The sequence below is a fragment of the Falco cherrug genome, chromosome 13 (genome assembly GCF_023634085.1).
Source record: "Falco cherrug isolate bFalChe1 chromosome 13, bFalChe1.pri, whole genome shotgun sequence".
In the NCBI taxonomy this organism is placed as follows: Eukaryota; Metazoa; Chordata; class Aves; order Falconiformes; family Falconidae; genus Falco; species Falco cherrug.
This window is the reverse complement of record NC_073709.1, coordinates 22,900,823-23,123,861: the sequence shown is the minus strand read 5'-3', so window position 1 is coordinate 23,123,861 and position 223,039 is coordinate 22,900,823. Positions and strand designations below refer to the sequence as shown.

The 223,039-nt window shown below is 41.4% G+C and overlaps 5 protein-coding genes across 18 annotated transcripts in view; 1 reads left to right on the top strand and 4 right to left on the bottom strand.

Moving 5' to 3' along the window:
- Positions 1 to 1,139: 1,139 nt before the first annotated feature.
- Positions 1,140 to 16,512, bottom strand: UTP25 (UTP25 small subunit processome component). The gene is made up of 12 exons (XM_055726226.1): positions 16,355 to 16,512; positions 15,306 to 15,345; positions 13,820 to 14,069; positions 12,843 to 13,049; positions 10,655 to 10,743; positions 8,857 to 9,267; positions 7,579 to 7,798; positions 5,343 to 5,545; positions 3,919 to 4,101; positions 3,164 to 3,276; positions 2,488 to 2,733; positions 1,140 to 1,686 (listed from the first exon to the last, which is right to left on the bottom strand). Exons 1-12 carry the CDS (start codon positions 16,453 to 16,455, stop codon positions 1,440 to 1,442), a joined length of 2,310 nt encoding a protein of 769 aa, XP_055582201.1. The 5' UTR covers positions 16,456 to 16,512; the 3' UTR covers positions 1,140 to 1,439.
- A 3,032-nt stretch (positions 16,513 to 19,544) lies between these two features.
- Positions 19,545 to 26,506, bottom strand: MRPS10 (mitochondrial ribosomal protein S10). Of its 3 annotated transcripts, none has more exons than XM_014279787.3 (7): positions 26,261 to 26,506; positions 23,324 to 23,382; positions 23,147 to 23,219; positions 21,795 to 21,934; positions 21,206 to 21,314; positions 20,003 to 20,092; positions 19,545 to 19,734 (listed from the first exon to the last, which is right to left on the bottom strand). In XM_014279787.3, exons 1-7 carry the CDS (start codon positions 26,474 to 26,476, stop codon positions 19,648 to 19,650), a joined length of 774 nt encoding a protein of 257 aa, XP_014135262.2. In that variant the 5' UTR covers positions 26,477 to 26,506; the 3' UTR covers positions 19,545 to 19,647. The 3 variants fall into 3 exon arrangements, with proteins under 3 accessions (XP_014135262.2, XP_005439044.1, XP_055582204.1); XM_005438987.4 differs by having other exon boundaries at positions 26,289 to 26,441; XM_055726229.1 differs by lacking the exon at positions 26,261 to 26,506 and adding an exon at positions 25,715 to 26,235.
- Positions 26,507 to 29,928: 3,422 nt separating this feature from the next.
- TRERF1 (transcriptional regulating factor 1) lies at positions 29,929 to 130,458 on the bottom strand. 11 transcript variants are annotated; one of them, XM_055726217.1, is made up of 18 exons: positions 130,391 to 130,439; positions 130,058 to 130,225; positions 101,612 to 101,667; positions 58,727 to 58,824; positions 49,006 to 50,659; positions 48,349 to 48,398; positions 47,446 to 47,596; positions 46,263 to 46,511; positions 42,419 to 42,788; positions 41,574 to 41,634; positions 40,661 to 40,800; positions 39,875 to 39,978; positions 38,592 to 38,667; positions 33,691 to 33,779; positions 32,740 to 32,853; positions 31,785 to 31,973; positions 31,121 to 31,329; positions 29,929 to 30,470 (listed from the first exon to the last, which is right to left on the bottom strand). In XM_055726217.1, the coding sequence occupies exons 5-18, from the start codon at positions 50,386 to 50,388 to the stop codon at positions 30,149 to 30,151; spliced, it is 3,507 nt and encodes a 1,168-aa protein (XP_055582192.1). In that variant the 5' UTR covers positions 50,389 to 50,659; positions 58,727 to 58,824; positions 101,612 to 101,667; positions 130,058 to 130,225; positions 130,391 to 130,439; the 3' UTR covers positions 29,929 to 30,148. The 11 variants fall into 11 exon arrangements, with proteins under 11 accessions (XP_055582192.1, XP_055582193.1, XP_055582196.1 ...); XM_055726218.1 differs by lacking the exon at positions 130,391 to 130,439 and adding an exon at positions 97,889 to 97,946 and having other exon boundaries at positions 130,058 to 130,379; XM_055726221.1 differs by lacking the exon at positions 130,391 to 130,439 and adding an exon at positions 97,889 to 97,946 and having other exon boundaries at positions 49,006 to 50,656; positions 130,058 to 130,379.
- A 16,573-nt stretch (positions 130,459 to 147,031) lies between these two features.
- Positions 147,032 to 207,065, top strand: UBR2 (ubiquitin protein ligase E3 component n-recognin 2). Of its 2 annotated transcripts, none has more exons than XM_055725645.1 (47): positions 147,032 to 147,185; positions 152,550 to 152,809; positions 155,785 to 155,863; positions 157,362 to 157,475; positions 160,261 to 160,388; positions 161,433 to 161,571; positions 163,242 to 163,304; positions 164,578 to 164,698; positions 167,282 to 167,389; positions 169,068 to 169,156; positions 170,013 to 170,111; positions 172,480 to 172,643; positions 172,734 to 172,833; positions 173,883 to 174,011; positions 174,799 to 174,982; positions 176,004 to 176,065; positions 176,868 to 176,978; positions 178,834 to 178,899; positions 180,279 to 180,401; positions 180,781 to 180,844; positions 181,142 to 181,266; positions 182,227 to 182,279; positions 182,537 to 182,639; positions 183,201 to 183,249; positions 183,608 to 183,762; positions 185,729 to 185,831; positions 186,597 to 186,706; positions 186,916 to 186,996; positions 187,763 to 187,944; positions 188,591 to 188,790; positions 189,648 to 189,741; positions 190,501 to 190,662; positions 191,027 to 191,124; positions 191,344 to 191,416; positions 192,287 to 192,435; positions 192,652 to 192,707; positions 193,132 to 193,228; positions 195,172 to 195,239; positions 195,724 to 195,859; positions 196,498 to 196,588; positions 197,143 to 197,273; positions 199,012 to 199,120; positions 201,085 to 201,141; positions 202,676 to 202,753; positions 203,050 to 203,220; positions 203,863 to 203,964; positions 204,744 to 207,065. In XM_055725645.1, exons 1-47 carry the CDS (start codon positions 147,108 to 147,110, stop codon positions 204,883 to 204,885), a joined length of 5,256 nt encoding a protein of 1,751 aa, XP_055581620.1. In that variant the 5' UTR covers positions 147,032 to 147,107; the 3' UTR covers positions 204,886 to 207,065. The 2 variants fall into 2 exon arrangements, with proteins under 2 accessions (XP_055581620.1, XP_055581621.1); XM_055725646.1 differs by lacking the exon at positions 170,013 to 170,111 and adding an exon at positions 169,840 to 169,938.
- An 8,262-nt stretch (positions 207,066 to 215,327) lies between these two features.
- PRPH2 (peripherin 2) overlaps positions 215,328 to 223,039 on the bottom strand; it is a 13,358-nt gene continuing 5,646 nt past the window's right edge. The window contains exon 3 of the mRNA XM_005438984.4: positions 215,328 to 218,361. Within this exon, the coding sequence (XP_005439041.2) occupies positions 218,125 to 218,361 (237 nt within the window). The 3' untranslated portion in view covers positions 215,328 to 218,124. The remainder of the gene's footprint in view (positions 218,362 to 223,039) is intronic.

The window sequence follows — 223,039 nt, the reverse complement described above, 5'->3', positions numbered from 1 at the left end:
AGTAGCTATCCCACTTGAGCTTCCTCAGAGGTCAGCTATTCATCTCCGCTAAGTACATCTGGTGTAGGAAGAAAATTCCTTAATCCTATTTCATATGCACAGCCACAATTCTCCTACGTCAACCCTAGGCCATGCAGGAAAAACCCTTGTTTGCTGCTACTGCTGTCTCTACTGTACAGCAGACAGATGTTCCTAAGAACTTTGCTGTGGCTGGCTCTTAATTCTTGTGCGCTGTGGCAGATATGTTAATTTAACATAAGTCTTTACTTAAAATGCAAAGCTAGAAACTGCATGGATTTGCATGTCTACTAAATGATGTCTGATGTCAGGACTTCGCTTACTCCCCCAGTTTAACAGAAGAAATATAGGAATCAAAAATAAGATTAAAAATTGTTCAGAATTATTTACTCAAGGAGTTTATTTCACTTTGGTATATTTACGTAAGCCTCCCAGACAAGAACTCCCTCAAAGCTTATCAGAGGATGGAGGTTTCCTTCCACAGAACGGTCTTCCCACAGTCCTAGCACGTGCTTATAAAATCTCTCTACTTTTAGCTCCTTTTACATTAGCCTTGACTCACTGGAAGAAAAGAAAGAAGAGGCAGCATCACGACACTTCCATGCTGTCCATAAGCAACCATTAAGAGGAAAAAACAAAGGAACAAACGCCCACTCATGGTGTGATATGAGATCACAGGTATTTGCAGCTGCACCAGCTGGTTTTGTACTCTGCACTGCTTTGGTGATTGTGGGGCCAGGCAGGGCCAGGCTCATCTGCCTGGCCAAGTTCACCTCTGTTTTCCTTTGGAAAAAATTTATCCCTGGTAAAACTGACCGGCCAGAGTGGCTGTTGTAAATAGGAGGCAGAGGTAGTTAGGTCACTCCAGGGAAATTGCAAAACCGTAGCTCCTACCCAAGCACATTCATGGATTCTCACACATGTCAGGTTGAAGCAAGTTCAACTCTCATTCAACAACAGGCTTGTGCTGAAGAGACTTCGCCCGCACCTCCCTTATGGGGGCTTACAAAATATTGACTACATTAAACACTTGGGCATGTTTCTTCCCCTAGATTACAGGAAAAAGCTGCCTTTGGTAAAAGAAGGTGAGTTTGCTACACCTGAAAATGAAGTGAAGCAGCTCAGTCACAGCATCAATCCTTACTGATGAGTGAGTTTTTCAATATACAAGAGCAGTTCTGGATTGATTTTGTTTCTATACAGAAGATACTCCCCAACTCCTGCCTTCTTGAATGACATCCTTGGTTTCTTGTCGGACAAAGTACTGAAATACGAAATTTAATACTGTATGAACAATTTCAACACAATATTTAATGAAAGGGAATAAAAAGTTTAAAACTTTTTTAAAAGGCAACATCAAAAAGTGCATTAGGAGTAAAACGCAAGTCAGGTCCATCCAGTTGTCTAGTCTGCAATATCACTTATTCATTTTCTCCTGTAACAAAGAGGTGCACATCTTTTTTGGACTGTAGCATTTGAGCTGTGCGATCTATGCCAACCACTGCAGCCAATTTCTGAGCATCATACTTGGAGTAGAGCACAGTACAGGTCCAAGTAGCATCCACTCCACTGTCCGTAGCCTTCATCATGTTACAAATCTCACTGTAGAAGTGGGAGTATGTTGGTAACTCATAGAAAATGAGGTTCCTAATACCTTTTATCGTATACCTGTAGCAGGAGGGGGGGGGGGGGGGGGGGGGGGGGGAAAAAAAGTAACTTTGTGGCTCATTTTTGCAAAATCTACATGTTAAAACACCAGTCCTCTATTCTTCCAATTTTCAACTTCAATGCATGCCAGTTGTAGTTCAACTCTACAAACACTGTGTCATGGACTGAAAACTAAACACAGATGTGGAATTTAAGCGGAGGAATATCTAATACTGCCAAGTACAATGACTTCCTCTGAAGTACAGACCACCACCAATTTCTGCAGTATTCAGCTTCTTTAGCTTGGATTTTAAAACAGTGAAGCCTGATCAGAGTGAGCCTCATGAAACTCTTTGTATTTGCCAAAACATCTGCCAATAGAAAAAACCTGTTCCATTAGGAACTTCTAAATAGCTCCAGTCAGGACATAGCGAATTTTCCAGGTGGCCTCAGCTTGCTGTATTGCATTATCCTTTTCCAGAATTTTGTGTAATACTCGTGTTCATCTGTGCCGCAATAAAAAGGCACAATGAATCCCATTTTGCAGGCTATATTATTCTGTCCTATCATCAGTGGAACTTGGCAGCACTAACCTTCCCAAATAAAGCCCTGTACATACCAAAGTATTAGAGTCTCTGCAAGGGACTGCTGACAACATGCAAAAATTTTAAAATTAACCAACAGCTCTTACTTCAGTCAAAGAAGTCCTTGGAGGGATGCAACAGATTAAAAAAGCAATACAGCCCAACTATGATTAAGGTCAGGCTCTACTTCCAAACCAGCACACATTCAACTCAGAGGAAAACTCTGCCTACTATTCACCTTTTGTAAAAGTGGAAGCGCTCAGTGAACAATAAAAACTGTTTCTCTCCCTTGAGAAAGAACCGTCTTGCTCTGCAGACACCAGCCTTTTTAGTGTATTCACAAATGTGAGTAAAATTCAGGTCCTCTTTCTTGAAGTAATTACGAAGACGCACGTAGTCAAAATACGATGGAACATAAATGAGCGTGTGTGACATGATGGCATCGCGGTACTCAGGCAACACTTTGTCGATGAAAAACCGAAACCTCAGTTAAGAAAACAAATATATTTTAACCAGAGTTAACGCTTATCTTTCCAGTACTGATATGACCTCAAGCAACAATATCAGAGAACCGACTACAGAAGATTTTGACTATATTTTGACTATGACTAAAGAAATAATTCTTTAACTTCACAGGATTTCTATACGTGTAGAAGGTATAAAGCAAAGGCTTTATCAGTACTGCAGTTATGGTAAAGACTAGTATTCCTTTCCCAGACTTTATTCTCAAGTGCCTTTGGCAAGGAGAAGTTCAGTATTCCCCTCCACCTGTGCAGTCTTCAGCCTTCATCTGAAGACTAATGAAGGTGTACTTCTGCGGTGAAGTCACATTGTGCTCTGCAGGGAACAGTACACAACTAAATCTGAAACTGTAGTCATTAGGGCATAGCAAAATAGTCTGGAACACAGAGTACCTTGTATCTATTACAGCAGTTGAGTTTTCAGCTTCTAGCCTCCGAAACACGTGAGGAAGCTGGACCACAACATGGCTAATGGAGCCGCTGAGCGGTACGTTGCGTACGGCCACCTGTGAGAAGCAAAGTAGGACATTTAGGGAAGCAGTGGTTCAAAGGCAGCCACGCTCCAGTCAGCTTTCTGCTCCTAACTCACATCTGCAAGCAGTGCACAAGGCTGCTTTTAAAAAAGCTCCAATACAAAACTATATTCACGTATACACATACCAGATGTTAAATATACATGGCCACTGCTTATGCCCTGACTTCCATGTATTTGAGACAGACAACTAAGGTTTTTACTTTTCCTGCTTCTTTCAAAGTAATAACAATTAGTGCTGCTTATACAGAAGGAGGGAAAAAAAAAAAAAAGGAAGTAGGTGAACCCTCCATTTAACAACAAAATAAACAAGGTAACTGGTGTGTGTCAAATTAAGAAATCTGATTTCTGACATAAATCAGCCACCTATGAAAGAAAAGCATCAAATAAAGTATTGCTGCAAGAAGAGTAGTTCTTCGTGTCTTTGGCACAGCATCAGAAATCATCATACAGCATCACGGAGATGCAGACTGCAATACGTGGGTAATGGAAGTGACCGGCACAGTCTTTCTGCAACTGAGTTATGGAATTTTTCCATGTGCTGGGATTTCTGTTCCTCTTCCCCTGCCTTCCACCAGCATTTAAGAGGAGGCTTTCAGCTTATCTCTGAACTCACCTGCCCCACATAATTGAAGCAGTGTTTGTTGAAGACAGAGTTGATCTGGGGATCCTGAAGCGCGCTGAACAGCAGCGTCTGGCGGTAGTACTTGGACCAGTTATTGAGATTCAGCATTCGCACTCGGGAGAAGTCTACCCCATGGGAATCCAGAGGCAGCAGGTTAATGTGCTTCATCAGGTGCTACACAGAGAGATGGAAACGCATTGCTACTGACATCCCTGCACCCAAGCTGCAAGAGCCTTAACTGCACAAAGTGGGCAGGTACAAGCAAGACAGCACAGAATATAAAACAGTAATGATCTCCCAAGGCATGACTGTCTGGAATTTATTGACCACAGTAAGAATAATTTACTTGATTTCCTGCCACAGAACTGAAAGGTACCATCTCTTTAGTCATCAGTAACGGTAACCCTTGCTGCCAGTCTTCTCCCACGGGACAAGTATAATGGGATGTTTGTTTGTATTGAAGTCAGTGGGCCCAAGGTTTCTAAGCTAAAAGAAGCCCAGGTGCGGTTCCCATTGCATTCAGGGAGAGTCTGGGTGCAAGTGAAGAAATCAATCTCATTTTGGCCTCACTGACTGATGCCTAGGACTGGCAATCCCTGCCACCACATGGCTGGCAGTTGCACCCAAAGGAAAAACCTGGAAACAGACTCCAGGACTCATTCCCTGGATATTGTGTAGGCTCACGTACCTTTCCTGAAACTCCCCAGGAAACAAGACACCTTCTGGGCTCCTTCAAAATGTACAGTAACATGATGCTGTCAAAATGCCTGGCCCAGGTACTTCAAAGATGCTTCTATGTGGAAAAAAATCCCAACTTTTCAAACTTTTATTAACGGAAAGCCAAAAAGCACGGGTATTACTGCATAACAGCCCAATCCAAGAGCTCCATTTTCACTACATGTACAGGAAAATCCTCATACTGTTTAAATTTGGACACAACTAATGCTTAGTATCTCTGCAGACAGCAGAGACAAGCACCAGGTCCTGCTACTTTCTGGAGGAACCCGAATTAGGCTGTACAGATTCCTCACATGGCTGCAAGCTGAGAGAGACACCGGGCAGCCAGACAGCTGGCATATTTTCTCCCACATGTGATTAAAAGAATCAGCATTATCTCATTCTGTGAGATTATTAAAACTGTCCAAAATAAAAAAAAAAAAATCTCTGATGAAATACGCTACTGAAGCACCAAATACTAAGATTTATAGAGAAAGCTGCCGAATACTACCGAAATTTGTAGAAGGAATATTCTTAGTATAAGGAAAACATCAGGGTGGAGGAAGGAAAAGGAACAAACATACGTGTCTGGAATCAAGTCAATAAAAAATAGCAATACTGCTCACTGCCAAAACTAAGTTGTATCAGACTAAGAAGACACAGTACAACAGAAAAATGAATGCATATGGAAAACGCACCAGAACATGTTCCCAATTCTGCATCAGGTAAATATCCGCTTGATCAATTATGAGAATTTCTATTGACGACAGAAAATCAAAATCTCTCTTCTTCTCCCCCTCTGCACCAATAACAGTCCTTATACCCAGGGGAGAGGCAATGATGATGTCTGATGAGTAAAATGGTGCATACAGTCTCATACTCTTTTGAAGAATCGCAACCCCTGTCCAACAACAACCAACAGCATTTTCTTAGTTAAAGTCAATTATCAACCATATTCTTCCAGCAGGCTCTGTAATCATAACTTCCTACATTTCCTCCCCTTTAACACAAACTAACTATTACAGCTGGACAAAACCAATCTGTCTGAAACTCTTCTTTCCCCAAAAAGTGCTTACCCACCGCACCCCCATTTGACAAGCATTTGGCAGATTTTCATGAAGTTCAGCAAACTCTTTCAGTAGTACTTTTTTCCAGATTTTTCATAGCCTGGACAACATTTTTTAACTGAAACACATTTTTTGTGATTTTCTGCTAAAAAGGAGGATGAGGGGGCTGAAGAACTTTAGAAAGAAAAAAAAAATAGCAGAAGCTATTTACTGCTCCTTTCTCCCTAAATCCTAGGATTTGGTCTCTGCTGTTAGGTACTACAGTAACACTTTAATCTGTCATGAAAGATACACTGTGGACCTCCTGGGTATAAACTGCCTGCATTCACAGGGCCACAAGAGTTGCTACTTAAAAAAAGGAAAAGGTTCTTCATGTTATGGTGATTGAAAGCATAACCAGTCTTGCACCTTCCCTGGCAGGGCTTCTCAGGCAGCAGGTTGTGGTGTACATGATGAAGGAGCTTATGCATCACCTCTCATGTTAAAGGAAAGAATCAAAGGAATTTGTTACCTGTGTCATAACTACGTGGCAACATTGCTAGGACCCACGGCTTTCTGATCTTAAAAATCCAGTTAGTCTGGACCTTATTCAAACCACCCCCTGCAGTCTGCCCAACAAAGGTGTCCCTTCAACCTCTCTCCCTCTCTGTGTGAGGCCAGCAATCACGGGCACAGCTGAAGGCAAGAATTTCACACAGACAGCAACAGGGACCCCTCCTGCTATCTACTGTAACCCAATGATAAACACAGACCAAAAAAGCAGGCACAATTGGTTGAATTTCCAGGAAGAAGGTATCACTTGTCACAGCATATATAAGTTTTAACAACATCAAGTCTTTTCTGTTTAAAAATGTGAAATGGTGGTTTTAGTAAGGCATAACAAATGCGCTTTAAATTAGATCTTTGTGCAGAAGTAACAGGGTGTGAGGCACAGTTAGAAAGGATAATTATTCTGCTTCTATGATTTGCTTCTGTAATGAACAGCACTCAAAGTTTCTTCAAGCATTTCTTCACACCTAGTAAAAGTGGATCCAGCAGACTGTGGTATGGGAGAAGACTGAAAGGAAAATTATTACGCTACTGAAAGTAAGATGCTCTCAGCCCAAGAGACATGCACTGGGGAAAGAAGAAAGACTGAGTGGGACCCACTCACACCTTCCACTGTACCATTAAATTTCTTGGGATGCCAATTTATCTTTCAAGGGGCAGTAATTTCAAAAGCCTCTGATCTGTCAAGTTAAGTTACAAGAACTGCCTACTCATCATGGCAGCTCCAGAAACCAAGCCACTAGCTAATTCTCTGCATAGTGAGTTACTAAAACAGCATGAGATTATAGTATTATGAAAGTCTCAAATCTGCTACTTGTCCAACAGTCCTACTTGCTGGCTACACCTTTGCTTTCACGAAAACCATGGGCAGTACAGTAGAAAACTGCTTTGCTCAGTACTGCGCTTGAATTTTGTTCCAACCATTACTGATCACAAGGGACGTTGTGAACAGGCTGATTAAACCCCAAAGATTTTATTTCTTTTAATAACATGAAAGAATTTGCTGCACAATCAAGGCTATCCTCTTTAAAATCAGGTGTGGACAGTCCTGCTACAATAAAGGAATCGTTGCATTTTAAGTGATTCTGAGCTTGGTAGAAAATAATTACTTTTGTGTTTTCTCTTCCTTTTTAAGTTCTGGCAAAGCAGGAAAGATTTTCAGAGAAATCCAAGCTGCCAGTGCAAAACTGGCACGAATACCGCAGAGCCTAGAGTCTCACCAGAATTTCCACCCTTGACAGCTCCTAGACATTTAGGAAGAACTTGTAACTTCTCAGTTTTTTACAAGACAAAAATCATCTGTTCAGTAGGTCATTACCAATTCTGAAGTGGTCATCAATGTTGCCAGCAAAAACGGCTTCATAATCTTCAGGTCTTTTCAGGTTGGGGGGCTTCTCTTCCGGGTCAAAGCCAAACTCCCCTTTGAAGCGCTTTTTATTACTTACATCTATTTTTTTTTTGTCATTCACTTCAAGAAGACTGATGAAAATATGCACAATCCTCAAAGCACATTCCCTGAAGGGCACTATCATCAGCACCTGCATAGATCAACAGTTACAACAGAATAATCCACAGAATATGAATGTTCACAGTTAACTGCGTGTTAAGTAACTTTATGACTTAGATCTGCACCCACAGGGCATCCCAACAATCAAAACAAAACAACTCTGATGTGCAGCAAGGAGGGAGGATGTGCTGTACTAGCCAGCAGCTCAGTTTTGTTCCCCATGTCACACCCAGGGGAACTGAAAACTAAGCATGTTCTTCCTGCTCTTCCTAACCCTCAAGCAAGCAAGAGCTCCCACAATACCCAGACAGGGTCTGTGGCTGGCTCCTGGACGGGTGGCACTAGTTTCTGCACAGCACTCAAATGTAAGTATCTAACTGGGGAGTCAACACAGAAACCAAAGGCGTTTGCCAGGCATGCAGCAAACACTGAAACCCAACTTTGAAACTGTTCAACAGGCGGTTGGCACCACCAGCGACAGGCTAGCCACAGCTGGCTCCACTTGGTTATCAACTAGAGGATGCTGCGAATCCTGGGAGGCTCGGTTTGAGGCCCTCTCACCAACTGTGGCAGGCAGCCTTGGTAATAGTGCTGGGATTCCCTGAAGTCTCCCAGCTACAGAAGGATCCTTCCACGCAGGCAAGTCCTTACAGATGGCTAAGGCCAAAAAAAATTTCTGGGACATCCCACACTGGGTGACAGCCTATACTGCCTGCACTAACACTGAAGTTCAATGTGGAGGCACCTTTCTGTACCGGTGGGTTTAGAAACGAGAGGCAGGAACAGGTGACATGTCAGTCTGTAGTGATAGGGGCACAAAGAAAAAGGTCAAACCCATGGCTTAGCAAAGAAACGGGCTGGCTAACAACCTAGTGCTCACTGCTGCTCACAGGGTGCTGCCTGCGATCTGGCCACAACAGATGACTTCCAGGCAGGACAAAGGGATGCGGAAAAGCACGTGCCCAGGTACATGTCACCTGGGAGAGCAGCAACAGAAATACTTTTGGATAAACTACCAGGGTGTTTATACAGCCTGACCAGATGGCCAGGGTGGGGATGGGGGAAATCACATTAACAAAGCTCTCTTACCTTAGGTCTAGTGAGGCCCTGATCCCTGTAGTCATCATTATCGGCCCCTGGCTTTTGGTCTCTTCGTTTGGCATTGTGGCTGAGCACCTGGGCGTTTGCCTTCAGAACATGGTTCAAGGCATGCAAGCAGTAAACATGCCTAATTTCTTCTCCGTTTGTTAAGGCATTTCTTTCTGGATAGAACAAGTCCCGGTACGTATTCATGATACAGAAAAGCTCTCTTTGTAACGGGCTAAAAGATGGATCACTTGCTTTATTCACTGAGGACAGAAATTGTTTATTCACTTTTGGCCAAGTGGATTCTAAAGGCTTGTGAAGATAAAGCTGTTTCATATCAACTTCTTTGTCTGCTTTCAAAGTTTTGTGTTTCTCCAAAGTGGAAGAAAATGTTAGCTGGCCCAGCCTTGGCCACTGAAAAAAAAACCCAACAACCCAACCAACAACAGAAAAAACAACTCAGGAATCATATGTACCAAACTTCATACACTTAAAAGCACATCACCACAGCTGGCAATTTAATCAAATTAATGAAATTTGAGAAATCATCTTTTCATAATACCAGTTGAAACCATTTTTCCAACGTGCAATCTCTTTTAGTCTGCCAGGGTAAATAACAATAAACTTGAGCTCAGTAGAGCTGGATTTATTTTGCAGTGACACGTCTATAACTATCCTCATTTTGCAGATGACAAAACTGAGGAAGAGGAAGGATGGAATTTCTGCCTAACCCACGCAGCAAATCAGTGGTACAAACCAGGGACAAGATGAGAACCCTGGAGTACACTTATTGGTCAGCTACACTGAGGTACGTACTTTGGTTAAAGATGGAAACAAAACCCCATTAGGGACTAAACCCGGAAACTGTGAATCAGTAGCTAAATGAAATCTTGTTGGGAGTCTGTCTGATTTTAAGGGCAAAAACTACTAGTGTAGTAGGGGAAAACTCTAAACTGTAAGCCTTCTGCCACGCAAGTTGTCCCTATCTATCTCTGTATACTAGCTACACCAAGTTAAATAAAGATACATTATGCATTGCTTCAGGTGGCACTGGTACTTTTGGCTATCATAGTCCAAAAAAGAAAAATAAATAAAGTTTTACAAAAATCCCAACTTTCTCTCTTACTGACTAACCACTGGATATCTTCCAATGAATGTCACCCAGCATATGGCTGACCAGAATGCAAAGCAAGTCTCCAAAACAAAATCAAATGTGAAAAAGCTAGGAAGCAAAGGTTTGTCTAAAAATGAGTATTTTGAAAACCAATATTGTCTCTCAAGTAATGAGGTGCGTTTCTGATACTGTAATTCACCTATTATTTCCAGTATTAACAATGTAAGTATTAAACTCCCCTTTACTGGCTTGTAAATGTGTACAGAGATACAGCCATCCCGAAGCAACAATGTGAAAGTGCATCACAAGTACTTTTAGGACTGTACACGGTAAGCTCACAAGTTCAGCTGCGGAACAGATCCCTGGCATCGTGCTGTTACCACTCAGAAACCATTCCGGTTGCTACCCGCTGTCAAGTGTACTTAAAAACCTGTGGGTTTGAGACTACAGATCAAACTCCAAAGCTGTTTTTCACACGTGTCATCACATGCCTATATAACAGCAGACTTTAAATTTCAACTCTCGCTCAGCCCTAAGTCAAGAAAACTGTTCAGCAAGTGACAAAATCTTGATGTTTCCAGTGCCACAAGCTAATAGTAACCATTTTGAGTCTATTTCACTTGTATAAAAAAAGGATTATTTTCATCCAGGCATCTTTAGAAACTCTGGACAGCCACAGAATGTTACCTGGCTTTGACTTGAAGTTTTAGGAAGCGTAGACATTTTTTCTACTTCTTTTTCTTCAAGTTCTTTGTCCATGTGCTGTTTAAATGGATCTATTTATAACAACAACAACAAAAATATCCTTAGAACTACTGTAGCTAATATTGGAATTGAGTTTCAGAATGGATTTGCAAATGAGATTAAGAGTTTCCACGCTGGCCAACATCACAGTTAAAACTAGTTATTTCAAAGCACTTGGAGATGAGAGAAAAGATGTCAGAGTTTCTCTTCATGAACTGAGAGAACAGATTTGACAGATTGCTTTAAAAAAAAAAAAAGCACTTATGGAAGTACTAGAACTTTCAATCACAAAACAAATGTTGGACAGGAAAGCAATATGTAGTAGAAAACATCGTGGCAATTTTCTGCCTTAAGCTCTGACACATCCATCCCTTGCAGGTGAAATAGGCTGTCAATAGTAAAGACCCAAGTGAACTTACTGACCTTCTTATTTTAGAAACGCTTCTGGCCCAGAGCTTTGCATCTTTGGCCAGTGATATGAATACAGTTTGTGATAAAGCACAGAAAGATTAGGCGGGTTTGGGGGAAGGGAGGCAAAAATTGCCTGAAGTGAGCAAAAGTCTGACTTATCTAATCAGCATTTCTTTTTGGAAAGGAAAGGAGAGGCAAGAAACTGTAAAATCATATTATATTCAAAGACACTGGCATGCACAAAGCCACATGCAAAGCTTATTTTGAAAGCCAAACCCTGTATACTCCTTGCAACACAGCAGCACTCACTGCATAAAGAAAACTAATTAGAGAACACTAGCACTTGTCGATGGGTATCTAGCCTACCTACAACTTACCCAGGCAAAAGTCAAGACATTTGCTGATCATGGCACTGTTGAGAAAATCTTTCCAGCAAGGCAAATGAACAGAGTACTACTTAATTGTAATACAAGCTCTCTCTTCAGTTGAGTTTTACTGATTCCAGCATTTGTCAGATAAAGCAGAGAAACCAACATGAAGCGTTTGCAGGAATACTAGTGACCTCAGACTAGAGCAGAAATTCATCTCCCTTCTGCTATCTTAGGCGACTCATTTTCTGTACTAGATTATAAAGCCACTTCCAAGCTACAGGAACCCACTGAAAAGCAGTGCATCATTTTTAAGCTGAACAAAGCTGTTCGGATACTTTACATGCAGTTGGAGAGCTATGGTTCTCATTAAAATGCAATACCAACAGCCTAAGTAATATTCTCATGGTAACAAGAACGAGCTGTTTTTTCTATCACATGGCCCTTTGATGCTTCCACACATTTCATGTATCAACTAGGCTGCCTCCCAGATCTAATGTCAGCTGCTGCTCCAAGATGACAAGCCAGCATCACTAGGGATGCTACAAACATATTTCTCTCTCTCAAACTATGCCATCTGATATTAAAACCACAGAGCATGAAATACGAATGGAAGCTCTGCAAGTGCCAATGTGTGGCATATCACTGAACGATCACACACCCGTGCACACAGTTATTTGTATTACACATGGTGGGATGCCTCCAACACTGGAGCTCAGATTGCACCCACCATCGCACTGCAGTGATGAGATTCGGGGCTACACCCTTAAAAGATACCACACAGATGCTCCGCTGATGCCATGTGCCTTCAGACTCCTCTGTATAACCTTCAAAATTCAGAGAGCCCTGAGCATTTGTCTAAATTACTGTGGCTGCCCTAAGGTTCCCAGAATCTCAACTCTAACTCCACTGAGTTGTGAAGGATGCCCTCAGAGGTCAGCTTTGTGATTATCTCCTGCACTGTCTGTGCCAAGAATATCTCCCATAGTCAAATGCACGCTTACAGGGCCCTCCATATTACACGACCCTTTTAAACTACTATTAAAGCAACAGAACAAGATAACGTTCTCCACACACATTTCCAGTTCCTGATATTTCAAGCATTATCGGTCATAACAGGAACTACGCATGAATCCCAGTCCACAGGGGCTACAGAAAACAAATGGTTCAGCTACATATCTGCATTAGCACTAAGCGTCCCTTATGGACCAGCTCACATGTGGGCAATACAATGAATAATGTAGCAGAACTCAGACGCTACATAGCGTTATCATTACAGTGTTTGATAATTTACACATTTACAGATACTCCTCTAGAGGCAGACCACTAAACACAAACATACTGTGTTTTACCTTCTGAAAAAGCTTGTGAAGAATTGCTGTCTCTCCTATCAGCATTGCAATCTCCACTCTCCTCTTCCATGAAATTGGTTTCCAAGCTAAATTCAGATTCGTGTTTCACATCAGTAAACTCCCCAATTACTCCATGACTTGGGTCACAAGAGGCACCTGCATCATCAGCCTGCTCCTGGCCACGTGTCTGCTCTGCTGTGTCTGTAGCTGTGAATTGTTAGAGAGAGAAACAGGTTATATTCTCCTGGAAAAGTTACTGTTTGTAGGCACCTCTTGCTAGCCAGGCTGTTCCCTTTGAGTTACCAATTTTTCTTCCTCCCTATACTCTATTCAAAAAAGCTAAAGTAGGCATTGTATTCTACAGCAAAGACGACTTCTGGCTAGTCTGCCAAATGTAACATAATACACAACATATGTTTCCCCAGAGAAAATTAAATAAATAACCTATTTGGGGAACGTAAGTTTCAGTTTCCAAAGACCCCAAATAACTGGAAATAATAAAAAGTTGACTCCTTTCTCCTGGAATTTCCTTGCAGACTTCATGAATGAAGTTGCCCCACCATAAAGGAGGTTTCCTTAAAATTTACATATTCTTTCCTCTGCTACGAGGCAAACTTTTCCCTCCTCTCGATGGCAGTAGCCAAGCCAGATGCTGTGCGAGAGAACAGCTTGCATCTCCCATGAGTGGGTGAGAACCCCTGGTATGCTGCTCCATGTGGATTTCCTCTGTGCTGCCGCACAAACAACATCTGAGGAAGCAGCAGCGAGCTGTCTGCTGGAAAATGAGCACAGCTACCCTCTCCTCTGCTAAATCCTTCACCAGCTGCTGCTCCCACCCACAATAGAGCAACAGAGTCTCCAAGCCAGAAGAGCACCCAGCCAACAAGCCAGTCTACACCAGGATTCTGGCTAAAACACGTTACTCAAACCTTCTAACTGAAACAACATTTAGCAAAGCATGGGAAAAGACAAACTACCTTCTTCCTTCTCTGGTACATCATTCTTATCTTCTTCACCTCCATCTACTTCTCCAGTCTCCTGGGACCCTTCGCTGTCCGTTTCTGTCTCACTTTCTCCAGTTTCTTCCGATTCGCTTTCATCTTCTTCTTCCTCACTCTCAGACTCAGGAGAGGTCTTCAGGGTAGCCAGGAGCTTGTGATACACAGACACCTGTTCCACTTCAGCCTCTGAATCACTTTCTGCACTCGATTTGTCAGAATTCTCAGACTGGAAGGGAAAACACGAGTGTAACAGCAACAACAGTAACACTATATTAGGCAACAGGCAGATACCTTCACCTCCAGTTCCAGTGCTGTTTTCACTCTCCCATCCCACCTTTACACAAATGCAACGGAATTTTTCAAAACCCACCATTTTATGCAAATAGTGGTGCCAGACACTTCCATTTTGATTTTGAAAGCATCTCGGTAGACAAGCTGAAGTGCTTCATTCTGCACTGATTTGACTTAGAGCACCACAAAATTTGGTTCCTTCAGTCTCAGCTGAGTGAGTACATTTGATGTCCACAGACAAGGCATTTACTGAACTGGCACTGGATTTTCCTAAGAAAACCACACACAGAGCAGCCATTGTAGAAAGGCACACATACAAGGGACAGAGTACATTGAAAATGCTTCTTGCTCTCAAGAAAGTGCGTGCACTAGCCATCAGCTGACAATAGCCCACCACGGAGTCAGTCAGGTTTGGCTCAGCTGTAAAGCTCTAAGCTTCACACAAGCTAAACTCAGAGCCTCTTCTGTCCCAGGCTCACACAAATCAATGACAGCGTGCCAAGTTATAGCCAAAATTACAGCAAAACCAGGAGTATAAGCGCAGCACTGTTTACTCCTTTCTTAGTTCCTTTCAGCCCAAAAAGGAAAAATCACTAATACAATATCAATGCACAAAATTGCTAAAGGAAACAAATGAACCAGAAGAATTAATTTTTCCATATCAAAACTTTGAAGTCTTTTCTTAATCTGATGATAAAGGAGATTACCAAATCCTGACTGAAAGAAAAGTAAAGCACTGGCAACCTGAAGAAGAGGAATGAGCATTAACATATTTCTTCATTCAAGACAGAACGAAGCACCTCCTAACTTGTGCAACACTAAGTTTATTAACATTATCAGAACAACTTAAAAGTATGATTTACTTTTCACTGTGATTAAGTAACATGCAAAAAATTCAGGAACAGCTACGGTATTTCCTGCTGCTTCTGCCCTCTCATGGTATAACAGCTTTGAGTTAACATTGTAGAAAACAATTCAGAGCCACACAGAAGTCACATTCATTTTTTTCTCCTAAGCACAGAACAACATAATCAACCTGAGATTACAGAGAGAACAACAACAAGAGAACAACATAATCAGCCTGAAAAAGGTGGTAATGCGAAATGCTGAGCGTTTCCCCTTCACTGAACTTCACAAAGGTGAAAGAAAGGCAGAAATAAAAATATATTACCAGTTCACAGGTTTGAGTTGCTTCTGGTCTTCCAGAAACCCTGAAAGGAAAGTGCTGAAATATATTACTCTGTCAGTGATGTATACACAGGATGAAAGAAATAAGGAGAGGAAACTCACAAGTTATATGAGTCTTAAAGAAGTTAAAGCTTAAAACCAAAGCACCACACGATTCTCCCTAAGAAAATAGATTCAGCACTTACCCTGATAGGTTACTCTCTCAGATGATGCTATGCTCTGTATGTGAACCCTAGGTGCTCAAGCGTTACAATTGATCAAGAAGCAAGCTGTTTTAAAGTACAGTCTGCCTTTAATCAGAAAATGAAGCATTCAAAGGAATGTGATTACAAGGTTAATTTACACATGGTTGACAGAACAAGAGCTTACCTCTAGCACTAAATATTGACCTGTGAAGTGGGAAAAAGACACCGCTGCAGGAATTAACCAGTGCTAGAGCTGCAGTTCTGCAAACAAGACGCTGTACAAGCTGGGCTTAAACTAACCTCAGCTTTTGCAAAAAGACGGGAGCTGAGCGGACAGAGGCACAGGGCTGCTCCCCGGGGGCCGGGCTCTGCCTACCGCCCCCGCGACACAGGCCGGGAGGGCCCTGGGACGAAGGCCGCCCGCCCGCTGCGTTAAACCGGGCGGGCGGCACGGCGGCGCCTTCCCGGGCCTTGCGGCAGCACCGAACCGCACCGGGCTTGGACGTGGCTGCCGGTTGCCCGCAGGCTGGCCCCGGCAGCCCCACACCCTGCCCGCCCGGCCGCCCGCCGCGGGTCGCACCGCTCCAGCGCTGCTCTCGCAGCCTCTGCGGACCCGGCACGGGCACACCGCGGCAGCCCGGCACCGAGCGCGGCTCCAGCGTGCACCGTCCCGCTTCCCCCCAGTACACACACCCATCAGGGAGCCCGGGGAAAGCACGGCGGGGACCAGCCGCCGCCCGGGCCGCCCGCGGGCTGAGCGCGGCTACAGGGGCCCGGAGCAGCCGGCCCCACGGGGAGCCCTTTCCCGGCGGCCGCTGGAAGCCAGCGCGCCCACCCAGGCACTCACTTGTCATAGAAGGGGTGCTCCTCCCCGAACTCCCTCAGGTGCTTCTTCTGCCTCTTGCTCAGGCTGCGCAGCAGCTCCCGCTCACCCCGCCGCTTCCCCATGCCGGCCGCAGCGGCCACCGCGTGGGGCGCTCCCGCCGCGCTTTACGGCACGCTGCTGTCGCGCCGCTGTCGCACGGCGGGGCCCGGAGCTCGGCACCGCCCCGGGGATGGCAGGGGCGGGTGCCGTGCCAAGCCACGTCGGGGGAAGGCGGAGCCGTGAGGCGACGGGCAGGTCCCCGGGCACGGGCCGAGCCTCGCCCCGCCGCCAGGCAGCGCTTGGTAGAGGTGGCCGCAGCGTCCCGTGGAGGGGAGCGGGGCGGGGCGGGGCGGGCGAGCCGGGGCGGGGGGGGCGAAGTATCGGCGGGGATTACAGGTCCCAAATCGTTTTCACAGCCGGGATCCCGGAACGCACGCCGTGACCTGGGGCTTCGCATGGGCCACTGGGCGTTCCCGCAACGGTCACAAGCCACGGCGACTCGGTGGCGGCCGAGGGGTGCCCCGGGGTCCCGCCGTGACACTGTCCCGCGGCGGGGGGCTGCTGGGCGTTACCAGCCTGACGCTCTCCCGTACGCACCCGGGCCGTGACCACGCAAGCACGGGGCACCCGGTGCGCAGGTTCCAGCGGGGGAAGCGGTCATTAAGAGGAAGCTCTGAGCTTCACGTGAAGAAAACTTTTTTAATTCCCTCAGCATTAATAGATTAATGCAAAGTTACTTCTGATCTCTGTTCGGGTATAGAAGCGGTAATAATCCGAATGCAGCCTCACCTGCCGAGACCGATCCCCTGTGCCAGAGGCACGCTGCGAAGGGCACGCTTGTGCGGGCACTGCCGGAGCTACAGCATCTTCCCCCACTGACCCGTGATCCTCAGAGCTTTGCTGGAAGCTACATTTTCTCTACCCGTTTACAAGACATGGGCCTGTAGCTCAGTATCTACTGTCACCCCATTTTCTTTTTCCTTCATCCTGATTTCAATTTAACCCTTCAAACACATCAGACTCCTGGGACTGCTCCTCCCTCTTGCTCGACTCCTCCCTCCCTCCTCCCCACACCTTGTGTGAGGGTAGCATTTGGTGTTCAGGATTAAACTGTTTGTGAACTACTTAAAACATTGCGCTGCTGTTCACAAGCGTGTCTTAGAAGACGTGCCCCCCAGGAGATTAACACCTCAGCTTCTCTGGGGTGAGGCACAGGCAGTAAAGCAGCACTGACCTCGATATCGCATAGGACTGGAGAGCATGTAGCCACCCGGTGCGGTACGATAATCCTTTTCTTAAATTAGATCTCTCTTCCTCAGAGAAAATGTAGCAACAGCAAAAAAAATAGTCCCAGTGACTAATATCACATGACCCTAAACTATGATGGGCTATTGATTTTTGTAAACACTTGGGATACCTGTTGTGGGGAGGAGGGGGTTATGTCTTTTCTAGTTTTGGTTTATTTTTTTTTACAATAAATTCAGCTCAAGCACTGCCTGCAGGTAACCTGGGCAGGCAGCTCAGCCACCGCCACCAGGCACTGGCACCCTTTCCAGGCTGTGTCCCTTTCCTGTCAGCAGAGGGCTGGTGGGTGGGTGTACACAGAGCGCGCCTGGCACTCCAAAGTCATCCCCACCGGTGGGAGCAGGGGGTCAGCGGGCGGAGGGGCCCTCACCCCTGCAGGCAATGGTGGGGAGACCACCGGCAGCCCCCACTGGGCCTTCAGCAACGGTGCATGGATCGCCCCGGGCGTTACAGCCTGAACCTGCAGTGGGGAAAAGGGGAACACAGTAGGGAGGGCTGAACCTGGCTTCCCGGAGGCTCTCTCCACAGCTTCTCCATCCGCAACTCTGTTCTAAATGAAACGCAATTGCTAATCACTCCCTTGACTTACAAGTCTTAACGAAGTGGCTAGCTGACTTGCATTTCTAAAGTGAAATCACGTAACTTACGCTGCAGCTTCTAGTTGTTAGCATGGTATCACCAGCAGTGTTCTTTTTACAGATTTTCTACACACCAAGGTCTTTGATTCCAGCAGTAACACTTGAAAGAAAACCAAGACAAAAAGCTTGAATTATTTGTAATCTGTTCTGCTGACCTAATTCTGTCAGCAGCCATGATTAAACCCCATCAGCAGAAGTCTGCTGCTGCTACCTGTGCATCTTCATCACTTTTATCTGTGACATGTTCCAGAGACACACAATTTATAAAAGCCGCTTCTTTTATTTTAGAGAACTCCACTAATCTGATCATAAAACAGATTCCTCATTGCTATCTTACTACCTTCATTCTTTCATCTCATTTCACTTATCAGCGCATCAACTCACTTTTATGCTTTTCTTCATCCCAGCTTTTCTACTTTTACTTTTGCCTTTTCCCTTGTGAGATGCCATTTTTTCATTTCAGTGTAGGTTTTTAATAGGAATAAATTTACTGATCACACACTTTTCCTGTCCAAATGCGTAAATGGGGAGCTAAACTTTAAACCATTTTGCTTACTTAGGCAGTGTAAGTTACACCATGGACTGTAGCATACAGCTTATAAAGGTGAATGCTGGTTTATTTACTATATGCTGTTCCGTGGTGTATAATAAAGATGCACAACTTAAGATACTGGCTTGAAGCAATGTGAAGGGCAAGAGGAGTTCATTTCTTCCTTCTTCTCAGTCTATCCTTCCTTAATCTTATCTGTTGCCTCTTTCTATACATCACTCCTTTCCTGGTAACAGCTAGAACCTACACAAAGGCAAGTACCTTGATGTAGAAAAGTCTCAGCATGCCTCAGTATCTTGGGTCTGACTTACTACAAGTTAATATGCAAGCTGTATGTACACCTGGGATTCAGTTACTTCAAAGGAGCTATAGCAGAAAACGTGTAACAATCTCTGTCATCCATAACATTAAACATCACATTAAGTGTAAAGAGGATTTTTCAAGTATTTCAGAATTCAGAAGCCACTTAGTATCAAAAGGAGATTGAGAATTTTTTTATATATATATTTTTATAAATATATATATAAAAGAATAAAAATAAATTTTAATTTTCTACAAACATATTATAAATTACCATAGTTCCTGATCACAGAGTACATCAAACCACTTTATAGTTGTTCAGACTACATGTACTGGAATTATGATCACCAATAACTTGATGAAACAAGAGTTTATATAATTACTTTATAAAAGAACTTTTATTTAACAGTAGACTGTCTCAGTAAATTAGGTTGATGGGAGCAACCAATTTCAGCACTATCGGAGCCAAGTACCTGGTGAGTTCATGACTTGACTTCAGTTTCTTCTACTTGAGGTCGTGTATCCCAGACTGGCTCCTGAATGTGTTCAGGTATTTTCTCTATCTTAGTCTAAAAGGAAATTAAAGCAACCGTTTGTCATACCAAGTAGTTAACATCTAACCGCTTTTTTCAGTCTGCTTTGGAATATTCATCCGATTACAAATGCCATCTAGTGGCGTTTTCAAGCAATGCAGCTGCTTTACCACAGTACTTGGAAAATATTCCTTTCAAACTACAGGCATTTCGTCTTGCTAACTTTCTCAAGACTTCAGTAGTTATTGGTACTTGCTTCAGGACTTAGTTGCATAACAGTTAATAATTTCAGGTAGAAACTCACCTTTTTTACTTCCATTGCAACCCCTTCAGGTAAGTTTCGTTGAACATACTCCAAGTAAACTGCAGCAGTACTGCTTGTTAGGTATTTTAACTAAAACAGAAGTAATGTTTTTTAATGAATTACCATTATTATCAGTTCAAATACGAAAAAAATTACTTTGCTCTAGGTTTTGTAGTTCTTGCTATGGGACCTGACATCTCACAGGAAGGCAGCTTCCATAATACTGAACAGAGGCAGCTGAGCAGCACACAGTTCTCAAGCAAGTATGAAGTAATAAAAAGAACTCCGCAGAACTGTGCATACTGCCTGTGATCACATCTTGGTTATGATGGAAGTGGTGGATCTTAACACTACAGGTATCAGATGAAATGAATTACAGGTTATGCAAGAATTACCAGGTTTTGTCTACTCTCAGAGTTCAAGCTTGTAAATCCTGCAACTCTGGAATTCCATTGAATTACTGGTTTTCTAGTTTCTTCTGGATGGCAGAAATAGTGCTTATGGTTTGCGGGCAGACATCTGTACTGCACTGATGTCTGGGGACTTAAAGCAAAGTCCCATTTTGCTAAGCACTATGCAAATACACAGTAAGACACCCAGGAACCACAAAATGCTGACAGCAAACGCTTCTTCTAAGAAAGTCAGCCACAGCTGTGTTCTAAACAGTACAGAAGTCTGTGTCACCAGCTGTAAAGCTAGTGGTTTGTATACACTTCCTTTCTTGTATATCCCCCACGCAGTTCTAGTTTGCCACATGATGTTGCATAGGACAAAAGTATGTGTGTTCAGAAACATCAGACAAACTCACGAAGAGAACAGAACCCTTAGTGACTGGTAGTTGCAATAATTTAGCTACACCTTCCTTCCTTCCTCACAAAGTTCCCATCCCACTAATGCCTGGAAACCAAGAGCATAAAACATATAAAGATAACCCTCAATTCTACCTTATTTTTAAATAATTTTCAGCTGTTAAGATGATGGTCAAAATCAGTCTTTAAATCCAAAACTTACGTAGGCCGTACGTTCAGAATAATTTGTGTCACATTTGATGTACCTAGGTCAGCTCTTTTCTGCCATTTCCTGCACTCTGTTCCCCAATCCAAGTAAATAGGAAGTCTGTGCTCGCTCCTGTACTAACATCTATTAACATCTTTAGATTGTGCACCTAGAACATACTTTTGTTTTTCCCCACACCTCTCTTACCTCCAAACACATGTAATGTGTTCTCATTTCATACTGAACTCTGTGTTTCTTGTAAATGTGTACAGATTTTAAAAGTGTCAATCGTTCTATCTTCTTCGGAGGTTTATGTCTGAACAAAGCACAAAAAAAAATATGTCATTTTATATAAAAGATGCTAATACTAATTATCTGAAAGATTATGCTGAAATCCCTGTTCTTATTTGACATTTAGACCTACAAGGAAGTATTAAACACCGGTACAATTTATTATTAAGCCACATTGGCACGGTTAATACTCAGGTATTAACTAGCATTAGTTTCAGGGAAGCTAGAGCACTGATAACTGCACTTAAAGTACTGTCAGTATCCTTCAGGTAGTTAAAATGCACTTCATCTATGGCAGCACTGAGCATAGACCTGCTGCTCCTTTCTCATCACTGTGCTGCCATCTAAGAAGTGTTAAAACGTATAATCTGAGAAAAAAATGTCAGATTATACCTGTTTCTTCCAAAAAAAAAAAAAAAAAATACGTCTAAGCAGAGAATCTGAATTACAGCAGATTAAGTAGGAAACATCTGACACCACATCGCTCTACAGATCAGTTACTTACACTTTTTCAACAGAGATGCCAAGTTCTTCAGCTGCAAGTACTGCAAAATATTCATAGCTGTCCAACACAGCTTTATCGTGGCCTTTAACTAAAAGGGACAATCTCTTGTACAGCGTTTCTGGCTCATCTGAAATAGTTATCTGCATTTTTAAAGAAAGGACATGAGTTACCACTCCACGCTCCCCTTAATTAATGCACGCACTGCATATTTTCTTAGCCTGTGGACATCATTTGTAGAAGAGGAAAAAACCCACACACTGTTAGCTGCTTATTTTAGTTTATCTGTAAGAGGTTGACAGTACTACCTCGACTGACAGTTCTCACTCTTACCAGGGAAGGCAAAAGCATGAAGAGATACCTAACTTCTGAACATTTAGGTAAAATTCCTTCTCAGAAAAGGAAAGGGAATGACAGATAAATATGAGGACAACAATAGCAAAGGCAAGAATGAAACTCATTCTTAAAGCAAGTCTGGAGCAGCAATATTTGTATTTGAAATTGCAGTGCCACAATACCTGAATTCTCAGACTTCACTTGGGTATGGACAGTAACTAGAACACTATGGAAAGTAACCAGAATTCTCACCTTACTAAGTCAGTTATAAGGCTACTTTAACCACAGTAAAACTCCCCAGGCATATTATCCTTTATGTTTGTACAGGCACAAAACTTACGACTTTCTGTTAAAAATTTATGAATTCTAGTTAGAGCTTCAAACACTGGTGGCCTGTGCTCACTGATCATCTGAAAACCCTTGATGTGTCTAGGAAGCACTGATTTTTCCCACAAGTTTACTCCCAGACAGTTTAGCATAGTAAATCCAGCATGTACCAGACATGACAGGAAGGCTGGATCTCCACTGGATATCTAATACTGCCTGTAAGATTTTGGCTTGCTTGCATGTATTATACAGAGAGGGCATGTGTTTCTGAAGTCCTAGCAAAAATCAAAGCATTCATATTCTAAAAGCAAGATACCCACCACATGCCTTCATGAACTTCCCAACTCATCAGCCCTGGGGCTCCCAGCTTCCGAGCCAAAGACAAAGGCCTTAGGCTGGCTAAGCTGCTGCAGGCACCGAACTGGATGTGGCCAAAAATCTAGTATTTCATAGAGTTACAGCTGCACAGAGGAGGAAAGACAACTGAGAGCTACAGAAATCTTGCTGGGGAGGGTGGAGGGAAAGAAAAAAACCCTCAAATCCCAATAATCTCAAACGTTTCTTTCCCTACAGCAAATCTGATGTCATTAAGACAGAACTTAACAAAGCTGCAATAAAGGAATTCTACCTTTTCTGTACACCCTCTCTGTTACTAAGACAATATACAAAATACCATTCTATAAAACACTTACCAAAGGATTAGTCTTAGGCTCCTGAGCATCAACACGGGATCCAGCCAGCCGTGCTCCCATCGAGCCAGAGTTTCTAGAAATGTGGTAATAGGAGAAACATAAAATAAGTTGTTAAAAGTTGGATTTTTTAGGAAGTGTGGAGGAGAAGTGGGAATAAGGAGTGCCTTTGATACTTACAGAAGAAAACACTGCTTTTGCATAATTCTGCTTGCATAATTGACAGAAAAAGGTGATCCCTGTATAAAACAAATAGGTTATAGCTTTTTCCTCCCCAAGCTGGAAAGTAGCCAGTTAATACAGGTTTATTAAAGGTTACTTTTTTGCACACCAGAGCATAACACATTCCTAGGTACTGATCTGCCAAACTAGAAAGCTTGATCTGTTGGAAAATGCAGGAAAGCAGGAGCATGGAAATGAATTTTAGTATACTCACAGCACCTAAAAAAAGGAACACATTAAGAGCACGCTATAACAGTATGCAGTTATTACTAACAAGGCACCTGAAGAGCAATCACAAAGCATTTTGTTTAGCAGAAAAATGTATTCTGGGTGGCATGAAATATCATTTCTGTACATGATAATATTTTCCCTTTATTTTCACAGTACAACATATATTAGTTTCATCAAGTGACAAGCCTAAGTGGAACTTGCTGTTGTAAATGCAATTGAAAACAGTATCTTAAAATGCAAAAATTCAACTTTTGAATTTAACTGGTAATTTTCCTTTTTTTCAGCAAAAAGTTCCTTGTGATTTGAACACTTTTCTTTTGAAAAGAACATTTAAATAGAAAACTTCTAACACGTAAATGAACCATATTTAAAAGATAACATGACTTTTCTGTGTTAAAAAAGGAAATACAACTGTTAATCAAGATGTAACATTACTGTCTTGCATACTAGAATAATCACTCCCTTCAGAGTATTACGTGGCTTCTAGCTTCCTTCCACTAATTCTTAATTTGGCAAAGTTATAGGCTACTTGAGGGGGGAAAAACACCACGGGAGCCAGAACTTTCACTTGCTTAAGAGAAACTTTGGGCTGAAGCAGAATGCTGAAGGAAAACTAGCTACTTATGCAGCCCCCTGATACTCTTTACTTCAGAGGTGCTGGAGTCATCACTGTAACAGAGAAGACAGATACCCCGCACATGATTTATGCAGGTGACTACAATCAAAACATCAGAAAACAGCCAGAACTGACACTTTTTCAGGTAATCTTAATTTAGTCACTCATGGTTATGTATAACTAATTACATGGTGCTATCAGGTCCCTAGCCTTCTCCAGTATGCATTATTTATTAATTATATATCAGCAGTGAATGAAACTGTTTTCTGAAGTAATTCTGCCTCATTCACTCACTACTTATCCTACAAATTCTGCAATAGGAAGATGACCGCAAGAAGAGGTAGGAGACTTTCCTGTTTACAAAGCTGACTGGAGAGCACAGCTCAATGTGTTCCTTTAGGCAAGCCTTTCAAACAGAGATGTTCACAAATGAGCACTAATGTTCCATTCTTAAGTGCATGATGCCAATAAAAAACTTTAGGTAGGAGCACTGAATACTTGCCACTATAGCTGATAACAATTCAGAAAGTTTTAAAGTTCATGTTGGGCACTGCTTGAACCTTAATATGTAAAATTAAAGAAATACATCTGATAAAATTGTCTTTATCTTTGCAGCTCAGTTCTCTTTATCTCTGCACTCAGAATACTGAGTCACTTTCATTCAACACTAATATGAAATACACTAACATCACCACCTGACACCACTCCAGGGAGCAGACAGGCCCACGGGCACAAAAGATCATATTCAGTTGAAAGGCTTAAACTGTGTGTGCAAGTATATGGCACAGAACCTGACCCCAGATGACAAACTAAGACTACTGACTGGAACTGTAACTAAAAGTTGTACCTGTTTTTTTGGGGGGGTGTTGTGTGTATGCAGTCTCTGCTATGTATTCTTGTACTTCTAACTGCTTGACCTTGTAATATGGTTTTATCATGTGCACACAAAGATATACACACTCGTAGCACATCGTGTTATGTGGGTTTGGATACAAAGAAGTTGTTTCACTCTTCATGTAATAAAGATTAATAAAACAAAACATGATAAACCAGTAGAATTCTATCCCACAGCCTTTACAATATTCTATGACTGCACATCTTATTCCCACCACGTACCATCCCTTTTATTCCTAATTATGCAGGTACACATCAAGTCAAAAGTTTTTGTAAAATAAAACTAAAGGTGCTCTGTGCAAATTTTGACAAAATGATATACTGAATACCCCAGGTAGTAATAATGGTATCCAGCAGGCAGTAAAGTATATTTTAACAGCTTACTTCATTCTCCGATTTATGTATACTTGATGCATTTTTGCTAATGGCCCTCACAGACAGTGGAAAAGACACTCAGACTGCAACATAACAGAATTCAATTTCCTAATAACAGAATTACCCCTCTCCTAATACAAAATAGCCTTAATTATGTTTGGCTGAGAGATGCCTAAGTTCTCAGGAGGAGGCAGATGACTGAAAGATAAGCAAGTCCAGAATACAGCACATACATAGGAGAGAGTTTAGGGCTTCAGAAAATGAGGAGGAAGCCACTAACATCAAATTTCCTCAGCTTGAGAGATGGCAATCGCTCTTGAGAAATCAAAACCTGCAGAAAACAGCGGTAGTATAAAGAGTTTCCCTGTGTTTTTATGCTACAACTTCAAGATTTGAAACTTTAAGACTACAAACAGGCTTGGCGCATCACCTCCAAATCTAAGTCATCTATTCTCCATCATCCCTCACACCCAGAGTACCCGCCGCAAACACACGACTACAGGAACGACTTCTGAGCACGGGCCCCGCGCTGTAAGACCCCAACCCTCCCGCAGCCAAAAGGAAACCACTTGCGATGTCCGCTGCCCGCGGGAGCCCACCGAGGCGGGCAGGCCGGCTCCAATACAGCTCGCACCGGCGACGCGATGGCGGGGTTTGCACAGCGCCGAGCACCCGGCCCTCAGCCGTGCGGCTGAGCCTACGCGAGGGGCGCTGCTCCAGCTCCCTTTCCCCTCAGGAGCAAAGCCGCCGAAGGAAAGGAGAAGGAAAACGGGGCTCACCCGTCCCTTCTCCAGCCACACGCCCCACCTGACAGAGCCGCCGACAAAGCCAACGCGCCGCCATCTTGCCTCAACCCGCTGACCATAGCGCACGGCCCGGAAGAAGAGCGGCCTCATCCGCCACCCCTTCCCCCCTGAAAACCCAGGCGACAGGCGAGCGCCCCCGCCGCCATGGCGGATCAAGCACCCCCCGCTGAGGCGGGGGCACTGCGGCATCGTCCGGCAGAGCCGCGGCGCGGACGGCGCCTCTCCTCAGTGAACGACCTCGGCGCGCGCCCCAGCTTCTTTCCCGCCAACGGCCGCCCCTCTCCTCCCCACTCCCCTCACATACGCTCCGCGTCGCGTTCTCCCAGACGGGAGACCCGCTGCCGTAGGGCAGAAAGCGGGAATTGCTAAATTTTCCGAGCCCGAGGCAGGGTTAAGTGACGGTTTGTTATTTGCTTCTGTTATCCGGGGAGGTGAAGGTGAGAGGTAAAGGAGGTTTCTTCAGCTCTCTCCCCCTGAGAACGCTTTTTACTACAACTGGTTCCTGCCAAGAACAGTTATGCCCACCCAACTGTACAGCAGTGAATACATAAAAATTGTAAAAATTTTGGTTTTTTTCTTGCCTAGAACGATTTAGGAATCCTTTGAAAAAACACACACACGTGAACCTAGTTTTTAACCTTCTCCACCTCTTAAAAATACTTTAGAAAGGTATATAAGCCTGTTAGCAAAACCCAGCCAACTGTATTTTACCGAAGTACATAAATAACTGGAAGCATCATATAAACCCTTTTCTTTTTACACATACAAACAACAGTTAATACTACAACACAGGTTCTCATCCGTACCAAGTATTTAAAGGAAAGGAAATGAAGTACTAATTCGTGTCACTAAGCCACCCTAATGCACACATCCAGGTAGACTGTAACCTGAAATTAAGCTGTGTGCACGTCAAATGCTAACAGCAGGAACCTGAAACCAGCATAGATCACAAGCTATATTAAATGTATAGGTTTTTATTGTTACTTCCTCTGCCACCTAAAGTTACAGTCTGCTTTTTACACTGAAGAACCTAAAATATTTACAACCATCTTCTAATAAAATAACAGTTAAATATTGAAAATAAGATTTTTCTCATAAAATATGTTTTCTGTATGTACAGGTTTTATCAAAGAGGACTAAGTTCAACAGTGAACAGTTTCCCATCATCAACCATCAGCAATAAAACAACTTCTCTGAAATAAAACTGTCTGATTTATGTACAAATAGGCAGAACAGCATCTGTTTAACATCAGCCCATGCAACAATAATAATGAAGTCAACGTTTGAGGCCTAGATTCTGTACTGCTTAAGAAATGTGCATTTCCTCTTTTCCTTTATGAGTAACTTCTTTGGTTGTTGTTGTTCTATTATCTTCTTGGCTAAACAACAAAACAGCACCCAATTAATGTTACAGAACCAGGTGTATATGTATTTATATATACACTAGGTTTAGCACAGATAGCTGTCCAATTGTTGCTAGAAAAGTTCCACTGTAGATTCTTTAATACAGAGCTGCTCTTCAAAATCAAGCCCACAAGTTTCTACTATATTTCACACTGTTCTGACTTCAATTATCACTTTGCTTAAACGCTCAATTTTTTCCCATTAATAGAGGAATCTGAAAACATGTAACCATTTTCCAGTGAAGCAGCCTTTCTCAGAAAGATCCTTAAAAATTCAAAATGATACAAGTTTGGAAAAGAAAGAGTAGACTCTGCCAGGCTTTTTCTAAAAGCCAGCACAAGTTACAGCTCTCAAAAGCCTCAACTTTGCAAAACACTACGACTTGCACAGTCTGTAAGATTTATTATCAGTGGATCCGTTTGGCAGCATACAGCTGAGCACCCAGTCTGCTGAACCTGGGTTGCATGACCCCTGTACAAGTAACATGTCACAGCATGGACAGGAACTGCTGGGGAGCATGCTGACTGGCAGTTTGGAGAAGAAAAGGAGGCTGGCTGCCTGATCTCCTAAATCTTCCAAGTACGCTAATTAAGAACATCATCCCTCATGCAGCAGAGGGAGCAAAATTCCACCCGCTGGTCAAAACCAACTAAAAAAATCCTCTAGAACAACCCCCCAGAACACTAAAACCAACCATGTACACAGGAACTTCACCAACCAGAAACTGAGAAGTGATTTCTCCTGAAGGGTTGTTCTTCAGCATCAGAACATTCAACTTTAAAGTAGAAACCTCAGGACGTTTGGCTGTGACAGAGAAGGCACCTCTCCGCCAATGAGTCCCACTGGTTTTGAACTTGTGTGGTCCGATACTCCTTATCCAGAAGGACTGTGATTTACCCTCATTTTGCATAGTTATACAAGGAAGAAAGATAGTAGAAAATAAGACCCACCATCTCTCAGATTCTGCTTAAGATGTTAGGAACGTGGCAAAAAAACCACCCAACAACCCACCAATAAAACCAAACCCAACCCATAAAAACCCCAAACAACTCTTAAATCTGGAAGATCTGAAATCGATCTTATAAAATACTTCATAAAGTCAGCAATACTCTTCTACTGTGCAAAATTCACAAGAAAATCAGTGCTGCTACCTGTGAAAGCTCTAAAATCAGTATTCACGTTCTGTAATTAAAGGTCCATTCAACCTAACTCCGGTTCTTTCTGAATTCTTTAATTCTACAAGGTACAATTCTTCTGAGATGCTATTTACTTAGAGAACCAAATCTAAATTTATATAAATGGTGTTAGACACGCAGCATGTAGATGTGAACTTAAGGGAGGAGAAACTGTAATCAAGCAGCCATGTCAAATCACCTTTGGACTATGTTTTACTAAGTAAACAACATTTGAGTTTGATGTAATGAGGAGGACTGAAAATGGCACAAGAGTTACATTTCATGCCTACAAGTAATAACTAACTTGCGCTGAAGGAATGTACTCCATCAGTCTCCGTTCCATGGGCAAGAATGTCTCCCTGTATTTGCCTGGTGAGAGAGCAAGAGGCTGCACTGCTTGAGCATGCAGTCTTCTAAAACCTCCGAGATGGCTATTCAAAAGTGTGATTCATTGTCACAGCAAAATATATTTCCAGTGCAATCTGATTACCAGGGTGGTGCTCCTGATTCAGTGTTCCCATCAGATGACGTGAACCACAGTATGATCATCTTTCCTCAATCCTTGAATCAGGTCACTTTAAATTCAGCAGATCAAAACCTTGCTAAAATGGAAGCTCTAAGACGTACAGCGTAACCAACGCTTTTATGAATAGCCTAAGATGTATGCACTAAGGCAAGACGGAACCGAAAAAGTACTGTGATAATTACAAGAGTGGCTGTATCGTCTGTAGTATTTCACAGTAAAATCAGATATATTTTTCTCCTCCACCTCCCTTAAAATGACAGCACAAAGACAAAGAATGTAATAATTTCCTTAGCAGAGATGACATTTAGTCTCTAGAAAATGCTGGAAGTGATCCAGTATAGGCACAAAAAAAAATATACACTTTTATCGAAAGTGTATGAAGATAATTCTTGTAATTGGGGTAAAATGAAACTTGGAAGAGTTAAGGACTAAAGATCTTACCGGGACCATCTGGAGGGAAGTGATAGCAGAACTGTGAACTTCTGTAATTAGTGGCCTTGGAAGTTATCAGCAAAATGAGCTCAGATAAAAACACCTTGTAAGAATATTTGTACCAATTATTTATTTTTCCCCCAAAACACAAATTAATAAAAAAAAAGGGAAAAAAGCAGATTTCTTTTTTTTCCTAGACCTGGATAAAAGAATTTCATTTTCAACAGGTAGTTTACAATCAATGGGGAGCAAAGGAGCAGTCCAGGTTTCCTGAATGATCCATTCAGGGTGTGCTCAGTAGCTGTCTTTATCAAACAACTTTATTTACAACTCAGCATCATCCTGCAGTAGATCTGCATCTTCATCATCCAATAGAAGGTCAGCATCCATGACTTCATTCTCTTCCATGACATCACCCAGCTCCTGAACAACATCATCATCAATGTCACCGACATTTCCAACGTGTTTAACCAAACTCATGTGATCCAGAGGAATCAAACTACACCCAACAGGCCCAGTAGTTCTTGTGATGGTGGCTGCCATTTCTGCAGCCACAGCAGCTTTCTGAGCCTTCTGCCTTTGCTGTTCTTCGTGTTGTCTGTGAGTCTTCATATGAGCATTGCGGCTTTTGATTTTGAAAAATACCCTAAATTTTAAAGGAAAAAAAAAATCAGCTAAAAATGCATTGCTTTTGATGAAGTGAGCCAAAAGAGACTCAACAACTTATCAGTACATTTGCTTCCTTGTCCTGAAATAGAAGTCAGTGAAGTCTGCGATGCCATGGTGAGAATTTCAGGGACAGACTACCAGATTTATGCATCCTGACAGTATCAAAATGGCCTACTCTGACTCTGTCAGAAGTACTTTGTAGCTCCCACAGTTGCTTCAGTATCTATGTGCAACCTAATTCTCCCTGTGCAGGATATTGTTGTGAAACTAAGCACAACAGGGGAAAAGAATCCCATATTAAGATGGGCAAGCTCAAGCACAGAAACACAGAGAAAGTTGCCCACTGTCACATGCAAATCTGTGATGAAGGAGAAAGCTGGACTGTCAGATGTAGAAATTCCAGCAAGTAAATGGCTTCAGGAAAATTGGAGTAAATACTGCAGGGGAAGAATCAAAAACATCATGGAACCAAGTCTCTGAAGGTTTTGGTAAGAGGACACATTATCCAAGGGGAAACTGTTCTTTGACACCATCAGAACAAACATAAAGAGTTTGTCACAACACTATTCATCTGGAATATAAATAGGCAAATGTGATGCAGTACTGCATACAGTCATATTCACTTACTTGCCACACTCCTTGCAAGGAAAAATTGTTGTTGGGTCAGTCTCACCACTTGTTGTGCTGTGGGCAGGTGAACTCTTGATGGAGCAGTATCCGCTCTGCGTACCAGATTTCTGCTTAGTGCCTGGGATGGTGCATCGTGGTTTTGTCACCTGATTAGTACCTCCATGAATGCGAGCATGGCCATTCAGTGCTTGTCGGGAACTGAACACCTGACAGGGAGTAGGGTGGAGGGAAGAAAGAAAAAATAAAAACCAAGAAATACTGCACTGGAACAGGAACTTCAGAAAGAAGTATGCTGAATGCATATTACAACAGAACAACTGTACACGTCTAATATAATCTGCTTGTTTAAATGCTGCTTGCTCTCAGCTATATCCCACTAGAGTTAAAGAAACTTAGTCATAATAAAACAAAGTGGTGAGCTATTACTACAGTTGTATGACAAAAAGGTAGTCAGACCTGTTACCATATAGTATTTCTACATCTCGGGATTCAATTTTACGTACAGATCAGCATATTGCCTATATGTTGTGAGGTGGGAATTAAGAGCAGGCAAAATGATTTGTCCACAGATATTCAGGAGGTATTACTGACCAGGAATTTCCAAAATCACAATTCCCTAGTACACAATCCCCCTACTATTAAATATACCACACACACGTACGGCACCACAGTTTGGCATTTCACAGATGAAGGAAGATGAAGAAAGTGAAAGACTCTGAAGTGCAGGCAGATCTATAGGTCCAACAAGAGGGATAGCTGGTGGGTCAGGAGACTTCTGCATTTCCCTTTCATCTTTTCTGTCTTCTTCAGTCTCCTCATCTTCCTCTAACACTTCCTCTTCTCCACTTGTCTGAAATAGACAGTGCATTTAAGAAATACTATAAAATATGGTCAAAGACAGACAGTACTGGATAGTAAGACACAGACAGTACTGGAACAGCATATTGCTTAGTCAAGTCTGTGTCCGGGTTTCAGTATTTTTTCCCCATCCTGAATGAACTTCTGGTCTTGCTGGAACCACCACCCCTTAACAGTCATGCTATAGCTCATGCAGCTTCACTGCAATGCTCAAAACACCCACCATCTCTACTACAGAGCTGTGGTTCCAAGAATCTACAGATACCAAAGTACAATACTCTTCCCCAGCTGTTAGAATGGCAATGTATGCTATATTCTCAAATTAAATTACTTATTTAAAAATAAAACCCCACATCTCTTAAAACTACTCTGACTACCAGCAATACATACCTTGAACACAAAGAATTGCATTGCCAGTTTGTGTAAATGGTATTTGTACTAGAATATGAGAGCAGCTTTCAGGTGCGCACACAGGCGCAGGCATAATGTCCAGTGGTTTACCTGATTCATCAGTAGCAAAAGCCCATAATTGCTGAACTAGAGTTAGATAATGCACTAGTCAAAACAATTTTATGCCATTACAGTCCAGGAACACAATACCTTGGTGTAGCTGAGGTTACAGAATGCTCATACAGAACAGAATTTAGAATTACAGTGTAATTTAAGTTGGAAGAGATCTGTGTTCAACCTTCTCCTTGTAACAGGATAAATACAAAAATTATCAAGTGTTAAACCTTTTCATAGTATTTTAGACTTACCAGGCATTCTTCTCTCTTTTTCTCTAAACGTGTCCTGTGTTTCCGTCCCAAACGCAAGATTTTCTTCCAGGTATAGTAGTATTCCACACACTGTGCAACTGTCTTAGACTTAACCTGTATTTAAGTAATTGCAGAAATAATCCAGTCTCAATGTTTTGCTTTCATTCAACACAATTTTAACATATTCCAAGAGACAAGCTTTATTTCTCAAAAATTCAAATAGAGAAAAAAAAAAAAAACCAAAAAAATCCAGACAGTTTGACTAGAACAGGAATACTCCTGTAGAACAATTCCATTACTGTTTTTCAGTCAAATCTGTGTTGAATAATTCAGTACATTTCTCTGGGATTCTCTAGCCAGAAAATGACTGAGAATATACTTTTGTAGCTCAAGTGTACAATACCATCAAGAAATCTAGAAATTAAGACATGGTTCCCCAAAAATGCCAATGTTTTTCAGCATGAGTTAACAAGTAACCTACTCTGCCCCAAGATGAGTACAACTTGTCTCTTCCGCTTTGTGGCAGAACACTAAAATTAAGCCCAAACACATTCTTCCTTTTTTAACAGGCATCAACCCTTTCTGGGGCAAGGTTCAGTGCCAGTGACTCAAGCACCTTTTAACAAACGGCTAGAGAACACCAAGATGATAGTGGAGCACCATACTTCTCTTACACATAAAATGCCACGACTTGTGATTCCAGATCTGAAAACTTTTACATGTAATAACAAGATGAACAGATTTAATTTAATTTTAACTGTTTTTTACTGGTGCTGCAGCTGCACACATAGAAACAATCAAATGGAATGAATATACCACTCCTATTAGTGTTCTCGTAACTACTGCCGGCTCTATGCCTGCAATAAGCTGGTCTGGCACTGGAAGGAAGATGAAAGGGAACAGAATTCAGCAAATGGAAAAAAACAATTGACAGAACAGAAATAGCCTTACCATTTTCTGTACAAATATGAAATCTTTGCTGTAGGTGGACAGTGCCTCTTTGAACAGCCTCCTTTCTTGATGTGTCCATTTGTCAGATCCTTAAAAAAAAGGAAGAGTGAATTCATTATAAACGGTTGAACCCCACTATCTTTATGTTGATGTAGTATCTGAAACAAAAACTGGGCAACCTCAAGCACATGCTAGTGATTGCTGCTACCCAAATATAAGTATGTCTGTACTGACTCAGACCTCAAGACCATCTAAGCAGCATTTGATCTCCAGCAGCAGTCACAGGCAGTTGCCTAGGGAACAGTAAGATCAGGGGAAGCAATTACAATGCCTCTCCCTAATTCTTCCTAACCTCTGATCACTTTCGGCACAGGGGATTTCCTGAGTCTGTTGCAATCTCCTTATTTAGTAATTATCCTGGTAAGTGCTGACCCACTCTTCCTTTCAACCAATTAAACTTCTCACACCCAAAAAAAATCCCTTGCCAAGAAGTTTCACAGATCAGTAGACCCTCCACATGAAGAGCCACCTCCTTTTCTGTTTCCTGACTCCCAGTAGCTTCCCTGGATGACCTTCCATTCTTCAAGAGAAAGTAAACCCAACCTCAACCATCAGCTCCATACTATTCAGGAACGCATGTCTCTTCTGCCACTCCCACACCTTTGGTCACTACTGCTGTTCCTCTCTGAACCTTTTCCAGTACTAAAACATTCCTGCAGGGACAAAGGGACCAGGAAGATATGTAACAGTCAACATATAAGCAACCCACAGACTGGCACAGCGGCATCACCATGTTCTCTATCTCTTACATTTGAATTGTTTGGATTTTTAGCTGTTGTAAAATATAGAGCTCGTGCTTTCACAGAACTAGCATTATAATCTCAAAGTCTCATTCTAACTGAGAAGTATCACCACAGAACTCAATATGTAAAGCTTGCGTTGCTTATTCCTATATATGCTGCTTTACACTGAACTACGCAGAAGTTCATCTATCATTTTGTTTTCCAGACAATAACTCTTACAGGGTCCTTTTGCAGCTCTCCACTTGTACAACTTGAGGTAAAACACTTAAATCCTCTGTGATAAAGATCACAAGTAGACAGAGATTGTAGCAATGTGCAATATGCACAAAGAGCTTTCTGATCATTTAATGGAAACTGTACATAAAACTTTCAAATATCATTATTCTGTGTTTGCTTCACCAGCCTAACTGCCCATGAAAAGATGAAATCAACATTTAAATTGAAATGAATTTATGCTTCCTCAGTATAAGTCAAAGAGAAGAAACACAGGATTACGCTACTGCATCAAAGCAGCACCCTGTTTGTAAGAGTGGCAGCATTACATATATTAAAGGAAGGATATGCAAGAAGTCGTAAAGTGGATGCCTTTGAAATGACTTACACTTTAAGAAGATTCTACTTCAGTCTGTCTGAGAGTTTCTGATTCATCTAAAACTTTTATCAAAAGAAATCCCTAATATTCATGTCAATGTTACTATTCTCCATAGAAATGCTTGCCTCTGCACCAAATTCAATTAACTTGGCCTTGGCACCATGCATGGTATTGAACTCTACAGGTTACTTATGTCTATAAAAAGTATATAGATTTTTTTTTTTTATTAGCTGTATATGTTTTTCTTCTCAGTGTTGACTCCCAGGCTCACAAGCTTAGAGCAGGTATCTCACCTTCATATGCGGAAAACTACAAAATTACCTTTTCTGCAGGCTATTCCAGTACTGGATATAAGCATGCATTAGTTATTTCCACAGAGATTTACATTAAATCTCTAAGCATCAGAGAAAGGCACTAGCTTCAAGCCACAAGTTTATTTATTCTGTTATTACCTGAAGATCAGTATGTCAGGCCTTGAATCTTTCCCACCCTGAACCAGTGTCATTCCCTTCTCACACCACTTGCCAGTCATTTGCATTCACCCTCCCTTTGGGCAGGGGTAAAGGCACTGATTCAGTCCAGGGGCCTCCTCTACTATGCCAAAATGTAACTTCAAAAAGCATGACAACACCAACAAAATTTTTGTTTTTGGCAAACCTCTCTAGTCATGCTCTCCTGCCTCTACCCTGCCCTTCTGAAAACCCAAACATAAAACCCAAAAAACCCCCACCATCCAACCCAAAAAATAGAATCAATTCTATGAACTAGTTTTATTGTACACCTAACAGAGGATTCAGGCCTTACATAGTTTCCCCAATAGCTGTGGTATTAGCAGAGACCCTTATAAGATTATGCGGGTTAATTGGAAGTAACCTAATTAATAGAATAAATCCTGTGTAGGAAAAGAAACAGAAGAAAGCTGTTTTTAACTCTGGTTGCTGGGAAACCACTTTTGCTCTTGTTAGCTTGAGGGAGATATAGAGAACATGTATAGAGAGAGATCTGCAATGCAGCAGGAAAGAATTTTGGACTTTGGAACACAGATAAAATTTTAAAGCTGGTCTTTATGTTTAGATTTTTATTCTACATTTTGTTTTACCTGCCATATTGTTATTACACTGATTAACTGACAATAAATACCTTCAGATTTGGGGTCTCTGGGGCCTGACCTGTGGGTTTCAAGGGGACTACATCTACACCCAGGGAGCCCCCTGAGAGGTGGCTCAAATTCATTACACAGAGCATATGCTGGGTCTGATCCACACCCTATCACAGCATGTACAAGAAGTTTCTGGACTGCCTGAACATTATTTCAGAGACCATTTCTCCTGCAATTCAAATTCAGACCTGAGAAATCCCACTGTTCAAATGAAAACAACTCAAGCATTTACATCAGCGCTCCTCTTGTATTAGATACACTGTTCCCCCTCTCTTCCTGAAAACACCATCCCGACAGATACCGATGGCAAAGTATTAGGGCAGAGACATTAGGGTGTTCTTCCAACCAGCCCTGGGGGTCAGCATGCCCAGCTCTCCTGGCACGCAACAGAAAAGCCTCAAGTTTACAACCTGCCTCCCTCAGAAGCCCTTGTACCCTTCACTTGTACCCTCGTTTGAGGGCAATGCTAAGAATGAGTTTGGCTATGTATTGTTTGTGGTATCAGCTAATTCTCATGAGGCAGTGCCATTCGATCTATTCCGCCTTTCAACAGGACAGTGCCTGAAAGCTGATTCCTGAATAGGGAGCAGAAAGCCCAAAGAGTTAACCCAAACAAATGCTACTTGAAGTTATATTAAGCTATTCATGCACCAGTTTGTAAGAAACTTCCATATACCTTGAGTAGCTGATTATCAACCACAAATAACTATTATTCAAGAGCTGCTGCATGGTGCTAGAGTTTGGCTGTCAATAAAAGTTGCAATCACGTTGCATTCAAAAGCATTAGTAAGTAATGCTTTGTCTTGTTATTTTATGGTACTTAAAATCCAGACTGGTGAGATTGTTCTGTTTAATCTTTCACGTGAGATGACACTAATCCTCGTTATCTAGCACTGAGACCTGTGAACAACAACATATCCCTATTTCTTAAACAGGAAAGGAAGCATGAAACAGTCTCTCCTGGCTCCTCTCCACATCATAATAAAACACTTTCCAAAACTACTGTGAAGTTACTTCAGTAAAGTCTGTTCCTCCTCCTCTGCCACACAGGCAGAATTTTCTTATCTGCTCTGCTAGTTAGATCGCTTATTCAGGATGAGGCTGCTGGGATATCTCCTCATCTTCCTGCTCTCATGCCCTGGGAGCTGCCGTTCACACGTATGATTTGGTGTCATCAGACAAGAGACCCTAGTCAAAGTTCCTGGGTGATATCCTCCTTCTCCATCCACCCCCACGTCCATCCTTTGGACTGCAACAGAGCTGTTAAAGGCACTAGGCATCTCCCCCAGACAAGACTCCAAACCTGATTTTCACATATGTTCACACTTATTATCAACTGCCATCAAACATGTTTCTGTTCTTGTTCTCAGGCCAAGGGGTTAAGGTGTTGGGTGACAAAAGAGTCCTTGTTAGTTGGGAGTCTTTCCACTAAGCTGCTACAGCCAGGCAGTAGCTTGTTTCTATACTTACGTTGTACAACAGCTGTAACTGGAAATGAGTATATGACCCTCAACATTGTGACTGACTGACCACTGGGAGATTCTTGGCTTACCTATTGTGCCTAAACTAGAGATGAAGTCTTAAATCACTTAGGTAAAACCCTGTTCTGTGTGTCCAAGTAGCTGTTAGCCACTACAAAGCACTAAGCACTAACGTGGAGGGCTGCAGAGGAGAGACATTTGCCAGCTATGCTTAGATGACATAACACAAGTCCAGGAGCTGAACACTGCATTGTGTATTTCACAGGTCACTTCTGCTTCATCACCAAAATGCAGCTCCTGCTGTGTTTGTTACAGAAGTCACCATCCCAGAAGCGTTTCTTTTAGGCTAGATCCACACAAAGAGAGGCTCTGAATCCAGTACTAAGACATGAGTGAGAGTTACAGCACTGCTTCTTTGGAAGGACGCTCACAATTATCATATTCATTTATCATGCACCATCACCTCAAAAGGAAGGCATGACAGTAGATATTTACATACCAGAAAATGAAGACCTAACTGCTAGTAAATTATAATCTACAAACAGCAGCAGTTTTCAAAGGAAATTAACAAATTAATTTTTAGCTTGAAAGAGGAAAAAAAATTACTCAAGGCAGTTTTAAATCTGTAGGCCCTATGTAGCAACATGGATGCAAAGTTTCTGTACATCATCAGTCAGGTAAAAAACTGCCAAACTTGTAACAAAAGGCTCCAGGTACCACTCAGCACTGTCCACATCACCCCTCTATTAGATGCTGTCATCCCTGCAGCAGACAGCAGAGAGTGCAGCATGAACCTATTCTCTAGCCTGGGACGCCAGCCTCAGACTCCGTATACCAGAAAATACAGAGACCTCAAGGAAACCTACCAGCGTAGTGGTAATTTGCTAAAGGATGACACTTCAATCTCACTGGCTTTCTCAACAGCAGCTTCTCAAGAGCAACCTAAATTAAAAAGCAGGGAAAACCAGAATTAGCAAATGCAGTCAGCTGCTACATACAACTGCAATTAGAAGACTATTTGGTACAAGGATATGAATTAATTTTCTCTCTTTTTTTTTTCTTTTCTGTCATACAAAATCACATCAAATTATTCCAAGGCACATTAACACTGTACCTCACAGAACAGCGCCTAATGGACACCTGTCCTGCCTTAATTAGCACAAATGCAGCTATTACTTAGCAACTTCCAGTTCTTCCCTCCCTTCTGCTTGCCACATACAAATATGTTCATAGTGTTTGATTTGATGGTGTTAATTAATACTAATATTTAATGGTTGGTTTGACAGCATTAATATTTATACCATGAAATCTTTTGGAATATCTGTTTAGGTCAACATCTGTGAGGAATGACAGCAAGTGTTAATCCTCCTTTACATCAGGGAGACAGGTGATTTGTGGATCTCTGAAATTTTTCCCTGACAATACAGACCCCTCTGTTTAGCAAGTGTCACGTCCTGGCAGTAAGTTCAGTCACCTGTCTCAGACCTCTCAGATACAGCTAACAGCCTAAGGAAACTGGGACACAAGCTAAAACCCACTGTATTAGACAATCCTGTAAGATTCATTTCAGTGCTGTGTTCTGCTGCATTTTGTTTTAAATTGACTTTCCAGGAATCTGTGCAGGGCCTTGTCTTTCCTTAACACTGGGCAAAATGGACATTTGCCCTAGCTAATAACATTTCCATCACTAAACCAATGCAAATATTTGAAATGCATTATTTATATGAGAACTGTGTGCAATTACCTTACAGTTCTGAACAAATAAGTAGATGTGAATGCTGCTACAAAAAACGTTTTTTGTAAGTGCTAGAAGAGGACTAAGGTCTCTGTGACCAAACATAAAGCTTGTGAAATATCAGGGCTGGAGCAAGCACTAGGAGAATTCAAAGCCCCAAGGCTATAAACTAAGTAATCTTATCTATATGAAATATACAGTAAGCCTTCAGAGAGACACTGCTTTGAAATTTAAATTTATTAAAGAATGAAAGGGAAAAAGTCATTCCCCAAAAATGTTACAGGATGTTTAAAGCATCACTGCAAATCAGTCAGAAATTTATTTTTATATAACCATATCTAAATCCATTTAATAAAGCATGTTAATTTATCTGCAGAAGAGGATCGTATCTCCCCTTTCAGCTTCTTATCTTACCATAATATCTCCTTTTGCTTCAAAGAGAGAGTGCAAAGCGTATTCTGAGTTAGTTCCTCCACCAGGTAACACACTGGAACAGCTCATATTTAAAAGGTCTTCCACTGTCAGAAACAAGTCAACATTTTACTGCTAATACAGTAGCCTGTCAGTCAACCATCAAGAGTCAAGGATTCTGTAACGCCACTCAACGATAATGTAGCTCAGGGCAGCAGCTTTCACACTCTCTCTCCCCAGCACCTCACCTCCTGGTTTTAGGATCACTCACTGAGAAGGGGATGTGACGGGATTTGCAGAGCACACCCTTGGGATGGGACAGGCTACTGCTGTGGGGCAGCGGTTTGCACAGGCCAGTGATGTTGCTGTGCCAAGAAGGCTCCAGCCAGGGTAGAGAAGCCTAAACGAACCATGCGGGAAGCAGGAATAAATAAACTTTTCTCAGGACTGGCAGAAGCCACTGAGCCCATCATATTTCCTCTCACTTATGGTCACAGGACAGGCCCAGAAGCCATCAGCTGCCTCTCACCTGTGACCTCTGCCCTTACCAGGAAGTTCAGTCCCCCCAAAAAAGACACCTCTCAGCAATGATCTTTCCCCCTTGGCTGCCAGAAAGCAGTTCACCCAGACTTCCCTTTAAGTGCCATTATATTATGTTGTTACTGTGAACCTTAACATGCAGTTCTGGTCTCTTGGTCTGCATTCTCAGTAATTAATACTCTCTGGAACATCTGGTACAGCATACACATGAGAAATCAATGTGAACTTCTAAAACAGCAAGTATTGTACCTCTTTGTTGGAAGACTTTGTTCTCCAGTTCTGGCCACGGTTTCCAAACCAAAGTAGCCTTGTGCACATCTCTCTCCATTACCAATCTGTCCTGCAGCTCAGGAATATCAGCCTGGAATCTGGACCCAATATTGATTCGCCTATAAAGACAAATAAATAAGTACTGAACTACACAACATGCAGAAAAACCAGAAGTCACATTAGCATGCACTTTGTTTCCAACAAAACTTCTATTAAACTGGAGTGGCAGGAAATTGTGTCAGATTGCTTTACGCAATGCATTAGTCTCAGCGGGATAAGTATTTTGAGTATGAAAGAACACCAGTCTCTTGGGGGCAAACAAATACTTTGATACACAATTTAAACTATACTGAGACAACATATCTTATGGACAACCTAAGCTAGCTTATATATATGCTGACTAGGAAAGAGGGAGATGCCGGAAACTGTAACATTCTGCTTCACAGAGAAGGGCACTCTTCAGCAGAGAGCAGAAAGAGACAGTACTGCTGAAGAGACAACCCTGTTTTCAGTCTGCTCTGGAGAACCTAGAAGGTAATACCTCTCCAAAACTTCACAGTTAATATAACAAATAAAAGCAAGAGTACTGGATCGGCATCTCTTTTCCTCATGGCCCTCTTCCCAGCCATCACTAACCATACAGTGTTTCAGCTTCAGTGGTTCCCACCAAACCTCTCCTACTGCGTTTTTGAGCCATGACATCTACGTCTCCCACAGCCATTTTGCTCTCAGTGTCCTCAGCCACCACCCAGAACAACCTTAAATGCGTCCAGCCCAACATGACTTCAAGCAGTTGAACGCTACCTGCTTAGTACAAAACACTTCAGGCTACACGCTCTAGGCTGGAGCCAGTCTACAACAGCAGTGATAAAAACAGTATTATTTTTCTTACGGTTCAACAGTCTGTTCTCCAGGCCCAGGCGTCACCGGAATTACACTTCCATCGATACTATCTGAAACAGAGATTGGAGTTTGAGTTTAAAAGTGTATTTTGGTAACAACTGCATTGCAGCTGATGCTCCATCTCCTGGGCTGCATTGCGACCTCCCTATTAACATCAACATTACTCCAGTCTATTAAACAAAAACTACCTTTTATCAATATTTAGATTGAAGCAGTCTGAATTGTTAAAGGTAACAAATATCCTAACTTGCAGAGGTTTCTACCGTCTTGACCACCTTTTCTTGAGAAGCACTGAACGACAAATACTTAAAATGAACCTCATGTTTCAAAGCAGGTCTTTTCCCTCCACTTCAGAAGGCCCAGATGCAATGAGACATAGTGGTCTTTTCTTGAGGCAGACCACACTGAAAGATCACAACCTTACTCGCTGGTTAGGCTCCTCTGTTCACTTTATGCTTTAACACCCTCTACAACTGGGGTCCTCAAACTTTTTAAACAGGGGGCCAGCACGCAGATTAAGTGGCAGGCAGTCATCTGCGGCTGCCTGGTTTCCCCCCTCAACCCCCGGCAGTGGGGTGGGGCACGGGGGGTTCTGTAAATACCGGGGGCTGGATTGAGGACCCTGGGGGGCCGTATCTGGCCCGCAGGCCATAGTTTGAGGACCCCTGCTCTACAACATCCAAGGCAAAAACCCTGATAAAGATAGACTTTTCCTGTGAAGTAGCAGAACCAGCTGTGTGTGTGAGCACATGTAGAAATCATCAATGCGGTAACACCAGAAGAGAGAACAGCGGTATTTAGCATGTACTGCCACTCTGTAAATGTAATACTTACTAGACCGACACAGGAGCACCCGTGGAGTAGGTGTCAGTGGAGTAAGTGGCAGCTGCGTATGTGAGGTGCTATGAGATGATGTGATAACACTGCTGAAGAGACCAGACCCTTGCCGAACTGGACTAAGCATCGGTGGCGGAGTGTAGGGAGGGAGCTCATGCGTCCGGTCTAGCAGATGATCTCCAAGGACACGGGGAGAGCGAAGCTGACTCTGGTACAGGGTTGCACCGGAATGGGACATGCTGAAGTTGAAGGAAGGAGGAGGTATGAAGAGAGGTTCAGGTCTGTGCCGATACTTCTTCTTGTCCTGCAATGGTTTGAAGTTTTCTTCCAATTTTACAGCACTTTGATGAGGTTTTTTGCTAATTTCCTAAATGAAAACACACTGAACTTTAGTATTTAGGCATGCTTAAATGTGGTTTGCACACAAACCCCTACAGGTTAGGGCAACAGCCACAGAAAAGCTGTTACCACCAGGCAGTTATACCACCATAACAAGCCCAGCCAGTACACTATCTGGTGTGACACAGAAACCTCAGGGGAGTGAGGAAAAAAAGGACAAATTATCCTCACCTCCATCAGCAAGGCCCCTGGGTCAAAGACACAGGCACAGACATGGAGAGGCTGCTCAGCTTCTGCAGGTGAGGGAATAGCTCTCCCAGGCCATAAGTCTCCCACACCCTTCTTCAGCTCCACCTGAACACCCTGAGCACTTCTATTCCCACTGAACACACACAGGCTGTTGGGAGTTACTTCATTACCCAGTCACAGTTTATTAAAAACTTTATATGAAATATTTTACAATACATTTATTTTGTTTGACTACGAAGGACACAAGCACAGCGAAATTACTGCAGTACTCAGCAGCAGGATAGGAAGAAAAATGTAATAAATTCAAATTCTTTGCCTCTTATCACTACATTCCCATCAGCTTGAGTACAGTCCAGCTGCAACGAATCCTGAACTTAACTCTCTCCTCTTCCCTTGGAAGAAAAAGGCTAGTAGATGACCACCTGGGAAATGAACACACTGTAACATGCCTAGAATTCTAGAATTTGAATGCTAAAAATCATTTAGCAATAAATCCCTACAGTCCACAGAACAATGAGGCACAGAATTTGTGCCAGTGTGGAATCTGTGGATTTCTGGAGGGTGAGGTGGGAAGAACCAGGTTCTCAGGTTGTGCTTTAAGAACACACAGAAGCTGGTAGATGAACACAGTATTTATTAAATATACTGTTTTCAGTTGTCCAGATTGTAGATCCTCTTTAGGATAAACTTGGAAAGCAGAATAAATTTTTTCACAGACAGGGTTACTCCAGAATGTCTGCATCATCTGGTAAATTCTACTACTACATAAAGTAAATAACTACAATGTATGTTTAGACAACATACATCTTTACACCATGGGTGGTTCTTGAGAATCACATTCACCCAATAAAAATCATGTTAAAGGAGCATTAGCACTGTCACCCTTTATCCCTTATGTTAATATGTTCCAGCTTGTGGAAATGTTTTTGATTACAGAGGTCCTGTCCTCTCTGTTAGATCATGGCTGTATCCTCTCCAACAGCTGTTGACATTCTGTCTCCAAAAAAAATTAAATTTTGGAAGAGTTTTTCTTTTGCAGGACAAAATGCAGCTTTACAGAGAATTTGGTTGATAACGGACACTCAGAACAGTGAAAGGATGAGGGTTACCTATAATCACAGACATAGTCCATCACGATGGTGAACATTTAGTGTTCAAAAAGGAGAAAAGGGATAAAACCCTTAACTCAAGGGAAAAAAAACACCAAAACAAACCAACATCTAAAAAAAAACCCCAGCAGGCCAGATCCCAGTCTTTGACTAAGGGCTCATTTTGGTTTGCTCTTTAAAGGTGAAAGAGCTGATACTCCTTTCTCACTAATGTAAAGCAAACTAATCAACCAAGACAGCATCTCAGAAGTCCTACACACCACCACCTCCTGTGCTGCCTCACCTACAGTATACCTGAGCCTCAGCGCAGTTATGCCAACACTGCTTTCAAAAAAGACCACATTGAATATTAAGGGAGATAGTGATGTCCATGGGCTCTCAACGCAGAATCCCCTCAACACTTTTCTGAAGCTCCAGGAACTGGTTCCCATTATCCAAGACCGAAGGCATCCTTGTGAGCCCTGCTGCCACACCTTGATAAATCCACTCTGGGTAGATCCTGACGAACCTCCCTTGACCGCTGGCTTCAGCTCACTGTCCTATAGCCTTGCTGAACATTTAGTTTTCTTCTGTTGTTTAATTGTACTGATTCTATGAGCTTTGTGGGAGCTTTTCTGGACAGCTCAAAGCACCGTATAAATAAATGCAACACAACTCCATATTTTTTTTTTGGTATTTAAAAAAAACAAAAAGTCTCCAATGGCATAATCTCCTCACAGAGGAAGATGGAATTGTAGATCTTTTGATCTTCGAACATTTCCAATACTACTGCTTACATAAAAGATAGGATCCAGAGAGGAAACTGCATGAGTTTAGTTTGCTTGGGCAATAACAAAGACTGCAAGCATGATTTTGAGTGAATGAATGTGCATTTAGCCAAACACTGGCAGATTTAATCACAGTCACTTTACATACGTTGCAGAAATACACAAGCCCAAGCCACCTACTCTGATGTCTCTAGAGAAGATCTCCCACTCAGAGCTCAAGGATTCAGAAAAGACTGTCCCTTTTCTCTCCAGAAACTAGAAATAGAAAAGAAAAATTGTACTGCTGAGTTACAAGCTAAGTATTGTGAAACGCCGGCTTCCACAGTGAAGTGGAAGTTTATGTGTAAAACCTCTTTCTAAAAGGAAAAGAGTAAAATATTTTACTTTTTAAAGTACTACATATTTAAAATTAGTGTTTATGAGTGAAGGGTCGGGAGAGGGGTGATAAATACATGAATATTATAAGGAGTCACCCATGATGGTATATGCTGTCCTCTTGTTTGGCCATCAGCCTCATGAGAAGAAGGGAAGAAAAAAAAAAATCACAAGAGTATTGCTCTGCATTATACAAATAATACCATACAGTAGTTATACTCCCCAGTAATCTCTTATCATGGTGTAGCCTGCAAGCATGGATTTGAAGGAACAAGCAGCATCTATCCCTACACTGGTACGTGAAATAAATACTGCTTCCTCCAAGACTCTTTCAAGAAAACAATAAAGAGCATTCTCATGTGTCATTCAAGTATTCATCAATTCCTCATGCTGCCTGACAATTTCAGTTTTATGATTGAAATAAAAGCACTAAGCATAGCTATTTCTCCTATATCAGAATTCCCCGTGATTAACTCTTAGATCTGATGCATGCAAAGAGAAAGGGGAAAATGACTTCATTGCAAAACTCTGAGTCGGCAAGCTTCATACTGGCTTAGAGCACACACTGTAAGCAAGCACTGCACAGTGCTCTCCCATCTTTGGCTGAAATGAGAAGCACATATATCTGACTTTAAAAAACAGAAAGAAATAAACCTGCTGAATTTAAGCAATAACAGAAAAACAAAGCAGCCTGAAAAGGAAAAGACAATAACAGCAAAAAGATACTAAATCCCTTTGTTCTAGTGGGATAAGAATATCACATTCCAATTTCAAATGATTTATTTTCAGCTGATGTCTTGATTCCCCAAGCAAAGGGAAAATTTGTATTTTCAAATGACTGAGAAAGAAATTCCATGATGCCACAAGCCTTTTTTGTTTACTAGGCATCATTAAGATCCCAGAAAATATTCTAAAATACAGACATTTCAGCAAGTAGCAGCACTATAAGCAAAGGGATTTAACAAGCACAGCACAGTTAGTGGCAAGATATGCAGCACTCACAGAGGATGAGCAGGGGTTGGCCACTTTTGGACTGCACGGTGGAGAGTAAGTCATCTTCACGAGAACGGGCATCTCATCATCTGACACAGAGTTGGCAGGCTTGTCTTTGACTGTGGCAGTGCTGGCAGAGGGCTGCGTGCTGGGCTCAGGTGACAGAAGCTTTACAGGGACAGACACTGGCATGACGATGGGCGCGAGGCTATCCCCCTCTTTTGGCAGCGGCTGCTGTGGTGGTTTCTCTCCTTCATCCTGTACAGACAATTAAAGGCTTTCAGCCCGAGTGAGAGAGGGCTACTTCTGGATCGATACACCACGCAACGTATGCACCGTGGCTGAAAATAAGTGGCCAGGGTTACAAAACACACAACAGCGCTGCTTCCTGGACTCTTTATTCGCCTTGAATGAAGTTGGCAGATTACTCATGACTCCTACATAGGATTCAGCCTCAGTGATAAACAAACACATTAAACATCTTTACAAGGTAACTTGCAGGAGGGGATATAAACACGTGCTCTTTTTATCACTATAAAGGCAGAACTCTCCATCACCCACCAAAAAAAAGACACAGATGGTGTAACTGATAGCTCTTTGCCTTCCCGTGGTATTCCCCATTAGGACAGAATTTCTAAAATACCAGGACAGAGGAAGACTGTCTGGCAGGGCAAGTTATTTTTATGCAGAACAATTCAAACCCACATTTTTGGTTTGGTATTTGTTAATACCTGCAGAACTAAAACACTTGGGAAGAAAGCTGTCAAAGACTCAACAATCCTGCTCCTTCAACTAAAGCCTGGGAAGGATTCCAATAAACATCCCTTAGTCATCCAAGTAGCCCAAATGAAAATAAGGAAGACTTGATGTTTCTGATATTTATAATATAATAAACATGAGGGGAAAATAATTCAGACCTTCTTGACACAACTTTGTAGAGTGTTTTTGTAATGTGCAGAGAAACACAGAGGTACAAATGCTGTCCTGTCTTCTGCCACTGCCTCTGACTTCGAAGCAAGACTTCTGGCCTACAAACCAGCACAATAATGCGCATTTCTACTCACGGAGGGTATGACATAACAAAACAGCGCTGAGAAGAACAAGTTTTGACAGCAAAGCAAAGCATGGCAAAGCAAGCAAATATCAACATGGAAAGGAGAGCGCCAAATACTGAAGTAAACCAGACTGCTACCTGTTTGAAGTTAGGAGATGCTCTTACTCCTCCGTGTGACCTCATGTGACCATTTAGAGCAGGCAAACTCTTAAACTCCTTCAAGCATATTGAACACATTAGCTTGTTCTTCGCATCAGCTCTCTCAGGAAGTGTTTCTCTGTTCTGGCCACTATTTTTATTTTCATTTTTTTATAGCATGGAACAGAAGAAGAGACATTAATTTGGCACATTCCCTTTGTTGCAGAGGAAGCTTTTTAGTCAAGGAAATCAAAATTTTACAGCTAGATGGTTACGAAACCACAAGTAAGCACTGGGTGAGTACTGTGGAATACGTGGGCAATAACCTAGATCAGCTGCTCCCAAGATGAGGAGAAAGGAAGTTTTGAGTAGGACACATCAAAGCATGGCCCTCTGTATAGAAAAGTCTGAGAACCCACAAGATCTATCATGACAGACCGACATTTCTCCACTCATGACAGCAGTTAACAAGTACTTGGACCCAATGCGCCTACTTATGGTAGACAACTGTGCCGGAGGACACCTCAGCCCTTCAGAAGCAAGGCCTTAAGAAAAACAGAAGATCCCTGCTGCCAGAGATAGAAATCCAAACCACACATCATCCCTTCTCTTACAAATGCAAGATTGAGAGCAAACTGCTCCCCTGCTTTTGCGTTTTCTTTGGTTCCTTTTTTTTTCCCCTCTCCTTTCTTTCTTTTTTGAAAGACAATGCATTTATTTCATTTTATTGATGGGGGGGATGGTGAAAAATCACACAAACTTAAATCCTAAAAGCTAAAGATGTTTCTAGAAGAGCAACGACTCTTACCTACCCAGAGTACATTCCCCTCCCTCTAAGCTGCAGCACTCCTTTGTATTTCTCATATTTAAATTAAAAAGACAAAAGAAATTTTTTAAAAATACCTTTGTTCTGGGGACAACGGCTGCCGTCTGCCATCTGACAGTTGCACCTGCTATCAAAGGAGGAAGAGGTGAAAAAAGAAAATAATTTTTCAGGAAATATTAATGCATAAATGAAGGTCCTCACAGGATTATGTTTGCGTTTTGCATATGATTTTACTAATATTAAAAGCCTCTGAATTGAATGCCTTACACATCTCTACCAAATCAGTCCTCTGTGAGTGTAATAGTGCAAGTTCTCCTCCACTCACCTGTTTGCCGTTTTGAAACCTTTGCTCTGACCCAGGTATTACTTTTGGAAACAGGGAGTTGACTAACTCTTCCTGAACAATCAAGCCCTCAGGTGTTGAAAAATTAGCAAAAGCACTTTATTGTAACTGGGCCCCTCCTCCCCAGAAACCAGGACAGAATTTCCCAAAGACTCCCGTGAGGGAAGCAGCAGCCCCACAGCAGCAGTAGCCCTGTGCTGTCGCCAGCCTGGCCCCAAACCAACCCAGCAAGGCAGACCTAAGTCTACTAATGCAGTTCCCCAAAACTTCCCAGTGATGCCCATCACTCACATCCCAACCTCCCTGCTCTTCTGCAACAGTTTCGTTTCCGCACCTTGCTACTCTTCTGCAAAACAAGTTCAGCTGAGCATGGACCTAAAATCCTGCCTACCTGAGGCCACGTGGTGCTGGGAGAGTCTTGCTGAGAGCTTTTGTTGTTCAGATGAACTCCCGAGGGTAGCAAAAGAGTTCGATGAGGAACAGCATTACCTACAGAATTAATTTCCTGCCGTGTGGGATCCTCTGTGGTCTCTGGTGGAGTGAGGCCAACATGGGAGTTCAGAGATGTCACTCTGCTTTCACTTGGGTATTGCTTCTGCTGATCTTGCTGCTGCTGCAGTAAACTCTGTGGGTACAAGTGCCTGTACTGTTCATGGGGATCCTGGTAGCAATACTGAGGCACTGCTCCCAACTGGATAAGCTGCACAGGATGACCAGGATCCTGAGAGTACTGGTGTGGTTCATGCATAGTCTTTGGATCTGGTTCCCTGTGATACGGAGGAAGCGGCAATTGCATCTGTTGCTGCTGTTGCTGTAACTGCTGCATAACAGGTTGCGTTTGGTAATACTGAGCTATTTGCATTGGACACTGCCGCTGCTGCTGCTGCCGAGTTGGCTGTTGCTGCTGCTGCTGGATCTCCTGTATCGAGAGCCGCTGATGTCCCTGCTGCGGCTGAGCATAGTATTGAGTCTGCTGCAAGTGCTGCATCTGTTGCGGTAAGAGCTGCTGGGACTGCATTTGTTGAACGTGCGTCTGTCCTTGCTGAAACGCAGAATGCATCTGCATTTGTGATAAATGCTGCTGGTAGTCGTAGTACAACTGTTGGTGCTGCATGACTTGCATTTGTTGCTTTTGCTGTGTGCTTGCAAAATTCTGGTGTGTCTGCTGTGGCACCGGTTGGTATCTTTGTACACTGGAAGTTACAGGCTGTTGCTCAGCTGCTGGCTTCTGGGACAGCAGCTGCCTGAGCGCACTGTCACCAGAATTATCCACCATTGAAGACTCGGTGTGCAAAACCTGAGCCATGTTGTTGACTTGAATTCTCAGATTTTGGTTAGCAAATACTTGTGTAAAGGAGTCCAATTTATGCAGGACCCCACTGGTAATTTTTTGCGATCTATTTTCACTGGGCTGAGAGTAAGAATATTGGTATCCATCATGGGACTCCCCCTGCCCAAGGGGGCTCCACATAGCGCTTTGATTATTCAAATTGTTCCTCACTGGGACATGGTTTCCTGAGCCAGAATGTGTCCAACTGGTTTGTCTAGATGTATCCACTGACCCAAGACTTTTTGAACCTACAGGCAAAGCTATACTGTCTCTTGAATCTTGGGGAAACTGGGGGGAGAGAGGGGATGCCTGGGGAACATCCATAACAGATGTCCCATAGCTATGATTTAGAGATGGAAGGGAGTTCATTTGGTGCTGTTGGTAGTACAAGTTCTCATTGCTGTTGGCAGTATGGTTAGTTTTATACAATTCCTGGTCCCCCATTTTTGGTCACTTGTGTTCCAAACTTACAGGCACACGAACCATTGAAATCTCTATGAACCCTGAGATAGCTGAGTGAGGGGAAGGGAGGGGAGGGGAAAAGAAGCTAGAATTACTTATAATTCAGCATGTCCATGTGCATCACAAGGACTTAAGATTGCCTCCAGTCTGTCAGTAATTCCAATCTCGGACTTGACGTTGCTTCACATCTTCAATAAATGAACCAAAGCACAAATCCTACACCGATCAATAGATTCAGTGTGCCAGACACCTGCTGAGTAAGAGAAAGACAAGGTAAGTGCTGGCTCTGCATAAACTGTTGCTGTTGTGGCCTCAAAAGCAACTGTAAAATCTCCTAGTTGGAAATATATAATCAGATGCAAAATTGTAGCAGCTGGGTTATTCCAGAGCAGTTAGATTACTTCATCTCATCCCATTATCCTGCCTCTTCTCTAGTGTTCTGATAAAATCATTTTGCAAACTAATAAAGGCTTATTCTTCAAAACTGTTTTGTCCTCTAAAGTACCTGAACATTCAAGCAGGTTTAGCTGGCCACATAATGCTCTCTCATGACTAGTTTTAGCCAAAGAGTTGACTATCAAGCCAAGTCACCTTCCTAGAGTTACAGCCTTCTTGTCAGAAGAAACACGCCCATTTTATAACACAAAATCAAGTAGTATAGACACCACAGATGCCTCCACAAAGGCCTGAAAAAGCAGGTAAAAGAAAACCACAGCTCTGAACAAAGCTGACCGTATTCAGATATCAGCATCTAACAGGACATACAGAAAAGTTAACTGCAATCTGGGATTTGCACAGAGTTTTCCACAGCTTCTCACAGATTCCAGGATATCTACATGAGGTATCCACTGGTGGTATGAAAATAAAGAGTCACTGAAGAATAAGATGCAACAATAATGTCCATTGCTGTGACAAAAAAAAAAAAAAAAAAAAAAAAAAAAAATCACAAGCATAGTTTCCCAGCTGCATCTATGCACATAGATTTGTTTGCTACATCTGCGTGAAATGTGATTAATGCTAAGACTAAACCAGTCCACGGAAATTTTTCTGATCACTCACCTTACATAAGGAGCTCTGAACTCCAACTTGTATTCTAACCTCTTACCCTTCCTTCTTTGCCTTGCACTATTAACACACTAATTTATACCGAATGCAACCCTTTGTCATTTGTCATTTTCACTATATAAACTGTAATTCAGACTAACACTTTACAGATGTCTGTACTGGTTTTGATGAATAAAACAAAATACATCGGCACATTACAGGGTTGTTTTACTATTCCACAGTATGAAGCAATCACCGTGTCTACAAAGACACACACACACAGAGGTACAATATGCCTGCACACACAGAAATACATTTTCACATAAAAGTTGATTCTGAACTTTAACAAGAGCATAAAAATATTAAACCATAACCTTAACTCTGCCTCCTTCACATCTGCCTTTCCAAACGCAATGCTTTCCACCACAGACTCCTGTGTACCGATAGCCTTACCTTTTCAAACTTAGGAGAATCCTTCATCTAGATGGATAAATATAAAGTCACTGATGGAGAAAATTTTAACCATTGCCAGATGCATATTAACGAGGTCTGTGCTAGCAACAGCAAATAAGGGTAATACATAGCTGCAGGCAGATAAAAAAACCTTTTCCGTTCTAGCATAATGTATGACAGAAAACGATAGCTCCCAATGAGGAGGGCTTTCAGTGTGTACAGTTTTTGTGTAAACCATCTGCAGCCATTAGCATGTAACATTTTCACGTGACAAATAATGGCTGAGAATAATTGCAAGTTTATTTCCCCTTTCCAGAAATATACATTGCTTCACAGTTTCTCTGAACACACTCCCTTCCAGATTTTTATAGATGCACAATTAAAAAAAAGATAGGAGTCAACAATGAATGGTCAGGCTGCCAATAAGATTTTTCAGCCACAATCCAACTTCAAAGACTTCCTATTAAAAATTATGAAGGGAAACTAAACAAAGCCTCCACAAAACATTCAAAGAGCATAAAAAAGAAACACTGTGCAATATTTCACACTGAAAGGCCATAAACTTTTAGAGGAAGAGAGGGATCCTGCACAGGACTACGCATCTCCTTATGCCTGCCAAGTTAAGAAAGCTCGGCTGAGATGCTCTAAATGCATCTTCCCATGAAAACAGGGCACTATTGGATCTGTCAATACACCTTTTGTATAGGAGGTATGCCCCATTTCACCTATTAACAGCGCTGTAATTTACACCAAGTTCCTTGGTTTTGGCCCTTCTTTTTGAAGTTTGAAGTGACAAGTATTAGTCAAAGGACAAGAAATAACTGTATTACAAACCAGTGAGAGAGAGAGTAAGTAAGTGTCTCCAGGAGACAATTACAAAACTGAAAGAATTTCAGGAGTAAGAACTTATTCTTAAGGCAGCAAACAACATGATTTTGGTATAAAAATTAATCAAGCAGCTAGCCAGGCCCCTGACCCCCTAACTCCTCCCACAGGCAGAAGCTCCATGGTGGCACAGCCAGTTTTGTGGTCACCAGAGAAAATGTCAGCCCTCAGGCATACACCAAATTCCACTTATTGTACCCTTTCGGGGGGGAGGGGGGGGAATTACCTGTCACAATTCTCAGGGTACTGGAAAACAGTCAAGAAGGCTTTATATCAGAATTATTAGCAGAAATGTCTCTCCCCCACTTCTCCCTCAGTAGGGAAGAAAAAAAAGAAAAAAGGGGAAAGAAAAAAAAAAAAAAAAAAAGATAAATGCTTATAGAAAATTTCCCCTCCAGCATCCTCAACTCCCCTCCAGTTCAGGAGTTTGGACATGCTGCTGTCTGTTACGTAGATTACGGAATTATCACAGTCAGAGAAACATTTCTAAATATCTCAAAAAATTGTAATGGAATACTGTATTAAAATACCAATCGAGTCACAAAAGGACTGAAAACTTCAGTCATTACGAGACTCACATTTGAAAAAATCTGCATTGTTTTAAACCACGCAATCCTCTCCCTCCCCCTCAAAAAAAAGAAAAAATAAAGATGAAAACATTCCTTTCAAAAGCATCATTGATCTGGAGGGAGAAAAGTGCAAATGTTTAAAAAGCATTGTTATTCTACCTTCAGGTAACACAGAAAAAAGCCCAGAAATGCACACTGATAAAAGCATAATCATTAATAAACCAGTCCCTTAGATACCAGATTATTTTTTTTAGTACTTGAATGGGCTTAAATCCAAGGGCTTGATGCTGTATGCACTGAGCATTTGCCATCAGCTTTAACAAAACGCTAACAGTATACATTTCTTGTTGGATTAAAATCTAAAAGTATTTCAGCCTGTACACGACATCATTAAAGCTTATAGGGGCACCAAAGTTAGTCGCTGGCCAACTGAGAAGCCAGTGGCAGCATACTGAACAATTTCCTATTTCTTCCAATGATACGAAGAAAAGAGTGCTTTTTCTCCTTTTTGTTTATCTCTCATGCCTAAACACCCATCACTGTAATTTATCATAACAACAACTCTAACTACTAAATGGTTAAATCAAACAACTAAAAGCAGCAGGAGTTTTAAAGCAACAATGGTTCTGCAGTTCTGCGTTTCTTCTCTTCCCAAGTCATTTATGCTACTTAACCTATTACATTTCTGACATTACAGATATATCCCCATTATGCAATCATTACAAAGAAACATGAAAACAAATGCAGAAGGACAGAAACATTTCTGTAGACTGCCTAGAAAGAGAAATACCCTACTTAAGTTTATGGATGGAATCTGGACTCAAACTAATGGGAGTTAATTGATTTCAACAGAGACAAGGTTTTGCTTGAACTCTTTTCTCATAATTTCAGTGTGGTCCCCTGCAACTTGCACAACCCCATTCTCCAGACTAAAAGCCAGAGAACATGCCAAGCTGGCTGAAATGCCTTTACACACTCCAACTGCATCCCTCTTCAAACACAAGAACTGTAAGGCAATACAAGTAGTAGTCTCTCCTGGAAGCTTGCCGTAACTTAATACTGGTAAACATGAAATGGAAGAATATTCCAAAATTATCAGTCTTCAGTAAAAGGGATCTGATCTTCCTCCTTCATAAGCTATTTCACTGGAGAGTCAGAAGAACTTAGACAAGACGACAGGCAGTGAAATATCAAGGAAATGGCAGTTATAGCAAAAAAACCCTCCCAGCTCCCATCACACACCACAGAAGTTGAAACCTGCAGAATTTTTCAAGTAAACAACAGATCAAGCCACAGTCACAATGTCAAACTGTCTGAATCCACATAAATTTCAGAACAAGACATCCACTCCAAGTCAGCCAGTGCATGAAAGCTGGGCTGGGTATGCTGCAAAACCAGGACTGAATGCCAGCCAGTGCCAGTTTCAGAACCGAGCTGATGGAGAGGGGTGACAAAAGACTGTAGGAGAGCAGAGCTAATGAGTCTCCAGGAAGGAGACTCATTAAAAGGCCATAAAGTTATTGTAGCAGTGATGTAAGCCATCTCAGTAGGTTGCATGGCTGCGTATCAAAAGGGAATTGGATCCTATGGTCTGTCCAACTTCACGGTTTTCAGCTGTCATTTCAAGCAAAAATCTACATGCTCTTATAGATTATTGACTAATTAGTCTGAAAAAAAAAAGACAACTGCCTAAGATGGCAGATACAAGAGATTTCCATGTTCAAACAGCTTCTGCAGGACAGAGCACCTGCAGCTACTCACAAGCAACAGTATCAGCACATGTTGATTCGCTGGGGCACCATCCCTCCTCATGACCTTCCCTCCAGGACAGCAACAAGTCAGTTAAAGGAAGTTTAACCACCACCCTTAGCAGTCTAAACTGTTTTTTTCTAACACTTAACTCAAGGCATGCCTGCTTACAGAAATGTGTCATTGCTGTGCGTTCTCCCAACGCTGCAGGTATGCTTTAATCATGCCTTACTGCCCTTCAGTCACACAGGCTGAAACAAGGCTTTCTCAAGTGTCTTTCAATTCTTTTCCCCACACTTAGCTTCAATAGAAACAAAACAGGATTTATCTTACTCAACTTTTAGCCTTTTTTATGAGCATGTTTTTATTGGCCTGTTTTGTTATTCAGAACCGTGAGATCTTCTGCTAAGCTATTTTCCAAAATCAAGACAGCCATCATTCACATCATCTTGCTCTCTGATTTCCTTTAGGACAGGAATATACAACAGTTCCTTCCCTGACAGCCTCTGTTCTGCCAATGCTGATGCTACCTCCAGCCACTGCCACACAGGTTGATTATAACCCAGCCTTTAAGCAACAGCGCAGACAGGCACGATCTTCAGCTGGGCACTACCAAGGTACAGCCACCAAGAACCCGCCAAGAAGAGTAGCTTTAAAGACCATGGAGAGTGCTACCTAAGAACAGATGCGCCTGCACTACTCAAACCCAGCTCTGAGGAGCAAAGCTGACACTACCCCTGCATCTTCAGATGCAATGACTGCGGTAATGCTGGATGGCTGAGAAGCACAGAATTGGAAGACACATATTTCAGAGACCCCTGTGCTCTTGCAGGCTGTTTAGATACCAGGTTTGCCTCCATAACTCTTTGTGTAGCCACAGTTGAAACCCCAGCTCCCCTTTTTTTTTTTTTTTTTTTGGCACAGGAAATACGCACATGAAAAAAAGCAGCACAGGGCTAAACCAGAATGAATAATTTCTAACACCAAGCAAGGCAGCTAAGTGAACTAACAGAGAGAAAAGGGAAAGGGGGCTGAGAAGACAACTCAAAGGTCTACCTTTTTTTAAAAAAAAAATTACAGAAACCCTGAAGACATCTGATATACAAATAAAGAGAGGCAGAGACTGAAAACAAGGGTCAAAAGGTGTCAGGATCGTGGCTATTTTGGTTAGAACAAACACCGAAATAGCTACAGAAAATGACTGCTGGTCCTTGAAATCCATATTGCTATCTCAAGGAGAAATGCTTACAGGGCTGAAAACCTTTTCACCCCAATCCTCGATACAACTGCTCATATGTTTTCTACTACACTTTGATTTTGGCTTACTCTGAATAGCAGACATCTCAAATCCACACCCATATCTGCATACAAACCTCAAGGTTGGCATTATTAGGCAAAACCAACAGCAACAACATACCCACTTCAGTATATGAGAACACAAGCAAATAAATAATTGCAGAAGTTAAAAGAGGATGGCAAGGAAGCAAAGTATTTAGCACGCTGATTTTATAGCAAGCATAGTGAGAAAGCTATACACGCTTGGAAGGGGAAAACCAGATTAGCTACGTTTTAATATTAATGCTGGTAATTCTTCAACAGTTGCACAAATCCTTCAAAAATTATCATTCCCTTTGCAGCTGAGCTCCTTCTGCAGTGCAGTTGGAAAGGCTGCTGAGTCTCATGTGGCTGCTCATTTAAGCTGTTCCCATTTCCACTCTTTAAGAGAGCCTAGAATGTCCTAATTCAGTTTAATAAAGAACACATTGGACTTGGGGGAGGGGAGAGGAATGACAGCATTGGGAGGGGAACCGAGCAATTTCTCTACTTCAATGATGTTTAAGAAAAGGCAACAAAAACAACAGCAAAACCAACAGTTGATCATCTAAGGAAAGCCTCTAGAAAAGGGGGAGGAGAAAGGAAGACAAACAAGCAGAAACATTTGCCTCTCCTTTTGATCTAAGTAGAAAATGCATTCTGAGGCACTGGTAATCTAATGAAAACTTTCTTTCCCCAAAACTAACAGAACTCTGGTTATTCAAGAAGAGGAGGCTAATTTCTAAATAAAGCCATTAACTCAATTTAGTTCAATCGAGATTCAGTTCCATGAGTCCCAAAGAAATGAAGAAGGTTGCTTCAACAAATCTGATTATCTTTGCTGGCAGTGAATTGGCATTACAGTTTTGAGGTACTTTGAAGGGTTCCGAGAACTGTGTATGAAGCAGCTATCACATTACTCCATAAAAATACCAAATATAAAATGATGTGGTCTCCTCACAATACTGATTAAAAATAAAAAATAAAATAAAAACCTTGACTAAGGCCAGAAGGGCACATGAATTGCATATTCCATGACTAAACAACTAAAAAGAGCGTACGGGAGACAGCTTAAAGAGGCTGATCATCTCTGATAAACACAATGATTTTTTTTAATATTCACCAATATATTACTGCATATTTGATCAAGGCTAAAGCTGCCTATGAAACTTGATTTGAAATCTCTTCAGCCAATCTGGGTTTACTGACTGCTTAGATGAAAAAAACTGTAACACCTTCCGCTGAGTCCTACATCAAGGGCAATACTCACAAATGCTTCCTGGAAAATAAACATGCCCTACTATCAAAATTGCCCTCGATTTTATATTTTAGTTTACTTCTACTACTGAACTGAGTGACTTGTTTTTCTCCAGCAAGATCCCAGTTCCGCCGACATGACAAGACCTGGCATGAAGATCTTGGGACAGAGATGTTAGACCTTGCCCATTTACTTTATGTTGCTGTGTTACAACCTCTGGTCTCTGCTGTTGATTTGGGGGAGGAGGGGAAATTTTCGTGCCTTTCCCCTCAAACATCAATCCATCAGCTATTGTTGTGACCACAGCCACATTTTAGGATAAGGTGAGCATCCTTCTAATGCACTGAATCAGTTTCTTCCTGACCTCTGTTTATACTCTGAAGCTTGTAATGCGATTGCCTTTTTCTGTAACTGTAAATGCTGTGTAACAGTCAGAGAACATATGCTAGGATTTGCAAAAACAGGCAAGAAGGAAACATCCCAAGACAGATAAACAATTAAAAAAACAAGGCAGAAGCGGCAGTATGCGGAAAATAGCATATGGCAATGCTTTCAGTTGAGAGGGAACAGCTATTTGGAGCCCAGTGTCTCCCCCAAAGGACACAGCTTTCAGAAATGCTGCTGCACGATCCTCCAAGAAGTCAGTCCCTCTCAAATACCTCTTGTTGGTACTTTTGCAACAAAGCCAAACAAAATCCAGTGGCTATGCAGAGCTGACCATCATAGATGTTTTTGTGTTTGTTTTTTTTTTTTTAATTAAGGTAATGTCCACTTTGCTTGTATGAGACAATATAGCCGAGGTAGTCCTTTAAAAAAACATTTATATGTGTGGGGATCTCCTGTGTCATACATATTGTAGGTACATAAAATGATGTTTTACAGGACAGAGCCAACACACAACTAGTCATAACTGAGGATTCCATCAATAAAGCCACAGAGACTCAAAAGCCTAAATTCTGGAAGACAGTCAAAAAGCATTCAGCCTCATTAAACAAGCCAGCCTCATAGAAAGTGGACATACGATGCTGCAACATTACCTGAACATTACCTGATTTTTGAGGATTTGTGAGACTCCTGTATCTTGCTGTGCTGTCTTTGCCATAACATTTCATGCTGCTTTCATTCTGCGATCTCAAAATCATGTATCTAAACATAAATCAAGAGAATGGAAATTAGTTTTTCCCCCCGCCACAGTTATCTTAGAAAATACCACCACCTTGCCCCAAACCACAAGCAGATCTGCAAGAATAAACTTCCTATTGTATCATAACCAAATCCTAACTTCTATTCAATATAATATCTCCACGCTTTGTTCTTCAAGTCACTATTGCAGAGGACACCTATCAGCACTATAACCCCCTTGAAGAACCTCTTTCCTACACCAACAGTGAGACATTGCTTCATTGTCAAATCTCTGGGATTGATACATCCATGGTCCATCCTTCAAATTACAGACTGAAATACAAGTAAATTACTCTTTTGTTCTTAACTCAGCTTGGCATTTAGTGCAAAACGAGGAACGTGTTATGTTGACGCAATAAATAAAACAAGATGGTGCCTCTACTGAAGAGACTGTAAAGATTTCACAGCATCTTACGCTGCTTTGACAAAACCCAAAGACAGCCTGGGTGCTCTCACAGAAAAATTTGCTGGCCCAGAGCACGCAACCTACATGACGAGCATCACACAAACAAGAGAAGGTACAGCAGTCAGGGAGGGAGGGATTCATGGAAGTCAAAGGTGCGGGAGATACAATCAGGCTGTCACCCAGTGCAGAAGAGATATCTAGACAAGGCATCCTAAATGATTTAAATGAAAACAACGCATTTGTAGGTGCTGCTGCCAAGACAGCTTTTAGGGAGGGCCCTGAAAATTCAAGGGTGTTAAGAGAGCTGGCCAACATCATCGCAAAGCCACTCTCCATAAACTTTAAGAATCATGTAGATCGGCAGACATCCCAGAAGACTGAAAGAAGGCTAATGTCACCCCCCACCTACAACAAGTGCTTAAAGGGTGATCCAGGAAATTATAGGCACATCAGTCTTACTTCAGTCCCTGGGAAAGTTATGGAACGAATCCTCCTGGAGGCTATCAGAAGTCAAATGAAGCACGTGACTGGGAAAAGCCAGCACAGCTTCACCAAGGGCAAATGGTGCTTGACAAACCTGACAGCCTTCCACAACAACGCGACCTGCTCGGCTGATGTGAAGTGAGCAACGGACACTGTCTACCTGGATTTCTCCACAGCCTCCTCCCAGAGAAACCAGTGCATTACAGTCTAGACAAGTGGTCTGCGGTGGGTAGGGGTTGGCTGACGGGCCGCACCAAGGGCGGTGGTAAATGGCTCCTATTCAAACTGGCAACCTGTCACAAGGGGGGTTGCCCAAGGATCAACGCTGGGTCCAATGCTGTTTAATATCTTCAGAAGCGATCCCTGACAAAGTTTGCCAGTGATACCAAACTGAGTGGGGAGATGGATGCTTTGGAAGGGAGACCCACCCTGCAGGAAGACCTGAATAGGCTGGAAAAGTGGGTTAACAAGAACCTCATGAAGTTCAAAGGCAAATGTAAGGCCTTGCACCTGGGAAAACATAATCCACGAGTGCAGCACAAGCTGCAATCTACCCGGCTGGGGAGCAGCTCTGAGGGTCTTGGTGAACAACAAGCTCAACAGGAGTGAACAGCGTACTGCTGCAGCAAAGAAAGCCAAGAGGATGCTGGGTTGCATCAACAAGGGCATCACCAGCAGAGATAAAGTCGTCATTATCCCACTCAGCACCTGTTAGGCCACACCTGGAATAGTGTGCGCAGTTTTGCTCCCCACTATACAGTGAAGATGACATAGGCTGGAAAGGGTCCAGAGAAAGGCCGCAAAAAGCGTGCTGTATGAGGAAAGGCTGAGAGAACTGGGTTTGCTCAGCCTTGAGAAGAGAAGGCTTAGGGGCAACATTATCACCATGTTCTAGTATTTAAAGGGTGGCTACAACGAAAATGGAGACTCTCTGTTTTCAGGGGGTCACATGAAAGAGACGAAGGGTAATATTTACAAGTTATTCCTGGGGAGATTCCCATTGGACAGGAGTAGAAAGTTTTTCAGCATGAGAACAATCAGTCATTGGAATAATCTCTCCAGGGAAGCGATGGACTCCCCAGCATTGGACACTTAAGATTCAGCTGACAGGGCGCTGGGCCCTCTTGTCTAGACCGTGCTTTTGCCAAGAAAGGTGGGACCAGTGATCCTTGAGGTCCCTTCCAACACAGTGTTCTATGACTCTATGAAACAAGCCTGGAAGCTTAGGGTGCAGTCGATAGCTCTCCTGCATCAACGGGAAACACTTCATTTGCATCGAGCCCTATCAGGTTTTGGGAAGTCATTCCAGGCTTAAGAAGAAACTGTATAAATGCCTGCTTGTGGAAGAAGGGCACAGATAACCTCAGTGACCTCGATCAGCACTCTCCTTCTCTCACCTTCATCCTAGATTCACTTGTTAAAATTCTTTTAAAGTCTCCGATAATAGTTCCCAAGCATCGTGACACTACTGCATATAGCAAGAAGCCGCCTCACAAGTCCAGCAGTTCCTTGCACAGAACAAAAAAATGCCCTCCCTTAGCTCACCAGCAAGATGAGGGAGATGAACCCAAGCAGCTCCCTTGCCCTGCCCAGTGCCAGCCTCCGCTCCCCCCAAATCCATGGGAAACAGACAGGTCCACGGCACAATCCAGACACGAACCTACTCCACCAAAACATGCACCACGAGAGACAGCAGAGCTCCTTACAAAGCCTGACATGCCCAGAATGTCTTTCTTCAACAGAACACCTCCGCTGATGGTAAACGCTAGTAGCATTGCACAGCGACACACGGATTTTCTTATATCCAGGTGAGCTTTTGTTTACAACACTGCGTTGAGTCCCAGTAACAAACACCTGTGTGCATTCACATCTTGCTACAAATGTAAGCTGAAATGCTACAAACATCCCCAAAAGCAAATCCTTTGTTACCTGCTTGCATCCTATCAGCTGGCGGCTTTCCTCAGCAAATCCCATGAATTTACCTCTTCATTGAAATAAAGACAGGTTTCAATAAAACCACATGTACACTTAATGCTTTACCTAACTTACTTTTTATACTGGCATTTAACACCTTGAAGTCTGTAACAGGCATATTGGATCTGATAACTGGCAGGGGAACACCATCGCTTTCTGTTTGTAACAGGAAATACTCAGAGACACAGGGAAAACCCGAGGTTAATGTCAGTGGAGCCAAACAAGAAAATGTGGAGGGTTTTTGCCCCAGTTTAACACACCTGTTTAGAATCTGCCAAGATGTTTAAATTTAATTAAAAAAACAAAAAAAACAAAAAAAACCTGCTATATCATGAGCAGTGACCAAGTCTCCGTATAGTTTTGCTTTCTTTTTTATTTATCCACCTGCTCTGGAACAACAAACACTAGTATTAAACCTAAAAACGCCAAACTATTCTGCAGGCAAACCATCCCTTACAGCTTTCTACAGAGGCTAGGCTGATCAACACTAGGAAAAACAACAACAGGAACGCCCAGGAAAACCCTTTCCTGTTTTTCTTAGTTGTTTTGGTTACTTTTCCCACTATACCACCACCATCATCAGAGCTACAATACCACCCATATGCAGTTGTGTGTAAACTAGCAAATACATGCAAAGTTCTCATACGTAATACTATAGTTAAAGAATAAAACTTTGGGCCTTTTAGAGCTGGAGACAGTGAACTGATGGCTGATAAACACAAAACCAGTCCCAATGTAATTAATGCTGGACTAAACATTGCAAAAAAGTACAGAAAATTCACAAATGGGGTTTTAATTCCATTCATTAAACTTTAATCAGCATCTCATTTCTTGATGTTTAGATTAAAAAGCAATCTAACTCTATATTCCTTTGCCATATTCTTCAGTTTTGCTCCCATCCCAGCTCCTAGATTTTTTGAATATAACCAAAGCACAGTAAGGAGAAGCCGAGAAGTGAATCCTATGGCAACATTTACAAATTAAGAGCTAAGTCAGAGATCAGCTATCCCACACACACAATATAAATTTTCGTTCTTCTCTCTTCATTAGGATTGATGACACTGCTGGAAAATAAGGAGCACATAATACCTTTTATGGCAACGTAAAGCACAGACGAATTAGCAGAGAGAGAGTGCAGCTAAATCAATTTCTCATCTCAAGATAGTAATGGAGGCAATTTCTTGAACTTTACTATGCTTGTAACGTATCGATCAGCAAAGCTTCACGCTGAAAGTTAAACTAGGTATTTTTCCAGGAATAAAATGGAGGATGGCGGTAAAATTCTAGGCAACACACCAAAGCCTGGGGATTTTGTCCAGCCACGTTGCACTTCAAAAACTCAAAGTTTCCACCTACCTGCAAGTTACCACAACGCACAAGAGGAAGATTTCTAGATGAAGGCTGAATTAGTCCTGCAGAAACCTTCGCAGAGCAGATTTAGGGAGAAGCAGAAAGACACAGTGCTGCTCCAGAAGCAATAGCACAAACGCTGGTACTGGCTGCGTGACCTGCAGCCTGAGGCTGCGGCAGCAGCCTGGGGGCTGCATTTCTGTTGCCACACTTCAGCTGCCCTTGGCTGCCGGTCGCTGTGAAGAGCCATTTCCCAGAGGTCTTCCAGCCTCCGCTGTGGCTACACCGTGCCCTGAGATGCAGATGCCCTTCCTGAACTTCTGCTACTGCTCTGAGGCCTAACAGCACGTTAGGACAAGGAGAACATTTGCCTTGGCCACCTGATTGCCATGGAGAGCTACAGCACCAAGACCAAGGAAAGGCCACGCACATGCTCCACGGGTCGGTCAAGCGTGCCTGGCACAGGCTGCGTGCTTCCAGAGGGAACCCCACTGCTGCGTGGCAGATTTTAGATATGAAAAGAAAAACAGAGATCAAAGATGAGGAGATATATATCCCCCAGTGAAGGACAGTGAAATGTTGGACATATAACCATCTGGAATAGCTATATTTAATTTAATGGGATAGACTTTTTCATCATTTGACATTAAGAACTGAAGTGTGAAGACTGGGAACTCATATTCCTATAGATGTATGACCATCAGACCACCATAATATAATTCCGAGAGAGTTAAAAAAAAAAAAAAGTTTTTGGGGATTTCTCTTTTCCTGCCCAGTGGCTGCCTGTCTACCTAACCATACAAGAACACTGGCTGATAAACTTGCCGTGAAATTAATAAGCCCCACCTACTTTAAATCAATGAAACACAGGAGCTTTCTCCCCTGTATCTGTCATTATTTCTATTCCAACAAGGGTGACTGAGAGCATCTTGTTATCTAAATTGGTTGGTCATGATTAAACCGTATTCAATTATTTTTGGAGCAGAAAAGGGGAAAGTAAGCCACCTTAAGACAAGAAACATAAGAACAGCAACAGAATACATGTATTAAACAAGCAACACCAACAAAGACTGTAGTATCAACTGACAAAACCAGGAACAAAAAAGTTGATAGTACCAGAACCATCATCATCAATCCAATCATGTTATCATCACTTTGGTTCACTTACACAACTACATCAGAGCAGTTTCTCCCCATACGCTGGAAGTCCTCTCAACCATCAACTTCATGATTTTGTAGCCCTTCCCTAATCAATGCTCAGCTTTCTGGTTGCACCTTCCTTGAACTCTAGGAATTTAAATTCTCTTCTAAGGACAGGATGCTTCATGCACGCAAAATTATTTTTATGTGCTCATCTTTGAAATGTTTCAGGAATACTGTATGACATTTATTCCCAGAGAAAATCTAGACAAACAGTGCATCTTACAGATGAGACGCTATGGCACAGATAGGTTGCGAATTCCAAAATCTCTTAGTTTTTCACGTGTAGAGTCCAACACTTCAGATAGCAGGTACTGTACAACACTAAATCATGTTTAAAGTGGTTTTGACTCAAGCTGCTGGTCAGATGCCTACTAGTCACACAAAACCAAGGAGTGTTCGCAATAAAAGAGTCCACCACAGGCATAACTGGTGACTACCCAGATGCTGTGAGCGACTGCATCAGGGGGCTGCTCTGCAGCACTGGCCAGAATATAATCCGGTTCCCTCAGGCAGGGCCTTAGATTGTCCCACTCAGAAGAAAATACTCTTTTTTGCAAGTCCTTCCATCTTTCATTATGAAACTTCAAACAAGCACAACAAAGGAATCGGGGATTCAACACAGCCTCCCTCTACAGGAGTTTAATTTCTCTTCACAGCAAATTCATCACATGCACCAAGGTGGACAGGAGTTTTGTTTGAGAAGAAAAAATATAAAAGCAGCTTAGAGTTTTCTCATGAAGTGCATTTACGTAAAACAAGGCTAAAATGGAGTTATAAAAAGCATGCTTTCCTTCTGCTGTTTAATCTGAAAGAGGCTGGCTTAATATCTTACCTGTGTAGTGTAATTTAAAAAGGATATTCCATTACATAGTATTGCCTAAAACCTGGAACGGTTCTTCTGTCAGTCTCATACAGCCCCTACACAGACCAGTCAAGTTGAATGAAGAATTATGGCAGTGACAGGCTGTCACCCACAAGGGGAAGGCATGCTAGCATGATGCTCATCTGAGTTGGAGAGGCATTTGCCAATGGCAGAACCTCAGATACACTCTGACAATCTTGTCTCCATCCCCACCCTGCAAGCAAGCATGTGGGGTAGGCAAAGGTTTGCCTGCCCATTCCTGGAACTCCTGCGCTCATCTGCCTCTTTCCTTTCCCTTCTCTCCCTAAGCCAGCGCCCCCTCCACAACCAATTCCCTTTCCAAGGTACGTTTTCTTCTCTGTCATGCCAGGGGTCACTCCTCTGGTACCTAACCAATCTCCTTTCCCTCCTTTCCCCCTGCCTCTACTCAGCTCTCTTCCCTCAGGTCCACAACCTACACCTCCCACCACACAACTATTTCTTGGTTCCTCTTTACTGAATTCAGACAGCATCCATGCAGCAAGAGCTTGACAGCTCCAGAGCTGCCTGAGAAACCACCATCTTCCCCTTCACGGCTCTCACATACTCATTCCATGCTTGTCTCCTGAGAAGGCCACTGGACACTCACTCCTGATCTCCTTCATGACATTCATCATTTTTATGGGTCTCCTCCATGTCAAGCTCTTTCCAGACTGAGGACTCCTGGTGGCAATCCGTTATCCCGTACTTTGGATTTTTCCTCTTTACATTTTCTGGACCGGGGGGAGCAGAGATGGAAGACAGTGAGGACCAGAGCTGCACATGATATTGAAGACAGGGGAGCACCACACACTTACACAGCGACAATTTTATGCTTTCTGTTCCATTTTCTGTTCTTTCATTAACACGTACCGACACTTGCTTTACTCATCATTACACTGCCATTTTTACAGGATGACCACGAAGTCTCCTTCAAGAGCAGTAACACCTGGTGCAGCACCCATCAGGGCATACACCGCGTTGTGACCCCCGCCGCCTCCTCCTCCCACATGCATTGCTTTTGTTTATCTACAAGCTATTTCCTCTGACATTTTATCATCCAGCCTTTCAGTACAAGGAGTTCTCCTGCAATGCATTTCAGCCAGCGCTTCTTGTCGTTATTCTTAATATGCAAAGCCTACACTCTTGCAAAATTTCAGATCCTTACTTAAAACTATGAGGTGACTGAAATTGTTCAAACAAAATCATCGCCAAAAATGACATCAATAAACAGCCCTGTTTCCTTGAAAAAAACCCTCAAACTATTCTTTCCCTTTGCAAAATTACTGGAAAACAGCCACTCCCCTAAATTAAATTCCCCAATCACTAAAATAAAAAAGAAAGGCTTCAAGCAGGCACTCCCCATAATGAGCTTTAGCCTTAATTGTTCCAGTTCGGCAGAGCTGAGAGCACTTCACAGGAAGATCTTCTGTCAAGAGCCCGACAACCCAATGCTTAGACCTCTCATGCCATACCAACATGCCATCCCTGCCCCAAGAAGATGGAGCAGGAGCTCCACAGCTCACGGAACAGCACTGCCAGGCCAAAAAAACCCCAACCAACTGACCCCAAACAAATCAGCAGGCAAACCTAAGTCTAACAGCTACTGCTTGGCTCCAGATCTTCTGTGCAGAAGGTAGGAGGGGGGGAAAAAAAAAAAAAAAACCCAAAAAAAAACCACACACCCAACCCATTCCACCTCTCTGCAGACAGACTCCTATGCAGTGCCAAGAATATTTTGAAAGACACAAGATGTATAACAACTTTTCAACTGAATATTCATTTCTGAATTGAAAGGAAACATCTTAAGGCTGAGTGGGCGTAAGGAACGATTCCTCCTCGGCACCGCCGCGCTATTTATTAAGGGCTGTGAATACCCACAAGAATTCAGCTTTGGCCTTCACACTGTACACTAACAAGCTCAGTTTACTGACATTCACAGAGCATATGGAGCTCTGCTTCAAATGATCCCTTTGAAAGGGACAATTAAATCAGACAACTGGAGATTGAACGACCAACAGAGCTAATTAAATTCTTAAGTCCTGTTTGTATATTTATCCAAATCTTTCTCACCATTCTTGCTGAGAAGGGGAATGGGTTGGCTCGGGAGGTCGAGGGAACAAAAGTATGCCTTTTTCTTCCCCCCTCGCCTCCATAGTTACAGATCTGTTTGGCACAAAACTTGCGACATGAAATCAATGCAGCCAGTGGTAGAATTCATCTTATTGTGACAGAAATATTCCACTTTCCCTAGCTTATATTTTAAATTGCTTTCTGATATACCAGGTTATTATTTTTTAGCCCCTTTGGTTCCTTACATAATTAAATGCCACACCACTCAGCTTTCACAATTACTTTTACCATTTTCAGAGGAACATTGACACTCAGCAGCTTTCTCAACTTTCTGTGAAGAATTTAATCCTCACGAGTATTAGCTCCACTGAGTATTTTCTTCTTCATTACATTAAAAGCTCTTAGCCATCCCTATAGAAGTCTTTTCCCCTGTAGACTTTTCTGTAGAGCAGGTAGTACTTGCAGATTCTCAGCTTCCTTTCCTAGTATTCCATGTAACCAGAAGTAGCACAGAAAAGGGGAAAGGACAATGCTTTTTAATACCATGGTGCCTTCAGCTTGCAAGCAAGGGAGAATGGCTAAGTGCAACTCACAGACACATTTCTGTATCAAAATCAGATTTTGCATTTAATACTTGCAAAAATAACAACAATGCTCCCAAAAGGTCTTCTAGCTAAGCAATAAAGATTTTGCCCACTTACCCTACAGGTACCGATATACAACCTCTAAAGCTTTCAGAACTGGCTTCACAATATCTCTTAGAAAAGAACCTCAATTTTGGAGCACGCATGTTCCCAGCAGCTCTAACTTTGTTTTCTAGGTATTGCCCATGCAAAATGCATGACACACTCTCCAATTTTGCAAACCTGTGACAAAGCACACAGGTACTTTACAGAAGTACTTTATTGATATAGAAGTGACAAAGTAAACACGTGTAATTCTGCAAGGAGGAAGTTCATCCTGCTTACCTGAGAGAAATATAAACAGAGAAACATAGATCAGAATAATGTCTCCCTGCCCAGGTAGGCTAAGAAGAATTATTTGGCCAGTGGGTATTTTATTTGGGGGTTTTTGTTTGTTGGTTTGTTGTTTTTTTTTTTCTTTTTTGCCTTTTTTTTTTTTTTTTAATTTTGTGGACAGCTGCAGGGTAAAAAGAAAAAAAAAAGAATAAAAGGCCACCTTAAGGAAAGGGCCTTTTAAATAAATTGAAGGCTAAACCTTTACGTCTGACACAACTGCCAGCTTGCTCCTTAGCAGAACAACAGGAAGGAGTTTCCAGAGCGCATAACAAGCACCAGGGAGGAAGCCTTCTCTACAGCAGGCACAGTACTACGCCACAGGATCTTCTCCTGGGAATGAATTGTACGGAGGAGACATTTTGAAGAAAGTGATAAACTTGCTTGTCATCTATGGCTCTACCTTACGTGCCAGTTGACCAAGTCATTCTTCAGAATTACTGGAATGTTACCAAGCGTCACACTTCCAACCGAGAGCAATATATGCTTGATCATTTCATACAATTTTCAGCTCTATCACAGATAGAGCTTGAATTATTGCCCCAGATAACTCAAGAACCAAAAGGCTCTGCCCACATTTCCCCAATAACCCAACTAGTGTCCTGGCACAGTGCTTTGCACAAAGGTGAAGGAACTAGGGGCTCTGCAACAGGGAGCTCAAGGAGCATCTCTCACTTCAAGTCCCAATTTTGTCTGAGGCCAAAGTGAACTGAATTTAGCATGAATTATGCATAACCGCCCTCCAAGCAAGTGGATCTGTGCCAGCTGAACCTCATAAAAGTTTTGGTTGCTAGGAGGTAGTAGTGAACATATTCTGAAGTCCTGTTTACTCAAGTCATTGGGGTTCCCCTCTGGAATAACCTTCCCCAGTCTGCTCACTGGTTTCTCTTTCTCTGAGACATCAAACTTCTGCTAAAATCTGTGATTTCCCATCTGGTATCATCTACAGAAGCCTCTATGAATTATCTCTCTGAACAGTCTGCAAAAGACCTCCAGCATCTTCAGAACAACACTGCATCTTTAGACAAACTAGATAACACACCTAGCATAAATTCTGCTTGGGTAAGCCTTGCGTTCAGACACGGTGTTGTTCAGATGCCCACGTATCAACTTCTGAGTCTCAAACTCCACAAGCCAGCACAGCAGACAGAACCTCAGTACCACTTCGCAGAGCTTGCCTTACCTTTTCAGTCTGCTCTCTCGCTCTCTAAGACTGTTATCTCAAATGAACATACAGTATTTTTACATCAACATTTTTCACCAATTGTTTTATGTGGATATTAAGTTTCAGAGTGTGCTATCTGGAAATCTAGGCTGCCAGATCATGCTTTTAAAGACTTATTCTATAATTCTCTTACCAGTTTGCAGGAGATGCAATTTTATCTTCTGAGTTATAAACGCATAACAGAATTTTTCCATGGTTATCTTAGCTAAGATTGGACTTAGAGTATTTATTTATTGTATTGTTTACATATACTGTGAGCCACCTGATGAGGAAATGGAGAAATAAAAATAAAACCAACCTCCTCCTTTGGACCACATAATTTCTGACACCATTCCTACTTACAGATCGGCTCAGTTTTTTGTTTGTTTTATGGAGGAAGAGAGTAAGCAAACACAGACTTCAGTTTTTCTTCATTTACTGAACCTACGGCATACAGGGCTCATTTATCATCAAGCCCTAGACTCAAGCTGAAATGCTAATTGCAGACACAAAGAAAAATGTTTCTTCAATAATTAGTAAGCAAGCAATTCTCAGAACAGTGTTATCTGATTTATCACAGGATTCTGGAAAGAAGATGGTGGTGCTGACACACTCGTGGTTTCCCTTCTGTTCACTTTTCACTTACAGCAGATTCAAGCCTCTCTGGAGCATCTACTCAAGAGATCTGACAAGAAAGGTAATGTGTAATTCTAAGCAGGATAGATGCTAACCTCCCCACTGATGCATCCTTGGGAACTGCCCATGAAACAGTGGCTACAAGCAATGGGACCAGAGAACTGAAAAGTAATGCCTAAATCCTCAGGTATTTTTAGTTCAGACTCTGGACTTTCCGACTGAAATACACAACCAATAACGCCATTTCTAACAACTCTCTTCACCACAAATACCGGCAAACATAACTTGGGGCTATAGAAGGGGAGTGAAGAGGGATTCTGAGTCGACTTCAAAAAACCCCCAATTAAAACAGAAGGTAAAAATAACTGCGGTAGAAATGAGAAGCGAGGGACGTTGCAAACAGTGACCAAGTCAAAAGCAAAAGCAGCTCATGCAATACTAACCAAACCTCAGCAGGCAGTGCTGCAGTCTTGCTTACCCAGAGGAAGCAACTAAAGATCTCCCCAAAGTTTCAATATAGCCAGACCCAAGCGAAGGCAGAACAGGGGCACAAATCTCCAGGAACCCCTCCCTTGATAAAAAACATTCCCACTCGGAAAGCATGGTGGCACACTTCCAGAGCCCAGGCTGCTGTTACCACTGGGTGGCCTGAAGGGCTTGGAGAGATGTTACGCCTTGTCCTTGCTCCCCTGTACTTGGCTCCAATGGTGCAACACCAGCAATCCTGTTAAGGAAACACCGTTATTCCTCTTGGTCAAACCTCACGGTCCTCAACCTAGGTGCAGGCTGCAAAACTTCCTCTTGAGAGTGGCGAGGTGGCGGTTGTTAGGGGTGCGGGGGGCGGCGGTGTTGGTTTGTTTGTGGTTTGTTGCGGGGGGGGTGGGTTAGCGCTGATGTAACACACTGCGGCACAAGAAAGGCATCTCTTAGGAACTGAGTAGTGAACTGAATAGCTGTTATTGAATATTGATACTGAAATCTGATACGTTACTTTTTTTGAAAATGGATATATTATTGAAAAGATAAAAGAATTATCTTAAAAAAGCATACAGGCTGCACAGACCACAGGGCGCTATCCGGGAGCCAGGACTCGCCAGCAGCAAGGCTGACGGTAGGCACACGCTGACCAAACCAGTGGAGCACTGGGGCATTCCAAAACAGCCCTCCCCCAAGACTGCATCCAAAGGAGGAAAGCATCAACCTGCACGAGCATGAGGTAGGTAGGTGTTCAGATGGCAGTCTCATCTGACAAAGATCTCAAGCAGAGACCTCAGGGGGAGGGCTACAGCGTTGTGAAAGGATTTTCTCCCAATGTATGTGCAACCTTACTTCTGTTCCTTTATTTACTACCACGCTTCAGTTAAAAGACAATAAGAAGGATGGATAATTTATAATGGAAAGTACTGCATATATGGTTTCAAGTTGCCTCCAAACACCTAATGTATAAACATTTGTTTGCCTTCAGATGTTAAGTATCAGGCTCAAACAGGATTTTGGCTTGTACAAAACAACACTTTCTTTTTTAATAAGCAATGGTCCTACTTAAAAAAAAAAATTTTAAAAAAAATCAAATTTTCCTTATGGAAGACTCAGAGACAAGCCTTCTGGATAAGTATTAGCTGCACGAGAGACACAAGATAAATTGAAGGAGTACTGTTTTCTGCCATATTCTTAGCATTCCCGGCCTGCAAGTTCAAGCTGCAGGAAAAAAAAAAAAAGTCTTGTGTATCAGATGCCGTACCAGATAATACAACAACATGAATCTCTACAGACCATCTTTGAAGAGTGAAGAGTTGCAGTGAGACTAATTTTTTAATTTTATTTTTTAAATATTGAGATCCCCGTTACTCAATTTTCATTTTAGTTTTTCTACAAAGCACTGGCCCAGAGAAAGTTCATCTTACAGAAAGACCTTAAGACATTCTTTACCTCATCTTCCCCTGTCTCTGGTCTCTGCAGGACTCTGCTAATGTCTCTGGTAATGCAGGGCTCAGATAAGCCTATGTGATCCCATACTGTCCTGCTGGTGTATTTTCCAGTAATCCCTAGCTATCTCAAAAGCTGTACCTCTCAATCTTCTACATGTGAGTTCTACCCAGGTCTAGATTAAATAGTGGACTCTAAAACCTCTGCACACTGAAAGTTTCAGTTGTAATCTCATCAACTCCAGGCACTGAGTTCTGCAAGGCTGAAATGGTCTGAATGGACCATCCATAAGGTTGCACTCCTTTGAGATCTCCTGCCCTCTTGACAGAGATGGTATAAAGTTGTCTTCCATCACAGGGAGACCTATGATTGAGTTATCAAACTTTCTGACACTTTCTGAAGGCCTGCAAGTCTGAGCCATCATTCCCCAGAGACCTTCTCTTGAGTCAGCCCACTGACACACAGATTAATGGTCTTGTCTCAAATACTATTACAGTGGTTCTGCACAACGCAAACAACCATTGAAAACAGAGCAAGTCTCAGTCTGGCGTGCCTTGCTTCTAGCCAGCTCCAGCCTTCTCTTCTTGTCCATGGTGTATCAACAGAAGCCACAGCTTGGAGGCTGCTCTTCCATTCAGATGCCTGCTGGAGTGCTCTCCTTCCAGACATGACCTACTGCAGGCCACAAATACATCAGGAGCTGAAGATGAATGACGACAATCTTTCTGTGTTTGTGGAAGAGGAAAAACATCTCTCTGGTAATCTTTGTGTGCAGCTAAATGCAGGCACTGCTGAGGGAGCTAGCGAAGCCCCTTGACTTTCATCAGCAAACCAGGGTACAATTACAGACTGTGGTCCTGGAGATCCAACTGATATATGATTATATCCTTATTTCTAGTAGATACACTTGTTCATGTCAGGAGAACCTGAAAATAAGATTCTGATGATTTGTTCGCTAGTCTGGACTATGAAGTCCTGAACTGAAATATTTCTCTTACAGTAAAACATACATTGCCAGCAGTTTTCTCTGGACAACACAGGACTACTTAAAACATGAAATCCTGAGATGGACAGACCTTAGACTTTTCTAATTTGAGGCTTCTGATGAGTTTCTTGAGGAAGATGAGATTTGGGAATGCTCATAGGTCTTCATCCTTTTCAAAGCGCAAAGAATAGCGAGTGCAGTCTGCGCAATGGTAACAAACATAAGCTTCACTCTAACAATCTGTGGTTGATCACTATTTTCAGCTCTTTAGGGGGTTACACAGTCCATTTGATCTGGGGAAAAAAATGGTACTAGATCTCTCTGGACATGACTTTACTGGTCTGCTGACCAAGATACAGATCTTTCACACAAGCAGGAGACTGGCACATTTTATATGCCCCCAAACATAGGACACCAAGTCAGCAAGAAACTTCTCTCATTCATATTACCTGAACATTTTCATTTGCTATAAATCATCATCACCTACTTCTTCCAGATCTCACTTCTATTTCTGCGCTTCTTATAGGCTCTTAAGAACACGAGAATTAGAAATAAAGTTTTACCAAGGCAGTAGGCTCATTTCTACTTTCATTTTAGACGTATCCTCAAATGGACAAATTGTCTTCCAAGTACTGGGTTAATAACAGAAGGAATTTGCTCTGGACTTGAGGATGTCACAATTTCCAGTGGGTTCATGTATCTTTTGGGAAGTCCTAAACTGAAAGACTTTAGATAAGATGGAAAGTCCTGACAGAATTCAGGCTTTTGACTCCATTCTCATGCCTAAAGGATCACCACAGAGGGCCAGTCTGGCCTCACAGGGCTGTTAGCATCTGCTTTGTTTCTAATAAGCAGGGGGAAGGAAAGATCCTCATAGCTTCTACTCCTAAGTCTAGCAAAGTGGTAAGAAGAGTTCTCCCTCTCCCACCCAGGTGCTTTAAAAAAAAAAAAAAAAAAAAAAATCATCCACATGAATTAAACAACTTGCCAAATGATTCATTACTGTCGTATCTAACAAAAAAGTACCATGTCAATGAACAGAATCAGAAAATTAAAAATTATAACTGCAGATAATTAGAGAAAAGCGCATGAGTATTATTAATTCTGAATCTTAGGAATGTATTACGTACTTGCTGCACCTCCTTAACATTGGGAGAAAAAATAAAACCAAGTTCTATTTAGTTGCATAGCACCAGCCTTTGCAAAAAGGGTAAAAATAACGTTCATCGCAAGAGGCAGGAATCTAACAGGTTAGATAGTCTGTGATGAGAACTCTGAATAAAGCAGATAGTATCAAATTACTTAACTAAAAAAACCCAACAAAGCAGCTGTTTATAGATAAAAAGAATACTTGCCTATGCGTTTCCAAATTAACAACCAACTGGAATTACATGTATTTGCTGTTTTAAAATAAGCAAAGAACCAGATACATGAAAGATCTGGATTTGCCCACCCTCTCAGACACGCTGGGTTTTAACATTTATGGAGTACTAAAGAAAATACACCACCTCTTTTCCCTTGATTTGATGTTACATTTGGCACAAAACTTTCACGTTCAGAAACAGATTTGGCTAGACAGCAGATGGAGTATTCCATTAAAACACGAGTGGCAAAATGTGCCCACCCTCCCAGTCACAAGCAGCAAACCACTTCTCAGTAACACCTGCCAGCAGATCACGAGCTGCTCACACAGATGCTTTCCCACAAAATACCTTTCCTTAGTCCTATCTAAAAGTGTTCTTCTCCATAAGCGAACTCTGTAATAAAAAAAAAAAAAAAAAATATCAGGGGGAAGCAGCCTGAAGTAGTCTTGCTAGCACTGTACACTCACCCAGAAGAGCATACAGAAACACCAAGAGCATCAGAGGTAGGCAGACCTGCAGAAAGCTATAAACGTCAAACAGAGGTCAGGAGCACTGGGTTCAGCAAGAAATTACTATTTCAAGTTAAGCATAACTAGGAGGAAGAGAAACTGTCCACCTTATAAAAAATACCTGTGGCAATAACAAAAAAGAAAAAAAAAAAAGAAGAAGAAAAACCAGAGGGTACATTAATTATAATGGTTCTGTGGTTCTCCACTTTATTTACAGCTCCTGGCTCAGCAGCAGGCAACCCAATGAGAACATTTTTCATGGTGCAATTTCTAATGCAAATACAAGTAAAGGTAACCCTAGAGTGGTTTGCTAACTTACATAATGAGACAGGAAACAAACGGTGCAAGTGAATAATGATCACGTCAAATGGATTCAGAAAGACCACAGGACTCAATAAATTCTTTGACAGCTACATTTACCTCAACTATCTAAAATATCTCTTTTTTTTCCATAAATATATAAACAACTTTCCCAAAATATCATTTTAACAGTAATTTAAATATACGTTCCATCAAAACATAAAGCCATTCTCTCCACCCTCAAAACCAAGAAGTGACCACTAGAGACAGAAATCTGTCCTTTGTGCTCAGCAAGTCCTTATTTACTGGCTTCGGACAGAGTGAAGAGCCCCAGGAGACAACACTGAGGTCTGCCCTGGCAGCTCCTTTTGCACTACCTGCAGCTAAAGCAACTTACAGGAGGTGAACGAGAGGAATGGAGGAGACAGTCAGAAAGATGCATGTGTGGGAGAAACTGGTGTACGCAAGCAGGTGACATGCAAGTTCAGGTCTCTCAACAACGCTAAAACATCTCCTTGAAACCGGGGCAGGTTCACCAGGGATTAGCCTCGCATGTTCAAGCAGCAAGCATCTCATGTTTGTCAGCAAATTCAGGCTGGTGACGGGGTTAAGGTGCAGCACCCCACAGACTCGACCAGTGACAACAGCACAAGTTGGAGTTATACCACCTGCATGCTTCTCCCCCTCAGTTTATAGTTTACAGCCATAAATGACCAACTCCAGTAACAATCGACAGACCTGCTTGCTCCATAACAAGGGTCACACAGATTCGCACACATTATTTCTCCCAGCCGTTCCCTACAAGGACAGCCTCATACAAACTTCCACCAGACAGCTACTAGCCCCAAGTTGTTACGATTTTACTCAAAAGTGTAACATGACAGGGGGAAAAACTCCTATAATATTTTTTCTTGTAATTTTAAAAATTGAAACAAAATAAATTCTGTCTGGTTTAAGAGCACTTTTCCAAATCATGACAGACACAAAGTTTTCCATCTTTTAAAATTTGTGAGGTTGCATCAAACACCTGCACGCTCTCAAATGCTCTTCTCTCTGGCTTGCCAGGTCACTTAGTAAAGAAATACTTGCAACAACATCTTGGGCCCTTGTTCATCCCAATGTTTTGAAGCAGTTTCTAATATCATAGAAAATTCCTATCAACAGCTGTTAGTGGCACAGAAGGGATCTGTTTGCATACAGACGCTCATACGCTAGCAAGCACATCCCTGAAAGAAGTGATGCATGTCACTTTCTGCAGCCCATTTAACTACGTGTAGTTTCAATTTGTACTTTGCTCTGAACAGCGAGGAAATTCAGGAGGTGACCTTGTATCTCTATCAGTTCACAAATGCCTACTGCATTTAGAAAAGCAAGAAATGCAGGTATATGTATTTAAGATGTAAGCATTCCTTCAAGGCTGTAAAAAGTATTTTGCACCAGGCAAACTATTTAAAAAGGACTTCAGATCAATGCCTTCATTACCGCCCTCCGAAGATGTCCTACTTGACAACTGTGGGTGCAACAGATACAACCGCAAGTCTGGTTGGCTCATCCCTCCAGGTATCCTATACAGCCACCAAAAAACCCAAGAGGTGGGGGGAGAGGAAAAAAGAAAGAAAGAAAAAAATAGTTTACAGAAAAGAAAGCGACCCAGAGCATGGAAATTCAGTTCCTGCTGAGCTGCCCTAAAGAAAAGGCCCTTTGTCTCTACTGATTGCAAAGGGGCCTAATGAAGTCAGGAACCTAATGAGATTAGCTGATTCTGTCAGAAGCCTAAACTTCTGGCAACTCAGAATATCCTGGTATTGATACCGCTCTTCTGCAGTTTATATCATAAACTGCAACAGCAATAAGTTCAGTTAAACCTTTTTCATAACTAGCCAGTATCAGCTTTTCAGGGACCAGACATCATTTGGCTTGTAGCTAGGCTACAATGCATCGCTAACGAAGACAAGGTTACGAGAAAGCAGGCTGTGATGAGGTAGGTGCGATGGTATAACACACAGAGCAGGGAAAACTTTCTGCAAGGCAAACAGCAAAGATCCAATACTTTCCTGCTAATACGCTGGAGAACCATAAGAGTGCCACCTCTGGAATTGTATTTAATACCCAAACACACCAAATCCACCCACGCACCCAGCTGAAAACCCTCCAAACACGTAGAGCTGCCCACCCACACCAAACCACCCCCGAGAACCACCTAAATCAGAATGACCACTGAACATACCAAAGCGCCGAATGTGCTATTAGACCACCGTGGTAGCAAAAGCCGAACAGCATATAGCAAATGCCCAAGCTGCACCTCCTACAGCACATACACGCCACTGAGCAGCTGGCCTTTTCCACTGGACGGCATCATAAGGAAGAAATTTTGCAAGAATCTCAGCAGCCCTTAAAGCTGCTGTTGTGTGTCTGGAAGAAAAAAAAAATAATAAAATAATCCTAACACACAGTACCACTCCCACAAAAAAGGGATAGAGCTTGTTCTTATGTAAGTATGTATATTATTTAACACTCCAAAACAACAGTTCCATCACATCTATGCAAAACCAGAAGTGGTGGAGCTGAGGCGGGCAGGGGGTGGTGGTGGTGAATTTCTACTCTATTGTATCTATCCATTTTGTTTATTTGCCTCTGGGCAACTGTAGGGCCCTCACCCTGCAGAACAAGGACTACTATCCATTTTCTTTCTCTTCCTTTGTTGTAGCACAAGGTGACTAATGTGAGTATAATTCACACCATATTTGCATCTAATAACTATTATCTCCTAGGAAATTATCTTTTCAATCTGGGAAATAGCGATTACAAAACACCTTAAAAGGTGAGATAAACAAATGCAGGCCATCATCTTTCTCAAGCAAACAATTGTTCCTGCTTTTGCAGTCATCTGAAAGGGTTTTGCTCTTCCTTAGATTAAACAAACACATGCGGCTCTGATGCATGCATTGCTTCCGAGGTAGATGTGAAGGAGAAGGCCTAGGTGACAAAAATAACCTTCAAATAGATGTTAGTGTATTCACGTTGCAAAGAACATAAAAGGAGGCAGGAAGGAGGGGGGAAGTGTCTCTCTCTCATGTCATGTTTAAGTGACAGTACAAGTAGCAGTGACTTCTTTCCCCGAACTGCTCACAGATATGGGACCATTGCATAATCTTCAATAATCTTGCAAATTCTAGTCACATTTTTTTGTGACCGTTACAGGAATTCACAGAATTAAGAGCAAAAATCATGACTTTTTTCCACTCATCACTCAAAAGAAACAGATGCAAAATAGAGCAAGTTTTCCTGTAAAAACAGCTTCGTCCTACTTTATGAACTAGTTATTCCTAACTGTAACCACCTCCCCTCACACAGAATATTATGTAGTGCTAAGAAGCTTCTCCAGTCTCTACACACCAGCCATGATAAACAAGTTGTTTTATGGCAAACAGAAAACCATGCACACACACAGGAGTACAGCAGCTGGCTGACAGAAGCTGATGTACCTGTGCACCCCAAGCCAAAACCCATCTGGGCAAGCAGCACTGGGAAGGACAGCCAAGGGAAGGGAGAAGCAGCACAACTTGGTGTGGAACTGGAGAAGAGGACGAAGAGAATGAATGCAGACATTTGAGATTTTGCCCTGGTAAAATCTTGGGCCAAGATGAATTTCACTAACATTTCTGCAGATACAGAGATAAAAATCTCAAGAGACTCAATGTGGAAAGTTACTTAAAACATGCACAAATTCAATTTGTTACTCAGTCTTTCAGTAACCAATTTTCTGCACTTCAGTGAAAGTAACAGGGGGAAAAAAAAAATATTTAAATCTTATAAAGTAATACAGAGAAATACATATTCCACTTCAGAATGGATTATTTTTAGGACCATATGGAAAACGTCCTTCAAGGATACCATCCCTTGGTGGCACCTTAGATGGCCTGCATGACAAGCATGTATCCAGTAAGTAGGTAACTCAATGTCAACAATATAAAGACTAAAGCAAGCCAAATTCAAATTTATTTGAAATATGGCTTTCTAAAATACCAGAGGAAAAAAAAAGAAAAAATAAAAGCATTTCTGCAGTAAAAAGACAGTTGGGGCTTTGCATGGCTTCAAGTGCAGCAACATATAGCCTTTGTCATATCTAAACCCAAAATCGTTTCGCTTCAGCCTTTTCCAGGCCATCCTTGTTCTCTTGACAGTTTTTCTCTACCTGATGTCTTTTCTAGTTTTTCTTTCACATACGTGATGGTTCCTGACAGTTTCACAACATTGTCCTGGAAGACTTTTAAAAATTAATCCCAGAATTTGAATCTGGGTACTCCAGAGCCCATCTCCAGCCCCTTTGCCGTTTGTCATACTGGCACTGCCTTGTCCCAGGCAGCCCTTGCAGCACATGCAGCCTGCTTCTCCATCCAGCTGCATTACTCAGTTTGCATTTCTGTAAGGGCCCACTCCAAGTGGAAAAACCACAATTTCTCTTTCATTTCACTTCCTCTGAAGCACCCAATGTGTGTCTCAAGCAGTTTTCCTTACCTGGCCTATGCTAATCTACTATAATCTACAGTACAGATATGTGAACCTACCTTCGAGAAATCTGCAAGGCCATTAAATGCACCAACCACAGTGCCATGTTTTCCCGATTCAAGATAATATGAAGGAACAAACAGAACTGCCCTAGTTAACCATCCCATGGAGTCTGGAAGAAACTTTCTTGTAATTTTGTAGAAAGGCATGCTGCATCTTTTCTGTGCGAGGCATTTGTATTTTAGAAGTAACACGCACTGGAAAAATACATTTTTAATACACCTGCGTTACACTTTTGAACATGTAAAATAAGTACATTACAAAAGTCTGGTAATTCATGATTTCTGAAGTTAAACACAAAATGTTTGTCTCCAGTCAGACCAGCGTAGTGTATCTCCACAACCTTACCCCCTCACCACTCCAGACTTTCAAAGCTGAACTCACAGCTGTTTGGGGAGGTGTGCATCCCTGCGCGTCTCTGTAACATCATTCTCAAAGTGCCTCTGAGGCGGCGGTATTCACTCTTTCTCAGGGAAAGCCACAGACTGGAAAGAATAAACTCCTGCAGTATTAAGTTATTTAATACTTCAATACTGTAACAGATTTTAAAAAAAACCCACACAAACAAAACTGAAGCCTAGTACAAGGGCCTTTTCCCAGAGTGGTTTTAAGGCAGAACCAAAATTGGTTTACATCAATGAAGTGAAATCTACATGACTGGGTCAGGAATTGTGTCTTGGGAAGAAAAGTTGCTATTCTTTAACTCCTGAGCTTCAAAGAAACTTTAAGAAATTTTCTTTGCAATGTTTCCTTCAACGGAGCTCAAATCACGCTCAGGTATTGCCATCTTACGCCAACCAGAACAGGTGAACAGCACTCAGGCCCCTCTAACAACCACAGATGTTGGGAGGTCACTGCTGCGAGTCACAAAGGCTCCCTACCACTCGCCTTTGTAGTATTTACTCAGAAAAGGTAAGCTGGCATCACTTGGTAAACTTAGTTCTAGTCAAAGGCCTGGTAAACCTCACTTTTCAGGCAGCAGAGAGACATGCATCTACAAGCCAGGGCAAACCACCACCTATGTTAAACACCAGGAGGGCTGAAGCCTCTATGTCACGAGCAGAGCAGCAGCACTCGGCAGGCTGACTGCAAGGTGGAAGCAGTACGACATTACTTGAGGGCTCCAATACTTTCATAAGCAGTCTAAAACACATATAGATGTCTTGGCTTCAAGTGACAGGTACAGAAAGGGAATCTTTTCAGCAGGAGGCAGGGGTGGAAGAGCTCAGGGACCTGCTACGAGAACCATATCCTCCTCTCAATAAACCCAAACCACACCTCTCCTTCAGGTAGACAAATAAGGCAGGACAATCACTGGAAATAGTCTGAAACAATTCTCTGCATTCAAAACTGTCTGATCCTAAACAAGGGTTAGGATGTAACAAGGAGCAATGCAAACAAAGGCTGGAACAACAGTGTCCTGAAGGTGGAAGAGCTACAGGCTTGGCGCGCTTAATTCAAATATTTCTGACAGGATACAATTTTCCCAGCCTAGTTTCTCCAACAGATACACACTTCTGTACTTTCCTCTTCACTGTTCAAGTATTTCAAATCACAGTTATGTTGACAAACCAAAAAAGGCTGGGAACTGGACTTACAAACAACATTTGACAAAATCCTTTTTACAATACTAAGAAAATTGAGGTTTATTATGGAGGGCATTTATGCAGATTAGAAAGCAGCAGACAGAAAAAAAATACATGGTAACAAAACAAGCAGCTTTCAATAAAGCAAAAAGAAAATAAAGATCAAGGGAGGGATGCCCTCAGCCCTATATCGGGATAGCAGTGTTTCATATATTCTTCAATGAACTGCAAAGACACAAAGGCAACACCTCCTCTCCCCTCCCCATCCCCCAAGAACCTCAGCAGCAAAAAAATCCACAGATGACAAAATTATTTACAGTTGGCCAAAACCAGCGAAGACTGGAAAGAATTCCAGATGAACCATGTAAGGCCAGGCCAAGGGGCAAACAAAATCCACTGCAGATCAATAAAAAGCAAAGTGCATTTAAATGAAAAATGTGAAGCACTCAGAACTGATTGTTGGGTTTAACAGTTATGGAGCAACTCAGTATTTGAGTCAAGTCTTCAGCAAGTAAATGAAAAACATGGCTAGATATGCAAAGATACAACTTAGAAATATTTTTTTTTTCCATTTTGAAGTCGAATGCATTCACATGATTATCTAAAGGATAAGACCAACAACTGTTGTGCCACAGCATAAATCAGAAGCATGTTCTCCATCACAGCGCTGTGTTCAGCTCTTATCTGATCTCTTCTTGAGATAGCAGATATAGTAAAAGGTTCAGAAAATGGGGACAAGAATAATTCAGGACAAAGACAGATTTCTGTACAAAAGAGACAGAGAATTCTGAAGCAACCACACAAACAGGAGATGGATAAATTATCAAGGACATAAAAAAAGAACTGTAAAAAAAGACTACAGTGCTCCTATAACTCATGCAGAAGCAAGGACATTTCTTAAAGAGCAACACGCTTAAAGCTGCTAAAAGGAAATGTGTGTTTGTTTAGTTGGTTTGGTTCTGTGGCAGTGCTCTGTTGTTCTTTTTTTATTTTGTTTTTATTCAGTGCTCAGTTTGTGCAATATTTTGCCACAATCTATGACGAAGACCTCAAAGGTTCAGATAAAGACTACAGTTTTATATAGCTCATGACGACAAGTAATTTACTTTAGGTAGGGGAAAGATCAGAAACACTCACCTGTCCTCTCTATATTTGCAGGATGTAATATTTTCATGACACAGGACTGAACTAACAGAAAAGGCTCAGAATTTTCCCTTTGAGACTTGAACACAACTGTCCACCTTAGGACAAAGGATATGTTGAAGTATCAGGTACGGCCCTTGCCAACAGTAGGCAAAGTACACACAGGCAGGTTGCAGAACTGGTCCATTAAGATACCTAATCGTCTGCAGAAGTGCAGAGTGGTATGTCCACACAGAAAAGCAGAGGAAGCCAGGAACAACGGAACATACACAGCTTTGTTAGGAGGCTTCAGCCTAAGGATGCTAGATACAGGGTAGTTGCGTGCTCTGTTCAGAAACGATTTTTGCTATGTTTGGAACAAGAAACTGCACTCATTTCTCACAAGAGGGCTGACACACTGAAGAAGCTGCTGGTTGCATCAGGCCAGTGGCATCGCAGTGGTCCAGCACAAACCACATCCTTCAGACACCATCCCTTCACAGTGTTCACAAGAGTGCTCATATGCAAGGTATTTACAACAGGATCAAGATATTTTTGCCATTAGTGTACACTCTTCACCAACTTATTCCTGAGTGTATGAGCCCCTTGTTATGCATGACAGCATGAGAGATTTTTTTTGTATCTAGAAACCACCCCAGAACTAGGTTAGCCTGGCAGGCTTGCAGCACTTCATTTACATATGAGTCAATCCTTCTGCAATACAAACATTAGTGATGCATTCCCCACTGTCCTTCTATTTATACTCACTATTTAACCTGCAGGCATCCCAAGTTAATTAAACAAATCAATCCCATTGAGATAATTGTGTCTCAAGCAAATTAACACAATTAGCCTTTTAAAAAGAAAATCCAAGCACTACCCACGATATTTCTTCATATAAATCATGTGCTCATTCCTCTGACTCTAGGTTCACGGCTATCTAGGAATCTGCATTAAAATGAAGAGTATAATGACACATGAAACTGGCTCATGTGTGACTGTTACAGGCAGCAGCTTCTCTGTTTGCATCATACACTTCCTCTGAAATCAGAGATGCCCATCAGAAATACACATCCTTAGAGCAGAAAGGACCAAGTAGGGATCCCACTGCACCGGACACTTCCCAGCTGTATCTCTTCGAGGACAGTCCCTGCTCCAAAACAGTACATTACACTGGCACTTACAGCCGTGGTGAGATAAGCAGTGATCTAGTTAATTGGATACACCAGGGCTTAGAGGCAATTCTTAATCCCTTCTTCTCCAGCTCAAGTTCACAGAAACCCCTCTGGAACAAGCTGAAGTTCCGCAAATGACATGCTGGCACCCACTCTCTTTCAGAGACCCGTGCCTCCAACCCTCACGCGCACCGAAGCCACTGTGGCAGTTTAACGGACACCATTATCCTTGGCCACCCACTGCGTTTCTGGGGTGTTTTTGTTCCCCTGGACAGCCTCAGAGGAATCCGACATACCCCAGCCTCCCCAGTCACAGCCCACCCTCCATCCAGTTCTCAGCCACCCTGCACCGTGGCCAAAGCAGGGGCAGGCATTCTTTTCTACCAGTCCTGGTAACAGATGAGGGCACAACTTGGGCTGAAAGCTGGAGATTTCTCCAGCTACCGCAGGAAGATTGAGCACAGCTCCTCTGTCACGAGCCTGCGAGGAAGAGAGGTAAGAAGCACCAAGCATCCTGCAACTAAAAACAGAAAACTTAAGTAAGAGGCCAATGTGCAAAACCACGACCTCGTCAGCTGAAGCACCTAACCAACCCCACTCTTCCAAGAGATGTTAAAACGTCTATGCAGTATGTCTGCGACACTGCGGACTAAGCCCTCACAGTTGCCTGCGACGGTTACTGCGTTAATTCACACGAGGCCGTGAGCAGCGAGGGTTGCGAACGCAGATGACTCCATCTCACAGCTCGTGAGGAACTGCTGAGCAGAGGCAGGTAAGTGTGCGTCTGTATGTGCGTGCGGGAGAGACGGGGAGAAAGAAGAAGGGGGGTGTGTGTGTGTGTGAAAAATTGTTGTTAACGAACCTAACCAGTAATAACTGTCTTCTCATTTCTATCAGCAGCCGATCCAAGGAGGGGCGAGCTGCTCCCCCCGGTGCCTCCCGGCTGCTAGGCAACTGCCGCAGCCGCCAGGGGCAGGCGGGCACCCGGCATTAACTTCTCTCTCTTTTTGAGGGTATTAAAAAAAGCTTATGCTAGTACAGTAGCTGCAAAACTGGTAAGTTCCTGAGAGTAATTATGGGGAGGGGGTGGGGAAGGAAAGAGAAGTGGCAGGCAGGAGAGGGGAGGACGGCAGAGGACCAGGCTGACACACTGCTCCCGGTGAGGGAGGGTACGCAGGAGGTAATTTAATGGAAGACTCCCCCACCCTCTTTGCAAAAGGAGCATACAGCATTCCTTTGTTTTCTTTAGCATACCAAAACTAAAGCATTTTTCCCTCTCTTGGCACATTCCTCATTCACGTGGCACTGTAGCCAACACATCACAGTGGCTCAGCAAATGTGGATGAGATGGTAACGGTGCTGCTCCCTCTGCAGTTGCTCCAAACATGCCTCCAGACCATGCTGGCCAGCACCCAGGTCAACCAGCCCCCCACCTTGCCCAGGGCCCTGCTGCCAGTCTGCCCCACAGGGCTCTCAGCCTCGACCCCAGCCTGCTGCCCCCTCTGAGCTAGCAGGATCCAGCCATGGACCAGACGAAAAGACAGGTTAATGAAATGGGCTGGGTGACAAACCAGCCTTTTCCTCATGGAAAGACCATTTTTCCAACTGTTGATCTTTTCAGTGGCTTGTTTTAGTGCACAGCCGTGCAAGTGGGTCGGTCAGCACAACTAAGGTCAACCCCTTCAGCCAGCCACCAGCGGGACCCCAATCTGCAGTTCCCCAAGGTGGCAGCTCCTCCTGTGCCACCAGCTGGGGAAGTTCTGCTAAGGTCCTGTTAAGGAATGCACTGAAGGAGGGTCCCACAATCAAGCCTTCAAGCAAGTCCTACTCGAACTGCACAGACAAGCAAGGGAAGAGGTTAGCCCCAAAGTCACGTACTGGGCTGAACTGGGCAATCATTCCACATTTCTTGTATGACCATTCTGAACTGCACACTACTGTTACCATTTTCATTACCTCCACAAACCAGCGGCAAAACCAAACGCTAGTTCTTACTATTTAAAAGAAAATTAAAAAAAAAAAAAAAAGTATCTGCTTACAAAAATTATTACTCCTCAGGAAAGTTAGAAGCAAACTTAATTTATATGACAGCTAAGTCTTCCAGTAACCTGATTTTTACACTGCACAAAAATCAGAATGCTTACATATAAAGATACCTACTTCTTATTAGAAAATGAACTTAACACCACATCAACTCACAACACACAGCACAAAATTTCACATATGTTATCTGTCTATGTATCATTTAAGAGTCAGCACCAAAATGGATAACAGGTATAGCAAGAATACAAAAGTAATTTATTACAGGGCAGCCTGGGAAAAGGGATATACACGTTTATCATAAAGTGTACTTAGAAAACCATTTCTGTGATACAGGATCCACAGACACAGATGTCCTGCCATAAAGAATTCATTATTTACAAATATACTACAGAACACTCCATAAATAATTCACACTCAATACACGTCAGAAGTGAAGGCAACGGCATTTCTCTGCCATCCTCACGGAGCTCCCTGTACTCAGTGAAACAGAGTTCTGCCACAACATTGCAAACGCAACAAGTACACTGGATTTTCACAGAAATACAACACTCCGTTCTCCACAAAAAGTCTCCCCACCAACACAATTTAGGTAGACTTCCACACGAGCATTGCCATTGTGGGGACGAGAAGTGCAATTTGTTTGTTTTTAAGACATTGAATTGCACATATGAATTTTCTTGCTGGCTCTGTAAATAGTATCAAATTGCCCACTTGTGCAACACTGCTGCACCTGGGCAGTGGACCCAGCCCTACTTTGTGTCCTCCGCTCTGACCTCGCGAGGCAAATGCAGAGGCGGGCAAGAAACTCAGCTAGAGTGACCACCGTCTCTGCAGAAACACAGGGCAATGCTTATTGCAAAAAAGAGTGCCAGGAGTTTGACACAGCAATGGAAACATCCCTCCATTTTAAATGAGATTATAACCAACTTTGTTTTACATTAAGTAAGCAAACAGTAACCAGAGAAAAAAAAAAGAAGTCCAGTTGCTACTGATATGGAATGAATCTGGAAAATCTACCTAGCAGTGGCAGGTCCCTAGTGTGTTAGCTTTTAATTTTCCACGACCCATGCAAATTCTCCTATTTCCCAAAAGATCAAGCAAAAACTGCATAAAACTTGTGATCATTTTCCTCTCTATTCTATTTGTACCATTCTTCACTCCATCAGGATACCTGCATGGATGCAAAGCTGCATTTGCCTGACTCCTTTCATCTTTCTAATAAAAAACAATAATAATTAAAAAAAGCATAACAAAACCCCCAACCCCCAGCTACTGAAAAAAACCCAACAAAAGCCCCTCAGAACTCTCCCTGCTCTAACCACAGATGCCCCTCTCCACATGGATAGGCAGGCAGGACTTCAATTCTGTTTTCTCTCTTTTGATTCATGACTCAAAACCCAGCAGATATGTCAAAGACAGGAAAGAAATAATAAAACAGAAAACTTCACCAGCCTACTAGAGATGGTACCGGCAATAAATATGCACATGAACACCAGACTTGGCTGGTACACCCTTTCACAGCATCAGGCGGTCTCCACCCACCTCCCACAGACCCGGAAAGCAGAACAGACCATTGTGATCACCTGCCTGACCTTCTACCCAAGGTGTGCACAGACCTACATGCAGATACAGTACTTGTTAAAAGTCCAGAACATATATACACTCAGCAATAAACTCCTTTGCTAAAAACAGTTTAACTCACAAGCAAGTGATCAAGAATCCATCACGTCTAAAGGGAGTTGTTTCAGTGAGTAATTTATCCTATTTAATAATTTGTGTGTTACAACTAGCCCAGATTCATGTGGTTTCAACTTTCAGATACTCAATCTCATTACACCTCCTCCTACTAAACTGAGGAGCTTTGTACTTACTTTCCTCTATAGATATTTGCTAAATACAACTCAGCCACTTGACTTAAAGTAAGCATGCTAGGCTTTTTATTAAGAGAAAAATAATAATCTAACAGTAAAACAGGTTTTCCAACTGTAATCAATCTCTCAGCTCTCTAAAGCTTCCCCACCACCACCTTGTAAAGCATTTTTTTCTAAAGCAGGCACATAAGAACTGCACTCCACATTCCAGTAATGATCCTGTGCCGTCATCATACACTCGCAAAATACTATTACTCCTACATGACGCTTGAATTTTGCATCCAAAGACTGTATCCATATCCTAGCAGCACTGCAAGGACTCTGTATTTTGTTAGCTTTTTACCATCACCCCAGCTCCCTTCCAATGTAAACTGCTCTCTAGCATGTAGTAAGCCCTTCCCTCTGCATGGTAGGCGGAGGTGGACTGGTCTGTGCCAACATTCATACTATTCAAGTAAGTCCATACCAAAAGGAAATTAATCCTCTGTGGGACAAAGGACATGCCATTATTTGCCACACCCCTGATTCTGGTGGCATTTTGAAATTTCAGAAGAAATAACTTTGTTCAGTGTAATTATCAGTGATCTCAAAATTATCTCAGTTCTACCAACTAAAGGCTCGTAGTTGCTTCTCCCTTCGCTTTCCAAATGATCACATCACCTCATCAGCCACTTATACCCGCTGCCATTATTTCTGTATTTGCTTCATATACGTAGACATACATAAATGTGACTGAAGACCCAGCATAAAATGTGCTCCTCTGCAGAAAAGTGCTGAAGAGCTCTAGGTGCATATGTGATGTCCTCGCAAGCAGCAGCATAGCATACTGCTGTATGCTGGTCCATTCTGAGCACTGGATACAGTATTTTTAGATGTAACCTTCACTTCCCTCCCTCTTCACAGAAAAGCTTCAGGAGTTAAAACATATCCTGGTTAAGTAAATGCAAGATTGCGGTTTGTTGTTTTGGTTTGTTGATTTTATTTTTTTTTTTGTAATATAGTATCTAATAAAGCATCAGCAACATGAACATTATGGTTATTAGTTTACTTAATATGATGATGTTCCATTAGACAAAAGATAATACAATTGCAGGCTGGAAATTAACTATGGAAACATGTTGATATGGTTATATGGAGTCATGAAACTTTTTCAAATGCAGGAGCATTGTGTCTACAATACAGTTTAAACAAGTTAACTTATTTCAGCTGTATATGCATAATAAACTTTTGCTCTATGCTGTCATATCAGATACTCATTCTTCCAATACATAAATGTTTTTGGGGTTTTTTTTCATATAAAGTATTTAATGACTACTAAAAAAAAAAACCCCTATGGTTAAAGTTGAGTCAAAACAACTCACCGTAACATAGTGCTTCTCGTGCTTTCAGCTCAAAAGGAGAATTCCTATCGTTATTAAACAGCAGTAATATTTATAGAAAAAGGTACCAAATTAGTTGTACTGCTTTTGCTCTTCCAGAGCAAGATAATTTCATCTTTTAGAGAAACAGCACCAGCATTGCAATGGTGTCCTGGAAAAGTAGCATGCATACAGAGGAGCAGGGGCAGAAGAGTCTCGTCACAACAGAGCTGGATGCTAGTTGATGTTACAGCCGTGATGAGATGACTGTCTTGAAAAGCAGGGGTCTAGTTGCCAGACCCAAGTACCCAGCACTGGTTTCCTCACATGGATTTATTTAAGGGATGGAAACACTAATGCAGACCTAAAGGCGTTCTTTTACTAGGCTAAAGTTTAATAGAGCTTGAACTTCTTAACAAAGGTCAAAGAAGTTTCAACACACCTCCTCAGGTTAGCATTCCTTAAGCAAAAGCAACGCAGCCATTTATTGAAGCCTAGTTCAACAACAGAACTAATGGCTAGCCACAAAGCCCTCCCCACAAAGCCTTCCCTAGGATATTTACCTGATTAGCTAAGAACATATGTACTAGAGCTCATTTAAAAAGCAAGTGTTTCATTGGTCAGAGCTAACAAAGTATGGCCAACTTGTCATCAGAAGTGCCTGAACAGCCAAGCTGAGGGCTCATTTCTCTGAGTAAAAGGGGTTTAGGTGCTGGGTTGTTGTTTTTTTTTTCCTGGGTTTTGACCTCCATCACAAAGTTAAAGGGTGGCAGTTTCTTCATGTCTGAGTGTGCTAGTACCCCAAGGGCTTTCACTTCTCACCTGCCCACAGGAAGTTCACACCTCACTGTTACCAACCAAAATAACCAAAATACAGCAAGAAGCTCCAGCCATCTGAGACTACATCAATCTTTCCCATTCTCTGTGAGCTGGCTTCAAGCGAACAAAGCAATTTTTGTAAGCCCCCATCAAGCCTGTGGCAGAGAAGCAGAGCCCGGGCAAGGCAGACAGAGACTCCCCGAAGCTGGGACAGCTCGGTCAGGACAGCAAAGATCCCCTCCCCACTATGAAGAGTGCCTGCATCTCAGTGACACCGAGCAGAGCAGATAAAGGCATCCCTTCAAAGGAAAATCCTACTGTGGACACAGAGCTCAAAATGCTGCTAATTGTTATTCTGCTGGCAGGCTGCACATTGGCCTTTTTTGCAGCTTTTGAAGTATGATCCAAACAGCAAAAGTAGGCCGAGAGACTGTTTCTTGTAACTTCAGATTTCTAATAAAGGTTCCAGCCAGTCACTTAGCTCTGCACTTGCTTTTGTGGTTGAATGTATTTCCTATTTAAGAACAGGATTATAGCAGTTCCTGGTTTGTCACGTTTTCTTCAAATAAAGAGCTTGAGCAGCTGCTTCCTCTGCTGTGCGTTACCCTGCATTGGTGAACACTCTCTTCCCTCTTGACCTGCTCAGAAATGCTCAGCCACCTACAAAGCTGATTTACACACACGAGGCAAGAAGATGAAGGATTTCAAAACCACATCCATGATGACAGTCCATGGGATTTTTTTCCTCCATACCTAGACTTCAATCCTCCCTTTTCCATCTGTACTTCCCAGCTCTTTCAGAGTAACGAGCGAACATTCCTCTAGCTTCACAAATCTGGCACATTTCATTTTCCTTGTCATTTAAGAGATACACACAAACTATTTGGTATTAATAGTAAGAACACTGTGCACTTTGTAAAGCTTTATTCAAAGCATCCTGTGATCTTCCACTGAAAGCATTAATTTAGCACCTTCACAGTACTTCTGAGACACATAATTCATCTGACACAGATGGAAACTCAGAGGTACAGTCAGCTAAAGCGACTTGCTGTTGGGCTAACCACCAGAACTCATGTCCCACCTTCCAAATCCATTCTTTATTTCAGCATTTCTGGCCAATGCTTGCTCCGGTGCTTCCTGCCCCACATCTATGTTCCAAAGAAGTCATCCCTTCCTTCCTCTATTACCACACCTATATAAGTCTCTGGGAGAAATTCCCAGATATTTTTTTTTCCCCAAGGATCTCCTGAGATTAAGTAATTAAATCATTAAGGAAGAAGTTCATCACCTGCTAAGGAAACTATTTAACATTCTCACCAACAACAACCTGCATGGCTTTGTTCCTACATCCCAGATACCAACCACACTGGCTGAACGTGAAAAGCTACTGTTAACCCCTTCCAAATGCAAAGAATATTCTCAGGGTCTGGTCTTCAGAAAGAGCTTCCCTGTATATGCGAGAGTGCTAGTATGGTATCACATCAGCCTCAATTTGTTTTAAAAGGGAGAGAAAGAACACAGAAGGTCAGTGTCCCTACCCCTTCAACTATTCTTCAGATACTATTATACAATTACATTAAAGTGTATTTCTTTAATAAGTAGTAAATATAAACATATATGGAAGAGGACAAGCAATTAGTAGTACAGCAACATCTGAAAATGAAAGGGAAGAATTTCAAATTCAGCCAGTAGTGAAAACCAAATTCCCGCATGAAAAGGCGGCCGGCTAAGCAAATGTGAACTTGCCTTGCATGACAGACAGCGCAGGAGCTCCTAACTGTACGTGACTCACTAGAGCTTCCAGAGCATTACTTGTTTTGATGCTTGCACCAGGATCCATCAAAATTACATCTGGACACACAGCCCTCTTTCTTGTTTTAATAGAAGTACTTTAACAACCCAAGAGAATACACTGTCATTAACCACAGTTAGCTATGGTTTTCTCTGAACAGTGGCCATTGCTACTTTTAATCAAACCTCAGGCAATAACGTCTCACCAGAAACCAATGTCAAAACTTCACGTTATCCTACAGAGAGCCCTTAAGTGCCTGCTGAAATCTAAATTAAACAAACGTTTGTGCCTCCTTTTGTGTCAAGTAGTCAGAGCCACAAAGCATCTCAAGACTCCAGCCTTCACTAGGGTACTCGGAGCATGCCATCCCATCCCTTCTGTTCCTTTGCACCATGTCTGGAAACTGGAAAAACAACAACACACCCTCATCTGGCTCCAATCCTCAAACCAGAACTGAGGAACAACAGCTGGTCTCTCTGAGTAAGCAACGCATGGCGCTCGCGTGTATCACTTGGTAGAGATAAAGAGCTGTTGAGGGGTGCCTGCATTAACAGCCTCTCTTCATAGAAATGGGAAGTCTTCTAGGCAGCACGGGTCATCCAAAAAATCAAAGGAAAAAGTTACACAGCAAGCTACACAGGTGCATCTCATGCATATTTTTCGTGTCTTTCAATCACTAAAAGCTTGTTGGATATCCTTCTAGCATTGTCTCAAAAAGCTCTACTTCAGCTAGAGTTTTGTTACAGGGACTGATGCTGTACCTTGTTCAACTTCAGAGTATGCTTCTAGTGAAGAATCCATCATCATCCCCTCCTTAAAGCTAGAGAAGGGGACGATATTTTAAGCTGCAAGCCAGCTGAAGAAAGCAGAGAGGAAAGGGACAGGAGATGATTTTTCTTTCAAGTTGTCTGTTCAAGAAATCCAGAGAAAGTTTAAGTGGGACACGGTCAAGTCTACTCCTTTGCCTGTCTGTTTTTAACAGCACAGACCAAGATAAGGGCCAAAGAGCGTACACTTTTCCTTTGTGTAAGAAAATGCATGCCATCATTAGAATAACACTAGTTTTCTAACTAGTAACGCACAGGATCAAAGTGACACCAGTAGTATTTATTGAAGGTAAAATTCACCTGAGTCTACAACAGACAGAGCAAACGAAGTGTTCCCTGACCATCAGAAGATGGCTTTGGTGGGAGGACACCATTACTCCAGTCCCCACAGGCTTCCCACGCTGCCCGAAGCAGATTACTTGAACAGTAACAGCAAGGGCAACATGCATTTCTGGTCTATTCATTTCAGAAAAGAAAATACCACAAGAACAGCTAAAGATTCAGAAAATACACCTTATATAGAGTTTAAAAAGTCTGCGTATTTTGCTTATCAAAGAGGATAATGGTTATCAGTGACTTACTGACAAAATGGCTAAATGTCTCTACCAAAATTTACTCAGAAGATAAAGAATACATTAGCCTAAACTAGGCCCCAAAAAGATGCTGCTGAGCAGAGGAAAAAGTTTTGAAACAGGCAGAGTGAGATGCGTAAAATGAGGCTGTGTACATCGCCCCTACGGAAGTACAGGTCTTGACATTTTTCATCTCTAAGAAGTATGTTCAAATACCATACTCACAGGCAACTGTTACAATAAATAATGAAAACAATATACTGTTAAGGCTCAGCAATGTGAAAGCAAAAGGCTAATGAAGTACTAAAGCAGTAAGTTTTTTTCCTCCTGATAAAATGGAGGAGGAAAAACAGACCCAACCCTGTTGGCACACTTTGTAGACAAATTCCTTTGGACAATTTATGAAATTTTTTTTCTTCCTCTTGTTTAACAAAATTACTTCAACAGTATAAAAGCTAGCAACATAGCTTCTCAGAAAAGGGAAGTTGCTCTATTCCTTATTGGTAAGCAGTGCACACACACACACAAAAAACCCACCCACAGGAAATTGAAAGCTATTCATTTAGTTTTAGCCAAGTTCTTTGCGAGACTGTACCTTCTGACTATTAGTTGATGGTAAATGTGCAACTATCTGGTACTTAACCTCATATAAGAACAAGACCAAAAAAAAAAAAAAGTATCGACATTAACTTTTACCTTCAGAAAAGAACACAAGTGGTACAAATACAATTGTCTAGAAAATGCTACTTAGCAAAAACAAAACATCTACTCCCCCACATACATGCAATATTTAGAAGAAAGAATTCAAAGCTGTAATTATGTTCACACAAACTCAAACTGCAAAGTACAAGAAGTTCAATTTAGGGATTCAAATTCCTGTCAGTGTTATCTCTAATGATACCAAGTACCCCACTTCCTCTCATATTTTCCCTCTGATGTTTTGGGGGCCTGTTGGGATGCTGTCCATTGCCATTACCAGGGATCTGAAAGAAAATATGAAATCACTTCTTGTCACCTGCACAGAACATGAAACCTGGAGCAACAGTAAGCAAAAACCGAATCAGGTTACTTTCTGGTAAAGTGGATTTTTTGCTGGGTGTAGTTTATCTGAACAGCTGGTTTTAATACAGCAATAACACTAAGTTACAAACTCCCAAGAATATAAAAAGAACTGGGAGTTACCCTTGGGGAATTGCATTTGGAAAGGCAACGATCCTGTTAAAAAGACTGGAGGTCATGGCAGACACAATCTAGACGCTAAACTTCCTGCACAAACGTGCAGCTAAGCAAGGAAATGTAGCCTCTGGATGGATAAGAACACTATTTTGTATAAGGCAAGGGAGGGAGGGAGAGCATTATCTAAAGAACAGTAACAGCAAGGGCAACATGCATTTCTGGTCTATTCATTTCAGAAAAGAAAATACCACAAGAACAGCTAAAGATTCAGAAAATACACCTTATATAGAGTTTAAAAAGTCTGCATATTTTGCTTATCAAAGAGGATAATGGTTATCAGTTGACTTACTGACAAAATGGCTAAATGTCTCTACCAAAATTTACTCAGAAGATAAAGAATACATTAGCCAAAACTAGGCCCCAAAAAGATGCTGCTGAGCAGAGGAAAAAGTTCTGAAGAGTTCAGAATCCACTTCCTCTGTCTGACTGTACATAATTACAGTTGACTGATATGATGCATAGCATGCTCAGAAACTCACCAACAGCCAGCTTGCAAACTGCAGTATCCTCAAGAACCACTTTCTATCTTATCCAGCTGACTAAAACCCTGTAAAATTCCTCTGGCATTTACATCTTCCCCACTTCGCAGCAATGCTATCTATTCAGAAATGCAGACCTATTATAATACCTAATATGCATTTAGGTAACTCCAACCAGTATGGCTCTTGGAGCACGTCTCTTCAGAAGCACTAGCTGCTCTCTAGGCACTATCAGAATATTCTCCACAGCCTCAGTTCAGGGTATCCAAGATGTTCTCAGAGCTCTGGGACAGACTGTGATCCACCACTCTGCTGCTCTAGGTAATGTTAATTGGAGACTCAAATTTTTATGTGGCTAACATGAAGTGGTTTCCAAGTAGAATCACTCATGGCAGACCTGAGCACCAGAGCTTACGATAGCCACCTCTTCCTCTCCACACTTTTGAACTCATAGCAACTTGCATTAAACAAAAATGCCTGGACGATGTACTATATTACGTCCCTCCATGGATAAAAAGAAACAAAAAAAAAAATGCAGTACTACCACATACATACCACAACCACAAAAACATTTAAGAATTTCTATAGCACAGAACAGAATTGCCTAAAATTCTCCTGGGGCGAAATTACTGTAATTTACAACTGGGACATGTCTCCTCCTGTCATTTAGAGTCAGGAACGGGCATCTCTAATGTAACAACAGAGATTACGGACTGTAGAAATTACCAAGTGAGAGTTCATGGTCTGCACTAGTAAGACAGAATGAACAGATACCAAAGGCTTATTCTGAGAACAGAAGTCTATGAATATATTTCATATGATATATGTTTTCTAAAACTATAAAGCCCATTCCGTGGTGTTTATGAAGCCCACAAGTCATGAGTAGTCCCTGTAATTTCAAGGCACACTGACTGAGCACCAAGAGGACAATCAGAAGAGGAAACGAGTTACAGTTGGCTTTGCTTCTTGGGCTGCAGACAGGCACCCACCCAGCAGGAACACGGACAGCTGCCTGCCCCATACAACCCCACGACCCAAAAGCCCTCAGCTCCTTAACATCAGCTCATTCGTTCAACAGGAGCAGGAAGTTACCAGCAGCAGCTGGAGGTCGATCATGAACCAAAGAGCACATTTTTTGCATAAGATCAACAGCAAACAAGCTCCTGCCATTCTCCGAGTCTTGTCTGGGTACCTTAACTAATATTTTCCTTTAATTTAAATATCTAGTGGCTTTTAAGTTAAGTTTAATGACATATGTGAAGTTTTCAACTTCTCAGTTACTGGGCTCCCCCCGATATTATTTTTAGACTTTTTTTTTTGTATAAAAAAACCCAGCACGTTACTGGCACATCTCAGGTTGGCAACCAAGCCAGAGCCTGGAAACTGCACAGCCTCCACACAGAGTGGGTTTCAGAGAAAAAAGCAGAACATGTCTCTATCTTGCTACACCAGTGGCAAACCCTCAGCCTCACTGCTAGGATTTCACCTTCTACCTCAAATTTCCCTTTTAACTCTGTCTGGCACCCTGTCTTGAATTAGTTTAGGAAAGGTTTGATATGAGAAGTGGACAGTCAAGAAGGGAGTTGCAGCAAAGAAGGAATAGGTGAGGAGAGGGGGCCAAGATTGAAATGGTTGGTAGTGGTGGTTAACACTTCAGTACTGAGAGTCAATCTGATCTGTTTCATAAGTTAACAGGAGGAAAAAAAAAAAAAGCCAAACAAGTCCCCACAACCAGTTGTGTTTTTGGAGTCAAGGTTTCTCAGCAAAAGCCGAGAGGCCTCTCCATACCAATGGCAACATTACATGGACGGACCTTGACCTCTAAAGCACAACCATTAATCATTTCAACAGTAAGTTACAAAGGAGGATCATCCCCTTTTTACTGACAGGGGAGCTGACTCAAAGACAACCAGGGGAGTTGCCCAAAACCACAACACTAGTCATTAGCAGAGCTGCAGTTAGAAGTTCCTGGCTGCCAGGGCCATTTTCAAACACTGAAATTGGCGGCTGCCCTGCAGCCACAGAGCTGGTACCCTGTGCACTTGCCAGGTGGAGGGTCACCTGCGCCTTGCACCACGCCTACAAGCTCCAGTCACGCCACCACCATCAGAAAAGGAAGAATGAAGGGTGCATCCAGTCCATGATGAGCAGCAGCAGTGATGTCACCCCGCAGACCTGCTCTGGTGGGTGACCACCCCAAAGGGGCAGCCACAACACCGAGGGTCTGCCCTGGCACTTCCCTCGTGCCTGCGTGCCTGTTGGAGCTCAGAGAACTTGGGTCAGAAAAATAACCCTATGGGAGAAGTCAAAACTAGTAGTTTTTGCCAGGTAGAGTACCTGTGAGCATTGGCTCACTAAGTGGGGTGGGGTGAACAATGGGCAACACGCATCCCAGACTGCAATGCTAAACTACACCCGGTCTTGTTTGTGCTTTGTGTACTCCGAGGGGAACTTCAGATCAGTTCACTTCCCAAGCAAGAGCTGAAACATCTCTTTCCATTTTAGCCCTACAGCTTTAATGTGCATTTTACAGTACTGATTTCAGTTTCTCTTAACTGCTTAGTCAAAGAGTGCAAAGCTACTTACATCTTACAGAACCGGCCGGCTCACATTGAGGATATTCTACAGTGAAAGGTGGCCTTTTTTGTAAAGGTAGTTTGAAAAGCATTAAATCGGTTTATTTTCCATCTCAATTTTTATAGAAGTAGCACAATTCTTACAACAAGCAGCTTGGGAAACCCAGCACGACAGCAATGGGGAGGGGGAAGTGAGTATTGTACTTTTACATTAAAAGCAGAACCACAGAAACTTGCTTTTCATAACATGATTAATCTTAAATGTAAACTTTTATCTAGGCCTCTGCCGTATGAGTTGAATGTATTCCCCTGCTTCCTATATTCTGCTTGGTACCTGCCTATACCGAGTTATCCAGACATTCCTTCCAACTCACTTGATCCTTTGAAGCTGACAAGTTATCTACACATTCAGGCACTGAAGTAATTTATTCTTTTAGAAGTGTTAAGCATTTACAACTTGCAACATCAGATTGTGCAAATATTCAAATTTTCTGGAAGAAAAAGAAAAGGGAAAAGCATTTACCTTGATGTCTACATTTATGTAGGTATTTCCCACCCCCCTCCAAACTTTGTTATCAAGAGGCTTTTCCTTATGCATGAGAGATTTCCCATTTTTCCTCCCTGTGCTTTCCAGGTACTTTCCTCCTATTGTGACAAAACAGCTTATTAATACAAGAAAAGAAACTCAAATTACCTGTTACTGTTTTATTTGAATTAGCTTTCTTATTTTGGAAGTTTTTCTAAGATGACTTCTGTGGAGACAAAAATATTCATAGGCAACATCAAAGGAAGTTATTAAAACTCATCTAGCAGTGATACAAGAGTATTGCACTGATATGCACTAACACGAGAAGAATCCACAATGTGCCAGTTTAAAAAGAAATCATTCCTGGACTTTACCTCAATTTGGTCTTATCAAAATCAAGTGTTACTCCCAGTAAAAAACAAAAACACACCAAAAATGCAAACCCCACAAATACTTCAATGAGTTACTGTAGTTCTGCATGTGTTAAACCAGGGTTTTCACTGCCAAGACTCATTAAAAAAGAACAACAAGAAAATGTTTGCAAAACAGATTGCCAAAGTGTATTAACAGCTATTAATAACAGAATATACATCAACCGACAGTTTTTCAGATAATCAATAATTGGCAACCTAATTTGGAACTGTTAAGGCAAGTGACCTTGGAGCTGCAATTCCTCAGGTCCAAGCTAATGGCAGGTGAAAATAGGCTTGATAACAGTTACTTCCTAGTCATTTCCTTCCAAAAATGACACAATGCTATTTCAGTGATCAAAGTAATCCTTATCTCATAAACAAACCTCTGAAAATAGATTAGGCCTTATAGAATGATTTTATATTTATGACTTGAGCTATCGGGCAGACCTCATGTGAAACTTGACTTGCAGTTCATAAGGGCCCCAGGTTCCTTGGAAGGAAGTAAGATAAAGGCACAGGGAAATACAGGGGAAGGAAAAGAAAATATTGGGTGAGAGGTCTGGCACCTATCAACGCAGCTGAAAGCTTGCCAAGTCTCATAATTTCATCATTATTAGGCTTCAGGCATATTAAAAGAGCTATTATTCTTTTTTTTATTATTATTCAGCCTCGTCACGCAATCAAAAGGATGGATGCCAAAAGCCAGCCGTTACAAGGAAGTCACCATGGCTAGGATTAAAGCAAGATTACTCCCTGGACAGACTGGACCATCTCTCATTGCTTTAAATGGGACTAAAAGATAGCAACCCCTTTAATTGCAACAGCAACAAGAAACACAGGAATGCTTCAGAATACTTCCCCAGAAGAAGAAACAGCAGGGAAGGGGTCAGGAAATATCCATGAAAATTGTAAGCAACCAAGGGAAAACACAGACAGAACCTGAGGGCACATGTGAGGCAGGATCCAGATGCCTGTCTGGAAGGATAGAAACCCAGATGCAAATGGGGAGAAAGAATGCAGAAAGGGAGCAGAAGGTTAAAAAAATAAATGTTTTTGAATAAAATAACACTGATGCCATAGTAGTAAGGGGTAGTTGAAAGAATGAGGGACACCTGACAACTTCGGCCTTGAGAAGGAGCACAACCAGGTCAGGTGCTTCTTGTGACACAGGAGGACTGGGAGTGAGATGATGGCATTTCTCCAGCCCAGGCTGCTGGGGAAGCGATAAACAAAGCCCCTCAGAGGAAGGAGAGTGACACACACTCATAGCTGGGGATTCATTTCAGCCACGAGGAGGTACCACACAAAATGAGGACAGGACGTTTTCTTCTAGAGGCAAAAGATGAGAGCCAGTGGAAAGTGCTACTTCTTCTTCCTAGAATCTCATTTTAAAGCCAGTCCTGCAATTGCTATGGATCTGGCTCACAATTTGTACATGCCTGGGGCTGGCAATAAAGCTGCGGCGAGAGAAGGTGTCGTGGCCTCAAGCTGCAGAACCTGCTAGAAACAGAGCCTCCTTGATGGTTGTTTTACGAGGGGAGAGCAAGCTCGCCCTGGGAGAGACGGTACAACAGCATCCAGCTGTTGTGCCACAAGAGCTGCCCATGTTACAGCACTCTATTATCAGTATCTGCTTCACAAGGAACAGTACTTAAAATTAAGTAATATCAGATTTATATGCTATATAATATACATATAGTACGCAAGGAGTAGCATCTTAGGAAAACACTAGCAGCTGAATAAGTATGACTAAAACACTGGCCCACATGCACACCTAAAGTCCCCAGCACCACACTGACACCAGACAAATACACTTTTCACTCAACTGAATCTGCTAGAAAAAACAGCCCTATCCCATCCTGGCCATGCTGCTTTTCAACGAGAGCACAGGCACGCCAGCAGCGATGCTGCGGTGGGTACCGCAGGGCCTCCGGCCGCAGCGATGCCCGTGGCCAGCGTGCGATGGGACAGCAGCTGAACCGCCTGTGCACAGAGGGGTGCCAGTGCAGGTCGGGCTGAACACGCTCTAAGAAGTCTTGAAAGCAATTTTAATTACTCATTCTTGGAGCATAGGTAGACTGGTTTGAACACGTGCAAGTGAAGAAGCTCGTTTACATAACAAATGAGGTATGCATGCAAAGTGCTTTGTGTAATAGTACTGCAGACTGCAAGACCTCTCACCTGAAGAGCTATTTCACCAACTATACACACACAAGACCACGTTTGGGTAGAGAGTAAGCCTTTAAATAAAATATTCCTCACATGATTCAACAGTGGCATGAAAAAGGATAGTCCAAATGGACAAAATGCCCAACACTCACAAAAAAACCTAAGCATCAAGCAAGCCTTTGATGCATGCATGCTCCACACAGTGCCAAGAGCCATTCAAAATTTTCAGTTCTTGCTTGGGCAGCCACGCTCCAAAGGGTGGCTCTACTTAGCAAACAGAACTTAAAGGGGGAGGGGAGGGGAAGAGAAAAATATCCCAAGACTGTCTACAAGAACTAAATCTCTCAATCCAAGAAAGAAGTCATTTAATCCTGGTAATCCTACACATAATGACGTGTAGCTGTTTCCACTACATTTTCCAACCAACAGCCAAAAAGAACATGGGGGATTTTTGAGGCCTGTAAATGACACAGCACTCAGGAAGACAGAGGAGACAAAATTAAACATGTAAGTTAATGAGCTGGACAGTCACAGGGCAGATCATAGGTTGGAAGACTGACAATCCTATGTAATACTACTACTGTGTTTGGCTGTGTCTTGTTTGAATACAGTTGTCCCAACACCTAAGAGTTTTAAAGACATCTAACTCCTCACTACCAGTGGAAGCCTCTGAACCAGAAACCAAAAAAAAACAAAAACTAAACACTGCCTTTTAAAAACACTGCTATTAATAAAAAATAATAATAAAAAAAATCAGCAAGCCTATACCTTCCTTCAGTGCATTAGTGACAGCAAATACTCATTTCAAACACTCATTTCAGACTCAAACTTAAGAGGTTTTCTACTCATATACGTTCTGTCCTAATAAAAGCAGTGCAAATTAAAAAATACTGCAACAGGAAAAAAGTTTTAAAGCACAGATCTTTTTACTTTTCAAATGTCGGGGGGGAAGTGGGCTTGTCTCAAAACTGAACTAAAAAAACCCCTCTTTACCTCATCTCTTACTTTATAAAAAGCTCTAAAATAGTAAGATAAGTATGAACAATCTTTCTAACCTCCATGCCTGGAAAGGCATGCGTTTGTGTCTTCTGGACTTAGTACATCAGTTCACCAGGAAAAAGGACTGGGACAGAAGCTGAACAGAACAGAGATGGTCTCTGCTCTGAGGATCAGAAGCACATGCAACTTAAAAATAAATCTCTCAATTATTTGCAGGGTTCTGTCAGGGAAAGAAACTGTCATCTTCAACCCAAACAGCAAAACACTGAAACTTTTTGTATAAGAACATGTTTATCTTACCCTCTCTTACCTTATCAGACACATCTCCTCGTCCTATTTAGAATCCAGCAAGTCATAAAATTCCATCTGTAACAAAAGGAAAAGTCCATCAATACCTCCTGATAACCTTACCACAAAAGGCTAATAAACAGTTCAAGGGGAAAAAAAAAAAAAAAAAGTTAAACTTCTGCTGCCATTCCAGTATAATCTACACCCCAGGCAAGTCACCCTCCTGTCTGCGGCAATCTGGGAAACCTGGATATAAAGGTATTAAAGATGTTGTAACATGTTCTCTAAGAAACACACTTTTCCTCCTTCAGCAAGGATAACAGAGGTGGCCAAAGAGTACAGGTTGTCTTGCCGAGTCATAAATAAGTCTGCAGCATCCTCTCATTAAATTAAATGAGCATCAAATTACATAATGTGAATGGTTGTAAAATGAAACCAATGGTAATGGCTAGAAATAATCACAGCAGTGTTATACATCGTGGAGACAATTTTCCATCAGTGTATCAAACCTGGGTATGCAGCACCTTTTATCTCCAGGCCAAGAAACTGTCAGCACACAGCCTTTCTTAAATACAGTAAAGCATGCAAGAAACAGATGGAACAAAGCACTCATGCACAAGTTTAAATGATGCCTACCCTGAACAAGGACATATAATTTCTTAACACCTTTACAAACCCACCTTTCAATGAAACAAAGATGTTTTTATAATATAGGTAAACATGACGCATACCTAGGATCAGAGGAAACAGTACCACACACCTAACCAACAAAACTGCAATCTTGGAATTGTCAATAAAATTCAGTCACGATAGACTTGGGCTTGAAGAAACGCTTTTCTATGGCACTATTAAGCAAAGTTATATATATATACACACACACACACACACACAGACTATATCTCTATCTATAAAGCTGCAATCCAGCCAGTCCACAAGTCACTAGGGCAGAAGTGTGACCTCTCATCTGGCAACTTAGAGAAGCGTAAGTCTGCCTAGAGTGAGAAACGCGAATCAAGCATCTAAAAAAATCAAACCTACCAATCCCTCCACACACCCTTTTAGCCTTTTCAGCATCCTGCCCACAAGCCCTAGAAGCCTGATAGTCCAGTGCCAGGATGGAAAAGGCCAGAACTGTGTAAATGTGAAAGAGTACACTGTATGAGAGAATACTACTTAGAAAAAAGCCAATAGAAATCAAAAAACAACAAACCCTTAATTTTTCAGTCCACTTATCTGGGGAGAGATATGGCAGGAATGGAAGGATTTGAAGCAAGTAGTTTTCATGTTTGCTTACTTGTCCTGGACTGATGCTACTGACAGTATCCCTGTGCCTAAAGTACAAAACTAGATGCAAAAAACCTGATTATGTTTTAGTGGTCTGACATCCCCAGATTGCACCCTCGCTTCATTTTCCTTGGACACCAAGCAGCCGTGATGCCAACAGACCCCAGCCAGAACCACAGGTGCTCAGCACCAGGGAAAGGTGACATCCTTCACCATGCTGCACTTCCATTTCCCTGCCAGCAAAATGGGGATGGTGGCACTTAAGTCCCCAGCCAGAAGGGCTGCCTGGGAGCCAGGGTCCAGACTGCCTGCTCAGGGATGCTTCTCTATTTTCCCTTTAAGTGTACACTTCAAGCACTATAAATAAACCTTTCAACCCTTAAATACCATTCTCATCTTCTACTGATGTTCGTTTATTTTTTTGCATTACCAGAACAGTATGACAATATACTTCCACCATTTGGGGTGGGGGTGGGGATTCTTTTGTTGTTGTTTTTTCTATGAAGAAGAGATCTTTTGCCCATGTGACAAAAATTTGAACAAAAGAGAGACACTGACCAAGAGCCCACTTGAGTATCCCTACCCTCCTATTCCCCTGCCAACCCAGTAAAATTCCTCAGAACACAACCTCTTCCTGGCTATTTTCAGAGAAACTGCAGCAATCATGCAAGAACAATGGGGAAGTTTGTTTTACTTGAAGAGTAAATGTTTTGCAGCTTCCAATGTAAATATTTTAATTAATGGATTTTTTTTATTTTAACTCTCTACTGCCTTGTGTTCACATTCACACAGAGCTACTACGACAGAAGCTGCACTCAGCTTCTATAAAAGAAAGGAAGACAGAAATACATCACAGAAAAATGACACATTGACTTCAGCAAAAGCACCTTCATAAGCAAATCAAAACTCACTGGACATTTGCTGGTAAAGATCTGGGATGAAAAGAATTACAGAGAACAGAGGCTGTTCATTTCCTGAGTCTGGCTGAAAGCTCGTGTTAGTTCCCATCAAGATAGCGGGCCTATTTTAATAGCCAACTTGTAGAAAACCACAACCTGATCTGTTTCCAAAACACTGTACACTCGATGACCAGGCTACAAGCAAAAAGCAACGACTGTCTTTTTACCTCAGCCACCAACGCAGTGGCTCGTAACCACTCCCATTACTCTGCAACCACATCACAGAAATGCTCAAATCTCCTCTTAATGATCCGTAAACCAAGCGCCATGGACTCTGTTAGCAGGGTGGGACTTGGATTCACCCTCTCTGAGCAGGACTGTTTCAGTACCACAGAAGGTGGCTGGACAGAGATGCCAGGCCATCCTGCACATGCTCCTCTGATGGTTTCTGGATCCAGCAGCACCTCCAGGTACAGGTAGCTCTCCCACTCCAAACAGTGCCTCCCCCTACAGAAACCACCTCCCTCCTCTGCCCCCAGATATGGGGGTAGAGCTTGGATGTAATATTAGCAGATGGCTGGCATTCAAAATTTTTTTTTAATTTTTTTTTTTTTTTTCAAATGAAGTGGGACACAGATGGTGCTGTTCCTGCTTTCCCAAAGCCTGACCGGAACATGAACGTAGACCTGTTGGAGCTAAGAAGCTCAACCCTATAGCGTGTTTCTGAAGAGCTGCAGAAACTACTGCACAGACCAGTTTAGCCTGAACCAGTCCCACACATGGCAGTGTTTCCCTTCCCCTGCTTTTACCTGAATGGGAGGTTTTGTTCCTCTTGTACTGACCTCACCACACTTGATGCCTGTTAGTAACATCCTTCTAGAAGTTCAACAAGCCGCTCCACAGAAATTCCCTGCCACTGTCAGCAATACGCATGCTACCCCAGGTAAAATTTTCACTGTATCTGTCAAAAACCCACTGCATTGGTACCCTTCCACTGCCTCATGTGAGATGTTGGTTGAGCACTCCTAAGACTTCCCAGATTCTGCAGTTCTCGCAGCCACCATCCACGCTAGCAGCTCTATCACCTCCAGGCCACAGTGGTGGTGGCACTTGGCTCATCACATCCCACTAGGCAGCAGGTAGTGCTGGAAAGGATGGGAAGAAGCCCACTGCCTTCTTTCCTGCAGAGGCTACTAAGTTAAGGAGGAGCAAGATCTCTTGATTGCAGTTCATTGAGAACAAACCTTCCACAGTCGTAAATTAGTAAATGCTATCAACCACTCCGCGTTAGGGCAGGAGACGGGGGGCAGTGGGCAGACAGAATGCCTGTTAATTGACAGAAATCCTCTAATTTGGTAGCAGCAGGAGATACTGGCGACAAGGGGACAACCGCTTTTTCTGCATAGGCAGCCTGAGGCTGGTGTTCACACAGAAGGAAGTGGATGTGAGCAGATCCATCACGCCTCACAGCATGCACCCACCTCTGTACCCATCTTCTGTGAAGGGTAAACACACACCGAAGGGCAACGCTGTCAGAGAGGTCCCCTTGCGGCAGGGCTATGGGGAAATGTGTTTGCAAGACACCTTGCCTGTCCCTGCCAAAGTGAAACTGAATCTCCTGATCATGCATTTGAGCGTTATTAACTACCGCTATGACTGCACACGCATGTACAGTATCAGCTTTAGCTTCCACACCAGCAAAGCCTTTTTTTTTTTTTTTTTTTTTTTTGGTTAAACATTTGTTTCTCTATATTCCCTATCAGATTTCCTGGCTATACGCGCAACATTAAAACACAGAGTAAGAATCAAAAGCATAAATATGTCTGCTCAGAGAAGAGCTCTTGCAAAATAAACTCATACCACTTTTAATGAGAGACCCAAGTGAGGAGGCAGACTTTGCATTAAGCCCTCAATGCGCCTGACTCTGGAAAAGGAGATTTCTTTCTTTGCAAGCAAAACACCTAAGGCTTATGCTGGTCCTTCCATCTTCCCCTCTGACCTCTTCTAGGGAGCTACTGCACTCTGCTTTTTCATGTGCCTATTTAATCAGCAACGTGAAACTCACACAACCTTACCAGTGTCTCTGTGGTCTTGTCACCAGGGCAATGAGCAGAAACACTCCCCAAAGGAGCGGTATGGTACATTCATAAGTCTCCCATGCCCACGGGATGGAAAAGAGAACGAGGAGAGAACAGATGAATGTTAATCTCTCCCCCTTGCCGTGAGCAGCAGTCTGTACTCTCCCACGCAGAGAAAAGGGAGGCTGTACAATTTGTGGAGGCCAAACTGTCTGGGAAAATGTAGAGAGAAAGCCAGAACCGATGGCAAATTCTCTTCTCTATCGATTCTCTTACCCTTAAGAAAGTGAAAGTCAGCCACTGAGCTGCTGATGGAAGATGAGACCACAGGGTCTTGAAGGTGCTGCTTTTACACAAACCACAGAGCTGACCTACTCACAATGGTATCAGTTCAACATATTTGCTACCCAAAACACTCTGCTCGCACGCTTGCACTGTATGACTCCTTACGGGGATTACATGTTTTGTCTGATCACGGGAACACACAAAAAGGACCCAAGACCACTCCGTTATGGATGTTAACGCTCAAATGTAGAACTCCTCTCTACCCTACCTAACTCCGAGCACCTGCATCCTAACCATGAGTAGGTAGCCAATAAGCACACAAAATACTGAGCTTGGAGCAGTTGCTGCCACATACACTTCTTTAACTGATTTGTGTCTCAAAGGTGTCTGTCAGCACGCAGTACTGTACATGTGCCAAACAAGAGCACGGGGGAGAAGCTCTAAGCAGGAAACAGAAGCTCATCTTAGATTAGCACAGCTCACTCAAGAGCAGTGCTATGCTCAGATTTGACTTTGATTTGCAAAGCTTGCCATCATTGGCTAAGAAGATGTTAGAAGTTTTGTTAAAAAAAGCCAAAAAAGAAAGCCAGAAAGCTAAAACAAACACACAAATGAAGTTGCCCTGGCAGCAGTCAGTACCTTTAAAACCTATGTAAGATGTACCTTTCTCAGCTCCTGTTTTACAGCATCCTGCTTCCTGCTTTCCCACCTCCCCTTCCAGCTGAAGGCAAACGCTCCGATGCGCACCTCCCAGGACTCCAGCACATCGCATGCAAAAAGATGTAGCAGAGAGAACAAGAAGAGTGTCTCCCCACTGCAGGGGCCTGAGGCAACACCAGCCTGATCTTGAGAGTCCTTCCCCACCACCCCCAAATCCCTACTGTAAGAGGAACACTTTGTAGCCTGTTCAGATGTCTTACATATAAGCGAAGTCCAATACCACACTTGGCTCCAAGGAAATTTTAAATGGCACCTCGGTGGGCTGGCAGCAGGCTTCCAGATCTCACCATTAATTCCAAAATTAACAGACCTGGAGTCATCACACAGCCCGAAAATGGCAGATCCTACCCTCAAACACATGCGTCAGCAATTGCAGCCATGGTTTCAATTACGCTAATACCTGGCCACTAGGAACCACTCCGAAAGAATTCACTTGTTTACCGTAACTCATGATAAATCATGGCAGCAGAGACATACTGCAACCAGCAACTTGATCATGGGCAAGGTGGAAGTTTTTCTCCAGGTAATCTAGAGAAGAAATCTGAGCCTTAAAGGAAAAACTTAAAAGTTTCGGAGGGGGAAAACCCCCCACTATTTAATGTTAGTATTTATTAATATTTGGGCTTCAGCTATGGATAAAGAGACCAGAATCTCACTGCCTGTGCACATATTTAAGACTGTTTACACGTGAGGTCCAAAAGGATGTCCTCATTTTATAAATAATTTGATCTGATGACGACATCAGAAAAATGCAGCTTGAGGCTACATACAGAGGCAAAACACTTGGCTACTGATGTCTAAAGGGGGAGGGGGCAAAGGCTAAACATCAGAGTCACTAAAACTCAGCAAATGGTTTATAGTTGAAGCTAAGCACATAACATACTGCACATTCACCACACACCAAACTGACTCTTCTTAAACTTCTAAAGCTGTGCTTACCACAAAGTAATTTTAAGTATTAAATACAAGATTCATCTTAATGTAAATGCTCCATCTGTTACTTGTACCTGACCACATAAGCCATCCGGCAATGCCTTACTCCTCCAGCGTGGCAGGCACAACACATTAGAAAGAGCATTTGTGGAGCCACCAGGGCCAGGTAGCACATAGACGGCATCAGGCGAAGCTGAGACTTCTCTCTCCCAGGAACAAGGAGAAAAGGTTCCCAGAATATTTACTGGCTGAGCTCAAACCCTGCGTTTTTGTTTTCCTTTATCACATGGTCTCATATGTCTGCATATATGGTTGTAGTTACAAGTATATATAATTTGCTTAAGATCAATCACTTTGCATGCCAGGGCAGCAGGGGAAACAGAAACCCCTCACACAAGAATCTCATTACCTTATAAAGAAATACTATTTCCAGCTAAAATTTGCTCTTCAGTTCAGTCAAATGCACAAACTTAACTTTTTTGTAGTTGTTTCTCAACTAAGAACCTGTGAACAACGTAAGAATACCACAGTCTCAAAAGATGGTTGAAGACGTATTTGCTACCCAAAATTTTGGTTAGACTTCCTAAATTGAGCAAATAATGGGAATTTTGTGATGTTCCCTACTGTCTGCTGCAAGCCATAATGCCAGATCACACTCCAAATACACTGTACCAGGGCTTGCTTTGAGTTTAAAGCAAGAGGCAATCAAGAGGTCTGTGTGCAGAAGGAAAGAATACAGGTGCTTTTTTTTTTTTAAAAAAAAAAAAAAAAAAAAAAAAAAAGGCCAGCAGTGTACTTGTAATTTTGGTGTAGCTGTATTTTGTTTAGCTACAGATACAGTATATACATTACCTGATATACACTATCAGTAGACAACATCTGATATAGACTATCAGTAAAGAATAGCTGACAATAAAGTAGAAGACCATGCTTTTAACACCTACATTCTGACCCAGAGGAGCAATGAGGACTGCAAGCATTCAACTTGAAATCAGTGACCACATGTGGTAAGAAAGGCTTGCCAGGATGTGATCCTTAATTATGACTTCATCCTGCACAGCTCCCTTGAAAAACCATCAGCTGAGACATCTTGCCCAAAGCAGCTCCTGCAGAGCACATCCCAACCAAAGAGGAGACCAGGGTGCCAAAAACAACAATAAAGTTTTCCCCTCAAATAATGAGGTATCCCTTATAATTCAGCCCTATAAAACCAGATTTGTCAAGTTGTAAACTGGGTTGCAGCAATATTTTACAGCATAAATTACAGCATAAATCTTTCTTACACCCTAGTAAAAATGCCTAATAATTTCATATGCTATAATTTATTTTTTTTTTAATCAGGAACTCATCAAAAATCACCTGAAATATGCATCTTACGTTTTACAGTCCATTTTCCATATAGGTATACATTCCAAAATGTAACTGTTTCACATTCTTTGCATGAAAAAACGTTCCAAAAGTGCATTTACATGTAGACTAAGAAAGGTTGTAATTACCTCTCTTGGGTTTCTTAGGTAGGTCAGTGCACATCCTACAAAGGCTTCTGTATTATCCCATGATATTCATTGAGCATCGTTTTTTTCCTGAAAGCAGCAGAACCTCTTGAAAAGAATTACACCAAGCAAAATTTTCATAAGAAAAAAGTGAGATTCCAGAGCCAGAACTTTTGGAACTTTTTAAACTTTTTATTAAAAGTTTCACAGTCCTTTTTTGATGAAATGGATTACCACACAAAATGCTGAATTACAACTGCCTCATACACTATTTCAGTGGATAACATGCATAGATGCCATATTAAAAAAAAAAAAAAAAAAGCAAGGAGAAGACATTTCAACGGATGGGGGGGGGGGGGGGGGGGAAGACACTACCAGTACTTATTAAATTTGTTATTAAAATTTGTAATTCCCATTTCCTCCCAACTAATCAGGTCTGTAATAAAACAAATACCATTTCAAAGCAGTTACCATGTCTGTATAAACCACCACTGTAAAAAGTTAAGACTATGACCACATCAAGCACTACAGAATATATACTTTTTTCTTCATGAAATAGTTACGATGAAAACAGCTACATAAATGTTAAGATTGCTCAGAGCTGGGGGGGGGGGGGGGAAGCAGTGATGTCATTATTTTCCTGCTCCTTCCGAGAAGTAAGCACAGTTTACATCCTCCCTTCCTGCTGTCTCGCTTAACTTTTCTTAACCCAAGAAACACAGGACAGGCACAGTAGCACTTCAGTGCTGGGATGAGCAGAGGAAGCTAGGACAAGTCGGTTTTGCATCTCACCAAAAGCCTCTTCACAGCAATTCAATAAAATCTGCGCTGCCAGGAGTTAAAGGCGAGCTGCCTTCTTACTTTCTCTGTCTCCATGAGCACGCATGCTATTTTTTTTTTTCTTTACCCTGTTCAGCCAAGGGTCACCTGCAGTGTATGGAGAAGCTAATTTGTGGTCCCAATCCTGTAAAACCCTAGTAGAAGGCCCCAGAAAGCATCTAAATTGAGTAGGCAGCAATTCAGATGTGTTTGACTGGTCTGCTTATTGCATGATGGCACTCCCTGGAGTTCAGTCTTGATACTTAAGTCTCAGATACCTCGTGGCTTAAGTCAAGATAGCGTCACAACCATTTCACAACTTGCTGTCAGATCTTCAAGACAATTTTAAAGAAGGGAAAAAAAAGAAAAAAAGTGGGCTGTGGTTTCGGGTTTTTTTCTTTTTAAGCTTCAAATGTTTTACACTGGGGCAAGGCTTTAACAAAAATGTTACTTTAGGTAACTGACTGTAGCACTTTTCCCTGAGATTAAATGATAATGAAACAATTCCTAAAGAGCCAGGCAATCAAAAAGCAGTACCCTGCAAAAAAGCCAAGTTCATACCATCCAAGGAAGTTCCCAACCCTGTTTTTAGACTAACGTACAGCCAAGCCTATTGCTTCTCTCTTGGTTGCCACACTGAAACAGTGGGAACTTTACTTTCCCTTTTACTTCATTTACCAAACCACTAACTTTCCTGTGCTCCAGCCCCCCATTACGGGTGCTCAGGCTGGGCTGGCTGCAGGGCTCAGGCAGGTTTCCGAGAGGCTGGGGCAGGCGAGAGGGTCAGTCTATATTTTGCTTTTTTGGAGTCAAACACTGGACCTAAGGCTGGTAACAGAAAACTCCTCAGTTAACCATTTCTCCCAGCATTCCCAAGAAACAATCTGCCAGGAAGGTTTTGGGTTTGGTTTTTTTCCAATTTAAGGGGAAGAAAAAAAAAAAAAAAAGACAGACAACAAAAAATCAAGAACTCTGTTATCTAAGATTAATACCCTGTTTCCCCATAGTTTTTGAGAACTGGGTTGGCTTTTCCACCCAAGGAGGAAGTGAGGCAAGACTCCAAGAGCTGTTGGACTGATGATGGGGCTGGTGACGATCTGCAGAAACTCCACAGAGCTCAGTAAAATTATCCTGCATTTATTTATAGTTCTGTCAATAAATGCAAGATCTGGTAAAAATGGTTTTCACATATTGAAACTGTACTAGCCTTAAAGATTTACTTCTAGCTGATTCCTGACTTTTGAATTACTCATAAAGGAGGGACCTGTCTTAATTCTTGTCTTTCTAAATTTGCTTCCCCAGGCACCTCAGTTAATTTGGAGCATCTACTACAATTAAAGCTTACTTCTGTCATTCTGCTCTGTGCTTTGTATTCTACAACATGTGCAGTTTTATGCACCCATGAAATGCAAACTAGAATTTGTTTGTTTTTAAACAAGTGGCACACAATAAATAGAAGTAATATAAATATCTAACCTTACATTACCAAATCACCAGTACTTCCAAGCAAGGATTTTTATTCCGTTAGCTTTCTTAAAACACACACATTCCAAAAAGAGAGCACCCAACACAAGAAAACACAAAATCCTCTCCCTAGAGTAGCATTTACTTGCTGTGAAAAGTCTGTATTTTCCTTAACTGGAACATTCTCATAGCTGGGAAAACAATGCATAAAGAATTGGCTATATTCACATGCTTGTACACTACTAGTTAAAATACTTCTTCAAGGAAGTTTAACCAGAGTTATATCTAACACGCACAGTCACGTAAGTAGTGCTGTCCACAAAATAATTACCAACAAAAAATATTTCTATAAACAGCAGAGGAAAGGCAGGGTAATGTTTATTAGACAGGTGTATCATCTCACCAGTCAGACTCTGAGCTTTTAAGGCATTACAATTAACACCATAATTTTTTAACTATCACAGCCTTCGTCTTCATACTTGGCAGAGTTTGCACCTATTTCCAATGCCCTTAGTCTTGAATATGAAATCAAGCTACCCAAATTATTAAAATCCTCAACATTCGCTACTGTCCTCCCTGTCTTCAACTCTCAAAAAATACCCAAAACCGAACCCATCCCCAACACCTCTGCCCTGAAGTACGCTTTCTAGGTTTTCAGATACAGAAGCGGCTGGAGCTTGCCCCAGCTGACCTGTACAACTTTGATGATTGCATTTTCAAAATAGAAGTCAGGAAATTAGTCATGGTAGAGTAGCATCTCTAGGGGACAGCCTGGGTGGCCACCAGTAAGACACACGTGGAAGGATGTGGAGAGAAGAAGATTGGTATCTACCACTTCCTCTCTTATGCCAGAAAGATTAGAAGAGGCAAGAGAGCCCTTCCCCGTCACTGCAGGCTCAGCCCCAGGCACAGCAGAGGGCTAAGGCTGACATTCCTGCATAACCTGAGCAAGACCAACAGATCAGATCTGGTGGGGAAATTCCTCAAAGCCAAAACCAGATGACTTCACCATTTTGGTTAAATGGTGACTTCTTGAATTGTGTTGGAGAGTAGCTGTTACACAAACAAGACCACCAGCCTGTAAGGGATCAGACCTGCAGGACAGTGCTTTCCAGTCACCAGCCTGTTTACCTCAGGAGGGTCAGCAGAACATCCTAAAACACACCACCTCCTCCCTATGGCAAACCCACAAAAAAAGGCTTCTTCTTTCCCTCCGCACACACACACACCCCCACCCCACCCCCCGAGGAAAGGAGGGTCCCAAATTACCACAGCAGGAAAAACTCACTTGGTGGAATGGGTGATTCCTCCAGGAGCTGGTCCATGCCCCAGCCCCAGCAAAAAGACTGTGCAGTGAAAGGTACGTGTCTGAGTGGACTCGCCCCGCAGGCAGCCAGCAAAAGGCAGTGCTCTTCCCAAAGAAATTTTAGGAGCTAAAGCACTCAGTAACTACCCCTTACACAAACCTGAGCAGCTTAATTTTGGGTACGATCCAGAGCCAAGACAGAGCTGTTCAGCTAATCCAACAGATCTCACCCATTACCCAGAGCACATACCAGTTGTTTGCAGTGCCAGCTCAGCACACCTTCCAAGCCTGTGGTCCTCAACGACAGCACCAAAAACCTGCTTTTCCTCACACACTTCCACATCACTCACAGAGGATGACAAAAAGAACAAAACAATCCTGCGAGAAACAGAGGGAAAGCTGCGCAGAAAGGCCTCCCGGTAACCCAAAAACATAGCCAGCACCAAGAGGGGGAGAAGTGGAAGCCAGTGGACTGAATTCACAGGGCATCAGAAGCCTGGTGGATAGCTGCTCTGTGAACAAAGACGTAGGCTGGGCGTAACTTCCACAACAGCTCCAAGAGCTTCAGGATGACTAGAGGAGAAGACCCTCATTTCTCTACAATGGTATCAACCTTCCTAAAGAGTCTCAAGCAACCTCCATATCACTGCCAACAAATGCCTTCCAAAAGACTCAGCCTAACGCTTTGGTCTGCATTTCTTTCTCTCATTTGCCTCTTTGCACACCTCCCCTTAGTCTCCCTTCCCTATCTGTGGTATTGGGCACGGGGTCCGGGCACAGCAGCACTGCCTGGCACCCAGAGGTGAGGGAGCCAATGTGTCCCCCTCCTTGGCCACAGCAAGCTCAGGAGCTGGGGCAGAAGAGCTGAGCTGGGAAGCCAGCCTCAGCTGGCAGCAATGACAATCTGGCCAAACCCAATTAACACACCTGCAACCCTGGTTTCCGAGGGGCTGGTGACTTCAGACTGCAAGGGCTTCACAAGGGAACTCCATGATGCTCTTCTTTACCCTCACTAATACTACTTGCTTGTTTTTTCACAAGCAGGGAAGCTAACAATCATTTCTACTCAGAGCTGTATAACAAAACTGAAGTCTTTCCTTTTTGCACTGAGAAGCACCTTGCAAAACACATTTTAGTTGTCTTTACATAGAAAAATATGTATTCTTTTCAGCTTTAGTGGTTTCACTTTTGCATCTTCACTTTCCAAGCACCAGCATGAATTTTCCACAGATTTTTAACCACACAGTAATTACACAGGCTAGGTCCCTTTCTCTGAAACTTCAGATGTTAATTAACAGTGAAAGGGCCATGTTAATAGCTTTACTTTTTTCAGCTTGCTGGGATCACTGCTGTACTCCAATTTCATACAGCCAGGAAAGGGGAAAATGTACACAAACAATGGTGGCAAGTAAGCTACAAGTGGGCTGTGGGTTAGCAAGAAAATGAAAAATTGATGGATGAATAATGCAGGAATGATGGATTGGGTTATTGAGTTCTATGCACGAATAGGACTGTGTGACAGGTGCGTATTTATACCACACACAAATGTTTGGTGAGTTGGAGTTTCTCTTTTGCCTTCTGTCATGTTCATTTATGTAGCCTGCTCCCACAGCTCCTACCAAGAGCCAAGCTCTCCGGCAGTCTGTGCTGTCTCCTGGAGATGGAAAAGCCTGCTTTTGGCCCAAATAGCATTCACCAATTTTTTTTCTGGGCATTTTTGGAAGTAAATTAAGGATATTGACAATTCTTTTCGTCCCAGGATAAAGGAATGTAACAACACAAAATCATACAATGCCATTTGTATTTAAAACTCAATAGTTTCAAGATCAATCTTTTTCAGCTATTAAAACAAGTCAGAAGGTGCTGGGGGGAGGCAAAACTTACACTTCAAAATACTGCTTCTGATATTTGAGTGGTTTAATACAGATACTACCCCATAAACTCTTCAGCATCACATTTATGAGCAGAGGGACATATTTATTTCTTTGGATTGGAAATGTGGAGTAGATGACCATCACATCACTGGTGAAAACTGCTGTGTCATAAAATAACCCACAGCCACCTGAATTTGTAAGTTCCTCTGACAAAGTAGCATGTGCCAAGCCAGGCAATCCTGATGAATTACATTAGAAGCCTGCAGACTTCTCAGAAATAATTAATTTGCTAAGAGCTGTGTCTGCACAAAGACAGATATACTCATGCTTCTGAAGGAAAATAAATTCTTACTTCTTGCATCCATGTATTTTCACATGAGCATAAACCTGTAAGATTATTAACTGTAATAAAGCTCTAAAATGTATGCTAAAATGGTGTTTGAGGGCAGCATCAGACACTCCAAAAACATATATATGCTGAATTCCAGCATGCTACATAAAGGCAAGTTTCAACTAGAAAGCTTTACTGTGATTTGTGGTACTTTGAAAGAACTCTTGTAACAATTTTAATAGTTTAAAATATTGGAGCTTAGTCCCAAAGAGATGTAGCTAACGCTAAACTGCCATTTTAATGGCATTTTTGCACCCTCTCTCCATGCTCTACTTTATAAATAAACCTCTAGACCTTTTATTGATTTTTTTTAACATGATAGATTGAGTCTCTCTGGCAGAGAGGACCAAAGAACAGAACATGAAAAATTACAGGTTCACAGTTTGTGAAACGGACAACAATAACAAAAACCCCGAGGGAAAACAACTGTAATATAATGCATATACGCCTGCGTTCATTGCTTTTCAGATCTGCACTCTCTGTGCACCTCTCTCTCTCTCTCCGACTTCTTCATTAAACTTAGTGTCAGAAACTATTAAAGGACTATCATATACAGGTATATCACGTGCTGCACATCTTTTTCAGTTACAAAGCATAAACTTGACTTCAGTGTCTGACCTCAGCAGCGCTTGCTCTGAAGTGGTATAGGACATGCCACCAAAATTACCTCAAAAAGTTTTGTAGTAGTTCCACGGTCTAGCCTAGGTTCTGCAGGTGCAGAAGTTAAAACATTCAAGAAAGGGGGTTTTATGGTGTATACGCAGCAAGAGCTAGCATAAGTTAATACAGTTAGCTGGTCTTATGGGGTCCTGTGTCAGACAACTCATCAGAACACTGTCCCGCCAACCCAAATTTGGTGCATCTCTGGTCAAGCTGTGAGATCACTACTCCTCCTACCACCCAGCTCAGAAACATACTAAGAAACATACAGTGGCAGAGTAAAAACTTACTACCCACGTGCATGAATGCAAGTGTAATGGGTTCATAACTTACCCACATGAAAAAAGGCACTGTTAGTTTTCTGACACACCGAGGGACCTACTTTGCTCACGTGACCCCATTTTCAGTTACCAACATTTTGCAAGGCATAAGCAGAACAGCTGATACCACAGGTTACTTTCTTACACAGGGAAGAACATGAAGGACAACCTCCCGCCCCCCCCCACCCCCACCCACCCCCAAACAAAGGAAAAACAACAGAATGCCAGCAGCAAAACCTAAACTTAATAAGTACAATCATAGATACTCAGCAGTCTTTTGTCTTTACCCCATTTGGTTTGTCTCTCCTTACTACAATGTAATTTTTAAAATCTGGATCTGTTCGCTATATATGTGATTAAATTAAAAAGATTCCTTGAACACATGACTGTGCAATATCATTTGAATTCTTTGCAGGATCTTGCAAATTCCATGTGCTTAATTTTAGAAACAAGGACAACAAAAAAAATTCAAAACCCCAACAACAACGTCTGCCATTTCCATATGTGCTCTATATTTTACTAGTTCTTTACCAGAAATGTAAAAAATTAAAATAAAATAAAAAAGAAAACCAACAAACCCTCTACAAAAAGAATGTTAGGGGCATTATGTCTTCCCTGACACTTTGAAATATAAGATACTTCTGAATTGTCGGTCTCCTAGAAATCTGTTACACCAAGCTATAAGTTTCCCCACTGATACGCAAAAGGAATAGCAATTCAGAGAGCTCTTTGTGAGGATGTGAAGGTGGTGTGACAGCAGTATTGGGAATACTGGGGGATTCTGGCCATGCAATGCCCCAGAATGATTTCCAGTGGACACAGTTCATTGTTCCAAGTCCAGGGTGACTAAAATTCTCCCCACATCTTCATCTCAGTGGTTTTTCTTCAGATGATGGAAGGAGACACAAGATCAACAATTACTATCACAGAAGCAACCAATGGGGACCTAATACACACGCATGCAATGCAACAGCAACCTGCAATACAACCAGAATATCTCAGGATACCAAACAAACATACAGGGAAAGGTGGGTTCAAAGAGTGGGAAACTACCAAACAAGAGATTTCATGTCACATCTCCAACCAGCCCATACCACCTAAGACACCAAGCAGGCATGCAATGCCATGTCCAATATAGTTCCTGTGGGCTGGTGCACACACCAAAAGGGCTGGTGCTTTTTCCATGATTCAGCCAAACCAGATACACAGACTCCAAACCAGACCTCCTGACTCCTTCTTGAAGGTTGCACCTCTCTCTGCAGGGGAACTGTGGAGCTGAAGCACCAAGACTGCTACCAACTATGCTGTTGCTCTGTGAGGAACATGACCTTCAGAGGCCAACAGTTTCTCCCTGGCCTTTGTGCTGGCACTAACCTCACACAATTCTTTATCCCCATTAAGCGTCTGATTTTTAAATACTGCTCCGCCTCAGCTCACAGGCACTTGCTACTGACAATTATCAGAGAACATATGTAAGAAAAAAGAATAGCATATGGCTACACAAGTAACTACAGCGATGAAGTGCTCCTCACAGGCTCCAAAAGGGACAAGTAATTTCACCAGTCTTCCAAGGGGCCACCTCCACCGGGTGTGTGAGCACCTACCGCTCGCACACACGGGGTAACACCAAGTAACACCAACACGCACCCCCCCAGGGTATCCCTCAGCACTTCTCCCTCCATCCCCTTCTCCTCCATTGCTACTGAAGAAAAGCTGAGCCAGAAGAGACCAAAAAAAAAAAAAATATCAAAGAGTATAAATGGATATCCATAGCTTTTGCATGCCAAGAGCCCGATCCAAAGCTGTTCCTGGAACCCTTCCCGCTGAAGGTGCCCGGAGGTCTCCTCACCTTCCTCCCCCAGCAGAGCATGGCAAGACACAGGACCAGAAGGCAAATCTCTCCATGTCAATTGCAGCAACAGGTGCGTTTGTTTCACTGGGTTTTGTTTGGTTGGTTTTTAAAGTAATTGAGATCAGTCCCTTCCTTATTTCCTCAGACCTCCCAAAACAGCAAAGACAAACAAAAACATTCTGCATATAGGACATTATGACTGGAAATTTAGCAAGAGGAGAGTCGGGAGGATTGTTATCCTTTTGCTTTTGTCTCTGTGCACATTTTGTACCATCACCATCACAGCACCAAGCCTGATACATTCAAATGCATAAATTCAACAACACATTTCTCACTTTTCTCTTCTTCATGTCTTTATTTTTCCACTGGGAAGTGACTTACTTTAAAAATTGCTTTATGATTAAAAAAGGCAGCAATCAACTCTTCCAAATGTCAACTGTAATTTGATTTCTGTTTCCCTCCTCCCAGCTCCTCAGGCTCTCCGAGGAAAGCCCTGCGCCTCCATTCCACGCTCTGCCACAGCCGCAGCCCTCGCGCCAGCCCCAACACCTCGGCACTCCTGGTAGAGACGAGGCGCTCTGTTCCCTGCTGCTGAGCTCAGCTTTGCGTGTGGATCACTCGGGCACAACCTAAGAGCTCTAGTTCAAACACCCACCCGATCTCACAAGGGCAGGAGGTTTTAACCCGCAGGGCTGAGGGGACAGGCCGCAGCGGCCAGCTCCAGGCCCAGGCAGCAGCCCCGGCCACAGGCCGCACGCCGGCCCTCACCTCCGCACGCTGCGCCGGCCACCCCGGGACGGCACAGCCTTAGGGGGTCACCCCGTCCGGCCACACGCACGGCAGCAGCGTGCACGTTCCCAACCACTTCCAAAGTCTTTAGACCAGGTCTTTTATTTCTCTTCCTTGTACAAAATTCAGAGTGTTTATGGTTAAGTTATCAATGCGCCACAGTTAGCAAGGGAAGACTCCCAGCACAGAGCTAATGCTCACTCAATAACCCAACAGGGAGGAGAAAAATCCCTCTGAATTTACCATGGCTGACGTAAGGCGTGATGTCATTTCCACACACAGACTAGTGAACGGAAGAAAAAAAAAAAAAAACAAAAAACAACCCTTTATTTCAGCTCCAAGAAGCAAGAGATATGTAAATGGCTTGGCCTCCATTTCAAATAAACAGTGTGAGATAACCCAAAAACTTAATAAGCCTTCATTCCCACTCTTCAGAGGGCTCCCAGCCCGTGCCAGGATCAGCTCACTGGGAGAGCAGGGAGCCAAGCCACTTGTACAGGCACGCAGCCACAGCTGCCCTCCCACCAGCCCTGCCAGGACGGTCTGGTTCTCACTCTTCAACAAGATGTTTGGGTTTTTTTTACTATTATGGAGGAAGTAATTTTAAACAAACTATCAAAAAAAAAGCCCCCAAAAAACAACAAACCAAAAAACTTGCTGTAACAACTCTAAAGGTGTTTTGGTATGATTATGGGCGAAATTAACAATTCTCAGATTAAATAAAATCAAACAGATTAAACAAGCCAAGGAAAACAGGTGAAGATCAGAAAGAAAGGGCATCTAAGAATTATAAAAGATGCCCAGCTGAATTTAACAAAAAAATAAAACTTCAGCCAAAGAGAAGAAATTACTGAAAGAAAAACAAAAAAAAAAATAAAGTTACCGAATCTAGGTAACTCAGAAAAGGCTGCAGAGTAATTTTACCATTAAAAAAAAATATTAACTTTTGATTTTTAAATGAAAAAACCCCAACACTTTCTCACACAAAGTAACTCCTTACTACAAACGCTGCTTTAAGTGCTATCCATATCTATCTGCCAGTAAATACTTTTATAACTAGAGAACATTTATGAGAAAATTCAACCTGGAGGGTAATTTACCCAAAGTTTCTGCTTGGCAAATGAAAATAGTGTTTTCAACAGATGAATATCCTTGAATGTAATTGTTATTGTTACCATCATGTAAATTGGTGTTTTACACAAATGCAGTTTGAAACCTACCTACTGAAAATAAATAAATAAAAAATAAAAAATAAAACCAACCTGCACAGGACAGGGCAGAACAGCACTAATAACATGTAAGCACAGGTTCCTAAATAATAATTAAAAAAAAAAAGTTGTTGCATAATGTATTCACTTTCCTACTAGTTTCACAGATTAAGATAGCAGCACCATGAGATAACAAAAAGATTTCTTTTGCCTTTAGCTCAGTAATTTACAAGTCTTCAGGTTTCACTGGGTTTTGTTGCTGTTGTTCAATGGGAAAATACTGTGGAAATAACATTTACCTGCATTCCCAGTCCACAAAGCTTGCGGAACTGCAGCTTGTTAGAGGCACATGCCCACCAAGCACCATAAAGAAAGATTTACAGTAAGTGGTGACTAATCTTTACAGCGTATACTGTATGTGTATCACTGAGTCAGCCTGAAAGTTTGTTCATTCACTCGAACACCGCTTCTTCCATTCTCTTCTCTCTCTGATCTGCAAGCAGATCTGAAATCTGCCTTCCCTTCATTCAAGGAGAGCTTCTTATTGCCTTAATAGGAAATAGGTGCAGGTACAAAACCATACTGCTATTGTGCAGGATTGACCTAAAAAACACGGACTTGCCTTCAACAGCAGCATAAAAGCAAACAGGCGGGGGGGGGGGCGGAAAAAAGCCCTACATTTTCTTTCAGCAAGAAACTTCTGTGCATGCAAGGAAGGAGTACTGCAGGAAGGGCACACAAGCTGACCCTGCTACTGGACAAACTTCCCAGCCCCAACATTTGGCAATCTGATTGCACAAAGCCTGCAAGAAATGCTCAGTTTAAGTGATCTGGTTTACCGGTAACAAAAGCAGTAGCAGAACACAGGCATATACTATAGATAGCTGGAATGGCCACATATGACTTTGCATTTGCTGAAGCCTAAAAAAAGATGCCCTGCTATTTTGTTCTCTTTTCTTGTTTCTTGCAATTTACATAATTAGCAGTACGGATTTTCCAGAAATAACCTGAAAGTAAAAGTTCTACCTGAAAAAAAAAGATGTTTATGCTAAGGATAGTGAGGGGCTTAAATTTAAGGATTTTCTTTACATAATTAGAAGCCTATCACCCACTTTGTAATTATGATTCTTCAACCAGAAGAACACAATTATTACAGAGTAAAATAATTATACCAAAGAGCTGCATTCACAAACAGACCCAACCTTGCACCTTCTTCCAAACAGTCACACAGGTAGTTCAACTGACTACAATATGAGCAGGCATTGCTACAGAATGAGTAAAAATTGAAAAATTTGGCCAATACTAAGCACACTTAGCCCAACAGCAAGCCTTTCCATCAACCAGCTTTATGCAGCAATCTATGTGCCACTGCCTCAACGTCTGCATTGCAACCTTATTAGTTTTGGACCATCGCCTACTGGCTGAGAGCTAGTCTTTAAAACCACATGAGCCCATGTTATTTTAATGAACCCCTACTTTAACTAACGATCAAGTAGTTAGCCTAGGGATCATATGCTGACAGACTTCCAGCATAGAAGTATGGCTCCTTTCATAAATTATCGGAATTCTGTGGTATTAGTCTATTGTTTATATACGGGCATTCAACATCCAGATGAAAAGTTCTGAAAGTTGGAAATCGTTGAAATAAAAGTCTGCTAGGACCTTATTTTATCACCCCCGCTCATGTTAAGCAGTACCTTACTACGCAGGCAGCCACATTTGGCTTAACTTAGGTTCTTTTCATTAACAAAACAGCACTTAACCCAATCTCTTTTTTCTGTGCACCTCCCTTTTCAGGTGTATTATTTCTTTAAATCTAAAGCTGTTTTTAACTTCAAAGACTAATTTTTTACTACAAGCAAAATGAAAGGTAAAATTCATCCTCTGCAATGCATCTTTGGTTTTCAAGCGTATAAATGGTGAAACCTTTTTTCAGTTTACCTGCAAGGCATATTCTCTTATTCATGCTTTTTCATTATAATAGCAGCAACTTTAGAGAAGTATTAAAGTTCATTATGAACCAGCTCTTTCAAAATTTCATAGTCCTAAAAAACCCACTTTTCCTCACTTCAGAAAAATTTCGCTTCTCATTTTCTACTTTTATCAAACACATGCAGGCAGCAGCAATACTTTTTCATCATGATCCATGCAGCTCAGATACCAATTTACTGAACTCTGACAGCATAAAACAAGCTTACCTGATGAAAAAATACAGAGAATTACTGTTCATCACCGCGACTGAAAAGCCTCTTCCAGTCTTGGGAGACACAGCACCAATAGAAAAGAGAGGGAGAAGCTAACTGCCCATGCTCCTGCAAATGTTTTGGCTTAGAGGAATTACTGCCACCTTAAACAGAGATGTGTCCCTACCATACTCAGAAACTCATATGGGTTTAATGTAGTTATGAATACGAATCTCACTTCTCCAGACATAAATTGTCTGCTAATTTAGAAACCTCCCTCCACTCCCCCCTGCTCTGTACCTGATGCTTTGCCATGCAGGCTTATTGAAACACATGGGGCTGGTTCGCTGCGGATGAGGACTGAAAGGTAATCAGTGCTTCACTGCTTGCGTTCAGAGACACCCTCCAACAAAGCAGATACCTGGTTCCTACAATCTGTCTTATCCTGGCATGATCAGGAGGGTGAAAGTCCTTCCCGACAGAGGCAAGCATGCCATTTCTGACACTCAGATGCCTACAGAAAAGGCTGCATCCTGCTCTGCTTGGCATGCTACTGCTCGCAGCAATTGTGTTGCCAAAGAAAGTTGAAACTTCAAACAGCTTGACTCAATCCTTTTATATGAAGTATCCTGGTTCAGCATCTCACCACTAAAGCACGTCAGTCTCTGAGATGGTTTTCTGCCCTATTTTTGCCAGGAACTCATTAGAATATCACTGCAAGTACTTAATACCATTGCTGTGATGCTGAATTCACGTTTTTACACTGATCAATAAAAACTAAATCAACACACTACACACCCAGCCCACACATGAAGAAATTTCATTTAACAAGAAGATCAAAGTTGTCTACCTTCTACTGCTGTAAAATCATAACCAGCCTGTTGGTTTTTGCCAATTATCTTTGAGGAATGATTGGAAATGAGCAAAAATAATTCTGGAAGCACACATTGAAATTGCAGATACAAAACAGAGATAGGAGGACACACGCAAATAACCACGTGGGAGACCTTCACTTGAATTCAAACTGCATAGCAGGCCAAAGAGACAGCTGGAGTACCAGCATTCCTGCAAAGCTGTACTATTCAACGTAGCTTAATGTTAAGCATTTCTTTTGTTTTATCAAAATACAAAGAGGTTCCTTTGCAACACCGAACATAAGATTTTGAAAAGTAGCCCAAACAAACCCCAAGAAGCAAGCCAGCAAGTTAGCATCTGGACCACTTCTACTCATTTCCCCCTGTATATTAGGGGCACATGCAGCAACAAAACTGCTCCACCTGATGCTGAGCTACACATGACAGAAACCTTCAGTTCAGGTGACTACAGCATCCTGCACTCAGCAGACACAGCTTTGGTAATGACCTCAGAGCCCATTATTTAAAGTTGTGCTGCGACCTAAAAGCCATTAGAAAGGTGATGCTTTCAGCCTCCAGAGAGAGTGCACCATGCAGCCCTCTCCCTGCTGAAAGCAGCGTGTAGCCAACTGAAAGACCAGCACCTCTCTGCAAGGTAAGCCCTGCTCTGATGCTCAGGACAAAACAAAACATAGAAGAGGTAGACCAAAAAGAAGCAACTGGGAAGATATTTACAGAACTCCAAATCAATATCCTAAATATTTCAGGGCTTCAACAACCTACATTTTGGGGAAAAGAAAGCTCAGTTTAGCTAGGTAGGGTCTTCCAAGTATTCATACTTGTGGCAGATGTGAACCATTTAAAGGCTGGTCAGCAACCATTTTTTACTTAATACACGCTATTTTGCTAACAATGCAAATCTTATCATTAAAGGAGCAAATAACTAGCAAATTTGCTTATGAAATAACAATGACACTATTTACTAGTCGGGGTGAAGGTTTTTTCTGGTACAAATGGAATCTTCCACCAGGACATCTTCTGTACTAGCAGAAAGAGAGAGAGCAGGGTAGCAGCAGAGATGAAGCACTGGTGGTACAAGCCCAGGAGGCAGCACTGCCAGCAGCAGCAGCTACAGACTCTTGCCAAAGAACCCCATTTACCTGCTCCTTCTTCATGCACTGCTACACCGTTCAAAGGAGTAAATAATCTCTAGCCTCTGATGAAAATGTGTATTAATAGCATCTTATCTTATGCTTCCAAACTTTCACAAATTTGTTTTCAATTCTGCGTGCACAGTAGAGGGCTATTTCAACTTATGCAGAGCTTTAACAGCATTCATTTCACTAGGACCCACTTAAGATCATACTCTTACAAGAGTGCCCAGATTCATTTGTGCCATAGGACAGCAGGGTTTACCCTACTGACCAGTCCAAAACTACATGCCAAGATTGTAGAGTGTATTCTGTTAAGAAAACGAAAGACGTTACTATTTAGGTCAAGTGTAAAATTAAAAAAAAAAAAAAAAAAAAGCCTTACTAATGCAGCTGTAATTGGCATAACCCTCCAAGTGTAAATAGAGAACCTTCCCAGAAAAGGCATTTCCAGTTTTGATTTGGCATGTGAAACACTACAATACTGGGAAAAGCACTTTTCTGCTAGTACAACTGGAACTCAGATGGGACTCTTACCCACACAGAAGTGTTGCAAGACCCCTCAATCCCCTAATATGCACTACTTTACCAGCAGATTTTTTGGCTTAAAGGGGAGAATGTATTTAAGGTAATTTCCAAACACACCATCATTCACTGTTTTTTTTCTTTTAAATATAAAAACTAGAACACAAACTTCCCTCCTATCCTCCCCCAACACCCCCCCAAACGCACATACACTAAAAATATATAAATAAAGGAAATGAAACTTCCCCATCAATGAAAATAGTGTGTGGTGGGGAGTGGAGAACAAAGACAAAAATGGGTCTGTACAGCATCTTTTATGGCCAACTAAGAGTCAAGTGACTTTTTTTATAAACAAAGAACTTCAGCCATTAGCAAATTTTAAACTTAATAGCCCCTTGCTTCACAGGGCTGAGTACTTTTTTCCCCCACAGTCTCATGCTCAAGTTATTTAGGATTTGATATTCACTTAAACAGAAAGTACCTGATATAAATTCCACATCTCAAATGGACCCTGTCCTTTAAGAGTCCTGGTAAGCCCTGTTCTAGCCAAACAGCGTGAACAAAAACCTCTCACCATCAGGGACCTTTTTAAAAAGCGCTGCTGATAATTTAACATTTACCTTCTATCGGTTTTGCTGGGGCAATCCTCCCCCAATCCATATTTTTACAGTCTTTACACTCCAGAGTTAGCTGGAGGTTTTAGTACTGGAATCTGAGCTTTTCCTCATTACTGAACATGAGATTTTTGACAAATGGGAAAAAAAAACCAACCCCAAATATTAAAAAAGACCATCTACAACAATCTTGCTTTGCTACAGATGCAATGAAGTTTAAACATGAAGAGGAAAAAAAAAACCCAACAAAAACAACAAAGCAAAACAAAACCTTGCAGTAATGCACTTCAAGGACATATCACAATGCAGGCTCTATCAAGAATCTCACCATGAGCAGTTGATGAGGGGAGGGAGGGGAAATACAGCAACCATTTCCTTGCTGAACTAAAAAGACAGGAGAAAATTTGTGATAAGGCCCAGGATGGCTGCCTTAGAAAGGTCAAATTCATGGGGTAGGGAAACTCAGCACTCGTGGCCAAGTGCCTGGAGCACAGCCTACCCCAGCTCAGCTGACCAGCCGATGGGAAGCTGAAGATCAGCGATTCATGTGAAATTCTAACAAAATCTGAACTGCAAACTGGAGAAAGACAAACAAAAAAGAATATATATAAAAATCAACCATCTTTTGAGCCTGCATCATATCAGCATTTTGGGTCTTTCCAGAGCAAATCACCAGTCAACTACAAAAACTTAGGTGGGCTGTTCATGAGAGACACGTTATCTGTGTTACAGAGTAAGCCGAAACCGCAAGACTCATTTCACTCAGAACCTCCAAATATACCCAACGCTACACAACTCCTCCAAAACCCTGCAACATCCCCAATCTAATATGGAGAGTTTAAACTTTAAAAAAAAAAAAACAAACCACTATTATAGGGTAATAGGGCACATATTAAAAGCATGCCCTGGATTCCCCAAACCATTATCCTCTCAAGAAGAAAGTAACATCAACAATGTATTTGCCTTCTAGTTTCTGCAGCAGCAGGTGGTAACCTGAGCACATTCTCCAGTTTTTCCCCACACAAATCAATGTCTCTTTTTTTTCCTTCTGCTGCTGCTTTGAGCAGGGCCAGGTGAGCCTGCACCCCCACCGCCATGCAGCAACATGGCCAAGCCAGAAAGAGAGAAAATAAACCACTGTCAAAAATACTCTTCCTTCTGCCCACAGAAACCAATATCCAACAAGAAGCAGCATCGATGTAATTCACCGACTATGTCACTTCATCCTCCCAGCCTGGCTGAACCACACGCTACCTAGAGACGCACATGCAGTGGCAGCAAGCAAGGAGATGATGGTGCAAGAACCCATTCTCAGCATCTCCAGACCCAAGGGGAAATACTCCCCCAGGCTCTGCAAGGTAACTTGGCACATAAATGCACGCTGCTCAAAAGCAGATTCAACAGATCTCTTAAATCTGCTTGGATTCAAGTGAAGAGTTAAAGAACAAACCAAACCTAATAGAATTGTTGCTACCTTTCTTTGAACCACGCTCAGCCCTGCTCTTTGAAGGAAGAGCCGCCTTTCTTAAAATATATCTGAATGCGCTATTTTTGTCTTTATCTTAGAAGGCTCGATTTCCCCTCACAGCCCCACAATTGATTACAATAATAGGTTTCTCAGAGCTGGACAAGTTAAGAAAAGGTTTTATAACTTCAAATGCAGCAAAACATATGGAATTTGCTGCCTTCTTTTCTTGTTCTAGTTTCAAGTGCAGAGCCCTCACTCCTCATCATCCCACCCCCCCAAATACTCACATGCACAGTAACTGTACTCCTCTAGGCATTGCCACGGGAGTCAGTGCAACCACTGGTGCTGCTCACCTTAGGTAAATAACCAAGTGCGTGGCAGCTGTGCCACACAGAATTCATAGATGCACTTAAAGATGCTTCTGCTTCCAAGCAGACGAGAGGCAACAGGATTCAGTAATTTTAGGAACAGAAAAAAATACAATTCTGATGATAGTTTTTCATTAGAAGCTATGCAGCCCCCAAAAAAACGCAAGGGGAAGAAACAAATTGTTTCCATATCAACAATTATTCTGTAACTCTCGAACACCGCTGGTTTTGTTGTGTTTTTTCTTTTCTTTTAAAAGGTATTTCTAAGGAAACTAAAATCTAACTGCCTTATCTTGCAAGATATTATGACACATCATAAGGAGACACGACTTTACAGCATCAGAAATTCATGATGACATTACAGATCGCAGGGCCCCCCCTCCCTTTAGTTTACTACTGTCCCATTACAGCATTGGGAAAGGGAGAGAAGAGCCTCCTTGAACACTTTGCTGAGGAAGTTTTTAAGCGACATATTCACTGCTTGATTAGAACAAACAAAAATATAAAATTAAAATATTCACAGCAAAATATTATCTTACTCCTTTAGGAAACCTACAGTACACTACAGGACTGTTCTTCTTAGACTTTTCTCGTACTCCCTCTGACAGATGCCATGTTACAAGCTCAATTTATAACGGCAAGCCTCACTACACTACTGGAAGAATTAAAATGGCCAGAGGAAGAGAAGTAACAGTGTTTAGAGTTTAAATCTAGGAATTATTTTTATCTACCTAGGCTACTTGAGTACTACCCAAAAGCGAAACAAACCTGAAATGAGATCTGGCTTTATGGTCTTGAATGCATACTATTCTTAAGGGACAGGTCACCAGCAGTAACATAAAGGTGGAGGAAACTAAATGGGTACGACATCAGAGGCTTTTTTCAGTCTATCCAAATACAACATGAGTCAATATTAGGTAGTAGAGAAGTTAGTCACACTGTGGTTTATTTATGCTCATGCTGGCCCATAGGGGAGTGATGTAAACACTTGAGGCAGGATGCCTACCTAGCTACCCCCTAGCCTCATCCCTGTCCCCCAGGGAGGGATGCCAACAGCAGGACATAACATTGATAGCAGTGTGATTAAGCTCTGGCCTCATTTCACTGAGACGCTGACTCTCCACTCCTTGCTCCGGCCAGCTTCCACAGTGAAGTACATTACTTGTATTGGAGATTTTTTGGCTCTTCAAGATACACTGCTTTGACGACCACGCTGACAATGCTGCTCAGCTCCTCACTGGAGTCTCCCAACTTCAGAAATGTGAGCTGCTTAGTGGTAGCAGAACTGATCATAAGAGCGTTTATTTCCACCAAAATGTTTGAGTAGGGTATATCTAAGCCCTAAATTTTTCCAAAGTACAAGAAAAATGCATACGTTTTCTTCATATGAAAAATCACTCACCTAAATTCTGAACATTTTTTTTTTAAGCAAGGCTGCATAGCTTAACTTTCATGCCACGCATGCATGGAGCATTGATGAAGCAACACCTTTGTGTCAAGTACATGCCTCGCACAAGCCTTAGAAGAGAAGGTAACATACCCACCTTGCACAAGCCTTAGAAGAGGTGATATACCCACTAGGGCACATCACGCCCCGCCACTTCAGGGAATAACAGAGTTCAACGGGTTATTTCCTGATAGACGCGCCTCATCAAGGAAAGGACTCCGCTCTGATCCAATCCAACATCATAAGAAGACCACCAAGTAGCTAAGCCATGGCAGCAAACAGCTGCATGTACCACACGCAGGAATGGTCCACGCATACACACACACGGTGCAGACAGGTCACTTCACTATGATGCTGCCCGCGGGGGCAGGTCCCCAGGGGAGCCCCCCACGGTGGGCCCGTGGCCCAAGCAGGACGGTGGCCCAGGCCAGGCCCAAGCTCACCAGGTGAACTCTCCCCTCCTCCCATACTTACAGTAAAGTTACAGCTGGTGATGACATAAAACTTCACCCGCTGTGACTACCCGCCTAAAACATTCATTGCACAGTTAAGCACGTGCAATGTTTTCCATAAATAGTTATGGGTCAACATATTTATTTTACTCCCATCGTATTAGTCCAGTAAAAACCCACGAACCGCACCGGTCACCACCTCAACAGCGACCGGCGTTCGGCACCGGCGGGTGTCACCGGACGAAGCACGACCCCCGCCCAGCGCGCACCGCCAGCAGCCGAGCCCGGCCGGTGCGCAGCACAAGCGAAAACCGCTCCGGTAAAGTCAGTCGAGGGATGAGTAGGCATTATCCATTTATTAACTGGTTAACTGCCAATTAATTTTACTTGCAAATCACCCCTCCGCTATTTAAAACATCTGGCTAAGAGTTCCTATCCGTTCCCCCCGCGCCGGGCCGGGAAGCGCAGCCCCCCCGCGCCCCCCAGCCGCGCCGCGCGTCCCTCCCGCGGGAAGGCGGCGGCGGCCACGTTTCTCCCGGAGAAGTTCGCACCCGGCGGTGCCGCCCGGCCGCAGGGGAGGGCTCCGCGTCCCGCACCGGCTGACACGGCCACCGCTGCCGGCGGGGCGCAGGCGCGCGTGGGTCGGCCACGCGTGTCAGGGGCCGCGGCGGGTACCGCGGGACAACTTCCGCGCCGAGCCGTGCCGTGCCGTGCCGGCCTTCCCCGCCTCCCCTCCGCGGCGCCCGGGACCGGCCCGCCCGCCCGCCCGGCCAGGTAGGGGGCAGCGCCCCGCGGCCGCGCCCGCCCCCAGCCCGCTCCCGCCGCCCCGGGCGCCCCCTCCCTGCCCGCGGCCGGCCGGCGGGGAGCGGCGGTCGGTGAGGAGGAGGAGGCGGCAGGGCCTCGCCTACTCGGCGCTGCAGACCGAAAGTGAACTGCAAACTTTCCCCCCCACCCCCCCGCCTTTTTTTTTTCCTCCCTTCCAGCGCAGCCCCAGCTCCTGCAAAAATGAAACTTGCGGAGCGTTGCCCTACCTGGCGTGGAGTCTGCAACAAGTGCAGGCGCGGGGGCCGGGCGCGGGGAGCGGCGGGGCCGGGCGCGGGGCTTATGTCGGTGTCGGCGAGGAGGGAGCAGTTGCGATATTAATTTATTACGGAGCTGCCCGGGCTCGGTCCTACTTCACTTACAGTACGGCTCTCATCCTGTAAACAAATATCGCTCCGCCAGGAAACATACTCCCCCCGGCCCGGCCCCGGCCCCGCGGCCAGGCACCCACCCCGGCGGCGGCACATGGAGCGGAGCGGGGCGGGGGCCCGCCGCACCCCCCCCGCCCCGCGCCGGGGGAGGCTCCGAGCACCGGCACTTACCTCCGGCCACGGCCTCCCCCTCCCGCCGCGCTGCGTTGCCGAGTCCGTGATGAAAAAAAAAAAAAAAAAATTAAAAAAAAAAAAATCCCGGTGTCAGCAAATCGCTGTCAAATTATTCTCTTGCAGAAGGGAGAGGGGAGAGGGGGAGCGGGAGCGGGGGGGAAGCAGAAGCAGAAGGGGGAGGAGGCTGCGGGAGGCGGCGGGATCCCTCCGCCGCGATGGGTCTGGCCCTGGGTAGCGAAGCAGGAAGTAAGGTGTCGGTGGCGCCGCGGCCGCCTGGCCCCGCGGCAGGGCGAGGGCGAGGGGCGCCCGCCGCCCCCGGGGGCCCGCCGCCGGCCGTGCGCCGCCGCCGCCTCCTGCTCCGCCGCGCCGCTGTCTCGCCGGCAGCCCCTCCTCTCAGGGCGGCGAGCGCAGCGCAGGTGCCGGGGCCACCGGCGGCGACCTGTCAGCGGCTCCCGCCGCCGGGGCCGCGGGTCGGCGGGAGGCGGGAGAGGGGCTGCCGCGGGCTCCCGGCGCCGCCGCCGCATGCCGCAGGGCGGTGGGGCCGGGGCCGGCTCCCGCTCCCGCCCGGGCGGCGGCGCCGGGGGGTGACAGCGGCGCCGCGGGCGGACGCCGCGCCAGCCCGGGGGCTGCCGGGGGTCCCGCCGCCGAGGGGCTGCAGAGGAGGGTGCTCCCCGCCGCCGAGGGGCTGCGGAGGGGGTCCTCCCGGCCGCAGAGGGGGTGTCACGGGGAGCCGGGCCGGGGGCGGCGGGGGCTGCGGCCGGGCCTCCCCCAGCCCCGAGGCGGGCAGTCGCCGCGGTGAGGGTGCTCCCCCAGCCGGGAGGCGTGCGCCCGGCGCGGGGAAGGGCTGCGGGGGTTGCCGCGGCCCCAGCCGGGCTCCAGCGCTCCGGGTTAATTTGGAAGTTAATTCTTTAATGCGGCGAGCCTCGTAGGAACTTGCTCCTGTGGTCACTGATCTTTGCCACCGGTAGTCTTAAATCATCAGCTTTTCTTCTTTTTTCCCCCCTTTCATTCTACAGAAATGTTCTGGCAAAATACCTCATAGGCCCTGCCTCCCTTGAGCTTAGAATTTGCATTAGATTGCACCAAAATGTTCCCTTGCAGGGAAGGATTTTGCATCTTGGGGACAGATATGTGATGCATGGAGCTTATGCTGTGCTCTGTTTAAGCTCACGGACAATGACAGACAAGTTGCTGTAAGAAGCCATAGCTGGGAAGAGAGAAACTGAAACGGGGGTGGTTATAGGGCCTACTTCTGCCTTCAGAGAGGTTTAAAAAAAAAAAAAAAACCCAGACAAAACTCTCAAGGGTTGTAACTGGAACAGAAAAAGGTCTTTGGTGTTAGCATTTCTGATTCAGCCTTATATTATAATGGTTACCAGCAGCCTCATTTTCTTTTTATGGTCATCCTGGTTTCCTGGTTGCATGACACTTCCATTGGGCCACTGTTCTTAATAATTTAACCTTTTATGAGATTGTTTTGATTTACAGTGTAGATTAGAGCAAAAGCAAAAAAGTATGATATCACCCATTGGCTATTAAACTCCTTTGTACTATACGCAAAGGTCTCAGTTTTTTAAAATGTTAAGAGAAAGGTTCTCCACCACCCACCCCCAGCCCTCCCGACCAGCTAGTCATTTTCTAATTTTATTTTTACTTAAGTGAAAAATACCATTCAGATATTTTAACTTCTCCGTGCTGAGCTATGCAAAATCTATGCTGAGCTTTGGAGTCAATGGTTGGCTTGTTTGCTTGCTGGAGTCCTAAGTCATATAAACTATGTGGAAAATAGAATTAAAACCACAACTCAACATGTGTCTTGCCTCTGTTTGTTTTTTGTGTCTAGCCTGAAACCCAGAGTAGCCCATATTACTGGTGATTTCCAAAATGACCTTTGAAAATAAGCAATGGAATGTAACGCAGTCTTTCTAGGTTTGTCTCAGCTTCTCGGTTTGTCCAACTAATCAATACAAACAAATCTATATTGAATCAGCTAGGTGTTACTTGATTTACCTGGAAAACGCAGGTTTGTGCTGTAGCTCTCAAAACAGAAGCACGTCTAATTAAAATTTGAACAAAGAATCCTTATCAAGCAGCCTTCTGACATACTATAAAATGGGGCCCGTCTTACTCTGCCATTAAATTTAGCTACACAAAACTCTTCTGAATGAGAAACTAGTTTATTAGCTTTGGACGTTTCAAGACAACTGTGGGGACTGGCTATAGCCAGACTGCATTCTTTGTACTTATCCTGCAATTTATGAATTGGTCTCCATCAAAAGCACAAAGCCTTAATTTATGTTCTGTTTTCCTGATCCTTCTTCTAATCTTCAAGGATTTGAGTATCAAACTTCCCCGTTTTGAATAACAAATCATATTACTATTTCAGCGTTAAATCTCAGAATAATTTTACGGGCTTGTCGCGATGTTGTTTGACAAGGTTCTGGCGGTGATGGCTGGCAAGTGGGTGAGCGCTGGGAGCCCTGAAGCTGGGGCGAGGTCCTGGCCGGCCGAGCCGCCCGCCGGCTGCTATCAGAAGAGGGAAACCTTGCTCTCCCCTGCCCGCTGGCTTGCCCTGCGGAGCTGGTTCAGCTCACCAAGCCAGAAGGCTGTGCCCTCTCTGGGCTAATTTCCTGCCATTTTGGCGAGCTCCCTGGGGGGTCAGTTGGGTGCCAGGGGCAGCGCAAGGAGAGCCTGGGGGGGACACGGGACAGGGTGGGCCTGGGGAGCTGCCACCTGCAGCAGCAGCAGCAAGCTGGCAGGGCGGCTCAGCTGCCTCCCGAAACCTCCCACACCTGACAAACAACAGAAAAGGAGCAACTGTCTTATGGTAACTGCCATCGCTCTGTCAGATTTTTGTTAGAGGTTAATGCATTTTAATTTTTTTTCTAAGCGGGGCTGCTTTGGAAAGGAAAGAATTAGAGGAGTTTTGAAGTGACAGAGCTCTCTGATCATCCTCGTGGTTCATTCCTTTCCGACACAGGATTGCTGTGTCATTATCTTCCCAAATGTCTCAGTTCTTATAAGGAGGCTCTCTTTGCCTTGAATTTGTGGGCTTTCTAAGAAAGACAATGCTGAAGAAAAACATAGTCTGACTGCAGTGGAAGGCAATATACCTTTGTTCAACAGCTGGAGTCTTTAAACTAAAACCCCTTAAGACTCAGTGAATCGCATTTCTTAGCGGTCGAAGTCACAGCAGCCAAAATACGGATGTCCATCCAGTTTCTCAGTTTTGGATGCCCGTTTCCAGCTGAATTTTGAATTGTGGATGTTATCTTAAAAAAACAATGATCAGACCTTAATTATCTAAGTTGGGTGGACAAAACCAGTGACAGGCTTAGTTTTGTTTTAAAATGGAGCTTTTGAGACATATAGTGTACAGATAGAGGATTTAGAATCAGAAGCAAATTTGGTCTTAGAATCTGACATCCTACATAATGTGGACTGTAGTATTTGTAATTGAGATTATTACCTGCTTAGTTAATTTTCCAGGAAAAAAAAGTCATTCCAGAAATTTCAAGAAATGGATAATATGCCCTCTGCTACCAGTCATTCTGTGGTGTAATTACCAATCACCTCCTGGTTAAATGTTTGAACTTGGTTTGTCGTTTCAATTTGTGAGTTTTGCAGCATGGCATTGCTGGTTCTTTCCCTTCTAAATTAGTTTGGTATCACCTGAATCCCTTCGATTTAGTCATTCATTTACCTTTGTCTTTTTCCCATTAAAGAAACACCGGGGCCTTACAGAAGTGGCATTAGTAGCATCAGAATAATTTAAAAAGCTGAACGTGTGCTTTCTGCGATCACATTCCCTGTGCATCATAAGGAAAGTAGCCACAGCATCCCACATACCTGAACACAAGATAAATAAATAACAGCTGGTGGTGGGCTTGCTCACAGATCAGCAAATACATTACTCCAGATACATCTGTGGTCAAGAAACTTTGTGTCTCTGATTTGTTTGAAGGTCATGTGAGCAACCCCGCTCTTGCCTTGATGTTCCTTGCATTCAAGTATGGTGTTTCCCCCCTTTAGGTCCCCTCCCAGGGAAGCTCAGGACATTGAGAGCTTCCAGGATGAAAGAGCTTGTGCTCTTCGGTGTCACTTCTCACCATGTCCATTGCAAGGTATGAACAATGGCCAAGGTTGAAATGGAGCTGAATAATTTTTAGTAGAAATGCACCGAGACCCCAGCTACTACGAACTGCTGCGTACCTCCCTATGGTGGCTCCCACCGCCTGGGTGAGGAGAGGCCTGTGTCAGACCAGCAGCATCCCAGTGCTTCTGGTCCCAGCGGCCTCTTGCCCAGTGGAGCAGCTGCTCTGACCCCAGATGTGACGGATTTCTGAATCTGATCTCAGACCGTGCCACCACCATTTGAAAACTAATCCTGGAAGTAAGACTTTTTTTTAATTCTTCACATTCAGCCATATCAGTTTGCTGATTGCACAGCATAAGGAATAGGGCAGAAATTGCGCTGAGGAGAGGAGAGTACGAAAGCATGCTGCTGTCACTCAGACGGCTGGTGAAAGCCCTGCCTGCTGGGTCTCTTTCCATGAAGGCTAAAACCAAAGTAAATTGCAATGGCTGAGGTCTTGCAGTCCCCTCTGCAAGTTACTGCTTCCAGCTGCATGGTTTTGCTTCTGTTTGCACCCAACGCAGATGCTCACCGCTTCCCTGGTGAGCCAGATCCCCCCCAGCGCTAGCAGAAACCCTGGGTAATTTTTCCCTGAATTGCTTCACTGAGTCAGCCAGACAATTAGCAGAAGAGGAGGCAGGGTTCTGAGCCCAAAAGCGGGATTTGCAGCCGCACCGGTTTAAATAGCTTTGCATTTTCATGAAGCCATGGCTACTGTTGCATCTAGGAGATAAGATGCTCTTTAAGAAGGTCAGTCCAGGCAGTGGACAGAAAAAAAAAAATAATGGAAAAGTGAACCCGTGTGGCTGTTCACACCACAGTCAGCTCTGGAAGTCCACATGCGCTGTTTGGGTTTTTTTTCAGCTTGAACTGAGGGAACTTTTTAACAAAGCTTAGAGCCACCTGTCCATGAGCTGGTTGATGAGCTGCTCCTCCGGTGCAGCCTGTGGGAGCTGCTGAGCCCCTGGGGCTCTGGCCAGTGCTGATGGAGCTGGGTGCCGCTGGATGGGGGCTCCTCTTGGCAGCCCTCGGTGGGTCCCAGCCTTGACCTCCCTGGCTCTCACGGCAGCTGGGCACATGGGAGGTACGATGCTGCTTTGCAGGGATGTTCTGAAACAAATTAAAGCCTGTAAAGTGCTTCGGAATGTTTTGGTAAAGAAGTTACAGACAGGCAAGTTACAAATAGTGACGACTTGGAGATTTTTTTTTGATGACGCTATCACTGTTTTGCAACTGTGTGCAAGCTAGAGAGGAAAATGAGCTAGAGACATTGGGAATTTTAAAGGGGACATTCTTGCTTCATTTGGTTTGTGTCCATTCCTGTTCCTCTTGGAAAAGTCCCATATATCATCATGCTGTCAGGAATAATCTGTGGGAATGTACATGTGCACACAAGAGATACAGTGACATGGCCCATCTTGTGAGATCACATCCTAGTGAGCAATGCTCCAGTTTGTGTGGCTTTTTCACATGTTGGAGAAGAGGAAATGTTTTATTTTATAAAATACACTGACATATATATTTATAAATTTACAAATGAGCATTATATATACATATTGTATAAATTATAAATTTGCAAATTGTGAATGCGTAAACATATAAAACTCAAGTATCTTTATAAAACTAACATAAGAGAAAATCTCATATTTTTATTTTTTTAATAATTCCCAGATTTTAAGTTAATGGTGTGGTTTGAGCCATTCTAAATTTTAAAACCACTCACTCTGTTACAGCTTTTTGTGTAAGTAGGCCTGAGAGTGTCTTACAGTCAGGGGCCAGTAATACAGTCCCCATTTTACAGGTGGTAAACTAGGGAACAGAGGTGGTCCAACATCATCTAGGAAAGTAGTGACAGAGGTAAAGTATGAAACCAAGTCTCCTAAGTCTTTGCATTTTGCTGTGTCTTAAAGGCAGGCCAGTATTTTTCAAGTCAGTCTTACACTCAACTCAAAATGTTTGGAGCTTTGACTGATGTGCAAGAAGTTTTATCCTCCTGGTTTTGTATGCAGTCCCGGTAGTAACAGCTGAAAACTGCTGTACAAAGAAAAACACCTTGTTCTAAATGTCCTGCTGATGTACTACTGGGAAGAAATACATAGTCCTGTTTGCAGACAAAGATTCAAGTCAATTACAGTATTCAACGGAAACTACCTTGACAGAGACACCATCAGCTTAAAACCCAGTGAAATATAGTGACAGATTGAAGGTAGTGTCTCCTACGACTTCTGTTGAATGCCCCCACCAATCTTTGTGAATTGTTTTTTCCTGACTTTGAAAATCTGTTATGCGGTAAAATTGACATATACAGAAAGAGACTTTAGGATGGCTTGTTACACAGAGCTATACTAATTTCTGAGGTGTTTGCTGAATGAGAGAAACCGTACTTTTGAGTACGGGAAGGAAAAATGAAGCCGATTGCATGCAAAAATTTTCTAAAGATTAAACAGTTATGGAAAAGATGTGTGATGAGAGTAGAAGGAAGCCTGACATCTTAACTTTAAGTTGCAGTTAATCTAAATCATTTTCTGTAACAGAAGGATAATACTGAAATACAGAAATGATAAGTCAGTGTGGTTCCCTACCACAATGTGCAGCATGTCCAAGTCTATGCTGACAACTGAGATCAAGATTAAAGTTTTCCAGTGTATGTAGTGAACTTCAGTGCAATGGCAGCAGTGTTATTTTTTCAGGATTTTTTCTGTCAGAAGTGGATATGATATTAGCAATAGCACACCGCATCTTGTGTGGAAAGAGCTCAGGCGGCCATCTCTGATCAGACCTATCCCAGTCATCATATCGCCCTCCTTTCAGCAGATTCTCAGTATTCTATTTCATATTCCTCAGCAAAGAAGCAAATTATTTTTCTGATTTTATGCAGAGTTGAATATACCCTGTATAGGGTTTGTGGAGGGAGTTTAAAAGAAAACAACCATCCACTACTTCTGCTCTGAACTTTCCCATTCAGAACTGTAACCTGAATTTTTATGCAAGTCTGTTATAGTCATATATACCGGTCACTTCTAGGTCTTGCTGCATCTTACTTATTTGTTTCTTACATATGTGACAGTGGGCAGATACACATTTAAGCTGCAAGGTTGCAGCTGTCATGATTTAAAAAATAATATTAATTAACATAGCTAGACTCATATTGTATATCCAATATGTACACAGTATATTCTATTTATAGTGATTTAAGGCACTTAAACCATCAAATTGAAATAAGCTGTATCGTTTCACATTTTTATAGTGATGGAAACGCACTTACAATAGAAGACAAGCACATTTACATTTCTGTCTCAGTGGTTTTCTTTAGTGGCCCCAAAACACTTGAGAAGGTGAAAGCTGCACCAAAAACTAGAAAGCAGAAAAGGCAATGCAGTTACTGTATAGCTGCAGTGAGACAGGGAACTGCAAGGGGCCCCTATAAAGCAGGTTAACAAAGTTAACAGTAGAGGAAAACCAATTTGTTCTATAGCTGAGATAGTTTTGCCAGCAGCAGCTGAAGGGCAGCAGATGACAAGTAAATCCAGGGATATGTAAATACGTGAAGTCTTATAGTATGCTTTCTGATGGACTGATTTTGCTTCTAGGCATGAAGAAACTACCTCCATCCCATTCAAATGACCTGTGAGCCTCTAAACAAATATGGAAGTTGGGAAATTAAACACAGTATCCCCCAAACAATCTCCATGTGGTGCTCCAGATGCAAGCTTAGGTCTGTGAGGCTAAGGTCTCAGACTTCAGGGTCTGTTCTGTTGAGAAGACAGCTTATGGTATAAATTGGGAATGAGATTGTTTTCGGAGGGGAAAAAATAAAACCCTCTCTTCTGGGTCACTAAGTGTGGAATTTTCCTATAAAAGTCACCAAAGTTTTCTTTTAGCCATGTGTAGTACCAATGTGTCCTCTGATATCTGAGAGCTCCCTGGGGACCCACCAGTGACGAGTGGATAACTTATGGACCAGAAGGCTCATCTCATAGCCTGCAGCACCCACAGCATTGCCCGCTTGCTAGAAAAGCTTGAAGATATGTGGAGAGTCACATCTAGGGAGGGAACGGAGGTTTCTGAAATCAACATTTGCTTTAGTTGATGTGTTCATCTGCAGAATCCATTTCCCTTTATTCAGAAATTTTAACAGTGACAAGGCATGCATTTGTGTTTCTCTGGGTATATATTTTACAGCTCATATGTCCTCTTACTTTGCAAACATCTCCTCTAAACCCCCTTGGGAGGACAGGTACAGCTCCATGGCTTTTTGTTTTGAGTACCATGCTAGGTGACTAATCTAGCAGCTAGTGATAGCTGAAGATTGAGACACTGATAATTCCTCTGCACCCCAGAGAAAGGCAAAGATGCTTATTACACATTGATTGTGTATCAGTTGAGGAAATCCCCAGATGAGTTGTGGGTGTATTTCACTTTCTTTGCACTACTTGAGTGATGCGCTGGGAACAAAGGAGAACAAGAAAATAAATTCAGCCCTAATTACGCATAGTGAACCTGTGGCCTTCTTAAAATACACTCAACCAAGGGAGCAAACCCAGGACTGAGTGAGGCTTCTTCCAGACTTGTTTTAAGACTGCACCATTCGAGGCCATTCTCACTGAAGTGTCTGCCGAAATACTCTTGAGTCTGTGTTGAAGGAGCAGTCCTGTGTGGAGGTCCTTCCCTAGCCATGTGCCAGTGTTGTTCCCTTCCTATCACAAGGCTATCTGAAGATCTTAAACCTGTTCCACACTTAAGTTCCAAGCATCTTTGTTGTCTATCTGACCTTGCAATATGACAGGCTGGAAACTTTTACTGTCTGGCTTTTTGTAAGGCTTGCTTCACAATCTGGGTAATGTAGATTTCTCTGCTTCCCATTTCCACTTCTGTAATGTTTATTATATTCAATTGTATGTCTGCTTTGGTGCTCATTTCTGCAGCTCCTGCCTATGTTTCATGCAGTTCTTCATCTTATCTGCAATTGCAATCTGCACTCTCAATCAGCTCATCTCTTTTTATTAGTAATAGATCCAGTTGGTTCATATGCTTGCATACGCTCCAGGATGGTAATGTCTTGTCTTGCCAGCAGACAGAGATTTTAAGGTTGTGATAACCTATATGTTTGTCTGAGGGATGCGAAAATAATGTTATGAATGCTGTTTCTGAAAAGGGGGTTTTGCACAGCTTCAGTAGTTTTCACGCACTGCAGTTGACTGTCCCCAAAAGAAGTGACACATAGAACTGACAGCGCTGCAAGCCCATGGTTTACATTTGTTCATAACTAATTGAACATGAAAATCCTCAGCATTTTCCCTCGATTACCTCTGTGTAGATACCACTGTGAGGACAGATTTCTTTAAATTATCCTATGCTTTCTTTGTTCCATTTTAACCTCTGATTATACCTTGTTTCTTTTTCCAAATTTTTTCTTCTACTGAGCTTGCCCTATGCATAAGCATTCTTCATAAGGAAATCAGCGAGATATTTGTAGTTAATTTTTTTTGTCTTAGATTTTGTGCCTAGTACATAATGATTCAGTTACATCTGAACTTGTGTGCTGTAACCCTGGCTTTCCACTTCTTCCCTCTACTGCCAACAAAGCAACTTTATTTTCTAGTAACTTAAAGTACCTCCTTTTATCCTTAACTCTCTGCAGATGCTTCCCTCCTTCTTCCTTGTTAATTCAAGTCTCTCTGCTTCCAAGGATCCTCTGCCTAGGATTGTGCCTGTCTCCTTCTGTGCAATTTTCTGCTCTGAGATGGAAGGCGACAGGTAGCTGCTTCTTTCCCCCTCCCATTCCTGAGCATCGCAGTAGAAAGATGCCAGCTTGCCTAAAAGGGGCTCTCAGCTGTGCTTGTAACCCGTTTTCAAGTGAGTGTTTTGAAAACTAGTTAGGCAGTTTTCCCAGTGTAGACAGGCTCATAGAAGGACCATTAATTACTCAGCGCAGGCTTAACCGTGGGCAGAAAAAGGGGGCTTTTGTGCAGTTGTCAAACCCTCACCATTATTTGTACATGTTGGTTTTGTATTTAATAGGATTACATGACTTCTTTGCTCTATATGCCAAAATGGATGGTTCCTTTCAGTAATAAAACAAAGCCAATAACCTGAAAGGAACCACAGCTCAAAAGCACAAACTTGACCTCTGATTGACCTTGACATTTACAGACTAAAAAGAACTTTTCTTTGAACAGACAGAAGAAGTCAGGGAGCCAGCAAGAACCAGGAGAAAATGGTTTTGTTGCCTTCTGATTACATTGTTTAAACCAACATACTACATGGTTTACAATACTTCATTACAATGTATTAGGGCCTGGAGGTGATTTAATGTCTGTTTATAACTGAGACTAATCTTGAAATAAACAAATGAATGTTTGGAAAATGGATGAAGCTGTTCTGCTGGAAACAGCATTAAATGCATCTCTGAAGAGTAAATTGTGGCTGTACAGCACTTAAATGCTTTTTATTTCTACCTTCAGTTGTATTTCAGTAGTTTTATCTAACAAAATTAATCATGGTGCGGTAAAAAAATTTCTAATTGGTTAGGACTGTCTAGCAGCCATACATTCTAAAACAAATTCACAATTTAAAAACTGTTTAGCCCTTTAAAATCAGGGGAAAAGATAAACTAGAAAATGCTGTAGCATTACACTAGGCACCATGGTGATCTAAATTAAATCTGTTACAACCTGTTCTAATTTAAAATTGCTCCGTTGTGCGAATGAAGGGGAAAAGAAGAAGAGTTAGTTGACTTGTTCAAAGCATTTTCATATTCCCAGATAAATCTTTCATCCACCCTGCCTTTGCTTGTGGGCTGTACGTTCCCATTTCCTCTGTGCATCCCCTCTGTAACTACACATAAAAGCGGTTTCAAATGGAGCCCAGAACTCTTCCTCCAGGGGTTCACAATCAGTTCTCATCTCTATCAGCCAAGAACAAGCAATGTCGTTGAGCATCACCATCGCAGTGTCCAGTTGTTCATGACACCCAGAAGCTCCTCTGCCATGCTGTAGGCTGGGGGCCTTGCTAGAGGAGGTTGCTCCAGTTTCTCCTGCCACAGGATGACTGCGGCTGCGCTCGTCCTGCCATCCACCTTTGCGGGCAACTCCTTGGCCACTCCGGCTTCTCTCTCTCTCCTGCCTCTCCCACCACCCCAGGCCCCATCCGTGGCCCCCAGACACGTCTTTCACATCATGTCTCTCGTCTTCTAACACCTGACATTCAAAAAATGTCTTGAATTTTCCAAAGTACGAGTCACCAAGTAGTTAAAGCCTAATTTGAGAGAAAAAAATTCTGAAGTCGGATGGCTGCTCCAGTCCCACCGCCCACACCCTTCCGGTTGCAGACTGGAGCGAGTGGGAGCTGGCGAGGGCTGGGAGTGGAAGCAGCAGAAGAGGACTTCTGCACTGCCATGCCTGTGCAACGCATTGCCACCTAGTGCTGCCAATATGGAAAAGCAAGATTTTTTTCTGCTGCTCCGGACCCAGACGCGGTCATGACTCAGAAGGTCCGCCTCGGTTGGAGCAGCGCTGCTTAACCTGCCTACTTCACCACATCCTACACCCATGAGAACAGGTTTAGGTCTCTGAACTTTGACAATGCACTTTCTTGTGCTGCAGTTGATGCCAAATACCCGTGACTGAGCTTTCTTAGTGCTGGGGTTTTAAAAGTCCGATGCTACAGCAACGTAGCATATACAATTACACTTCATATGGGTGGCTACCTGTCTGTATACCCTCCCTCCCATCACTTTGTTGGCCACATAAACACAAGTGGCAGAAGTCTCAAGAATAATTAAGTTTGTTCAAGCATGAAAAATAGGCAACCACATGAAAGAAAGGCCCGCTAAGGGGAAAGTTGCAACACAAGCCTGTATGTTCACCGGCATCAGTGAATAGGTGGGGAGTTAGCTACAGCAAAAATTTCAAGTTGCACCTTCCTAGGTGTCAAAGCTGACCACCCATGCGCCACGAACGTAGGGTTTCTTTGTACCAGCTCACAGACCTCTTTGTATTAACTGCTATGTCTACATATACACTAGTAGTGTTCTGAATTTACAGTGAAAACAAATGAGATCAGGCGCATTTTTGCATGTGTATTTTCTTTTCCTTTGCTCCCATGTTATTCCCCCCCCCCCTACAACTCATTACTATTATCTTAGCTCCTGTTAAATCGCTTTTAGAGGTTGGCATTTTAACTTACCAGCTTGAGCTCTATGCTGTTGACATGTTACATTGCAGAAAGCAACAAAATTATCACAGAGTCAGTTTGCACTGTATTTTTTCTAAGACACTGCGTGATGAGGATAATTCATGTCATCACCCTGACATGATCCACTAATGAAGATGCACACCCTCTTGCCCTGCCCTCTTTCTGGATGTTAAATGAGAACCCTTCCTCAGTCTTTTTTCTTCATTTCCACTGTGGAAGAAGCTTTCTAATTCTGCCCATCGGTTTGCTTAGCAATATTGCTGTTGCCTAATGCAATAAAAATCAGTTATGTAACTGCCTTTGCTAGACTTGCAGAGAGCATTCACCAGACACGAAGATGGCCACAGTATCTTTATGCTTTCCATCATGTCTCCTACGTTCACTGTTATCATGCAATATGCTCTGCTTTTAGTACCTTTTTTTAAGCATTTTTCTTGACATCATGTTTAGAGTATTATACACCTATAATCTAAGATCATGCAATGACAAAGCAGGGAAAAGAAATAAGGTTATTCTGATATATTGCTAAAAGGGCTGATATTAAAGCACTAGTGCCTCCAAGGAACAAAGAATCGCCTACAGTTTGTCAGATAGTATTTTTAATACTCTAATTCTGAACCTAATTCCTAAAATAACTTGTGTTTGCAGATTACCGTGTGCTCTTTTGTTCTGAATAATGTCTTGCTTAGTGAACTATGTCTTATCAATCCACCAAGTTCTGGGTGTCATTGTTCACCTCATTCACAATTCATCTTTTAATTAACATTATCACAGGCAAAATTCTATTTTGGTCAGCATAATTTGTCACTGGAATCGGCAGTACAGAAATAAAAGAATTACCATCTGAATTTATCTGAAGACAATGCAGGAGATGGTGACTACAAACCTACCTCATCTGGCACTGAAGAGGAAGGGAAGGAGACCATGTAAATGGTAATGGCTTTAAAAATTATATTTGCTATGTAAAAATAACTGCTTTGGTCATTCAGTATCTGCTAGGCAAACTGTTTTATCAAAATTACTGTTATTGAAAATATAAACCTGAATCTTACACTTTGACACATTCTTTATTTGGTGGAAAAGGTTGCTGACTTAGGGGAGATTGAAGAAATACAAGTGCCTTTGCAAGGAGATAATCTTAGATATAGCTACATAATATCAACTTAATGCAGAAAAATGCCGATCATTTGCTTTAATAGCTAAACTTTGAAATTAAGTTACAACTACAGCATTGTTTTAGGGAGCAAACAAGGAAACAAATGCTTTTAAAATGTTTTTTAACAGTATCAGGAGATGAACCTTTCACAGAGAACAGAAAATTTCTGAATCCTTCTCACAAGACTTGCCTTTCATAATGATTGCCAGAAAACTCCATCAATGGGGAGAAAATTAAATAGCATTTTATTTTTCTGAGTCTATAAAGAAGACATCTCTCCCTGCAGCCTAGATACACAACAGTATTCTATTTATATTCAAATTAATACAGTGATATTAAATTGACTGCATTTAAGGTACAATGAACACGCCAGCAAACCAGCCACTTAAAATTTCCCTCCATCATCCCTTTACCTTATGACTTCATCCATTCCTAGTCACAAATGCAACATGCCCTGAAGATGATCACATTCAAGCAGTACTCAGCCAAGACAACAATAATTTCTGTAAGCAGGGCACTTCTTTGGAGCATGCTTTATTGGATGCCTTTTCTCTTTCAAAACAGCTGGGCTTCAGCTTGGCTGCCACTGGTGACTTCTGTTAGACTGGGATCGAGAGGCAGTGTTCTAGTGTGAAAGATCCTGTTTCATTAGTACCTTCTAAAACAGTTTTTAGAAAGGAACCATTATCTCCACTGCCACAATTAATATTTGCTCAATTATGCCTACTCATTTGCATTTTTAATGGATGAGACATTTATTAAAAATACCGGAACATAATCAAGTTAATTGACCCTCAGTCGAAGTGCCATTTAGGTTTTTTTTGTTTGGTTTTTTTGTTTGTTTGTTTTATTGACAGAGGCAAACAGTGCTTAAACAGATGGGTCAGGAGGCGAAAGAGATATAGATGATATCTGCGTCTTTCATGACAATAGTCTGTAGTATTCTGTGGGCTATCTTGTATTTTAAAAGCAAGGTGAGACCAGAAGCATATCAGCTAGAGCAGACAAATGCTATAAAGTTTTACTGTTAACACTGTTGAAACATTAAATTCTCCAGATTTCATTTCTCCAATTTCTATCTGATAATAGACCTGGGAAGAGTTAGGTTTTTTGGCAGAAGATAAAGGCAGTCTCCTCAACCTTAATTATTGTTCCTGAATTTGAATAATATCTTTGCTTATGAAGTTAATGGCACAGGCTAAAAGTTATGGAAAGTTCTACCCAAAGTTATAAAAAATGATACCCAGGAAGTTGTCATGCTCATATTGAAATAATGTCTTTGCAGCCGGATTTCTGTTTGGGTCACTCACCTTTCTAGGTAAAAAGAGATGCCTTTCACATTACTAAACCCCAGGATTTTTCTAACATTTTCTTCGTGCAGCCCAGAAGGAGAGACAATTAAATCATACAGCTTTCTTTCACCCTCTGCCTTGTTCCAAAGAAGCATCATGTTCTTTCTGCATTTCTTAGGCATCGACAGCACATGAATGAGAAACAGCAAGGGCTTTACTGATCTTCTAAGGAATATATAATTATTTTCTGTGTTCTAAGAACAATTACTCAAAAAGTGGCTAATGATATAAAAACAAATACAATAAAAATACATAGCCTGCATATTTTAAGGGTAAAAGCAGACAAAAGGAAGTTACCCTTATTCTTAGCCTATTAGGAGGTAAAATTAATATTCTAAAGGCCATCTTTTTCCCATTCTGTGATTCCCACATAGCGCTGGCTAAACCCAATTTTCTCAGCTCTTACAATCAGTCTTTCCAGACATGTATCTTCCCTTCATCTCAAAATTCCCCAGAACTCCCAAGCACAGCGTGTAAGTAAAGGCAATGATTTATAAACCCTTGAGGTTTCAGAAACAAGTGCTGATATAGTATGACGAACGTGTGAGCGTGCGCTACTGCCCCCTGATGCAAAGAACGTTAAATCTCTTTGAGAGTAGCCAGGCAATGGCGTGCGGCCCACCTTCTTATATTAACATATGGCCATAGATGTATTTGTTACTTCTTGGACAGATATAAGATAATGTATCTCCCTTCGATAATTCGGTATTTAAAATATTAGCTGAGGGGACAATGAGGAAGGAAGAAGAGAGAAATGAGACAAGAAAAGGCAAAGCCCAACTGTGCATACCTCCTGTGAGAATGTTTAAAAATTGTTAAGGAACATAAGATGTGAACTAGAAGTTGCTTTCAAGGCACAGTTGTTCTAAGTTAGTACTGCTTGGCGAAGGTAACATTTATGGCCATCTTCGGCTCGTGCTTCAGGCGATTACAACTCAGGTTTGTCTTTCCTGCCTGTTTATTCCCCTCCCATGCACCGCCTAGACTTGGGAGTGTAAATTGTCTGGAGCAGAGACTTCTTCCTCAGCAGGATTTGCTGGGGTAGGCTCCTGTAGGGTGGGTCCTTATCTCTGTGAAGGCCGACAGAGGGTGCGAGGTGGAAATAATATTTAGTTCATGCATGATGCTTGAGTCCACACAGAAATTTCCAGCAGGCAAAGGAAGGTGTGGTACAAAGCCCAGCAGGCGCTTGGGCGGCCCAGCTGTCATTGCAACGGTGCAGTGCCAACGGGCAGAGCAGCCCCTGGGTACAACAGTGGCACAACAGGTTTTTGAGAAGACACTGTAAGAAACAGAGCCTGCATGAACTAAATGGAGCAGGGTTACTGAGGATCATCGTTTGCTGGCTTTGTTGGTGGTGAGGTTCTCCTGGAGCTGCAAACCTGGAGCTCTACTGGGATAGGCCAGGCTGAGCTGCTACTGTGCTACAGCTTGAGCGGCACACGGCCCCTGTGGGAAGTGGGGGTGGAGGGCGGCAGAGCAACAGCGTTTATACCCTCTCCCCTTTGTAACATTTGCCCTAAAGCTGTAGTTGCCCGATTCACGTCGTTCAGGTTTTTTTCCTTCCCACCCACGCCGGGTGCCGGGGCCCCCCGGGCGGTCCCGGAGCCCCCCCGCCCTCACGGGCCCGGCTTTAGCGGCGAGGCCGGAGATGCCCCGGTCCCGGGCATCCCCTCACGCCGAAGGAGGCGGGAAGGGCGAAGGACGGCGAGAGGGCGGCGGCGGGCAGACCACAACTCCCAGAGTGCCCCGCGAGCGGTGACGAGGCGGGCGGGGGCGGGCCGGAAGTGGGTTCCCCGGGCTGAGCGGCCGGCCGGGCCCGGTTCCGGGCGTCCTTGCCTCGGCGGCGGCGGCGGCGCGGGGGGCGGAGAGAAGATGGCGGCGGACTTGGAGGCGGAGGTGCAGGCTATTGACAAGAGCCTGCTGGAGTGCTCCGCCGAGGAGATCGCGGTGGTGAGGCGACGGGCCCGGGGCGGAAGGGCGAGAAGAGCTCGGGGCGGGGACGGAGCGGGGGCTCGCGAGGCCGGCGGGCGGCACCGGCCTGCCCGGCCGGCGGCGGGGCCGGGAGGGCCGGGGGCCGTTCCTGGGCCCGGGACCAGGCTGCGGCCGGGGCGGGGGGGCGGGCAGGCTGTCCGTGAGGGGGTGTCGCCGCCCGGGCCGGCCGCAGGGGCACCCCTGGGCGGCAGCGGGCGCCGGTGCCCGGCCGTAGCCCGCTGTTGTCGCCGGCGTCGCTGTTGCGGTAGCCGAAATGGATGGCAGCGAGCAGCCGGCTTTTCCTGTTGTTCCGGCTGGCGCAGGTGGCTCCCCGCACGCCGCCGGGACGCGGTCACCGCCTGCCCGGGGCGGCCGCGCCTCCCCGCCGCTCGGGGGCTCGGCGGGGGCAGCGGGGCCGCGGCTCGGTGTGTTCGCTCCGTCCTCTGCTGCTTCCTCGCCTCCTCCAGAGAGCCGGGCTCGGTTCTCCGGCCTCGCCTGCTGCCTTTCGCATCTCCTCGTCCAGAGAAGACCCCCCATCCCCTCGCTGGTTTAGGTGGATGCTGGTTTAGGTGGATGCGTGACCCCAAATATGCTCGGTAGTGCTGAAGTTTCATTGCAGGGTTCTTCTGTTCTTCCCAGTATTTAAGATGCAGTTCTAGCAAAAGCTTGCACTAGTTAAGCCCAGGACTATTGGAATGGGACGTTTGTAGAGGAAACATTGGTAAAATCAATGTAATATTTGGAGCAATCTACTTTTGCTTATATACTTTTCCTGCTTTTATGAAGAGTAGTTTTAAGGGAACTGAAGTCTTGAGGGTAAAGTTTTCAGATAAATTTTTATTTCTGGCATAAATGCCACATCTCATAGACGCTTGTGCCTTTAAGGAACTGGATTTATACATTAAAATACTGAGACAGCACCTGGGACTGCTTGTGTGTGTATCTGTAGGGTAAGACCTGAAAGAGCTGGCTGTGTGTGTGTTGATGAGAATTATATTGTCTGCTTTCCAAAAGAAAATAAGACAATGTTGTAATTCACATAATTCTCAGATTGTGCTGGTGTATCTACAGTGCAGTCGAAGGTATGATTAGATGGGCAAATGTGCATAGTTAGCTATGTCATAGCTAGTTTAGCTCCAGGATTAGTCTTCCCTCCCCCTCAACAGCAAACCCAGTAATTCCACCAAACACTTCATAAAGTAGTCCAAACAGCCCAGACTACCTTGTCTGCCTGAGTAACAAATGTGGGGTTTTTTTGGGGTCACACTGTAGGTAGCCCCCAGGCAAACGTGCTCCAAGTGGAACACATTTAGGAATTCACTATAGGTACAACTTTAACTTTAGTCAGTTCTTTCTCATTTTTACAATTCTGAAATCTATCACTCAAATCTACAGTGCACTATCAGCTAAATGCTGCTGGCACTGCCTGATTGTATATGTAAACAACATACTTGGGTTTTAGCGGTTTTTTTCTCCTTCCTTTGCCTATAGCATTACTTTGTTGATAGCACAATATTAACAAAACAAGTGCCAGTCCAAAGATATAGTTACAGCAATTTATGCTTCAGTTTCTCATTGCAACAACTTAACGATAAACTGCCAAAGAACAGCGATCAAAAGAATAAATTATCTGTAACAGAACATGAGCCTACGTTGCTCAAATACAAGTATCTATTTGTGTAGCTAAGAAAAACATAAATTCTACCTTTTAGCTTTTGAAACAGTAAACTGTGTTCTTTTATGGCTTATTTGTATTATATATTTTGTTCTAGTATCTCTTAGATGTGGATTTGTTAGAAACCCTGATGGCCCGTTAGATATTTACTTACATAAAATGTTGTTTGATCAATTTTCTGTTGATGTTTTTGGTTTTGTTTTGTTGGGGTTTCTTTGGTTTTTTTCCCAGGGCAGTCAAAAATTGCTGCAGGAGAGTAAGTCTGAGGGAGGAGGAAGTGAAGAGGCATACACTTCCCTTTTTAATAAAAACCTCTCCTGGGAGAGCTAAACATTAGATTTTCTTACATATGACTTCAGGTTAGATGATAGACAAATACTAATTGAAGACCTGCCTAAATACAAAATGTTTTTTTTACAGAACAAATTCCAAAGTTTTGAGTAGTTTTGCTGGAGTTCAGTGCCTCCCAGGTAGTGATTTAGAAAGGCAGCACAACATATGTTTGCATATTTATATATATCTAGTAAAAATTTGACATGCGTAACAGTACTTAGTGCTTTTCTGATAGCTCTTGGAGTGACATCTGTTTCTGTGTCCTAGTAGGTTGTACTTCCTTCTGATACTCTTTTAGCCAGGATCTGATTTTCAAAACTATATGCACAGTTTTGTGTATAGAACTGGCTCTGCAAAGAGTTGTAGGTGTGATGATGTTCAGTGTTGCCACACCTAACTTTCAGGCAAGTACTCCCAGGATTTTGGGGATGGGAAAGCCATTTACTCGAGGAACAAGAATTTTCTCTGGTTAGGTATTTGTCTGAGCTTGTAGCATAGCTAATATGCACTGTGTATTTTCTAGATAGAAATTACTAATGTATTGCTGAATCAAAAGGCTGAAATTAAAGGTATTTTGCTGAGAAAAATGCAGGCATAGTAACTAATATATGCCCTAGAAAATAATCTAAAAATTCATTTACTAATTGGAAAGGAGAGGAAAAGATTAATGAACTAGAAAGAAAAACCAAATCAAATTCTTAGTAATGAAAACTTTACTTTTTTCATTTTTGTGTGGTACTTTTTGAGTCCTGGTGGGAATGGTGAGATTATCTATATGTTTCTTGATTGTTGGATAAGGCTTTTTGGCAACCTTTTCCCATGGACTTTCTTGGAAAAAATCTGGGCTTTGACTATCAAAGCTAGATAAATACAGAAAGATTGAGTGTATTGATTATGATTTTAAGAAGTCAAATTTAGCAAAAGAGAAGTGAAGAAAGCATATTATTTACAAAGAGCTGTACTGACAAATAAGGGTTATTTAATATGAAGTTCTGCTTTAGAAAACGTAGTCTAGAAAATGAAAATACTATGATGTATTTTTAAAAAGGGCAAAAATGCAGCAGTTCTTAAATGGTACAAATACTCTGCTGACTCTATGTCTGTATCCTGAAGAACTTACTACAACTGTGTTGCCTCAAACAAGTTCTTTAGAGTAAGTCATAAATAATTCAGAGTAAATCAAGCTTTAAGATTTGGTTACCAAACGCATTTATTTTGGTATAATTAATTCTTGGTTTTCATGTACAGTTTTAGGTTGATTCTAAATTCTTTGAAGTTGCCAGAGGGTATCTGGTTGTCATACTTAGAGTGAGAAACGGCATACTAAGGCTGTTTATGTAACGCAGGATTTAATCAGTGCATGCTTGCAGTACGCGCTTGCTCCTGTTTGTTTATTATAAAAACCTTGCAGCCTTAATTTACAGTTTAAATCTTTATAAAATTGTAATCCACAAGGCAGAAATAAAACAAATGTTGTCCTAGGGGATTTTTTTTTTTACTTTGTGTATGTATACAAGGGGAAAAAAAGAAACCTAGAAAGAGCTGTGAGTTTTTCAGTGGCTTATAGCAGGTACAGTGGTTTGGCTTTTAAATGCTCTGTCAACATTGTTTTTTACAACTGATTAAGAGAATTGTGGTGGGTTGACCGTGGCTGGACACCAGGTGCCCACCAAAAGCTGCTTTATTGCTCCTCACCTTAGCTGGGCAGGGGAGAGAACATATATTCAAAGGCTCGTGGGTTGAGATGAGGACAGGGAGATCATGCAGTGATTACTGTCGCAGGCAAGACAAACATGACTTGGGGAAAATTGGTTTCATTTATTACCAATCAAATCAGTGTAGGATAATAAGAAATAAAACTGAATCTTAAAAACACCTTCCCCCCACCCCTCCCTCCTTTCCATGCCCAGGTTTACTCCTGAATTCTCTACGTCCCCTCCGGCGGTGCAGAGGGATGGAGAGCAGGGGCTGCAGTCAGTTCATCACACGCTGTCTCTGCTGCACCTTCCTCCTCAGGGGGAGGGTCCTCACACTCTGCCCCTGCTCCAGCCTGGGGTCCCTCCCCCAGGAGACAGTCCTCCATGAACTTCTCCTACATGGGTCCTTCCCAGGGGCCACGGTTCTTCACAAACTGCCCCACGTGGGTCCCTCCCGCGGGGTGCCGTCCTTCAGGAGCAGACCGCTCCAGCGTGGGTCCCTGCAGGGTCACAAGCCCTGCCAGCAACCCTGCTCCAGCCTGGGCTCCTCTCTCCATGGGGCCACGGGTCCTGCCAGGAGCCTGCTCCAGCGTGGGCTTCCCACGGGGTCACAGCCTCCTTTGGGCACCCCCTGCCCTGGCGTGGGGTCCTCCCCGGCTGCAGGTGGGGATCTGCTCCCGCTGACCTCCATGGGCTGAGGGCACAGCCTGCCCCACCGTGGGCTCCACCGCGGGCTGCCGGGGCATCTCTGCGCCGGTGCCTGGAGCCCCTCCTGCCCCCCGTCCTGCACCGACCTGGGGGGCTGCAGAGCGGTTGCTCTTGCATATTCTCAGTCCTGGCTGCAGTTGCTCAGTTGTTTGGTTTTTTTTACTCCTTAAATACGTTATCCCAGAGGTGCTACCAGCCTTGGCCAGCTGTAGGTCTGTCGGAGCTGGCTGGCGTTGGCTTTATCAGACACAGGGGAAGCAACTTCTCACAGAAGCCACCCTTGTATCCCCCTGCTACCAAAGCCCTGGCATGCAAACTTTATACAAGAATTCATGGATCTAACACCACACTTGAAATAGCAATTCAGAGAAGTTATTTTGGTGGTGGGAGATCCCCCCCCCCCCCTTTCATAAGTAATTTGTTGAAATTAAATGAGAGGAGGACTGTTACCTAATGCTGTGTTTGCCATTCTTGTACTTTTTGTCTTTGCCTGTTCCTTGCCAACTCCAGTTTTTTGGTGCTGCTCTGTGTCCCCAGCTGGCAGCATCAGCCTGCACTCCAGAGAAATGCAATCAGCACAATCTAGGGCTTATCCTAAAAGTCACAGCTAATGTTGGGATATTTCACTTGTCATGCATCCTGGAGGAAATTTTTTAAAAATATGGTCTTTCAAATCTTGTGGTTTTGAAAAGCATTTTGTGTGTCAAAAGGATAAAATTTGCAAGCAGATTATCAAATTATTCCATTCTGAATGTCTTTCTTCTGAGATTGTCTAGATTTAGCACTTAGAAGGAAGCATGGCTTTCTAGTTTTGCAATACCATTTCAGATTTTTGATTTAGCAATAAAAAAATTCATCTTGATGGTTAGAACTATGTTTGGTATTTTTATTAATGATCAATTTGTGTTCTTATTCCTTTTAATTTAAAAGAAATGGCTGCAAGCAAATGACCTTCAGAAGGAAGTATACCAGCATCTGGCCTATTATGTACCAAAAATTTACTGCAGGGGTCCTAACCCTGCCCCACAGAGAGAAGACATGCTGGCACAACACGTTTTGCTGGGACCGATGGAATGGTATCTTTGTGGCGAAGATCCTGCATTTGGTTTTCCAAAGCTTGAGCAAGCGAACAAACCTTCCCATCTTTGTGGCCGTGTTTTTAAAGTGGGAGAGCCGACATATTCTTGCAGGTAGTTCAACTTTAGCATTGTGAAGTATTTATAATCTGAAGTCATGAACAGTTTTTGATAAGAATATTCTGGCCTAATGAAAAGTTAATACCCAAATGTATTTTTAAAGTAATCTTGCAGTATTTCATGACAGGTGGGGCCAGGGCAAAATTAACGTGCTATGGATTTGTAAATGAAAAAATATTAATTACTATAATGTAGAGTGTTTTCTGCACAAAAGAAAAGATAAAGAAAATGGGGGGTGAACTGTGTGATTTAAGGGCATTAATCAGAAGTAGGTGGTCAGATGTATGCATGTGTAACGCAGGTGTTTAATACCAGCTGTTATTCCTGTATATTAGACCTCTTCCCATGACCTGATAAACCAGTCTATTGAATGCTAAAACAGGCGTACCAGCTTCTTGTTCCTTCCCTACCTTTATCTCTAGATCTCTCTGAAAATACCTTTTTACCTGAAAGAGGACAGGAAATTACTAACCAATTACAAGTATTTAAAAAATCTGCAGTTTTAAGCTAGTGTGTTAGCTAGCTGTATACTCATCATGTTCTCGTTCCTGAACCATCTGTAGTTGAGTTTGTACTCTCTCTCACACAGATTCTTCTTGTTTTGTGTGGTTCCTACCACTCTCTTGGACACTTGAACACTTGGTGGGGTGATGGGGGGAGGGAACATCTGTCTTATTCTGAGGGTTTATTTTTCTGGTTTTCCATCTCCTTCATTTACAAGGAGAGGATGATTATAGAAGAATTTACTGTCTAGATCTCTCCTTTTCTGGAAAGATGGTACTTTATTGGCCTTACTGAAGTTCTGATTCAGGGCGGACTTGAGACACTTAACTCAGCAAGCTGCCTTTTCTGCATTTCTATTTCAACGATCAGTTAGAATAGGTAGTTTTGCAAATATTTTGAGACATGTTATTTGGAGGTGGATGGGATTAAACTGATGGGTACTTTAGATACTTTCAACCACTAAGAAAACTCCATTTCCTCTCAGGTGTTCTTAGGGTCTTCCTTCATACCTGTGAAAAAGTGGAGAGATCTGTGTAGGGAGACTGAAGAATATCAGAGGCTATAAAAAGGATTTCCGTGAAATCTGGTCCTAAAAAACCAAACCGCAGAACTAGTGTTTTAAGTCAAATCGCATTGTAGCCTAGAAGTAATGTGTTAATGATCAAATACTCTTCAAATGGACTAATGAAAACTGTGGGACTTCTGTTAGTTTGTACTGAATGCTTGATTTTTCAAGAGAAACAACCCAGTATCTAAAGTATATCCTTGCAAATACTGTCAGTTATGATGAAAACATAGAAAAATGCAATCCATTGGTGTAGGATTTAGAGAATGAATGTACTGTTCATACTCAGGGTCTTTCTTTCAGTAGAAAAAATTATTTGAACGCAGCAATATAATCATAATGTCATTAAGATTAGAAAGGATGCCTTGGTAGGCCATCTTGTCCAATCTTCAGCTCAAGTCAGGATCAGCAGTGAATACAAAATATTTTTTGCTGTTGCTGCTGTGAAGATGGAGTCTCTCATCTTTTGATTAGGTATTGAACGTAGCTATAAACCCATTAATATTTCCTGTTGTGTGTTAATAATTTTTTTTGACTTATAGCTGATAATGAAGAATAATGAGAGTTTAAATTAAACTTTTGTGGGATACAGAAAGTAATTGTTTTCTGAGTCCATGACATACATTAAAAGCAGTAGCTTTTCTGTCCAGTTGTGAAACTTAAAAGGTTTGCCTCTGGTTTAGGTATAAGCACTCTTACTTCTTGGCAGATGGTACTGGGTTTGTAAGTACATTGCCACACATTTAGAGCTCTGAAGAATCGATACCCAATATTGTAGAACTGATCTACCCAATCCTGTAGGCATATTGTTGCAACATGTGGTTTTGATTTTTTTAATAATTAAAATAAAAGAAATACCATGAACATAAATTATTCTGAAACAGAAGAGCTTTGTATAAGTTTGCTTTGCCATTTTCACCTTTAATGGCTCCTGTGGAGAAAACGAATGTGAAAATGGTACTTTATGCATAGTTAGGCATGATTGCCAGATTACCTTTCAGTGATCACCTGATTTAATTTATTTGCTGAAATGAAATTAAGAGAATTCTTGGTAATAATATTTCATAAGATTGCTGGTATTTTGTTTTGGACAAAGTTCTTTCTCTGAATTCTTGTTTTAATAATAACCATCATAAGGCATTCATTCTCTTGGTAGTTATTTTTACATTGCAAAACCTGGCTCCTTTAATCTGGAGGTGCCTTGAAGTCAGTTGCATTACACAAGTTCATGTGTTTTCAGTATTTCTCAGGGAGACACTTAATGTAAATCATAATCCTCTCATTCATTTGTTTAGCCCCTTTTGAGAGAAATATTACTTCTCTCTAATATAGCAGTGCTTGTAGACAGGACCTTATTACGGTCTCTTATCTCCTGGTTGACAACATTGTGATCTTGGACCTCTTCAGTGAGCTTGTAGGGCTAAACTTAGAAGCAGAGGTTTGATCTAATCTGTTGTGTGCTGTTTTTCTTCCCAGTGTTCAGTGAAAAAGATGTCTTCTCTGATTGCTTGAGACTGTAGATTGTTAATGCTGTACTTGAGAGAACTTGCTTGAGTTTATACCGTTTACCTGTCCGTACTGTGTTCTATAATTCATCTGTTTACTTGCTTATATACTTCTCTCATCTCTTGAAGGCAATGGCTATATTGCCCAAATATACATGCTACCCAGACAATATTTTAAAGCCTCCTCTGTTATAAAATTTTTTTTCTCCTTCATTTGTTTCCCTTTCCTTGGAAGCCATCCCTTTTGTCTTTCAGAAGAATGTATATATTAGTCATAAGGTTCATATTGGTGATATTTGAAAATTACCTGCTGTAAAATGTGTAATTAAAGGAAAAACTACTTGTTTAATGCTTCCCTTTTTCTTTTTCTGTGTGTGTTTTGTTGCTGTTTTCAGAGACTGTGCGGTTGACCCAACTTGCGTGTTATGCATGGAGTGCTTTCTTGGAAGCATTCATAGAGAGCACCGATACAGGGTTAGTAATACTGCTGGAATATAGGGTGTAGTCATTTATAATTTTGTATGTGTATGAAACTCCTTGTTTAACGTTTAAGAATGTATACATAATTTTAAAATGTTGGATGAACACAAGGTTTGAATTATGTCTGAAATAATCTCACAAGTACTTGAGTGTTTTGATCTGTGTACATTCTGAAACTTAACACTTCTGAAATATTAAGCAATTAAATTCTGTGCGCAAGAGTTAAGTTTACAAATGTATGTTATTTTTAGCATGTGCCCTTTAGTGAATTTTACAGCATTAGAGCTGCTTTTTTACTTGCTTTGACCTTGATGTTTGATTTCAAAAAATATTAAAATCCTTAATTAAGAAACCATTTTTATTTACAATTTGCTTCATTTAAACAGCTGAATTATCAAATTCTGTACAATAGCAGGATTTTTGCTTGTTTTTAAACATAAAGTTAAAACAGAAAATAAAACTGTAGATGCTGGTTTTTAGTAATATACTGTTATTAGTAGTACAGATTAGTTAAAAAATCCCTGCAAACAAAACCAAGGGGGCCTTGGTGTGTTTTTAAACTAAGAAGCTAAGTGAAAATTACCAGTGCAGCCTTTCTGTAAATCTGTGTTTGACAATACTGCACTGCTGTTAATGTAAATCCGATCACTGCATGGTTATAGTGACCACTAAGATTTTTTTTTTTGGGGGGGGGGGGGGGGGGGGGCGGGGAACCCCAAACACAACAACTTGCCACAAGAAAGCCAACCCAATTTGCTGATATCATTATACTTGTATGTAGGTTTTAGTTGGCAAGCTTAGTGAATTAACAAGTCTAGGTGATGTCCAGAAGTGTAATTTTGTTGATACAGGTACTTCCTACAGTATGTACAGAATGGATCTATATGCCAAAAATAGGTGAAAGAATTCTATGGATCAGCTAATAGTTGTGGTTCAAAAAGAGTATCATTACACTTGACTAAATTGGTCTTAGCTGTAGAATAAATTTTATTAAAACAGTGTAAATATAACAGTTTTCCAATACTTTTCTCTGTGATTAGTAAGACTTACGTAAACAATTTAAGTGTTGCCTGTAAATTCCTTCTACTGTAAACAAGGTATCTTTTTCTCTCTGTGTAATAGTCCTATATGAAACAGTTTAGCTTTGTTCAGATTAGAAATGTGAGAATCTGAGATAGTACAGATGGCTTTGCAAGTAATAGATTCTGAAAAACTGAAAACCAGGAAAAACCCACAGCCTTCAGGTGGGGCAGAATGTGGGTGTTTGAAGGTTGGCGGTTTTTTTCCTTTTCTTTTGGCACATGCAGGCTGATGAAGTAGATGAGCTTTCAGCTGTCATGGAAGTGCAGACATGGTTTCACTGTGCTATTTTAACAGGGTACTGGTTAGAACATGCTTTTGTAGTTCAGCTATAACGACTTATTTCTGAATTTGCATGTATGTATATGAATATTCAGATGAACTGTTGGTTCATTTTTAAAAATAATTTCAGATGACAACATCAGGTGGAGGAGGTTTCTGTGACTGTGGTGATACAGAAGCTTGGAAGGAAGGTCCTTACTGTCAAAAGCATGAACTTAACACTTCAGAGACTGCAGAAGAAGAGGTAGTAACGATTGAGGCGGCATGTTTCAAAACACTGTTATCTGTGTGTGTGTGTATATATGTATAAATCATTCATATGAGGTTATTTTTGGTCTTGTATACCATGCATGGGAGATGGGAAGAAATTTAGTAGTAATATTTGAACCACACTATGTTAGACAAAGTTAACGTCGAACTTAAGGAGTTCTTTAGAATGACATTTTCCACTTGAAGGCTATATCTCCATTTGTATGCTCTCGGTCGCCTCTGCAGCTTTAGTTCTGTTTCTTTGTTTTTCTGTCTTACTCTGAAAGGTGAAGGGAGTCTGCCATGTGAAAAAAAAATCTGTATGTAATCATGTGCATGAAGAAGCCAAATTAAGCTGTCTGTGCAACATATGTTCCGATTCTTACCAAAGTAAAGTGCACAGATTTTTTAAATCAAAATAGCTTGCTGTTACAGGAAATCCATAATGGAGATGTAATAAGATAGAGGTCTATAAAATCTTGTTTGGTATGGAGAAAGTAAATAGAGAACATATCTTCACCATTTCTCATAGCATAACTACTTGGACATGCTAAATGCAAAGAGACATACTACTTATTACAGTATGAACTCAAGCTGTTGGACTAACTGTTACAAAGCACCATTGTTAAAAGTTTATATAGTTCAAAAGGAAATTTAACATGTTTGGAGGGGAAAAAATGATCAATGGCCATTTAAAATTGCAGGTACCATCTTTGGTGTGGGAAGTATTAGCGTCTTGAGTTGCTGGAGACCTAGAGGAGCATTCTCTTTTTCTTATACTCTTCCCTTAGTATTGTTACTTCATCTCGGGGGTGTGAGTGGCTAGTTGAGCTTCTGGTTTAACCCTTTGTGTATGTTCTTATGTAATTAATTTGTGTGAGATTTTTTTGAAGGGAAAACAGGCAAATTTTTGTAGTAATTTTGCTGATGTGATGGTTTAAGTGAAGCAACTGTAACTGTATTTGCAGTCGCAGTGGTCCTTCTCTCACTATTTCAGCCCTAAGGCTAGCACTTCTGCATGGACTCACCACTTGATCTACATGCCAGTTTACCTTAGCCAGCAACCTTAGAAAACTCTTGTTCTGAAATCTTGGGTGGACTGCTACTTCTGTGTCCAAAGATACTCACACAGTGAGTGTTACTGACAGAAACATTAGGGCTTTGTGTTTCTTCCCCGTGAGCGATGGGGATTGAGATCTATTGCGGTGTTGTGTTCAGGGTAGGCCAAGGACTGTTTGAGAATTATTGGAGTTTGTTTCCTGCCTTGCCCAGATGTGTGTCTGTGTTGAAGGTGCTGGGAACAGAGGCAGTGCTGCTGCTTAAGGTTTGCCTTTGCTTTTGGTGACTGATAGTTCTCCGTACCCTAGAAAAGTTTTAAATGAAGCCAAAAAAGAGAAATGGCAGTTAGTAACATTCCTGAAAAGTTTCCAAATATTCCCAAAGAATCTTGGGGAGAAGGTGGATAAACTTAGTACAGGTGAATTGCTGACTGTCAAGGGCCTTCTGCAGGTAACACAGACTTAAGTTCTGAAAAGTTTATTGTGGCGATTTTTATACAAATAAACTGCAGTGAAACACAGAATTTGGTATTGGGTAATCCTAAAACAGAGATTGGGCTACTGTTAGGTATTTTAATTGGCAAGCAATTACACATACTTCAAAATATCAAATGACAAGTTGAGTCAGTGACCCAAGGTATAGTATATGTCTAGGTGACTGGCAGGGCACGTAGTGTTCCCTTTCCAGCTTTGTAGAACAGGGATTCTGAACACCAAAAATGTGAAATAGTAGAAGAAGAATCCTTTCAGAGAAGAAGTTTTAATATTTTCTGTTAACAAACAAATCCCTTGAAACGGATTGGAAGGAAATGGCAGTGGTACCTGTACTACCTGATTGGGAGTTGGTGGTGGTTCTCATTTACTGCTCCAAAAAGTAGTCAGTTTGACTTTGCAGGCTGAGGCAGCACTCCTCTTTCTCCCCCTCTTCATCTCAGTTCCCCCACCTGCAGCAGCAGCCATTCTGCTCTGGCAGAGAGAGGAGGATGAGTTTATAGTGGCTGTTGCAGATGTCAAATGAAGGGTACCCTGGAGAGTGCGGAATGGGCACAAGTGGGTACGTGTTCCATATAAAAAAGGGCAACAGCTGTCTGAACAAGGCTGAGACATGGGCAGATCATCATGAAATACATAGTTACATTTAGGCATTTAATTATTTATATACCACAACAATTAAGAGACATGCATCATAAATCATGATCCCAGTGTCCTGGATGTTGTATAAGCTTGGATAGGTAAGACTGTCTCTAAATGTGTGCTACATATAAAACAAGGCAGTAGATGCATAGTTATTTGTATTCTGCAGTTTACTAATACTGGTAAGTGGAACAAAAGATGCAGTGATTTCCAATTATGTTTTTGAAGGCATCGCAGAAAAAACAGATTTTAATACACCTTAGGTTAAAAGCTCTTCAGAAGAACTATCTTTGAAGGTATGCAGAAGTGGGAACAATGAAAATGGAGAAGTGTGTGAAAATTTAAGTGGGTGACCAGAGGCAAGTTAACATTTAGATATTGAATGTGAGATTACTGCTTTGATGATTGTCAGTGAAGAACTGGGAAAACAGGATGATTATTGACTCTGTTACTTTTAAATGTAAAATCATTTAATGAAAGACATCATTAAAGATGCTTACATTGTCTTTGACAGAGAGGTGCAAATTTGACGATTTCTGCTTTGAATGTCATTTAATTTCTCAATTGCTATTTATATTTATTTTCCAGGATCCTCTTGTGCACTTACCAGAAGATATGGTGGCAAGAGCTTATAATATTTTTGCCATCACATTTAAATATGCAGTAGATATATTAACTTGGGAAAAGGAAAATGAATTGCCTGGCTTAGAAATGATGTAAGTATAGTGTTTGTCTTCTACCTTTTAAAGGCCTGCAGATAATTACAATAGAAAAAGCAAATTCTGATTTTAAGTATCTTTTCTGCCTTTCCTAAAACTGTCATGATTTTTTTCTAGACAATGGACTAAAACAATTTCAGTAGATTTGGTTTTCTCATATTTTTTACATTTTTGATTATACAGCCCACTTCTCTCCATAGCAATGATGAAACAATGTCCTTATTATACCTTAATTTTCTTAGTATTGAAAAGGAAGTATTAGTAAAATACAATACTGTGAAATAAGTGGCAGGTTAATTTCTTATGGTCAAAGTTACTGAAATTCTGATGGTAAAAGTATTTTGTACTTTTAGTGATCCACTTATTACAGATCAGACAGAATGTTCAGGTGTACTGCGGCATTGTAGTTATGGACTCATTTGTGACATCTTGTTAGTATCTTACTTTATGTTGTGTAAGTAAGAATGCTGTGTAAATAAATGATGGGAATCAAAAGATTGCACTGATTCTATGTAAGCGTAGTAAGTTGTGGGTTTGAGGATTGTGAAGTTCGAATTTTTTAAGAGACTGCCAAGTCTTTGTTGTCTGATGGACCTTTAAGCAATACTGGGGAAACAGATGTGGTGAAATTATGCCAAGACCGGTGAAATCTCAAAGAAGCTGTGAGGGAATGTATTGAGCACAGCTGCACTGGAAGGAAATGTGTTTTCCATAGTAGGAAACTATTAATTCATAATCAACGAATGTTCAAAAATAATATTTAGACTTAAGTATTGTCTTAAGATTTTGGACTTAAAAATAAAAAAGACTATTGTCTTTTGTCATTTTGGACTTAATTTTGCAGGAAAGATGCACATTCCTATAAAAGTTAGGGGTGGTCAGTCCTTCTCAAATAAGTTGCTGAGATATGTTCCATATAGCAAAGGAAGCCCAGGCTTGGATTCCCTGCTTGGTGGAAAACTTGGTGAAACTACAAGTTGACTTTTATTTTTTTTTTATTACATTACTTGGAATTATATAAATTCAATTCTTGCTTTGAAGTGAGAAGAATGACACTTACTACTGCATGTTGTTTAATGATGAAGTCCATACCTATGAACAAGTTATTTATACTCTTCAGAAGGCTGTCAACTGCACGCAGAAAGAAGCTATTGGTTTTGCAACAACAGTAGACAGAGATGTAAGTACATTAATTGCTAGAACTTTTAATTATAGTTACCCTAATGTTTACTATATATGACTATACTTACTGTAGTTTGTTTTCCCAAAGGCTGTGGGTAACGTGACTAAGCCCTGTGTGTCAGGCCACTCTAAAACTTCTTAACTCATTGGCCAATCCAAACCAGATCTAATATTGAATATATGTTTCAGTGTAACCATATTCCAGTAAGTCTTGTGAGTGTAGACAGCAGGGTGTCTCTCACTCCTCTGTCAAGGACAGGCAGCAGCTTTAGCTCGTCCTTTGTTGTGCACCAGGGAGCTGACGTTGAAGGAGCCCCTATATGTGCTCCAAGCGTGCAAAATGTTTCTCAAAGAAACACCAGTCAACACCATCAACAGCCAGTGAGGGATAAAATCCCTTATTGACTGCTTTTGTTTCAGTGCTTATGGAACTATTTGTGGATTTTTTTAAATTTAATATTTTTTTTCATAATTGTCAGATGATAATTGCAGGAAGAGGTAAAGCATTTCATACAGTGTTTAGAAAGAACAATGAGTTCAGAATCACTACATGCTGAATATAATTTTAACTAATATGTCAGTCCTGTAAGCACTGTCAGCTGTGCTTGTATTGTGGCTTGTGTGCATTTTTTTAAGAAAGGGACACTTTCTAGGGACAGCTTCATTTTGTTATTGGTTCTGTGAGGCTGTTAAGCAGGTGCTGTGAAAATGAGCTTCCTTTTATATGGTTTTGTTGTCTCATGTCTTTTGGGGGGGGAGGAAGTCTCTTCCAAAATGGCAATGAGAGTTTCATTTTGGGTTGTTAAAGTACTTCAGGAAGCTCAGTGGAAACGGAAATATAACCACTGTATATTACTTAACACTGACCTAGATTTTGAGTTTGTATTATCACTACTGTACTTCTGTGATATCAGTAACCAAAAGATTCCTGTCTGATTCCTGAAGATGTGCTGACTTGAGCACATGCTGCATATTGTATCATGTGCTTTGGAGATTTTCCCTTACTGTTGATCCCTGTCCTACTTATAAATACGTATGTTAATGCATATATACATATGCATGTGTGTATGTATGTAAAAGACATGAGAAGGTTATGCCTGAAACAATGATTTGGCATCACACCAGATCTAAAATCTCAGTAAGCTATTCTGTTGATAATACACTATAAATTGAATCAACTATCTATTTTAATTTATGTATTGACAGTGCAGAAAGACTGGAAATGTTTTGAAATAAACCAAGTGCTTTAGATGTATGTTTAGAAATCCAATTACCTTTTAATATCTACTTTTTGAAAAGCATAGACATGTCTGAAATATCTTAAATTCTACCAAAATCATCAATGCATTAGTACTGAAGGTAAGTTTTCAGTATTTTAAATAAAAGAAGTGTGATGGTTACATCTTCAAAACAGTATTATACACAGAAAACTTGATATGAGGTAACTGCTTATGTGATATAATTTTACTTTCTTTTAAAAAGTACAGGGTGCATTTTGGAAATGCAAGTATGTAACTATATACGGTACTTCAAAAAGGAAACTAACATGAAAGAGTGGTCAGTGTGCATCTGAAACTTTTACTGTATTGTTTATGCTAATGTAAAACACAGCATTTGAACTTCTTGTTTAGAAGTTGGTGGTAATGTTACTCCTTTATAAATTTGAAGGGACGTAGGTCTGTTCGATATGGAGACTTTCAGTACTGTGATCAAGCAAAATCAGTAATAGTGGTAAGTAATAGTGGTAAGTAATATCATCTACATACTTGCCTCATCTTGAGCAAAAAGAGGCTTTGCTGTGAAGTTTTGTGATACTGCTACCATAATGGCTGTTTATATTTTAATAATACACAGTGTTGGAGATACTATTTACAATATGCACAGTAGACATTTCAAAATTTCAAAATTCACCTTTATGCTGGTTTTTTTTTTGGTTGGTTTTGTTTTTTGGGTTTTTTTTCCTACTATGGACAGCCTTGCACCATTTTCTAGAAAGGAGTTCCTAGGCTACTTTTCCTTTCAGAAAACAAAAGTTTGATCAGGAACTTCAAGTGTAATATTTTAGAATTGCATGTCACTTCAGATCAGTGAAGTTAAACTATCTTTAGTTTTTCTCCTACAGTATGAAGTTGTGTCTTTCATAGTCACAACTATGGAAATTGCTACTGATTGAATCCAAGTGTGAAACTACAAATACACTTTCATTTTTCACGTGTGTATTTAGATGTGTATATATATATTAATAATATCTATATATTTCAAGATTCTTCCATGTTAAGAACATGGAAATAATATTTTCTGGTTAATTTTTCTTAACTACTGCAGTGCAGTACTTAATCACATGAAATAAATAGTTCATGTATAATGCCGCTTCGACTGAAAAACAAATACTGCAAGTAGAGTTACCAGCCTTTAATTGTTTAAGGTATTTCGAAGACATTAACACACCTTTAAAGATAAAGTTGTGCAGTATTTCTAACTTGCCACCTATGCAGGCAAAGAAGAAACGGCTGTTACATGTAATGTCTATTAAGGTTTCCATCACCGAGATAAGGGGAAATGCTTTCTTGTTTTAACTCTGTGTGTTTAATTTGTATTTTTAAAAATAGTCGGTGGACAATCAGTTTCTTCCCTTGGTGGGCTGTGTGATTTCCATGTCATGTTGTGAAGAACAAATGTGCATAGCTGTCTTAGGTTTCACGTGGGACTGCTTATCGGTAAAATGCAGCAGATCAGTGTGTACGTTGATAAGAGGCCAAAAGTGGAAAATGAAGTGGCCTAAATATGTTGATACAGCGTAATAAGGTCCTTCAAATATTAATAGGGCAAACAAAGTTTAGACTTTCTTGGGTTTTTTCCTTCCTTAAGGAGGCGTTAGCAATTAGAATATGAATTAATATTATAAATTATTGAAAACAATCATAGGAATGCTGTGTTTCTGCACAGAAATATATGCAGTCCTCACTTAAATATACATTACTTCCTTTTTCCTTTTCTTTTTAAGAGAAATACCAGTCGTCAGACAAAGCCATTGAAAGTACAAGTTATGCATTCATCTATTGTTGCCCATCAGAGCTTTGGTCTGAAGCTCCTAACTTGGCTTGGCAGTGTTATTGGATATTCAGGTGGGCAAACTTGAACTCTTTGAGATAACTTGGGGAGCATTTGTGAGGCAAACTGAATTCCTGAAGCAATTTTGTCTACTTATTTCAGATATGTTATATATATATATATATATATAAGGGAAAGCTATAAATAACTTGTCAAACTTAATGCTATTTTCTCTTGCTGGAGTGCTGTTCTGAGTTCTGACTGCCATATGAAATCTTACTTCACAGTCTCGGATGCTGTTGTCTGTTTAGTTGCTGCTGAACAGAAGCTGAGAATCGCTGTCAAATGCTGTATGCCAATAAGCTATTTTTCAGTACCTAGTCCCTAGATGCAGTAAGCTGAAAATAACCTGATTAGATAAAACAAAATTATTCAGAAGTAATTTGATCAATGATGATGAAAGTGATTGCTTCAGATTTTTTGCTAAGTAGAACGGAGGAAATGCAAGGATCTGTGGAGGTTTTTGGGTAAGTATAGAAGCCAACGAAGCATTAATCAGACATTTAGAAAGAGGTTTCTTCAAAGGAGTCAAGATGAATGGTATCATATTCATGGGAAGGCTCAGTGTTTGAGTTCTTCCTTTGTCCTGATGAATCATAAGGTTGTGAAGATGTGGCACATGAGGGGAAATACAAGGAAAATGTGTCAAACTACTGATATGTAGAAGTGTAGGTACAGTCTCCAATGCACTTTGTGTTCTGTGTATCTGTAAATGTTAACAAGAATTACTAGCAAAGCACACTCGGCTATAGTATTGCATGTATGTTTTATATAGGTGCAAGATTTCTTCAGAGATTGTATGTTTTATTAGACTGATAGTTAAAAAAGTAGCCAAGATTTCAGGCACAGGATCTCTATATCATTTTGGTTTTTTTGAAAGATAAAAATTAACTTACACAAACATAAGACTACTTAAAGTTATGTAAATCAAACTTTTGAAAAGTTATGGTAGCAGTTTGTGCAACTATTTGCCAGTGTTGCTGGCAAATAATAGGTATTAATAGAAGGGAGAGTCATGACGATCTTTAATTTCTGAGATGAATTTTCCTTTCAGTGTAACCTGTAGGCAGGTGCTGTCTTTCTCATGTTCTTTAAGCTCATTTTTGTGCCATGTCATTTGTGCCAGGTGCCAAAGTCACTAATTTTCAGCACTAAGTTACCACTGCAAAAAAAACCCCACCTGAATATGTTAGTTCGTGTGTGTGTAGTGTTTCTGAAATTCTGCAGAGTTCATTTCATTAAATGTAGTGGCCTTTATGATTCAGAAGCGCAAAAATAATGTTTGACAGGAAGCAGTATGCGTACGTTTTGTCTGTGACCTACGTGCTTGGTTATTTGAAGTGCCTTACACAGCTTGGGTTGCAGTCTTGCAGTATACTCTGCAGTCTGGTTTTGTGAAATACGCTTCTGAAAAAGTTGGTTTCCCTTAGCTTTTTGACAAACACACCCAAACATCTAGATTCTGCTCAGTCTTTTATACAGCCTGTTACCGTTCATCTGTAATGTGGGCTGATGGAGTTACGCTGGTGGTTACACTTAAATGTCCCTGACCAAAGAGCAGTTGGCAGGTGGAGGGGTTTTCTGCTGTGCCGAAAAGTTAGGTTGGAGGATTGCTGTGAAATGAGTGTCAAACCTTTGTCAGTGAATAAAGGGAAAAACCTTACTATGGAACTTTATCACAAGCTTCACTACCACATCCATTTTAGCAAATGTAATTTCTTCAGCAATAAACACGTGTTTGTCATTATTTGAACAATGCAGTAGTTCCCCTTAATTTGTTACCCTTCATAACCCTGGTTGGAATGGAACTCTGCAAGGCAAAAAAACCCAACCCCAAACTGCTATAGGAGTTCAGACTGTATAGAACTGCACCGTGCAGTGCATGGTATGATACACCTGGCGCTAATCCACTGGCAGCTCTGCCTGGGAAGCTGAGATGGCTGAGTGGCATGCAGCAATAAGGGCTCGCGTGTCACTCATGTAGTTGTGTTAGTTAATATACGTTACCTGCAGTGCAGAGCTAGGTGGAACATGGTTAATATGAGCATTCCTGTGTTGTGTTCTGTTGCAGGTGCAGGCTTTTCTGCAAGCATATCATAACTTGCATGTTCATATAATAATTACTGCTTTCCATTAGAAAAAAAATATGTAGATAGGCTTTAATAGCAACAAAGAAGTGTAAACAAAAAACTCATCTATGAGTGTATGAGTCGTTTCATGTATGAATTATATTTTCCTTCTGATAGGACTCTAAACAGGAAAAATATAACGTGGAAAAATAGCCTGCTGTATAATTATTTCTTATATTAATAAGCCAGCAGCACTTTTAAGAAACACATTTTTGTTTGATAACCTTGAAACAAATCATTGTGTTTGGCAATTTTCACAAGGTTCCTAATGTTCCATAAGGTTAGCCTGAAGCTTGCAAGGTATAAAATATTTATGTTTCTGTCAGCAAAGTATGAGCAGTGTTACTCATTTGTCAAGGAAAAGAGGGCCCTATGGCTTCTACTGTGTCTTATGAAAATCCCAATATGTCAAAATAATGTACAAGGTTTTCTTAAGCTATAACTAACATATAATTTCTCTTCATTAAGATGGTCTTCGTCGAATATTGTGCCAGGTTGGTTTACAGGAGGGGCCAGATGGTGAAAATTCTTCTCTTGTGGATAAGCTGATGCTATATGATTCTAAACTGTGGAAAGGTGAGTTTTCTCAAACTTCTGGAAAATACTAAAGAATGCCATGCATAAAAGTTTTCCCTTTATTGTATTTGCTAATGTTTGATCATTTTTGCTGTGGTATATTATGGATAGAATTGCTTGATTTGTTATAGTCTGTCCCTTCGTGATGCACTCCAAATATATTGAAGACATATAAGGAAGATAGAAGGAGACCATTTGGAGATGGGTTTGGGTTTAGATCTCATTTTTCAAAGTAGTCTGAAACTAAGGCTGACTTGAATATGCAGATGGCAGTGATAGTTAAGGGAAATGGAGTAAACATTGATTTGGGGGTTGTCTGCTTTATAGGATGTCAGCATCTATAGCTTACCTACCAAAATGCCTCATTTTAAGGGATAAGGCAGAGGTTTTCTGCATTGACTTGTGTTTATGTTCATGATGTATTCTGAAGTGTTCGTTCTGAGAACATTCAGGAAAAATGACTGTTCTGTTATTTTAGAACCCTTAAATTTTTTAAAGCCTAATTGACATAATGGGATTGGCTAGAAAGTTGTCATTTTGAGGAAGTGGAGGTGGCTAATTTCTTTTCTGTTATGGATTTTATGTCTGATTTGGTACTGTGAAAGGGCATGTAAGGCCAGATGTAAGAAAGAGAAGCACAAAGAAAAGGCAGAGAATGATGCAATATATATATGTCCTTTCCTTATTTAAACATGAAGATAGTATTTTGAAGATTGCTACCCTCCTCCAGTATCTTTTGTTGTTTTTCAGTTCTGAGGTACCAGTATTCTAGCGAGTAGTTACATCTCTTTGTGGTCTGTTTTGGAACTTCTTGAAGCAGCAATAAAAGAAGTAAGATGGAAAGTGGATGTCGTATGGAGAAAATTATTCTTCTAGGTTATGTTTATCTAATGCCTTTATCTTGTGTGAATGAGTTCCTGGCACTCCAAATTTATTTTTTTTTTTCCTAACAATAAATTTTATCTAAAAGGTACTGCTTTGTGGACTGTTACATTTTTAATACAGGTTTTTTTGGGATAATGTCTTTCATATAAGCAAGGAGTAACTTTTAAATTTCTATTTCAACATTGGTATTTCTCTACTTTATTATCTGTTCCATAACTACTCTGCATTAATAGCATAATGGTGTTTGACTTAAAAATGACCTATGGAAAGAAATGGTACATACATGCATATGTTTCCAAGCTACATACTGTCAATTCTCATTCGTATTGATAATATTTTCTGGGATGCTGCTCAGACAGACTAGAAATTCAGAGAGCTAAACTGATTATTTTGCAGAGTTGCTTACAGCTAGTAAAATTTATTGCAGTTCCGGCTTCTCATAATAGTATGTTTTGGGTTTTTTTTCCCTCCCTGGGCCATCCAAATGCTATGTTTACCCTGAGGAGGAATAGAGTTCTGTTCTTGTTTGCCTGACTTGCCTTATATTTGAAGGTTTATGTTCTTATTCAACAGCTCTGTGTTATCTTATGCAGGAGTAATAAATAATGCCACTTGAAGAATTTTGTTTTATGTATTCTTCTTCATCCTTTGCTACCATCTGACAGACTTAAAGCAGCTTCTGTTCCGAGATGCACACTTAGCTCATTCTGTAAAAGTTTACTTTTGTAAATGTTTCCATAATATGTTGATAGAAAATAGTGACATGCAATATTTCATTCATTTTTCTTGACAGGAGCTAGAAATGTGTATCACCAGTTATTCATGAGCAGTCTACTTATGGATTTGAAATACAAGAAACTTTTTGCTATCCGCTTTGCAAGAGTAAGTGTCTTTCTTACAAAGAGCCATATAAATGCTTGAACTGTCTAGCGAGGAGAGTTTAGTTAGCATACAGTGCTTCAAATGAACTGTTATCCAGAATTTTTTTCCTTTTTTTTTTTTTTGGAAGCGAAAAGTTGAAATGAAATGCTGACTACCTTATTTCTGTCTTCAAAATATTAGTTATAATGGTATCTCATCTCCTGGGAAGAAAATGAGCTTTCCAGGCTCCCCAGAACTAAAACAGTTCACATGTTTTTGTCTTCACCGTCAACTGTGCAGGCTATCACTTCTTAAGAGCTTATTGCCTCTCATTATTGAGGTGTAAGCTGTGACAGCACTACTCAGAAATAGTGCTGAAATTCAGTTATGCTGATTAGTATTTCTGCAGTAACTAGTATTTGAAATGCTTTAAATCAGCAGTGCAAAATTCTGCTCACTCTGCTGAAGACAATTAATTTTTTGGAGTAGAAAATAAAGTATCAGCCTTTGTTGTGAGAATGAGAGTGAGTAGATCTCACGCGTGAGCAGATTAAATTGTCATGTGCTTTGTACAAAATATCTATATAATAATCTGTAAGAGCTACTCTTCCCTTTATCGTGGCATTAAAGTTTCCCAGAGCAGACATTTAAATTAAAAAATCAGGTCAGTGTGGATTAGAGGTGAATTTCCCCTTGTTGTTTAGAATTACCGGCAGTTGCAGAGAGATTATATGGAGGATGATCACGAACGGGCAGTATCGGTGGCTGCTCTGTCTGTCCAACTCTTCACTGTACCTACTCTGGTGAGTAGTGCCTGTCTTTCTTTTAAAAACTGATAGTTGGCACTCCTTGCCTTTTTTTGCCTCCTTCTTAATAGAACTATGAGCGATTGCAGAGTGATTTTATGAAAGATGACCACGACAGAGAGTTCTCAATTGCTGACCTCTCGATACAGATATTCACAGTGCCTTCTCTTGTAAGTACTGAAAGACCAAAAAAGGAAATCTTTATTTGTTAAAAGCCACTCAAGGTTCTTGAATCGAGACTGCAGATATCTTTAATGTTACTGTGGAAATGCAGGGCGCTGCTGCTGCACAGCAGTCAGGCTGTTTACATGCATTGCTGTGGGTTTAGGAGTTAAAGCATTCGCATTGTACAGTTTGAGTATGACTTCCCAGAGTAGGCTGGGTGTTTTTGGTTTTTCTTTTTATGTTTGTCTTTTACTTTTTTTAGAAAGATACTTAAATGTTTATTTAAACACACACACGTAACATTTAAATTCCTCATCATGCTGAGCCACAGTTTCTGTTTGTAGAAATCTACGTTATGGTTTGCATATCATCGTTTCAGGGCATACCGTTTTGGTACAGTTTTATAAATAATCCACTTCATGGTAATTTTCCAGTCAATACAAGTGCAAGAAAGAATTGTCTCATGATACTCCCTACTTCCTTTGGTGCTTCTGGACTTGGACAATGCCTTCTTTCAGGTTTCCAGTTAATTTTTGTTCCAGTGCTTCAGCCACTGTTACTTCTCCCAGCTCACTGACTCTGCTGGTCTTTCACCAGATTATCCTTGTTTGGGAAACTTCTTCTTTTCCTCCGGTCTCCAAATAAGTCTTGATTTGTCTAGGTCGTAATACAAGCAAAGACAAGTTTGGAGCTGTACTGGAAATAAAAGTCTGATGTTCACAGATAGAATTGTTTAAAAAATGAATGCTTCTGTATCCTTCCAAATTTAATCAGCCGAATTCAGCTCTAAAAATCCGTAGTAGCATGGTAGTCATGATACTGAGCAAAGGTGTTTTTCACTTTTGTAGTGGTGGATGTTATTCATGGGAATTCAATAGGACCTCAGGATTTTGTTTCCATGGTTCAGGGCAGTATTGTGTTACCTTTTTTAATTTTGAAACTGTCAATAAGAATGTTGCCAATATTTAGACTTACAGTTAGACTTAACCTATTACTGTTATTCAGATGGTTGTTTTATTATTTTTTCATTTGGCAAATGGAGTGGTGGAATAAGTGCATTAATACATGAATTTTTTTTAAGATGTAATTTCAGACATTTCCTTGGAGGAGAATAATTACAGTGTCCCTTTTGTGTGTTTTCTATTTCAAAACTGCAAAAAAAGTAAAGCAAATTGGTTTTGGCTGTTTTGTAGAAGGATGGAATAGACTGATAATGTGCAAGTAATTATAATAAGATCCTACCATATAAATTAAGAATTATTTTGTATATATTTAGAGCCATTCATTCTTTACTGAATGAGTAAGTGGAAGAATGTAAAACCACCCCACTGCCCCCCAGTAACATTTTCAAACTGATCTTAGTAATTTAAGAGTTTGAGCTCTCACGTAACTGAGGTTTTTTTTTGGTTTGAGGGAGGACTGATGGTTGTGTTCATGGTGATTTTTTGGGGGAAAATGTGAACTATTAGATAATATTTTTTTCCCCTTGCAGTAGCATTTTAGAAACTGTATTTTGCAATATTATTAGCAACTGTAGAACCCAGAAGCTGTAGTCAACAACCACAGTGGTGTTAAGGTAGAGCAGAGTGGCCAGTCTTCTTGAATCTACCAGTCACACAATAAAATCCTCATGAGGCCTGAGAACTGCAAGACTCATCCCATTTTCCTTTGAGAACCAACAGAATGGGGGAGTTCTGGAAGAGCTCACAAGTAGGACGTGGAAGTAACTTCTTAGTGCCCCCTACTCTGTTGTGGGGTTGTATTAGGTTATGTTGGGCATGGAAGATGATTTTCATCAGACTTTGCAATGCCTGTTGATTTTGTTTCCTATAACACATAGATGTATGTAGTAGCCTTTGAGGAGGATCATAAGTCTTTTCACGTAATTTCCATGTGGAAATTGCACTATACCTATCCTTAGTAGTTCAGCAGACGCTATGTTCACCACAGCGCTTGACAGTTTGTAAACAGAAAACAGAAGAGCTGCCGCTCCCCTGAAGGGCTTATACTTAAATTATATGAGAAGAGACAACACATACTTAAAGGGAGGTTCAAGTTAATTATAAGACACGTAATAACATATGTCTTGTGTCATAATTATATAGGTTAGCAGGAGCCTAACCATAGTCAAACTTCTGTACGGAAGGGATCTGAAGAAAGAGATCTGGGTTATGATAATTTCTGGCTAGATTGCTTTTTTTTTTTTTCTGTGAATGTTTGGAAGATTGGCTTTCAACATGTTCTTCTGTTTTAATTATTGATGTAACTATTTTGGATAAAAGTTCATGTATTTTATAAACTTCATGGTGCAGTGTGAAACTCTTGTTAGATGTGTCTGTTAATTACAGCAAATTTCAATGTACTTTGGCATAGGCTCGAATGCTAATAACAGAAGAAAATCTCATGACCACTATCATCAAAACTTTTATGGATCACTTAAGGCACCGTGACATCCAAGGCAGGTTTCAGTTTGAACGTTACACTGCTCTGCAGGCTTTCAAATTCAGGCGTGTTCAGAGCCTTATTTTGGATCTCAAGTAAGTATATTAACTATGTGCTGATTTGATCAACTGAGGAGGGAAAAAAAGAAAATAAAATTAACACCTGCATCTTTCTAATGTACCCAGGTATGTGTTGATAAGTAAGCCAACTGAATGGTCAGATGACTTGAGACACAAGTTCCTAGAGGGTTTTGATGCCTTCTTAGAATTACTCAAATGTATGCAGGTATGTAAATCTGTGAATTGCATAATTTTGCAAATTTAAAGCAGGAAGTTGGCTATCATGATACTAAAATGGAATAAATTTAATGTACTCTCCTTTTTATAACTTCAGTGCAGTATAACTTTTGGAGTTCTCTTGTTTTCCTGTAACAGAACTTCTCACCTAACTTTTCTTAAGTTTAGTTTGTTGTAGAGGGCAATAAAAAGGAACAGTGGTTCAAAAAGAAGACTATAATTTTGGGCATATTTTGCAATTGTAGCGACAGGCAAGACAATTAATTGAGTGAAATCTGGTCCGGCTTAACCAACTTTCCTTCATAGTGAGAACTCCAGTTACTCCTTAAGTGTCAGCCAAGTTGCTCCTTGTATTGAGGAATATATAGTTCCTGACATACAAATAGATGTCTTCACTGTGGTGTTTTTTTCCCCCCAGCCTTTTCATGTGCTATGTTACCTTAAGAGCAGTATTTTAAAAGCAGTGCAGCTTTTACAAGGGCAAATTGACTGTACAGTCAGTAAGGTATAAGTCAATCACTCCCATTTTTCAGTACTTCGGTAGTGTACCTTTCTCCAGTACTTAGCTTTCATTAGTCTGTTTATGATAACCTCTTGAATATATATTGTAATCCTCAGATCATGCTGGTTTTTTTTTTTCTTCTTACGCCAAGAGCTGCTTAGGTATTGTAGTACCCAGTCTTTAGTTAGTACTTAACTGCATTTAATAGCACATCCCTAGAAAATAACATTCAAAAAACAAGATGTATGTGTAAGATAATGTATATATGCAAATGTTGTTGTACTGCTTATACTACTAAAATCTCTGCAGGTGTTAATAATAAACAGAGCTCATGCTCATATCCAGAACCTTTCTTGTATCAGTATTCTTCTCTTCCAGTTCCTGTTTCATTTTGTTGTTGTTATTTTGATGTGTATAATTCCTTTTCAAGTAGTCCCAAGCTTCTTTTTTCTTGTTGAAGCAACAATATATTTATAAGAACAGGTAACCACTGTCTCACACTTACGCTAATGTTGTCAATGTATTTTTTGTTCTAGGGTATGGATCCAATAACTCGTCAAGTAGGACAACACATAGAAATGGAACCAGAATGGGAAGCAGCATTTACATTGCAGATGAAATTAACGCTTGTTATATCAATGATGCAGGACTGGTGTGCATTAGATGTAAGTTCCTTCTGAATTGTTTTTCCATGTGAATATATGAAGGGGGAAAAAAACCCAAGCATTAATATGTGTAACAACTGCACTAAACATGTAACTCCACCATAAGTGAAGATCATCTTCGCTGAGCAAGCACAAATCTTTTCTGTATGTAAATACATCTTTTGTGGCTGGAACTGACCAATTCATAAGAATGTGCTTAAGCCTTTTAAAAAATACTGCAGAGAGAGTTCTGTCACACATCTGGAAGTTATGATTGTCACAACACTGTCATATTATAATTTTCAGAGAAGAGGGAGGAGAGGAGCAGGCCCTTGATCTACCAAATGCTGCCTGATCATAAATCATGTTTCCGTTCTGTGAAGTGTTTCAAGTTTTAGGAGTCCAGAACTTCAGCATGATAAAATACGGCCGTAGAGCAAGTGATCCTAGAATATTTTATATTCAAGCTGGCTTTAATCTTTTGCTGTTAATTAATGTGCAGTTTTTACTGGCCTAATATGATTGTTGCTCAGAAAGTTTCCATAATATCGGTTACAAAACAAACAAACGAACACCTCCTCCAAAAAACCCAAATAGTGGGTATTTTTCTAATCATACATACTGGTATGAGTTTTGCAATCTGTGCTGCCCTTAATTCAGCTCTTTTTGTTGGATTCCTTATCTTAATTTTGCAGGACTGTTGATAAAGTTAGAAACGGCAAACCCGTCAGACTTTTTTACATTGGCTGTATTATTTTGCAGAGCTCTATTTTTTCATAATCTCTGTAAACTGTGATCTTTCCTTTAGGAAAAAGTGTTGATTGAAGCTTACAAGAAATGCCTGACTGTGTTGATGCAGTGTCATAGTGGTTTTACTGATGGAGAACAGCCTATTGTTCTCAGTATGTGTGGACATTCAGTTGAGACCATCAGATACTGTGTTTCTCAGGAAAAAGTTAGCATTCATCTCCCAGTTTCTCGTTTACTTGCAGGTATGAACTAACTTAAAATATTTCAGGAAATGATAAATGTTGTATAAACATGATTTATATTTGTGTGTACATAAGGAACCACACAATAGCCTGAATAGGATGCATTTTGGCTGTTTTTTTGCTATTCGATAGCCTTTAGGCAAAGTGTTCCCAAGCATTGGAGAAATTGTTACTGTTTCAGGCCTGGGGGAGATTGTTTCATCCCTCTGGATTTGTGACTGGGGGTGTGTTGGCAGTTACTGCTGCTTTTGCCACTTGAGTGACGCAAAAGAAATGCAACAAAATACGGACTGTAGTTGACTTTTGAAATATGTTTAGCTGTCAGATGGAATAGACTAATAAACATTCTGTTAGACAACAGATTTATCAAACAGATGTGTCACCAGAAAATTAAGCTATAACTTTTTCTTTATATTGTGCCTATCTTGTTTAACAGTTGTGTTGAAAAAAGGTTGATGAATTTCACTAATCAGAAAGTGATATGATAAATTCACAGGTAATGAAGTGAAAGAGAGAATTCTTAGGCAAAATACTATGCAGCTCACTTTCAAATAACTTTGAATGTTTGAATATTTAAGCAAAACCCTTGTAGCTTTAAAACTAAGCAAACTAGAAAACTCTTAAATATTTTGTAGGGGCCCCATGAGGTATTCAGGAGTTCCTGAGGGATTTCATAACTAAGGGCTGATAGCAAGGATGAGGTAGCTGTTGTCTGTAATTTGTCCTGATAGACTCTTGGCTGTCACTGAGGGGACATGACAGTCAAAAGTCAAAAATCTCACTTGCACAGCAAGTTTATACAGACACAAGGGGAAGACTTTAATTCTCCTAAAATGTATGCTTTATGATATGTCTCTTCAGGAAATAGCTGTGTAGCTCCAGGGTGATAAATCTGCGGACTGACTTGTAGCTGTATCCAGAAAATGGTCCAATAGTAAATTAAATAACCTTTTCTTGTCTTATTCAAATTACATAAAATATTGTGTGTAATATTATGTATGTGTTTCATGTATTTATATAGGCTTGCATGTTTTGCTGAGTAAAACTGAAGTGGCATATAAGTTTCCAGAGCTGCTACCCCTGGTACGTAATTAAATGTAGTTTATTCATTAGATATAATTAATGCTGAACGTGAAATTGGTCATGTAAGTGTAGGATATTATGTAATAAAACAAAGGACCTTTTTGCTATGAATTCTGTTCAGAGAGACTCTCTTTAGTAGAAAAAAATTACCTCTTGAAAGATTAATACCTAGATATTCATGACCGGAGCATAAGTGATCGGTATTGCTCTCTTAAATAACAAGACTCAGGTTTAAGGCTGGTATTTTGTTCTTCATGCATTATCTTCTTTTTGTAGTAGAAACTGTTTTCAGGAACTCCTGGCAGGATCTGATTCCTTGTCCTTGGCTTGGCCTAGGTTCTAATTTTCTTCCCCAGCTATTTCTTGCTTCCTGCATGTTCTTATTGATACACTGTTTCCTTAAGGGGAAGTTTAAAAGAATAAGATAAAAAAGGAGAAAACATAACTGGGACAAGAAATCTCAGTGTCTTTTCAAAGAAGTACGTAACCTTTAAATGAAAGAAACCAAATGACAGTGCTATTAAATTGGTAGTGTTGATGTTCTAAAATACAAAATGTACTGTTTTTAAGAATAAAGTAAAGCCCTTGTGGACTGCTGCTGTGGAGCAAAGACAGAACGTGAGGTTGGTTAACAACAATTGGATAAGTTGTGAATAGGCTCATCAAACTTCTGTAATATGTGTGTTGGATTTGCTTTGTTTTCTAATGCCAAAATATTTTAATGATCATAACTATAATCCTCCATTTCAGTCCTGTTTTATTTTCTCTTTATATATCAAAATACCTCATTTTCTTAATGCAGAGTGAACTTAGCCCACCTATGTTAATAGAACATCCTCTACGATGCCTAGTCCTGTGTGCCCAAGTACATGCAGGGATGTGGAGAAGAAATGGGTTCTCTCTTGTTAATCAGGTAAGTGCATAGTAGCTGTAGAATCACTGTTTTCTGATAACTCCCCCAAGATGATTTTGGATCTCAGAACCTCCCCTTTCTGTAGTTTACAAACGTCACTTACATAAATGTTATGGAAGGCAATGTGAGGGAGGCTTATATCAGCACTCACATCGTTTGAAATTTGGGCTTTTGCACTGGTCTTTGATTTCTTAGTCAGAAGTTGCTTTTTTGTTTCAGGGCTGCTGCAGTGCTCAGTGAACTTGGTGCTCTGTGCACAAAGAAGTTTCAGTATAATACAGTTAATGACTCCTGGCCTTTTTGCTGTGGACTGTCCAATAGCCAGCAGCATGAAGTGCAGAATTAGATCTGTGCATCTTCGGTAGTGCATTCATAACCTTCACATAAAAGTGTCTCAAATATAAAAATATGCACTATTAAATATTATTACCATTTATGTTTATAAATTAGTTGAAATCCAAAGACCACACAGAAGCATTAGAAGCAGCATAGAACAGAGTGTTTCTTGGCTTTTATCTTTCATATTTCTTTCATACTCTGGAGACTAGGTCCATCCATCTCTAAACTTACATTCTCTGTGTTTGTATGAATTAGGTCTTGGGTATTTCAAGCATTAAAAACTATAAAATGGGTACTGTAGTGTCAGTGCCACCCACCACGGTGATAGTCTAAAGTAATTTTCTCAGCAAGACATAATTATAACAGAAATAGGATTTAGTTCTGTGAGGTGTTAACTTGATTTATGTGCAAGAAAATTCTTTCCCTCCCACAAGACCCCATCTTCACTAGATAATTGCAATGCATGTGTACTAGGAGGCTGAATTAAGCTGCCTAAACATATTACATTTTTCTTGCCTCTTAACCTAAAGGATCTTAATAAAGTGATGTCCTTTATTGCCATTATTAAAGGAAAAGGAGCTCTAGCTATGCACAATTATAGCAGTGTCCATAGTTTTTGGTGGAGAAATAAGTCTCTGTTAACTTCAAGATGCCGAAAACCAAGGAAAATTAAGAGCCTAGTTCAGTTTAGGTAATATGGCTCCCACAGCCTGGAAGTCCTTTCTCTTTCCTTTGGTGTTGGAGAGCTTATTTTCAGTCAGCTCCTTTTGGATACTTTCCCAGAAGACAGGAATGGGCATCTATATCTGTGAGGAAGAGAGGGAAGGCATGCCTAGCTCTCTTCCAGGTAATCCTGGTGAGAAGTGGTGTGTTTCTAAAGGAAAGTTTAGCACGCTGAAGATAGTTCCCAGTCCCAGGTAGAAACTTTACAGTCCTTTTTATTTTTGCTTAGTTGTGGTAGAATCAACCTTGCCCACATTTCAGTGCCATGCAGTGATTGCATTGTTGCTGCTGCATGGTGTGGTCCTGTGGAGCTCACTCCCAGGATGGTTTGGGTTAAGTATGATTCCGTCACAATATTAATGTTTTGCTGAAACTGGCAATTCCTGAAAGGTCCTATCTCAAATGTTTTAAGAGCAATTCGAGGAGCAAAGAAAGAACATTTCTCCAACTGCAAGGGCTTTCTCTTTTGTGAATTTCAAGTAAACAGTAGATATGTTGCAGTATATAACAGATATATAGTGGTAAACAAATAGATATATTAAAACGTAGCCCAAGATTTTTCCTTCTAAGAGTTCGCAATCTAGATGTTAGACCGATACAATCCGGCCAGCAATTGTGCTTGTTTTGTGGTATGTAAAAATGCTTTTTGCATACAAATGTATAATTTTTTTCAAAGCTCAGATACATTTTTTGTTTGGTAATACTATATAACAAAATTTATTTTTCCAGAATGAAAAGCAATTTAGGTTAAATATTATGTTTGTTAATTATTGTGGTTTGTTTTTTGTTTCAGATTTACTACTATCATAATGTGAAGTGCAGGAGGGAGATGTTTGACAAGGACATAGTAATGCTTCAGGTAACCACTTGTAGCAGTTTGCATTCTTATCGAGCATTTTCAGGATACGTGTGCATTTGGTTTTTAGCTCCATCAGAAACTTCTGATGACAAGGAAAAAAGTCAATTTTTGTGGAAGGACTTATATTTTTTTATTGCATCTGTGTCTTTATGGGGTCATTTATAAAGGAAATACCTTTGTTGTAATCCTTGTTTTTTAAATATACTGTAGGAAGTGCAGAATTTTCAGTGTAACATGTATGTAATGCTAAATCTTCAAGAATGTAACATTTTAATTACTGAGTCGTGCTGTTCTGGCAGCTGTGTGAGTCTGCAGGTCTTCAGTAATGTACTGTATGTATGTGTTGCTTCTTCTCCCTCCCTTCAAAGTTTGTGTCTAAAACGCTGGATAGAAAATGGAACCCCATTGGAAAAATAGTAGTTTATGGGTTTGGGTTTTTTTTTCTTCAGAAGAAATTTTACAAATCTGGCAGTCTACTTAGTTTTGACACAGAGAGGTCTGATGCATTACTTATCTGTTGAGGGTGATGAATGCTAAAATTTGCAGCTTCAGGTGCATAGTTCATGTAGACAGCAAAATCCTTTTTCAGGAAGTCACTCAAATCTTACCTAGAGTTAGCAATGCTCAATGTGATGCATATGTCCTGAGTTACTTCTGCTTTCAGATGTGTTTCTCTGAGGCTTGATCTGCCCCTAGTTTTTAACAATCACCTGCAGCTGCCCATTCGGCTGGATATCATTCAGTTTTGTTGAAAATTATTCTGTTTTAAAGATGGTCCCATTAGCTGTAAACTGAGAACAAATATTTGTAATGGGCTAGCTTATACACTTTCTTTAATAATCAGAAAAATCTTTGGCCAGTAGTTTTCAGAAATGGAAGTAAATGTTTGCGGCTACATTGAAACATTAGTATTCTTTCTAGGAAGGTTTGGGAAGTCTTGCTAAAGTCTTCAGCTGTTGTGTTGAGAATTGGAATTTGTTTCTAAAATCTTTGTGCTATATACGAAGTGGTATTATACCTTCTAAAAGTTGAGCCAGTGGGAACAGGATTGTAGAGAAAAATGAACCAACCAGAAGTCTTTCACTGAATTATATTTAGAGTATTTGAGACAGAAGGAATAACCCTGAATATTCTACACTTAAAAGGGTGTCAGAAATTATTGATAAAGCATTGGATCTTGCTTGTCAAACATGCAGTCACTTGTGCTATTGGAGTCCTAAGAGGTTAAACTTAAGTAACTACATCTTCATGCCCAGAATAGAGAGAGGAATGAATTTCATAAGGAATGTACTGTGAACATTGTATATAAATATATAAATATTTTATAATAATCCCCAATCTATTTTCGGTTTATAATGCTTTTTTTTTTTCTTTAATAGACAGGTGTGTCTATGATGGATCCAAATCACTTCTTAATGATAATGCTGAGTCGCTTTGAACTGTATCAGATATTTAGTACTCCAGACTATGGCAAAAGATTTAGCACAGAAAATACTAACAAGGTATTTATTGTACTACTGCAATAAAAAATCTGCAGTTTTGTTTGTGAAAGTGTATCAGATACTGTTGTACTGAGACACTGCAATTTCTTGATTAAAAAACCAAAACCTATCCTGTTTTAATTTTGTTTGATCAGTTTGAAATATGCATAAATATTTTTACCTGTCAAACTGGTAAATGTCACCGATGCATAATTTTTGCATTGTTTAAGAAGTTTAAGGCAACTGTGATTGCATGTCAGCATAGCTTAATTTGGGAGTGCTAAGGGTTGAAAACAGGCAATGATCTGAAGTGCTGAAAAAAATATTTTCAGCATATGGAATAATTCGTCTGCCCTTAATTGAAAAATGTAAATTTGTTTCTTTGTTTATTTTAATTCAGGATGTTGTTCAACAAAATAACACTCTTATAGAAGAGATGCTATACCTCATTATAATGATTGTTGGTAAGTTCAGAATACATTTAATTTTCAAAATTTAGTCTCTTGAATGGTCTGGAATAAGCATTCTTCATTGTCATCCCAAATGCAGTTGTACTTTGGACTTCATGTAGTTCTGACTCCTTTCCTAGGAGAAAAGCCATGAAACTAGCACTAGATTAATGTAATGAATTTTTGAACACTGGTAGGTGAACACGAGATACCACAGAAGACATTTATTTCCCATACTTTTCCTTGAAGTTTCAAAAGAAGATAGATAAATACTAAAAATCCTAAAAAAAAAAAAATATTTTATTTTTACAGGGGAAAGGTTCAGTCCTGGAATAGGACAAGTAAATGCAACAGATGAAATCAAACGAGAGATCATCCATCAGCTGAGCATCAGGCCAATGGCTCACAGTGAATTGGTAAAGGCATTACCTGAAGATGTAAGTAACGTGGGGTGGAAGAAACTAACTTTATAAGGGTGACTGCTGAAAAATTTTCTTACAGAAGTTTATGCTGCTTAATGTGGAATGGGAGCAGCACGATTATCCTAAGAGCAAGGTTAGCTTGAATACAGATGAATAGTTGTCATGGAGAAGGTAAGAAAGAGCTATAGAAGAAAAAACAGCATATGAAAGAGGCAGGATTCTGAGAGCTTCTTCATCTCTTTTCTCTTTTTAATATGTATCTTATCAGGCCATCTGGCCAGCAGTCTCTGCAGTCTGCTTGTAAACCCTGAATAGATGTATGGAAGTGGGTTGTGAGAGCTATCCAGAAATATAAGCTGTTATATTTTAAAGCCTAACAATAATTGAAATGGCATGGAATCAGGCACAGTATAATGATTTGTGTAACATAAATGCTTAATTTGCATGGACAGAAGCATTAATCTGAATGCTGGTATGAGCAGTTTAGTAGGATAGCAAAGCGCTGCTTTTTTTTTTCTTTTTTTTTAGAATATTTTTAAAGTAATCTTTTAAACATGATTTCCAAAGACAGTCAAAATTGAAAAGCTAATCTACTATAGTTGTAGTACTTCTAATGATAAATTCTGAAATCATGGAGTGGTATGGATTGGGAGGGACCTTAAAGATCACCTGGTTCCAACCCCATGCCATGGGCAGGGACAAATTCCACATTTTCACTGTTCTAAATACTTCAAACTTGAACAATTTGAAAATCCAAATTTTGGGGTGGCATCATGATTTTGTAAAAATATTTTTTGCAGAGGTGGTAGTCCTGAATGTATCTTTATGTTCCATTCTTTAGCGTTCTCTTGAGTGCCAGTATAATGACTTTGTACTACATTTGTTTCACATGCGTATCTAGTGTTGTATGATATTTGAATGTGTTTATTCGAAGAACTACAGTAACACAGTGTCTTGCCTTTTTACTCAATGTAGGAAAACAGAGAGACGGGAATGGAAAGTGTGATTGAAGAAGTGGCATGCTTCAAGTATGTTTCCCTTTATTCTAATATTTCAGCTTTAAAAATGGAAAATCTGTATTAGTGAAAATGAGAGAATAAAGGGGGCTGCATCATGGTGTGTTCCCATGGCTTTATTCATGTGCATCATTCTTAATACTGTCACTTATTTGATTTCTAGAATACCCATTGAATAGTTTTTTAGCTGTTCTAGTTAACCATTTATGCTTGGAATTTAATAAGCAATAAACATAAGTTTTGGGGGTTTTGCTTGTTTTTTTTGGTAGGAAACCTGGATTAACAGGCAGAGGGCTCTATGAATTGAAACCAGAGTGCACCAGGAACTTCAATCTGTATTTCTATCACTTTTCCAGGGCAGAGCAGTCAAAGGTAACTAGGAATTTAACTTCCTGGGGTTTGTTTTGTGTCTTTCTTCCAAAGTTTAATTTTGTGAAGAAGTATTATCAGCTGGTTAAGAGTTAACTTCTAAAGTCAACATATTTGAGAATGTTAACAAAATTCAGCCAAGATTTTGCAGTGACTTCTGTGCCACCAGATCCCATGTCCTATACAGAGCTGTTGAAATCAGTGGGCCTTGAAGAGCTTGTCTGCGTGTTCCCTTACATCTTATTTGACTGAAAATATTCAAACAATCTGTATTTTTGCTTACCTTTATGGAAATTGCCACTTTAGCTCAGACTTGTCTTACAGTTTTATGTTAGAAAAAGAATCCAAGGTGGCTCAAGATGAAAGATTAATTTTGAAGATGCATGCCCTACTTTACAAGTAGAATGTAAGACAAACTGAAAAGGCATGGAAGCTTTCTTGTTTTATTGAAGGCTGGGAAGAAGGGAAAAGAACAGTAACAATATAACAAAGCATCAGTGCTTTTTTATTGGGTTTATGTTTGTACAGCTTTTGGGTAACATTGGCCTCATTCTTCTATTTCAGGCAGAGGAAGCACAAAGAAAGCTGAAAAGACAGAACAGAGAAGATACAGGTATTTTTCTTTGAGAGAAGATGGGAAGCACCTATCAAACTGTGTATTGCCCTGACAGACTAATATCCTCTTTTGGGGCTAGCCAGAAATTGGTTGAAAATGTAGCAGTTTCCCTTACGTTTCCCTGGTTATAGGTAGGAATCTGATCTATTGTGGAACCAGCCTTCTGAACAGCTTATTCCTTTGGCTTTCCTGTTACATGCCAGCCATGTTGAATGTTGCAGCCTGTTACCTGTGATACTGCTCGCCAAGCAGCTGTGTACTGTCTTGGGTTAAGCTGTTTGAAAGTTGGCCATTTTATATGGGTGTTGCAAATTTTAGAGATGCTGAAATGTCAAACACATAATTTCCCTTTCAGCACTTCCACCGCCAGTTCTTCCTCCTTTCTGCCCACTTTTTGCAAGTCTGGTTAATATTTTGCAATCTGACGTCATGCTGTGCATTATGGGAACTATACTGCAGTGGGCAGTAGAACACAATGGCTATGCCTGGTCAGAGTCCATGCTGCAAAGGGTATGTCTCCTTATTTAAAATTATGCTTATGTTAAAGGAAAGAATATGTATTTTAGCATTTTAATGTGGTTTTATAGATTCGGGTTGTGTACTTGGTATCTAACGTATCCAGAATACTCTGAATAAGAAATAAATGGTGTTTTCTGTTAGACAAGGTTACGGAAACCCCTGTCTCCAATGCAATATATTTTTAAAAATCAGTGGAGGACAGAAGTGAATTTCTAATGGGATGCACACAAGAGGGAAGAATTCTGCTTGAATTGGTGGAAATAGTTTGTGTTTATTGTGGTAGAGAACCAGTTTATCTGAGTTGTTGCATGTTCAGATAAAGCATGTCAGCTTTTTTCTTGACATTGCTTACTTTCAGTTTAGACTAAGTTACTAGAAAAAATCATAAAATACAGAAAATAATTTTCTAACTTGAAAATGTATCTGTTCTGGGAAACTCAACTGAGCTGTTTGTTCCTCACTGTTTATAATGATTGTTAGAAACCTGGAGGGTTACTGTAGATTTTGTTCTCAATGAAGGTAACTTTTTGGAGTCTGCAGAAGTACGTGGTGAACTGCTGTCAAAGGGCTGCTCATACTGGTCAGGGTTGTTGGTTTAGTGTCCAAATCCAAACTTTTCGAAAATATTGATAGATTTTTAAATAACATTTTGCAGTGAAACACCAGCTTTGAAACTGAGTATTAATTTTTTTGACATTCAGTCTTACTGTTTATTACTTTTTATAGCTAAGTTTAACATTAGCAATTCTGTATAACACAAAGTTGAAAACGGAACAGTGTATCAGTATTACATATCGCCGCAAAAATTGAAGAATGTAGTTACATTTAGGTAATGTGAGAGTACTAGGCTTTGGAATAACTGGTTGAATAGAGTAAGATTTTATTTTTATTTTTCTGAAACTGAACTAAAACATGCTCAGCCAGCTGAGTGCCTTTTGTGTTGTTCTCAAACATGTGCGAGTCATTAGGAATCTATCACTTGCTCAGAAGCTCATGGCATTTTGTATTCACTGGTGCCATGCAATTGGACTGCATCTTTCCCCAGTCAACCACTCTTGTCTTGGAAGTGCCACACAAAAGTTGATACGAGACATCTGGAAGAGGTGGCCCATACCTGATGAGACCTTGTTAGATAGATATGGTAGTGTGAGGAAAAATTGACTGTTACTTATTAAAACAATTTTTAAAAGCTTCCAAGACTCAGATCAGGTTTCACCACTATTGTAGATACTTACGCTGTTGCATTCCAGTTGTGCTACAGATTTTCTGGCGATTATCTTTTCTCCTTACACAGGTTTCAGTGTTGATTCCAGGCATTCACTAATGCTTTTTGTCTAGAGCATCCTGCCAATTTGTATGAGGTGGCAAAGTGGTTGATTCAGCTTGACAGAGGTCACCACTAAGATTTAAGCATTTCAGATTTAAAATGCCATTCAGACTATTTCAGTGCCAAATAGGGTAATTTCAATTTTTAACTTCAAGGAGATTACATCTTTTTACTGACCTAAAAGCTAACACTGTTTTAAAATATGTTGCTAGAGTTTAGAGTAAGTTTAGTTTAATAATGTTAACTTTTTTTCCATTAAATTTTGTATGTAAAAAAGGATTTAAAGTGTGCATCATGCTTCTGTCCAGAGACTTGCGATATCAACGTGCATTTGCTAGGGAGAAAGCTAAGAAGCACAAACTTCTCGCTCACTAGAAAGGACAGCAAACAGAAAGATATAAGTGATATAATGTGTTTTTTATCTGGCAAAGTTTCAAGCATTTGTAAACAAACACTGTTACTCCTTTGTAATCCATCTTTGGAATTATGCATGTAGAAATAACTTCACATATATTCTTATTTTATAATTTTACTATATGACTTGCTTGTCTCTTAGTGATTTACCCAAACTGTATAAAGAAGTATATGAAGTATTTAAGGAAAGAACTAAAATTTATAACTTTTACCTAGGTTTTGCATTTGCTTGGAATGGCACTACAAGAAGAAAAACAACATCTAGAGAATCTCAGTGAGGAGAACGTTGTAACATTTACCTTCACTCAGAAAATATCAAGTATGCCTTTCTTTTCAAATGTATAGCAAATTTTAAGCAACTGAAAATGCCAGTATTTCATATTTTATTATTTTGAAACAGTCTTTACTGGAAGGTTGTATTTGTTTATCCATCAAAATTTTACCAAGTTGATTGTACTTACAAGCTTTACATATGTGTAGATTCTATGATAGTAACAATACTAAAGGCCTTTTCCAGAGGAGAAATCCAAAAGTTGAGTAATTCCTGGTAAATCTGATTCTTAGTATCTTTTAAGTAGTGTCTCAACAAAGAGTGCTGGTGATGATCACGATACATGATCAGATGCTATAGTTGCAAAATCCATAGTTGTGTTCTTAAAGGGACTTCCAATCTTGACTTTCCTTTGTATCCTCTGACTAGTGCCTCTAGTTTTGCTGAGACACGGAAGGTATGATTCTTCCGTGTCAAATAGGTTGGAAATAAAATACTGGAAGTTCTACATGGCAGCTCCCAAGATGAAAACAGCCAGGGAGCACATACAGTGCTTTTGTCTTGTAAGAAAATATAGTCAACGAGCAAGACTTTTAAGAATATTTCCTCTGACTTCCCAGGGTTTAGAGTGTACTCATGAAAATGTTTGCTGAGGAGGGAAAGTTGCATATTGTGCCTATTTGGTGAAGGAATTTTTCAGCTGCTGAACATATAAAAGTCTTATTTCTTGATTTGTGTTGGTTTTAATGTTAGTGAATGATTAGTTTGCCAGGTAACAGTATAGTCAATTGTCTACATAAATTTTTTTCTCAGGACCAGGAGAGGCACCCAATAATTCCCCTAGTATACTAGCTATGCTAGAAACACTGCAAAATGCACCTCATCTGGAAGTACACAAAGACATGATCAGATGGATATTGAAGGTAAATCTATTTAATGTAATTGTTGAAAATCATGGAATATTTTTTTTAAACTTTAGTTATATTGTGATGATTTCCCATGTTGATTTGTGTTACCTACTTTTTTTCCCTCTTCTAGAATCCAACACTGAGTTATCTGTCCAGCATTATAGTGTACATAGTAATATTCACATGTCGCAAACAAATTAAGTGTTGGGTTTTTTTTCTTACAGACTTTTAATACTATTAAGAAACTCAGAGAAAGCTCTTCTACAAGTCCTGTGGCCGAGACAGAAGGAAATATTATGGAGGAGGTAAAAGCAAGCTGTAACAGTTAGCTGATCTGGAACAGGTCTGGGTTGTGACAAACAAAGGACTATATTTTTAATTGCAGCTTTAAATCAAAGATGGGAAACATCGGTGATTTCTGAAATGCTGTCTCACAGCTTATAGGTCATACCTATTTGTTTGAAAGACCTACTGGGAGAGTCCGTGGACTGTTTTTCTTTGCTTTGTATATTGTAGTCTCCAAATCTTTTGCAAGTTGACTCCTTAGAATGGTTCATAGTATTGATCACAGCATTTAATGATTCTGCTCTTCCCGTAATTTCAGACTCCATGGAAACTTGTTAAACAAATGGTATCTATGTATTTTGACCATGCAGGTCATTCCAGATAGGCTCTGCCAGTCTTCTTAGCTTGACATGACGTTCTAGGTACCACACAAAGACCTTGGAGCACTGGTACATTAAGGAACATGGGTAGTACAGAGGAAGAGCAGCACTAGAGATGAGACCTGTCAATCACCTTTTTTTCTTATGAATGCTCAAAGGGAAGAGAAATACAAAATACAATTAAAGGTTGAGTGGGAGAGGTACCTTTCTGGTTCTGCAGTTCTACCTGGCATTGAACAGGAGCTAAAGAGGGCACAAAAATAGCTTTTTGGTAGACTTTGCTTTTTTCTTTTTATGAGATTTTCCTTGTTTGGAGGTTAGTATCAGTTACAGATAACACTTGCTAAAATAAATTGTCTGTTGCAACAAGATTTTGATAATGACTGAGTGAACAATACAATTTCAGAGTTCACGTGATAAAGACAAAGCTGAAAGGAAGCGAAAAGCTGAGATTGCCAGATTGCGCAGGGAAAAGATCATGGCCCAGATGTCTGAGATGCAACGGCACTTCATTAACGAAAACAAAGAACTCTTTCAGCAAACTTTGGAGGAGCTAGATACTTCAACCTCCAGAGTACATGAAAATAGGTAAAGGAATCTCATTCAATTTTTTCCTTTAACTTTTACATGAGACTGTCCTATTGATACTGCTTAAAAAAGCACTTTTTTTAGTCTTGATGGAAAACTATTTGTAAGTTTTTGAGACCAAAAAAGCAGCAGTAATGGAATTCTTTCCTCCCCCTTTCTGACAAGATGGTGGGATAAATATTGATTCCTCCCTCATTGTGTTCAACATAAACAAAAAAATTATTTGCCTGTTTAAAATCATCCAGTAAATTTTTAATAACAATGAAGAGACTATGCTATTAAATGTAGTGAATTGGAACTAGTTGATTATACGTCTGTTCAGGATCTCCAAGAAAATCTGCTTGTAGGTGGAAATACGAATTGAAGCATGCTAATGATTTTGGGGAGGAAGTAGATGATGATGGAGAGTTGCAGATGTAGTTTCTGTGTTAAACTGGAGTGGGCAATACTACTGTGAGGTATGATTTTTTTCAGGAAAATACTGTCTATTTCTGGGGACACAGGGATTGTATGAATGCCAAAACTGGTTGTTGTTGAGAAAGCAATTATAATAAAGCTAGAAAGCTCATTAATCACATTTAAATCATAATCTGATTTGTAATGTTTTTCAAATAATTTGCTCACCAGTATTCTTTGAATATTCTAGCCCTGTAATTTCAGATGCAAAACTCACAGCCTTGGGACCAGAGCAAACTAGAGTAGCTGAACACAGACAGGTTGTTATGTGTATATTGTGTCAGGAGGAACAAGAAGTTAAAGTGGACAGCAGGGCTATGGTCTTGGCAGCATTTATTCAGCGATCAACTGTGTTGTCTAAAAATAGAAACAAAATTACTCCAGACCCTGGTAAGTAGTGTTCATAGTTGTCTTTAATATTAAATGAATGTTGGGAGTCACTGTAACAACTGCATGCTTTCTTTTGAAATGGTGTCACCCTCTTACGTTAATTGTATAATTGTGAATGACTTCATTGTAATCAGTGGTGAAACTCCCATACTTCTAGTGAGATAGAAATGTGTGTTCTAAATAGTGTAAAATCACTGCAAGGCATTATTTAAATGTTCTGCCAGCCATTTATGACAAATTATTTGTAACTATTAAAAAACCCTTAGCAGAGGTGTTTGTTCTTAAACTACACTCGTAACATTATAGAGAGAGGAGGTGTTGATGTAGGGCTGTAAAAGCACGAGATACACGTTTCTTTCCTCTCAGGTACATAATCTGAAATGCCTCTTAATGATAATAAAAAAAATGCTGAGATTTAGGTAGTTTTGTTAAACACATCACGGTGACCTGTAGCACTGTTACAAAGGTTTATCTTGATTCTATATATGTAAACACATAGAAAATTTCTGCACTGAATCGTTTTGCACTCTCGCTCTGAAGGTTAATGCTCTTAGAGTCATTGTTTAATGGTACTGAACCTACTCCTGCGGGTAGTTCTTGGGGACTTTTGCCAGGGCCCAGTACCTCTGAAAGCTTGATTTGAAGTCTCAGTATGGTACACATGCTCAAAACAAAATTGCATGATATTTGTAAACGATCTGAACAGTTTAAGTTGTGGATTAGCAGTATACTTCATTAAATGAGTTATGCTTCTGTGATAAAGTTTAATAATTATGCAAATGCAGTAACATTGACATGCAGTTAATTCTTTTGATAAATGTTTATTTGAAGGCTGTTTTGTTTTACTTTAAATACAGAAAAGTATGACCCGTTGTTCATGCACCCAGATCTGTCATGCGGAACACACACTGGTAGCTGTGGACATATTATGCATGCTCATTGTTGGCAAAGGTAAAAACCCATATTTAAGTTTTTAGTCCAAATAGCATGTCATGCCATCAGTTTGCTTAATTGCACTAATTTTAATGACCAAATTACTACTGTGTAGTAAACTTAAATTTCGTATGTGGTCTTTGATATCGCTGCTCACTGAAGATGTGTTATTCATCTTCTTGTGTAGCTCATGTACAGTCCCGTGTGGTTGCTGTTAACTCCTAGAAATGTCCTTAGATGCCTGTTTTCAGACCATTTTTGGGTCATCGTTGGGTGTGTGCTAAACCATCTCAGAGGCTTCTGGAATAGCAGTTACGTTTAGTAAAGCAGTGAATTCGGTTCCTTTTCATATAGGATTTGGAGATCAGCCACCAGGTTTTCCAGTTGCTGCTGTGTTGTGGCCTGTAATGGAATATGCACATGGATAACGCTTACGGCACCTCCCTTAACATTTTATGTGAAACTAAAGAATATTTTTTTTAATCCTTTAACTTCCTCTATACCTCTTTTCCTAAACGGAAGTTGCTACAGCTCAGACTTAACCACGTTTTTAATAGCTCAGTCAACTTCAGCACTTTGGGGGATTTTGGCTGCCAAAAACTGGGGACAGCCTGCAGTTAGTAATACTTTCAATCGGAGGGTAGAGCTTTTTCCTTCAGATCATTCTCTGATGTATATCCGGGAAAAGGCAAAATGGTGTTTTCAGGAGAACTGATGAATTTGTATGTTAAACAGTGCTTTAATAATTTGCTGCTAATATCTTGCTCTTTCCTAAAGGTATTTTGATGCTGTCCAAGCAAAAGAGCAGCGAAGACAACAAAGATTACGAGTACACACAAGTTATGATGTAGAAAATGGTGAATTCCTTTGCCCACTTTGTGAATGCTTAAGCAACACCGTTATTCCTCTGCTTCCTCCACCGAGAGTTTTGTTTAACAGGTCTGTTTGCTTTGTAAATGTTCTCAGTAAATGTAAAAACCAAAATCCCCAACAAACCACACCCCAAAAACCCCTTTCAAAATGTTTATTATCTTCTTTTTTGATAATCTCAAATGGATTGCCCATCTGCATATTTTCATTTGTGGACCTTCCTTGGTTATTGTATAGTACGAAATTTAGAGTGTGAAAGGGCAGTAAAGTGTAGGACCTGCAGGAAAAGAACTGAACATAGAGGAATATATGGACAGCAGAGAAAGAGCATATTGAGAAATGGAAGTACATGGAATGCCAATGAAATACGAATTCTGTATATAGTTTGTTTGTAACTAATGTATGTATTTTGTTTACATATATTTTTGGACAGGTTAGACTTTTCAGGACAACCAAACTTAACTCAGTGGATCAAAACAATATCCCAGCAAATAAAAGCGCTGTATTTACTTCGAGATGAAGACTGTGCAAGTAAGTCTGAAGAAATGTGTAAATTTGTATGTGAAAATGTTATAATATTAATAGAAAAGACCAACTGTTTTGGTTCTGCCACAGTGGAGTTGAGAGATGGTGGCAAAAGCGGTGAGAACAGCTTGGAATTTCAGTTTCTGGTGATGCGTTCCTGCACCTTTTTATAATACAAAAATTATGTATTGGTGAATAATCAGTGTTCTGTTCTTGTTTGTACAGACAATTCTGGTAATTTGGAAAAAATGGATCAGCTGCAATTACTGGAAGGATTTAGACCAGATTTCAAACCGAAGTATGTATTTACATCTTCATAAATCATTAAAAATTCATCAATAAATAATAACGTGAAAATAGAATGTGACTTCTGTGCTATAAGGTCGCAACAATTAAGACAAATACATAAATTTTCCTTTAATTAGAAAAGTTGATCCTATTTTTATGGTACCATTGAAGTCCAACCCACAAGTAGTAAATAATGCAGTAGAATTTCAGAGGTGGATGTGGTAAGTGGATGTGCAGAGTTGTATAAATTGTATAAAATTTTATAATTGTAAAATTGTATAAAGTTGTATAAATGTGCTGCAGTTGTATAAATTTTGACATCAGGATTAAGCTTTGTTTCCCTATTACTTGTAACTGTGTGAAGGGTTCATCATTGTAACTCAGCACTACAAGTAAGACATGAAGAAAGGCTATGAAATAGAGAGTATGCTGATGTGTAATTTCAGCTATTACAGCGGGCTTATATTTGAGTCTATCCTTTCTCCATTGAGGAGAAAGTAATAAAATTCATTACATGGTACAGACATTTGTCTGCCAGCTGCACACAAGAATGCAAGACGCCTGTCCCAGCTGATGACAGGTTTTTTCTGTCAGTCACACACATTTCTTTTAATTTAGCCTTAACTATATTATCTTTGAAGACTGGATATTCTTAACACTAAGAAATGTGATTGGTTCCTGTCAACTACTCAAAAAATAATTGGGAGTGTATCTGTCACAGAAAAGAGGTTACAGAATACCAGATTCAAAGAAAGATTCTGAAGTTCTCAAATTTTAAGAAACCAGGTGTTCAGCTGTTGGGGTGAATGCTCACCATTAAAAGTAGTATGCTGCCAGTGGAGAAAATAATGAATTAGTGATACTGTTTTCTTTGTTTCAGGAACCCTTATTCTGAGAGCATAAAAGAAATGTTGACAACTTTTGGTACAGCTACGTACAAAGTAGGATTGAAGGTTCATCCAAATGAAGAAGATCCACGTGTACCTATAATGTGCTGGGGAAGCTGTGCTTACACGATACAGACTATAGGTACTAATGTATTCATTTTCATGGAGTCATAGAATTGTTTAGGTTGGAGAAGCCCTTTTAAGGTTAACTGTTAACTTAGCACTGCCAAGTCCACAACTAAACTGTGTCCCTCAGTGGCACATCTACACGTCTTTGCGCATTTGTATGTGCATTTCAGAATTCAGTTAAATTCACAGCATTGAAATATTTTGGGGGGGTTGTTTTTTTTTTTTCCAGAACGAATTTTAGCTGATGAAGATAAACCGTTATTTGGTCATTTACCTTGTCGACAGGTAAGGATGAAGTAGCAGTTTCTCTCTGAATCAATGGAAAAAGAGGGAATTATGCTTTAATGCAGAATATCTAAATACTAAGTTATGATTATCTGATAGTTTTATTTGTTGGATCCCACAGTTTAGTCAATTAGTATCTAATTATTAACCTATTGAAAAATCAAATCTAGCAAAACTATTACTTTTTTTTTTCCTATAAATGCATATTTTAGTAAGGCCAGGGTTTCTTATGGTAACAGTCAAGAATACCAAAGGTAACTCCTATATTTGCATAAACATAAACATCTGTCATAATGTAGACACTCAAACTGCTCCCATAAACTACAGCTGAGGAGCCTAAAAAGAATGCTGTAAGTCAAAAGACCTTTTCATATTGAGGAATTTTGTTAACTGTGGCAGTGTCTCTTTTTCTTTGTTTTTAAAGGATGACTGCCTTACATCATTAACAAGATTTGCAGCAGCTCACTGGACAGTTTCATCTCTTTCAGCAGTACAGGGTCACTTTTGTACTCTCTTAGCATGTAAGTCACCACCTTATGCTGTTTTTTTTCAAAGATACAGATACAGAAAAATGCTTACAGGAAGATAGTTAGTCTTGATTACGAGAGTATTGTTTTATGTACTGGTTTTAAGTAATAGACCAAGAGCCTGTATTTTCCCATCTGTACCTATACGTATTTTGTCATAACTGTGGGGAAAAAAAGGTGTTTCTTTTGATCTGCAGTTCTAAGATACATTTCAAGAGAACCACGCATATTTTGCTCCAGAGGAGTTCTGTTGACTCTTCCCAGCATTTATATTACTGCTTTGAGAAAGATACCTAGAGCAAAGGAGAAGGAAGCATGGTCCTTCACAGAAGAAAAACGATAGGCTGGAACCTCAAAAAGGAGGAAATGTAACAATATAGTTTTGAAAGGAAATAGGGTCTTTGCAGAGGACTGTAATATATCTTCAAACTTCCCTGTCTTTGAAAACTAGGATTTGTGGTAAGACAGGACTTACTATGTAATGTCATGTATTAGTTGAGAATTTTAATGAGATCAGCCAAAATGTTCCAAGTGTAAAACATTTGTAGATATAGGTGAGAATTCTGAAGTTCAGCGTAATACAGTAATTATCCATGAGAGGACTATTTTGAAAGGATACTATAAAATGGAATAATTTTAAATTTAGTCAGTAGAGACAGGAAACTCTCAAAGTGAATTAATATACTGAAATTACTGGTAAATCGATACTGCCTACTTCAGCAAACAGTTGGGAGCTTTATGGGGAGGAACTTGGTTGGCAGTTTGTAGCAGTAATGATTGAGCCATTCTCTGTGTGAAGCAGAAAAGCAAATGTTGCTAGCTTGTTTGACTGGAAATTTGTAGTATATGGTGTTATGCATGGTTTGGGTTTTCTTGAAAACTTGAGTCCGTGTTTCTTTCACACTTTTGGGTTGTGTTCTGTGGCTATACGGTTACAAAAGTAAAAGCAGTTGAAATATGAGTGCTGGTGAAATGTTTGCTAATAGAAATAGCTTCAAAATGTCACAGATCTTCAGCTGTTAATTTTTGGCCAGCAAGGCAGTCTTCAGCTGAAGTATTTTTAAATTGTTATGATGAGGCTATTTTTTACTGTAGTAGTGTTTTTAAACTTGGCAGCTTAAGTGCTTGTAGCTACATTGTAAAATTATTCTTACAGCTGCAGTTGAAACTTTTATGGTAAATCAGATTTTACTGCTTGGAGTAAAGAAGTTTGCAACTGTTCATTGATTGTTATTTTAAATGTTATTAAATTTTCAAGACACTTTGTTTGCTTTAGATGGAGGTACTTGAAATTTATTAAGTGTGAACTTCTGTTGTCAGCTGGAGTGCGTTGGTTAATACTTTGTGGTTACTGTGAATATGAACACTTCAGAGATGGAGAGACCAATACCTAGTTTTTTTAGAGATCAAAAAAAATGGATTCAAGACTCTTCAGCAATGTATTTTTGAGTTTGTAAGGCAGATGACTTACATGAGGCAAATTTAGTGAACCTTCTGAAGTTAACCTCTGCAATTTGTTTTCCTCTGAACAGTTGTGCAACAGTCAACAATTAGTGTTTCTGTTTAGTCACTAGTGTTTGAGCTTTTTCTGGGTCAGAGCTTGAGATACTGTCTCATTTCATCTCCCCCTGGAAACCTAAGCAATGAAAGTCAGTCACTGTCAGGGTAGTGAATGGCAGCACTTACTCTGTTAGTGTTACTTTGAGCTCGTTTCATTTCAAAACAGTATAGTCAAGTAGGCAAGAGTCTTTTCCAATAATGTTGAACAACTGTTGAATTCACACCTTTCTGGCCAAAACAGGTACATTTGTATTTTAAGTACTTTTAAGCATATAAACCAAGGAGATGGCTCTCATTTTGTAACTGAAGTACATTTAAAATCTTTTCATATATAAATGTTCAACTAATAAATTTATTTTTCTCTCTGAAATACTCAGCACTGGTGCCTAATGAAAAAAATGGAAATCTTCCTTGCATACTTGATATTGACATGTTTCATTTATTGGTAAGTATTCCATAATATGTATTAATAATGTTTTGATCCAGTAGGCACTGTGTAAAAAACTTAATTGGAAAGTGTCTCTTTACTCTGGGTAAGGAGCCTTTCAGAATGTTTGGGTTTTTATTATTTTTTCACTACCTAATACAACTTAAAAGACTCTTTTTGTTTCAAGTGTCCTTATCTATAAATAGTTAAAATGAGGTGGAATGTATATTCTTTGGATGTTAAAAAACCCAAACTAAAACCAACCCCTCCCCAGCAAACCACAGACAAGAAATGGAAAAAATAAACCTCACCCAAACAAACAGACCCCCAAACCACCCTGATAGTTAATCATTGATCCCTTAAATAATGGCTGGCTAATTAACCTCAGAATTAGCCTTATAAGGTATGCTGCCTTAAAAGGGTATAGTTGCAGCATGAGCATAGAAAATGGAAAGATTCAAAAAGAAAGGGAATATACCAACTTTCTTATTTTCTTTTACAGGTAAGCTTGGTGCTTTCTTTCCCTGCCATACATTGTCAGGATTTTTCAGGGATTAGTCTCTGCACTGGAGATCTTCACCTGTTTCATCTTGTCACAATGGCACACATAATACAGATTTTACTTACCTCACCAACAGGTAATGCCACTTTCTTTCAACTTTTATTGAAGTAATTCCTCAAATCTGTACATGGAAAACACCAAGGTGCTATTGGTAAATGTATGCAGTTTACAGTTGTAAAATAAAATCATTGGTGCTTTCTCTTTCAGCCTGTAGAGAATACTGATAAATTGTGCTCATGAATATTCAGGTTTTAGCTTTTATTGCTTAAACACTAGAGGGTTTTTTGGAGCACAGCTAGCCGTGAATCCTAGCTTTCCAGCTAATAGAGCAGTGCCTGGAAGTGTTTATTGCAGAGACTTGGCTTGGGCATTGTATGATGTGTAAGCTGCAGTTATTGAGGTTAGGAATCAACGTGTCTCCTGGCCAGAGGAACTGGATAAGGTGTAGTGTGCCAAAAGCGAAGAATTCTAAGCAAGTATTTTAAGAAAGCCAACCAATTGAACGAGTAAACCAGCACCTCACTGGAATTGACAATAGCATAAATTTACCATGTAAGATATGCAGCAGAAAACTTCTTCCCAGTATGCCATATTGTAGTACAGTGGAATGTTTCACTTAGTTTTGGCCTTTTTCTCAAAACTTAAAAAAATACATTCTTGCTGTATAAACATGTATATATGAAGTAACTTGCTTATTATTTCTTTTTTCTTCAGAAGAGAATGGCATGGATCAAGAAAACAGTAACAGTGAAGAGGAAGCAGCTGTGCTTACACTGTATAAATATCTTTGCCAGTGTACAGGAAGGTAAAAGTGCAATCTTTTGATAAAATTGCAGAGTATTTTCTCCCTTCTGGACTCAACATTAACTACTGACAGAGTTCTATATACTAATGCTATCAAAGATGAGACTTCTAACTTGGGAACCCTTGTGTCTTGTTTCTTATCCGCTAGATATCTTTATCCACTTGTCTACTAGATTCAATTTTTGAGTAACTATTCCTGTAAATTCCTTTGTGCTCATAAAGGTACCTGCTCAGGAAGATTATGCTCTGGGACATTTTTTTTTTTTTCATTAGTTTGTAGATATGTAAAATCTGCAATTGGCGGTGTCCGAGTACAGAAAACTTGTTAGGATCTGAAATTTCTGTGCAAAATTTTCCTTTGTTTACTGTCACCATCCCAGTTGGTTACATTTTTATGAGTCTATTTTTTTGTTTTTCTTGGAGTTAACTTTGAAATAAACACTTTGCATAACACTAGTTTCAACTGAAGTCATAATATAATACAAAATATGACTGAAGACCTACTAAATATAGTTCTGAAACTGAAATTTTGTTTTATTGTTGTGTTCTCTTAAGTGCCTTGAAAGAAATTACCTCAGGCTGGCACCTGTGGAGGAATCTAAAAGCTGGAATCATGCCTTTCCTGCGATGTTCTGCTTTGTTTTTCCATTACTTAAATGGAGTCCCAGCACCCTCAGAAATTCAAGGTACTGGCTGCTTTGTGTTAAGTCAGCTTTTCAAGATACAAATATTTATGGACAAAATAAATCACATTTAAATATCTCCTTTGAAGAAGCTGATGCAATGAATGTGGGCTTGTTACCAGTGCAGAACCATATCTCCATAATGAAAATTTTGGGAAAAAATAATTTCACTTTTAGTAACGTGTTTTTAATATAGAGTCAAATGCCATTCTAGATTGTTTAAAACAGAAATTGATGCTCTTCTGTTAAAAAGTGAAATTTTGATTATTTCAAATCTCCTATTGATTACTGTTTTCACGTGAGACCTGCTTTTGCTCGCACTGATCTCATTCAAATCAGCGTCTGCTGGGAATTAGTATCTCTCATAACTATAAATACACTGTGCTACGTTACACCCCAGTAATGGATGTCAGTAACATTTTTCTGTCCTCCTCTTATGGGATATGTAGGGATAGAACGTAAATCTGAAGATGTTGATAGTAAGTAGGTCCACACTGCTTCAGGACTCCCATGTTTAAAACGAAGTCTGATACTTGGTGCCGAGATGATATGAGAACAGTGGTTGTCTCTTGTCATGGGTGTCTTCATGGTTTGGTACTTGTAGAATGTTTCCTTGACAAATAGTGTTTAAAATGTAGATTTTTCTTTTTTCCCCCTCCCCCCCCCCCTTCCATTTAACAGTCACAATACTTAAGCGTTTGGGCCAAAAGAAAAGAAACCTTTTTCCTGAACTTTGATTTTCTATAGTGAGGTTTTCCAAGTTCACGGTCTGGACCAGTAGTGACCACTTGAGTTCTTTGTTTCCAATACTCTAAAGATGAGCTACAAATGTGTACTTCCAGACAGTAAGTCCATGGGTCTTTATAGAGTCAGTTGTAGGAAAGGGGAAGAGGAAGGCTTTACTTCACCTTCTTTTACAATCCTCAAGTTCCAGGTGCATACATGGCCCTGCAGGTCCCTGCCACCGATGGATGTCCTGACAGTGGCCATGGTACTGGGTGTTCAGCTTTCCCTTCCCATTCCCTCACCACCCACTGATCCCACAACGGGCCTGTATTGCTCTTCTCTGGTGTTTTACTGGGGATTGTGAAACAGCATTCCCTTGGTCATGAGAAGGAAGTGAGCACAGGTTTTATTGTAATGCTCTTCACTCTTTATTCAGGAGCAAAAGAGGCCGTGCCATGGAAGAGGTACTGGTACTCTTTGTCCTGAAAGCTGGGAGAGCAGAGGCCCACGGAGTCAAACCAATAGACTAGTATAAATATGGTAATCTGGTGGTTGTGTCCTACATATTTTAGCAGAGTTTAAAATTGCAGGTATTTGCAATTTTTGTATTTCTGAGGCTGTGGTACGCTGCCTGTCGCTGACCACCTGTCTGGGGTTTTGGCACAGATTCCAAGGAGCACAAAGCAGCCATTTAATGGATGACATTAAAACAATCACATACCAATTTGTAAAGGCCATTGAACTCTCTGTTATGGTTCTTACACGACTAGGCTTGAACTGTGCTTGGGGGGACGTTTGAGGAAAGTTGCTTTTCATTACTGGCAGCTTTTCAACATAGCTGCCTGCTGCCTTTACTAGCACTTTCATACTTTGTACCAAATCTTCGGTGTGAGGGAATACAGTTAAAAAATAGAAGGGATAGCTTTTTATATTTAGAGCTAAATTTCATTTATTGTAGATAATATCATTTTAAAACATCTAATTACGAGAATTGCACTTTTTTTTTTTCCAACAGTAAGTGGAACAAACCAGTTTGAACATTTATGTAGCTATCTTTCCTTGCCAAACAACCTCACTTGCCTTTTTCAAGAAAATAGTGAGATTCTGAACACATTAATAGAAAGGTAAGTTGTTGTGGTTTTATGCTTCGTTTAAATATGGAATCATAGAGTGGTTTGAGTTGGAAGGGACTTTAAAGACCATCTAGTTCCAACCCCCCTGCCATAGGCAGGGACACTTTCCACTAGCCAGGTTGCTCAGAGCCCCGTCCAACCTGGCCCTGAACATTTCCAGGGATGGGGCATCCACAATTTCTCTGGGCAACCTGTTACATTGCTTTACCACTCTCACAGTTCAATATCTAATCTAAATCTACTCTCTTTAAGTTTAAAGCCATCCCCCCTTGTCCTGTCGTGACATGCCCTTGTACAAAGTCCCTCTCCAGCTTTCCTGCAGGCCCCTTTAGGCACTGTCAGACTGCTGTAAGGTCTCCTCAGAGCCCTCTCTTCTCCAGGCTGAACAACCTCAACTCTCTCAGCCTGTCTTCAGAGAAGAGGTGCTCCAGCCCTCTGGTCATCTTTGTTGCCCCACTCTGGACTTGCTCTAACAGGTCTATGTCTTTATGTTGGGGGCTCCAGAGCTGAACACAGTATATTCCAGGTGGAGTCTTATGAGAGCAGAGTAGAGGGGGAGAATCGCATCCCTCAACCTGCTGGCCACGCTTCTTTTGATGCAGCTCACAAGCTGCACAGGCCCACCTCTCACGCCTGTCAAGGTCCCTCTCTGGATGGCATCCCTTCCCTTCAGCGTATCGACCACACCACACAGCTTGGTGTCACTGGCAAACTTGCTGAGGGTGTGCTCAGTCCCACTGCCCATGTCGCTGACAAAGGTGTTGAACAGCACCGATCCCAGTATGGACCCCTGAGGATTGCCACTCATCAGCAGTCTCCACTTGGGCATCGAGCTGTTGACTGCAACTCTTTGACTATCCAGCCAATTCCTTATCCACTGTCTCCAGTTTAGAGACAAGGATGTTGTACGGGGCAGTGTCAGAAGCTTTGCACAAGTCCAGGTAGATGATGTCCGTTGCTCTTCCCTCACCCGTCACTGCTGTAACCCTGTCGTGGAAGGCCACCAGATTTGTCAGACATGACTTGCCCTTAGTGAAGCCGTGCTGGCTGTCACCAATCACCTCCTTATTTTCCACGTGCTTTAGCATAGTTTCCAGGAGGGTCTACTTCATGATCTTGCCAGGCACAGAGGTGAGGCTGACTGGCCTGTGGTTTCCTGGGTCGTCTTTATATCCCTTTTCAAAAATGGGGGTTATGTTTCCCCTTTTCTAGTCGGTGCGTACTTCACTGAACTGCCACAGTTTCTCACATATGATTGATAGCGGCTTAGCCACTTTCAGGGCCCATGGACGCATCTTATCAGGGCCCATGGACCTGTGCACCTTCAAGTGCCATAGATGGTCTCAGACCTGATCTTCTCCTATAGCACGTGGTTCTTTCTTCTCCCAGTCTCTGCCTTTGCCTTCTGTAACTTAGACGGTATGGCTGGAGCACTTGCCCATGAAGACTAAGGCAAAAAAGTCACTGAGTACCTCAGCCTTCTTCATGTCCCGGGTAGCCAGTCTCCCATTTCCTTCTGGAGAGAGCCCATGTTTTCCCCAGTGTTCCTTTTATTGCTGTAGAAGCTTTTCTTGTTGCCCTTGACGTCCCTGGCCAGATTTAATTCTATCAGGGCTTTAGCTTTCCTAACCTGATCCCTGGCTGCTTGGACAGTTTCTCTGTATTCCTCCCAGGCTACCTGGTCTTGCTTCCACCCTCTGTAGGCTTCCTTTTTGTGTATAAATGGAATAAAGAATCCTGCACCTAGATAGTAATACAAGTATTCTCCCAGGAGTGCATATATGGAAGTGAATCATAGACTTTTAAAAGCATTTGTGAAAGAAGTGTTTTGGAAGAAATCATTGTGGTTGTAGAGATTATTGAATAGATGTACTGTGGATTTTTTACTTATTTGCTTTTGAAAACTATCATCCATTGATGTTAAAAGCCTATTTTTTTTTTCTTCTTTCTTGTAGCTGGTGCAGTAACAATGAAGTGAAAAGATACCTGGAAGGCAAGAGAAATGCTATCAGGTAAACATGGAGAAATTTTAAGCAGAGAAAGGAGAGACACTTTAATGTTGTAGTTTTCTCCAAATACTTCTTCTAAAGGATGTTTATAATACCATAGTTTCAGTTCTGCTTTATTGAATGACAAAGATATTAGGGAACAAGCAAAGAGACCTTGGGAATTTTGTAAGAGAAGTGAAATACTGCTTAAATTGGTAGAGTTTTGAAGGCAAAGTTAAATAGTATAGTTTTATTTAGGCTGATCTGCAGAAATCAGAGGCCATAACATTTCTTCTCATGTTTCCTATAGTAGATTTGTACCTTCTGATTCAAAAGATACGCTGTTGCTAGAAGACATATATAATCTGTGTTTAAAAATGCCAGGCATTGAAGAGCTTTTTAAATTATCTTTTTAAAGAATCCAAATTCTTCAGTGAAAACAACACTCAAGTCAGTTGCTAAAAAGAAAATTTGTTTTTCATACATTTCTACTATACTAAGCAATTATTTTTAATTCAAAATGCATTTAATATGTAGTGGGCGTGGAAAAGTATTTGGGGTGTTTTTCTTTATGAAGGGTGGGTAAAAATAGTAGTTATGAATTATCCAGATAATTATAAATTAATACAAGGTTCAAAGTGCTGTTGTTAAAAACATCTCTGCATTTTAATCTCTCATGCTGAATACATAAAGTCAATCTTTCAGTGTTGTGCAGACAACAAGGCTAAGTGACAAAAATAAGAATTTGTCACTTCATCTGTTAAACAGGGTATTAACAGAATTTCATATACAGAAAGAATATTCTGATTGCATAGTTGATTTCCTGTTATATGTGATTGTTGGGTTTTTTCCATGTGTTCCTTCTGCTGATTCTTAACTGCTCTTCCCAAGATTATGTCTATTTTGACAGTGATTTTTTTCTCTCAGTATTTTATTATACATTGCCTCTGTTACAAACTTAATATTTGCATTTCACAGTCTTAATTTGTATTATTCCTAGAGTTGAAGATTATTAAACTGTAGTGTATGTATAGCATCTGCCAAAAAAATTAATTTTTAACTGTTATTTCTAAAGATAAAAGTATTTGCTATCGAATAGGTCCTTTTCATTGCATGAGTATTTCATCCTCTTCAGGATACAAGTTCTTTGAACCTGAGAGTCAGAATATTTTCTATTAATTATTAGTGACAAAAGGAAAACACAAAGCAAACTGATAAGGTAGCAGAACAAATATCCAGTTAAATCTGAAATAACCTCATCATGAGATTTTGCTAAAAGCATGCATATGACATGAATTTTTCTGACTTTCTGCCTGTGCATTTTCTCAAATCCATAAAAATATGATTAAGAAACCTGGAGGCGGTATAGTTGAGAGGTGTGGGTTCCTTTTTCATGTGCTATCATTTTACTCTATGAATCACAGAGAAGAGGAAAACTTTTAAAAATTTAATTATTCACAGATGCTGTTTAGATGAGTAAGGAAAACATGAATGAGTTTGAAATAACTGTGTATTATTCGTTGGAATATGAGTGTCTAATTTGATTGCTTTATTCTAGCTATGCAAGAGAATCCAACAAATTAATAGACCTTCCGGACGACTACAGCTGCCTCATTAACCAAGCATCCAATTTCTCGTAAGTTGTATGCAGTTACAGTGAGGACCACTAAAGTAGTCTCTTTTTGATGACCTGGGAAACCTGTAACCTGAAAGCCTTTGGGAGTTGTTTATAGAATCATGAAGTTAATGGCACATAATTGACAGTCGTCTCTTCAAGCAAAGCTGCTGTGTATTTCAGTGAAATAGAAATTGCAAGGATCTGTATAACTGTTAACTGTATAAATGTTCCAAAGTAGTTCTGAATCTTTTTACCATCTAGAGTTGATACATACAATGGATTTATTTTTTTTTCCCCCCTCTGCCTAACAAAAGGTGTCCAAAATCAGGTGGTGATAAAAGCAGAGCCCCAACATTGTGCCTTGTGTGTGGGACCATGCTATGTTCTCAGAGCTACTGTTGTCAAACTGAATTAGAAGGAGAAGATGTTGGAGCCTGTACTGCACATACGTACACTTGTGGTTCGGGAGTGGGCATATTCCTTAGGTAAGGAACTGAACACCTGTACTTCTGTCGCTAGATTAGGTGGTGTGTGTAGACATGAAATGAATGGTTATAGCAGTGAGCTTGCAGGGGTGGTTTGTTAGTAACAGGATTGCCTAGAAACTAGAGTATTCCTCTTCCTTTGGTATAAGGTTCAGAGGTTGTTTCTTTGAAGACAAAGTGTCATAGGGAATCTGAGTTTTAATTTGTTTTCTCTGTGCATTTATTTCCACTCAAATACTACAAAACAATAAAGGTAAATATCTTGACTTTGCTGCTGCTGCTGAAAACATGAGAATTCATTTTAGTAGTCTTCCTGCGTACAAGGAAAGGTTAGAATAATGTCCATTTTTCACTTTGGCAAGGATTAGTGAGAAGTGAAATTGTTTTATTTTCTTACCATGCTTGTGTGTAGTATTCTACACAGACTGCAGATAATATGACATGAAACTACATTGTTTTTAACTGCTACGAAGAAGTTATAACAGGAAGAGAATAAGATCTTCAGTTAAAAAAAAAGTCCTTCAAAAATCTGTACATGCAATTTATACAAAATGAAAGTAGGTGAGAGTTGGAAAAGCTGTGTCTATGAAACTATTCACCTAAAAAATAAAAACCTAAAATCTTCCTTGTGTTTCTCTCTAGAGTACGAGAATGTCAGGTGCTATTTTTAGCTGGGAAAACAAAGGGCTGCTTTTATCCTCCTCCTTATCTTGATGACTATGGAGAGACAGACCAGGGACTCAGGTAAATATTTAAAAATACATCTTTTAAAGACAGGAATTTGAAAACTGTCTGGTTTGTAAAATATGCTTTCTACATTATCTTTTTATTTTAATTATATAGGGAATGTTATATTTTGACATTGGTGCTGCGTCTTAATACCTTCAGACATTTTAATACTAATATGGGGGTTTACGTTAAAAATATTTAATGGAAGATCTTTCCCACGTTACAAACATTTGTCTTGAGGTGTAAAAACTTGAATTTTTTTAACATCTGAGAAGTTGCTTAGAAACTGAAGCTGAAAATTTTATTTGTATATAGTACATTTTTTTTGTATGTGTGTTAATTTAATACCAAGTGGAAATACTATGAGAGTATTTTATTTAATATCAGTTCTTTGTGTTAACTCCTACCTCTGCTTCCCGTGAGAATAATTTGGGAACTTCATATTGTTAATGCTTGCTACTTCTGAAACTGGTCAAAACCATAGAATATGAACTTGTTCAGCATGGAAAGATTGCTGGAAACCTGCGTTCATACTTCGGTGGGGTGTCCATAAGATTCCCAAAGGCTGGAGGGAACCATTGAGCAGTAATAAGGGTGGGGAACCATGCAAGGTAGCACTCCGGTTTACTAATGCAAATTTCTGTTGATTGGTTCTGATAAGGGAATGAAGTTAAAGGGCTATCTAAATATATTACTATTTTGAAGGGTTATCTAATACTTAATATGTCATGCCTTAGTGTTTGTGTTTAGTTGCAGTGTTTTATCATTCCTGATAAGTATTATCTCCTTTTCAGACGTGGGAATCCCTTACATCTGTGCAAAGAACGATTTAAAAAGATTCAAAAACTCTGGCAGCAGCACAGTATCACGGAGGAAATTGGACATGCACAAGAAGCGAATCAAACACTAGTTGGCATTGATTGGCAGCATTTATAGTGGTTATCTGCTGAAGACTGGAACTTTATTAAGGTTTTTGTAACTCAGTAAGCTTTTCAAAAGAGGGATTAGGAAAAAAGCCTGAGGGGGGAAAAAACCCCACAAACCTAGTCCTGTTATTTAATCTTTGTTTTACAATGTATTTCATAAAGATACCAAGTTAACATTAATCAAGTAAACTTCTTTCTATGTAAGCAAGTTTGATTAGTCATATAATTTGCACTGTGCTTCCTTCACAGAAAAGTCTTGGGTTATAAACCTGGGCAAATGAACTTGAGTTTCTGATAAAAAAAAAAAAAAGAATGACTCTTTTTGGAAGTCTGACTATGATTTTTCTTATAAACTGCAAGAGAAAAAGACTGCTGAAACAGAAACTAGATAGAGCACAATTACGGATTGTGTTTTGCCCCTTGCTAGTAATCTGAGCCGTTTTATTTATTATTCTGCATTTTAATACTTAAGCTGTGTGTACATGCAATGGAATGAAGTAAGGAAGCAAATAATGTAGCAAATGGGTGTTTCTGTCTGCATCAGTGGATAATTCACTCTTTCACTTGGTGTTACCTAAAACAAGTTTGTCATTTGTACTCTTGCAGCTTTCTTGCTTCCGGTTGTTTTTTAACTAAAAAAAACCTAACACTAGCTTTACAAGTAAAATAATTTAATTTAAAGCTTTTTCCAGAGCATTGCACTTGTTTAGAATTACGTAGTTTGTAATTTGAATTTAGCTGGGAAACCCTTTCACTTTCACTTATGTGATTGGTTATTGGTATTCAAGGGTTGACATTGTGTCTTTAGAAGATATTTTAAGACAACAACAATATGTAAAATGTCACAAAAGCTAATTCTGTGTTAATTTGCAGAAGCGCAGAGGATGTTTTCTTCATTTTTGTTAACAGTCAACTTTTAAGGTGCAAATCCTATCTCCTTTTTGTTGCAGACAAAATGAATGGTTTCCTCTGGCTTTGAAGGGCCACAATCACACTGCCCACATTTTTGCATTAATTTTTAATTTTTTTTTCTGTTGTCCCATCAAGTATATTTACTTTTTGGCTTGATTTAAAGCTCTGTAAAGATGTTTGCATATAGTATATTTTATAAATATATTCTATAACTGCGCAGATTTGCACTTGATATGAGGGTGCCTGAAGGCAGTGAGTTTTCTAGTTGTATGTACTTAGACCGCCAAGGTGTCTCTAAAAAGTGACATTATGCTTACTGATTTAAAATAAAATCAATTACCTTTATCTCTTCTATCTTCTGACAAATTAGTAAAATCTTTAATTTATGTAGTTCTGTTTCCTTAATAATCTGTGGTTCTTTTGATTAAGTCTTGCTTTCTGACTACGTCTTCAGCCCAGATGAGCAATCCTTTTACTGTCTGCTGTGTCTTCAGTTACACTTGGTCTGACTGAATTGTTTCTATTTTTACAGATTTAATGCTTCAGATAAATTTTGTATATTCATGGTGTACAGGACAATTTTTCAAACATTCAGTAACAGTATTGAGTGAAGATGTGAAGTATGAAATAAAGAAACTTGGCCAATGCTGATTTCCTTTTCTTAAAAGCAGTACAGGCTACTCATGTCTGAATTACCTGTTGTAGATTGAATCATTTATAATCTTGCTGTCACTTTTTACAGAGAGACATGCAGAAGTTGCAGGAAAAAATGACATTAATGTTTCATCTCTGCCTTCCCCTACTTAGCTGGTTGATACATCAACAGTTTTCTGTGCATGGTACTTAGAAATGACACTTTTTTTGGTGACATTACTGTTCCTTTGCAGTCTTGCTTCTTAAGCTGTGTGCCATGGTTTCAAATAATGTGTAACTGCATTGAAAAACTCCTTTCCTGTAAGCATAATATTAAAAAGGTAATTGATGATACTGACAGATTTCTCTGTGCAAAGCAAAATATTGACAGCAAGAAGGATTTTTTTTTTTTTCTTCCCTCTGGGGTGATTCTCAGAGACTGTGAGGTTGAATAGGTTGGTAATGTTATAACCACAAATAATTGCAAAGTACACAGTTTATCATTTTTTGCAATTTAGTCATTCTTTATTGAAGACTTCTATTTTCTGATTTGTTTTGCATGTATTTATATTAATGTAGAAATATTTATAACATTGTTTCAGTATCAGGGAAATACTATCTGTAATAAATTGGCTATAACTTTAATATTTATGGATTATGTGTGCAATCTAGAATGCGTTATATGTATGAGAAGAGAAAAAAACCCCATCAACAAAAAAAACATAAAATCCCCAAACCTGAAACCGTCATAACGGAATACAAAGGTTGAAAGTATCAGGTAAATGCTTTTGGTGTTGACATTCAAGAAGCACTTTTTAAACATTCTTAGAATTTTGCTGATCTTGTTCCTTCAAGTGTGTCACCTTGTTAATCACAAACTAACAGAAATACCTGGATGTGCAACATCTGCAGTTTCCCAGCTACAACTGTAAGATGATTATATTATTAGTGTCATTTGCTTCAGTCAGCTAAACCTTTCTTGACCTATACCAATCTTCTTGTTAAAGGATTGTAAATTTTATAAAGGGCTGAGGGCTGAGGTTCACATCAGTAATGTTTTTTACTCTGTTCTACTTCAGGATAACACTTTGTACTCCCCCCCAGTCTGCCATAAGAGGTTCTTTCTTACTGTGATGGATGAAGTACATAACAGAGATAAACAGCTGATGCCTTCTGACTTGTGCCAAGAGCCAGTGCTCCCCACAGCTCTCTACTTCATCTGAAATGTTATTGGGGATTTGTTGGCTGAGATAAAGCCCTTGTGGATTCTCAAGCTATTTGCATCTTCAGCGCTCCCCCAATTCCGTACAGCTTCCTTCTATGCCCCTCCAACTAATCTGCATGCTGATGACTGAGCAACTAAAATTTGGGCCTCATTTCCCACTCTAGCACTGGGAACAACCTGAAGTGAAGTGTTCAATATATTCCTGCACTATATGGTTAACTTCTTTTATTGGGACAGCAGACATTGCACGTGCAGCCGCACAGACCCTATTCTGTTGTTTTACATTTGACATGAAGCCATGCCAGCTCCCATGCTCCAGCCCTGGCACCTCATTTTAGGTGCATTTTATTTTATGCTATGTGACTTGGTGTTTTGTTTTAGAAGCTCCATAACTGTGATAATTTTCTTTATGACCACAACGTGTAGAGAAGCTGGATGCTTGACTTACTGTGCCAGTACCTTCAAGCACAAAATCCCAGCTGTTTTCCTTTCTGGAAGATTAAATTGCACAAAGGAAGTAGGGTCCCATTATGATCAACCAAGTATGCAATCAGCCTCCCTTCTGCCCTGGAATTTCCTTTTCTAAGAGATTTCTCTTTTCTAGGAATTGCCTTTGGCAAGTAGTAGTGGCTCTGTATTTCCATTCCACTGTTGAGGTTATGGATTATATAAGGGCAAATATGGCTGTTAATCAGTTTTGGCTTGAATATGAGCCCCTGCGGAATGCCACTTGTAACTGGTTTCCAACTGTGTGTTGCTGCCCTTTGAGCCTGAAAATGCAGCCAGATTGCTGTCCACCTTGCAGTCTGCCTAGTCTGCACCTCCCCAGATTGATTACAAGGGTGTTGTCTGAAATCATATTTAAAGATTTTCTAAAGACATCTAGTGTACAGAGAAAGTGCTTTTACAGCCAGCAATTTTAATTTGCTAAGAAGTGAAAGAGGAACAGAGGCCTTTAAACTAACCCAACGTTTAAATGATTTTGTATATGGCCAGGATCGGGAGGCTCCCTCTGATCGTAGTAAGAAATACTGCGTTGATCTTTGTGGGTCTCTGATCATATTTTCATATTGCAGTCTGCTCTGCTTTTGGTGAGCCAGGACTGTTACCTGGCTAATCCTGCATCTTAGTGGGAGTGGGATGGTGCTTTTTACATCTTAACTGGCATTAAAGGAAGACTGACTTAGGGAGGAATCCCAACTCTCTACTGTTAGCTGTTCAGTTCCTCAGCTCCTTATGGTGAGTGTCCCAGCGTCCTGCTTGACCCTGCATGGGGAGAAGGTTGGAGATCATGGGAACAATGTAATTCCATTACTATCAAGGCTTGCCTTCTGCCCGAATGCTTCTAGGTGCTCCAGGAGCGGCGACAGCCAGAGCGCCTGCCAGCCACACCTGGGTGTCCATAGCTAGCAAGTCACCATCTGACTGTCCCCTTTCCCTGGGTGACTGGTTCGGGTTGTGTGGTACTGCTGCAACAGATCTGGGACAGGCACACAGAACGGATGCTTGCCAGTGATGGGAAGTCTTACAGACAAGTTGTATCTAGGGAAATGTCTCTCCTTACCATGATTGATTTTTTTTTTTTTTTTTTTTTTATTTCATGGGGTTTGAATGTTTAGAAGAATGGGAAGGAGGAGAGTTGGCTTCTCCTTTTGGGCTACGTTCAAGTCAAGGTGGGAAGAGTCCCACAGTAAGAACATTGCAAACAGGTATTGCTTAGGCAGAAATTCTCCATCGTTTAGTGCCTGATGGAAGGGGTGGCGGTGTGGATAGCCCACCTTAATCTCCAGTTGCTGATAACTTCTAGTTAACAGAAGGCAGCTTCACCCTGTTGGAGTGTCATTTGTTGGTTTGGGGAACCAGCAGTGACTGATGGAGGGGCATTGCTATCGGCCTGGGATAACGTAAGTCGGGCTGCCTGCTTGGCTGCTGGGGCTGCAGCGTGAGCCCAGGCCGCGGCAGCTCCGGAGCGTGGAGGCAGAGCCCGGGAGGAGCTGGAGCCTCCTGCTGCCAGCCGGCAGGGCCCATGCAGTCTGGGGGTTTGCTGACGGGGAAGTTTGAGCCGCTGGGTAAGGGACAGTGACAAACAGCACGTCAGGGGGGCAGCTGGGTTTCCCAGGCTTGGCTGAAGCTCACGGGCAGTCAGCGCGTGCCCCCGGGCCAGGCTCTGGGAGTTCGTTCATGGCAAGCCCTCTAAGGCCTGACTGAGAGCCCCGCCGAGCTGTGCTCTTCAGGCTGTTGGACAGCTTTTTACAGTAAGGGAGAAGGGGTTTATCATTGACTATGTTATTCTGAGGCTAACAATGGTCAGGAGAAAGAGTGATTCCTGGTTCTGTTCTGGGAGAGTCGGCTGAGTGTGTGGTGGCTGACTCAGGTGTGACTTACATGCAGCAGTACTGAGCTAGTTCTGTCAATGATATTATTTTTACCTTACATTAATCAATACATACTTTGTTAAATATCTTACAGGCTGATAATACAGCAGCATGAGCTGCAGTGAAATAGTTCAGAGCTTTGCAAAGCAGGGCCCTGTGAATATGGACCTTCCGAACACGTAGGGAGTGTCTCCATGCTGCTCAGTACACCTTGCCACCAGCCAACCCCGAGAAGCGGCTGTGTGTTTATGGTGACAGGTGGAAGCTCTGTGCTAAAACATCCTCTTGCTTCAGCTTGAGACCCTACGGAACGGCATGATTTTATCTTGTTTAACTTTTCAAGTTCAGTGTATCTACCCACACGCTTACACCCACAGGAGCCAAGTTGCGTGTGTCCGGATGGTCTGGTCAGAGCTACTGCTATGAAGGACAGGAGCAACGGCTGCCGAGTCCGCCCTGTGTACCACTTGGGTGGTGATGGCAGGCTGGCTTTTGGAAAGGTCTCTTGCACCTATTGGGGTTCAGCAGTAACTGTGGTGGTTTGCCTCAGTATCCTACTTGGCCTGTCTAAATCTTGAGGCTGCCTGTTGTCTTGCCTTGTTTTGGGGTGCCTTGGCTAGTGTGCAACAATGTGAGGAGGAACAGCATGCACAACATGCTATACCCTCATACCCTCCCTCTTGTTACCAAAGTGCAGGTCTGCTTCTGAGAAGTCCACAGTACTGTGGCCATTTGGAGCTCAGGCTTCCTGGGCTGGGTGCAAACAGCATGAGTCTCAGCATCTACTCACTTTATTCCATCAGTGACATCTCTGTTCATCTACACATGCTGCTCTTCAAAGGCTTGCTCAATTGTCTCTTCTGCTGTTTCATACACGTACATTTCTATTTATATTCATTCGTAGCAGTTCTAACATTTCTTCCACACATCTTTGTACCAAGTATAAAAACTGCTTTGCATGTTCTTACCTTGAGGCTGTTGCGTATTCATACTTTTTCCTCTTCCTCTGCCACTTTTCCCCCTCCCCCAGCTTGCAAGCATTAGATGCCCAAATCTTACATCTTTGTGTCTTGATGGAGAGATTTGTCAGATGGAGGAAGAAAGAAGAGGGAGGCTATGAGGAGTTCTGCAGTGCATCAGGTGTAGGAGCTAAGAAATGGCAAGTACTGATCATCTCCATGACAGCAATGATTAAATGTTACTTTTTCATCAGCTTGTAAATATGTATTTTCACAGTCTCTTCCAGACGGTGTGAGCTCGTAGGTGTTAAGTTTTCCAGCTTGTCCTTTGTGTAGGATCCTGCAAGGAAAGCCAGAGGGGCTAGTGAGCCCCAGGCAGGGTGGGACCACTCAGCTCAGGTTAGTGATGGCATCTGTGCAGACCACTGAGGGATGTTTCAGTGACTTACAAAACCAAGGTGTTGATTTGAAATCAGTCACATATTTGAGGGATAATGTGTGAAACATTTCTGTACTTACAGTACTCTAAAGAAGGAGGATGCTAAAGTGTGTTAATAAATCGGAGAAAAGGTTATATAAAAATAAGGCAAGGAGATCAGCAATATGTTCACTGACGTAATTCACTGGTGTCCTCTAACCAGAGATGCCTGCAATAGGTAATGTTTGCTTCCCATAAAGACAGCTCCAAGGAGCCTGCATTTTCTTGCAATGACTCTATCAGAGTCTGTTGGAAAAATGTGCAGTTTGGCACCAAATACACTAGAAGAAGAAAAAAAATCTGCAGTAATTTTTAGGCATCCTTTTAATGCTGTTGAAATAGTCAGGCGTCTCGTCTGTGTGTTAGAAATCTTTCCATGTCAAGCTTTGGTAATTCATGAGGTGCTCTAGTAGCTGCAATGTCAGAACATTGCGTGAACCCTGAAACCAAGTACTTTGTGTTATATTTTCTTTTTCTGTGTATTACTTCACAGTGTAGGCTTCAAGCTCCCCTCTGTCTCTACTGTCAGCTTGAACAGGATGGAGCTTGAAAATAAGGAATTTTGAGTGTTTGTTGTTTTGTTTTTTTTTTTTTAAAGGAGACTTAAATGTGTGATAGCAATGTGTGTGGAACTTCAAGCATGCAGAAGCATGCGGTGTTCAGCTTGGAGGCTAGGGTGTGACTACTGTTAATACCGGCATATGTGAGATATTGAAATAAAACTTTTCAGTGTGGGTAGCATTTCAAATGTTTGGGCAGATGTGGAATAAAAGTTAAGCAGGTGTTGAAAGGTGTCACGTCTGTCTAAGATGGCAAACCCAAGAATCAACACAGTTGCTTCATTGCTCTGGAGCGTGACAGATGCCAAGGGTGGGAAGCCCGGCTGCAGGCATGGCGAGCAAGGCGCGCGTGGCTTCCCAGGGCTGCAGGGGCAGTGACTGTAGTGAAAGGAGGATGGGGTTGTTTCCTGCTCTCAGAGCTTCAAGATCCACTTCTTAAGTCTTCCCCAGTGGCAGAGACCTAGTTGTGTGAAATACCTGAGGAGGGTACGTGGCGCTGGGAATGCGTACCTGCATGAGCAGCACTCCTGGTGGAGCTCCAGCTTGCAAAGAGGGAGGGGACAGAAAGTCATTTATCCCACTGGAGTCAGGGACATGCTGCAGTCATCGTGATTTGAAATCTAGACATACCAATAAGAGTCTCTTCCTGAACAGAATGCTTCCTGAAATCAATTTAATCCATTTTTAACATGACCTAATCTCAAGAATAATCTGAAGTACTCTAAAATAATAATAATTAAAAAAAACCAAGCAGACAAGTATAGAATAAATTTACATTTTAGGTCCTAATTACATTTAAAATTCAAGGGTGCAAATAAGAAACACTGACGTAATTTACTTAAAATATGCCTACGGCAGCATTAAAAATCAATCTTACTTCTGCTGTTGATTAATTTATGTAATTAATGAAAGATTCATTCATATGAACTTGTGAATTCACCTTGTCCTTGTTTGCATTTTCCACCTGTGTTGTTTAACCTTAGTCTGTTACTTGTATCAGAGGAAACGTGTGCGCAAATGGAAAAATTTGCACCCATCTGGAAAAGCATTTCCCTGAGGCAGAGCTGTGCTGCATTCTGAGCAGGCTGCTTGGGCAGCTGGGGAGGTAAAAGCAATTCCTGCAAGGAAAGCTTTGCATTTGGGGACCTCGTGTCTGCGAACGGGAGGCAGCGAGCAACCTCCTGCCAGTTTGGGTACGCTGGTGCCGCTGCCTGGCTGGAGAGCGGGCTCCCTGTGTCTCCAGCCGGGAGGGATGCACAGCTGGGAGGGTTGCACAGCTGGGAGGGATGGCAGCTCTTTGATGCTGCTAAGTTTTGTATTGTATATTTCAAAGTGTCCTCTACAGGGTAGGTTTTTTCCAAGAATTAACCTTCATTTTCACACTCTTAACAAGACTGTCAGTCCGGGGAATAGTGTGCCTCAGACTTGCTGCTTTGGTCTCCTCCTCTCATCGCCCGTCCAGCTGCAGTCGTGCCCGTGTCTCCCCATTTCTGATCAGTGATGCTTGACCCTGTTCTGCCTGTGCGTGTGATGTAGGGTGTGCGAGCTGGGTGGCCTGGCTGCAGACCTGTCCTTTCGTCCTTGTTCTGCTGAGGTTGAGTGGTACCTCTGATTCCCGCACCGCCCTTTGCTCTGGGAAAACTGGTTTGGAGAACAACACTATGGAAATGAGCCTCGTAAAGAACTGAAGAGCTGACTCATGTTCATGGACTGTTCTTTCTAGTAGAAAGAGGTTAATCAGGCAAGACTTGTTCTGCGTGTATGGCTCCGGAAGGGGCTGGTGGATGGGGGGTGGGAGCCCTGCTCAGCCCATCCTCTGGCACTGCGCTGAGGGGGTGACTGCAGAGCAGGGGGGGGACGCTCCCTGGGCAGGGGTGCTGCAGTGGTGTGCCCACATGGAGAGCCCACAAACCTGAGCTCCAGGCCAGGGTTTCCTCCAGCTCTCCTACCTCACAATTGTGCTTTGGATCAAAATTCAGGTCAGCAAACGCAGATGCTTTGAGAGAAGTGTTTTACTGCTACAGTGTTTCAGTCAGTCACTGAACGCTGTAGGGCTGATATTATAATAATAATTAAAAAAGTTTCATGTATGCATTACTTTGGATTTGAGACAGGTGCGTTGCTGTTACCAGAAATAAATTTGCCTAAGCCTTCATCTCCCCACAGGGGGCTGTTATCACATGGTTCCATTCTATTTTTCTGGCCTTATCTCTTAATTAACTAATCTCTAATAATGCTCTTTATTTTTTTTTTTTAAATAAGCATTTGGATCCGTCCCCATTTTACACTGATTATGGTAAAAGCAGTGTTTGGCTTTTTTTTACAAAACAAACAAGTCCGGTGGAAACAAGTAACTGTTTTGCCGGGATCCCTTTTTCTTTACATCAGTGTTGAAAATCTTCCCTGACCGTTAGCTGGCAAGCGCGCAATGCCTGCGAGCCCGATATAGCATTCCCATGCTCTTTGCTAAGCTGCACACATGCATTTGTCTGGTATTACAGAATGTCCGAGCTCATGTAACACATGGAGGCTAATCTTATCAATTGTATTAAGGCTACTTGGGAATTAATAGCTTTAAGGAAGCTGTTTATATTTCCTCCTTTAAAACACTTTAGTGAATGCTCTGTGCCCCTTCAAATAAATGTCACCAGTAAAATAACGCACTTTTTGTCATTTCTTTTAAAACAGAAATGATATTTCTTAAAAGTTGAAACTTCGAGGCCTTGGGCTGGCTCTCAGATCTGGGTACCGGGATTTAAGCCGGTAATCCGTATGGAGGTACCTAAAAAGAAGTGGCCTGGTTTGTATGAATTAAGCTCACATCCTTCTGAAGTTTATTAGTTTGAAAATGAGGGCACAGCTCTGGAAGTTGTTGGATTGCTGCAGGCAGATTTGACTACATGAGCTTTAGTCTTCAATTTAAAGCAACAACAATGCTTTCTTTTGGATGTCTGTTGCAAGTCAGATTTAAATGGGGGGAAAAAGAGGTTATAAACCCAGTTTAGCTGATTTTCAAGGGCCCTGAGGATGTTGGTGGTTTCACTTGTTGAGCATGCCTAGAAGTCAAGGCCTGTGAAGATGCTTTAATTCCTATGTACTACAAGAGGATACCACTAAAATGGCCCAGCAAAGTTTGTTTGTAGTAAGAGGCAAATGATGAAGGGGTCTGTGTGCACATCCTGAGCTTAGCTGGGCACATGAGAAGAGGAAAGTTTGCTTTCTTTCAGAGCTTTATATAAGGGGTGGGGAGAGGCTTCCCACCTATAGGATCACATAGAATGGGTCCAAAAAATGAATTCAGAAGCAAAAAGTCAGCAGTAACGCAAATTAAAGAAATCTGTATTAAATTGTATATATTTAAACATTTTCTTTAAAGAGATTCTTTACTTGCAATACAATTTTTAATACCTAAATTTACATTTGCAGGCAGCAGAGATATCTTTATCTAGAACAGCATTTGCAACGTCACAAGAAAGTGTATGTAAGATTGGATGAATGATATATTACATGTAATATTTTACAAAGCAGTCATATTACAATCTTGTGGTAATCATAAGATGTCATAAAGATCTTCATTAACCAGGAGGCTTTATTTTATACGGCATTAGCACATACACTATTTGTTCTTATTTGTACAAACCCCTGATTCCAAAACTATTCTTCATAAACCTGTCTCAGATGGTCTCTCTACCTGCTAAATACCATGAGACTCTTGCTCTGGGAACTGGTTTCTCCAGTGTGGCATTGAAAGAATAATTTGACGATTCGTTATGTTGCTTTAGCAATAGACTGGGGAAAAAAAAAATAAAAAAAATAAAAAGGGAGACCACAAATAATTGGAAAATCCTGTCTAAATCATTGGCCTAAACCAGATTTCTAGGGCAGCAATGAATCTAGGTCTCTGAAAAGTCTGATGTCTATTCAAGTAACCGGTATAGCTCACAGCACATGGAAGCCTCACAAGGAAAAACTGTAATTAATCCTTGTAGTGCAGCTCCTACCCATATGTGACTCCTCCAAAAAGCTCTTCTCTGATATATGTGGCCACATCGTGCGCCATCCACAATCCTGTTCTTCTGTAATGGACCAGCTGAGAGGAACAGCTGGTTGTAGTGATGTCCTCCTGAGAAGGAAGGAGTTGGTCTGGTTTGTACAGTTCTGCCATGCAGAGTGGCCCTCAGCAAAGCAGTAAATGATAGGCTGTGGTGAGTAGCAAGTTGGCTTTTACGTTAGTGCCCTTGTTCTAGTCCATCTTACACACAAAAGAAGAGAGCTGACTTTTTAGTTCAGTGTTGTAACTAAATCCATAATGGTAACTGAAGTTAAAAGCTTTGACCAGCTTTGAAAAAGTGAAAGGATGCCATGAATACCTGTCAAAATCAAACCTTGTGTGCAGATGGCCCAAGACAGCCTGGCCACGGAGGTGTAGACTATGGCTTGATGTACGGACATGTCCCTCCCTGATCTGCTGTGAACTGGCCTGTCCAGCCTAGAAGGAGTTTGAACAAAAGCCAGAGGAGCTGAGTGCTGCTGGGGCAAGTGCACAAGTTAAGAATGAAAACTAACAGGCTGTGCAATGAGTAGGCAGCTGCAAACATGGCTGCGTTTGAAGAGCCACCACCAGCCAGGTGGGAAGGACCCTCTGAGAAAGCTCTCCCGGGCACGCCGCAGAGAAGCAGAGGTTTTGCACAGCCGGGGTAGAAATAAGTGTGGTGCCGGGCTTGTAGCCGAGGGACTGGGATGTCTGCAATCGTTTGTGCAGGAGGTTGGGGCTTGCTCTCTTGGGTTTCTTTCCCTTTAGCTGAAATTACCTGGCATCTAAACTCAAGATGACACTCTGTGCCCTTACTAGAGGCCGCACACCAGAGCAAACTACTTCCATGTCTTATTCCAACTTTGTATATGAGAATAGGGTCCTCCAGCTACGATAGTATGTTTGGACAGATGGCAGCATATGCAAAGTGTGCCTTCAACGTAAAAGATAGAATGATGGGTGCCCTATCACTGATAAAGAAAAATGAAACTTGTAAAATTTTGCACACTGGGTACTGATGTAAATTTACTTTTCCCTGGCCTCAAAGTCTGAGGTTTGATGTATTTGTGGATGAATGGTACCCATTTACTAGGACCCTGAATAACAGTTGAAGTGTTATTTCTAGGAAGACTTTTTTTGTTTAGTTTTGTTTGGGTTTGGGTTTTTTTTCCTTGTCTTGCAAATAGTTGGGCTTGAATATTCTGGGGCAAATTATGAGATTACATACTTTTAAAAATGTCAAGAATAACTGGAACTGGCACATGCCCATAGCATTGATTCCACTCACTAAAAGAGGAATCTTCTAAGCTTCTGCTTGTTTAAATACAAGGTGAAGCATAAGTCTACAGCACACTCATTCAAGATACACAGACTGAAAAAAACCCTGAGAAACAAACCCCATAAATTTACCTTAATGTTGTTTTCGTGATACTTGTGCTGTTTCATTAAATTACAATTTTTGCTTAGTACGTAAATTCTCAGCATAAGTTTGCATTTTGTTCTATGTACACCTTAAGAATACAGCAGAAAATACCATTGCTTAGCACATTAACAAAAATCACAGTATATGAGAGGTTTGTCAAAATACCAGTATACTAAGTTATAAACAATTCTGGAAATCCTGCTTTCTTTGACTTCTAACACGTTATTCCCCAGAAAACCAATCTGTCTTTAAAATTTGAAGTACATAAAGTATGCTGATAAAACAACATGAGCAAAAGATGCTAACTTTTCAAATTCCACTTTCAATTTCAAAATAAGATGGAATGGATCACCTTGTGATGCCAGCAATTTATTTTTTGTGTTAAAACTAACTGTCCCTGTTAAGGGAACATGTGAATATTGCAAGTCCTAGTGAGGTCATTTCCCCAAGAAGATACGGATATGGTGTACTCACATTGTGGTAAAGGTATTATCCCAAGGTGCACTATATATGCCCATATACAAAAAAAAAGTATGCGTAGAAATGTGTATTCTGATGGTTGATACATAGCTTTTAAAATGTAGTTATTCACAATTCTCAGTTTTTTTGATTCCTCTCTGATAAAAAGTCAATCTTACATCAATTAGAAGCTCAACTGACTGTTGTGATGGCTGGTGTCTTCCCACCTTCCCCTCCTTCAGCCCCTTCAGCATCTGCTTCCACCTGATTGAACTTTCCAATCTTTTTCAAACTCTCTAGCGCAGACTTCAAAGTGTCCTTCAGGCTGTTCTCCAGGATCCACCCTTCGCTTTCACATTCAGGGTCTTCAGGATTTGCAATGCTTTCCAGAGAGGTCTGTAGGAGACGCAAGCCAACCATCACGGATATCTGCGCCGTGCAATGGAAAAGATAGAGCGTGTCAGGCAAACCTTTACACCCTTGCCCACACCTTCACCGTCCTCCGCTATGAGCAGCCTGGGCTGGCTGTGTGGACAAAATGCTAAAGGCACCACACAGGTACAGCTTAAGGGCTGCAGGAACCCTCCACATGAGAGGAGATGCTGGGCAGCCTTCCCCCTTGAGCTGGGGCCCAGAGGGCTGAAGGGGAGCTGGCAGCAGGAAAATGTCCCTTTGCAACTAGGAAAGGAGACGGTGGAGGTCTGAAATCAGTGAACACCACGTACCCCCTCACGGGGTGGCACCTCCTGGGAGATGCTGATGAAACCTCTGCTCCTGTGCACTACGTGTCCGTAAAGCTGTTTGTGTGCGCAACAATATCCACTTTGGTTTAACTCTAAATATTTCTAATTCATGTTGACTTCAATATGTGTGGCGAGTATATTAATCTGATCCAAGAGATATTAATGAATCAGCAACTGTGCAGAACACAGCAGCATTAGGGTTTGAGCCATCAGCTTGTCTACTTTGAATTCTGGTTTTGTTTTTATATAGGTATGTGCAAATAAGGAAAGCAAGGGAGCAGGTGATCTGCATCTCTCACTGGCTCTATCTAGAACAAAACAAATTTCTATTTCTGATAAAATATTCACCAGTCCCAGCAGCCCTGACTGAGACTTCTTCAACTCTGTTATGCTAGTGTAACACCCCTGACACTAGCGACACCCCAAACCTGCCTCCAGAGAGAAAGTTTTTCACCAGTGCTCTGCCTTCTAGCACCGTGCAGAACAGTCTGACTTGCACTGTTGTGGTGCTTATGAAGAGAAGTGATTGATCCGTGAAGTGGAGAAGGAAAGAAAAGGCAGGACCCAGAAGAGCCAGCTTGATGAGGTGGTGGAGCAGGTGGTTGGGATGGGGCAGCAGCAAGACTAGTTTAGTCTTTCGTGTGCTAGGTAAAGCTAGGGTTGAGACCACTCGTTGTTGTCTAAGTCCTCATAGGATTTGTTCTGTAAGGGAAATATGATGCCTCTGTTATCCTATCCAAATTCCCAAGGAAATGATTAGCTCTGGTCCTCCCAAACACTAATGGCTGAAGAGGCCAGCATCCCTCTGTGTTGCTTACCTGTTGGCACAGCTGAGGCCCCCGGGGAGCTGCCCTGGACCTGCAAGGTGCTGCTCTCTCTGGAGGCTTTTGAATTAAAGATGGAGGAAGCTTGCAAACTGTCATGCAGGATTACAGCAGCAGGTAGCTGGGCAGATTTGAAGTTGGGATTCAGCCACACAGCATGCCCAAAAGCAAAATTCACATCTGGATTTTTGGGCTCATGGGGCTGCTCAAGCATGTGCTTCTGTGGACCATTCGTTAGCCTATCTACCCTGGTCATCCTGCTTGTGTATGGTCAGTGTCTACAAACTCTTGGAAGACTAAAGCTACCACTGGTTGCTCTCAAAATTTTCAGATGTTCATGTTTCTCTGCCTTCACTCAAGATTAGAAAGGGAAAAACACTGGTCAAACAAACAAGCTTCATCAAATACATCCATATCCAAAGGCAAATTTTCATCCTGTTTAACATAGGAATGCATGACTTGCCACACCTTGGCCCTCAAAGAAGTTTCTAATGGTCGTGAATCTAGAAATGGTCTCCTTTTGTTGTGGATCTACCCAGTATGATGATGACTTAAATCAGTTGAAACACTATTCAACAAAAGCCACAAGAAGTGACAAATCGCATCACACTAGTCTTGGGATTTAAAGCCTTTGACATCTTCCCTTCAATCTGAGTCCCAGTTTTGCTGCCATCAGTCATGGGACTCATATCATTCATATTAAGGCTGCTGCAAGTAAAGATTAATGGGACTGGATGTAAAAGATGCCTCCGCATTGCTCTCTACTTGTGCCACCTCACCACGTGTCAGCAGGAGCTGGTTTTGGTGGCCAAGTTCCACTATTTGACAGCAGAATTAGCTGAGGCTTCCTAGGTGGCTCTAAGCCACTGAATATGGTCATGCTTTAAAAAAGGAAGGTGTTTCTGCAGAAGGGAGCAGCTGAACTGCCCTCAGATGAGGTTCCATGACATTTTCTCTCAGTGTAAGACTTCATTTTCTTAAAAATCTTGCTTAGAAAGATTTTGGGTCCCTGGGTTGAAATTTTCTAAAAGCAGTGCAAAACATTTGGCTCTCATCACCTCCGCTGGCCCAAGCCTGCCTTCTCTGCTGGATGAGAGTCCAGGAAGCTGGAGACAACTGTCTGGTCATTTAGTCTGTCTCCTACATGGTAGCACAGAGCCTCAGACCGTTGGCTTTGCCGAAGTCCCGCACCAGGGAAGTTACAGCACCAGGCACCAGCATGTGCTGGGGGGAGCTGGCTGAAAGCACCTTGGCAGTAAAGTGCCCTGGGGGCCTGGTGGACACCAAGCTGAACATGAGCCAGCAACGTGCCCTGGTGGCAAAGCTGGGGAAGGGTATCCTGGGCTGCATTAGGCAACGTATTGCCAGCGAGCCGAGGGAGGTGATCCTTCCCCTCTGCTCAGCGCTGGTGAGGCCGCAGCTGGAGTGCTGCATCCACTGCTGGGCTCCCCAGTTCAAGAGTGATGTGGGCATGCTGGAGGGAGCCCAACAAAGGGCCACTGAGATGGTGAAGGGACTGGAGCACCTCTGCTGTGTGAAGAGGTTGAGAGAGCTGGGAACACTCAGCCTTGAGAAGAGACGGCTTTGGAGGAGATCTCATTGATGTGTACAAGTATCTGAAGGGAGCGTGTGAAGAAGATGGAGCCAGGCTCTTCTAAGTGGTGCCCAGCGGCAGGACAAGAGGCCATGGGCACACACTGAAATGCAGGATCTTCTGAATGTCAGGAAACACTTTTTCACTGTGAGGGTGACTGAGCGCTGGCCCAGGCTGCTTAGAGAAATGTTGGAGTCTCCTTCCTTGGAGATATTCAAAAGCCACCTGGACATGGTCCTGGGCACCCAGCTCCAGGTGGCCCTGCTTGAGCAGGGGGGTTGGATGGGATAACCTCCACAGGTCCCTCCCAAACTCATCCAGTCTGTGACTCTGAGTTGCAGACCTGTGTTTAATCACAACCCAGCAGAGCAGGCCTGGGCATCAGGGTCCCAAAGCCAGCCCGGTGTCTCTGAGCGATGCTTTCCCCTGGCCAAGAGACAAACCATCATGACACTCCTGTCCTTTTACAGCAGCTTTACAGCGGCAGGAAGAACAAGGCCACGGTGTTCCTCCAGGGCTAGGCATGGACAGGCTGGGCTGGTGCATCCCCCTGCACCACAGCACGCTCAGCCCCTCGGTCTGTGCCAGCAGAGCCAACTGTCCTTCTGGGGGGTCCCTGCTGCCTGGGGGTTGGTTTTGGAGATTATAGGGAGTTCACCCCTGGTATTCAATGCAGCGGAGAGTTCACTCTCCAGTGCGTGAGGTGCAATGCACCTCCCGCTCGTGTCTCATCGCTCTCCTGGGTTCCCACCTCCTGGAGCTCAGTGCTGGGCTCCCTGTGGCACCACATGTGAGGTGAATCTCAGGGTCTCTGCTGTTGCAGTAGCTGTGACCTGTCGAGAGCCATGTGTTTGTACAGGTGAAGGACCTGGAGGATCTGAGGAAATGGCTACTGCCCTCCCTTCGTTTTGAAATTCTCTCTCCAGGGCATCCTTGAACCCCTCGTTTCCTCTTTGCTGGCTGAGGCAGGTCGAGAAGACAGCCAGGCTTCCTCCGCTTGACCTTCTGTGATGAAGCCCATCTGTTTGTCAGGGTTTAGCCTGAGGCGGCTTAGCTAGAGCAGGGTGTGATCTTTTTTTGTCCCCCTCATGACCAGTTGTCACTCATGGGAAGCCTACAGCTTTTGCTAGTAAAAGCAACATGTGGTTAATAATGTAATTACCAAAAAATACGACACACGACATTTTTTTCCAATAGAAGTTCTGATACTTCAAAATAGGTTCATTCTCCCTTGCACCTAATATAGAAACATTAAACGTAAATGGTCTTCCCTGAGGTCCCTACACCTGTTTGGCATGTTACAGTTTTCCACAGCTCGAAGTAACAGCTGTGATTAGTGTCTCCCTCCGTGCTCTGTCCCCCTTCCCACACCTCAGGACCACCAACCCGGCTGGAAGAGTCCTCTGCCGGCCCCCAGCAGGGCTTTGCTGGGGAGATGCTGTGTCCGTACTGCTTGGCTTGAGTTCAAAGCGGCTCCAGCTGCAAAGCAAACCAGGATGCTCCTCTGCTTTGGCACTTTTCTGTAACTTCTCAGCAAGCCAAAGGGAAAATGAGAAGCGCAGGGCCAGCACGTTAACCGCCTGCTGGGTTGCACCCCGGTCAGACCGGCACCTTACCTCGGCCAGGAGTCGGGACCTCTGCCGCACTCCTACACAGTGTAAAATTGTTTCCTACCTGACTGGAATTCAAAGAAAGTGGTTGTATTTCAAGGGGGACTAAATGAATGTCTGCCTCCTGCTTTGCTTCCTCCCTTCAAAGTTTGCCTTAAAAGTGGAGGGAGACCCACATCTAGACCCTTTAGGGTAGAATATCAGGCAAGTCATAAATATTCAGGAGGGCCAATTAATATAACCTCGGATTGTGATATTTCTTTAAAGCTTTGCCCTGAGAGTCCTCTGATTGCTTGAGAAAAAATCTCACCTTCTATTTGGAAAAAGATGAAGAAA

What these genes read in the sequence shown, in the direction of transcription:
- UBR2 (XM_055725645.1), top strand. Translation starts at nt 147,108, where the DNA reads ATGGCGGCGGACTTGGAGGCGGAGGTGCAGGCTATTGACAAGAGCCTG. An exon ending in TTGCTATCCGCTTTGCAAGA is followed by an intron (nt 169,157 to 170,012) that starts GTAAGTGTCTTT and finishes CCTTCTTAATAG; the next exon opens with AACTATGAGCGATTGCAGAG. An exon ending in TGATCAGATGGATATTGAAG is followed by an intron (nt 186,707 to 186,915) that starts GTAAATCTATTT and finishes TTTTTCTTACAG; the next exon opens with ACTTTTAATACTATTAAGAA.
- MRPS10 (XM_014279787.3), bottom strand. Translation starts at nt 26,476, where the DNA reads ATGCCGCAGTGCCCCCGCCTCAGCGGGGGGTGCTTGATCCGCCATGGC. An exon ending in CAAAAGCAGTGTTTTCTTCT is followed by an intron (nt 23,220 to 23,323) that starts GTAAGTATCAAA and finishes CCACATTTCTAG; the next exon opens with AAACTCTGGCTCGATGGGAG. An exon ending in AGCCTAAGACTAATCCTTTG is followed by an intron (nt 21,935 to 23,146) that starts GTAAGTGTTTTA and finishes TTAAAAATGCAG; the next exon opens with ATAACTATTTCAGATGAGCC.
- TRERF1 (XM_055726222.1), bottom strand. Translation starts at nt 50,388, where the DNA reads ATGGGGGACCAGGAATTGTATAAAACTAACCATACTGCCAACAGCAAT. An exon ending in CCAGCACCACGTGGCCTCAG is followed by an intron (nt 48,399 to 49,005) that starts GTAGGCAGGATT and finishes CTCCTTTGATAG; the next exon opens with CAGGTGCAACTGTCAGATGG. An exon ending in CAAAGTCTTCCAACAAAGAG is followed by an intron (nt 39,979 to 40,660) that starts GTACAATACTTG and finishes TGTTTCTGACAG; the next exon opens with TGGAAGACCTTTTAAATATG.
- UTP25 (XM_055726226.1), bottom strand. Translation starts at nt 16,455, where the DNA reads ATGGGGAAGCGGCGGGGTGAGCGGGAGCTGCTGCGCAGCCTGAGCAAG. An exon ending in TGTACCAGAGAAGGAAGAAG is followed by an intron (nt 13,050 to 13,819) that starts GTAGTTTGTCTT and finishes AACAATTCACAG; the next exon opens with CTACAGACACAGCAGAGCAG. An exon ending in AGAATTGGGAACATGTTCTG is followed by an intron (nt 4,102 to 5,342) that starts GTGCGTTTTCCA and finishes CTCTCTGTGTAG; the next exon opens with CACCTGATGAAGCACATTAA.